At 36.9% G+C, this 288358-nt stretch overlaps 1 protein-coding gene across 1 annotated transcript; it reads left to right on the top strand.

Annotated features, from left to right (window-relative positions):
* Window positions 1-78184: 78184 nt before the first annotated feature.
* On the top strand, window positions 78185-83957 carry LOC140531248 (zona pellucida sperm-binding protein 3-like). Its single transcript, XM_072650303.1, has 9 exons — window positions 78185-78592; window positions 79523-79641; window positions 79737-79840; window positions 80188-80365; window positions 80695-80815; window positions 80898-80989; window positions 83294-83418; window positions 83615-83734; window positions 83818-83957. Exons 1-9 carry the CDS (start codon window positions 78212-78214, stop codon window positions 83901-83903), a joined length of 1326 nt encoding a protein of 441 aa, XP_072506404.1. The 5' UTR covers window positions 78185-78211; the 3' UTR covers window positions 83904-83957.
* The last annotated feature ends 204401 nt before the right edge of the window (window positions 83958-288358 follow it).

Raw genomic sequence — 288358 nt, 5'->3', positions numbered from 1 at the left:
CCTTGTAGCCCTGTGCAAGTCACTTAACCTTTGTTTACCCTTATCCACAGGAAAAGGAAATAACAAACCAGTATCTTTGCCAAGAATGCTCCATCTATGATCCTCAGGGTTGCGAACAGTTGAACATGACTGAATGACTGGACAACAACAATCCTCAAATTCTTGTAACAACGACCCATGTAAGAATGATATGGTTGAGTTAGACTATTTGGAGTATATTAGTTTGGATAGCTACACTCAAAGCCTTCATTTGTTCATACTGGGTAATGAAAACTTAACAAGGCTATTTCTAAGTAAGTGCATGTTAGAATCTTATTTACTCTTGTAGACATAGTCTTCGTGTGGAAAACTGCTTTGAAATACAACATTTTGCAAAAATTTCTCTTTTTTTTTCTTTTTCTAGGAATTGTCTATAAGCTTTAATGTGAACATTTCATTTTCCTGATGGCTATGGGGATACTGAAAAGGTCAAAAAATTGTAAAAGATTACTTGATTTAGTCAGCCATGACACATCTTACTCAGCTAAAATGGTGCCCAAACACCTGGTCAAACCAATTGATTCAATCAAATAGCTTATCCATGCAATTAAAAAAAAATCTTTCAAAGTGCATGTTTGATGAAATGACATTATTCAAGATTGTATCCGCATGATATCAATAGGGAAAGGAACAATGATTTCCTCAGCTGGGGAATTCCCAATGTGGGAATTCCTTCTGCCAAATGATGTGTTACCTTCTGTAACTTAATAGATATATCCTATGGAATTGATTGAGGCACACAGTGACTTGCTCAAATTCACATAGTTACTAAGAGTTAGAGATGTGTACCAATATATTTATCTGAAAAAGCTTAGGAAAAAAAGCTCTTCATTTTTGTGTGTATGAGTGTAATGGTAATTTAAATGGGGAAATCTTTCCCATTCATTAATAGGCCCATGTGACCTGCCTGGGTCACATGGAGGCCTGAGTTACATGAATCTGAGTCACATGGACTCTGTGGTAGGAGGAGTTTGCTGAATGGATAGAACTGGAAGGATGGAACAGGAAGAAAGTGGGGCTAGAGCAGAGCTGAGAGAAAATTGGCCAAAGTCTAGTCAGAGTCAGGAAGGATGCCAGTGATCAGGTAGCTGGCTAGGGTGAGGGAAAGATCTTTTTTGTGATTTTGTTTAAGGAGTTGGTTTGTGGGAAGCCTAGCAGGAGGAAGGCTTGGGGATGGTGTTGTTCTCTGCATTGCTATTGTGTATAGATTTTTGTTACTATGATGGATTTGGCTTTCTGGTGTCTGAAGAAATGTTTTGGTTCTGTCTTCCACGTGGAAAGTCTGTTGTATTTCATGATTCAGAATTGTGCTGGGATATTCATGGCTGCCATGGGCACTGTGAATATCACATTGGTGCTACAATGTGTGGGCAATGTATAGAAGTAGTGAGCTGACCTGATTCCAAAATGTTTTTTGGTCAAGTATTTAATTGAATTTGTGGGCTGGTTGACTCAACTGGCATGCTATTTTAGTTTTAAAAAATGCCTCTTTAGTAGTTTTATTCACTATTAGTTTTCATCTTTTGAGCAACTCAGATCTGCTTCAGGAATTGAACTGATCATATTACCAAAACCAACCTTGTTGAAATAGTCTTACATTTTTAGTCAGTCATATTGTGTGATTGGCTCAGTTTTGGCACATAGTAAGATCAGGTTTCATGGTACTCTTGGTTTCTTCTCATTTCCCCTTCTACTTCACTCTTCCTTTCTATTTCCTTTTCTGAGCTAAGAAAACTAGAGTTCCTGAGAATGGTCTTTCCTAACCTTGGTATTTCACAGTAAACTTTGATTCCCAAGCTTGCTACTCTGAATTTGAGGACTTAGGTACCAGGCGTTTTAATGGGAAAATATTTCCTCAGTGAATGTACCTTGAAGAAGGAAAGGGACCACTAACATGACTTCCCTGGCTAGTAGGTTGAAGGCATTTCATTGGGGGAAGTCAGGAGATCTGAACCTTTTTAGCCTCATTCCTGATATTCTTATGAGTTACTTAGACAGGGCAGATGTGAGGTGAATGGGGAATATTTGTTCACCAGACCACAATATTTTTTCACCTTCCAGGGCTATTTGAATGCTTTAAGATTTTTTTTTTAATATTTATTTGTCCATGGGCTTCTGGGTGTCATTTTTGACTTTACATTTTTCTGGAGTAGATGGGGTAGATAAAATAAAGACTATCACATACATGATACACATATTATAGACTGAATGAATGTGTGAGAGTTATCTACTTTTGGGAAAATCTAGCAATGAAGCATACTTAAACTTTATTTTAAAGTTTTCTCTCTAGTAAAACTTTGGAGTAGAAGCATAAGCCAAAAATAGAAAACGACCATTTGGGGTAAAGCCCTCCATGAACAGACCAATATATGAGTCCAAAGCCTTGGATTGCTCTGGTCACTGGTGACATCTATGTATCCTATGGATTTGTTGATCAATTTATGTATTTATTTGTCATGTTATATACTCTTCCCCCCTGCAATAAAATGTAAGCTTCTCAAGGGCAGAGAACATTTCATTTTTGTATTTGTATCTCCAGTATGTAGCCAAGCCCCTGGAACATGGGTGGTGCTTTATAAATGCTTGTTAATAATTTTATTTATCCATTGACTGAGAACATTGCCATTGCCATTACTTTATTTCCGAGCATCTCTGGAATCATTCAGATTAGTTATTATTACAAATAACAGATATACACATCTACGTATACATCCTACACATTATTGTTTAGTCATTCATTTGTAGTCGGATCTTCAATGTCTCTTTGCACCATACTATCCATGGGATTTTCTTGGCAAAGATTCTGGCGTAGTTTTCCATTTCCTTCTCCATTGGATAAAAGCAAATAGAGGTTAAGTGACTTGCTCAAAGCATACATAGAGCTAGTAAATGTCTGAGGCTGGATTTGAATTCAGATCTTCCTGTCTCCAGGCCCTGCACTCTATATACACTCCATATATACATCTAGCTGCCTCCTATTTTTACACATATATATATGTAATATACAATATGCACACACACACACACACACACACACACACACACACACACACACACACACACACACACATATATATATATATATATATATATATATATATATATACACAATATATATGTACATGTTGATATGTGTATGGCACAATAACCCTAAGTGTTTATATTTTTAAATCTCCAAGTAGTTGATGAATGTTTCAAGATGCCCTAATATTTAATTAGAATTTTGACTAAACTTACCTAGGAGTCCCCTTGTTTCTTAATGAGATGGATTCAGTCCCTCTCCCTCTGTTCCAGTCTTCTTCCTTTGGATGTGCAAGGGAGAAGAAAAGAAAAAGTCACTTCAGAAGGACTGTCAGTTCACTCTTAGAGGTCACCATCTATCATACTAACATGTGTCTGATAATTTGATATGATTCATGTGACTGTCATTCCTATATCTGAGGCACCCTGAGAAATGTAGTAAATGACCTGACATATATCAACCTTATCTTTGCCTAGTGGGATTGGATATTATTAACTCTAATTTTAAATTTGCCAAAATTCACACATGTAACATTGGCTTTGTCTTTCAAAATAACAAAAATTTGCATCTTTCTATACTTGCAGAAATGAATAAATGAATGAAAAGAGGGCATTTTTTTTAGTGTTATTGTTTTTTAATCTAGGGCTTGAACAAAACAAGCCTATTCTACATAATTACTTTTTCTTGAATTTATAGTGTACAAAGATCATGCCTTGATGAAATGCAGAGGAGAAATCTTTTATTCTAGGTCTTGGTTCTATGTCAAACCAGACCTATGCACAATTAAGCAAAGGAATCTCTGACTTATAGATGGTACTCTTATACATACAGATAACTTGCACATTCATTCATAATCTTTTTTTTTCATTCATTTGTCTATTCATTCATTTCCTCATTTATTCAGTGTTGTAATGGAAAGAGTGATGGATTTGAAATCAGGACATGGGTTTGATTCCTAGCTGTGTCATATCATCAAGTTCATTAATCTCTCTCAGTCTCTGTTCCCTTTTCCATGAAATGAAGAGGTTAGATCTAGTAACTTGCAAGATCTAAATTCAGTTTTACGTCTAGGATCCTATGATTCAATGATTTTATCAAGTGCCAAATTCAAGGTCTTGTTTTAAGCAATGAAAAAAATTCAAAATTTAATAAGACATAGTCCTGGCTCTTGTGAAATTTATAATCTATCAAGTAAGAAAATGAATCCAATACAAAATAAAATAAGAATACAAGTGCATAAGAGTATACTGAACAAAGAACAATGGAAGTTTATAGGAGTGAAAGTGACCACCAGAGTTATAAGCCATTACTCAGGAATACTCAAGAGTGAGAAAGAAGGGAAAGTCAATGTATTTGACTCTGATTGAACAGCTATTTATAAACAGTGTGATGGAGATGTTAAAAGGTGAATGTTAGGTAATTGTCAGAGGTAGGATTTGAATCATTTATATATTTCTGTCATCCATAGCAAAAATAATGACATGCCATCTTTAATACCCCAAGATTATTTGGTTACCCTGGGACTTGTCAGTCAGTTGTGATGCTGAATGAATCCTGTCTCTGTATTATGGATTTTGTGTATATGTGGTGCATATTTGTAGGAGATTCTCCCCTCCCCCAAACAAAATAATAGTATGAGTTGAACATATTTACAATTTGCTTTGTGTTACTATATACTTTCATGTTCATTATCTTGCTTAACTCAACAGCCACTCTGGAGAGGAAAAGCAATTCAAAAATCCCCATAAGTTGAAGCTCGGAGAGGGTAAATAACTTGCTCAGTCATATAGTTAGTAAGTACTACAGCAAAGATCCAAACCCAGGAATTCTGACTCCATGTCTAGTTAGTGTTTCAAAATCTCAAAGATGTGCAATTCAGATGGTGTGAAATTTAAAACTCTACTGAATAGCACACAAATGAATGCTAATTAAAACGGTGCACAGTAAGTATAGAGTAAATGTTGACTAATAGTCATCTGAGTAGGACCTAGAACTGGGTCAGGCCTTCTGGGGATGTTTTGAATTAGAAGCTGTTTCTAGTACGCTCTTTTGCTTCATCCTGATCCCTAAATTGGCATAGGGATCTAGGAAAAAGGTATGTATGGGTGGAGGGGAGTAGAGGGGAGGGGTAGAGGAAAGATGGTCATAGCATTGTTCACACAGATATGGCCATTAATATGATGAAGATTGTGTTTCAGGATTTAGAGATATTTGTGGAGTGAAGTTAAGAGATCTTTCTTATTCAAGGTTTATGCCAATTTTTGGTGGAGTTGTGAAAGGATAACATGCAAACAAATTTGTAAATTGTAAGTAAAGAAAGTGTAGTCAAGAAAAAAAACATACAATGACTATGAAGATGTATATGGGAAGAACGACCACCACAAAACAATCAAAAATTAATATTGTGAATTTATAAAGAATAGACGTACCCTAAAGAATAGACCAGAGAACACTTATCCAGTCCTTTGCAGAGACTGATGCTCCACATATGTGGAACATTGCATATAATGTCAGATTTGGGAGATTTTTATTGGTTTTGATGAAGTAATTTTCCTTTTTCTTGTTAAAAAAGTCTTTGTCACAAAGGATGGTTTTCTGGGAGGGGATTAGAGAAAAGATACAGGGAGAAAGTGTAGATAATTTAAAGACAAATATATCAATAAAAATCTAATTTAAAAAATCAGCTTTGTAAATGCTTCTCCTGAAGTTTTATATGCCTGGCAGCAAGAAGGGGATCATGCAGGGAATTCAAGGGCAAGGAAGCTAAATAGCAATTCACTTTAATTCTGTGCTTTGAATTCAGATGCATATGCAGATGGGCTCAGTCAAGTGAACTTGGGTATAATACCACTTTGGAACTCATGTTAAATTGCATTAAATGACCAGAACACAGACTTGCTCATGAGTTTAATTTGCTTCTCCTGTGATTCATGTGGGTTTGGCACCACTTCTAAGTGGATGTAGATTAACCCACTCTGCAATCATGATATGTCAACAAGATAGAAGCGTTTGCCATCATATCACTGAAAACACTTTATTGCTTGCAATCTGAGAGGCAAATAGGATACCAATCAGCAAGAAAACAATTTTTTGGAAAGATGTTTGTCCTACAGATGTACTGTTTCTATAGAATTACCTACCTCTATGCCTGTGCCAGAACCACAAGACCAAATTTGTCTTCATGGCCATGTTCACTGGAAGAGCTACTTGTATCAAATCCCCATCCTCTCAAAAGGGAATTGGTACCTGTAATTCAGGAACAATTCATAGGACTCCAGGGTAAGAGCATTCCTGGGCAAGAGGGCATGGTCCAAGTCATAGAGTAAAGAGTATACTGTGTAGAATCAGACTGAAGTTCATCAGATAATAAAATTCAAGTGGTAGCCAGAATCTTTAAAAGAATCTTTAAAACTAGGGAGATAGGAAGAATGTACTGCCAAGGGGAGGGGCAGGCAACAGTGAGTTATATCACTATTTTCTCACAAAGCTTTATAGCTTTGTCTTAGGTGATTTCTACACCCAACAGCCTTCATCTGTTTGTGGCATGCAAGCTGTCTTTTAGCTCTACTGAATTGTTACCACTGAGATCCAACATCAAGCTGGAATTATTAGATAGGAGACTGGTAGGTTAGTCATTATATTTCTCCTCATACTCTACATTTACTTATACATATCCACACACACATATGTGTATATATATATATATGTATATGTATATATATAGGTATGTGTGTATGTATATGTATGTGTATATGTATATGTGTATATATGAGAGAGACATATACACAGAGTGATAGAGATAGACAGAGAGAGAGAGAGAGAGAGAGAGAGAGAGAGAGAGAGAGAGAGAGAGAGAGAGAGAGAGAGAGAGAAAGGGAGAGAGAGAGAGAGAGAGAGAGAGAGAAAGGGAGAGAGAGAGAGAGAGAGAGAGAGAGAGAGAGAGAGAGAGAGAGAGAGAGAGAGAGAGAGAGAGAGCACAGTACCTGTAAAATAGTAGGTGGTATATAACTGCTTATTTCCTCCCCCCTTCCTCTAATGATCTTCTGGGGCCCAGATTCATAGTATAATACAGTATATGGTCCAAGAACTTTGACTCCAAAGTTAATCAGCACTTCAGTACTTCAAGGATATGTGATTGGATTGTAAAACTCCATCAAGTAGAATATGACTGAATGCAAATTATAACAGTACAGAGTAAGTAAGTGTAGAGGGCAGGTTGGATGCATCATCTATCTGAGTAGGATCTGCAACTAGGATGGGATTATCATCATGCAACACTAGAAGTAATAGTAGATTGCCTATCTCTTTGTTCAGATGATGCCAAAAAACTTACTGCAGGTTGGTAACGTAGTTTACCTGTATTACAGGCTTTATTTTTTTCTTTCAAGTAACCACATAATCTAATTAAATCAAGCCTTGAACAAGATTTACAATATAACATGTCTAATAACTCTCTTATTAAATACTGCCTCTACCAAAAATCTGATAGTTCTTATGAAATTAACCAACTTTTTAGATCTTACATAAAGAAATTTTATCTTTAGAGCAAGTAGATCATTTCCTCCCTCTCTTTGGTGTACTTTGAGATTGGGTTTCTCTCAGGACAGAGAGGGTACTATGGTGAGGGATGATTTTGGAATAGTAGAGAAAGAATTTGACAAATGAAATTGGAAGAGAGGATGTATCAGTAGTATTTTCCATGAGGAAGGTTGCAGTTTTTAGTGTTGCTGTAATCACCTTGGATACTTTGGCTTTCTGTTGTAAACACTTATTTGGGAGAATTACAGTGGTCTAGGAAGTCCCCAAAGCATAAGGTGGCAGGGCCAGATGGTCCAGGAATTCCTGATATCCTTTCCCTTACATGTCTATGCCTGCCTTGTAGGTTTCACTAGTGGAGAAGGATAATAGAAGGGATAATCTAAGTTCCCATGGGTTCACATGACATGAAATCTCCTTGTTAAGTAGCTTAGGGCTTTGGGAGTAGAGAATACCTCAAAGGCTGTGATGAATCCACTTCTCCAGGTCACCACCATTGTGAACTATTACTCTTTACTTAAAATTTTTCTGTGTTAAGACCCAAGGGACTCTAACAGCCAGAGATTTGTGATTTCTGGTAAGCAGGTAGGAGAAGGAAGGAGAGTACTAAGGAGAATCTATCAACTCTATACTCACATGAAATGTTTCCACTTTACCTAGAGGGACTCCATAACTTTCCTATGCCTCTAGATTTCTGCCACTGGAATAAGGAGGCAGCATAATGGAATGGAGAGGGTACATTGGCTCTGGTGTAAGATGACGTGGATTTAGAGCCCAGCACTGCTGTTTATGACTGGTGTAACCTTGGGCAAATCTTTTAACCTCTGTTGGTCTCACTTTCCTCACTTGTAAAATGAGGATAATAATATTCCAGGTTTGGTATGAGGTTGAAATAAGATAATATGTGTAAAGTACATTGCAAATCTTAAAACACTATATAAATGGGATTTATATCTTGGATTATTCTTGGAGAGTTACCAATAAAATCAGTTTCTTTGGCCAGGGTCCCTTAGCCAGTAAATGTCAAAGGTGCAACTTGAATCAAAGTCCCCCTCTCTTTGAGACCAGATTTCTCTCCATTATACCAGGATACTCTCAAGATGTAGAGTACAAATATTATTTTCTCCATTTTACACATGAAGAAATGGAGATTCAGAGGATAATCAACTAGTCCATGGTCACACAGAGAGGAGCTATCATTACCTAGATTTTAACATAGATCCTAGATATGGTTCTTCATATTAGATAGAAATGTTTTCCAAGTACATGCCAAGAAGACAGTAACTAAATAATACATCATACACTTTGTTCAGCTTACAGGGAATTGCATAGTGCAGTGGACATCTGTCTGATAGTAGCCAAATTATTTTACCTCTCTAATCCTATTTCTTGATTTGAAAAAAAAAAGTAAGATTTAGTTGAAAATCCCATCTGGTTAGTATAACTCTAATTAACATCTCCTAGATCTCCCTTCTTCTTGTTTCTCTGCTTTTTCTCTGATCCTTGTATCTCCCCTTCACCTTTGTCAGAATTTAGGGAAGAGTCTGGCTCAGCAGCAGCCACAAGTTCCCCACTCCTAGCTCTGGATACTGTTTCTATGACTTGGAACTAGAGTTGCTTTATCAAGATGGATGCTTGGAATTGGTGGCATTAAGGAATGTAAGCACTTCTTCCAGCAGTGCAGATCATATGTCAATCAGTCAGTCAATGTACATATATTACGTGCCTAAATTGTGCTGAGCACAGAGAATACAAATGCAAAAAAAAAAAAAAAAAACAACAAAAACAGTCCTTGTCCTCAAGGAGCTTCCAATCTAATGCTGGCAGACAAAACTCAAAAGCAAACTGAAAAGAGGAGTATGGGGGATCAAGGAAGTAAGGGACAAGAAAAGGTACCCAATATGAAGGAGGGACATGGTGGAGAAGACATTCAGAGAAGTGTCAAGGTAGTTCAGCCAGGTGAAAGATGTGATGTGAGCTAAACTTTGAAGGAAGCTATAGCTTTTCAGAAGCAGAGTGAAGGACAGAGTGCTTTACTGGCATGGGGCATAGCTTCTTCAAAGGAAACTGATGCAGAAGTTAGAGTTTCATTTAGGTCAGAGGTTTATTTTCTTATCACAATTTTAATCTAGCCATTCCAGAAAAATTCTGTCATTTTCCTGATAAACTCTAGCTTTCATACTTATGACAGAATTTTGAAATTCTAGGCTTCAGAAAGTTGCTGTCATATATTTAAAAAATATTTTCTAATTACATATAAAATTTAACTATCATTTGAAATAGTTTTGAATTTTAAGTTCTCTCCCTCTCATCAGCCCCATCCCCTCCTTGAGAAGGCAAGTAATTTCCTTTCAACTATACATGTGAGTTCATATGAAACATACTTTCTATATTAGTTGTGTTGTAAAAAAAAAACATAAACAAAATAAAACAATAAAAATTAAGAAAGTTAAAAAAAAGATTGCTTCAACTTGCATTTAGTTCTCTCTGTAGAGGTCGATAACCTTTTTCATCATAGGTCCTTTAGAATTGTCTTGGATCATTGTCTTGATCAGAGTAGCTATTTAATTTTCTGAAATCAATATTATTTTATTTCCAATAAGTGATGCCTTGTTTGGTTATAAACTCTTACCTTATCCATAGATCTGAAATGCACATTTTCCCATGCTCCCCTCATTTACTTATGATATCACCCTTGATATTTAAATCATTTATCCACACTGACCTTATTTTAGAGAGATGTTGATCTATGCCAAGTTTCTACCAAACTGCTTTCTCAGCAATTTTTGTCAAATGTTGAGATCTTGCCCCAAATCTTCAATATTTGGGTTTATCAAACATTAGATTACTATCATCATTTATTTCTGTGTATTGTATACCTAATCCATTCCACTGATACACGATTCTTTTTCTTTGTCAGTACCAGCTTGTTTTATGCTTACAGCTTTGTAATACTGTTTGAAAACTGGAACTGCTAGTTCATCTTCTTTCACATTTTGTTTATTGATTCTCTTGGGAGGAGAAGTGAGGCTGCTGACCTGCACAGCCCTCCCTCACTCAAAACAAAGTCAAGTGTAAGTCATGTCATCATTTCTCTGATGGCATGGTCTTCTTCAGCAATGAACACCAAACTGTGAGTAGATGTAGCTGGCTCAATGGAGACCCAGCTAGCTGGGTAACTCAACTCCTCCTCTCCTGCCTGCCTCCCCCTCCCCTTCCTTCTCTTCTCCAAAGGAAGGCAAATTTGGATGGCCAAAATCTGCCCAATTGACTTGGGTTTTACTGACTCCTTCCCTCCCCTCCCCTTCTTCTTTTCTCTCCTCCCCTCCCCTTCTTTTCCCTTCCCTCCCCTCCCCTCCCCTCCCTTCTCTTCCTGTCCCCTCCCCTTCTTCTCCCCTATCCTCCCTCCCCTCCCTTCTTCTCCTTCTTCCCTCCCCTCCCAGTGCATCCTGGGTCATTTCCAGTCATCCTGAGGAATATCAGGTCACTGGATTCAGATGGCTCTGGAGAAGAAGTGAGGCTGGTGATCTGCACAGCCCTCCCTCACTCAAAACAAAGTCATGTAAATCATGTCATTATTTCTCTGATGGCATGGTCTTCTTCAGCAAGGAAGGATGAACACAATTGATTCTCTTGATATTCTTGACCATTTGCTCTTCTAGAGGAATTTTGTTTCTATTTTTTCTACCTTTATCAAATAGTTCTTTGGTAGTTTCTGGCACGACACTGATTAAGTAAATTTTATTAAGTAGAATTGTCATTTTTATTATACTGACTTGGCCTACCAATGAGCAATTAATATTTCTCCAGTTGGTTAGATCTGATTTTATTTGTGTGAAAAGTGTATTGTAACTGTGTTCATATAGTCTCTGGATTTATTTTTGCAGGTAGACTCCCAAATATTTTGTACTGTTTTCAGTTATTTTCAATGATATTGTTTGTCTCTTGCTGCACAGTTTTATCATTAGTACACAGAAATCCTGATGATTTTTGTGGGTTTATTTTATATCTGGCAACTCCTGATGCTGGTAATTGTTTCAACTAGCTTTTTAGTTGATTCTCTAGGGGTCTTCAAGTATACCATCATATCGTCTATGAAAAAGGATAGTTTTCTTTCTTCATTGTCGGTTTTTATTCCTTCAATTTCTTTTTCTTGTCTGATTATTTTAGCTAGCTTTTCTAGTAAAATATTGAGTAATAATGGTGATAATAGTATCCTTACTTTGCTCCTGGTCTTGATTGGGAAGGTGTCAAGTTTTTCCTCACTACAGATAATGTTTGCTCTTGGTTTTAAATTAATGTCACATATCAATATAAGAAAGGCTCCACTGATTCCTAGGTTGCTGGGTGGCTCGCTGGATAGAGTGCTAGGCCTAGAATCATCTTTCTGAGTTGAACTCTGGCCTTGGGCACTAACTAGCTTGAACTTAGTCAGTTTGCTTCAATTTCCACATGTGTAAAAGAGCTGGAGAAGGAAATGCCAAAGCACTCTAGTGTCTTTGCCAAGAAAACCTCACAACAGGTCATGAAGTGTTGGACATGACTGAAATGAATGAGCAAAAACAACCATTGATTTCTGTGCTTTCTAGTGTTTTAAATAGGGATGGGTGGTGTATTTTGTCAAGGACTTTTTCTGCCTCTTTTGAGATAAATATGCAAATTTGGTTGGTATTGCTATTGATATGGTCAATTGATGTTGATAGTTTTCCTAATATTGAAGCAGCCCCGAATGCCCGGTATAAATATCACCTGGTCCTAGTATATGATCTTTGTGATATATTACTGCAATTGCCTTGGTAGTATTTTATTATTTATTTTGCATAGATATTCATTAATCTACTCTATAGATTTCTTTTTTCTGTTTTAGCTTTCTCTGGTTTCACTACCAAAATCATAATTATATCACAAAAGAAATTTGTTAGGACTCCTTACCCTATCTTGTTAAACATTTATATAATATTGGGATTAATTAAATATTTGGTAGAATTCACTTGTAAATCCATCTGGAACTAGAAATTTTTTTTTTTCTTAGGGAGCTCATAGATTTTTAAAATTAATTTACTTGTTTTCAGTTTTCAACCATCACTTCCATAAGTTTTAAATTTTCTCTCCCTCCCTCCCACTTCCTCTCTGAGATGACATGCAATCTTATATGGGCTCTACACATTCATTCTTATTAAACACACTTTCACATTAGTCATGTTGCATAGAAGAATTAAACGATTGGGAGAAACCATGAGAAAAACCAAACCAAAACAAAACATAAGAGAAAATAGTCTGTTTCATTCTGTGTTCTGATTCCATAGTCCTTTCTCTGGATGTGAATGGCATTTTCCATCAAGGGTCCTTTGGGAATGTTTTAGGTCCTTACATTGCTCTGAATGGTTAAGTCTATCAGAAACAGTCCTTGCACCCTGTGGCTGTTACTGTGCATAATATTCTCCTGATTCTACTCTTTTCACTCAGCATCAGTTCACATAAGCCTTTTCAGGTTTTTCTACCTGTTCATCATTTCTTATAGCACAATAGTATTCCATTAAATTCATATGCCACAACTTGTTCAGCCATTCCCCAATTGATGGGCATCCCCTCAATTTCCAGTTCTTGGCCACCACAAAAAGAGCTGCTATAAATACTTTTGTACATGTGGGACCTTTTCCCACTTTTATAATCTCTTTGTGGTACAGCCCTAGAAGCGATATTGCTGGGTCAAAGGGTATGCACATTTTTATAGACCTTTGGGCACAATTCCAAATTGTTTCATGGATGGCTTTTTAAATTTCTTTTTTCTAACATAGGGTTATATAAATATTCAATTTATTCTTCTTTTAATATGGGCAGTTAGTATTTTTAAATACAGTCATCCATTGTCAGTTTTACTGGCATGTAGTTGGGTGAACTAACTCCTAATTATTGTTTCAATTTCATCTTCTTTGTTGTTATATTCACCAGTTTCTTTTTTGATGCTATTAATTTGGTTTCTTCCTTTTTTCAAAAAATCAAATTAACCAATGGTTTATCTGTTTTATTGTTTTTCCTCATAAAACCACCTTATAGTTTTATTTATTAGTTTAGTGATTTTATTGCTTTCAATTTGATTAATCTGTCCTTTGATTTTCAGGATTTCCATTTTGGTATTTAATTGGGAGTTTTTAATTTGTTCTTTTTGTAGTTGCATGCCCAATTCATTTATCTGCTTTTTCTCAATTTTACTGATATATGGAGATATGTATTGGATATATATACACATATATATTTGGAGATATATGTTTTTCCGTAAGCGTTGCTTTGGTTGAGTTCTGCAAGTTTCTGCATGTTGTCTTATGCTTGCATTCTCTTTAATGGAATTATTGCTTCTATGATTTGTTCTTTGACCCCCTCATTTTATAAGATTATTTAGTTTATATTTAGCTTTTAATTTATGCTTACACAATTCTTTATTAAATGTACATAATTACATTATGGTCCAAAAAAAGTGCTTTTCTAAATTTGATTGTGAGGTTTTTATACTTTAACACATGGTATATTTCTGTGAATGTGTCATGTATAGCTGAAAAAAACATATACCCCTTTCTGTTGCCATTGATTTTTCTCTGGAGGTATATGATCTCTAACTTATCTAAGATTTTATTCATCTCCTTGACTTCTTTTTTTTATGTATATTATGGTTAGATTTGTCTACCTCTGGGAAGGGAAAGTTGAGATCACTTACTAGTATAGATTTACTGTCTATTTCCTTTTGTAATTCATTTAACTCTATTTAAAAATTTGGATGCTATACCATTTGGTGCACATATGTCTGGTATAGATATTACTTCATTGTTTATGGTTCCTTTTAACAAGATGTAATTTGCCTGTTTATCCCTTTTAATTTGGCCTATTTTTTTCTTTTGGTTTTTGCTTTGTCTGAGATCATGATTGCTACCACTGATTTTTTTTCCTTAGATGAACCGAAATAGATCCTGCTCAAACCCTTTATTTTAACTCTGGGTCTGTTCCTCTTTCAAGTGTGCTTCTTTAAAACATATTTTTGAATTCTGGTTTGTAATCTTTTGAGTTATTTGCATCTGTTTTATGGGTGAGTTCATCCCATTCAGATTCATAGTTATGATTACTAACTGTACTTTTCCCTCCATTCTGTTTTCTTTTATCCTTCTCTCTCTTTACCCTGTCCGTCTCCTTAAGTATATTTTGCTTCTGACTGCTGAATTCTTTTATTCATTATCCTTTTTTATTGTCCCCTCACCTCTTTCTCTGATCCCCTTTCCCTTCTATTTCCCTATTTTACAAGATAGATGTCTGTACCCAAATGAGTGAGAGTATGTGTATGTATATATGTATGTATGTGTGTATCTATTTATAATACCTCTTTGGTCCAATTTACATGAGAGTAAGGTTCTAGAATTTCTCACACCTCCTCTATTTTCCTTTTTACTGTAAAAGCTCTTCCTTATGTCTCTTTTTTGTGAGGCAATTTTTGCCATACTTCCTCCCTCTTTTCCCTTCTTCTAAGCCATTTCTATTTCTTGCCTGCCCATTTTTCACTATCCCAACATAACTGAATCACTCACACATCCTCTATGTATAATCCTTCTAACTGCACTAATAATGACAAAGTTCTTAGAAGATATGTATCATCGTCCGATATAAAAAGGTCAACAGTTCAACCTTGTCAAATTCCTTATGATTTCTCTTGTTTACCTTTTATACTTCTCTTGAGTCTTGTATTTGAAAGTCAAATATTCTATTCAGCTTTGATCTTATCATCAGGAATGTTTGAAAGTCCTGTATTTCATAAAATATTTTTTTTTTCTTTTGAAAGATTATATAAAATTTTTTGAGTAGGTTATTCTTGGTTGTAGTCCCAGCCCTTCTGACTTTTGGAATATCATTTTCCAAGTCCTCTACTCCTTTGACATGGTAAGTGTTAAATCTTGTATGATCATGATTGTGGCTCTCTTGTATTTGAATAGTTTCCTTCTTTCTGCTTGAAGTAATTTTCCTTTGACTTGGGAGCCCTGGAGTTTGGCTTTAATATTTCTGAGAATTTTGATTTTAGGGTATCTTTCAGCTGATGATTGATGGATTTTTTCACTTTTCATTTTATTCTCTGATTAGGGATATCAGGGAAGTTTTCTGTGATAATTTCTTACAATATGATGTCCAGGTTATTTCTTTGATTGTTGCTTTCTTGTAATTCAATGATTCTTAAATTATCTCTCCTCAATATATTTTCCAAGTCAGTCATTTTTACAGTGACACACTTCACATTTTTTTTTGACTTTCTTTGATTATTTGTTTATGTCTCATGGAGTCATTTGATTATACTTGCCTATTTCTTGTTTTTAAGGAATTATTTTCTTCAATGAACTTTTGTACCTCTTTTTCCATTTGACCAATTCTGTTTTTTAAGGCATTGATTTCTTCAGTACTTTTTGTGCTTCTTGCAGAGAGCTCTTAATTATCTTTTCACAGTTTTCTTTCTTTGTTTTCACTTTTTTATCTAGTTCTTCCTCTTGTTTTTACCATGATGTCTTCAGCCATGTTTACAAATGCTTTCAATGAGGATGAACATGGCATCAAGGTCACCTACCATACTGATGGCAGTTTCTTCAGTTTGAAATGACTTGTAAGCCAAGACCAAAGTGGAGGGAGTATTGATGCACAATTTTCTGTTTGCAGATGATTGTGCACTCAATGCAGCCTCTGAAGTTGAGATGCAACAAAGCACAGATCAATTCTCTGTTGCCTGTATTAATTTTGGCCTAATAATTAACAACAAGAAAATACAGGTGCTGTATCAGCCACCACCCCACTATCCATATGTGGAACCATTGGTTACAACAAATGGAGAAGTTTTGAATGCTGTGGATAAGTTCACTTACCTTGGTAGTGTATTTTCCAGGGATGTACACATTGACAATGAGGTTGATGCATGCATTGTCAGAGCTAGCTCAGTGTTTGGGAGGCTCTGAAGAAAAGTTTGGGAGAGAAGAGGTATTAGATTGACTACCAAACTTAAGGTCTAAAGAGCCATTATGCTGACCTCATTGTTATATGCTTGTGAAACATGGATACCAGTGCCATGCCAAGAAACTGAATCGCTTCCATTTGAACTGTCTTAGGAAGAGTCTGAGGATCACCTGGCTGGATAAGTTACCAGACGCTGAAGTCCTTGCTTGAGCTGAACTGCCAAGTATTCAAACTATGCTTCAGAGAGTGCAACTCTTAAGGGTTGGCCATGTTGTTCCAATGCAAGATGTACGCTTGCCAAAAAGGCTATTTTATGGAGAACTAGCATGGGGCAGGTGATCACATGGTGGCCAGAAGAAACTATACCAGGACACTCTCAAGGTCTCTCTCAAGAACTTTGGATTTGATTGTGGGACATGGGAGACATTGGCCCAGTACTGCTCAACACGGTGTGCCCACATCAGAAAAGGTGCTGTGCTCTTTGAGCAAAGCATAATTGAGACAGCACAAAGTAAATGCAGGAATGCGCAAATTTGAGATATCCACCACAAATATTCATACGGACTATCTGTGCCCAACCTTATATTGGTCTGATCAGCCACAGTCAAACACACTGAAATTTCACTATATCATGGTGATGTCATTTTGGTCCTCTTAGAAGATGAAACAACAACCAATTGTTCCTCTACCAGTCTAATTTTTGAAAACTTATTTTTAGCCCTTTCAGCAATTCTTGATGGTGTTGTTTTTATGTGCTGTTGTTGTTTTGAGGCTTTGCTTGTATCTGTTTTGACTTCATTGCTTTCTTTTGAGTTTCTATCTTGATCTTCCCTGTCCCCATAGTAGTTTTTTATATTCAGATTCTTTTGTTGTTTTTGTTTGCTCATTTTCCTACCCAATGTTTTGATTTGAAACTGTTGGGGTTGGAAGCTCAATTCCGTGTGGACAGTCTCGGGCGGGTAAAGGTGGGAACTTCTAAATCTTAGAGCTCTCACGAGACCCCCCCAGGAAACGGCTGGGAATCGAGGTGAACCGAGCTATCTCGTGTATTTCCGCCTCTTCCCATGAGAAACGTGATGGGAGAGAGATCTCCCCGCCCTCGAGATTGTCCCGGATTGGAGCACACCTAGTTACCTAACAGCACGGTATTTAGATGCAAACTATGCTGCTGGAGAGTTAAGTAGGATCAGGGAAGCCTGAAAGCTCTCTTAGCACGTGAGAAGCCAAAGAGGACACAAGGCTCCGCTTTTCCTCTTCTCCTTCTCTCCCCTCCCCCTCTCTCCCCGCTTGTACTTCTACTTCCAATCCCTTATTGTAAGATCTTTGCCTCCTTGGGAGATTTTCTCTTTCCCTCCTAAGGAAGAATTCCCCTGCACTTGTAACTAGACCCTGAAATAAAGCTCAACCCTTGTTCAACTCTGGAACGTCCTTTCTCTCATACGAGCATCCAGTTTGGCCAACCGAAGACCTCGGGAGGTGAGGTAAGAAGACTCGGGTAGCCCACAGGCCTCTAGGCTTGGCAGAAACTTTATATTAATTTTGGACTCTGGTAATTGTGTAGGGGAGAGAGACATTTCTATCTCCAGCTTCAGGCTTTTTTGCAATGCTTCTTTCAGAATTAGTTCTGGAGGTTTAGAAGCATATGGTGCTTCCGAGGTGGTGTAATTTTGGAAGGGTGTGGTCACTGCTGTGCTGTGGTCCTTGATCCCTTGGGATTACAATTGATCCTTCTCTTTTGGGTCTCTATTCCGTTGGGGGCAAAATTAATACTGTCCCTCAGTTCATTCACTACTTCTTGACTGAAAATGTTCCTTTCTACCCTTGAACTATGACTTGAAGTGACTGTAGATAATGAAGTTTCCTAACAGTGTCTGTCCTGTGTGCTATGCTAGCAAAGGAGTACCCTTTAAGGTTCTTTTTTTTTTTTTTTTTTTTTTTTTTACTAGTTTCCAGGTTTCCTTACTGTCCCTGGCTTGAGAGTTCTAAAATCTGCTTTTGCTTCTGTTACCACAATCTAGTTTCATCAGTGAATTTTCATCCATGTGGGCTCTGGGCCAGCCTCTTCCCTTGTGTCACAGATCTCTCTTCCTGACCTCCTATGTTGACTTAGGCTAGCAGAATGTTTTGCTCTGACTTTACTTTTTTTAAAATTCTGCCACTACAAAATTTGACTTGAGGTATTATTTTAAAGTTGTTTAGAGGGGAATGTTGGGAGAGCTCAGCTGAATACTTTCTCTTCTCTGCTTTCTTGGTTCCATCTCTGAACATCCTAAAGCTTAACTATATTAACTATGACAATAACATTATATTTTTCACTCTGATAAAGTTCTATTAACTTAAACAAATCAAATGCTGTCTCTGTTAAAAAAAACATTAATCTATTCATTGTAGAAATATTCTCATTATGGCCATAAAATCATTATTTTCTTCATAACCAACTCCAAACCACCATTATTACATATTCTCTCTCACACAAAACAGTGATTTGGTAACAATATGTTAACATTATGTAAAAATAAGATCTTTTACCCTACCACACACGTTTTCCAAAGGTGTTCCACCTCATATAATAGAATGCATTATTCATGGAATAGATTTTTAACAAAAACGTGATAAAGTGAATTAAAATTAAATTTTAGTAGAATAAATTTGTCATTACAAAATAGAAAATTAATTAAAATGGGCATGATTTTTGTATCATCCATCACTAAATCATTAAGGCAAATTGACTTTTTCATATAGGTGGGCATCTAGGTGATCCAGAGCTAAGAACAAAACAAAGCAAAACTATTGTCTTCTTGTAGGCATTAATATTGACTGTAACAGAGAATAGGTAGTGCTTGGGTTGGACTAGTGACAGTGTGAAGTTTCAATACTCTCCTCACATATTTCCCTTTGATATATCCCCTCAGAAGTCCAGTGCCCCCATTAAATTCTCTGAATATCCCTATATTTGAAGAACATATCTTTTTACAAGTCCTTTCATATACTGATATTCATTAGTTTGGGGAAATTCTCCTCACATGGTAGATTAAGAAAAGTGAGAAACAGTTCATTATCCCACTTTATTCTAATATATTCTTACTATATCTGAAGTATTGTGTTCAATTGTAGGGGGAAGGAAATAAAGATTTATATGTTAAGAATTGTGCTTACCACCTTTTACAAATATCTCATTTGATCCTCACAACAATCTTTCAAGATAGATATTATTTTCTCCATTTTATAGCTGAGAAAACTGAAGCCAACAGAAGTTAAACAAATTACACAATATCACACAGCCAGTAAGTGCCTGAGGCCAGATTTGAACTTAGGTCTTGCTGACTGCAGGGCTAGCATTTTTTAGGAATTTCTAGGCATCTAGAATATCAAGGAGCTGAAAGATGGCAATGAGAATGGTGAAGGGACTCAAAAACTGTTTCATTTGAAAGACTTTCTAAGGAACTAAAGCATATTTAGTCAGGAAAAGAGAAGACAAGCCATGGTAGCTGTCTTCGTGTTTGAAGGGCCATTGTCTGGAAATTGTGTTTGATTCATTCTATGTGACAAAACTAAGAAAAAAATGGAAGTTTTATTTCACATAAAGGATGACTTGCAGCAATTAGGATACTGCAGCTATAAAATAGGTAACTCTAAGAGGTAGGAAGTTTCCTGTAACTAGATACACCAAAAACAGAGGCTGACCGTTTATCTTAAAAGATTTATGATATTTTATGGAGATATAGTAGGTTAGAGTGTCACTCTTAGGTCACTTTCAGGTTTGAAATTATATAATCTGTTTGAGAATTTTTAAAAATTCCGTTGACTTACTGAACATTTTTTTTCAAGACTTTATCATCACAGTTGGGGATAGGTGGCATAGTAGAATAGTTGGGTCTAGGTCTTCAGACTCTCCTACAGGGGAATAGGTCTTCTGGGAGCAGATGGACTGTTGGTTAATCCTTAAATCACAATTTATAAGCAGCTAAAGTCCTCTGAGCCTATGGGTACAATGGACCTTTTCCATGAGAAAGAGTTGTATAGGAGCTACTCTGAATATACTACACAAACCTTATATAACCCCTACATATTTCAGGTCCTTTAAGGAATATGTTCTTCAGATAGATATTTATATTTATTTCTATCTCTATAGCTCCCCCATACATATAGGTAGGTTCTTATATGTATGTATATAAGAGAAGATATGTCCTTTAATAGATATATACACTTATATATCCAATAATGGACCAATACTTATTGTTATATCTATACATACAAACAAAAATTTAAATATATACGTGTATATGTAAAAAATAGAAACTAGAAGAGATTCTTTTTTTTAAATTATGATTTAAAAACTGTTATGTTTGGGTCATGTGGAGGCTTAACTCTATTTAACAGGATGTGATTTTTATCACTGAAGGAACCTCAAGGTAACAGGAACATATTGCATGAGACAGAATTCATCCCAGTGATCTGTGCCTTCCTCATCTTTCCCCATTGATTACTGTATCATACTGAATAAAGAATGCATTTTCCCACTCGTACTCTTGTTTGCATATATAACTCCTAAGTGTGGTCTAAAAATCACACATATTATGGGAAGGTGAAAACAATGAAAATGAATGACAAAGGTAAAATAAAACATATCATACATTTTTAGTTGAAAGAAATGTCTTAAAAAGCTTTTCATAATTAATAATAAACAATAAATTTAAATTCAGTGAATATATATATATGTTACAAATTTCCTTTCAAAGAACTCTCATTTTTTGTATTGTAACCATACATTCAGTTTCTGCCTACACTTGTTTCAAACTCCAGGTTTCCCAGTAGAAAACTTGATTTCTGGACTTTTCTTACTCCTAAAACTAACTGGCTTTCTGCTTGCTTACCCACTAGATGGCAATATTCTGAGCTCTCAACCATAGTGCCACAGTGCCAATGGAATCATAGTTACATTATCATCAAATGCCGTATATGCTTTTTCATCAGTTTTATGGCCCCTGGTTAAGACTGCAAAACACAGTTCCTAAAGTGAAATGAAAAATGCTTTCATTTTCAAATAGGATGTCTAAGAGCTTTTGCTTTTCCCTGTTTGGCAATACTTTCTCTGTGATATGACTGCCAGGTTTTTGTTGTGAATTGTGACACTAGTTAGAACATGCTGTATTGCTTTCAAGAAAAGCAGATTCTTGTCCTGTGGGGTTTGTTAGGAGGTGATAGAGTTAGAGGGCAAAGGGGTAGACAATACTTGTTTTTCCTTTGAGACTTTATTTTGGCAGTCAAAGTGAAAACTCAGAAAAACTTTAGCTTAAAAAGGCCCAGGTCTTCCACAGCATCTGGGGCCATGTCCAGTAATCCTGATGTATATCTTGCCATTGACCCCAGATGAGTGCAGAGGAGAAAATGAGGCTGGTGACTTTGCACAGTCCTCGCTCACTTAAATCCACTTCACTTGCAAGTCATGGCATCACCTTCCTGATGTTTTAGTCCTCTGCAAGAACATAGAACAAACAACAACATCATCCTGGCTGGTACATTAGGTCTGAGTAGAATCACAGACAGAATCTCAGGGTTAGTCAGAGGCCATCTAGTCTGGGAATTGTTGTATATCTATATACAACATCCTTGAAAAATGGCCATTCCTCCTTTGATTGAGTCATATAGTTTAAGGGAATCCATAGGCTCCCAAGGCAAGCCGCCTTTACTTCTGGATAGTTTTCATGTTTGCAGTATTTTCCCATCTATATCACCCACAAGTGATGGAGAGACTCTGCCTTGCTTACATGGTAGCAATAGGTATGTCTAGAGGGTATATAAGCACATTGAACACTCCCTCAAGCATGCCTATGATGGGAGAACACTTTTGCCCTGGGCACAACAAGCATACTTCAAACACTTAGCACTGATGGAACCTGAAGATTTCAGAGGGATTTTGGCTGGGTTTCCACTTATTATGACAGAATTAGATTTACTGAAAAATTCAGTGGATTAGATAGGAATCACTCAAATGATCACAATCAGCTATTGATATATTTAGAACTTACTATGTGCCAAGAGCCACGCTGGGCACTAAAGATACAAAGACAAAAATGAAGCACCGTCTACTCTCAGGAACCTTTTCATGTATCTTTAAGATGTCTTGTGGGTACATAGAACTCTATATACATTATCTCATTTGGTTCTCATAGCAGCCTTAGAATGCAAATTTTGTCATTGACATTTTATAGGTAAGGAAACTGACACTTAGACAGATGAACTCTCTAAGTCATAAAATTAGTAAGTGGTAGAGACAGGATTGGGTCCCAGGGTTTTCTTACTTCAATATTTACCCGAGTTGATTGGCATAGTTCTAAGAACAAATGGAGTAAAAAAAAGTGGTGACTTAAACTGTAGTTGTAGATGACTGTGGAACAGAATGGCACCATCAAACTTAAATATATCTTACAGATGAGAAAATTAAGAGCCAAAAAGAGAGGTGATTTTAAGAATATTTCACAGCAAGTAGAAGAAGTTGAAATTAGAGCCAAGGACTCCCCTTGTTTCTTCCTATAATCCACCAGCCTCTTCTAGGAGAAACCATTGAAAGTTTCCCTTGGTCCTATTCTGCCTTTAGTTTCCAACAATGAAACATGGTGACTAAAGAAGGTAATAATCTAAAGATAAAAAAATAGAGAGAGTTTCCAGCATAAGAGAAATATTTTCTCACTTCACTGGGTACTGATCAAACCACATCAGGAGAACTGCGCTCAGTTCAACTGCTATTCAGCTCAGGAACCGAATTTCAGAAAAGCATACTGAAAAACAAGGGTGTTCAGTGAAGGGTGAATAATGCTACTGGAGACTATACCTTATCCTTACCGATAAATCAAGGATAGTTTGAAGGAATGAGCAGTGTTAAACTTAGAGAAGACTTGTAGTATTAGGTACTAGAATTCTAGACAAAATACCTTTAAAGTGAAAGAAGCAAAATATACCTTTTTGAAGAGCTATTTATATACACACATACATACACATGCTTATATATACTATGCTTAATCTGTATCATTCTATATTACACTCAATATTAGTGTTATAGCACGAAATTGAGTTTAAATCCTGCCAATGACATTTACTGTTTTTCCATGAGCAAGTCTTAACTTTAACCTCAGTTTTCTTATCTGTAAAATGAGTATGACAATTCTTGTAGTACATATAAACAAGTAATGAGACTCAATATGTAAAGTACCTGAAAGCTTTAAAATACTATAGAAAGGTTGATTTTTATTATTATTTTTATCATGAATTATTTGTAAATTATTATAAGGGCAAATATTTATATAGCACTTTTAAGTCTGCAAAGGATATTTCATCCTCATAACAACACTGGGAGATGCATGCAATTATTATCCCCATTATATATATGAGGAAACTGAGGCAGGCAAAGATTAAGTGAATTGTTTGTCTAAAGTCACACAGCAAGTAAGTTTCTGAGGCCAGATCTGAATTTTAGTCTTCTTGATTCTGGGGCAGTTAGGTGGTGCAGTGGATAGGACACTGGCCCTGAAGTCAGGAGGACCTGAGTTCAAATCTTGTAGAAAGCAGATGCTTTGTATAACTGTGTGACTCTGAGTAAGTTACTTTTTTTAAAATTAATATATTTAACTTTTAACATTCATTTTCCCAAAATTTTGGGTTCCAAATTTTCTCCCCATTTGTCCCCTACCCCTACCCCAAACCACTGAGCATTCTTATTGCCCCATCACCAATCTGCCCTCTCTTCTATCATCCCTCCCCTCCCTTGTCCCCATCTTCTCTTTTGTCCTGTAGGGCCAGGAAACTTTCTATATCCCATTACCTGTATTTCTTATTTCCTAGTGGCAAGAACAGCACTAGAGAGTTGTTCCTAAAACTTTGAGGTCCAATTTCTCTTCATCCCTCCCTCCCCACCCATTCCCTTTGAGAAGGCAAGCATTTCAATATAGGCCATATCTGTGTAGTTTTCAAATGACTTCCATAATAGTTGTGTTGTGTAAGACTAACTATAATTCCCTCCATCCTATCCTGTCCCCCATTGCTTCTAGTCTCTCTTTTGATGCTGTCCCTCCCCAAGAGTGTTGACTTCAAATTGCTCCCTCCTCCCATTGCTCTCCCTTCCATCCTCCCCCCCACCCTGCTTATCCCCTTCTCCCCCACTTTCCTGTATTGTAAGATAGGTTTTCATACCAAAATGAGTGTGCATTTTATTCCTTCCTTTAGTGGAATGTGATGAGAGTAAACTTTATGTTTTTCTCTCACCTCCCCTCTTTTTCCCTCCACTAAAAAGTCTTTTGCTTGCCTCTTTTATGAGAGATAATTTGCCCCACTCCATTTCTCCCTTTCTCCTCCCAGTATATTTCTCACTTACCCCTTAATTTCATTTTTTAAAGATATGATCCCATCCTATTCAATTCACTCTGTGCTCTGTGTGTGTGTGTGTTTGCGTGTGTGTGTAATCCCACCAACTACCCAGATAAGAAAAGTTTCAAGAGTTACAAATATTGTCTTTCCATGTAGGAATGTAAACAGTTCAACTTTAGTAAGTCCCTTATGACTTCTCTTTGCTGTTCACTTTTTCATGCTTCTTTTCATTCTTGTGTTTGAAAGTCAAATTTTCTTTCCAGCTCTGGTCTTTTCATCAAGAATGCTTGAAAGTCCTCTATTTCATTGAAAGACCATTTTTTCCCCTGAAGTATTATACTCAGTTTTGCTGGGTAGGTGATTCTTGGTTTTAGTCCTAGTTCCTTTGACTTCTGGAATATCCTATTCCACGCCCTTCGATCCCTTAAGGTACAAGCTGCTAGATCTTGTGTTATCCTGATTGTATTTCCACAATACTTGAATTGTTTCTTTCTAGCTGCTTGCAATATTTTCTCCTTGACCTGGGAACTCTGGAATTTGGCCACAATGTTCCTAGGACTTTCTCTTTTTGGATCTCTTTCAGGCAGTGATCGGTGGATTCCTTGAATGCTTATTTTGCCTTCTGGTTCTAGAATCTCAGGGCAGTTTTCCTTGATAATTTCATGAAAGATGATGTCTAGGCTCTTTTTTTGATCATGGCTTTCAGGTAGTCCCATAATTTTTAAATTGTCTCTCCTGGATCTATTTTCCAGGTCAGTTGTTTTTCCAATGAGATATTTCACATTATCTTCCATTTTTTTCATTCTTTTAGTTTTGTTTTGTGATTTCTTGGTTTCTCATAAAGTCATTAGGCTCCATCTGTTCCATTCTAATTTTGAAAGAACTATTTTCTTCAGTGAGCTTTTGAACCTCCTTTTCCATTTGGCTAATTCTGCTTTTGAAAGCATTCTTCTCCTCATTGGCTTTTTGAACCTCTTTTGCCAATTGAGTTAGCCTATTTTTCAAGGTGTTATTTTCTTCAGCATTTTTTTGGGTCTCCTTTAGCAAGGTGTTGATCTGCTTTTCATGCTTTTCTTGCATCTCTCTCATTTCTCTTCCCAGTTTTTCCTCCACCTCTCTAACTTGATTTTCAAAATCCTTTTTGAGCTCTTCCATGGCCTGAGCCCATGGAATATTTCTTTTGGATGTTTGAGATACAAAAGCCTTAATTTCTACATCTTTCCCTGGTGGTAAGCATTGTTCTTCCTCATCAGAAAGGAAGGGAGGAGATATCTATTCACCATGAAAGTAACCTTCTATGGTCTTATTCCCCCCCCCCCCCCTTCTGGGCATTTTCCCAGCCAGTGACTTGACTTCTGAGTGTCCTTTCCACCCCCACCTTGCCTCCAGATCCTCCCAGCCAGCAACTGGAGTCTGAGATTCAAATGCTGCTTCCCAGCCTCAGGGCTTTGGGCGGGGGAAGGGCTGCTATTCAGGGTGAGATTAAGTTCAGGTGCTCAGGTGGGGACAGGGCTGCCACACTGGGCTCAGTTCCCTCAGGGGCTTTACATGGAGACCTTCAACAATGAATCTGGGCTAATGCCTGCTTGGGGAGCCCCTGTCTGCTGCTTCCTCCACTGCTGCCTCCTGAGGGGGCCTGAGGTATGGGGATACCCTGCTCGCCTCTGGTCCAGCCAAAAAGACCCTCTCATCGACCTTTGGCACCTGTGGGTGGAGGGACCTGCCTGGCTGCTGGAAATTCCATCCCTGAAGCCTGCTTGGATGGATCTGCTCCTCTCAGTGCTTCCTGGCCAAGGCAAGGCTGGGCTCTGCTCCGCGTCTGGTGCTCAACAGACCTTTCCTGTTGGTTTTGCAGGGCTTTCTGGAACAGAAATCTCCTCTGCTCTGTTGTTCTGTAGCTTCTGCTGGTCCAGAATTTGTTGGGAGTTCTTCTTTACAGGTATTTTATGGGCTGTGGGTTTGGAGCTAGCATATGTATGTCTTTCTACTCTGCCATCTTGGCTCCTCCCCCCTGAGTAAGTTACTTTTAACCCTGTTTACCTCAGTTACCTATGAAATGGCAAACCACTCCAGTATCTTTGGCAAGGAAAGCCCAAATGGCATGACTGAAATGACTCAACAACAAACTTCCTGACTCCAGGCCCAGTGCACTCTATCTAGTGTACCACTTAGCTACTTATACAAATACAATTTATTATTGATATTTTTTATTACAAATTTTCATTACCTTGTTGCTAACTTATCTAAACTTTAGCCAACTTAAGAGAACATTAAACTCTTTCTGTAAGACATGCATTCAGACTGCATTTTTATAGCACAACCACCCTGACCTGTCTGGCTGTCCTCCTGCCCCCTTTTTCTTTTATTGAAATAGCAGATGGTCAAACAATTCATCAGCTTACTGCACAGTTGGTCCAACTGTGTTATCAAAATGGTAGCTATAATTGTTTTGATGTTTCCAGAGTCTGGGTCTTTCAGCCATCTTTGAAAATGCATTGAATGGCCCATATACCACTAACCTGATGGATTATGCAGACATCATCTCTGAATACAGTAGAAAGAATAAATTGAACATTTGATTTTTTCTTCTTCTCATTTCTACTTAGCCTGTGAGATTCTCCACAAGCACAGATTCCCATGGAAATCAAAATGAAGAGCCAGTAGAATGAAAATGCAAAATAGGTTCAATCTCTTTGAAGATATTCTTCTGATTTCCATTCTTCCTGCTGCCTTATTCTCTTGAGATCCAGCCAGATTTCTTTATTTCCCTGACCATTTAGGCCAGTTAACATTTCTAAGGATTATGGTGATTTTAGGAAGTGGCAGTTGAGGACTGCTACCCCAGTGCACACAGATGGAAATCTTCCCCCATGGGTATAAATAAACCATAGCACGTGGACTTAATGGCTGTTCCAATGAGGAACATGAACTGTGAATTTTAACCATGCTCAGGCTTAGTTTGTTTGATTTCAGTTCTCTGTAACCTGTCACTACTGGTCACTGTTCTGAATCCCCTTCCTCTGTATGTGATTTGATGTCTCTGATCTTTTGCTACAGCTTAGTAACAATGCTTCTGCTTGTCCTTGTCCCAGATCTCCTAGTGGTAGCCTGGGGGTTCTCTCCTCCAATTTCCCTTCTGCCACCCTGTTCTTTACTCTTGGACTACACGTTTGTGAGAAGGGATTCCAGGTGACCCAACATTTTACTTGCCCAAACTGATCTCTCAGGTAGCCCTACAATGGTGGCTTTTAAGTTTGTGTCTAGCTTTCCTCAGTACTTACAACAAATCTTGACTGTCAGTAGCACCAACATTTACTCATCAATTATAGACTCATAGAATCTCAGCATCTGTGGGATTTGGGAGTCCTTACCTAGTTGGTCTATCTAGTTGGATCTCGTTGTTATTGTTCAGGTATTTTAGTCATGTCTGATATTTTGTGATGCTATTTGGGGTTTTCTTGGCAAAGATACTAGTGCAATTTTTTAATTTCCTTCAGCTCATTTCACAGATGAGGAAACTGAGGCAAACAGGGTTAAATTACTTGCCCAGGATCACACAGCTGAGACCAGATTTCAACTTAAATCTTCCTGACTCCATATCCAGCATTCTATATTACTCTGTGACCCCCTGGTGCCCATTTGGATCTCTACTTGAAGCAAAATTCTTTCTGAGGCATTACTGATAAATGGTAATCCAATCTCTGACTGACTGAAGACTTAGTAGGATTTAAGCTCCTTGAGAGAAGGAACTGATCCACCTTTATCTTTGTGTTCCTGGTATCTAGCAAATAAGCATTTAAGAAATGCTTATTAACTGATTGATTGACCTTCAGAGATGAACATGCTATCTCTTAAGGTAGTCCATCCCACTTTTACAAATATCTAGTTTTCAAGAAGTTTTACCTCATAAAAAGATTAAATTTTCATTCACTTGTCCTTGATCTGTCCTCTGGATAGAAGCCAAAAGTCTTATCCCTTTCTTGTTGGAAATGAAAATGCCACTTTCAGACACATTCAGGAACCATTACCCAGGCCTAGATATTATTAAGTCCCACTGAGATCTGATAAATTCAGGTTATGTTCTCAGGTGACTAATACTGCCTAAAGACAAAGATCTGTGGAGTCTCTTTGGAGAGAGAAATCTTCCATAAATACAATCAGACATGGGGGTCTAGAGTAGAGCGTAGTAGATAGAACATTGCGCTTAGAGTCTGGAAGACTTGTTTTCAAATCCTTCCTCAGGACCATAACAGCTGTGACCCTAAGCAGGGCACTTAATACTCTTTGGGCCTTAGTTTTCTCATCTGTAAAAAAAGGGAGTTGGCCTTAGTGGCCTCTTAGGACCATTTTTTAGCTCTACATCCATGATCCTCTGTACTCTTGAGCTACTATCTCAATTCAAGTTTGCACTGGCAAGGCAGGTCTCCAGAGGGCAGTGGCTACATCTCCCCTCAAGCTTGTAGGTGTGGCCTTGAGGGGTCCAGGTTTCCTTCTAGTGCTATCACTCCCAAGCCTCCAGTGGAAGGCTTCCTCTTATTGGTTATCAATAAGAAATGGTCTGCCACACTTAATTATCTTGTAGAAAGGGGAATTTACTAAGGAGGAATATTAAGAACAGTTGGTACAAAGCATCTCCACCTCCCACCCATACACACACCAAAAATCTGTGACACACTCTCCAACTAATACAAGGAAAAGTAGGTTCAAGATTGGAACACATGGAGCAAAGTGTGTGTGTGTGTGTGTGTGTGTGTGTGTGTGTGTGTGTGTGTGAGAGAGAGAGAGAAAGAGAGAGAGAGTGTGAGTGTGTGTGTGTGTGTGTGTGTGTGTGTGTGTGTGTGTGTGTGGGTATGAGAATGCGTGAGTGGTGAGGGGAACTCAGCTAACTCACTTCTTCTATATCCTTTTTGCCTCTCTTTTTGGGGCCCTCACAAAGTTCCCCTTAGCTGTGATGTAGCTTTCTGCAGGACTCCTCTTAAAATCTTGAAGCTGCCTTTCTTCTGTGAGTCTCGTTTGTTGTCCTGATGAAGATACTGCTCCCAGTCACCTCTGTTCCCAAGACGCTACTAGGATGCTGAAAAGAAGTCAGAATCCTCCATCCAGAGAAAGTTCATAACAGTTAGTAGTGTTTATATAGCATAAGGTCACACAGGGTCAAGCAGGGTAGGGAAGAGATTAAAGCTTTTCTCTCTTCCTTTCAAATGAATCCCTCTTGTGGGTTCTATTAGAATTGCTTTATTCAGGCTAACTACTAGAATACGGGAAATCAAATGGGCTTGCAATTCTATACAAAACCCACTTGTGTGTTTGTATGCTTGTGTGTGCAATATATAATGCAGTGTGTACATATATATATATATATATATATGCAACTGTATGTAGATATGTGTAATACATATACATATACACACATACATCCTAGTCTGTACTATGCATATATGAGTATATGCATTCCATGCCTGTGCATACTTGCATACATATATATTATATATATTGTATATACACATCTTTACGTGCATAAAGATACATGACTGTGGCATACATGCATATGCATGGATATGTACGCATATACATTTATGTAGATTATACACATACATTGCATACATACCTATACTTAAATATGTACATCTGTGTGCCATCACCACTTTGTGTATATATATATATATATATATATATATATATATATATATGTATATATATATATATATATATATATGTATATATATATATATATATATATATATATGTGTGTGTGTGTGTGTGTGTGTGTGTGTGTGTATCTATCTACCTATCTATATATATACAATTTGTAGTGTAAGCATGTATATGCATACCCACAAACCACATGCACATACATTTATAAACATATGTGTATGCACATGGATACATGTGGTGCATTTGTGTGTACTTTATAAGGTTATGTATACACACACACATACACATACAAGTTTTGGAGCAACTCTTGTAGATCTTACCTTATAGAAAAGCTATGATTTGAATTGGTGTAGAAGGTATTATGAGGAAAAGAGTGATGCATAAATTACTGAGGACATATTGAATATCTTTAGCTTCTTTCCTCCTTACTGATTAGTACCAGCCATTTTCAATTACAGCCTCATAGCATGGTCTGTCATTATGGAACCTTATGCCTCCCTGTTCAATCAATCTTGAGTCTTGTAATTCTATCTCATCATTACTTCATGTACCTCTCCTCTTCTTTGCACTCATATATCTGTAATGGTAGTTCAGGTCTTTACCATTTTTTTTTTGGCCTGTACAATTGCAATAACTTTCTAATTGACTGAGTTGCCAAAATCTTCCTAAACATAGGCCTGACCATATCTCTCCCTACTCAAAATTTGTCTGTGGCTCCCTATTACCTCTAATATAAATTCCTGAGGATTCCAAATAAAGCCTTCCTCACCTGGCTCTTTGAGATGTGTTTAATCTAATTTCTCATCGTACAATCAGCATTTTAGTTGAAGTTACTGACTTTCAAGATTCGAAAGTCTGTGTTCCACCTTCTGATTGTGTATTTTGGAATGTAGTCACCTGGGACTCTTAGAATCCTTGTCTTCTTTCAATGTTCAGCCCAGATGTCAACCTGTACACAAGAATTCTGATTGTTTAATCATTTGTAATCTCTACTTAAATAATATTCCCTTCACATAACTCTATAGTATGTATCTACCAGCCCCAGGAAAAATGTAAGAATATAAGTTCCTAAAGGGCAGGAACTATTTTTTTCTTTGTATTCCCAGGTTCCAGCATTAGTACCTTGCATATCCCAGGGTAATAGTGCTTAATAAGTGCGTACTGAATTTAATTGAAAAGAGTACAGAGCAATAGGGCCATCACTGGGCAGAAAGAACATTAAGACCTGGAACTAAGGGACATGGCTCAGTCACTTACTATATCCTGGGGCAGGCTAGGTTAATTTCTCTGAACTTTGGTTTCTTTATCTGTGAAATGAGGACTAATTCTTTTACTGTCTATATTTCAGAGTTGTGAAGAATGCATGTTTCTAAATGATGGTAAATTTCATGAAGGCAGTATCTGTGTCATCCTTAGTATTTAGCATGGTGCCTTGTACAAAGTATTAACTTAGGAGATGTTGAGTTTATTGAATGAAGTCTCCAAAGGGTTGCCTGCCTTAGTGCCATGGTCACTGACTATATATCTGACGAACTAATTTTCAAATGCATGTTATTTATTCAAAGAAGGACCACATGTGAGAGTCTAGTTTAGTTCACATAGCATACATCTATACTTCAATATTGACATGGATCCATGTGATTTGGAGATATTTCCTGAAATGGTACAAAATAGTACAAAATGAAGTCCATGATCTCCTTGATTTGGAGGTATTTCCTCTAATGGTACAAAATAAAATGCATTCATGTCTCCTTATCTTATGTGATTCATGCAAATCAATAAACAAGCATTTATTTCACATCTGCCATGCTCCAGTTACTGTGATAGGTGCTAGGGATACAAATAAAATGTGAACTCAAGTCCCTACACTTAAGGTGTTTTTGTTCTAATAGGGGAGAACTCTGTTGGCTCCTACTTAGATCTAAGCAATGAAGGCTTCTTAAAGAGGCCAGTTCACTGAATGAGTGTTACCTCACTCTAAGTAAGTACCTGAAAAAGCATTCACCTAAAAAGGCCAAAGTCTCCCATTGCATCTTGGGTCATTTCCAGTTTCCCTGATGAATACCTGGTCACTGGATCCAGATAGCTCAGGAGGAGAAGTGAGGCTGGTGACCTTGTACAGCCTTGCCTCTCTCAAAACGAAGTCAGGTGCAAATCATGTCATCATTTCTCTGAAACTGAAGGATTAACACAACCAATGGAGGCTCACTTCTAGTTCTTTTAATCCTTGATGGGTAACAATGTAGCATGAACACTGACTTTTCTTCTATTGTTCTATATCTTTTTCTGATCATGTATCTCATGAATATCTTTCATGGGCTTTTTGAGTCTGAATCATCATGGGTAATTGTTGCAGCCTACTTATATCTACCATATGTCTTTCTGTTGCCCTTTGGATCACTCATAGTTATGAGTCTTTAGAATGTTCCAAAATTTGTATCCACATGGAATCACTGGGGAAATATCATTTTTGAAAAGGTGAGAGCAGTACTAGGAGAAAACAACAAGCATTTTTTCTTGTTGGTATTTTTTTAAACTCAGAAAAGCATTTTAAAATGCTTATTGTGTTAGGTGCTAGGGTGCAAAGGCTCCAAGGAACATGTGTTCTCCTGGGATATTATAAGATATACACTGATAAGTAAATACAAAATATCTTAGTGTAATTGTGGGAGGCTAACACTAGAGCCACAACTACTTTCTACTTATTTTATCATGTCCATATATACTTAAATTTATATTTAATTATAATTCCATATAATTAAATATAGTAATCATAGTAATATACATGTTTATATATTTATGTTGTAACACATAAGATATACATATATATTGTAATATATGATATATTACAACATAAATAATATACATATGTTGTGTAATGTATATTATTTATGTTGTAATATATCATATATTTAATACACATTATGCACATGTTATAAGACATATTATATTTATACATTATTCTGTATAAACTTAAATATGTACATGGAAACTCCTCTGATGAAATGGAAAGATGAATAGATAAAACATTAAAAGCTTACTATGTGCCAGGCATATTTGCTTTGCTGGGGATACAAATAGAAGAAGAAAAAATGAGTTCCTGTTTTAGAATACCTAACGTTCTAATAGAGGAAGATACAACATAAAGGAAAGCTAGAAAGTAGCAAGAGGAAGGTACTCAAGGTTGCTGCTGCTGAAGTGACACAGTTGGGAGCATGGAGTGAAAGGAGCTGCGTGGCTGGGGCAATGGCAGTCTTGGCAAGAGATTCACCAATTCAATTCAGAGAGCTCCTTAAAAGTGAGGGGTATTGCATTTGATGTATGCTAGGCATTGCTAGTGTCTAGAAGAGTACCTGCTATGTAGTAATAGAATGCTTCTTGATTGATTGAGACTATATCAATACAGCTGCTTCACAATGGTGTATGAGGAACAGATTCAAGCCTGAGATAGGTATATAATTCTACAAATAATCAGGAAGCATTATTTCCACACTTCCCATGTCGTTTTCCGCAAGGGATGGAGAATGACAATTGAGGGAAGGGTAAATTACATGTTAGTACCAGCCAACTTCGTTCCATTTGTGTAGATTAATCTTGGAAGTTCAGGGTTTCCTCCACATGAGTGCTTTGTAACCAAAACAACTCCGCTGAGCTCTCTTGGCTGCTGAGTTGAGATGTATACGTCTGAATGGGCCTCCAGCTGTTTTTTAATAATTGAGTTACCTTTCTCCCCTTAGTTACCTAATGAAAAACTCTGGGTATGTTTCTCTTTCTGTCCTTCTGATTCCTGGTTGGGCTCTTTGGAGATACATGTTCATTTGGGAAAGATGCAATTATTTGACCATGTAGGGGTCTACACACACACACACACACACACACACACACACACACACACACACACACACACCACAATAGCTTATAGCTTACAAAACACTTTCATGTACATCTGTCTATGTGATCCTCACCATAACCTTGTGAGGTAAGAAAGGTAGGAATTATTATTATTTCTATTTTATACATTAGGAGATTGAGTCTCAGAAAAATGAAGCCATTTGATGGATGTTATATGATTAGTCAGGACAGCTAGGTGGTGTAGTGGTTAGAGTGCTTGGTCTGTAGAATTCAAATCTGCCTTTCGATACTTTCTAGCTGTGTGACCCTGGGCAAGTCACTTAACCCTGTTTGCCTCAGTTTCCTTATCTGTAAAATGGCTGGAGAAGGAAATGCAAACCACTCCAGCATCTCTGCCAAGAGAAGTCAAATGGGGTTACAAAGAGTCAAACATAACTGAAAAACTAGTGAAAAAAAAAATCCAACATTTGATTAGTAAGCATTGGGGCAACCACTTTACTCAAAGCCTTCTAGGTCTTAATCTAATGTTCTTTTCACTTGAGCCTAAGAGAGCATAGCTGGTTGAGACTGTAGTTATTCACGGAAGAGTACCTTGCTCATTTATCCTTTGAATGAGCTAGGAGGAAAAGCTCACAAAATGTCAAGGGTACTTAAGGTATAGAGATAGCTGTCTTTAACTAAGGTTTTAGTAATAACAACACAATTTAACTTTCCATTTTGCAAAAGGACAAACTGAGAAGGACATGGAGGTGTTTGTCCTTGTGATTTAGAAGTCAGATTTTACCATCTCTGAATCTGGTGTATTTATCACTCCCTCAATTTCAGATTAGTGTGTGTGTTTGTGTGTGGACTTTAAATGTTCTACATATACTAAGGTATGATCTGAGGAGTGTGTAAGAATACATTTATGGGAATTGTAGCTTGGTGACAAGTTAGCAGAGTGTTAGACTTAGGTTCAAGAAGAATGAGTTCAAATCTTGACTCTTACTAGCTGAGTGACTTTGGAGAAGTCACTTAACTTCTCCCAGCCTTAGTTTCTTCATCTTTAAAAAAGTGTTTTATGTTCTCCAAGTTCCCTTCCAGCTCTAAATCTATGATTCTTTGACCCTATCTTTTCCTAGGAGTCATGAAGATCCCAAGGGGAGATTTGTCCCATAACATTCTATCATTCTGATCCCACACTCAGTGGGCAGTTCCACAAGCATCAGGACAATGATGCTTTCACAACTTTCTCGCTATCTTATTCTCCCAAGTCTTTATGGCCATTACCATCATCCTCTTCAGAAGTCTGAACAGAAATGGAGGCTTACTGAGAATTCAGTGATTTTAAGGAAATGGTCAATTGATGCATGTATACAAGTGGTATGAAGAGCCAGATTTCTGGCCAGACATGGCTGTGTATTATTTTCCTATGGGAAATAATGAACTTGATGTCCATCATCTAGGATACTCTTCTCTAATCCCCCTACTCTAGTTGATTGTACTACATCTGACATCTTTACTTCCCTTTACTTCATCCTCTGCTCTTTTCTGTCTCTGACTTCATGCTTCATCTGATGCTTCTGACTCAGTCATTGGTAAGTTTATAAACAACATTATGTCATAATCTTTCTGATGCATCTTTGACCATATCTTGGTCATCCATAAAACATCTTTGACCATATCTTGGCATCATCCATGAAATCGATGTTCTTCATCTTCCCCTACCTTGGGAAACACACGCACCACAAGGGAATAAATATACTGAAGAAATTATCAACAAGCAATAGCCTTTCTCCTAAAAGCTTGCCCTAAACCTGCAAATTAAGCCTCCTTTTTCATAGAGTAAATTGTAAGCGAAAATGATGATGATGATGATGATGATGATGATGATGATGATGATGATGATGATAAATTGCCTTTCTTCTTCATAGACCACAAATTTTTCACCACATTTTTTCTGGATACTTAGCAGAAAAATGCAGTGTGTATAATAGCCTGATAAATCTCTCTTCTGCTGGCATCACTCTCTCATTGCTGCACTTTTGATTTATATTTTAATCAGCCACAAGCCAATGATTAATTTTTACTTTCCACAGCAATGAAATCAATGAAGTGGAAAACCCATCCAGCTTGGCAACTAATAGTTGACACCTGGGATTATGTAAAGAGACTCGGTCATTCTCACGTAGCACTGCACACAGAAAAAATCCCATCCATCTATAGTTTATGTCTTCAATTCATGGGTAGGCTTCATATGTCTCATTGAGCTAAGCCTCAAACCTACAGTAATGAAATCATCTTTTATTTCCAAATGTCTTTCTACTTATACAATGATTTCTTCCTGTTTCCATCAGTGACTGACCCCTTAATTAGTTTTTTCACAAATACTAGGGGTGTTTGCTCTAGGTTAGTATTGATGAAATGTATAAGGCCCAAGCTGTTAACAACCTGCAGAGACTGTGCTCTTTTGATTTGAAGTTAGAATCTGATTTACTCATCATTTTGTACCATCTTTGTCAAAAAGTAATTTTAGGCATGATTAGGAGAACATTCATAGAAAAAGGCCAGATACATTCCTAACTGATGTTTTTTTTTTTTTTTTACTAATATGGTCATTTTGAGGAAGTGGTCCTTCTTTCATTGTTGTTGGAAACCATATTTGTCCATTACTGTATATTGTGAGTTATGATATAGTGGAAAGAATTGATTTTGATTTCCATGAACCTAGGTTCTGATCTCAGCTCTGCCACTATGTGACCTTAAACATTTATTTCCCAATCTGTAAAATGACAGAGTTGTACTAGATGTCCTCTAAGATCTCTTCTAGCTCTAAATCTGTGAGCCTACTACTTTTGCTACTGGTCATAAACCTGTGGGAAGTTTTCTTAGGTGATCAAGGATATAAATTACTCCAGAGAATTGGTTGGAGCCAAGAGTGGGACTAACACAAATGTAAAAGGTTCATTGGGCCCTCTTGGTGCTCTTCTGACCTAACCTTGAAAATGGAAGGGGAGGAGTGGAGGAAGGATGACAGGTTTAGGAAGCATGAGGGAGTAAATTATATGAAAAATTGGCTGGAGGCTTCTTACTAGAGAGTTTATTCTGGCCATTGGGGATTTGAGTAGGATTTCCTTAAGATTCCTATGGCCTGTAATTTTTTTGGTTCTCTATTCTGTTCTATATTTATTCAGAGCTTTCTGGTACTTAGAGGAAATAGTACTAGACATGTATAACAGCAAGGATCCCAGAACACACAGCAGGGCCTGCTGTACAGTTTCTTAGATCTGCTTTTCTAAAAGGAAAGGCAACTTTGGAGGGGTGAACAACTTACTTTAATCAAGCACATATATCATTCACTTAGTTCAGGGGAAAAAGTCAGCACTCTAAACTTCAGAGGGAATACAAACAGAGAAATAAAGACCAAAAGACAGGGCTTCCAACTTTCTGAACATAAGCAATACATACATCATAGATCAACAGACAGATCCAACTATTACATACATACATAGTTACTGAAGAAAGAAGCACCATCATCCGAATTTTCTTTTTTTAATGTTGATTCATTTATTTTTAGTTTTCAACATTCATTTCCCCAAAATTTTGAGTTCCAAATTTTCTCCCCATCTCTCCCTTCCCCCAACCCCAAAACACCATGCATTCTGAAACACCTTTCCTCAATCTGCCCTCCCTTCTATCACACCCCTCCTTTTCCTTATCCCCATCTTTTCTCTTTTCTTGTAGGGCTAGATAGATTTCTATATCCCATTACCTATATTTCTTATTTCTCAGTTGCATGCAAAAACAAATCTCAACATTTGCTCCTAAAACTTTGAGTTCTAAGTTCTCTCCCTTCCTCCCTCCCCACCCATTCCCACTGAGAAAGCAGGCAATTCAATGTAGGCTATATATGTGTAGCTTTGCAAAAGACTTCTATAATAGTCATGTTATATAAGACCAACTATATTTCCCTCCATCCTATCCTGCCCCCCATTTATTCTATTCTCTCTTTTGATCTTGTCCCTCCCCCAAAGTGTTTACTTCTACTTTCTCCCTCTTCCCATTTGCCCTCCCTTCTATCATCCCCCACCCCACTTATCCTATTCTCCCCTATTCTCCTGTAGTGTAAGATCGATTTTCATACCAAATTGAGTGTGCATGTTACTTCCTCCTTAAGCCAAATGTGATGAGAGTAAGCTTCACTTTTTCCCTCTCACCTCGCCTTTTCCCCTCCATTGCTAAAGCTTTTTCTTACCTCTTTTATGAGAGATAATTTGCCCCATTCCATTCCTCCCTTTCTCCTCTCAATATATTCCTCTCTCACTTCTTAATTTTATTTTTTAGATATCATCCCTTCCTATTCATCTCACCCTGTGCCCGTTGTCTCTCTCTTTCTATATGTGTGTGTATAATTATATATATTATACACACACACACACACACACACACACACACACACACACACACGTAATATACCTCCAACTACCCAAATACTGAGAAAAGTTTCAAGAATTACAAATATGATTTTTCTACTCAGGAGTGTAAACAGTTCAACTTTAGCAAGTCCCTTAGGATTTCTCTTTCCTGTTCACCTTTTCATGCTTCTCTTGACTCTTGTGTTTGAAAGTCATTTTCTATTCAGCTCTGGTCTTTTCATCAAAATGCTTGAAAGTCCTCTATTTCATTGAATGATCATTTTTTCCCCCGAAGTATTATAATCAATTTTTCTGGGTAGGTGATTCTTGGTTTTATTCCTAATTCCTTTGAATGATGGAATATCATATTCCAAGCCCTTCTGTCCCTTAATGTAGAAGCTACTAGGTCTTGTGTTATCCTGATTGTATTTCCACAATCCTTGAATTGCTTCTCCCTGGCTGCTTGCAATATTTTCTCCTTTACCTGAGAACTCTGGAATTTGGCTACAATATTCCTAGGAATTTTTCTTTTTGGATCTCTTTCAGGAGGTGATCGATGGATTCTTTCAATATATATGCTGCCCTCTGGTTGTAGAATACCAGGGCAATTTTCCTTGATAATTTCATGAAAGATGATGTCTAGGCTCTTTTTTTGATCATGTCTTTCAGGTAGTCACATGATTTTAAAGTTGTCTTTCCTGGATCTATTTTCCAGGTCAGTTGTTTTTCCAATGAGATATTTCACAGTCTTCTATTTGTTCATTCTTTTGGTTATGTTTTATAATATCTTCATTTCTCATAAAGTCATTAGCTTCCATCTGCTCTTTTCTAATTTTTAAAAAAACTATTTTCTTCAGTGAGTTTTGAACCTCTTTTTCCATTTGTCTAATTCTGCTTTTTTAAAACTTTCTTCTCCTCATTGGCTTTTTTGACCTCTCTTGACATTTGAGTTAGTCTGTTTTTAAGGGTGTTATTTTCTTCAGCATTGTTTTGAGTCTCTTTTAGCAAGCTGTTGACTCACCTTTCATGATTTTCTTGCATCACTCTCATTTCTCTTCCCACCTCTCTTACCACTTTTTGATTTTCAAAATCCTTTTTGAGCTCTTCCATGGCCTGACACTATTGCATATTTATTTTGGATGTTTTGGATGCAGAAACTTTGACTTTTATGTCTTCCTCTAATGGTATACGTTGTTCTTTATCATCCAAAAAGATAGAAGAAAATACTCGTACACCAAGGAAGTAACCTTCCATAGTCTTAATTTTTTTCCTCTTTCTTTGGGCATTTTCCCAGCCAGTTACTTGACTTTTGAGCCCTTTGTCAAGAGGAAGGAATACTCTAGGGATATGTAAGTTATCAGTTCCTCCAAGGTGGCACAATCAAGGGAGAGGAGTTTACTCTTCTCCTTGTCTGTGAGCAACCACAAGAATTCTGTTCTGCACAGGATCTGCAAGTGGAATTCCCTCTCCACCACCACCTCTAGCTCTACCACACCAGTGCTCCTCCTCACCCCAGGACCACCACTTAGGGCTGAAATCCATATCAGCTACTCAGTTCCCCCAGGATCTTTAGGTGGAGGGCTCCAAAAATGGATGCTACTGCTACAGTGGCTGCCTTCCCCCGGGGCCAGACTGTGTTCCCTTCTCACCCAAGTGAAAGAGCTTTCTCACTGACCTTTGAAGCTGTGTTTGGCATTTTTGGGTTGAGCAATCTGGGAACCACAGGTGCTTCCAGGGATTCCACCCCCTGAGGCCTGCTATGGTCCTGTCCCTGCTGTGATGCATGGCCAAGGCTGAACTGAGCTCTGCTCTGAACTCAGTGCAATAAACATTTCCTGTCAGACTTCCAGCCTGTCTTGGGCTGGAAATCTCTTTTACTCTGTCATTTTGTGGCTTCTGTTGCTCTAGAATTTGTTTAGAGTCATTTTTTACAGGTATTTTATTGGCTATTGGAGAGAGCTTTTACAGGTCCATCCTTATACTTTGCCATCTTGGCTCCATTCACCTCCCCCCCCCAACATCTGGGTTTTCAAAACCAGTGGGGCTTCTTAGCAGCTACCTAGAGTCTCATCTAGTCAAACAAACACTTTTAATGAATAAGCCCCAAAACAATACCTCACCTCAGAGTAGATATATATTTTTCAGAGCTAGAGGGCTTCACAACTCTTGAGAACCAGTGCCTCATTATAAATTAACAAAAGGTCTGGGCCTTCCTACAAAACAAATCTCCTCTAATCAAGCTTCCCTTAATGGGCAGGCCCACTAATGGGTGGGGAAGATCTTTAACTCTCATTAACATTGCAAAATATTGTGAAATAAACAGGGGTAATATAAGGGACAGAGACCCTTAAACCAGATTTGAGAGGAGGCAGAATACCTGAAGTACTTTCAGGCCAGTGAAGTGAAAACTTCTCTAAGAAAGGAGTAGGGACAGAAGGGCCTAGGGAGAAGTTTTTTCAACATGAAGTAGTTGATAGTAGGAAGTTGCAATTTGGCAACTTCCTAGTTTAAGCAATTACTCTTCCTAACAACTTTCCACGTTTTGAAAGAGTGTCAGAATACAAAGGTAATATTTTTAAATTGCATAAGCTTTTTTTTTTTTGAAATTATGTACTGTCTAAATTTTGACGCCCTAGAGTAAAACTCAGGTAACCTGGGTACAGCCTTCATTTTACCCTATTTACCTTGATTTGCCTTTTAAAAAAATCTTTTCAAAGGATTTGTTCTTTGAAGCTTAGATTCAGTCAAAGGGCTGCACATGAGGAGTTAGAGGGCCACATTTGCCTTGGAGGCTGTAGGCTTCCCACCCTTGGCTAGGGTAAAGCAATGTTGATAGTAGTACCTATGAAAGATTCAATATGTCAGAGGAGAGAACCAAAGCCCAATGTAGGAGTGAGTCTTACAAGTATTCCTTTCTTTTTTTTTTTCAGTCTTCCTTTCTACCTGTGATAATTTTTCTCATATATTTCTGTATCATGATGATGTATCTGCTGACTGAAAGGGAGGAAGGAAGTGTCCAAGTTTAGGCCAGAAGAATATGGGAGAATTGGCATAGATCAGATAGTTGTTACAAGTAGTATTAGAGCTAGAAGGTCTATAATTCCAATAGGTGCTTTCCTGGAACCTTAGAAGAGAACAAGAAAAATTTCAGGTAAGCTTGCATCTGGGGATACTGGGAGTGATACCAATTTCCGCCTATACCCAATTCATCATACTTTCCATCTCCTTTGTTTTTTTTTTTTTTAAACCACTATATCTTACTTTTTCTTTTCTATTTTCTTTTCCTCCATCCCAGGTCTCCTTTAAAAAAAAAAACTTTTAGCTTTGAAGAAATATTTGGTCTCCCTTCTATTTCATTATTTTCTTACTGATTTCTTGCTCATTTAAGAAATGGAAATATTAAATTCTATTGTAAAATTTATTTTTAAGCAAGACATCTGCCTTTTTGTTAACAAATATCTCAGTAATGTCTGTGTAGTCAAAGCTAAGAAGTACGTCTGTTCTCGTATTCATTAGAATAAGATTTGTGAGATGATTTTGTGAAATATTTTTCTATTGCAAGTTATGGGTTAGCATGATTTTCAATAAAAACATGTTTACTAGAGCAGCTTGTGAGCATTAGTGTGGGACACATATTGAAAGCAGTCACTGGGTTGGGAAAAGTTACTTGAAAAGCATTGCTAAGCAGACTACAGATGGAATTTGATCACTCGAATGTGCAAATCATCGACAGAGTGGACATATACCACACCTGCCTTTTCATGACTATCATACAAAGGGTAATCATAATCCCTTCCGTCCTATTCTCCTTATTCTCCCCTCTCCTTTCCTTAACCCTCCTTTTCTTTCCCTTAACTCTAATGACTTCAGAAATCATCATGTAGACAATTCTCAGATCTATGTCCAGCACTACTCCTGTTCCTTACCTCCAGTCTCATATCTCTAATTGCTTATTGGGCATCTTGAGCCAGAGGTCTTGGATATTTTAAATTCAACATATCTAAAACTGAACTCATCTTTTACCCCTAAACCAGTTCTTTTCCCTGTTACCATCAAGGGTAAAACCATCCTTCTAGTCTCTCAGGCTCACAACCCAAGTGCCTTACTCAACTCCTTGCTCTCTCACTGCCCAAATGCAATTTCCTACCAAGTTCTATCATTTTCTACCTTTGGGAAATTTGTTTTATATTCCCCTTTCTCTCCTCTGACACTTCTATCACCTTGGTGCAGGTCTTTATCACCTTACTCCTGGACTATTCCTATAGTCCACTGGTTAGTCTGTCTGCTTCAAATATTCCCCACCTCCAATCAACTATGAAAATACTCATCATAAAGCATCAGTCTGACCATGTGACTCTCCTTTTCAACAGAACTCCAATGAATCTCTATTACTTCCATTATTAAATGTAAAAATGATCATCATAGTTTGCCCCCTTTCAACTTCCCCAGTCTTCTTATACCTTACTGTCCCCCACATACTCTGTAATCCAGGGATACTGGCTTCTTCAATTTCTCTCAAACATGACACTCTCTATCCCAACTTTGAGTATTCTCATTGGCTGTCCCACATCCATGAAGTGATATTCTTCCTCATCTTTATCTGCTGGCTTCCCTGGTTTTCTGCAAGGCACAACCAAAGTCTCACATTCTAAAAGAAACCTTTTGTGGCTTTCCTTTTTCAGTGCCTTACCTCTGAGCCAATTCCCCCCACCTCCCAAAATTTATTCTGTATATGCCTTGTTTATGCACAGTTGTTTATCTCTTCCATCAGACAGATAACTCTTTGAAAGAATGAGTACTTTTTCCTATTTGTTTCTCCAAGGCTTAGCATAGTGCCCCATACATAGTAGGTGCTCTCTTAATAAATACTTGCTGGCTTAACTTGACTAGGTCAATTTTGAGGCTCTTTCTGTCTATGATCCTATCATTATTGTCTTGCTGAGAAACTGAGTTTACTATCGAAGGACCATGCTAAGTATGGAGATGCTCTTTAGCAGTAGGTTGGGCAGTTGACCAAAAAAAATTTGTCTATGGAAATCCATGAAACAGTGAAAAAAACCCCATAAAATTCCTTAATTCTTTTGCTTCTACAATAATGGAATTGGAGGTAATGGAAAGGGGTGGGGGGCAGAAGGTATTAAGAAGCAAACAATTTTAGGCTCTCAATTAAATAAATTTATACAAACTGATTCAGAGTGAAATGAACAGAACCAGGGCAACAGGCTTTTTTTTATGACAATAAAAGTAAGATGAAGGAAACAACTTAGAACACTTCAGGTCCCTGTTCAAAGCAGCGATCAGCAATGACTTCAGAAGACTGAGGAAACATACCTCCCATCTTTTGAAAGACAGAGTGACAGACTAGAGATCAAGAATCAAATGTGCATTTTTAATAAATAATAAGCCAAGAAGCCTCTTCCTTTTTCTATACCAATGGTGCTCAGCCATTAAAATCACTTACCTGGTACGTTTTTAAAGAGGTCACTGTGTCTTCCTTCTTCAAAATCCAATTTTCTGTTGCAGGAAGAGTGGAGCCAGTGATCCCAATTGGGATTTAATTTTTAAGTTTCTTTTCCAGATATTTTATTGGCAGTGTCCCTCCAAATGCATATCATAAGTTATCTCAGGACTTGAGAGGCAATAAGTATAATTTAGAGTTAGAAACTAATTTAAGGTTAGATGCCTTATATAAAGGAAAGCATGGGGAGGAGTCTGGTGATCCACCCTCCACCCTTTTAAACAGAGAGGAGAGAAGGCTGAGGGAGGTGGAATCAATCAAGGTGAAAACATGGCAGTGAATTTAGAAGTGATGAGCTTATCCTGGAAGTGGCATCTTGTTTCATAGGGTTAAAACCAGGTAGGGCAGCAAATGCAAAACACCTGCCCATTAATCTATTGGGTTTGGTGGTATTCCCACTTTGCAGGTGGTGCCAGGGAAACTGTCACATTGACCTCTATTTTGTTATGTCACTGTTACAGAATCATGGGATGAAGGCGTGAGGAACAGTAAACTCACTTTCTAGTGATTCTATTGTAACTCCTTCATTACTATGGAAACTTACTGAAGGTTCCTTTCCCCCTACATCCTCCCCACCCAATCTTTTACTAGAAAAGTTTTGTGATACTACAACAAGAAAAGTGACATCAGTCAGAAATGCTGCCTTTGGGAAGTTAACTTGGAGTATACAAACTAAAAATAATTTAAAAATCATATTATCTCAACATTGTTCCAGTAAGTTAAAATAATAGAATTTTAAAGTTGGTAGGAACCTCAAAGATCATCTAGCCAACATGTTCTTGAAGTATTATCCCTCCATACTATCTCTGAAACATGGCTATTCAGTATCTGAAGACCACAGTAATGGGAGAACTTCCTGTTTGAAGAGGTTCTCCATTCTATTGTTGGAAAGATTTAATTATGGAAAATTTTTATATTGACTTGAAGTCTGATTCTCTATAATTTACACACATTCCTTCTATTTTCCCCCTCCAGGTGGAAAACCCTAAATGTGCTTTTTGTCTAATGGCCTTTCAAATATTTAAGATAAAAATTATGAAGAATGGAAAGAGCATTGATCCGAGAGGCAAATATTTTACTGTAATTCCTATTCTGTCACTAACATGCTAGGTGATCTTGGGTAAAGCTTTTAAGTTCTCTAGGAATCAGTTCATTCATCTGTAAAACTGTGGTGTTGGATGATATGATCTCTTACATTTCTCCCTGCTCTAGGATTCTATTAGACTATGTCCCTCTAAGTCTTCCTCCCAACAGAGTAAACATCACCGATTTCTTCATTTTTTACTCTAATATCTTTGCTTAGTGCTTACATTTCCAGCACCATCTTTTTTCCATAAAATGAAAATATAGAGTTTATAAAATTAATGAGGGTAATGGCATGGGATGGTTGGATACTTCTATCTGCTGGGGATCTAGGAGGAAGAAGTGTGGTACTGAGGAAAGAGCACTGCATCTAGGGTCATAGGACTTGGGTTCAAGTGCTGCCTGTGATGCATATTACCTGTGTTACCTTAGATGAGTCACTGTTCCTCTGCCTAGTTTCCTCATCTGTAAAGTGAGAGGCTTGGACTAGATGACCTCTAAGATCCCATCTAGTTCTCACCCTATAATCCTATGAATCCTGAAGACCATAGAACTGTAGAACAATAAAAATGACAATACATTTGCCTTACTCTTAGGCGCAAAGCTCAGCATTTGCTTGATTTGCTAAGAACAAGTAGGGGAAAACCTTCTCCTTATACTGATGCTGTCCAAACAAGTGGATCTTTCCATAATTCATTTGTTAAACAGTATGATGTCATGAAAAGGACATGAAGCTTGAGAGTCAGAAGAACTAAGTTCAAATACTTGCTTTTACACTTACCAACCATCTGTGGAAAAATCACTTTAGTTCTTTAAACTTCAGCCTTTTCAGTTGTAAAATGAGGATGATAATATTTACAAATGAGGATGATAATATTTATATATTAAAATATTTATAAATATTTATTATATTTATAATATTTATAATTTATATATAGTTGTGAGGAAAACTATAAATTGTAAGGTATGATATAAATACTATTATTAATGAAAAACAAATATTTTCAGAGGTAGATCACGATGGAATAATTTTCTAATTAACTCTTTGAGGACACTGTGGACTTTAAATGCTGTCTGGACACCCTGAAATAGTTAATATAAATATATCTTCAAGGAAATTCAGGAAAGAATTATATACTTAGGTTCATTGTATTTCACCACCATATTTCTGACTGGAGAGATTACCAGTCCTCAGGAGCTGTTTGAATGAAAGATTTCACCTGGAATACAGAAAACATGAAAAATTGTCAGTATATTTTGCAAGTCATTCTCAGTATCTATTTTGCTGAAGAAATTATCAGGTTTTATACCCAGAATTGATTCATAGAAGAAAACTGAATGCATCTTCAATCTATCTCTGTCTAAAGAATGAACATATCTCTGTCTTCTGGGTTAACATGAAACTAAGTTTCTACTAAGGAGAAAAAAAATAGTTATTAATCCAAGTTGTAATACATGTGCTGATTTTACTTATTAGTATAAAATTCATTCTAGTTACCAATTCTTTTGTTTATTTTGACTGTAATATTCATTGATTCTTAATCCATATTTTCTCTTTTCACTTCCTTTTTCACTTGTTCACACTATCACTTCATATGATATGATAAAACAAACTTAATCAAGCAATAATAAGAAAGGAAGAAAGCAAACAAACAAAGAAGGAAGAAAAGAAACATTTATTTATGGAGGCATACTATGTGACAGGTATGGTGCTAAGTGCTGGGGATACAAAATATAATCCTGGCTGTAAAGGGACTTATAGTCTAACGTAGATAGACAACAGAAAAGGGAGCTGAAAAGTAGTTCTTAGAAGTTTAGAGGTAGAAATAGCAGGGGCATGGTTTAAAAGTACAGAGAATGCAAAGAACAGGGTCAAGAGGGGAATGAAGGTAGGCTGGCCTGGGCCTCTCAACAAAATGAAGATTTCAGGAGGAACTCACTAATGAGAGGATTTGTTGGGACATTCCGTGGTGATTAGAACATAGTAGAACCTCTTTACCTTTCCAAGGTAAAGAGGCTTATAGTAAAGAGGTGAGGGTAGTAGTCTAGTGGAGGGAGCACTTGAATGGGAATGAGTATATCTGGGTCCAAGGGCCAACAATACCAGAAACTCATTGTGTTATCTCTTTCTGGACTTTAAAATGAGGGGACTGAACTAACTAATTTCTAAGGTGACATCCAGCTATACCATTGTATTGTATTGTGAAAAGAAATAGTTTGGACTAGTTTGACTTATCAACTAAATAGTTTATAATCATTCACTCAACCTGCATTAACTAGTGGTGCTCTTATTCCATTCTGGGATGCATGACATTGGCAAAAATCAATCGCCCTAAATGCTTTCTTCCTTTCAGGGGTATCCTAGAGAAAGATTTTAGCTGAGAGTTTTCAGAGAGGGTTTGGTTCAGAAGGTAAGCAGTGTGGTACAGGAGAAAGAACATTCACCTTGGACTTAATTTTGCCTCTTTTTGTATTACCAACATTTAGTACAGTCCCTGATGCATAGTAAATGCTGAATGAATGCTTCTTGACTGACTGGATGATCTTTTCAACCTGAGTCTGAATGTAGCTTGGCTGATTACTACCTGTCAATGGCCTTGAGCAAACTGTTGAACTCCTCTGGACATCAGTCCTCATCTGTTAATGAAAGGAATGGATTTACTGACTTGTAAGTTTCTTTCTACCTGTAGATCTGTGATTCTGTTGAGCAGGCCTTTAGGTTTGAAAACATTTTTTTGTTTGTTTGTTTTTATCAATCCTCAATCATTGTCTTCAGCTAAATATCGTTAACAATTCTTTCCCTGTTCACAAAATTCTTAGATAGCTGCCTTCAAACCTCTATAGTATCTAACAGAGGGTAGAAAAGATGCTTTTACACAGAAGATTTTGTCCAACAGGGACTGGGAAAAGCAGAGAGAGCCATTAATCAAATACAGCGAGTCAAATAATGCTCTGGGATTTCTGTTTTAGAAAGTCTTCAGTGGGGGTACTGAGAGGGCAAAAGCCATACTTTTACTGGCTTTTTTTCATATTTAAACTTCTCTCAAGAGTGAGTTGCTTGGACAGAGAATTTGTAAATGAGTCAGCCATTGGAGGCAAGGAGCTATCTTCTACCACTAGTGCTGAAAAAAAGCCAATTCCTATCTGGTTCCTACTTGAACCATCTTTCCCCATCTCCTACCCACAATTCCTTTACTTTCAACCCTACATTCTATTCTCCATATACCAGCATAAAAACATGAAACTTTCATTCTTCCATACATAATCCTCAGGCTAACATTTTGTGATTTTCCTCCTCTTTAACGTTCATTTTAGTTTGCTTTTATATTTCTAAAAATGATCTTGGTGGTATTTTCCCAATAAAAGCTGAATTTCCTTAGGTATGGTCCTTATATCAGTAAGGACCCCAACACACACAAGGGGGCCTGCTACCACAGGTTCTTTGATTTGCTTCTCTAAAAGGAAAGGCAATTTTTAAGGGGTTAACAATCACTTTAATCAAGCACAGGTATCATATAATCAAAATCAAAATTTCAGAGAAATCAAAAATTGATAGAGCTTCCAAACTGCCTTTCTATTAACATACATACATCTTTACCAGAGGGAGAAGCACCAACATCTGGGTTTTCCAAGCTGGGGTGGGGTGGTGCTGCTGCTTAGTGGCTTCCCAGAGTCCCATCTGGCACACTTTTTCCAAAAAATAAGCCCCAAGTAAAACCTCACCGTCAGAGTATTTATACACTTTTCAGAGCCAGAGGGCATGAGTCTCTGGCCCAGTGCCTCAATAGAAAAACAACAGATATTTAGGACCCTCCCACAAAACAAATCCCTTAATCAAGCTTCCCTCAATGGGCAGGCACATCAATTGGTGAGGAAGATCTTCTTTAATCACATTCAGATAGAGACATTACACTTCTAGATTATACTAAAACAAAAACTGCGAAAGACCCTACTTTGCTTGGCCTCACATTTCAGAAGAGAGCTTTGAATTGAAAAAAAAAAAGTGGAGTTGAGAGACAGTATTTTAAAGGGACACTGATGTTTGAGGGTTGTGATATTCACTGTCTGTCTCTATAGGAAAGGGTTCATGAGACCAGCTCTTCATTGACTGTATTCCTCTTTTTCAAAGCAGCTTCTGACTCAATATTAACTTGGTTTCCACACAATTTTGCCAGGAAAGAACTTTAAAACAATGTTTTAAAATAAGACATACTGATGTTTTCAAACAGTGGTAAAATGTGATTTCTGCACAAGGGGATTATTCCTCTTCACGTACCTGGGCTCTGCACAAAGGAGGAGGTGAGTAACTCAGGCTTCCTCTCAAATGAAAACTTTGGGCTGGAAATATCATCTTCCTTAGATTGTCTGAAACAGCTTCCAATAAAGGAACAATTTGGTTCAATGCCTCTACTACCTGCAAGCCTTGTGATGTTCACCAAAATCACCTAACATCACTAGCTTCCATTTTCTCATCCATAAAATGGATATAATTATCTCTAATGCAAAACATAACATGACAAGAAGGCAAGAAAGTAAGAATCAAAATTTGAGGTATAAAAATAAAATGTTTTAACTGAGGGATCTGGGAAGACTTCAGGAAGGAGATGAAATTTGAACTAGCTCTGGAAGAAGGGGTAGTGTTAACATGGGAAGAAGGAGCTGGAGGTAGCTGAGGACATAAGAGAGACAATGAAAATAAAATTAAACTTGAACAAGATTCTCCATTTCTTGGCTTTGACCATTTTCTCTGGCTGTCTCCCATACCTGCAATGCTCTCCCTTCTCCTTTTCTCTGATGACTGACCTTCCTGTCTTCTTTTTAGTCCCAAGGAACATCTCAGCTTCCACAGAAAGCCTTCCCCAATTCCTCTTGATCAGTGAGTCCCTTCTGTTAGTTATTCTTATTCATCCGGCATAGAGTTTCTTTTGTATGTATTTGTTTGCATGTTGTCTTCTCCATTAGACTGGAAGCACCTTGAGGTCAGAGACTGTCTTTTACCTCTTTTTGTATCCTCAGTACTTAGGACAGTGACTGACATATATAATAAGTACTTAATAAATGTTGGATCATGATAAATTTACACAAATCTGTTTGCTGTATTTTACATAGATGCCAAACAATGCTTCATTGTATTATTCCCTAATCCTTCATCAACTGTACTATTTAACTTTTTGACCATTTCCTTGTATTGCATTTACATGCAAGTTATGATCTACCAGTATATGGCAATAGTCCATGACTCCAAAATGATATCAGAGAGCAGCTGAGGATAGAAATGGATTATTTGTATGTATATTTTGACATTAGTTCAGGTGAATTTGAGGGACTGTGTCTGGATAATTAAATTTCCTTCATACTGCCATTCAGAGAATGATGTGAGATTTTAAAAATATATTTCTTATCACCTCAAAAATTTAAGCCCAAGAAATGAGCTTATTCAAAGCATAGACATGCTCAAGTAAATTTATGTTAAATCCTTTGATTGATTGTACCTGAACATCTGATACATTTCAGATAGTGAACTATTACTCACTAAAACCACTTCCTTGATTTGATTTTGGTTGCAGATGCTTCATAAGTGATAAAAAATATGAAGTGAAGGCTGGATTTTCAACCTATGCTATCTGAAAGGGAACATAAATAAGCTTTGCACTTTTTACAAAGTATTTAAATTGTAGAGGTCATATTGATAGATTTCAAGATCATAGGAAAGCACTTCCAATGTATTATATAATACTACTAATTTTTGCACTGCCACATCTCATGCATTCAAATGCACCACATCAGTTCCCTTGGTCTGGATGGGCAAGTGGTACTATTGAGCTATTTTTGTGTTACGTTGTAAATTCAGCTAGATCTCTTTTGATCTAAATAAGGTCCTTCATAATAATTTTGGCTGGCATACAATGACAGCTCAAAAACTTGATTATCTGCAGTTATTAACATTCATAGAATGATTGAATCTTGAGGGTAGGAAGGATTTTAGGACTTACCGAAGCCATTATTTAAAGAAGAATTCTTAAAAAAAATTCTGTCTCCCTGATTTTCTATCTCACTTTACTATGAAGTCATTGAAGTATTTTTGTAAGGCTGATTAAGAGATATCATTAGTTCACTTCCAAATCAGTAAAAAAGTCACTTGCTTTAAAGAATAGATATGTTCTAGCAAAGCGGGCTACACAATGAACTCTACTGTGTCATTGACATTTATTATGTAATTAGAGCTCTACTGCCTGACAAAATGTCTCATCTCCTCAAAGTGGCTGCAATTTAAAGAGGGACCCCAGACAAGGGGTTGGATGTTATATGCTAAAATGTACATTTGGGAATTGAATTTAAGTATTTTAAATGTTTGAGAGAAGATAAGGCAAGTTGAAGATTACCTGTAATTGTCAGTGTATTATTATATACAGAGTCAAAGAATGTTAGACCTGTAAATAGCACTAGAGGTCATTTAATCTTCCCCTTTCTCTGCAACTACCTTTTATGCACCATCTTTGACACACGAGTTCTGTTTCATTTCATGATGAGTAAAGATGCAGTGTCATAAAATTATTTTTCAGTTATAACTCTGTGAACTGACTAAATTGTGAGACAACTTTCATCTCAGGTCATTGGTCGTACCTTTCACTAACAGTTGAATAGTCTATCTAAGCCTCACTAGTACATTTAGGCCAGTAGAGATTTACAGGACATCTTTGGTCACGAGGACACACACAGAACACAGGACACTTCATATTCTGAACTAGTGATTGAAGCTAGAGTCATAATTAGGAATATTTTGAGATGACATGGAATTGCTTGATGATGATTTTGCCTTATCCAAAATGATATAGTTAGAATGTAGCAAAGTTAGGATTGAACCCAAGTCCTTTGACTCCATATCCTATGATTTCTATAACATTTAAGCTCAGAGATGTAAAAGAATGCACTCAGGTTTGTTGGTAAGTGGCAGAGACAGATTGATAGCTTTCTTCAAATAGTTGAAAGCTTGTCACATGGCAGAGCCATTAGATTCATTCTGCTTAATATAAGAACTGTGAGGGCAAGCAAAGTAGGATCTTTTGCTGTTTTTGTTTATACTAAGAAGTATAATGCCTCTGAATAACATGATTAAGGAGGATCTTTCCCACCAATTGTAGGGCCTGGGAAGATTTGTAGGAAGGTTCATACCTTTTGTTAATGAGGCACCAATTCTCAAGAGATGTGATGCCCTCTGACTCTAAAAAGTGTATAAAGACTCTGAGGTATGGTTTTTCTTTGATGTTTAATTTTTGGAAGGTTTATGTGCCAGATGAGGGACTCTGGGAAGCATCTAAGCAGGCCCCTGGCTTTGAAAATCCAGATGTTGCTGCTTCCCTCTCTGCTAACTATGGTCAGACAGTTGGACCTGTCTGTTGAATTGTGATGTATGTGTTATGTGTTGATTATCAGACAGAGAAAGTCATGTCTATTGAGTTTTCATTTCTCTGTATTTTCCCTGAAGTTCAGGGTGCTGACTTTTCCTCCTGAACTAAGTGAATGATACATGTGCTTGCTTAAAGTGATTGTGAACCCCTCAAAAGTTACCTTTCCTTTTAGGGAAGCAGATCAAAGAACCTGTGATAGCAGGCCCCCCTGTATATATTGGGGTGCTTGCTGATAAAAGGACATGGAGTTATTTTAGTAACGGTGGAATGAGGTTGGGAAGAGTGAAATATAGGCAAGAAGAAAAATTAAAAGTATCATAACAACTGAAGCTATTTTTAAGTAGAATGGTCTGTCTCAGGAGGAAAATGGTTGAGGGAATCCTTCTTCATGTTGGTCCATATGATCTAAGAGGTCCCTTCTGATTCAAAGTTTCTATGGTAGCCTCCGTATTATGAGATATCATAGGAACACTTTAATGGAGATATGGTATGAGAACTTTTAAGGGGATAAGGGAGACAGGCCTAACAGGAAGGAGTCAGTGCTCTTCACTGTACCTGCAATTAATTCCCTTCTTTCCCCTCTGCCTGTTGAATTTTGACCCATTCTTTAAAGCCTAACTCAGATGCCAACTCCCCCTGTATCCTTTCTGCATCATTCTCATTTCTCTGATCACATTTCCCTAAATTTTGCTCCTTTTCTTTGATCTGTGCAATTGTTTCTAAGATGAGCTGCATTATAACACTTGGTGAGTAGATATGCTAACTTCTGATGAACTCTTGCCTAAAATACTTTCAATTTGAGAAATACAACACTGTGAAACAAATTAGTATCATACTTAATCAGTTATGTCAGTTGAAAAATCTGTAAAATCTATTTACTTAATAAAAAAGTTTATATATATCCTTGGGTTCAAAATGATTGAGGCTTGCCACTATCTGGGAACCCAGAGAGTTGACTTTCAACACTATAGCCACCACAGGGCAGAAAAATCACCCCCTTTTAGTATAACTCAAAACTAAATGACTAGGTCTATGGAAATGGAATTTTTTTTTAATGCTTCACAAACCTGACTGTTACACAACAGCTTTTAATTTTTAGCTGAAAATGTGAGGCATTTTTATATTCCCAGATAGTTCTTATCTAATTAATATGAATAACATCACTGCCAGCATCCCCTGAATAATTGTTAATATTCTACAAAAATGGTTGTGGCAAAGGGGCTTTCAGAACATAAAATTTATCCTTTCTCATGTTGGCAGGAATGGTTGTAATTTAAGCCTCTACATAGCCCAGGCTAATGTCTTGCTGAAATATTATTTAACCCAATGCTTTGCATCTGCCTGTCTGTATTTATTGGCATGGGGCATGTTCCATTTACCAAGGAACATCATCTGAACGGTATTATAATTTATTTGTTCATTTCATCCACTTATGAAAGTTCATTCCATCCACCAGTGCCAACCATTTGGGGAAGGATTTGCATAATTTAATTAAATGTGGCAAAAAAAGAAACCCCACATCTAAACAACCCTCAAAAATGTGCTGATGTCACTGATCCACATTCCATGGACTTTTCTATTTATTGTCTAATTTATATCTCCAAATCTCCCTGAACAATAAAGAATAAATATAGCTTACATTTATATAGTTCTCATAAAGTGCTTTCTTCAGGAAAACCTTTGCAGATAGGTAATATAAGTTTTATTTCCCCCAATATTAAGTCCAAAATTCATATGGACTTAAAAGCAGCTTAATCACTTATACAAGGTCACCCAGGTAAAGAATGGCAGAAATTATTTCAGCTCCAGTCTCTAGAACACACATTCTGTTCTCTTTTTACTATCACACAGCTCTTATAGTTGGATGATGGAAGTAACCACACATGATTTCGTACAGGGCATTGCCTTTCATCACTCATAAACTATGAATAGGAATTAGAAGCACCTCAATCTATTTTCTTGCTCTTCATAGTTATGTTCTACTTATGAAGGATGTGTAAATTTTCCATGTTTGTTCTACAATAAGCCCTAAACTTGAATATGTTGTTGAGTAAAGTCGGCTGCTGTCTACTGAAGTCCTGCTCTGAAACCTGGTAAGTGAAAGAGAAAAGAAAACAGGCCCAGCCATTCACATTTTATAGGTGTCAGGGGTAGCCCTGGAACCCTCATCAGAATTAGTTCAAAGAGGGAGTAACATACACACTCCATTGGTACAGAAATCTATCTTACCCTGTAGGAAATTAGAAGGGGGAGGGGAATAAGAGAAGCGAAGGGATTGCTGAGAGTAGGACAAGCAAATTAGAAGAGGTGGTAGCCAGAAGCAAAACACTTTTGAGGATGAACTGGGTGAATGGGAGGGAGGGAGAGAGAGGGATTAAAAAGGAGGGAAATAAGATGGAGGGAAAGACAGTAATCATAACTGAAAAATTTTCATAGCAAGTTTCTCTGATAAAAACCTCATTTCTGAAATTTATAGAGAATAAATCAAAGTTTAAGAATACACTTCATTCCCCAACTGATAAATGGTCAAAGGTTCTGAATGGTTAGTTTTCAGATGAAGTAATCAATGCTATTTATAGTCATATAAAATGCTGTAAATCACTATTGATTAGAGAAATGCAAGTCAAAGCAACTCTGAACTACCACTCACACATATAAGATTGGATTATATGACAGAAAAGGAAAATGACAAATGTTGGGTTTGAGGGAATGTGGGAAAATTGATACAATAATGCACTGTTGGTGGAGTTGTGAATTGATCTAACTCTTCTGGAGATCTATTTGGAACTATGCCTGTAGGGCTCTAAAACCATGTATACTCTTGGACCAAGCAATATCAGTATGAGGTCTATTTCCCAAAGAAAAAGGAAAAGGATCTATATGTAAAAAAATCAGCTTTTTTTTGTGGTGGCAAAGAATTGGAAATTAAGGGGATGCTCATCAATCAGGAAATGATGAACAAGTTGTGGTATATGATTATAATGAAATACTATTGTGCTATAAGAAATGACAAACAGGATGCACTTAAAAAATCCTGGAAAGAACACACACTGTTGCAAAGTAAAATAGGTAGAACCAGGAGAAGACTATAGCTAATTATAGTAAGATTATAGTATTAGAAACATAGTATACTGATCAATTGTGAATGGCTTAGCTATTCTCAGCAATACAGTGATCCAAGAAAATTCTAAAGGACCTATGACGAAAAATGTTATCCACTTCCAGATGCAGAAATGACAGTCTTAATGGAAATTAAAGCAGAATTTTAAAAACTTTATTTATTTTTTACTTCGGTCTGTATTTTCTTTCAAAATATGACATATTGTCATATTCATATGACATATTCCCCATATTATTTCCCACTCCCCAAAATAACAAATATGATACCCAGAGTTTTTCTTTGGCCACTCTATAATCTTCACTTGAGATGAAGAAGGAGGTCACATAGGTCTGGAGGCTATTTTATATTTGCATTTTTCTGTGGGTTGTCATGGGCAAAGAACTAAGTCAACGAGTGATAAAACACTGGAGAGAAGTCTTTCTGTACTCAGTAATTCTTAGCTGGGCTGTTTCTAGCATACCACATTCAGTCTGTCACTGGGACCATCCTTAAAGCCTGATCAGTTTGATCTCATTTGTCTCGGCTGATTCTTTGATGACCCAGGACCATCTCTGTATTATGAGGACACATTAAAATGTGATTGCTAACATGGGATTATGATACAGTATAAATACTTGGAAATGGGTACAAAGAAGATAGCTTTAGGGAACAATAGTTGTCAAGTCTGAGTATCTTAGATATGAGGCAATTGCTTATAATATGGGGGAAAAGATGACACCCTGCTGGTCTATCACATATTTTTTCTTTAATCAGCAAAGGGCTGCATGTCCTAGTTTGTCATCTTAATCTGTTCTTTGTCTTTCCTTTACACCCCAGGAGTTCAGGGCATTTTTTGCTTTTAATAATTTGAACATTGTCAATCTTCTGAATGCAAATAATTTTACTTTCTTAGGTTTCAGTTTCCTTACATGCAAAATAAAGATGTTGCACCAAATTATAACTAAGGTCCATTCCCACCCCCACTCCCCAATCCTGTTTTAACATTTTATCCTTCTGAGATCTAATAAAAAGTCATTTTCTGGTACAGCTAACTTTAGTTATTACTTAAATTATTTACTTATTACTTAAAATAAGGGATTGCTTTAATTGCAATTTTAAAAATTGATTCCACTGCTCCAAATTGCTGCTGATTTTTATTTTGACAATAAATGTCAGTTAATCACAATGATCTTATATCTCACATATGTACCAGTTACCTTACATTTCCTAAGAGCAGAATGGCTTTACTCACTTTTTCATTCAGTCTGCAAGCCTAGAGTCCCCAAACGCTGGCTGGGAGGACCAGGAGGCGAGGTGGGTGTGAGGAGAATATTCAGAGGTCAAGCCACTGGCTGGGGAGAATGCCCAGAAAAGGGAAAAGAAATAAAACTATTGAAGGGTACTTTCTCGGAGAAAAGACACTTCCTCCCTTCCTTTCTGACGAGGAAGAACAATGCTTACCATCAGGCAAAGACACAGAAATCAAGGATTCTGTGTCCCAGCCCACCCAATGGGCTCAGGCCATGGAAGAGCTCAAAAAGAATTTTGAAAATCAAGTTAGAGAGGTGGAGGAAAAACTGGGAAGAGAAATGAGAGGGATGAAAGAGAAGCATGAAAAGCAGATCAGCTCCCTGCTAAAGGAGAACCAAAAAAATGTTGAAGAAAATAACACCTTGAAAACTAGCCTAACTCAATTGGCAAAAGAGGTTCAAAAGGCCAATGAGGAGAAGAATGCTTTCAAAAGCAGAATTAGCCAAATGGAAAAGGAGATTCAAAAACTCACTGAAGAAAACAGATCTTTCAAAACTGGAATGGTACAGATAGATGCTAAGGACTTTATGAGAAAGACAGGTATCACAGAACATAGCGTGAAGATTTGAAAAATGGAAGATAATGTGAAATATCTTATTGGAAAAACAACTGACCTGGAAAATAGAATCAGGAGAGACAATGTAAAAATTCTGGGACTACCTGAAAACCATGATCAAAAGAAGAGCCTAGACATCATCTTCCATGAAATTATCAAGGAAAACTGCCCTGAGATTCTAGAACCAGAGGGCAAAATAAATATTTAAGGAATCCGCAGAACACCGCATGAAAGAGATCCAAAAAGAGAAACTCCTAGGAACATTGTGGCGAAATTCCAGAGTTCCCAGGTCAAGGAGAAAATATTGCAAGCAGCTAGAAAGAAACAATTCAAGTATTGTGGAAATACAATCAGGATAACACAAGATCTAGCACCCTGTATATTAAGGGATCGAAGGGAATGGAATAGGATATTCCAGAAGTCAAAGGAACTAGGACTGAAGCCAAGAATCACCTACCCAGCAAAACTGAGTATAATACTTCAGGAGAAAAAATGGTCTTTCAATGAAATAGAGGATTTTCAAATTTTCTTGATGAAAAGACCAGAGCTGGAAAGAAAATTTGACTTTCTAACACAAGAATGAAGAGAACCATGAAAAGGTGAACAGCAAAGAGAAGTCATAAGGGACTTACTAAAGTTGAACTGTTTACATTCCTACATGGAAAGACAATATTTGTAACTCTTGAAACATTTCAGTATCTGGGTACTGGGTGGGAGTACACACACACACATGCACACATGCACACATACATAGAGACAGAGTGCACAGAGTGAATTGAAGAGGATGGGATCATATCCTAAAAAAAAAAATGAAATCAAGCAGTGAGAGAGAAATATTGGGAGGAGAAAGGGAGAAGTTGAATGGGGCAAATTATCTCTCATAAAAGAGACAAGCAAAAGACTTATTAGTGGAGGGATAAAGAGGGGAGGCAAGAGAAAAACATGAGGTCTACTCTCATCACATTCCACTAAAGGAAAGAATAAAATGCACACTCATTTTGATAGGAAAACCTATCTCATAATACAGGAGAGTGGGGGACAGGGGCACAAGCAGGGTGGGGGGGAGGATGGAGGGGAGGGCATGGGGAGGACAATGCAATCCGAGGTCGACACTCATGGGGAGGGAAAGGATCATAAGAGAATAGAAGTAATGGGGGACAGGATAGGATGGAGGGAAATATAGTTAGTCCTATACAATACAACTAGTATGGAAATCATTTGCAAAACTACACAGATTTGGCCTATATTGAATTGCTTGTCTTCCAAGGGGAAGGGGTGGAGAGGGAGGGAGCTAAAGATGTTGGAACTCAAAGTGTTAGGATCAAATGTAATGTTCTTACCACTGGGAAATAAGAAATACAGGTTAAGGGGTCAAGAAAGCTATCTGGCCCTACAGGACAAAAGAGAAGACGGAGACAAGGGCAGGGATGGAGGATAGAGGGGAGAGCAGATTGGTCACAGGGGCAATTAGAATGCTTGGGTTTGGGGGGGGAGGGGATAAAAGGGGAGAAAATTTGTAACCCAAAATTGTGTGAAAATAAATGTTAAAAGTTAAAAAAAAAAACAGTCTGCAAGCCTAGTTTATATCCAACAGCACAGCTAAATTGATAATTTTCCTTTTATTCTCCTATAAAACTTGAAGGTACATAAGGAACCATAGAATTTGGAAGAAACACTACATTTAGAGTCTTAACATGTGAATGTGCATCCTGAGATTGGCTCTAGTTGTGGAAACTTTGGAGATTCTCAATTTCCTCATCTGTAAAAGGAGCACAATAATCTGTGGAACCCCTATCTTGCAAGGTTATTGGGAGGAAAGTGCTTTGCCAACCTTAATGAGTGATGAAAATATAAGTTATTATTATTGTGACTATTATTAAAGGCTATCTACCCCAGCAATCCATGCAACCATTCAGAGTAGTAGTGCTATACAGATTTTATTTGGCATTGATGGAAAATAAAGTGATTTGAATAAGACTTTTCCAGAGAACGGGTTTATCCATGTAAGTACCAAAACATTCATTATTTTATACAGTTTGATTGAATTATTTTTAATAATATATTTTACATGTTACATTTCTCCTCTTAGAGTAAAATGAAAATATTTTCCCCATAAATATTACCAACCACACGTATAGGATAGGAACTAGATCTGTCATTTTATTGATCTAGGGAATTACTAAGTAAGCAAATTCGTGATATGAACGCAAGCTGGCACCTTTTTTGCAACTCAGTCTTGGAGGGCTGCCTAGAGCACTGAGAGGCAGGATTTAAATCCAGTCCTTCCTGGATTGGAAGATGGATTACTAGTTATTATATTGTATTGATTCTCTACAATAAGTACAGATAAGGTCTATTTCTTGCCCAAACTTTGTATCTCCCCCAATGACTAGAACAGGGCTTTGCACCCAAAATTGTATAGTCAATGTTTGTTGAAATGAAAAGTAGTAATAGAGATGTTAGTATATGTTAATTACTCAACTAGTTGAAAAACAAACAAAATGAGCCTGTAGCAAATACTTGTAAAGTCCCTCCATCTCTAAATGATTTTGTATGGGAGAAAAAAATAATAATCTTCACTTTTTTCACTATGCTAATGAGCTATGTTATCTAATCAGATAAATCAGTTATTATAATGGTATGGAAATATAAACATAGATGCTCCTTTTAGTTTTTTCTTTCTCTTTATCACATGCATACATACAAATACATCAACATACAATTGTTTCCAATGGTCCATCAAGTCAAAGGTCTAGCATTCAAAAGGTTTTGATGACAAAACATCTAGTTTTTGCTATCCTCCTGACCCCCAAAGGAATAGATATTTCACTAAAAGAATTGAATTATTTGGTAGTATATGGACATAGGACCTGGAACTGGTGGATATGTTAGTGAATGAGAAGAAAAGTGGGAGATTTTGAGTCCAATCATTTAACTCCCTGGAACCGAGAGCTATTTGATTTTCAGCAAATAGATAATTTTATAAATGGCAGTAATGGATGAGTAGTAAAGGTCAGCCTGGGTTGTTCAGGTCTTATAATAATAGAGGATAGTGTCATAATAATACTGACAGGGGGACAAGAAGAACTACTGAAAGATGGAGCCGTTGATACAAAGAGACAGATTTGTAATAGGATTGTAGTAGTGCTGACGCTATTTTCTTGTTCTCTTGTTAGATTGTTTTTCAAAATTTAAGACCAACAATATAAAGCAATTTGAATATTACATTGAATTCAGATTAAATCTGATTCACTAGTTGGTTCAATGTTATTATTAAACTCTGAGTCATTCACAGGGAAGCTATTATCTGATGCATTTCTACAATGAGGATTTAATGGATTGATTGCTTTTTCAGTTTCCATTTATTTCCTGAGAGAAGCAACATGATGTGGTGGATGGAGAGCTAGCCTCAAAGACAGAAAGATCTGAATTTAAGTCATGGCTCTGACAAATATTGCCTATGTCTTTCTGAACAAGATTCCTAACATCCCAGTGCTCTAGATAGCCCTTGAAGATTACACACTGGCAGAGAAGGTGTTGATGTGCATTGGTGAAGAGTACTTCCTCCTCTGACAGTACCCTATGCAATGAAATCATAGAGCCAGTCAGTTCCTATCTCTATCTATTTATTTACTAGCTGAACATTTCCATGAATATGTGATGTTTCCAATGCTAGAATGCTCTAAAAAAAATCAGGGGAAGACGGGAAAGGGGAAACAAAGAAAGATGTAGGAATAAATATAGATAACTGGATATCTGTGACAAACATCTTTTCCCATATTGAAGGAATATTAATTGATAAGGATATCACAGAAAGAGGCAGGTCATTGGCATATTGGAGATTACTGGACCTGGAGTCAGGAAATTCTAATCTCAAATCCAGCTTCAATCCTTTACTAGTTGTATGATTGTGGGTAAATCACTTAATCTCTGCTTGCCTCAGTTTCCTCATCTACAATGGGGAAAATAATAGCACTAATTCCTAGAGTTGTTGAGGAAAAAAAGGGGTAATATTTGTAAAATGCTTATCACAGTGCTTGGAACCTAGTAGGCACTTGATAAATGGTTGCCTTCTTTCCTTAATCTCTTACAATTTAGATAAGTGCTAACCAGGTCTTTGTCCTTATCTTTCTTTTCTTTTCTCCAACCAGACAGTTTTACTCATTATCAACACAACTGTCATTTTTATATGTATGATTTCAAAATTTATTTCATGAGCTCCATATCTATATTTCAAAATACCTTCAGAATATTTACCCCTCAGTGCCCCATTGGCATTTCAAGCTCTCACTATCCCCATTGTATTTACACCAAAACTTGTTGCTCCTTCTGAACTTTATATTTTTGACAAAGGTACCACCATCTATCCACCTAGTCACCCATGCTTGAAATTTTGAAGTTTTCTTTTATTTGTCCCCTTTCCTCTTCACTACTTGAAAACAGTTACATTGTAACAGTTACATTGTAATTCTCTTTGCAAGGTATCTCAAATTGGTCTGACTGCTAACACCCTAATCAAAACTCTCTTCATCTGCCCATACTATAGTAACAGCTTTCTAAGTAATCTTCCTATCTATAGATCTGCTCATGTCAGTCCACTATTCAAAAAATGTAATGGATCCCTCTGGTCAAATGAATAAAGTTCAAATTCTTTAACCTAGCATCTGATTGCCTTGGTATTTAGTACAATTCCACATTCCCATACAGTGAATGTGGTCATATTTAATTTGAGTGTGCATAAGTCAGTTCAACTGTGATTCTCTTTAATTTCTCATAAGGTCAAATTATAACTCATTCCTTTTGTTTTTTAAATATCATTTGATTATTTTTAACATTTCTTTTCTTATTTTGAGTTCTAAATTATCTCCCTCCCTTCCACCTTTTCCTCCACCACTGACAAGGCAAGCAATGTGATAACAATTATCGCTGTGAAATCATGGAAAACATTTCCATATTAGCCACATTACAAAAAAACAAAAAAAAAACTAGGTGATAAAATTTCATTTCAGTTTGCATTCAGAGTTCATCCACTCTCTCTCTCTAAAGACAAATGGTATTTTTTTTCATCATGAGTCCTTTGGGATTGTCTTGGATCATAATATTGATCAGAGTAGTCAAGTCTTTCATAGTTGATTATCTTTTACAACTTTGCTTTTGCTGTACCCAGTGATCTCCCAGTTCTCACTTCACTTTGCTTCAATTCATGTAGATCTTATCATGTTTTCCTTAAACCATTGCCTAGTCATTTCTTATAACACAACAGCACTTCATCACATTCATATTATCATGGTTTCATGATATGTCATGGTGGAACTGTCTCAAAGAATTCTGACTCAGACCACCTCTAATCCAAGTATAAGCATTTATTAAGACTGATGCATTTCATGAAGCAGGCTAAGTTCCTCGAGGAGCCAACAACTTCAGAGAAAGCAAGATGGATTTTTATATGGTAAAAATGCAATTACATAAGAGAAATTATGAATATTAAAAAGGCAGGAGGGGTTTGTTAAGGGATTAGGTAATGGGGAGGAGTCACAGTCAAAGTGGAATTGTGCATGCAATTACCCACAATGCATTCAGAAAAAACCCATTTGTGGGGGTATGTATATATGATAATGATAGTATGTTGATATTATAATTCTCTATGTCATAAGTTCACTCTAGGTGAGTTCCTTGCTATTACTGCACAGGTGCCTACTTAGGGAAGATCCCTTCTATTGTTTTGGTGTCCACATTTTGCTTGGGCATCTTGGTGGCGCTGCTTTCTAATTCGCTGAGCATTGTGATTAATGGATGTGGTTGTGGATGAATGCATGGACACATTTGCTGTTTCTGGGGGAAATATGAGTTCAGGGACACACATGTTGTTCTAGCGAGCAGTGAGGCGTATATGAAGAGGATAGGAATATTGAGTGTGCATGGGGGGGATGGGGCAGTGGACTTGCTGTTCAGTGGGGCCTATAAGGGAGGCAAAATATTGGGGCTGGGGGTAGTTTTATTAGGACTCCATCAATATGACACAACGTGTTCAGTCATCCCTCAACTGATGAGAATCCTCTTGATTTCTAATTCTTCACTACCAGAAAAAGGGCTGCTATACATATTTTTGTAATATGGGTCCTTTTCATTTTGCTTTGATCTCTTTAGGATACAGACCTAGTATTATTGTATAAAAGAGTATGCATAGTTTTATAGCCCTTTGGAATTTGTTTCAAATTGTTCTCCAGAAAGGCTGGTCCAAGTCACTACTCCAACAACAGTTCTTTGGTGTAACTATTTTTCTTCATCCCCTCCACCATTTGTCATTTCTTATATGTGTGAGATAGTACCTAAGAGGTGTTTTACTTTGCATTTTTCTAGTTGATAGTGATGTAAGGCATTTTTTCATATGACCATAGATAGCTTTGACTTCTTCTTATGAAAACTGTCTGGTCAAATCATTTGACCATTTATCAGATGGGGAATGGTTCTTATTTTTTATAAATTTGACTCCATTTTTTTATATAACTGGTAAAGAAGGCCATTATCAAAGAAATTTGCTGTAAAATTATTTGATGTTACTTCATTGTCTATGGTATCTTTTAGCAAAATGTAGTTTCCTTCATTATCTTTTATCAATTAGGTCCATTTTTGCTTTTGCTTTGTTTGGGATCATGATTGCTACCCCTGCCTTTTTTTCCCTTCATTTGGAGCTTATTAGACTCTGCTCCAGCCCTTTACTTCTACTCTGTCCATATCTTTCTGTATTAGGTGTATCTCTTGTAAAAAACATATTGTTGGGGGCTGGAGCCAAGATGGCGGAGTAGAAAACACACATAGGCAGGATCTTCCCACACATCCCATAAAATACCTGTAGAGAGGGACTCTCAACAAACTCTGGAGTAGCAGAAGTGGACAAAAACAGAGTGGAGATTTCCAGCCCAGGGTGACCTGAAAGTCCCACGGGAAACGTCTTTGCATGGGATGTAGAGCAGAGCCCAGCCCAGCCTTGGCCACATGGAGTGGCTCTGGGAGGAGCACACCTCAGGGGCAGAATCTCAAGTCATGAAATCCCTAGTCACAGCAGCAGTGGGTTTGCAGATCCCTCAACCCACAGGCACCAAAGGTCAGTGACAGGGTTTTTTCAGTTGGCTGGGAAGGGAGAAGGGCCTTTCTATAGCTCTGGCCTTAGGCAGCAGCCACAAGGTCCACATCTGGAAGGCAGCAGTTCCCACAGCAGCCCTCATCCATTGTTGGACTGTAAAACCCCTGGGTTCACTGAAGAGCTGAGTCTCATCTCAGCATTAAATCTCCCTGAGGGAGCTGGTCTTTGTCTCACACTGAATGGCTGCCCTGCCCCCACAGCTTATCTGAAAATCAGCCCCCAGTGCTGGCTTGGCAGAACTGGAGGCCAGGTGGCTGTGGAGAGGAACTTCTGCTAAGATTCTGGGCACAAAAATCTCTCTCTGTTCCCAGACCAGTGTACAAGCTTGATTGTGCACCTAGGAGGAACTGAGATCTTACAGATTCCCAGAGTATACCCTACTCTTGACAAAGGACCAAAAAGTCAAGTAACTGGTTTGGAAAATGCCCAAAAAAGGGGAAAAAAATAAGACTATAGAAGGTTACTTTCTAAGTGAACAGATATCTTCTCCCATCCTTTCAGATGAGGAAGAACAATGCTTACCATCAGGGAAAGACATAAAAGTCAAGGCTTCTGTATCCCAAACATCCAAAATAAATATTCAGTGGTCTCAGGCCATGGAAGAGCTCAAAAAGGATTTTGAAAATCAAGTAAGAGAGGTAGAGGAAAAATTGGGAAGAGAAATGAGAGACATGCAAGAAAAACATGAAAAGCAGGTCAACACCTTACTAAAGGAGACCCAAAAAAGTGCTGAAGAAAATAACACCTTGAAAAATAGGCTAACTCAACTGGCAAAAGAGGTCCATAAAGCCAATGAGGGGAAGAATGCTTTAAAAAGCAGAATTAGCCAAATGGAAAAGGAGGTTCAAAAGCTCGCTGAAGAAAATAGTTCTTTCAAAATTAGAATGGAACAGATGGAGGCTAATGACTTTATGACAAACCAAGAAATCACAGAACAAAACCAAAAGAATGAGAAAATGGAAGATAATGTGAAATATCTCACTGGAAAAACAACTGACCTGGAAAATAGATCCAGGAGAGACGATTTAAAAATTATGGGACTACACCTTGATCAAAAAAAGAGCCTAGACATCATCTTTCATGAAATTATCAAGGAAAACTGCCCTGATATTCTGGAACCAGGGGGCAAAATAAATATTGAAAGAATCCACCGATCACCACCGGAAAGAGATCCAAAAAGAGAAACTCCTAGGAACATTGTGGCAAAATTCCAGAGTTCCCAGGTCAAGGAGAAAATATTGCAAGCAGCTGGAAAGGAACAATTCAAGTATTGTGGAAATACAATCAGGATAACACAAGATCTAGCAGCTTGTACCTTAAGGGATCGAAGGGCGTGGAATAGGATATTCCAGAAGTCAAAGGAACTAGGACTAAAACCAAGAATCACCTACCCAGCAAAATTAAGTATAATACTTCAGGGGAAAAATGGTCTTTCAATGAAATAGAGGACTTTCAAGCATTCTTGATGAAAAGACCAGAGCTGAAAAGAAAATTTGGCTTTCAAACACAAGGATGAAGAGAAGCATGAAAAAGTAAACAGTAAAGAGAAGTCATAAGGGACTTACTAAAGTTGAACTGTTTACATTCCTACATGGAAAGACGATATTTGTAACTCTTGAAACTTTTCTTATCTGCATAGTTGGTGGGATTACACACACACACACACACACACAAACACACACACACACACACACACACACACACACACATAGAGAGAGAGACAGAGAGCACAGGGTGAATTGAATAGGATGGGATCATATCTTTAAATAATGAAATTAAACAGTGAGAGAGAAATATATTGGGAGGAGAAAGGAAGAAATGGAGTGGGGCAAATTATCTCTCATAAAAGAGGCAAGTAAAAGACTTTTCAGTGGAGGGAAAAAGAGAGGAGGTGAGAGAAAAAACATGAAGCTTACTCTCACCACATTTGACTAAGGGAAGGAATAAAATGCACACTCATTTTGGTATGAAAATGTATCTTACAATACAGGAAAGTGGGGAAGAAGGGAATAAGCAGGGTGGGGGATGATGGAAGGGAGGGCAATGGGAAGAGGGAGCAATTAGAAGTCAACACTCTTTGGGAGGGATAGGATCAAAAGAGAGAATAGAAGCAATGGAGGGCAGGTTAGGATGGAGGGAAATATAGTTAGTCTTAGACAACATGACTATTATGTAAGTCATTTGCAAAACTACACAGATATGGCCTATATTGAATTGTTTGCCTTCCCAAAGGGAATGGGTGGGGAGGGAGGGATGAAGAGAAGTTGGAACTCAAAGTTTTAGGAACAACTGCTGAGTATTGTTCTTGCATACAAGTAGGAAATGAGAAATATGGGTAATGGGGTATAGAAAGTTATCTTGCCCTACAGGGCAAAAGAGAAGATGGGCATAAGGGAAGGGAGGGATGTTAGAAGAGAGGGCAGATTGGTGATAGGGGTAATTAGAATGCTTGATGTTTTGGAGTGGGGGGAGGGGAGAAATGGGGAGAAAATTTGGAACCCAAAATTTTGTGGAAATGAATGTTGAAAACTTAAATAAATAAATTTAAATTAACCCCCCTCCCCAAAAGCATATTGTTGGATTGTGCTTTCTATATTACTCTGCTATCTACTTTTGTTTTATGGATAAACTCATCCCATTCACCTTCACAGTTATGATTAATATTTATCTCTCTCCATACCATTTTATTCTATTTCTTCTCTCTCTCTTTTCATACTGTCTCTCCACAAAAGTCTATTTTGCTTTTATGTTGTTATGTTTCTCTTCTATTTGAATACCTAATTTTCTATTCAGCTCTGGTCTTCGCATTAGAAATGCTTGAAAGTCCCCTGTTTCACTAAATTTCCATTTTTTCACCTGAATGATTATACTCAGTTTTACTGGGTAGATTATTCTTGGTTGCAATCCTAGCTCTTTTGTCTTCCAGAATATAATATTCCAAGTCCTCTCCCTTTAACATGGAAGTCTCTAAATATTGTGCGATCCTGTGGTTCCACAATATTTGAATTCTTTCTTCTTGGCTATTTGCAGTATTTTGTCTTTGACTTGGGAGCTCTGTAATTTGGCTTTAATATTCCTGAGAGTTTTCATTTTTGGATTTCTTTCGGGAGGTGATTGGTGGATTATTTCAATTTCAATTTTACACTCTGGATCTATGATATTGGGACAGTTTTTCTTGGTAACTTCTTGCAATACAGTTTCTACGCTCTTTCTTTGATCATGACTTTCAGGTAATCCAATAATTCTTAAATGATCTCGCCACAGTCTGTTTTCCAGGTCACTTATTTTTCCACTGAGATATATTTTTTGAGATCTTTTAATTTTGTTTTTATTCTTTTTACTTTGTTTGATTGTTTCTTGATGTCACATGGAGTCATTAGCTTCCACTTGTCCATTCTAATTTTTAAGGAATTGTTTTCATCAGTGAGTTTTTATATTTTTTTTTCCAATTTGGCCCATTCATTTTTAAGGAGTTCTTTTCTTCAGTGAATTCTTATACCATTTGACTTATTCTACATTTTTTCCTAATTTATTTATTTTTAGATTTCAAGATTCACTTCCACAAGATTTTGAGTTCCAAATTTTCTCCCCATCTCTCCCCTGTCCTACCTCAAGATAGTGTGCATTCTGATTACCCCTTACTCCCATCTGCCCTTCCATCTATCACAACTTCTTTCTCTTATCCCTTTCCCCTCTATTTTTTTGTAGGGCAAGATAGATTTCTATACCCTGTGACTTGTATGTATTATTTTCCAGTTCCATGTGAAAACAATTTTTAACATTTGTTTTGAAACCTTGAGGTCTAACTTCTCTCCTTTCCTCCCTCCCTGCTCATCCACATTGAGAAGGCAAACAATTTAATATAGGTCAAACATGTGCAATCATGCAAAAGACTTCCATAACAGTCATATTGTAAAAGACTAACTGTATTCCCTCCATCCTCTCCCACCCTCATTTATTCCATACTCTCTTTTGACACTGTCCCTCCTTGAAAGTGTTTACTCCTAATTACCCCCTTCTGCTATTTGCCTTCCCTTCTATCATCCCCTCCCACTCACTTATCTCCTTTCTTCCTACTTTGCTGTAGGGTAAGATAGATTTTCATACCCAATTGAGTGTGCATGCTACTTCTTCCTTAAGCCAAATCCAGTGAAAGTAAGGTTCATTCTTACCCTCTCACTTCCCCCTCTCTTCCCCTTCATTGTAAAAGCCTTGTATTGCCTCTTTTAAGTGAGAGACAATTTACCCCATTTTATTTCTCTTTCTCCTTCTCCCAGTATATTCATCTCTCACCACTCAATTTTATATTTTTTGCTGTCTTCCCTTCATATTCAACTCGCCCTGTGTCCTCTGTGTGTGTGTGTCACACACACACATACACACACATATGTGTATATATATATACATATATATATATATATATATATGTATATATATATATATATATATATATATATATATACATATATATATATATATATATATGTATATATATATATAAAATCCCTCTTACTATCCTAATACTGAGAAAACTCTCAAGGGCTACAAATGTTATCTGTTTATGTAAGAATGTAAACATTTCAACTTTAATAAGTCCCTTATGATTTCTTTTTCCTGTTTACATTTTCATGCTTCTCTTGATTCTTGTGTTTGAAAGTCAAATTTCCTATTAAACTCTGGTCTTTTCATCAAGAATGCTTGAAAGTCCTCTATTTCATTAAATTACCATTTCCCCCCCTTAAGTATTATACTCAGTTTTGCTGGGTAGATGATTCTTGTTTTTAATTCTAGTTCCTTTGACCTCTGCAATTTCATATTGCAAGTCCTTCAGTCCCTTAATGTAGAAGCTGCTAGATTTTGTTTTATCCTGATTATGTTTCTACAACTCTTGAATTATTTCTTTCTGATTGATTTCAATATTTCCTCCTTGACCTGGGAAATCTGGAATTTGGTTTCAACATTCCTAGGAGTTTTCCTTTTGGGATGTCTTTCAGTAGATCAGTGGATTCTTTCAATATCTCCTTTCTCTTCTTGTTCTGGAATATCAGGGCAGTTTTCCTTGATAATTTCTTGAAAAATGATGTCAAAGCTCTTTTTTTGATCATGACTTTCAAGTAGTCCAATAATTTTTAAATTGTCTCTCCTGGATCTATTTTCCAGGTGAGTTGTTTTTCCAATGAGATATTTCATATTGTCTTCTTTTGGTTTTGTTTTATCATTTCTTGATTTTTCAGGGAGTCATTAGCTTACAACTGTTACATTTTAATTTTTGAGGAATTATTTTCTTTAGTGAGCTTCTGATCTCCTTTTACATTTGACCAATTCTGCTTTTTAAGACATTCTTCTCCTCATTGGCTTCTTGGATCTCTTTTGCCATTTGGGTTAGTCTGTTTTTTAAAGTGCTATTGTCTTCAGCATTTTTTGGGTCTACTTTAGCAAGCAGTTGACTTGTTTTTCAGAACTCTCTTGCTTCACTCTCATTTTTCTTCCCAATTGTTCCTCTATTTCTCTTACTTGATTTTCAAAATCCTTTTTGAGCTTTTCTATGGCCTGAGACCAGTTCATATTTTTTCCTGAAGGCCTTTGGGTGTAGAAGGTTTGACTTTGTTGTCTTCTTAGGATTATGTGCTCTGATCTTCCTTTTTACCAAAGTAATATTCTATAGTCTAATTTTTTCTAGTTTTTGCTCATTTCCCCAGCCAATTGCTTGCCTTTTGAGTGCTTTTTCAGCATAGTTTTTTGCTTCCAGTAGGGGTGGGAGGTGTACTGCTAGTTGCTCAATTCCTCCATAATCTAGAGCTCCAGAAACAGTCTCTGCTTTTGCCATGGGAACCTCCACCTTCTCTGCCATGCTGGGGCTGGGGCTACACTATGCTACTTTCTCATACAGGTCCAGCAGTTTTTTACCACTGACCTTCCAATTTATTCTTGGAATTTTGGGTTGACAAGTCTGGAAACCTCCACAACTGCCAATGATTCAGTCCCCTGGACCTGCTCATGCCCCATCTGTGGTGGTACAGCACATGCTGGACTGTGCTTTGCACTCAGCCCAATGTGATATATGTTTCCTATTGGGCTTCCAGGCTGTGCTGGGCTAGAGGCTTCCTTCACTCCACCATTCTGTGGGTTCTGCAGTACCAGATTTTTTAAAGCCATTTTTACAGGTATTTGGCATGTATTGGGGGAGAACTCTAGCAAGTCCCTGCTTTTACTCTTCCATTTTGGCTCTACCTCAGCTTATTCTACTTCTTAAGGAGTTCTTTTATTCAGTGAACTTTTGTGCCTCTTTTACCATTAGGCCAATTCTGTTTTTTTTTTTTTTAAGGTATTATTTTCTTCAATTTATTTTGCCTTTTTTTAAAAACCAAACTGGTAATTCTCTTTTTGAAGTGTTTGTGTGTGTGTGTTCGTCCTCTGTTGCTGAAGAAGACCTTGCCATCAGAGAAACAATGACATGACTTGTACTTGGCTTTTTTTTTTTTTTCTGAGTGAGGGAGTGTTGTGTAGGTCACCAGTCTCACTTCTCCTCCAGAGTCATCTGAATCAGTGATCAGGATTTATCAGGATGACTGGAGATGACCCAGGATGAGGCAATTGGGGTTAAGTAACTTGACCAAGGTTGCACAGCTAGGGAATGTCAAGGGTCTGAGGTGAGATTTGAACTCAGGTCCTCCTGACTCCTGCATTGGTGCTCTATCCACTGAACTACCTAGTTGTCCTTTTGAAGTGTTTGGGTGTTTAAGGAAGACTAGCAGGGCTGCACACCCACTTTTGGTATCTTCCTGATTCACCCAACTTAGTCACACCCTGAAAAACCATCTATGCAGATTGATTCAATGAGGTTGAGTCCTACAGACCTCAAGCCTACTAGTCAGTTAATTGGGATGTCTACCCAAAGCATGTGAATTCTTTACATGATGGGATGAGTGGATGAGAACAGTTTGTTCCAATGACCATGAACCCAGCTGGAGTAGGCACTGTGGAGTGCTTAGAACTTAGTCAGATATCAAAGACTCCAAGGTCATCCACTGCATCCCAGGACATCACCAGTCATCTTGATTTTTTGTTTTGCTACTGGACATTGGTGACTGTAGAAGGGAGAGTAAGGCTGATGACTTTGTGCAATTCTCACTTAAATTCAACTCATACACAAGTCAGGATATCACTTGTGATGTCATTGGTCTTCTTTGAAAATAAAGGACAAAAAACAATATTTTTTTCCATAATTTTTGCATAATTTTCATTCTTTTCCAATTTTTTCTTCTTTTTTCTTCTACTTGTACTCTTATCTCATTCTTTAACTCTTTCAGGAATTCTTGTTGGGCTTGAGTCCACTTAATATTTTTCTTTGAGGCTTTGCTTATAGACATTTTCACACTATTGTCTTCTTCTGAGTTTGTATCTTGCTCTTTCTTGACAGCTAGTAACTTTTTATGATCAAAATGTTTTATAGTTGCTTGTGCATTTCCCCAGTTTCTTGCTTGACTTTGAATACTATGCTAAAGCTGGGGTCTGCTCAACTTTGGATGAGGAGGCACTGACCCAAGCCTCAGATTTTTTTCATGTTGCTTTTTTCAGAGCCAGTTTTGGAGAGGGGGGAATCTGCAAATTTTTGGTGCTTCTAAGGTGATGTGACATGAGGAGAAATATGGTCCCTTCTTTATTGGTCTTCACTCTGGTCTTTACCTGGGAAGGACTCTTGTTACCTGGCAGCCACAAGCACTAGTGCTCCTCTCTGCCTTGGATCTGTGACCAGGTTCCTTGTTCCCTTGTGACTCACCCTAAACACTCCTCTTCACCCTGAAACTGTGAACTGAATACTAAGTATGGGCAATAGAGTTGCCAATCAACACCAGCTACACCCAATGCCAACAAAAGGTCTTCTGTAATCTCTTTCTGACCAGTTTTCTGTCCTCCTCACCATCTCTGGGCTGAGAGCTCTTGAAGTTGTTGTTGCTGCTGCTGCCACCACCACTGTTAGGGCTGTGGTATATATGTACTTTGGACAGGCCTCCATCCACTGTTACAGGCCTTTGCAGCTAACCTCCTAAATTTTGTTTGGCCAGAAAAAAATGTCACTCTGACCTTTTATTGGTTCTGCAGATCCAAAATTTGATTTGAGATTATAGAGGATTTTGAAAGTATTTAGCTGGGTGGCTGCCTTTATTCTCCCATGTTGGTTCTGCCCATACCCATTTTCTTTTCTTTAGAATGAAATATGCATAATTCAATAAACTGCAATTTTTATATTGACTTGTTGGGCAAGAATGACAAAGAGATTCTGAAAGTACTTTTCACTGGAATATTTCTTAAATTTTATATAAACCATTAGAGGGAGAACTTAGCAGAGTATCCTCATATCAGCTACTGAAATTATCTACCTACACTTGGGCAACTCTTGTTTTGAACAGCTTCTCATTCATCTTTGAAACCCAACTGTCCCCAAGAAACAGAGGACTTGATGACAATTTCGCTTTTTCTGATTGTTTGCAACATCTGTCAAGGATCCTCAGGGGCTATCTTCATCCTTAATTTGTCTGGAATTTCAAAGATTTCCTTCTGCATATGATATCAGATGAATTTATGACTCCTATCAGGGAAGATACTAGAGTTAATTTATTCTACATAAATGAAAGGCTACCTGTGCTCCTCTGAGGCCTCTAGCAATGAAAAGGAAACTCAATCAGTTCTGTCTCTTTGTTCTCTGCTTTTGTAAGGCAGACAATGAAACAAGTTTTTAAATGCACAGATTCTTTATTCAACTTCATCAAACTACACTGATGCATTTCTATTAAACATCATTGACATTCATGCAGCCATGACCACTTAAGAATAGTATAAATCACAAATAAGCCTTTATAAAATTCTGCTTCTTTTTAAAACATTCATATTGCTTTAACACATGAGCTCTATGTAAGAAGACAACAGTGGACTTGAAGTTAGAAGACATGGGTCTAGGTTTCTACTATAACACTTATGGGTTATGTACTGTTAATCTCTTGGCTTTAATTACCTCATCTATAAATTTAGGATAACACACTATCTACTTCTCAGGGCTGTTGTGTCAAAAGTATTTGGGAAAGTTCATTGACCTACTCCTTTTTCTTATGCTTTTCTCTTTAAGTAAGAAGTGTCCCTTTTTGCTGAAACAAATCCCATCACTTATGACCTTGGTCTGATCCAGTTTCTTTTTCCAGAACCTTGCTTCATCAACTGTGCCCTTTCATAAACCTCCCTTTCCTTCTCCCTCTCTCATGCTTTAGCCCTTCTGCTTATAATCATGCTCATATCCTAAAATAGCAAAAAAGACAAACACTTTCCTCTGACTCTTTTGTTTCTTCAAGTTACTACCCTAGCTCTTTCCTTCTTTCATCACAAAATTTTGTGATTGAGCAGCGTATAGCTTTTCCTCTACTTCTTTATTATGCATCTATCCAATAATCATTTGAAAGATGGATTATATTTTCATTTTTTAAAATAAAACTGTTTTTATGAATGGCCTCCTAATCAGTAATTTAGTGACTTCCTTACTCTCTATTATCCTTTGCTTTTCTATAGTATTTGACACTCTTGATCATTCCATTCAATTAAATACATTCAGTGAAGGTTAATCTGACTTAAGGGGGCTATCTTTAGTCATCCTGATCTACATCTTGCTGCTGAATCCAGATGGCTCTGGAGGAGAAAGTGAGGCTGGTGACTTTGCACAGCCCTCCCTCACTTAAATCCAATTCACTTGCAAGTCACAGCACCAGCTTCCTGATGTCATGGTCATCTTCAAGAATGAAGGACAAATAACAACAACAAAAACCAATCTATTGTAAACTGTATTCAAGGCAACATTCTAGATGTTGGTGATAGGAAGCTTAAAGAAAGGACAGAGAGTTGACCTGTTATCTTCCTTTCCTCTCTTAGCTTTTGTGACACATTATCTTGATTCTCTCCTCTTCACATTATTCCCATTCTCTCAATATTTTCCCTTTCTCCTGCCACCTAACATAAATATTCCCCAGAATATTGTTTTTGCTCTTCTTATTTTGTATTTTTGCAACTCCACACTGATAACATCACCTACTCCAATGACTCTAGCTTCAGACACTTTATGATATAATAATGCAAAAACTTGATTCAGTCATAAGACTGAAACATGTGACTAGAAAAGTGAATTAATGTGAGATTTGTCTCTCCAACTCAGTTTCTTCATCCACAGCCTTTAGATGATATCTTTACTACTTTCAAAATAGTATGGTTGTAAGAAAAGCATTCTGTACAACTTAAAGCATTGTGCAAAAATGATCTTTCATTACTCAGATGTGGCCTCTATGTAGATGATGACCCCTCCCCCCCCAAGCTACAATTTAATTTTCACTGGCAAAGGTAATGGGAAGGTGATGCAAAATTATACACTATCATGCAACTTTGGAAAATAGAGAAAATTATTAAAATGGAAGGGCATCTTTGCCTTTAGTGTTTGCTTAGATTTTCCTTAGGCGTAGCTTGAAGATTATGATTACTAGTTTTAATAATCATGGATAGCCCTTTAATGTTTCAAAACACTTTCATGTAATAGTATGTCACTTAACATAAAATTATTAGGAGTATTCCCTCAGCTGTCACCAGATTTCTCCCCCACCCCCATTTCCCCAAATGATGTACCAGGAGAATGTCTCCTTGAAAGATGAGCCAATTTTACTCAGAGAGAAAGAGAGATCTACAATGGCAAGCCTATGACACAAATGGCTTATTGCTTTTGGCATTGTATTCCCAGCTGTAGGAATAATTTTCATAAGCCAAACAGCATTCTTTGATTAGACTTGATGGACTGTTAAAGTGGTGTTATTTAATGCACCAGAAAAGCAAAAGCTAACATTTAATTTCTCAGTAAGAAAAAAATGCCTTTACGTAATGCTGGATATCATTCTCTTTTTTCCCCCTTCATTCTGGCATAGGTGTTGTAGACAAATGATTCCTGAGGATATCAAAAGCATTAGATTCATGTCTTTTATACATACAAGTATATGACTATGCTTGACAAGAGAGATAGCAACATTCCATCCACTGAACATTACACTTAGGGTCTAGGAACTTCCAGTTATCTTTCTCATTCAACTGCTGACACAAGGGTTGATCCTGATCATCTCCTCTGATTTTTCTCTACCTCAGTCATTCATCTTCAAGGTGAGAGTAGGGCTTCTTACATAGAATTCCAGGGAAAGTATCAAACGCTTTGCTAGTTGGATTTGGGCTGTTTCAATGATCAAACCTAAGGAGTAGTTGATAGCTCCATCAATTTCAATTTGGAATGTAGGGGCTCTGTTGTGGAATGCCATAGAAATCTACTATAGGCCCAAGTCTATGCAATGAAATGTTTTGGACAGATACTGCAGAACAGTCCAAGACTCAACATGATCAGATTAGTTCTAGGAGTTATCAAATTGCTCAGGTTCAGAATGGGATGTATAAAGATCATGGTGATGTTGTGGTTGGTATTCATATTATTTACAGTTCCTTAGATCTTTATTAGACCCACTGAAGTGTTAAAGTGGTGTTATTTGATAGACAGGAAAGTGGAAATCAATATAACTACCCCACTTTACCTCTCTAGGTCCCATTTTCCACATCTGAAGAGTGAGGGGATTAGACTAGGTGATTTCTATGGTCTTTTTTAGCTTCAACATTCAGTAATGTCTATGCCTATTTTTGAGTTTCTGGGGTGAGCACTGAATTTCTGCATCATTGAGGCCTCCTTTTAGAGATCTTTACATTCAATGTTTCCAAAAATTCTCTTTTTCTGGAACTAATAGGACTTGGGATTTTAAAATATGCCCAGGTTACAAGAAAATTCTGGCACTTGTTTAACAGTTTTATATTGATTATACTTCTGTCTGTTCTATCAAGAAGAAAAGATGCTCCAGTTAACTTTCTTAGAAGTTGGATAGAGAACTTGAGCCAAAACCAACAGAGCCCCAAGTCAAGAAGATTCAGAGAACAGAGGTACTGGATAAACAGAAGATAGTAGAGAATGAGGAAGTGGTAAAGTATAGGGAGTTGTTGAAGCAAGTGATAGAAGCTCGAAGCTCAGGGGAAAAGAGAAAGAATTTTATTGTGGAAAGGTTGGATCTGGAATCAGATAACCTATGTTTGAGTCCCAATTCTGCCATTTACTTTATATGACCTTGAGCAAATAATTTAACCTATGACTTAGCTTCCTCAGTTGTAAAATGAGGCAGCTGGTACATAGAAGGCACTTAATAAAACTTTATTTATTGATTGATCTAAGGTCCCTTTCTCCTCTATAACTTGAATCCTATAAAAAATGGGATCATAAATTTTCCTAATATAGGGGGGTCAAAATCTCATCTCCACAACATCTGGAATTTCCATAACTTTGGACTCGCAAATTTAGTGAACTTTAGGCAATGTCCTTCTCCAGTATCACACATCTTCAATATAGGATCTTAGACCTAGAATTGGAAAGGACCTCACAAGGCATCTAGCTAAACCACCCCTCTTCCACAATATATAATTTTTACATAAAGAAAAAGAGGCTAGAGAAGTGGTGGTTTGCTCAAGTCTATACAAGTAATAAATTGATGAATTGAGATTTGAACTCATGCCATTTGACTTTAAACCAACATTCTTTCAATTATGCCACTCTGCTTCCTTTTTTGCCAGCTATTTATTTATTCACTTTTATTCATGTATTTGCTACTTAGCAACCACATTTAATTATGACAAGAAGACCTCTTGTGGTCTGTTATAATGCTAACTTGCATGTCCAGCCCTTTCTTGATTTGTAATTGTTTACGAAGAACCTCTTTCACCCTTATGAATTTACAATCAGGTTGAAAAAAGTCAGTACATCTGCCTGGGAAGTTCATTAAAGCAAGAGTAACTCCAACTAAATTGTGACTGATTGAAAACATCACTTAATCAAACAATTCATCAACACAAGGTTGTTAGTTAATCACTTAAAAATGTACCTTGAACCCAAGTCAACCGCAAAATATTTCAGGATGTCAACAGTCTCTCAAATGGTACACAATGTTCCTCTTATTATCCAAAATGAAACATTTTGAGGCATCATCATCCTCCCAACTGAAAGTGTTTCTGAAAATCCTGACAGGTGTAGCATATCCTGGCCATCTCCCTCAGTCCCAACCTGATCTCAGATATCAAAAGAGCTGCTAATTGTTCTTGAAGATATAAAGATCTCAGACTCCAGGCAATTAAGCAGTAATAGTAAGGAATAGACAGGATGGGACAAGGAGGTCAAGTAGGGTGCCTGTTCCTTCTTTTGGTGTTGAATGAGTTGGTATCTGTTGATCTTTGTGGCTCTTCTGGTTCCAGATCCCCTCTGAGAGACAGTGATTCTTCAAGACTAGATCATAAACCTTCTCTTATCCGTTCTTCTTCCTGGGGCCACGGGGTTCACGCTCAATTGTTGCCTGTGAGGGTACAATGTCTGGAAATGAAGTTGGTGGCAAATATTCAGAGAGACCTCTTTGGGAAGGGAAAATTGATCCATCCTTCAGACTTAACTCTTGGATCAGGTGCCTGCCAATATACTGCCTTCTATGAATCAAATGATACTATTGTCTTCGAGGCAGGGCTCCATGAGTGTGGCAGTAGGCTTCAGGTACAGTTTTTTAGTATTTCTGTTGGAGCATTGTAGTGAGACTGTCACTCTTTTTTTTTTTTTTTTGATCTGGACCAGGTTTTGGGATTAGTGGCTATAGGACGATATCTAAATGATTGTGAGGTCCCTAGATAACCACTGACATGTCTCATGGCTCCTTCTCCTTGAGATGGAGTGAGGTAGGGTGGGGAAGAACTCTCTAAGCCTATGTGTGATTTTTTTTTTTTTGCTCTCAATTTTTACCTCAAGAGTTAGGATTTTTGTGAGATACATTAAATCTATTGATCTTACCTTGGAATTCAGTTTCTGCCTCAAAAACATAGGGAAATATGAAGGAATATTAGATGAGATCCTCTTCTCTTATGCACAGTTTAGAATGGGGGAAGGGAGGGAAGGGCATAAGTATTTATAGAATGACTACTGCATTCCAGGTACTGTGCTAAATGGTTTACAAGTAGCTCAGTTGAAAGCATCTAAGTTGTAGCAGAACTTAGTTCTAATATCACTTCTTATGTTGGTTAGCTGTGTGACCTTGGATACAATGGATTTTTTTATCTGTAAAATGAAGGGTTTGTATTAGATGTTTTGGTAAGGTCCCTTCAGCTCTAAAATTGATTTTACCCTAACAAAGTAGATACTGTTTGCTGTATTCCTTGGATCATTCACACAACTCACTCACTATAAGGCTTAGGATCCTGTGTGCCAAGTGACTGGGAATAAGTGGCCTTAAAGAATATTAGATAACTGGGGTGGAAGAGGACTCATGCTGGATTTATATGTACACGATTAGAAATATCTTGCCAGAAAAATCAGTTGTTTTATTTACTGAAAGAGTAGTAGGGAATGTTATAGTACTGAATATTATAAACAATAAGATATTTCCAGGGATTTTTTTAAAGAAAATCATACTATAATTTTGTCCATTTTCAGGTGACCACAGACTTGCTGGTTTATAGTATAAATCTATATTATAACCCAACTCCCATTGGCAACTCTGTTATCTTACGAAACAGTCCAGCTGTGATTCTAATTGAGTGCTCTTATCCAAGGTGAGAGATTCTTTTGTATGGCTCAAATAATTTGTTCTTTAGCTTGTGTAACTTCCTATGTAGTGGTTTTCTTCCTCATCCATCATTGTCCCCAGGAGGAGTAATGTAAGCAGCAGCGCTATGCAACCGACCTGGACTCCATTCAGTTCTACACTGTCCTCACAGACAGGGCTGAAGTTCACCTTGCAACTGATGACTGGTAAGCGATAATGACAGTGGAGAATCTGCTAATGTTTTCCTTCTGGTCTCTATGACACAGGGGTTCTTAACTCTCTCTGTCTCTGTGAGTGTGTGAGTGTGTGAGCGTGTGAGTGTGTGTGTGAGTGTATGTGTGTGTGTTTGAGAGAGAAAGAGAGACAGAGGGCCCCTTATGGCAACCTCATAAAGTCTATGGAGTCCTCAGAATGATGTTTTAAATGCATAAAATAAAATGTGAAAAACTACATAAGAACCAATTATATGGAAATCTAGTTGTCAAAATAATGAAGTTGTGTAATGCAAGTCATGAACCCTTGGGTTAACAGTACTGTGATCATGACTTTGCAGATGACTGGAGTACTAAGAGGGCTTCTTCTAGCTATCAGCTTGGGGATGTTATTTCCCTCCAAGCTGATGTGAACACTGGAAGTCATGTGACTCTGAGACTCTTCATTGATAGCTGTGTGGCTACGTCAAAACCCAACCAAGATTCAACTCCTCGTTATGCTCTTATTGACTTCCATGGGTAAGATCCTACAGCAAACTTTCTCAATACCAAAGTCCATGTATTTCCACAAGAATCATAGGTGTGGGCATTCCTTTAAGAAATCTATCCTCCCCTACTTTTACCTGGTCAAAGTAAATCACCTGAAAGCCAGCCTCTCAATGACCAGACTCTTCATATTTAGGCAGACTGATTCCCAGGTGATTTCATTGTTTGGCTTGTACTCAGAAGCTGTTTCAGTTTAGACATATCAAGGTTTGTTCTGATAAATCTTCCAAAGTGAGGTCACCTCCAGATATTGAAGAAGGACCCTGGTAGAAAGAGCTTACTATCAAATCTTTAATCTCTAGGTGTCTAGTTGATGGTCAGTCAGAAAATGTTGGGTCAACCTTCATCTCCCCAAGATCCAAGCCAGAGACCCTTCAGTTTATAGTTGATGCTTTTAAATTTTCAAGGGAAGCCAAAGATCAGGTGAGCTTTATCTTGCCTCCCCCACTCCCACACACAATGCATAATGGCAAGGGTAAATCTTTAATTCAGAATTATTTTCTAGATCTACATTACATGCCACCTGAAGGTCACTGAAGCTTCCGACTTTCCAGATCCTTCAAACAAAGCTTGTTCCTTCAACAAATCAAGCCAAGAGTAAGTAGAGCTTGGACAGCAGCCATGGCTATTACTAACCAACATGGCTGCCACCACTCCTATTACTTCTTGGTAGTCCTAAATAAGTTCAGTACTGCATAGCAGCTCTGTCAAAGCTACTTAAGAACTTACCTGCATTAGGTGAATGGTGCTGTTTTGGGGGAGCTGGTAAACAAATCATCTGTTTAGGAGAATAGAACGGATGATCTATTTATGTTTTCTTCTATAAGACTATTTGAAGGTAAATAAATAACTATTATTTTTAAAATCTATAGTCATGCTTATTGAATTCCAGCTTAAGTTATTGCTTAATCTAGCTCTGGCTTATCCTTGAAAAATGAACCTCTTTTAGAAGGCTGTGTACAGTTCTCAATGGCTTTGGAACTTTACTTCTTCTAATGTTATTTCCTACTTACAGTTTATCAGGAAAAATATTGGTTTCCTTGGTTTCAAGAGAATCAGTTACTTTTCCTTGAACTGAGAGCTCTAAAGTGTGTGTGTGTTTTGTATGTGTACATATACATATGTGTATATATGCACATATGTATGTATATTATACAATGTTATGTATGATATCAAAATGATATGCATAGTACATATAAATGTACATGTATACACATGGATGTGTGCTTATTTATATGAATAAGTAAATCCTTCTGTATGACCCTGGGCAGGTCATTTAACCTATATCTCCTTGAGTTTCCTCCTCTATAAAAGGAGATGGAAGGAGTAAGTATTTATTTAGTGCCTATTATATGGTACGCCAATGATAAGTCCTTTTCATATATCATCTCATTTGATCCTTATCACAGTACTGCAAGATAGGTGCTATTGTTATCTTCATTTGACAGGTGAGAATATTGAGGCAGAGGTCAAATGGCTTGCCCAGAGTCACACAGCTAGTAAGTGTAGAAAGCTGCATTTGAACTTGGGCCTTCCTGACTTCAGTCCCGATGCTTTATCCACTCAGTTACCTAGGCAACTCCGATGCGACATAATGGAAGATAACACTTGTCTCCCAAGGCTGTTGTGAGGATCAAATGAGATAACATTTGTGTGAAGCACATACCACAATTCCTAGTACATAGTAACAATACATGCTTATTTATTAATACTCATAGAATGGCATACTGGCAGTTCAAATCAAACTCTAACTCTTATTAACTGTGTGATTCTGGGAAAATCATTTAACCTACATGCCATAGGTAGCTTCAAGACTGATCTAAATCATATAAAGATAATTAAAATCATTTATGTGGTTTTTCTGGTCCGTCATTTTCAGTCACATCTGACTCTTCATGACACCATTATGGGTTTTCTTGGCAAAGAGACAGGAGCAGTTTGCCATTTCCTTCTTGAGCTCATTTTACAGATAAGGAAACTGAGGCAAAAAGGGTTAAGTGACTTGCTCAAGTTCACAGAGCTAGTAAGGGTCTAAGGCTGGATTTGAATTCAGGACGATGTGTTTCCTGACTCCAGGCTCAGCATTCTATCTACTATGCCACCTAGCTGTCCTACTTATATGCTACAAGACTCTCTTATACCATGATCAAGAGAATTTTTTTCAATGCAGCCGATAAAGAGGGGAAAATGCCTAAACATATATGCCTCATCTTAAATAAAAACTAAAATAAATCTGACTTTGTTGCCCTTCCCCCTTTCTTGCTGTTGCTACTTTTGGGGGAACCAGGAGGAGAAAACAGTAAGTTTGACTTTCCTGTTTAAGAAACATAAGATTGTCATATTTCCTACTTTTCACTTGTATCTTATACATTTTTTTTCTTTTTTTAAATTTATATTGAATTTATTCTTTATCTTATACCCAATTTATTCTTTTCCTTAAAGAGAGATTTCTTGAGCAGAACGCCAAACACGTTTCTTAAATAATTCCTATGGCTTTACAAGAATTACTTTACAAAAGTTACCAGAAGTTTTCTCTTTCTTTTTTTTTATTTGAGGCAGTGGGCACTAAATGATTTCATCTAACTATAACAAATTATAAATCTCAATCTTATAAAATATTTTCTACAAATAAATTCTATCCCAACACTGGTTAATAGGGTAGTTATAAAGCTCTATTGGAGGACTACGATACAGATAGAGCTTGTTACATCTGCCTTTTGGATTTATGCCACTGCACCTTGTTTAGCCCTTCTGCTTTTGGCTCATGGATGGAGGCAGGGGCAAATTTTAAAGATAGTCAAAGTTTTCAGAGCAATTAGTAGTAAGTTATAAAAATTTAATAGCTTGTTTACCCAAAGTCCCAACCATTCAAGTGCCTTTCTCTCATTCATAACTTCTCAGATGGTCTCCTGTAGAAGGGACAGATGATATCTGTAGTTGCTGTGAAACTGGTAGCTGCAGGAAAGGCCATCTTCCAAACAAACTTACCAGAAGTCACTGGAAAAGGAATAAGTTGTATTGGAAAGGTAAGTTTCCTAACATACCCAACATAGGAAAAAGCCCATAAGGCAAGATAATATTTCAACAAATATGAGGTAATATGCTAATAATATGGACCCCAAAGGCAGACTGCTGATTACCTCAGCTTAAAATTGTTTAAAAGAACTTCCTGCTAAGCTTCATTGGAAACCTGCCCCCGCTTCCTCATCCAAATCTTTACAGATGTGCCTAGAAAAGAAAATGAAGCTGATGTGGTAGTTGGACCTCTAGTCATTTCTGATGTGACAATGCATCCCAGCAGCATTACTAGCCAGGAAAAAAGAGCCAGAACCAACTCCCAAGGTATGGATTAGCTACCTTCCATCTATTTGACCTAAATGGTAAATGATTGAGACTTGCGTCTAACATACACCATTCCTTCCCAGGTCTGGAGAAAGCCCCTAAAACAATGATACTGGCTGCTGGATTTGTAGTTTTCTATCTCTCATGCTACTCACATGGGAAGATATGAAGTCTTTTTGGTAACATTAACTATTGTTAAAAATAAAGGATACCTTAAGATCTATTTAATGTGTTGTCTGCTTTTAATGATAATAGCTAGTGGAAATTTGCAAAATACTTTATATTATTTCATTTAGCCTCCACAAAATCCCTTCTTACCTTTCACATTTTACAAATGAGAATATTAAGGCTGAGTCAGTGAAATCAAAAAGTTCCTGAGGAAAGGCTAGAAATCAAGTCTTCTTGCTTCTATGTTCAGTACTCTTTTCCATCTCCCTCCAGAACTCCTCTTTATTATGTACTGAATCCTTCTAAGGAAAATTATTAATCTGGATCCTTGGAGGGTATGCCTGAGCAACATAAAATACTCGACTTAAAGTACTTAAAACATATCGATGCTTGGAATCCTATAGTATCTTCTTGATGTATGTATCTGAGGTATGTGTCCATAAGCATTCTCAGAACAATATATGTCATGAACAAAATAGACATTATTTTCTTTGTTCCAGTCATCCCTGGCCTTAACTAACATCTAACCTCTGGGCAATCTAAAATTTTTTTGGTCTTTATGTAGCTCTGTCCTTCATTTGTAGATGAAGGACATCCAAGCTTCAGATTTAGTTTGAAGTATTAATCTAATCATTTGCTCAGCCTTTATAAATGCTCATGTAACAACTAACATAATTTTCTGGTACCATGAGATTTTTTGGGAAGGGGTCTAGTCATAATACTAGCTCCCATTGCAGGGAGGGGAAGACCAGATCAATACTCTTTAGCTAGAAAAGAAAACAGCTAAAACCAAGGGAAAATCCTTTGTTTGGGTCATAAGTTATAGCTACTATTGTATCCTATGTTCTTTGGTTGAAAAACTTTGGTATCTGCCACTAACAATGTTAATACTCTTTTTTTTTTTTTGATGAAGATTAAAATTTCAATGGCAATTCCAAGTGGAACAACATTTATAAAATGGCTCTTGTTATTGTTGACTGAGGAATGGCTAAGGCTTTGGAACTGTGTAAATGGTAGAATGTGGGGAAAACAAGGGAAGGAAGAATAAAGAATGACATTCCAACAAGCAACTGAAATTTGAACCTATTAAAGTGGGAATTAAAAAATAGGCTATCTGAATATATAGTATGGTACCTGGAGACAGGAAGACCTAGTTTCATATTCTGTCTCAAACTAGTGTCTAAATCTTGAGAAAATCATGTAACTTCTTGGACCTTCAGTTTTCTCATCTGTAAAAGAGGGAAAATAACACCATCTCTCAACTTATGTGAGATTTAAAAAAGAGAAGATACTATATATAAACCCTTAAGCACTATTAAATGGGAAATATTATTTTTGGTCAAGCCCAAGACTGATTCCTATTGAGAAACACTATGTAATATATTCCATGACAAGGTGATTTGCATTCGCATTTCTAATCTTGTAGGAATTGCTATGACAGAATTCTTTCCCTCTACCTCTCTCCTTGTCATTTCACATTCAGCTTAAGAAGAGTACTTGACCCTTAGGTATTTCCTTCTGTTTTGGGGAAATGAGTGTATGATAAAATGAGGAACTATCTTATGTTGCTTCAAGTGAAATAATTTTATGGGATGTGTTTGGATCTAAAAGGATGCATATATTGCTTGATTGGAATTACAACTTAAAACTCCCTCTCCTTTTCTCCCTCCCACCCCCTACCCCCAGCTAGATTTGATCACAACACTTCTGGTTTGTCCACAAAGCCTTGTAGATTGTGGTGCCTATAGTAGTACTTCTGGCTGTTCTTTCTGCAACAGATCCTTCTTTTCCTTCCTCCCCTCCTTCTAGGAATCCATAAGTACTGAGGGGAAAAAAAAACAGTTCCTGTTGGCTGTCAAAAAGCTAATATTTTAATAGGGATGAAAAACATAGGAGGGGTGACCAGGGAGAGATATTTTGGTTTGGCTAGTTAGAGGTAAGATGAGTGGAGCCATGAGTAGTAAATTGATACCCCATCTTGGATTCAATCATGGTTCTAAAACTGGATTGGTGGGGATATGTTGATCAGTGGCAAGGTGGCTAGCACAGGCATATAAAAGGTCATGAAGCATAGTTATACCTGAAAGAGTGGGACAGTATTCTAGGCAGCAGCCCCAGGGTGAAAGTTCTGGAAATTAAAGGTCTTAATTTCCAGGTTACAGTCTCCAGAATGAAGGTTTCTTTGGCTCCTTACAACTTTGATTTCCTCCTATCCACCTGTCTATTGTCCAACAGCCTCTAATTCATTTTCCCCTTAATGATTTCTTCCCTACTCAAGTCAAAATGTTTAGTTGCAGTACATATGCCAGTCGCTAAGGCAGATTTGTGAAGTAGTCAGGACATGTTCTCCCATTTGTATAGAATTCTTAGCTCTCTTATATCCCTGTCATTTATTTGCAGATAGACTGAACCATGTCTTGTAGCTCTGAATGCTATGATGGCTAAAAGTCTTACTCTGAGTTCATCAAAAGTGAAAACTCACCAGAGCTTTGCATTAGAAAGATTGGTGGTAATATAAAGCATTGGAATAGGGAGAAAATAGTTAAGGAGATAAATTGAGAGGGTATTGAAATAGTTTAGGTAAAGAAAATGAAGGCTTGATGCAAAGTGAAGCACTTTCAACTCAAAATCAAAACACTTGGATTTGACATAGTTTTATTACTCCCTAGCTAGATAGCATGGAGCAGGAAATTTGTTCTTTCCAGGCCTCAGATTCCTTTTCTGTAAAATGAGTTTTGACTAGATTATGTTGAAAGCAATGTCTAGTTGCAAAGATCTGAGTTTGTGGATAAAATCAGCAGGAATGGAAAAGGAGGGTCATTGATTTAGCATTCAAAGCCCTCCTCACCTGGTTCTAAATTTGAGCTGACCTCTTTCCCTCCTACATACTTTAATCTTCAGCTACTCATGATGATCCTTTACATACTCCCTTAATGCATTGCCATAGTTGGCAAATGTGAGTTTGCTGAAATCAAAATGACAACACTTGGTGACTTATTGGAGAAGGGGGAGGAGTCAAAGATGACTCTGAGGTGATAATGGGTGACTGGGGGATGGTTGTGAGGGTCAGTCATTGCCACGTAAGCTGGCTGGTTGCTCTCTTTCTGGATGCATTTTGGAATTCGGCCCTTTTACCCACTGGGTTGCAAGCTATGCTTATTGAACAGAAGCAGATGGAATAACCACCAGGTCCTACCCACAGAGAGTTCAGGGCCCCTACTGTGGCTTTTCCTAAGTGTTAATTAGTTTCACCTGGCTCAGCCTTTAGCAATCACTTAATTGATTTTTTTTTTAAATCACCGAGTGCTGTGGCAATTACCATAATATTATGACAATATTTTCCAGTACAATAGAGAGCAGCTGAATTGTAGAACCACTAGGAGGACTCAAGATGTCCTGATCAAAGGTCTCTGAGGCTGCATTTACTGAGAGCAGGTCAGGGCCCTCTTCTTTCTTCCACTTGACTCAACTGGGAGATAGGGAAGAAGACTAATTTTGACAGGCTTTCTTTTGAGAGGTGGCAGGGAGGGGATGAATCTGAATATTGGTACTATTTCTGTGCCAGTAAGATATTTCTGCTCACCCAGTTAGTCAATCTGAACAACAGATTGGTATTTCAAACTTGGCATCTTAAATGACTGGAGATGGTATATGGAGTTAACTGTGGGCTATGTGTATATACTTGGTGGGGTGAGCCATACCCGGGAGCAAGGCTAATCCTATAGCAGCCCAGACAGGGAAGCAGATACGCTTATGTGGAGTGAGTCTAGGCAGGTTCCCCATCCCTGGAGTAACCAAAAATACTACTCAAAAATACTCCTCCTCCTAGAAACCTGACATCGTGACTGTAGTACCTACAATTAGAAAAGAAGCCATGATAAAAATATTTGCCATACATGACAAGGCTAATAGCTTCTTCTACCTACCCTGTTGCCTTATTGTGATGTGGAAATGATCTCTACTCTGAAAACTATAAATAGATCATGAGATGGTAAGACCTTACCAAGCTGGAGAGGCTTTGAATGTAGGTATAGCAGTGCTCTTTCATCTAATACCCAATCTAGGTAACTTTAGGAAGCTCACCAACAGATGGTTGGATTTACTGATTTACTTCAGTCAAGAAATCCATCCCCTATTGACTAATAGTCCAATATCAAACACATACTCTCTCTTTCTCCATGCATATTATATATATATATATACATACACACATACACACATACATATATACGTATATCTATGTGCATAAATATATGTATATATATACACACATATATGTATATGTGTGTATGTATGTGTAGATATGTACATATGTGTGTAACCAGTATGTCTGAGATGGAGAAGAAAGCCTTTAAAGATCTTATAACCTTTTGGTTTCATGCCAGCATTTGAATGCTGTCAAGATTATATTTGTAAAGTCCCTGGCACATAGTAGGTACTTAGTAAATGCTTTTTCCTTCCTTCCTTTCAGCGATGGCCTTTTCTCCATTTCCTGTCATGGTCTCTGCTTACTGCATTCTGTGTGTCTTTTTGATCCACCTATCTTAGAGAAGATTGGATTCAAACGTACCTAGAGACAATGAAAGTGGTTCTAAAATTTGAGGAGGTATCAGTGGGGTCAGTTAATTTATGTCAACTCCACATTGTCTAGTTTGTAGCTTCTATATGTTTGCTAGTATTTATAACTAGCCCATTCTGTGCTAGGGTCATTCTCCTTACATGAATATTTCCTTTCCCTAACATTAGAGCTATAGTCTGGTCTTTACACTCTTGTCATTGCTATGTAGGACAATGCCACAGTGAACTGGTTCATGGTGTTGTGGTCAAGGGCAGGCAAATTTTCTTCCAGTCTTCAGAATAGCACGATCACAACTCTAACTTGGCTATGAGAATAGTCTTACTGTTGAGTCAGGGCAGCATTAATGATGGCAGTGTCGCTTCTGTCATCATCAAAGGAACAGGACAATAGAAATAGGACATTTCAGTAACTGGAAATCATCACAGCTATTCTAATATCAACTCACCCCAAAGCATACTGTCATGGTCTGAATTATATGAGATGTATCTATACTCAATGCTAGGGCACTTTTTCGCCACATTGCCTAGAATTAGATTTTTAAAAAGATAGTAATGCCTAGGAGAGAGCATGATTATGGAAAGGGATTAGATTTGGAATCCACTGGTTTCAGATACCAGTTCAGTTACTTATAAGCCTCTGTGACTAAAGGAAAGTTACTGTACCTGAAGCAGCTCAGTGGTATCAGTAGAGCACTAAGCCTGAAGTAAAATCTAGGCTAAGACATTTACTAACTGTGAGACTATAGGCAAGTCATTTTATTTCTCTGGGCCTCAGTTTCCTCATTTGTAAAACAATGGGTGTGCACTCATTGAATTCTAAAGTCCATTTTAGTTCTAAGTCTATTAACCTATGGGCCTGTGAATTCTTTGTATCTTCTTTTATTCATCTGTAAAATGAAGGGTTGAATAGATGACCTTTAAGATCCCTTGTAGCTGTGAATGTTTGAACCTATGAATAAATGACTTATAAGAGGATTCACATAGTCTTCTTATTGTCTTGGCCCTTTCCTTATGCCTTTGAACCATCCCTAGTGGATTGACAGGAAGGAGAAAATGAGGGCAATACCCAAACACATATATGAAAGAAGAAACAAAAGATTCTAGAGCTAGAAGAGATTTTAGATATCTAGTTCAATTCTGTCCTAGGTTCATAGCAGAGAGAAAGAAGAAACCTTAGAAGGCAGAGCAGAACTTAGACAATATTTAGCCCATAGTAAGCACTTAATAAATCCTTGCTGAGTGATTATTAGTGCTATTAATAATACAGACAGAGGACAGATCAGTGCATCTTATCTTTCAATCTAGTTCATACCAATTATTTTTACATGTAACTGAGTCCCAGAAAGGGCAAGGTTGTCTGATTCCAAGTTCATTGATTTTCTGTGCCACTCTAATAATGCCAATAATGATTACAACAACCCAGTAACCACAACATTTATGTAGCATTTTAATGATCGCAAGTTGTTCCCCAGCCACTTACCATATGCTCATTTTTCATAATTTGTTGCTCACGTAACATGCTTGTCTGCACCTAATATAAATGAGCATTATTGCTAATATTATCCAGCACTTACTGCAGTGTTGGGCGCATAGTAAGCACTTAATAAATGCCTGTTGATTGATTATTATTGCTAATAATGATAAAGAGAATAAATATCTTAAAACATTGAAGAAAGAGGGGAAACCATGACAAAAACTAAGCAAACCAAAACATAACACAGGAGAAAACAGTCTGCTTCATTACGCATTCTGATTCCATAGTTCTTTCTCTGGATGTGGATGGCATTTTGCATTCAGATTCCTTTGGGAATGTTTTAGGTCCTTGTATTGCTGTGAAGGGTTAAGTCTGTCAGAAACAGAAAAACAGAAATAGCTATAAACTTCTTCAACCAGTAAGATTCTACAGAAGATTGTCATACATGATTTCTAGCTTCTAAGTCCACACTAAAATTCCATCTTATGTAGGAAAACCTTCTCCCAGCTCTCTTAGTTCCTGTGCCTTCCCTCTGTGAATTTTTTCCTCTATGTCCTTTCTGTAACTTGCTTTGTATGTATTTATTTCTATGTTGCCTCCCTCCTTATATTTTAAGTTATTTGAGGGCAGGGACTGTCTTAATCTCCAGTGCTTAGCACAGTGCCTAGCACATAGTCAGTGCTTAATAAATCTTTATTAGCTGGTTGATTATCCCACAGACAGAGTGGAGACAAGTCAGGGGAGGTTGATGGGAAAGTGTGCCAAAAGCCCAGCCACACATCAGAAGTCAGGGCAAAGCTAGTACCCAGAGCTAAGCCCAGACATCTCAAACCTCACCCACAGAAGAGGGTGGGGCCAGACCAGTGAAAAGCAGCTCATCTCAATCTATAGCAAAAGACAGTTAGATTTTTTTGCCAAAATAGGGAAAAGTTAGCCTAAATCTCAACCATAGAAAAAACCAGACTAGATCAGTGCCCAGATTACTGAGTCACAACAGGAGATGGAACTAAACTTGTGTTGAGGCAGCCAATGCAAGAACCATGGTCTAAGTAGCTTTTGCCAACCCTAAGACTATCTTCTCTGCTCTTGAACAAGGGAGGACCATAATCCTAGCTGAACTCCTGGGGAAGCCCAGCACCCAGGCATCTCATATGTACACTAGTATTCACAGCAGTAGAAAAGACCAATGCACCACTCGGGAAGCAAAGCACATGGAATCTTGCAGAAATTCTACTACTAGAATAAGCAACCTCTGCTCGGGGCTTGTTAGGCTCACAGAAAGAATTAGACACAACTTGAGATTTGGGACTATGCAATGATAAAGACACAGAAGTAATCAAGGCCAAAACCTAAGTTGACCCCCAAGAAACTGAGTCTAAATCGTGGAATTCCTGCAGAAAGTGGAGGCTAATCATATTTATCCATAGCACACAAAATCAAGCAGAACTTGTACATGTTATCTAAGAGTACAGAGGTTAGCATAGTATTCCCTAAGTACTATACTCCAATGCAGAAACAAAGGCTTAAAGATATGATTAAATGGAAGAAAACACCAAGTACAGTGCAAAATATTATGAACCAAAAAACCCAAGATGTAAAACCCAAAGAAAAGATTAATTTCATGTGTCTGAAGAGAGCCTTAGAGAAAAGAGTGTTCCATCCACAAGAATTACAAGAGTACCAGGAAGAAATGAAGCAAGAGATATAAAATGTAGCATTAAATCAAACAACAGGGGGGAAAAATAAGGAAAATTAAGAGCTTAAAACAGATTGTGATAAACTTTGACCCAAGAATTGGCCTTCCTAAAAATTAGAATAAGATAAAGAGAAAGGAATGATTGCATAAGACAAGAAAAATATTTGAAACCAAAATATTTTAAGAAGCAGAAAATATAAGGTGAATATTATTTGTAAAAAGCTTAAAATGGGTGAAGGAGAGAAAAATCTAAGAATCTTTATATAACCTGAAAATTATTACCAAATATCTTATATATCATATTTTTATAAATTATAAAAAACTGCCTAGATTTATTAAAAGCAAGGGAAAAACAAAAATAGGAAAAAACCCACACTTACTACCTCCTAAATGAGCCTCCAAAATTAAAATTCCCAAGAAATTGTCACCAAAACCCAGTTGCTAGGTCAAAGAAAAAAATACTACAAATGCCCCAAAAGATCAAGGACAAAGGAGCCACAGTCAGAATTACAGAAGACTTGACAGCTGCCACTATGAAAGAGAGGACAACTTGGAATATGATATTCCAAAAGGCAAAAAAGAAATGATTACAATGAAGAATAATAGTCTGTCCCATAAAAATAAGCATAATCCTCAAGTGGAAAGTAAAAGATTTAGTGAAAGAAAAGACTTTCTCATATTTCCAACAAAAAGTAAAAAATTGAGTGAAACTGTAACATACAAATGTGAGAGTGAAGGAAAACAGAAAAAATAAATATATTTGATTAATTGGAAAAGATTATAGGGTAGTAAGTATTTGCATTCTAACAGAGAAAAAAGTGTTTTTCCCAAATCCTAACATGTTAAACAGTTATAGAGAAAATTATATATGATACAAAGAGAGCTTGAGAGTGTGTTTTTTTTTCTGTTTTGGTGGTCTTAAGAGAAGTGAATGATAGGGAAAAAGGAATATGCTGAAAAAGAAGGGAGAGGGCTTAATATTTCACATAATAGGGCTGTGTGAGGTGAAGAGTATACAAGGACAGAAGGAAAAGTAGAGGGAATAAACATACGACCAAACTCATATTTTAATCAGGATTAGAGATAGAATAACACATTACCATACACACACACACACAGACACACACATACACACACACATCCAAGTACACAATTAGTTTATGTTGGTGGTTGGTTGGTTGTTGTCCTTTGCTCTTGAAGAGGACCAAAATGACATCACCACGATAAAGTGAAGTTTCAATGTGTATGACTATGGCTGATCAGACCAATACAAGATTGGAATGCTCTGCCACAGGTTGGGCACAGATAGTCCGCATGAATATTTGGGGTGGATACTCCAAATTTGCACATCCTATGTTTACTTTGTGCTGTCTCAATTCTGCTTTGCTCATAGAGCACAGAAACCTTTCTGGTGTGGTCACACTATTCTGAGTGGTCCTGTGCCAGTGTCTCGCAAGTCCCACAATCTAATGCAAAGTTCTTGAGAGTGTTCTTGTATTGCTTCTTCTGACCACCATGTGATCGCCTGCCTCATGTGAGCTCTCCATAAAATAGTCTTTTTGACAAGTGTACATTTTGCATTCAAACAATGTGGCCAGATCATTGGAGCTGTGCTTTCTGAAGTGTAGTTTGAATGCTTGGCAGTTCAGCTTGAGCAAGGGCCTTCAGTCTGGCAGTCTGTCTAATACCTCTTCTCTCCCAAACTTTTCTTCAGAGCCTCCCAAACACTGGCAATGCATGCATCAACCTCATTGTCAATGTGTACATCCCTGGAAAATATACTACCAAGGTAAGTGAACTTATCCACAGCATTCAAAACTTCTCCTTTTGTTGTAATCTATGATTCCACGTATGGGTGATGTGGTGGTGGCTGATGGAGCACCTGTGTTTTCTTGGTGTTAATTATTAGGACAAAATTAGCACAGCCAGCAGAGAATTGATCCATACTTTGTTGCATCTCAGCTTCTGAGGCTGCACTGAGTGCACAATCATCTGCAAACAGAAAATCATGCACCAACACTCCCTCCATTTTGGTCTTGGCTTGCAGCTTTTTCAAATTGAAGAAACTACCATCAGGGATGCCGTGTTCATCCTCCTTGAAAGCATTTGACAATATGACTGAAAACCTCATGCTAAAGAGCAACAGGATTGGTGATATGAAGGTCATGCGATGCACAAGTCATCAGCAGTAATGACCATTGCTGTTGCTGTTTCCAAATCCATTCCTCCCTAGAACTCCCTGCCATGTCTGATAATCTGAGCCCATTCTAGCATTAAAATTACCCAGAATTATAAGTTTGTCGTCTTTTGGCACAATTAGAGATAGATTAACACATTACCACACACACACACACACACACACACACACACACACACACACATCCAAGCACACAAAGAGTTTATGTAGAAATATATTAAACAACAGAGATAGCAGTAGGGACAGCAAGAGATATAAAGGAGGTTTAAGAGAAAGAACAGGAGCAATGAAAGATAGTTCATAACACAAAAACTCCAACTGTGAGATAGAGTACTTAAAAGAAAGGTACAAAGGAATAAAAACTTATCGCCAGGGTTGGGACAAAGAGAAAAAAAGGATCAACAGAGCTGAAGCAGATAATTTCAATTCTAGATATATAAAGTGCTACCACCATACATTCAACCATCTTTAATCATAGATTACTGTGCAGAAAACTTATTTTCCATCACCTTTTAAAGATGGGAGGAGGGAGCAAACAATAAAAAGGAAAAAACACAAGAGGACAAGAATGAAGGAAATATATGATTAATAATCATTACACTTAATATGAATGGGATGAATTCACTCATAAAACAATGGAGGATAGTTGAATGGATTAATATTAGGTGAGAACAAAAAAAAATCCTAAGCTGAATCCTAAGCTGGCAGTCTGTCTAATACCTCTTCTCTCCCAAACTTTTCTTCAGAGCCTCTGAATTTCAGAGGCTCTGAATTTCAGAAGTTTGTTATCTCATTTAGCATAGAGGACAGCCTAAATAAGTGGTTTGCTTCCCCTGAACCTCTAAAAGTTGCTTATCATACAAGATTCCAAGAAAGGAGTGAAGAAACAATAGCTGATTGATTAGTACATAATATAAATAAGGCACATAGATTAATTGAGCTTCCCATAGATTAATTGAAATGTACTCAGGAAACCAGAAATTAACTGGAACTTTCAAACATCAATCTTTCAGTCCTCTGAAGTTTTAGGGAGTCAGTATGACCTGGGTGCCCAAGTCTGGTCCCTAAGGAATACATGTCTAGTTTCTTGGTATGCAAGGTTAGATTTGAACCATGAAATAATGCTTCTTACAATTCAGTGCTTAGTAATTTTACTTAAAATTCAATAATTAATACTTTTATTTACATTAGAAAATAGAATCATAGAAACATACATACAAACATGTATAGATTTGTATATGTATATGTATATTTCGTATAAGAAACACACTTGAAACCTAGACATTCACAGAGATAAAATAGGGCCTGGAACAAAATTTTTATGCGTCAGGTGACTTTTAAAAAGCAGAGCATCCCTTCAGACAAAGCAATCATAAAAATAGGGAATAAGTAGAGATAATTGGGGAAACTATATTATGCTTAAAGGCACTGTAGAAAGCAACTCAATATCAATGCTTAACATGTATACTCTGAGTGGTATATTATTTAAATACTTTAATGTAAAGTAAATCAAATTAGTAATAAAAATAATTCAATCATATTAATAAGAATCTTAGCATATTCTTTTCATACCTATACAAATCTAACCAAAGAATAAACAAGAAAAAAATTTAGCATATGAATAGACATATACAAAAAAATGCTAGATCTCTGGCAGCTACTCAGTGGGAACACAAATATTTTATATATTTCTTGGATGGGCATGGTACCTTTATAAAAACTGATCATGTTTTGGGATGGGATGCCACTAAGTAGTTCTGGAGGAAAATCAGTATCTCCTAACACTTTCTTCAACAAAAGAGGCACAGAACAGAACCAAAAATTGGGTGGACAAGTAAAAAATCATGAAAAAGTACAATCAAAATCCCTTTAAATTGAAGTTGAAATACTGAAAAAAATTGGCTTGTTAAGATCAGGTAGAATTTCTATCAGTAAGTATAAACAAAAGCAAAGTAATATCTACGAATGACAGTGATTGAATACAGATTTTTGGAGGACTTGTTATCATTTAGCAATAATTGGAAGGAAGGAATTAAAAAATCATTTACTGTGCCTCTCAGATCTGGAGGTAAAATGCAAAAAAGTAAACATTCTTTGTCCTCAAAGAACTTACACTGCCGCAGACAGACTGTGCACAAAAAGACTGGTGGCCATGGAGGAGAACTGCCAGGTTTCAACTTGACTGGAACAAATGGCCCTTCCCAGGTTAAGTTCATCACCTAATCTTATTATCAAGCTATCACAAGCCTTGACTGACACCACTTCCTTCAGTGTTCCTTCTGATGCCTTCCTTTATGGAGGGCAGAAACTGGGCTTTGATCCTCTGCATATGCCACTCTACCTGGTTTCAACACCACAGAACAAGATGTCCCCGCACCAGGTACTTTACATGATCCTTCTTCTGGCTTTTCTTTTTCCTTTTGTATATTGTCTCCCCTCAGGGGTAGCTAGGTGGTGCAGTGGATAGAGCACCAGTGTAGGAGTCAGGAGGATCTGAGTTCAAATCTCACCTCAGACACTTGACACTCACTAGTTGTGTGACCTTGGGCAAGTCGCTTATCCCCAATTGCCTCATCCTGGGTCATCTCCAGTTATCCTAATGAATATCTGGTCACTGGATTCAAATGACTCTGGAGGAGAAGTGAGGCTGGTGACCTGCACAGCCCTCCCTCACTCAAAACAAGGTCAAGTGCAAGTCATGTCGTTATTTCTCTGATGGCATGGTCTTCTTGGTCAACGAAGGATGAACACACATTGTTTCCCCTCATGATATTGTAAGCTCCTTGAGGGCAAGGACCTTAATTCTTTTGTATTATTTGTATCCCCAGACTTAGCACAGAGCTTGGTATATAGTAAGTACTTAATAAATGTTTATTGGATTGGATTGGGAAAATAATAAGGATAGTGACTGGGCTTTGGGGGAGTGATGGACAAAACCTGAGTACAATGGTAGATTTGATTTGCTATTTGTTGATGGTTCTAGCATTGGGGAGGGGAGTGAACAAGAAGAGTACCCCCATGGGAGATGACTAGTTGAGAAGGAAGAAGAAAAGGAAGAGGAGACAAGACTGTAAATTCATGAGTGAAGCATCTCTAGGGTTTTTCCTGAAATAGTGATCCAAAGAAAAAGTCACTATTCATTTGATAAAGACACTTAAGTGTTCCTCTTTTTCTTCACTGATCTGGTAGGACATCATATAACTGTTAGTGTTGAAATTAGACCCAGTTCAATTGGAGGGCCTATGTGAGCAAAAAACATAGTAATAGGAACAATGGGGTTGATAAGAGGAAACAGAAGAGGCTTGTCCAAAAGAGGCTTACGGTTTTGGGGAGGAGGAGTTAATTGATTAAGGCATGCTTTTCTCAGTACTTATCAAATACAAATTACTATACAAAGACCCTTAGTTTGCTCAACAAATATTTCTCATTTGCAAAATAGGCTTATGTTTCATTTGATGTATTATAAAATTGGAGAAGCATGACATAATGGATTGAATGAATGGATAAATGAATGAATTTAAAAAAAAGACTAATGGCTAACAATAGCAAAGCACTGTACTGATCAATGAGGATACTAATCAAAAAGTAAAAGAGTTCCTGCTTTTTTTCTTTTTTCTTTTTTTTTTTAGGTTATCCATGTGTAGTCATGGAAAATGTATCCAATAGTTGTCAGGCTGTGAAGGAAAAAATAGACCAAAAAAAAGATCGCAAGAAAAATAAAGTAAAAAAAAGTAGGTTTTCAATCTATATTCAGACACCATCAATTCTTTCTCTAGGGATGGTTAGCAGTTTTCATCATAAAGCCTTCCGAGTTGTCTTGGATCTGATTGATTAGAACAGCTATGTCATTCATAGCTGATCATCTTACAATATTGCTGTTACTTTGTACACAGTACATTTCACTTTGCATCATCAGCCCAAGTCTTTCCAGGTTTTTCTGAGAGCATCCTGCTCACCATTTCTTAGAGTACGGTAGTATTCCCTCACAATCACATATCACAACTTGTTCATCCGTTCACCAAATGATGAGCAGCCCCTCAATTTCCAATTCTTTGCCCCCAGAAAAGAGTTGCTATAAATATTTTTATACATGTAAGTCCTTTTTCCTTTTTAAAAAATCTCTTGGGATATAGACAGAGTAGTAGTATTGCTAGGTCAAAGGTTATGTATGGTTTTACAGCCCTTTGGCATAGTTCCAAATAGTTCTGCAGAATGGCTGAATCAGTTTACAATTCCACCTTCAGTGCATTAGTGTCTCATGTTTCCCACATCACCTCCAACATTTGTCATTTACCTTTTCTGTCCTATTAGTCAATCTAGTAGGTATGAGGCAGTACCTCAGAACTGTTTTTAATTGCATTTCTCCAATTAGTAGTGAATTAGAGTGTTTTTTGTATGGCTATAGATAGCTTTGATTATTTCATATGGAAACTGTTCTTATATTTTGATCATTTATCAATTGGGGAATGGTTCTCTTATAAATTTGGCTCAGTTCTCTGTATGTTTGAGAAATGAGACCTTTATCAGAGAAACTTGCTTCAGAATTTTTTCACAGTTGCTATTGCTAACTGTATTTCCCTACATCCTATTCCCCCATCCTGTTTATTCTATTGTCTCTCATTTTACCATGTCTCTCCTCAAAATTGTTTTGCTTCTGACTATACCCTCTCTGCAAACTTCTCTCTCATCTATCAAACCCCCTTCTCTTATCTGCTTCCCCTCCTACTTTCCCGTAGGGTAAGATAGATTTCTATACCCCGTGGAATGTGTATTTTATTCCGTCTTTGAGCCAGTTCTGAGGAGAGTAAGATTTACTCACTCCCCCTTACCTACTCTTTCTTCCCTTCCACTGTAAAATCTTTTTATTGACTCTTTTAGGTAAGATAATTTATCCCATTCCACTTTTCCCTTTCCTTTTTCGCCCAGTACATTCCTCTCTCACCCCTTGATTTCACTTTTTTACATATCATTCCTTCATATTCAATTTACACTTATGCCCTTTGTCTATATATACTCCTTCTAACTACCCTAATAAAAATAAAGGCCTTATGATTTACAAATATCATCTTCCCATGTAAGAATGTAAATAGTTTAACCTTATTAAGTCCCTTTTGATTTCCATTTCCTGTTTACTTTTGCTGCTCTTGAGTCTTGTATTTGAAAGTCAAATTTTCTATTCAGCTCTGGTCTTTTCATCAAGAATGCTTGAAAGTCCTCTGTCTCACTGAATGTCCATTATTCCCCATGAAGGATTATATGCAATTTTGCTGGGTAGGTAATTCTAGTTTATAAATCTGGCTCCTTTGCCCTCAAGAATATCACATTCCAAGTCCTCCAACCCTTTAATGTAGAAGCTGTTAATCTTGTGTTATCCTGACCATGACTCCACAGTACTTAAACTGTTTCTTTCTGGTTGTTTGCAATACTTTCTCCTTGACCTAGCAACTAGGAATTTGGCTATAATATTCCTGAAAATTTTCATTTTGGCATCTCTTTCAGGAGGTGATCAGTGGATTCTTTTAATTTCTATTTTACTCTCTGGATCTAGAATATCAGGGCAGTTATCCTTGATAATTTCTTTAAAGGTGATATCTAGCCTGCTTTCTTGAGGATGGCTGTCAGGTAGTCTAATAATTCTAAATTATCTCTCCTGGATCTATTTTCTAGCTCAGTTGTTTTCCAATGAGTACCTTCAATTTTTTTCATTCTTTTGATTTTATTTTATTGTTTCTTGACTTCTCATAAAGTCATTGGCTTCCATTAAGGAATCATTTTCTTCAGTGAGTTTTTGGACCTCCTTTCCCATTTGGCTAATTCTTCTTTTTAATGTATACTTCTCCTCATTGTCTTTTTGGACTTCTTTTACCATTTGGTTTAGTCTGTTTTTTAATGTGTGTTGACTCATTTTTTCATGATTTTTGGGTATCACTCTCATTTCTTTTCACAATATTTCTCTACTTCTCTTGATTTTCAAAATTTCTTTTTGAACTCCCGCATGGACTGAGATCAATTCGTATTTTTCTTGGAGTCTTTGGATGTAGGAGTTTTGACTTTGTTGTCTTCTTCTGCATGTGTTTTGATCTTCCGTGTCACCAAAATAAGATTCTATAGTCACAGTTATTTTTTGCATTGTTTACTCATTTTCCCAGGCTATTATTTGATTTTTCACTTTTTGTTAAAATAGGTCTCTGCTTTCAAGGTAAAGGATGTATTGTCCCAAGCTTCTGGTGTTTTGTGCAACTGTTTTCAGAGATACTTCTAAGGACCTGTAAGCTTTTACTTCTTCCAAGGTGGTCTGATCAAAGGAGAGGTGTTTACTCTTCTCCTGGTCTGTGAGTGACCATAAGCACTCTTTTCTGCCCTGGAACTATGAGGAAAATCCTCCTCCACTGTGGCTGCAAGCTCTGTTATGCTAGAACTATTCCTTGCCATGGGACTGCCACCCAGTACTATGACGGGAGTCTGAGTATGGACAAAGCAACAGAGTCCGGGCTCCGTGTTAGCAAAAAGACCCCTAGAATCTCCTACTGACCAGTTGTTTGATCCCCTTTCCCTTTACCCATCTGTGGACTGAGAGCTCTGTGCTGACTCAATCATCCCCAAGACCTGCTCCTGGTTTGCTGTAGCCAGTATTGTGCTGACTTAGCCTTCGCTGGACTGTGCTCCATTCTCACCCAGATGCAACAGACTTTTCCTGCTCACCTTCCAAGATGTCTTGGGTTGAGAATATGTTTCATTCCCTCCTTGTTTGTGGGTTTTGTTGCTCTATAATTTGTTTAGAGTCATTTTTAAAGATATTTAGGTAGTTTGGGGGAGAGGTCAGGCAAGTCTTTGCCTTTTCTCCACCATCTTTGACAGTTCCTTGTCTTGTCTTAAGGAGCTCATATAGTAATGGGAACAACAACACATAGGAAAGGTTTCAGTTAGAAGTCAGATGTTAAGGTTCCATGGTCCTTACGGTGAAGTAGCAAAGCAGATGAGCTTCTTCAATATAAACTCCATTGATAAAATCATATCTGTTACTGAAGTGAAATCATTTTTTGATAATTTCTGGGTCTTCATTAGTTATGGTTAACACACCTGCTTGAGTGGTTGGTAGGCTGCATGGTCACCAAGATGGCTCCCCAGATTGATGGCTTGGAAATATTGCTGTTTTAAAGATAAAACATTTCTGGAGACAGGAAGATAGGAATTCAAGTCTCTCTTCTATTCTATACAGGCTGCAGGATCCTGGAAAATTGACTTAACCTCTCAGTTCTCTAAGCAATTCATAAGAATATAAATTGCAGAGGTGTTGACCAGCATTAGTAGAAGAGTTTCTTAACTAGAAATTCACTAAATCAAAGAAATCACTGGTCTAGTGTTTATCCTTTCCCCTATAGAATTTGTGATTAAAATAAGGAGCCTCAGAAGGTAGTGGGTTCCTCAATATTAGAAATGCTCAAGTTGACTGGAGGAAAATACATGTATAGGTGAAACAGATTGTTTATCTCCTGCTACAGAATAGTTTCAATAACCAAGTGGAGATGCTTAACTATCATAAAAGGTATGGAGTATCTAGATGAAGGATTAACAGTGCTAAAGTAGAATCTTTTAATCTCATTGAAATAATAATGACATTGTTATTAATAATTTATACCTATATGACATGTTATAGGGTCCAAAGTACTTACCTCATAATGATCATGTGAGTCATGTACGTAGTATTGTTGTCTTGTGAGTAAATGAAACTGAAGCTTAGGAAGTTGCTTAAGTGCCTGGCTAATGGCACACCTTAAAAAATATCAGAACTGGAATGAGAAGCTCTATTCCTCAGGCTTAACATAGTGCTACTTCCCAACTAAACATTATTCAGTCATTCCCAATGTTTTTTGTTCCATGAACACCTTTCAACCAAAACAAAAAAAAAAATGTGCTGTGAACCTCTAGGGTAATTTAACATACAGTTCTTAATATTGTATTAGATTTATTAAATACTTACAATAACTAGAATGATAACTTTTATCCCCAAAACTCCAAATTAAAATTTACATTACATAATTATAATTGTGCAATATAAATTTTTCTGCCTATAACTATAAAAACTCAGTATAAACTTTAAAACTAATTGTGGAATAATTATGAATATTTTAATTGAAACGTTTTATAAAAATGAAAAGAAGTAATGTAGCAAGACCTCATATGCTTATCTGCAAGACTTCATGTTATATTTTTTATTTTAAAATTTTGTTGAATACCAGTAATATTTTAATAAAAATTACAACTTGTAGGTGCTTAACATAATAACCATCTATAAATTCAGTTTAGGTGTTGGGTTCTTTTACTTGAGCAAAGATTTGCAGAATTTGTCTCAAAATCAAACACCATCTTAAATCTGGATCTACATTGTTTTATTTCAGTTATTTGATTTAAAAAGTATAAAGTGAAAATGTTCTCACACACAAATATGTGGTAGTAAATGGTAGGATAATTTTAGAAACTCTTGCTAAAAGATGGACATTTTTTTTTTTCATTTTTGGCCATCTAACTAATCAATGATGGTGAAGAGTTTTGTTGTTATTACTTTTCATATTCCATTTGGGGTTTTCTGGCAAAGATACTGGAGTGGTTTTCCATTTCCTTCTCCAGTTCATTTTATAGATGAGGAAACTGGGACAAACAAGGTTAAGTGACTTGCCCAGGGTCACACAGCTAGTAAGTATCTAAGGCCAGATTGGAATTCAAGGAGGTGAACCTTCCTAACTTTAAGCCTGGAATGCTATCTACTCTGTCATCTAGCTGTCCCATAAAATATTTATTTACTTTTCTAGTAGATAATGACAGTGACTACATTAGATGAAAAAATAATATAATTGAAAATGTGCTTATAAATGAAATGAACGTATTATAAGATGAGATGGAGATATTCTAAAATTCAATTGCATGTATTACTTCACTTTAACAATGTTTATTTGTAAGCCAAACTTTGTCAGGAAAAATTCTCTTCAGATGTCTTTTCTTCTACCACTGGTCTACCTGTTACGTTTTCACAGTACTTAAGTACAGATAAGGGTTGACAAACAATTCATTTGAAAATCCTCCAAATAGAAGAATAGTAACATACATGAAGGATAAATTGAAATACGAAAACAATCCTAATATTGTAAATATAGGCAAAATAAAGTTTATTTCTGAAGGATGTTTGTGATGGTTCACGGTAGTTTCAAGATGGCTTATAATGAGCATGCCTAGTGATCACGATTTTCCAATAGCCCTGGTGTTTGTACTACAAGAATGTGACTGTTCCTACCATCTTGATCATTTAACTTCATAGTTGATGAGGTCAAAGAAGAGGATACCAGAGAAGACTGAGGGGACTATTCTGGTCAAATGCACAGAATGCAAATGAGGGGATGTGCATGTGTCTGATCATCCATTGGCAACTGGTTTGCATACAAATGTCAAATCCTTGTTGCATTTAAGAAACCATTTGACGACAGATTGAGAAATAGCAACAACACATTGCTCTTAGCCAGCAGTCACATGTAATTGTTATACAAACAACAAATTCATTCTTTTTTTTTTTTTATTTAGCTTTTAACATTCATTTTCACAAAATTTTGGATTACAAATTTTTCCCCTTTTCTCCCCTCCCCCCCCAAACGCCAAGCATTCTAATTGCCCCTATGACCAATCTGCTCTCTCTTCTATCATCCCTCTCTGCCCTTGTCTCTGTCTTCTCTTTTGTCCTGTAGGGCCAGATAGCTTTCTATACCCCTTTACCTGTTTTTCTTATTTCCTAGTGGTAAGAACATTACAGTTGATCCTAACACTTTGAGTTCCAACTTCTTTAGCTCCCTCCCTCTCCACCCCTTCCCTTTGGAAGGCAAGCAATTCAATATAGGCCAAATCTGTGTAGTTTTGCAAATGACTTCCATAATAGTTGTGTTGTATAGGACTAACTATATTTCCCTCCATCCTATCCTGTCCCCCATTACTTCTATTCTCTTTTGATCCTATCCCTCCCCATGAGTGTCGACCTCAAATTGCACTCTCCTCCCCATGCCCTCCCTTCTATCATCCCCCCCCACTCTGCTTATCCCCTTATCCTCCACTTTCCTGTATTGTAAGATAGGTTTTCATACCAAGATGAGTAGGCATTTTATTCTTTCCTTTAGTGGAATGTGATGAGAGTAGACTTCATGTTTTTCTCTCACCTCCCCTCTTTATCCCTCCACTAATGAGTCTTTTGCTTGCCTCTTTTATGAGAGATAATTTGCCCCATTCAATTCTCCCTTTCTCCTCCCAATATCTTTCTCTCTCACTGCTTGATTTCATTTTTTTTTAAGATATGATCCCATCCTCTTCAATTCACTCTGTGCACTCTGTCTCTATGTGTGTGTGCGTGTGTGCATGTGTGTGTGTGTAATCCCACCCAGTACCCAGATACTGAAATGTTTCAAGAGTTACAAATATTGTCTTTCCATGTAGGAATGTAAACAGTTCAACTTTAGTAAGTCCCTTATGACTTCTCTTTGCTGTTCACCTTTTCATGCTTCTCTTCATTCTTGTGTTTGGAAGTCAAATTTTCTTTTCAGCTCTGGTCTTTTCATCAAGAATGCTTGAAAATCCTCTATTTCATTGAAAGACCAATTTTTCCCCTGAAGTATTATACTCAGTTTTGCTGGGTAGGTGATTCTTGGTTTTAGTCCTAGTTCCTTTGACTTCTGGAATATCCTATTCCATGCCCTTCGATCCCTTAATGTAGAAGCTGCTAGATCTTGTGTTATCCTGATTGTATTTCCACAATACTTGAATTGTTTCTTTCTAGCTGCTTGCAATATTTTCTCTTTCACCTGGGAGTTCTGGAATTTGGCCACAATGTTCCTAGGAGTTTCTCTTTTTGGATCTCTTTCAGGTGGTGTTCTGTGGATTCCTTGAATATTTATTTTGCCCTCTGGTTCTAGAATCTCAGGGCAGTTTTCCTTGATAATTTCATGAAAGATGATGTCTAGGCTCTTTTTCTGATCATGGCTTTCAGGTAGGCCCATAATTTTTAAATTGTCTCTCCTGGCTCTATTTTCCAGGTTAGTTGTTTTTCCAATGAGATATTTCACATTATCTTCCATTTTTTCATTCTTTTGGTTTTGTTTTGTGATTTCTTGGTTTCTCATAAAGTCATTAGCCTCCATCTGTGCCATTCTAATTTTGAAAGAACTATTTTCTTCAGTGAGCTTTTGAATCTCCTTTTCCATTTGGCTAATTCTGCTTTTGAAAGCATTCTTCTCCTCATTGGCTTTTTGAACCTCTTTTGCCAATTGAGTTAGGCTAGTTTTCAAGGTGTTATTTTCTTCAACATTTTTTTGGGTCTCCTTTAGCAGGGAGCTGATTTGCTGTTCATGCTTTGACTTCATGTCTCTCATTTCTCTTCCCAGCTTTTCCTCCACCTCTCTAACTTGATTTTCAAAATTCTTTTTGAGCTCTTCCATGGCCTGTGCCCATTGAGTGGGCTGGGACACAGAAGCCTTGATTTCTGTGTCTTTGCCTGATGGTAAGCATTGTTCTTCCTCATCAGAAAGGAAGGGAGGAAATGTCTGTTCTCCAAGAAAGTAGCCTTCAATAGTCTTATTTCTTTTCCCTTTTCTGGGCATTTTCCCAGCCAGTGACTTGACCTCTGAATATTCTCCTCACACCCACCTCGCCTCCTGATCCTCCCAGCCAGCGTTTGGGGGCTGAGATTCAAATGCTGCTTCCAGCCTTAGGGCTTTTGGCGGGGGCAGGGCTGCTATTCAGTATGAGATTATGTTCAGGTGGTCAGGTCGGGGCAGGGCCCCCTCTCAGGCTCAGTTCCCTCAGGGAGTTTATGCACAGACCTTCAACAATGGATCCAGGCTCCTGCGTGCTTGGAGAGCCCTGGTCTGCCGCTGCCCCTCAGCTTCTGTCTCCCGAGGGGGCCCGAGCCATGGGGGCACCCCACTCCCCCCTCGACCCGCCAAAGGGACTCTCTCACAGACCCCCGTCACCTGTGGGTGGAGGTACCCGTGCGGCCGCTGGAGATCCCGTCCCTGAAGCCCGCTCGGATCTGTTCCTCTCGGTGCCGCGGCCACGGCAGGGCTGTACTCAGCTCCCAGTCCCGGCGCCCAGTCCGCAGCACGAAGGACCCTTTACGAGAGGTTTGCAGGTCTCTCCGGAACAGAAATCTCCCTTGCTCCAATGTTCTGTGGCCTCTGGGTGCAGAACTCGCCGTGAGCCACTTCTTTGTAGTTGTTCTATGGGTTGTGGGCTCGGAGCTATGTGTATGTGCGTCTTTCCACTACGCCATCTTGGCTCCGCCCCCAACAAATTCATTCTGCACATGATCATGATGGTATAAAAAAAAAAAACTGCCAAAACACACCTTTAGTGCTTTAAACAAGCGCATGCTTTTGTGGTCATAGAGGAAAACTATATTCATAACATAATTAAGCTATTATTTACTATTTAAAGCTATATTAAATAATTTTTAACACTAACCCTTTGGACTATGGCTATGAAACCCCAAGAGGTTCTTGAACTACTAAATGAGAATCACTGCCTTATACTTTCCCATGATGACAGACCTCATTTGGATATACAAATTCCAGTTGGTTAATTCAATCCAATTATTTGGTAGATGCATAGTTCAAAAGATATTATTTCTCATCTATAAAATGAGTGGTGAATCACATATTCTCCAAGCTGCCTTCTAGCTCTCACATTATACAGTTTTATGATTCTACATCCTGACTTTAGAAAACCTAAATTATTTGTGATTTTCCTATGTATTTCTTTGGGTTATTGCTATTGTCTTTAGAATCATTTATATTCCGGGTACTGAGTCTTGCATTACTGTCCTGAAGCCATGAGATTTTACCCAGCCTACCTGTAGGAGATAATCTGATTTTCATTAAATTAGAAAATTGATTAATTCTAATTATTCAAAATCCATCATAGAGGTTGTAGCCCTCAAATGTTTCCTAAGTGCTCAATTTTATAGGAACAAATGTGCTTGTGTAGGGAGGGGTAGTTCCCCATGAGCTCCTTTAGAAACTATTACACCATTTAATTAAAAACATTTGCTTACACGTTTACTTCCTGCTGCTTGCCTTACTCCCAGTAGAGAGCTTTACAATGTTTTCCTTTTTCAGTTGTATCCCTTTGCACACTGTTTGTCCAATATTGATTCCCTCTATGATGTGGTTTGAATGCAGCTGACGGCTATATTGTTTCATAACTTTGATTCATTCAATTCCTGCTGCTGCCAAAGTATTTCTTTGTGTACTCACTTCATCAATTGACCTCCACGCAGCTCTGGGAATCGTATTTGTTTAATGGCTGCAGCTGGGGAAGCGCAGAACATCTTTGTCGTATTATACATTGTGTTTCTATAGACTTTTCATCTGAAATCTCAAAGTACTTTGCAAATGTCTTAATTAGAGTTATACAACATCCCTGTTGGGGAAGGTATAATTATCCACACCTTAGAGACATAACAACCAAGGTAAAGGGATTTGGTCCAAGGTCAGATAGGAAACTATCAATTACTCCAATGTTACAACATATGGTGATCACTTATCTCCTTTGCCTGGATATAAAAATTACTAGTAATTATATTCCTCTCTTTCTCTTGACTTTGCTTGTACCTGTCTTTATCATTTAAGTAATGGCTTTTCTTCAGGATTAGCAGTCCTTTTTCTGGACTTATTGACACCATTTCCTCTTCTTCTCAAAACTCTAGTGGCCAGGGGGGGTGGAGCCAAGATGGCGGAGTAGAAAGACACACATACACATAGCTCCGAACCCACAACCCATAGAACATCTGTATAAAGTAACTCACGGTGAATTCTGGAGCAGTGAGGCCACAGAACAGTGGAGCGAAGGAGATTTCTGTTCCAGAGGGACCTGCAAACCTCTTGCAAAAGGTCCATCGCGCTGTGGACGCGGAGCCCAGCCCAGCCCTGCTGCGGCCACGGCACGGAGAGGAGCCGATCTGAGCGGGATTCAGGGACGGGATCTCCAGCGGCCGCGCAGGTCCCTCCACCCACAGGTGACGGGGGTTGGTGAGAGGGTCTCTTTGGCGGGTCGAGAGGGGAGTGGGGTGCCCCCATAACTCAGGCCCCCTCAGGAGGCAGAAGCTGAGGCAGCGGCAGACCAGGGCTCCCCAAGCAGGCAGGAGCCTGGATCCATTGTTGAAGGTCTGTGCATAAATCCCCTGAGGGAACTGAGCCTGAGAGGCAGCCCTGCCCCGACCTCAGCACCTGAACTTAATCTCACATTGAATAGCAGCCCTGCCCCTGCCAAAACCCCGAGGCTGGGGAGCAGCATTTGAATCTCAGACCCCAAACGCTGGCTGGGAGGATCAGGAGGCAAGGTGGGTGTGAGGAGAATATTCAGAAGTCAAGTCACTGGCTGGGAAAATGCCCAGAAAAGGGAAAAGAAATAAGACTATAGAAGGTTACTTTCTTGGTGAACAGGCATTTCCTCCTTTCTGATGAGGAAGAACAATGCTTACCATCAGGCAAAGACTCAGAAGTCAAGGCTTCTGTGTCCCAGCCCACCCAATGGGCCCAGGCCATGGAAGAGATCAAAAAGAATTTTGAAAATCAAGTTAGAGGGGTGGAGGAAAAGCTGGGAAGAGAAATGAGAGACATGAAGTCAAAGCATGAACAGCAAATCAGCACCCTGCTAAAGGAGACCCAAAAAAATGCTGAAGAAAATAACACCTTGAAAAATAGGCTAACTCAATTGGCAAAAGAGGTTCAAAAAGCCAATGAGGAGAAGAATGCTTTCAAAAGCAGAATTAGCCAGATGGAAAAGGAGATTCAAAAGCTCACTGAAGAAAATAGTTCTTTCAAAATTAGAATGGCACAGATGGAGGCTAATGACTTTATGAGAAACCAAGAAATCACAAAACAAAACCAAAAGAATGAAAAAATGGAAGATAATGTGAAATATCTCATTGACAAAACAACTGACCTGGAAAACAGATCCAGGAGAGACAATTTAAAAATTATGGGACTACCTGAAAGCCATGATCAAAAAAAGAGCCTAAACATCATCTTTCATGAAATTATCAAGGAAAACTTCCCTGAGATTCTAGAACCAGAGGGCAAAATAAATATTCAAGGAATCCACAGAACACTGCCTGAAAGAGATCCAAAAAGAGAAACTCCTAGGAACATTGTGGCCAAATTGCAGAGTTCCCAGGTCAAGGAGAAAATATTGCAAGCAGCTAGAAAGAAACAATTCAAGTATTGTGGAAATACAATCAGGATAACAGAAGATCTAGCAGCTTCTACTTTAAGGGATCGAAGGGCATGGAATAGGATATTCCAGAAGTCAAAGGAACTAGGACTAAAACCAAGAATCACCTACCCAGCAAAACTGAGTATAGTACTTCAGGGGAAAAAAATGGTCTTTCAATGAAATAGAGGATTTTCAAGCATTCTTGATGAAAAGACCAGAGCTGAAAAGAAAATTTGACTTCCAAACACAAGAATGAAGAGAAGCATGAAAAGGTGAACAGCAAAGAGAAGTCATAAAGGACTTACTAAAGTTGAACTGTTTACATTCCTACATGGAAAGACAATATTTGTAACTCTTGAAACTTTTTAGTATCTGGGTACTGGGTGGGATTACACACACACACATGCACACACACACACACACACATACAGACAGAGTGCACAGAGTGAATTGAAGAGGATGGGATCATATCTTAAAAAAATGAAATCAAGCAGTGAGAGAGAAATATATTGGGAGGAGAAAGGGAGAAATGGAATGGGGCAAATTATCTCTCATGAAAGAGGCAAACAAAAGACTTATTAGTGGAGGGATAAAGAGGGAAGGTGAGAGAAAAACATGAAGTTTACTCTCATCACATTCCACTAAAGGAAAGAATAGAATGCACACTCATTTTGGTATGAAAACCTATCTTACAATACAGGAAAGTGGGGGATAAGGGGATAAGCAGGGTGGGGGGGATGATGGAAGGGAGGGCATGGGGAGGAGGGAGCAATTTGAGGTCGACGTTCATGGGGAGGGATAGGATCAAAAGAGAATAGAAGTAATGGGGGACAGGATAGGATGGAGGGAAATATAGTTAGTCTTATACAACACAACTATTATGGAAGTCATTTGCAAAACTACACAGATTTGGCCTATATTGAATTGCTTGCCTTCCAAAGGGAAGGGGTGGGGAGGGAGGGAGGTAAAGAAGTTGGAACTCAAAGTGTTAGGATCAACTGTCGAGTAATGTTCTTGCCACTAGGAAATAAGAAATACAGGTAAAGGGGTATAGAAAGTTATCTGGCCCTACAGGACAAAAGAGAAGATGGAGACAAGGGCAGAGAGGAATGATAGAAAAGAGAGCAGATTGGTGATAGCTGCAATTAGAATGCTTGGTGTTTGGGGGGGGAGGGGATAAAAGGGGAGAAAATTTGTAACCCAAAATTTTGTTAAAATGAATGTTGAAAGTTAAATAAATAAATTAAAAAAAAAAACAAAAAAAACACTGTAGTGGCCAAAATCACTCTTAAATCTTGTATCATTTAGGCTTTTTACTCAGATTTCTTTGAGGAGTGCTCAAACATGAATACGTATCTTTCCCCTACTCTGCTAAAAGAACCAAAAAAACAAAAACAACCCACGACCAACAAAAAACTCTCCGTTAAAGACCTTGCCTTTGCTTCCTCTTTTGCTTTTCATTTATATCATTGAACATAGTGTTCATTTCCTCTCCCTCCACTTTTTCTCTTCCAGCGCTGTTTTTGTCTACATCCAAGGTGGATCCTTTCCTCTTTGCTCTACCAAAGCTTTGCTCATGAGTATAATCGAAGAGTTACACATAATTTAACAAAACAAACAAAACCCTTCTCTATCTTGCCTTGACATTTCCTCAGTGATAGTCATTTCTTCTTGGAATTCTTCTCTGGTCTTGAATTTTATGGCACCATTAAATATGATTTTTCCTCATATTTCTCCTTTTTCCATATCTCTACTCCTGGATTTCCTTCCCTGTTCCATGTAAGTGTGCAAAGATGTTAGAGTAAAAGGAATTAGGATAGCCAAGCTCTGTCTTACATCTATTCCAACACAGATCAATCAAGGCAGAACAGCAGACTCAGTAAGGATAAAGAAATCTAAGGAACAGTTATGGCAAACCATTTTCCCCACTACTATTCTTCAGTTACATTTTATTTTTCCAAGTTCACATTTTCTCATGGTTTCTCCTTTTTATTGTATATTATTTCCACCATTCCCTGCCCCTCCCTCACAGCATGCAACCTCCTTTTTCTAAATATCTACTCCCATCTGGTCCCAAATATCCATGGTCATCAGAACTGTTCTGTGTAGATTGCCTTCTGCCAATTCCAATTCAGTGGTCAAACAGCTAATAGACATCTATTCTAATGAGTGCTAGAGGGTACAAATAAAGGTGAGGGAAAAAGAAAACCAGTCCATGCTCTCAAGGAGCTCACAGTTTAGTGGGAGAGAAAGCATGAAAAGAAATATATACTAAAATATAAATACAAAATAAATTTGAAGTAATCAATAAAGGGAAGGCAATAATAGCATTATAGGGGATCAGGAAAAATTGAATTTTAGTTGGGCCTTGAAGGAACCCTAGGAAGGCAGAAGAGAGATGAAGGGGGAGAGAATTTCAGGCATGGTGAAACGTCACTGAAAATAGCCAGAGTCTGGAAATAGAGTGTCTTCTGTTGAGGAAAAGCAAGCAGGTCAATGTTGCTAGATCCCTGGGTATGTATGGGTGAAGAAAGTAAAAAGACTAGAAGAACAGGAGGGAGTTGGGTTGTATGGGGCTCTGAAAGTCAAATACAAATTTTTTTTATTTGACGTTGATGATGATAGGGAGTCCCTGGAGCTTACTGAATAAGAAAAGACATGGTCAGATCTGAGCTTTGGGAAGATTAATTCATCAGCTGAGTGAGAATTGACTAGAATAGGAAAGACTTGAGGCAGGGAGTCCAACCAGTTGGCCATTGCAATACTACAGGTGTGAGTTCATGAAGACCTGTACCAGAGTAGTTGCAATATCAGAAAGAAGACTGTACATGTGAGAGATGTTATAAATCAACAGGACTTTGTACTATATTGGATATGGGAGTAAGAGAGAGTGAAGAGTCAAGGATGACACCTGACTGGGAGCATGAGTGACCAAATGAATGATTATACCCTTGACAATAATGGGGAAGTTTAGAATAGCAGAAGATTTGGGAGAAAAGATAATAAATTCAATTATGGACATGTTGAGCTTATAATGTCTATAGAACATACAGTTTGGAAATGTAATAAACAAGTGGAGATATTAGATTAGAGGTTTGGATAAGTAGGACAGAGTTCTGGGGGATTATCCACAATTAGTGCACGTATCCTAGGCAATGACGCAGCAAAGGAGACTGAGAAAGAAGAAACAGGTAGAAGGAGTTCAGGGAGAGTAATGCTATGGAAAATTTAGAGAAGAAAGGACATCAAGGAGAAGAGGATGGCTATCATTGTCAAAGGCTGCAAAGGGATCAAGGATGAGAAGTGAGAAAAGGCTATTAGATTTGACAATCAGTATCACTGGTTACTTGGAAGAGAGTAGTTTTCTTCGAATGATGAGATTAGAAGCCAGACTATTGAAAGTTAAAAAGAAAGGTAGAGAAAAGGAAATAGGATAATTAATTATAGACAACCTTCTCAAGGAGTTTAACCACAATATACAGAGGAAATATGGGGTAATATCTAGATTTTTCATTTCTATTTTTGTTTTGGAAGTGAGGGAAACATGAAGATATGACTATGTTTGTAGTTAGTAGAGAAGCAGTGAGTAGACAAAGAGAGACTGAAGATAAATGAAAGGGTGGGGAGGACAGAGGCAGAAATTGATTGAAGAAGAGATGATAGATGGGGTGTCACTTGTGTCCTTAGAGTAGTTTGCCTTGATAAAGAGAAGATTCACCTCTTCATGGGATAGGGAGGAAAACAGAAGTAGAGATTTAGTCAAATTCTTCTCTCATCTTATGGATCAGCAGCAATTAAAATGGTACCTGGGGACCCCTAGGAGTTCCCAAGACCATTTAAGGGTATTTATGAGATCAAAATAATATTTGTAGCAATATTAATATATTTTATAATATAGTAAATATCAATAGGTATGATCTTCTTAATTGAAAGCTCTTTTAGAGCAATAATTTTTAAGAATATAAAGTATTCTAAGACCAAAGCATTTGTGAAAGATTGCCATAGATAACTGTGTTGTTCCTGTCATTTGAGTGAAACATTAGTATTTCTTTTGTCCTTTTCGAAATTATCTTTTAATATGTATGACAAAAATTCCTACTTAGTCTATAACATCCTTTCCCCACTTTATAACTGCCAACTTAATTTAACTTCCTAAATGATCCTTTCTCTGAAAAGTACAGCTCATTTTCAATCTCCCAGTAAAATTTCTGATTAAATTTTCTTCCTGCTAGAGGTCTTTCTTTTTTTACATTAATTAATTAATTTTTAGTTTTCATCAGATATTTCCACAAGATTTTGAGTTCCAAATTTTCTCTCTGTCTTTCCCCTCTGTTCACCCCAAGAGAGAGTGCATTCAGATTACCACTTCGCCCCGCCATCTGCCCTTCCTTCAATCACACCCCTCCCTTCTCTTATCCCCATCCCTTATATTTTCTTGTATGGCAAGATAGATTTCTATACCCCATTACCTGTATATCTTATGTCCCAGTTGCGTGTAAAAACAATTTTTAACTTTTGTTTTTATTAAATTCAAACTACTCTCCCTTTTTCCCTCCCCACCCATACCCACTGAGAAGGCAAACAATTCAATATAGGTTATGCATGTGTAGTTAAGCAAAACATTTCCAAAACAGACATATTGTGACAGACTAATTACATTTCCCTCTATCCTATCCCATACCCCCCATTTATTCTATTCTGTCTTTTGACCCTATTCCTCCTCAAAAGTGTTTACTTTCAATTACCCCCTTCTTCCATTTTATCTCCCTTCTATCATCCCCCTTTATTTCTTTCTCCCCTAATTTCCTATTATGTAAGATAGATTTTTATACCAAATTGAGTATGCATGTTATTCCCTCCTTAAGCCAAATGCAAGACAGTAAGCCTCTCTCTTTCTCTCTCACCTACCCCCCTTCCCCTCCATTGAAAAAGCTTTTTCTTTCCACTTTTATGTGAGATAATTTGTCCCATTCTAGTTCTCCCTCTTTCCTCCCAACATATTTCTCTCATCCCTTAATTTGATTTGTTCAGACATCATTCCTACATATTCAACTCACCTTGTGCCCTCTATCTATATGTATATAATCCCTCCTACTACCATAATACTGAGAAAAGTCTCAAGAGTTACAGATATAATGCTTCCGCATAGGAATGTAAACAGTTCAACTTTAGTAAGTCCCTTATGATTTCTCTTTCCTGTTTACCTTTTCATGTCTCTCTTGATTCTTATGTTTGAAAATCAAATTTTATATTCAACTCTAGTCTTTTCAACAAGAATGCTTGAAAGTCTTCTATTTCATTGAATGACCATTATTCCCCTGATATATTATACTCTTTTGTTAGGTAGGTGATTCTTGATTTTAATCCTAGCTCCTCTGACCTCTGGAATATCATATTCCAAACCCTGTAATCCCTTAATGTAGGAGATACTAGATCTTGTGTTATACTGATTTTATTTCCACAATACTCGAATTCTTTTGTTTTGGCTGCTTGCAATATTTTCTCCTTGACTTGGGACCTCTGGAATTTGGCTACAATATTCCTAGGAGTTTTCTTTTTGGGATTTCTTTCAGGAGGTGATTGGTGGATTCTTTCAATATCTATTTTCTCCTCTTGTTCTAGAATATCAGGAAAGTTTTCCTTGGTAATTTCTTGAAAGATGATGTCTAATCTTTGTTTAATCATGGCTTTCATGTAGTCCAATAATTTTATAATTGTCTCTGTTGGATCTATTTTTCAGGTCAGTTGCTTTTCCAATGAGATATTTCACATCGTCTGCTATTTTTTCATTCCTTTGGCTTTGTTTTATAATTTCTTGATTTTTCATAAAGTCATTAACTTCCATTTGCTCCATTCTAATCTTTAAGGAATTTTTTTTCAGTGAGCTTTTGGACCTCCTTTTCTATCTGGCTAATCCTGTTTTTAGGGCATTCTTTTCCTCATTGGCTTTTTGAATCTCTTTTGCCATTTAGGTCAGTCAGTTTTTTAAAGTGTTATTTTCTTCATCATTTTTTTGGTCTCCTTTAGCAAACAGTTGACTTGTTTTTCATGATTTTCTTGCATCACTCACATTTCTCTTCCCAATTTTTGTTCTACTCTTACTTGATTGTCAAAATCCTTTTTGAGCTCTTCTAATTCTTCTGTGTCTTGTGTCCAATTAATATTCTTCTTGGAGCCTTTGGATGTAGGAGCTTTGACTTTGTTGTCTTCTTTTGGTATTCTTTGATCTTCCTTGTCACAGAAGTAGGATTCTATACTGTGATTCTTTCTCTGGTTTTTGCTCATTTCCCCAGCTATTTACTTGACTTTTGAGCTCTTTGTTAGGGTAGTTGTCTGCTTCCAGTGGGGGTGGGTGGCATACTGTCAGCTGCTCAATCTCCCCACAATCTGTGGCCTAAAGCTCCTAGAGCAGTCACTGCTACACCTGTCTCTGCTGCTGCAGGCTCCTCCTCCCTGGGATCTTCCACCCCCTCTGCTGCCCTAGGGCTAGGACCTGGCCATTCTGCTCTCTTTCACAGATTCCCATGGGTTTTTTCCACTGACCTTCCAATTTGTCCTCAGCATTTTCTTATCACCAAATCTGGAAACTATACAGGTGCCTGAGATTCAGTCCCCCCAAAGTCTTCTTAGGTCCTGTCTGTGCCAGGGTGCCCCATGCTTGACTGTACTCTGCTCCCAGTATGGCATGATAGACACTTCCAGCAAACTTCCAGGCTATCTTGGATTGGAGATTTGCTTCACTCTACCATTCTGTGGTTTCTGAAGCTTCAGAATTTGTTTACAGTCATTTTTTACAGTTATTAGGCCGGATTTGGGGGGAGAGCACAAACAAGTCCATGCTGTTTTTTAGAGGTTGTTCTGACTTTGAGACGAACTCTTTTTCCAATAATCTGTTCTTTATGTATAATATATAAGACTATGTTCTCTACCGTCTACCAATCTTGAAATATTACCAGTTATTTGCTGCTATGTCTCTTCTAAATACTGTCTCATTGTGTTTTTGTATTCATATGCACACTATATACAAATATTTACTAATATGTATAGTTTGGGTTGAGTCAAGTGGCAAGAGCGAGGATAAGAGATAGACAGCCTAAGTGCTCCCTTGGTTCTCACTAAGGGTACAAAAAACCTACAGAAATTTCTAAAGAAGTTGAATGAATCCTTTCTCTAGAATCCATGGGGGAAAGTGGATAAGAATTAAACAAATTAAAAAGACATGATTAAGATATCACTTCATAGAGAAGTACATATCCTCACTGATGAGATTATAGGTTCTTTGGAGTATTATAGCTTGCACAGTGTTTGGTTATATATAGTACAGTTAAATAGTGTCCTAGTTAACATTCTTAGAAGAGAAATGAAATAAGCAAACCAGATCACTAGGCTTGTGGTTATATTTTTTTCTGTTGAAGTATAGCTTAAGACCACTTACCTTTAATGTAGGAGTTGTTATGTAAAACTCTTGTCTGAATCTAGTACATGCTATGAAATATATTATGTGTGACATTCAAATGAACTTATGAAATTAAACACATTTTAGCATTTACACATGGTCATTTGTAGTTTTAGTGAAGGCATGTCATCTTCATTAAAATAAATAATTAATCTCAGCAACAGAATTATATACAGAACTCAGACTATACTCCTCTGTAGATATTAGTCCTTGATAGTCTTTCACTATAGTTTCTTGCTTGTAAGAAAAGGAAAAGGAGGGGAAGGAGAATTTATGAAGGTTCTACTACATGATAGATTCTGTGCTAAGTGCTTTATGAATATTTCTCAATTCATCCTTGCAAGAGCTCTGTGAGAAAAGTGCTAACGGAAACATCTGATTAGATACACAAGTCTAATATATGAGGTATCAAATTGTATTCTGAGCATGTGGAGGAGAGTTCTTTTATGTTTTCATTGAATGATTCAGTCTATTGTGGCAGTGAGGCGGGGCACTGATTGAATCCCCAAATTTGAAATTTATGAATTATGGAAATTCAATCATTTTGTAATCATGTCTATATATTAATTGTATTTCTTTTTCATGGTCCTCTGACATTGTATTTACACCTTATATTCAAGCCAAAGAATGGCATGGACATAATTTAGGACCCTTTTCAGGCAAGCTTGAATGTTTCTTCTGAATTTTCCTTGTTGCTTTTCTACAAACTGGAATTCTGAACCTGCAGATTATAATTTTTATTCAGATCCATTGTTGAATGTCTTCTTCCATTTCACCTTAACCTCCAGCCCCAGGAAAATATTAAATATTAAAGTAACAACTAAAATTTATCAGCCATATCAAAAATAATCTGGAGGGGCAGAACCAAGATGGTGGAGTAAAAGCAGGGACTTCTCTGTGCTCTCCCCCCAAATCCTCCAAATACCTGTAAAAATGACTATAAACAAAATCTAGAGTTACAGAAGCCACAATATGACAGAGGGAAGCAAATCCCCAGCCCAAGATAACTTGGAAAGTTGACAGGAAGAGTCTTTCACACCAGGCAGGGAGTGGAGGGTGGTCTTGCATGGGCTGCATAAGCACAGATGGACCAGAGGTGGGCTCAGGGAACTGAATCATTGGCAGTTGTAACATTTTTCAGACTTCTCAACCTTCAAACCCCAAGAAGGTCAGTGGGAAAACTCTGTGGGACCTGAGTGAAAGAGGAGTTAGAAGTCTGGCTGTGTTGGCCATAGTAGCAGAGGATAGGGTAAAGGAGGTGGGAATGGCAGCTGGTGGGTGTGGAAGCTTCTGGTGGTGGTAGCAGTAGCTGTAGCAGCTGTAGTGACAAAGGCTGCTTCTGGAGTTCTGGGCCTATAGATGGTGGGGAATCAACCAGCTGATACAAAATTTCTGAAGCCTGGAACAGTACACCCCCACCCCCACTGGAAGCAGAGTCCTACCTTGCCAAAGCATTAGAAAGTCAAGTGTTTGCTTGAGAAGATGAGTAAACATTGTAAAAGAACTCCGACTATGGAATCTTACTTTGGTGACAAGGAAAGTCAGGGCATACAATGAGAGAAGGACAGCAGAGTCGAAGTTCCTACATCAAAAGCCTCCAAGAGGAATATGAATTGATCACAGGCCTTGGAGGAGCTCAAAAAGGATTTTGAAAATCAAATAAGAGAAGTAGAGAAAAAATTGGAAAGAGAAATCAGACTGATAGAAGAAAAGCATGAAAATCAAGATAACTGCTGGCTAAAGGAGACCCTCCAAAATACTGAAGAAAATAACACTTTAAAAAATAGACTACCCCAAATGGCAAAAGAAGTCCAAAAAGCCAATGAGAAGAAGAATGCCTTAAAAAGCAGAATAGGTCAAATGGAAAAGGAGGTCCAAAAGCTCACTGAAGATAAATTCCCTCAAAATTAGAATGAAGCAAATGAAAGCTAATGACTTTATAAGAAATCAAGAAATGATAAAACAAAGTCAAAGGAATGTAAAAAATAGAAGACAGTATGAAATATCTCATTGGAAAAACCACTCACCTAGAAAATAGATTAAGGAGAGACATTTTAAAAATTGTGGGGCTCCCTGAAAGCAATGATCAGCAAAAGAGCCTAGATATCATCTTTCAAAAAGTTATCAAGGAAACTGCCCTGGTATTCTAGAACCAGGGGGTAAGATATAAGTTCAAGAATCCACCAATCTGCTCTGGAAAGAGATCCTGAAAGGAAAACCCCTAAGAACATTGTAGCCAAATCCCAGAGCTCCCAGGCTAAGGAGAAAATATTATAAGCAACCAGAAAGAAGCAATTCAAGTTTTGTGGACATAAAATCAGAATAATACAAGATTTAGCAGCTTCTACATTAAGGGATCAAAGGTCTTAGAATATGATATTCTGTAGATCAGAAGAGCTAGGATTAAACCAAAAATCACCTACCCAGAAAAACTATCTATAATCCTTCAGGAGAACAAATGGGCGTTCCATGAAATAGAGGACCTTCAAGCATTCTTGATGAAAAGACCAGAACTGAATAGAAAACTAGACTTTCAAAAACAAGAATCAAGAGAAGAATCAAAAAGTAAAAAGGAAAGAGAAATCATAAGAGACTTATTAAAGTTGAACTGTTTACATTCCTACATGGAGAGATGATATTTGTAATTCATGAAACATTTCTCTATATTAGGATCATTGGAAGAAAGAGATAGATAAGACAGATAGAGGGCACAGGGTGAGTTGAAAATGAAGGAATGATATCTGAAAAGTAAAATTAAGGAGTGAAAGAGGAATATATTGGGAGAAGGGGAAAGGAAAAGATAGAATGGGAGTAAATTATAAGAGGCATATATAAGAGTCAAGAAAAAGGTTTCAAAATGGAGAGAAGAGGGGGAGAAGTGAGAAGGAATGAATGAACCTTACTCTCATTGTATTTAGCTTAAGGAGGGAATAGCATTCACACTTAATTGGGTATCTTATCCTACAGGAAAGTAGGGGGGAAGCATGTAAGGGGGGATGATAAAAGGGAGAGAAGACTAGAGGAGGGTGTAGTCAGAAGCAAACACTTTAGAAAAGGCTCAGGGTCAAAGGAGAAAATAGGATAATGAGGGTGCAGAATAGGATGGAGGGAAATATAGTTAGTCTTTCACAACATGACTATCATGGAGGTGTTTTGCATAACTTCACATGTATAACCTATATTGAATTGCTTGCCTTCACAATGGGGTTGGGTGGGGAGGGAAGAAGGGAGAGAATTTGGAACTCAAAGTTTTAAAACAAATGTTAAAAGCTTATTTTTGCATGCATCTGAGAAATAAGATATGCAGACAATGGTGTAAAGAAATCCATTCTGCCCTTCAAGAAAGTAAAGGGGAAAGGGATAGGGGAAGGATGATAAAAGGGAGAGTAGACTGGGACAGGGTTAATCAGAATGCATACCATTTCAGGGTGGAGGACGGGAAAGATGAGGAGAAATTTTACAACTCAAAATCTTGTGGAAATAAATGTTGAAAACTGAAAATAAATAAATTTAGATAAAAAAATCCCAGTAATCTGAAATTTACATAACACTTTAAGGTATGCAATGTACGTTACATATGTTATCTAATTTAAGCCACAGTCCAAATCCAAATGCTATGTAGGTGGCATATGAATACTATGAATACTCTTATCACAACTTTATAAACAAGTAAACAAGCTCCCAGAGGTTAAATAATTTGCTTATGGTCAAACAGAGATAAGATTTGAAGCCAGGTCTTCCTGATTTCATCTCCAGCATAGTTCTACAAAATCTCAGGTAGAAGTAATGTCAGAGGTTAGCTAAGCCAAATCAGTAGTATCCTCTTTATAGCATATCTTCCAAGCATTCATACAGCCTTGCTTGAAATTCACTGATAATGAGGAACATGCTACCTCTGAATTAAGTTTCAGAAAATTCTTAGGAAGCTTTTCCTTAATTTTTAAAACCAAGCTTTCTTTCTGCTTTTTAAAAGTCCTTCTTATTATGTGTAGCTATGCCCTCTGGGAAGCATGCAGATGTAATCGAATTCATTTTCTATAGAAACTGGAAAGCTCTGTCATGTTTAACCACTAAGGCTTCTTTTCTCCAGGATAAAGATTCCTTCCATACTAGGCTGCTGCCATATAAAAGTTCCTTCTTAATATTTATAAAAAAATGCTTAGCACATTGCAGGTACTATATAAATACTTATTCCCTGCCCTTTCCCCTTCCCTACTTTTATCTCTAAGGGAATGGTGATGAGGATCATGCTGATGATTTATGTGTATGAAGCTTCAGCCTTTCTCCAAATGCTTCTAATTCCTGTTACCTTCTACAGAATCAACAGCCACCTAACTGTGACAGAAAACCTACAACAGGATAGCAATAAAGTAATCAGGCAACAAAAGCAGTTGATTTGAAAGAAAGGAAGCTATCATTTAGACATCAATCCCTCCAGTGAATTGTCTGGTAATGATATTACTATTTTTGCTAATAGTAATAAGGAATTGATTGCTGACATTTGAGAGGAATTTTATAATTACACAATTCTTTCATGTAGGAACATAGATACAAAGTTGGAAGGCAAGTCAGAGGCTATCTAGTCCAATCCTCTTCCCTTACAGATAAGGAAACTGAGACCCAGCAAAGTTACATCATTCCCCCAAATTCATGCAGAGTAATACACACCAGTGTCAGAATATGAACCTCTCTCCTCTGACTGCAGAACTAATTCTCTTCCCACTGTCCCACTGTTGTTGTTTTTTCTTTGTTTCAGTTGTGTCAGATTCTTTGTGATCTAATTTGGGGTTTTCTAGTCAAAGGTAATGGAGAGGTTTGCCATTTTCTTTTCCAGCTCATCTTACCTATGAGGAACTGAAGCAAATAGAGTTAACTGATTTAGTGTCTAAAGCAGGATTTGAACTCAGAAAGATGAGTCTTCCTGACTCCAGGCCCGTTATTCATGTAAAGTAATACATATTAGAGTCAGAGTCAGTTATTTACCCATTGTCTTATACCTAACCTTGATATAAATTACCATTTTGTTCTCACAATGACCATAATAGGTAGGTGAGTAAGATATTATTCTAAACTCTACAAGTTTATAGAGATGAGATGATTTTCCTAAATTTATACAAATAGATAGTAAGCTGGGATTCAAATACACATTTTGTGACTCCAAGTGAAGTCCACTTTCCACTGTACTATGTACATTAGACAGAGCACATACAAAAAGGGCCAATTTATGTGGTACCTTCCTTACCTCAGATCACTGGGTGTAATAAGCCAAACCTGGTTCAGGCTAGGTTGGTCTGTTGAGGTTCAATACTGTAATAACAAGAGATACTTATAGTCTATCTAACAGTTAATGAAAGGAGGATTACTTAGTCATAGCAAGAAAAGGACAATCAGAGAAGGGAGAAGGACATGAATTAAGGATGAAACATAAATTAAGTTGAATAAAGTTTCTTGGAATTGTTCATGCTGCTCGTATGTGCTCAGAAACCTGATGGAAGACTTTCCTTGTGTTCTGTCTGCTTCTTTTACTCATGGACCAGAAAGCTACCTCAACAGCCCAAGCCTTACTCCCTGAGGTAATTAAATCTCAAGGACCATTTCTGTGCCTTTTAAGGAAAAGCTAGTCCAACCAAATGGGACATTTGCCCCCACCACAGGAGGAATATCATTAATAATCAAATACCACCACAGTCTGCACTCCCTGGTCATTTGAGAAGCAGAAGTCAAATTAGTGTAGCTCTGTATCTGTGTCTCTATGTTTTCACAGGCACATTTTGCTTTTAGCACCCATAGGACTCTCTAGGGCTACCAAGTTTTCTATTTTCCCCATGTTTGACTCATCAGTGATGTTCAGAAATTTGAGCCTTGGTGAGGGCATCTTCAATGAAGAGAGTGTATTGAGAAAGTCTGGTCAGGGCATCAGATTATAAAATGGAAGGGCATAAATACATACATACACACATAGATACATACATGGATATATGCAATGTAATATATTCATCTGTGTATGCATGAAATACACATGTATATACACATGCATATGTATACATTCATGAATATGTGTATATATATATATATATATGCATACATATACAAATACACATAACACTGATTGTGGTTGGCTCAGAAATTTCAACCACTAACAGTTGAAGAGTCTTCAATACACCTCACTCTGTATTTTCTTCTGTATATCATGGTGATACCTTGTATTCTCAGTTATTTGTAACTCTAGCACAGTATTGCTAGCCATTCCACTGTGTCCACAACTCTGTGTCAGTGTACTCTTGTCATATATTTTCAGTGTCCATCTTTGGGGAAAGCTGAACAACAGCATCCACAGTGAGTGAGAAATTATTTTAGAATTTTATATATTCGTTAAAAAAAACACCTCAAAGTCTACAGACATCTCACAAAAAATAGTTGGATTTCAGGTTCAAATAACTGAAAATTTTATTTACAGGAAGAAAAAAGAGCTTATTATACTAGAGTCATCAAATATCCTATTCAATTCAATTAAAATTTATTTGTTGATGAAACAAGAAAACAAAAAACTCAACCAAACCTATCAACAACTACCCAACAAACTCTGCCCTCTAGAAGCCCACATTTGATTTGCTCAAATCTCCTTTCTCAACTCCAAAATGGATAGCCTTGCCTCAGTACCCCAATAGCTGAGACAAATCCCTTACTTTAATTTTATAATTTTCATTGCACTTGCAGCTTACAAAATCCAACAAGAAGTTTTGTCTTTGAGCTACCTGAAAAAAAGGAATCAGTTCCTATGATGTTTCTGGCTTAAATGAGGCCTAATATTTCCAGTTACCTCCTAATAAGCCTCTGAGATAGGTAGACTGATGGGTTTGCAGAGAAATAAGTTATCAACTGAGGCCTATCAACATCTTCCAAACAGGGAATCTAGAGTGTCTTCCAAAGGAAAAACCAAGAATTTATTGTCTTCACAGAATGATTTTAATCCAAGCAATTAATTTGCTGTATTTAATTATCCTAAATTCAATTAAGCAAACATTCATCAGATGATGATTTAGGTTATAAGGTCAGACCCCTTCATAAAGATTAAGAAGGAGGACTATGCAAATAGTAACAGCTAGAATGATTGATGAATACCCATGAGTGCAAGCTGCCTATGACTCCAAATGAATTCTACCACTTCTTGCGTTTATCCTTACCTGACATGCTAATGATGCAAAAGTGGCTGGAAATTTTTCTTGGTAGATTATAGCCTCTAGCTCCATTTGTATACCTCAATAGAACCTCGTAGATCTGTAACACGTGCGGGCTTTCCAGAAAGTCACTGAGTGGCCTGGACTGAACCAGCTGTCTGGAATTCAGCTGATGGTCCCTGTAAATTCGTTTCCTTGAATTGTGCCAACGCAGAGTCTTGGGATGGCAGTGAGCCAGAGACTTCACATGTTTTATAACCTTATATGAATGTGGGCTTATACCTTGTATATTATTTATTTACTATATCTTATCATTAGCCTGACATAGATAGGGCTTTGTTTCTGTTTCATGAAGTCTTACATTTAATAAGATAAGTGTCTATTACATAATGGGTTTGAGGACTTTTTTTTATAAAAATGAAAAATGGAACAATCCCAGCTCTCCAAATGTTTATGAACTATTAGAGGACATAAAACATGCATACAAATCACCAAAGTTAACATCTAATATCTAATAGGTCTAGTTTGAGAAAAAAATAGTTGAGCAAGCAGCATATAAATTCTTTGAGCACAGGGACTATTTTATCCTTGTCTTTTTATCCCTATCATACAACACAATGCCAATATGGCATCTTATTTAATGCCCTATTTACAGGAAAATATTTGTTATCATACTTCATTTGCAAATGTTTGAGGTATTGGAGCTTATGCCTAAGGTTGCTGAAACCCACTTCTCTTGGTTGAATTGATTAAAATTACCATGTTGTGATATAATGGATAAAGTATAAAGCTTAAGCTCCAACTCTGTTACTTATTACCAGTAGGATCTTGGACAAGAGACCTCCCTCAATCTTAATAGCCTCATTTACAAGGTGAGGCATTTGAAATAGATCATGTTACAGGTCCTTTTCTAGCTCTAAATTTGTGATTGTTGTGTGTACACACTAGCTTGAGTGTGTCTCCTTTTACAAACAGCTCTTCCTAAATGATTTGGAATGATGGTAATTTTAATCATTCTCTTTGAGGGATTTACTTCCATTGACTTTTGTGGTTTTTACTAATTCATCTGTTCTTTCTTTCAGAATGGTTGAACTGATATTGTGGGCAGATACAAATTGAGGTCATTTGGGATAACATACATGGGTGTTCAGTAGTATTAAATGCTACACAGACATCAAGAAGAATGAGGTATAGACATCTCTCCTATTCCCCTAATAGCTGCCTTCTTTCTGTCATTTGTCAATGTACACCTTTCCTAACCAGTAAATAATTCTTTCTTTCTTTGAATATAGTTTACAGGACCATTTAAAATTTCAGTTTTATTTTTCATGTCTCAGTTCATTCTGGGATTTATCTTTGCTAGTATTCTTCCCACAGGATCATGCTGTTCTTTTATTTTTTAATTGATCCTTAACTATGTAAGTCTCCTTCCATTATTTATATGTGTCAATTCAAAATATAAAATTTTTATATACCTGTGTAGTCATAATTGTTTTGCAATTATATGATTAAATTTCATTTTTTACTACTCTCATTTCCTTCCAAGCTATTTTCCTGCTTAGCTTCTCTAACCATGGGAAAATAACTGTGTTCATAGGATTTTAGAAAATCTACTCTAAATTATATAGAACATATTTGATTGTGCCTGGTATTATTTTTTCCCTGCTATTAAAACTTCATTATGGAATGGTCATTTTTTATAGTGTCAACGATGAGAGCCAATGTTGCACAGGGGGTGTCATATTGAACTTGGCATCAGAGGAACCTGAGTATAAATCCCATTTTGTGCATTTCCTAGTGACTTTTTCTTTTCCACTGTGCCATCTTATTCTGCTTATCGATCTTTGTCATTTAATGTCTACTAACTCACAACCTGAGAATCTTTTTAAAAATTCTGTATCTTTAACTAGTTACTTCTTTTGCCTTAAACAAAAGTCCTTCCTTTATCTAGGCTGGAGAGAGAGAGAGAGAGAGAGAGAGAGAGAGAGAGAGAGAGAGAGAGAGAGAGAGAGAGAGAGAGAGAGAGAGAGGGAGGGAGGGAGAGAGAGAGATCATACATAAAAGGTAACAGGGCTTAAAGATCATCTAATCCAGTGGTGTCAAAGTCAAATCTAAGTGGGGCCACTAATCCATATATAAGGTTCCCTGCAGGCTGCATAATTAATTTGTTTTAAAATATAATGTTAGCTATGTTTTATTGTATTTTTATTTAGTTTGTTAAATATTTCCCAATTGCATTTTAATTTTGTTCAGATAACGTTCATCTGTGTTGCCAGCAGCTGCTGGCCATGTTTTTGACACCTCCAATCTAATCTACTCCTCTCACTTCACAGAGGTGGCAATTAAGGTGCCACAAAAGAAAAACAAAATGAATTTCCAAGGGTCATGTAAGTACAAAGTATCAGAGCTGAGACTTGAGCCCAAGTCCTTGGATTCTAAGTCCAATAATTTGTTACTAAGGTATGTAGTTTCCTCTAGAATTAAGAGAAGCTTATCTTTTATGCATGTATAATTGGTGGCTATAACCAAGCATAAAATTGTTGTTTCCTGGAAGTTCCTACAATAGTTTTGTTGGTTTCTATATTTATTTGACATCTGGATAAACTAGCATTCCTTTGATATCTGTCTTAGAAATTCTCCTGATAAATGTAAATTATCTTTCTGCTCCTTGGTAATAAGTTGTCTTATCTACTTTTGGGATATCTGCTTAGAAACTAGCTTGACTGTACTCCTTCCCCACCTGCCAACCTGTTTCTCACTCTAGATAGTTAGAAAAGAGTCAAAATCTTTCTTCTAAAACAAATAATTTATTAGACTCCCTCATTAAATCTCTTGCTGAACTTTAAGGAGCCCCTTCCTACAAGTCAAAAACAAATCCAAAAAATATAGGCTGTGAATGGATGTTAGTGGAAAACTTGCTAGACTTGTGGACAAGAGGCCTGGGTTTGCATCCCAATTCAAACTACTATTTATTACCTTGAATTTCTCTTCTGTGAAATGAATGTAATAATTGCATTATTTAACTTACAAGGTTACAGTAAGGAAATGTGATCTATATACCAATGAGCAGTGTTCTCCAATATTGTCTATATGGTTCTTTGTATATTTCCCAGTACTCCAAAGAAGGCTGCTTTTGACGTGACTTCTACCATTCTTTCTCTTTAGCAGATAACATACTTATCTTGCTAATAAGTCTGAGCAATTGCCTAGTTGTCAAATTCTTCCTACTAGAAAAAAGTTAAAGTGTCTGACACATAGTAGACACTTAATAAATGCTTGTTGATTAATTTATTGATTGAACACATGGAAACAAAAAACAACATAAGCAATATTCTAACAAACAATTCTATAATTTTGCTTATTCATTTCACTACAAATAGGAAGGGTATCTGAAAAGTATATGCTAAAGATCTAACATTTACATTAGATCACATTTCTATAGTTTTATTTCATAGTCCTGGTTTCTAATAGGGAAAAACAATGCAAAACCTCTTCAAGGACAAATGTCTCCTTCTAAAGATATTTTGTCCTTGTGTTTCTCAGTCGTCAGTAGCTGAACAAGTGACTTACTTGTCTGAGGCCATCCATTTCCTATATTTAGAAAAATGTAGAATATTTTTTTCTGTCAGAAAGTTCTTTACTACAACAATCATCACAGTTAAGACTTTGCTCTTGACCCAGGAGAAGTCTAGAGAATGAATTCTTAGAATCAACATAGTAGAAGGGTCTCCTCGATGACTCTCTGTCCTTTCCTCCCCACTTCAAAAACTTATCAGACATTCTGAGGATAACAACATGTCTGTAGTGACCTCAGTACAGTCAGGAGATGAGGTCCTCATTTTGGGTGAAGAAACCAAGAATTCATGCTGATAAATGAGTGTCACAGGGACTAAGTCTGACAAAGAAGGGGAATCTAAATATTCCCTAACAATTCCAAGAAAGATTCCAAAGAATCTAAAATGATTGGAGATTTGGCCACCTAAGTAATTCTAGAGTTTTGAGGGTAGAAGTCCTCAGAATGCCCTAAGAAACCTCCATAAGTTATCTCTTTAGAGCAATAGATATTCTGTCTAATCTAGTGGATCAGAACTGTCTAATTCTTCCCTGAACTTCCTGCCTAGGTATGTTCTGAACCCTATCTTGCCTCTGATACAAATTAGTTTACCTAATTTTTGTCTAACTCAGGAGTTCTTAATCTGCAGTCTGTAAATTTGTTTTTTTAAAAATAGATTTTGATAATTGTATTTCAATATAATTGGTTTCCTTTGTGATTCCATGTATTTTATTTCAAGCATTTAAAAACATTCTGAGAAGGTGACCATAGATTTCACTAGATTGTCAAAGGGATCCAGGACACAAAAATGTGAAGAATTCCTAGTCTAACAATCCTAACTAAACTCTATGTCAAAATCTTGTTATCATCTGTGCTAAATCTGACTGCCATTTACACCTGTTGCTCAATTTCTATTATTGGCAGCCTAGTTTCCCAGCCAGTTTCCCAACACTTCTGGTACAGGGCCAAATATTGAAAAGAAATAAATCTCTCAAATAGGATTTATTGTCACTCTAGCAAAGGGGCAGGGCTTCTTCAAAGTGAACATTAGCCAAAATACTGATACTGACATTGAAGGCTGAAAAATTGCCAGAGATCAATCCAGCTTCCGACATGTAGCTCTTTGTAGGACTGCCAGGTAAGTCACATCACTCCAGCAATGGGAGGTCAGCTGTCCTCTATGTTTGTTCTGTTTCCAAACACCAAATAAGTCATAAAGAAAGCTCTGATCTTTGGTAACCTTCCCTTCAAAAAGAATTGCTAATCAAAAGTTTCTTTAGCAAATAGATGATAGCAGTGGCCTTAATCATAGAAAACATCCTTACCTCTGAGAATCTAAAGACTTATGGGCTTCGCCTGTCTCTCTTTAAGTGTTTTCAATGCCCTTTGATATGGCTTTCATGTCCAGAAATCTATGACCTCTATGGTTTGGTTTCCACTAAAGTTTTACTTAACATTAATATTCTGTATGTTTCGATGACTGCAAAAAGTGTGATATTTTAAGGTTTTGTAGGATTCAATTTCTCTGCATTGTTTAAGGCTTGGGTAACATTGTTCACACTACTTAAAGTCCTCATCCCATAACAGTTAATGACTTATAAATGTGGGCCATTTGTCATACTTATTTCAGGTGTGCATTGTTTTCTGAATTAGACTTAAATTCTTCAAGGGCAAGGTATAAACCATTACTTGGGATATGTGACTAAGCCAGAATATTAGGTAACCTGCTGTGGCTATGTAAGCTTCTCAGTTTTGACAAGGAAGTATCATGTGGGGATCTCAAACAGCTATCATAAAAATGAGGCTCTGACAAGAGAAATGAAAACCTCAATTATCTGCCCTTTAATACTCTATGAATTTTCCTCCTATGCTAGCACCAATCCCCATTTGCAACTTCTTTTATTACAGGACCTGGTTCCATACTCATTTTAGCCTCCTAGATTTTTGTATTCCACAGATATGTTGGCACACACCTGACATGGAAGTCTGGTTTAAGATCTCTTGACCTTTGAATTCAGAGCCCAACTCTTCTACCCCTAAGGAGGGATTGTTCTTTTTCACGTGATCCCTTGTACATAAAAACCCTTCCTCAGACAGAATACAAGATAGGGTCTTTGTCTTCTCTTTGTTTTACCTTATTAGGGCTATCAAAAGAAAAGAAAGTTGGGAGAAAGAGCTTAATTACTATTTAATGAAAAATTTATTTTTCTGATATTTTATTTATTTTCTGATAAACACTAATATTCTTTTATTTGAATGAATGTAGTAAATAGAAGTCAAGCAAAAGTATTTCTGGCTGCAGAATGAACTTACAGATCTTAAGGAACAGTCACTATTGATTGGAGAAATGCAAATTGAAACAACTCTGAGATACCACCTCATACCTATAATATTGGCTAACATGATAGAAAAAGAAAATGATGAGTACTTGAGGAGATGTGGATAAAAAGGTACACTAATGCCCTGTTGGTGAAGTTATGAACTAGTCCAGCCATTCTGGAAAATAATTTGGAACTATACCCAAAGGGATATAAAACTGCGCATACCTTATGTCTGCATAGCATAGAAATCAAAGAACAGGGAGAAGAACCTATTTTTTACAAGAATATGTGGAAGGGGGAAGAGCCAAGATGGCAGAGTAACAGTACAGACTTACTAGTACTTTTCCTGCAAGCCCAGGCAAATACCTTTAAAAAAATGACTCTAAACAAATTCTGGAACTGCAGAACACACAAAATGACAAAGTCAAGCAAATCTCCAGCCAAAGACAGCCTGGAAGGTCACTGAGAAGTGTCTATCATGTAGTGCTGGGAGTAGAGCATAGTCCTGTGTGGGCCATGCCAGCACAGATTGGACTTGAGCAGGCCTTGGGGGGACTGAATCTCAGGCACTTGTGTTGGTTTCCAGACCTCATGACCCCAAAATGCTGAGGACAAATTGGAAGCTCAGTGGAAAAAACCTGTGGGACAGGTGTGAGAGAGTAGAGTGGCCAGGCCACAGTCTCAGGGCAGCAGAGGGAGTGGAAGAGCCCAGGGAGGAGGAGCCTGCAGCAGCAGAGGCAGGACAGCAGCAGCGACTGCTCTAGGAGCTCTAGGCCCACAGATTATAGGGAGATTGAACAGCTGACAGTATATGCCCCACTCCCACTGGAAAGAGAGAACTACCCTAACAAAAAACTCAAAAGTCAATTAAATAGCTGGAGAAATGAGCAAAAACCAGAGAAAGAATCAGACTATGGAATCTTACTTTGGTGACAAGGAAGATCAAAGTATACCAACAGAAGACAACAAAATCAAAACTCCTATATCCAAAGACTCCAAGAAAAATATTAATTGGTCACAGGCCATGGAAGAGCTAGAAGAGCTCAAAAAAGATTTTGAAAATCAAGTAAGAGAAGTAGAGCAAAAATTGGAAAGAGAAATGTGAGTGATGCAAGAAAATTACGAAAAATGAGTCAACTACTTACTAAAGGAGACCCCCCAAAATTCCCTTCCAGTCCCAGGGTGGAGGAGGGGGTAGAGGAACCCATGGAGAAGGAGCCCTCAGCAGCAGCATCAGGGGCAAGGACAGCTTGCAGACTGTTTCTGTAGCTCTAGGCCAACAAATTGTGGGGGGATCAAGCACCTGACAATACACCCTCTAACCCCACTGGAAACAGAGAACTATCTTGACAAAGAACACATAAGTCAAGTAAATAGCTGGGAAAATGAACAAAAACCAGAAAAAGAATCAGACTGTAGAATCTTACTTTGGTGACAAGGAACACCAAAGTATTCAAACAGAAGAAAACAAAGTCAAAGCCTCCTCTACATCCAAAGCCTGGAGGAAAAAAAATATTAATTAGTTTCAGGCCATGAAAGAGCTCAAAAAGGATTTTGAAAATCAAGTAAGAGAAGTAGAGCAAAAATTGGGAAGGGAAATGAGAGGGATGCAAGAAAATCATGAAAAATGAGCCAACTGCTTGCTAAAGGAGATCCAAAAGAATGCTGAAGGAAATAACATTTTAAAAAATACACCAACCCAAATGACAAAAGAGATCCAAAAAGCCAATGAGGAGAAGAATGTTCTAAAAAGCAGAATTAGCCAGATGGAAAAGAAGGTCCAAAAGCTCACTGAAGAAAATAATTCCTTAAAGATAAGAATGAAGCAGATGGAAGCTAATGGCTTTATGAAAAAATCAAGAAATTATAAAACAAAGCCAAAGGAATGGAAAAATAGCAATGGAAATGTCTCATTGGACAAACAACTGACCTGGAAAATAGATCCAGGAGAGACAACTTAAAAATTATTGGACTGCCTGAAAGCCATGATCAAAAAAAGAGCCTAGACATCATCTTTCAAGAAATTATTAAGGAAAACAAGACCATGTGGAGCATTGTATTATTGGTGGTAACAAAGAATTGGAAATCACAGGGTACCTATTAGTTGGGAAATGGCTAAACAAGTTGTAGAATATGATTGTGATGGAATGTTAACTAGTGTTCCATAAGAAGTGACAATCAGAATCATTTCCAAAAACCTGGGAAAACTTACATGAACCTATGCAAAATAAAGTGAGTAGTACCAAGAGCACATTGTACATAGCAATAATAACGTTGTAAGGATGATCAACTATGAAAGAATTAGTTAATTTTGATCAAAATGATGATCAAAGGCAATGCTAAAGGACCCACGATGAAAAATGTTATTCACCTACAGAGAAAGAGTTGATGAACTCTGAATGCAGATTGAAGCACACTTTTAAAAAACACCTTATTTTTCCATGTTTGTATAAGTGTTGATGCTTATGTGTGTTTTCCTTTGCAACGTGGTTAATATTTCTTACATCACTTCATATGTATAATTAACAACATATTGCTTCTCATGGGAGTAGAGAAAAATGCGGGAAAGAATGTGAAATTCACAATTTTAAAATATGGGTGTTAAAATATTTTACATGTAATTGTGAAATATTTAATGGAATAAAAATTATTTTTTAAAAAGCTAGAAAAATTGGTTCTCAAGGAGCACACATTGAAATTAAAGTGAAAATACATATAGTAGGTTTCAGCTAAAAAGTCAGATGGACAGGTTCTTTTGATTCTTAGGATGCAATGACAAAGCAGATGGTGATGCCTCATCTTTGATGTAATTTCCCTTAATAAAATTATATTGGTTTCTGATATCTAACCATTTGACTTTAGTGCAAGTCTTTCCTTTTCTAGTTTTTTAGTAGTTGTGGCTGCAGAGGAAACAGAGGCTGTAGCACCTACAAAGGGAGTTAGCAGGTTGCATCTCCACAGGAGTTGCTCCCTTGGATGATGGTTGTCGAACTGACTCTGGGAGTAAGGCCAATTATCTGAGGAGTACAAACAAGGTAGGTACACCTTTGTACTGCAAATGTACTTTGTACATTTGTACCATACCAAAATCTGAATTTTTTTAGGAATACATCCATGCATGTTTCTTAGGCTTTTAACTTTAGTTGGCAGCAGTCTTCATCCCAAGATAAATATACCCTCTTAATCCCTCCAGAAACTTTATTTAATCTATTTATTTAAAAAAGAGAATATGTGTAATTCTAAATAGCTTGTTCATTTAATGTTCCTAGCTAATATGGTTAATGGCTCTACTGATAACATCATCTTAAATACCACCTATCTAAATTCTGCGCATTTTTCAAATCTCATTGCAGACTCCAACTCTTCCATGAACATAATCCCTACTTTTTCCAAGCAACATGGAAGATATACAGATTTTCTCACTGTAAGACTGGGAATGAATTAGTTGTTTGGGCACTTACATTTCTTGTATTTTATAATGACTGAGGGTACCATTGATGCTGAACTCAAACTTTAGGAAATTACGGTAGAAGTTGATAGGGAATTTAGAATAGGGCAATCGGATAGACCATATCTCTATTTGGGGATAGTACCGAGTTCAGCTGAAGCTTAACAAGGAGGTACCTCACACACAGAATATGCATGATCTGGTACCTGAATCACAGTCTGGGCTGGTAGTAGACCTTTTTCTGAGTTTCTGACCTTTTGGCACTTGGCATACTATCTGAGGTTTACTGGTATACTCACAATTATTGCTTTGCATTGATAAGTACAGAGAACAGGAGAGAATTTCTAGTGAAAGAAATAGTGTGAGTAAAACAACAGAGACAAGGTCTACTGGCAAAAGCTCTTCCGTTTGCACCTCTTTTGTTAGAGTATTTTTCCTGTTCTTCCTCTCCCTTTCTGCTTCCCCCAGTACATCTGTCTTTCTCACCCCTTATTTTTTTTCCAGGTCAAATCTATGCCCTTTTTAAGTGTATACTCCTTTTAACTGCCCTACTAATGATAAAGTTCTTAGGAGTTATAAGTGTCATCTTCCCATACAGGAATGTAAACAGTTTAGCCTTATTGAGGTCCTTATGATTTTTCTTTCATGTTTACATTTTTGTGCTTCTCTTGAGTCTGGTCTTTGAAAATCAAATTTTCTTTTTTTTAAAGTATTTTTCCCCAATTTTATGTCGAGACAATTTTTAGCATTCGTTTTTACAAGATTTTGAGATCCAAATTGTTCTCCTTCACTTCTTTCCTCTCTTCCACTATTTCTAAAATGGTAGACAATTTGACATAGGTTATACATGTGCCATCAATGTAAAACATATTTCCATGTTAGTCACAGTTGTGAAAGAAGAAACAGATCAAAAGAAAAAAAAGAATAAAGTGAAAAAAGTATGCTTTAATCTGTAGAACCCCAGTTCTTTATTGGATATGGATGGCGTTTTCTTTAGTGAGTACTTTGTACTTGGATCATTGTGTTGCTGAGAAGAGTTGAGTCATTCATAGTTGATCATCACAAAATGTTGATACTGTATACTATGTTTTCCTCATTCTGCTCATTGCACTTTGTATCAGTTCATACAAATCTTTCCAGGTTTTTCTCAAATGTGCTTGTTTATTATTTCTTATTGCACAGTAGTATTCCATTACATTTATACATCACAACTTGCTTGTTCAACCATTTCCCATTTTATGGGCATCCCTGCAATTTCTGTTATTTTTCCACTATGAAAAGGGCTGCTATAAATATTCTTTTTTTAAATTTAACTTTTAACATTTATTTTCACACAATTTTGGGTTACAAATTTTCTCCCCTTTTATCCCCTCCCCCCCCAAACCCAAGCTTTCTAATTGCCCCTGTGACTTATTTGCTCTCTCCTCTATCCTCCCTCCCTGCCCTTGTCTCCGTCTTCTCTTTTGTCCTGTAGGGCCAGATAGCTTTCTTGACCCCTTAACCTGTATTTCTTGTTACCCAGTGGTAAGAACATTACATTTAGTCCTAACACTTTGAGTTCCAGCTTCTTTAGCTCCCTCCCTCTCCACCCCTTCCCCTTGGAAGACAGGCAATTCAATATAGGCCATTTCTGTTTAGTTTTGCAAATGATTTCCATACTAGTTGTGTTGTATAGGACTGACTATATTTCCCTCCACCCTATCCTGTCCCCCATTACTTCTATTTTCTTATGGTCCTTTCCCTCCCCATGAGTGTCGACCTCGGATTGCATTCTCCTCCCCATGCCCTCCCCTCCATCCTCCCCCCCACCCTGCTTGTGCCCCTGTCCCCCACTCTCCTGTATTATGAAATAGGTTTTCCTATCAAAATGAGTGTGCATTATATTCTTTCCTTTAGTGGAATGTGATGAGAGTAGACCTCATGTTTTTCTCTTGCCTCCCCTCTTTATCCCACCACTAATAAGTCTTTTGCTTGCCTCTTTTATGAGAGATAATTTGCCCCATATAACTTCTCCCTTTCTCCTCCCAATATTTCTCTCTCACTGCTTGATTTCATTTTTTTTTTAAGATATGATCCCATCCTCTTCAATTCACTCTTTGCACTCTGTCTCTATGTATGTGTGCGTGTGTGCATGTGTGTGTGTGTGTACTCCCACCCAGTACCCAGATACTGAAATGTTTCAAGAGTTACAAATATTGTCTTTCCATGTAGGAATGTAAACAGTTCAACTTTAGTAAGTCCCTTATGACTTCTCTTTGCTGTTCACCTTTTCATGGTTCTCTTCATTCTTGTGTTAGAAAGTCAAATTTTCTTTCCAGCTCTGGTCTTTTCATCAGGAAAATTTGAAAGTCCTCTATTTCATTGAAAGACCATTTTTTCTCCTGAAGTATTATACTCAGTTTTGCTGGGTAGGTGATTCTTGGCTTCAGTCCTAGTTCCTTTGACTTCTGGAATATCCTATTCCATTCCCTTCTATCCCTCAATGTAGAGGGTGCCAGATCTTGTGCTATCCTGATTGTATTTCCACAATACTTGAATTGTTTCTTTCTAGCTGCTTGCAATATTTTCTCTTTCACCTGGGAATTCTGGAGTTTGGCCACAATGCTCCTAGGAGTTTCTCTTTTTGGATCTCTTTCATGCGGTGTTCTGCGGATTCCTTGAATATTTATTTTGCCTTCTGGTTCTAGAATCTCAGGGCAGTTTTCTTTGATAATTTCATAGAAGATGATGTCTAGGCTCTTCTTTTGATCATGGTTTTCAGGTAGTCCCAGAATTTTTACATTGTCTCTCCTGATTCTATTTTCCAGGTCAGTTGTTTTTCCAATAAGATATTTCACATTATCTTCCATTTTTCGAATCTGCACGCTATGTTCTGAGATATCTGTCTTTCTCATAAAGTCCTTAGCGTCCATCTGTACCATTCCAGTTTTGAAAGATCTATTTTCTTCAGTGAGCTTTTGAATCTCCTTTTCCATTTGGTTAATTCTGCTTTTGAAAGCATTCTTCTCCTCATTGGCCCCTTGCCCCTCCCTTGCCAGCTGAGTTAGGCTAGTTCTCAAGGTGCCAATTTCTTCAAGATTTTTTTGGTTCTCCTTTAGCAGGGAGCTGATCTGCTTTTCATGCTTCTCCCTCATCCCTCTCATTTCCCTTCCCAGTCTTTCCTCCACCTCTCTAACTTGATTTTCAAAATTCCTCTTGAGCTCTTCCATGGCCCAAGCCCATTGGGTGGGCTGGGACACAGAATCCTCGATTTCTGTGTCTTTGCCTGATAGCAAGCATTGTTCCTCCCCATCAGAAAGGAAGGGAGGAAGTGTCTTTTCTCTGAGAAAGTACCCTTCAATAGTTTTATCTCTTTTCCCTTTTCTGGGCATTCTCCCCAGCCAGTGACCTGACCTCTGAATGTTCTCCTCACACCCACCTCGCCTCCTGGTCCTCCCAGCCAGCGTTTGGGGACTGAGATTCAAATGCTGCTTCCCGCCTTAGGATTTTTGGCGGGGGCAGGGCTGTTATTCAGTGTGAGAATTAAGTTCAGATGGTCAGGGGTAGGGCCGCCTCTCTGGCTCAGTTCCCTCTGGGGGTTTATGCACAGACCTTCCACAATGGATCCAGGCTCCCGCCCATTTGGGGAGCCCCTGTCTGTATCAGCTTCTCAGCTTCTATCTCCTGGGGGGGCTCGAGCCATGGGGGCACCCCACTCCCCTCTCAACCCACCAAAGAGACTCTCTCACCTACCCCCGTCAGTCACCTGTTGGTGGGGGGGCTTGTGCCACCGCTGGAGATCCCCTCTCTGGAGCTTTCTCAGATCTGTGCCTCTCAGAGCCGCGGCCGCCGCAGGTCCGGGCTGGTCTCCATGTCTGCAGCGTGACGGACCTTTTGCGAGAAGTTTGCAGGTCCCTCTGTGGGTGGGAGGTCCCGCGTGGCCGCTGGAGATCCCGTCCCCGTAGCCCTCTCGGATCTTTTCCTCACAGTGTCGTGGCCGCGGCAGGGCTGCCCTCTGCTCCCCGTCCCGGCACCCAGTCCATGGTGTGAAGGACCCCCCGCGAGAGGTTTGCAGGTCTCTCTGGAACAGAAATCTCCCTCGCTCCAATATTCTGTGGTCTCTGGGTGCAGAATTCGCCCTGGGTTGGTCCCCTCTAGCGGTTCTGTGGTTTGCGTGTTCGGAGCTATGTGTATGTGCATCTTTCTACTTCGCCATCTTGGCTCCGCCCCGACTGCTATAAATATTCTTGCACATGTAGGTTCTCTTCCCTTTTAATCTCTTTGGAATACAGACTTAGTAGTGGAATGGCTGGATCAAAGGATGTGCACAGGTGGTTGCCCTTTGGGCATAGTTCCAAATTGCTCTCCAGAATGGTTGGATCAGCTCACAACTCCATCAAGAGTGAGGTAGTGTCCCAATTTTTTCAGATCCTCTCCAACATTTATCATCTTCCTTTTTTCTTTTTGGTCCTATTAGCCAATCTGATAGGTCTGAGGTCATACCTCAGAGTTGTTTTTATTCGCATTCCTCTAATCAAAAGTAATTTAGAGCACTTCTTCATCTACCTGTAGATAATTTTTATTTATTTATCTGAAAACTGTCTGTTCATATTCTATGACTGGTTATCAGTTGCGGAATGGCTTGTATTCTTATGCATTTGACTGTTTTCTATATATCTGAGAAAAGAAGAAGATTCTGGTTTTTGATCCACTCTGCTATCCACTCCCATTTTATTGGAGAGTTCATCCCATTCATATTCACAGTTATGATTGCTAACTATGTATTTCCCTCCATCTTATTTTTCCTCCTTTTTGTCCTCTCTCTCCTTTCATCCTTTCCCTCCTCAAAAGTGTTTTACTTCTATCTCCCACCTCCCATGGTCTACCTTCTCTTCTGTCATTTTTCTCCATATCCCTTTACTTTATTTCCTCTCCTGCTACTTTCTTGTCAGATAAGAGACTAAAATCAAAATTTCTCTTCAACTCTGTTATTTCATCAAGAGTACTTGAAAGTCTTCTATTTCAATATATGTTCATTTTTTCCCCTGAAGGACTATATTCAGATTTCCTGGGTAGATTATTCTTGGTTGAAATTCTAGCTCCTTTGCCTTCCAAAATGCCAAGTACCAAGCCCTCCAATCCTTTAATATGAAAACTACTGAATCTTGCGTGATCCTGGCTGTGACTACATGAGATTTGATTTTTTTTTCTTTCTAGCCATTTGTGCTATTTTCTCCATGACCTAGGAGCTTTGCAATCTATAATATTCTGGGATTTTTCATTTTGGGATTTTTTTTTCAGGAGGTGGTTGGTAGATTTTTTGAATTTTATTTTATTCTCTGGTTCAAGGATACCAGGACAGTTTCCATGTTATCTAGAATAATTTTTTGGGGGTAATGGCTTTCAGGAAGTCTAATAATTCTTAAATCATCTCACCTAGATCTATTTTTCTGGTCAGTTATTTTTTCAATGAGATTTTTCACATTTTTCTTTGATATTTCATTCTATTAACTTTATTGTTTCTGGATGTCTTCTAGATACATTAGCTTTCAGTTGTGCAATTTTAATTTTTAAGGCATTATTATCTTCAACAAGTTTTTGTACCTTTTTTTCCATTTAGTCAGTTTTACTTTTTCAATGAATTCTCTTCAGTAGATTTTTTTTTAAAAATTGCTTCTTTTATAATTTGGCCGGTTCTGTTTTTTAAGATACTATTTTCTTCAGTATTTTTTGTGACTCTTTTACCAAACCATTGACTCTCTTTTCACTGCATAAATGTCATATCTTTTCCTAAATTTTCCTCTGCTTCTTGTATTCAATTTTTAAAATCCTTTTTTGAACTCTTTCAGAAATTATTATTGGACTTGTGTTCAATTCACATCTTTCTTTGAGGTTCTACTTGTACATGTTTTGATATCATTTTCTCTTATGCATTTTTGTCTTGATCTTCCATATTTCCTTTTTATGATCAGGTTATTTTTTATTGTTTGCTCATTTTTCGGTGTATTTCTTGAGTTTTTACTTATTTTAAAGTTGGGCTCTGCTCCTGGCGTGGAGGGAGCACTGTCCAAAGCTTCAGGTTTTTTTATATTGCTGTTTTCAGAACTAGTTTTTTTTTTTGGGGGGGAGGGTCTGTAAGTTTTTAGTACTTCTAAGGTGCTTTGATCCAAGGAAGGGTGTGGTCACTCCTCTCCTGGACTGTGTTCTGCTATCTACCAAGGAAGGGATCTTGTTTCCCATTGGTTGAAAGTGTTAGTGCTTTTCTTAGCCCTGGAACTGTGATCAGATCCCCTGCTCCCTTGCAGTCACACATACTAGTGCTCCTTTCTGCCTTGGAACTGAGAATAAGGCTCCTGCTCCCTTGTGACTGATCAAAAGCACTCTTCTCTGTCCTGGAACTGTGACCAGGGCCACTGCATTCCTGTGGCCACAAGTACCAGCGCTGCTCTTCTACCTTGAACTATAATCTAAAAATGTATATGAGAAATGCAACAGGGTCTTATACCCAGGGTCAGCAAAAGGTCTCCTATAATTCCTCTGAAGAGTTGTCCAACCCCATTGCCATATGTGGGCTGAGAGCTCTCAAAGATACTGCTGCTGCTGTCACAGTCACCTCCATGATGGTGTACCAATGGTGATGCTGCTGTGGCAGTGTTGTCATGGCCTGCCAGACCCTCACTGTGCTCCAGGCTGACCACTGCTCTGGCATGACACAGTTTTCCTTACAGCATTCTAAATTGTCTTATGCTTGAAAAATGTCTCATTTGGACCTTTTGTTGTCTCTCCCACGCCAGAACTCAATTTGAGGTGTTATTTTAAAGTTGTTTGGAAAGCAATGTCATAAGAGTCCAGCTGAGTTGCTGCAATGCTCCAAGGTTTTGATTTTTTTTTTTGATATATGGATATGGATATGTGATGTGAGCATTTTAAAATGGCTAAATAGTGGGAGTTGTGGGAGAGGCCATGGTAAGGACAACAATGATGTTTTCAATTTTTTTTTTAAAGAAGAAAAAAGAAATTACATCTTATAAATGCCCTTCAAAGAAAGCTCTAGGTTCACAGTTCTGAACATATGGTGATAAAATTCACCTAGGATATAATTCAGCTCTTCTCATGGTTTAATTATATCTCAGAGCAACTCTCACTTTACTTGAGGGTTCGTTGGCTTATGATCTCACTTTGAATTATTGAGATCTGTTAATACTCAGTTAAAAGAAGATCTGAAAAGACAGTAGATGTTTCTCATTGCAAGGAGTAGTAAAGTGACATAGGAAGCCTTGTGCCAGAAGTTTTAGTAGATTGTTGAAAGAAATAAAAGTTAAATAGGAAAATTGTTGGTTTTAAATGGCTGGGAAATTCTGTGTTTGGAAAGTACTGAAAAATTTCACATTTAGGTTTTAGAGTTTTGACTCTTTACTAATGAATTGGCAAATCACCCGAAAGACTTTGGCTAAATAAGTCATGTTTAGCTAGGAGGAAAAGCCAATAACAGGTAAAATAGAGAACTGTCTAATTTCTTCTTTACTCCTTTTCATTCTTTTTAAAAATATTAATTAATTTATTTGTTTTCAGTTTTATACAATCACTTCCATATATCTTAGATTTTATCCCCCTCCCTCCCTCACCTTATCACCTCTTCCCCCTCCCTCCCACAGATGGCATACAATATTATATAGGTTGTACACATGCATTCTTATAAATACATTTTCACCTTAGTCATGTTGCATAGAAGAGTTAAAATGAGTTGGAGAAACCATGAAAACAAAACAAAACATACATAACACAAGAGAAAATGGTCTGCTTCATTCTGCGATCCAGTTCCATAGTTCTTTCTTTGGATGTGGAAGGCATTTTCCCTCAAGATCCATTGGGAATTTTTTAGGTCCTTGCTTTGCTGTGAAGGGCTAGTTCTAGCGGAAAAATTCCTCACACACTTCAGTTGTTGTTGTGTACAAAGTTCTCCTGGTTCTTCTCCTTTCACTCAGCATCCTTTCATATAGGTCCTTCCAGACCTTTCTGAAACCTTCCTGTTCATCATTTCTTATAGCACAATAGTATTCCATTACATTCATATACCACAACTTGTTCAGCCATTCCCCAATTGATGGGCATCCCCTTGATTTCCAGATCTTGGCCACCACAAAGAAAACTACTGTAAATATTTTTGTACATGTGGGACCCTTTCCCATTTTTATGATCTTTTGGGGATACAGTCTGAGAAGCTACATTTCTGGGTCAAAGTGTATGCACATTTTTGTAGCCCTTTGGGTATGGTTCCAAATTCCTCTCCAGAATGGTTGGATCAGCTCACAGATCCACCAGCAATGAATTAGTGTTCCAACTCTCCCACATCTTCTCCAACATTTATCATCTTCTTGTTTTGTCATGTAGGCCAATCTGATAGATGTGATGTGGAACCTCAGAGTTGTTTTGATTTGTATCTCTCTAAACAATAGTGATTGAGAGCATTTTTTCATATGACTATAGATAGCTTTAATTTCTTCCTCTGAAAACTTCCTTCATATCCTTTGGCCATTTATCAATTGAGTAATGATTCGCATTCTTATACTCATTTTTGCTCTTGAAGTCAACAACTAATATCTTTATATACATTTCCAAATATATCTAAACATGTATGCTTGTGCATGTATTTACATGGATAGCAATGGTGATAAATTGCTTTCACCCAGGTCTTCATAATCCTTTGATTTGGAGTCAGAAGACTTGAATATGAATAATGTCCATTTGTACTTACTTAATTTGTGACCTTTGGTGAGTCACTGAATGTCTCTAGTTCTTGATTTCTTTATACCATGAGGGTAGAGAAGATGACATCTAAGGTTCTTCTCATCTCTAAGTCTAAGATATTAAGATGAATAAAATAAGCAGAGACTGAAAACATTATCAGGCCCATTTTATACATGATGAAACAGGATCAGAGTGGTCAAGTGCTTTGCCTGACAACAAATACCAATCATGGGGGAGAGCACGGTCTTTGACTTATATCTATGACTCCATGTCTAGTGCGGTGTCCAATGCAATGCATTGTATTTCAACAGTAATCAATATTTATGCATCATCACTCTGAACATTTGGATTTACAGACCTAGACTTCAAAGTAATATGCCTCTCTGAGCACCATACCTATAATTTGACCAAATTCTAACAAGTGAATGCTGGTGTTTCATTTGTTGTTATGTGGACAACTGGTCTTGACTTTTCCTAATAAAGATAAGTGAATATCAGATGATCATACAGTTCAGGAAATTATACTTTTGCTCCTATTAAAATAAAAATCACTATAATAAAGCATGGAGTTAATATGTAGCTTTTAAGTATAATATTTTTCTTTAAAAAATATATTAGACTTGCAATATCATTGAAATGAGAATTCCCAGTGAAGAAACCACTGCTAGGGTAGATGGGGATGAAATAGTCATAGTTGCTTAGGGCAGTAATAAGTTAAATATTTGGGGGCACATACCATGCTAGGGGCAGGACTTGAATACAGGTCTTCCTGATCCTTTCACCAGGTTTCTGTCTACTACATCATGCTACCTTTCATTTATGCCTTATTGTCCAGTAGAAATCCTGCTATAATAGCTCTTTAAGGCATGGAGGTGACCCTAGGTACTCAAAAGCTTTGCCAACAGAACAAACTCTGGCAGATCCTACCAAATTGAAAAGGCTTTGAGAGCAGTCCCAAGAATAAACTGTATGTCATCTGAGAGCTACCCTTTCTATATTAGGGGAGGTTATCACTATGTTGGCAGTGGCTTGACACATTTTTGGTGACAGCAACTCTCAGAAGTCATTTAGAGGAAAGGAACAAGAGAAGAGAAGGGAACAAGTATTCATTAATCTTTTTTTTGTGTTCTAGACGCTGTGCTAAAGCACTTTATAGCTATTAACTCATTTTATCCACACAACAACCCTATAAGGTCAATGCAGTTCTCATCCTATTTTACAGTTGAAGAAACTTAGGCAGGCAGAGATTTAAGAGGTTTGGTCATGGTCACACAGCTAGTAAGTATCTGGGGCCCTATTTGAACTTGGGTCTTCCTGACTTCGGGATTATTGTAGTCTGTTTTAGTAGAGGTCAGACAAGAAGCTACAAAAAGGAACAATAAAACTATGGATAGAAAGGAAGAGATCTCAACTCTGTATTGGGAGGGAACCCTACTGAATAACTCCTGGATATATTTTGAAATGGGAGATGAGCACCTTATTATGGGTATGTTATGAAAGTATTTGGGCTTAGAGAGATCGCCTTCTCTGAGACAGTGTCTTTAGTATACTGAAAACATCCCTCATCAGGAGAAACCAGGGCTTCTTAGAGCAATCATAATCCATAACAATAGGGAAGCATGAACTCAGAAAGAATATCCTATTTTAAATATGACAGAAAATTATCACAGGAAGAATAGGAGGTAGAACTGAATCATATGGCCAGGGATCCAAGGAAAACTATTGTCATGAGGCAATACTTCTATCTTCATTTTGTCTATAGCAATTGATACTTCCCCCATTTTGTTCTTAGCTTAGGATTTGTTTGTATCTAAATTTTCAATGTTTTAGGTAATTATATTTAGGTGATTAAATGTTCTTTTATCCTCACTATGTATTGCTAGGAGATATAATTTTCTCCTAACCATAGATCAAATAGCAATTTTTTTCTATGTGTTTCTTCTCTTAGCAATTGATGCTTTTAAGAGTGAGGTGTAATAAAAAATGAATGTTAAGGATAGAGAAAGAAAATTTGGTATTTCACAGTTGGAATTGACTGCCCCAAGAGGTTTTAGGTCTTCCTTCAGAGGTTCTCAGACTTTCAAGCATGGACTGAACAACCATTTGTTTGGGTAAGTTACCAAGGGGATTCCTTTAATGCTTGGGTTCAACTAGACAGCTTCTATGGTTTTGTGTTTCTGCAATTCTTTCATACTGGCCTTTTGATGCACATAACTTTTTAAGTAACTCTGACAAAATATCATTTGGTGTATTATGTGAAGGCCTGAAAAAACAAATAAACAAAAAAGAAATTGGACAATGCTTTCTTCAGAAGGTGATAATCTTAAATTTAATCAAAAGTTGGTCTACTGTGATTTCAATGAAAATTGCCAACCAATCTGTAAAATAAAATGTTTTGGATTGAAGGACCCATGGGAATGAGGAAATGCCAGCTTAATTGCTGCTCTTTCATCTTCATTCAATGTACTTTTCCTTGAAACATTAGACACACTGAGTTTCAAGCTTAACCATAGCTATATGTTTCACTTTCACTCCTATTTGTGCTCAAGACTGACATTTCTGTTTTCATAAGACCATTCAAGTGCCTGACTATTTGAAATAAAAGTTCCTCTCAGACTTGATGTGACAGTTGAACATCTCCAGTCATATTATGATGAGGAAAGCACATCCTGGCAGCCTCTCTCAATAATTTTCTATAATGCAAGAAGGCTTATGCTCCTATTAGAGAACTGATTTTATTATATTCTCCTCTCCAGAACTAATGGAAGCACTCTGCTGATGCATGTTAAAGACAATGATTGAATACAAAAGGCCTCCAGACCCTGTCTATTGCCAAGATTAAAACTCCTTTGTCCTTTATACTGAACAGAAAAGAGTCACCCTTTAATTAAATTTTTTTTAACTGAACAATATGTATTGTAGGAAGAACATAAATGATATTGTGGTAAAAACAATTTATACATCCGTTTAAAAAATTAAAGATCTGATTTAAAATAGTTTTAAAGCATGTGTTCTATAGAACAAGTTTGTAAGTTTGAGATGGTTATTGGAAAAAAAATATGTAGCTATGAAACAAATAATTTCTCTTCCTTCAAGACCCAAATCCATTGTGGTCTCCTTTATGAAGCCTTCTCTGATTGCTTCTTCCTCCACCATAATTGTTCCCTCCCAGAATCTTCAGTAACTCATATTTTGAACTCTCTAGCTCTTAACATATTTTAATTCATAGTTATTCCTGTACACGCTATCTCGCTATTAGAATACAAACTCCTTGAGAGCTGGGACTATGTTATTAATTTTGAATCATTAGCTTTTGGCCCATAGAAGACATTTAATAAATGTTGTTGTTCTCGTAGAATTGAATAGAAAGGAAGAGGGTTGAGGACTTCTACAAAAGAGAAAAAATACAGTATTTTCAGGATCTGACTTTTTCTGTGTCTTCACATTTCCTCTACCAACAAAGTTAATTTATTTATGAACATTGCTTGACAGCTTTCCACCTGCAGACCTTTTGCTCAATATAGTCAAGGATTGCTTCTGCCTTGGCAATAATTATACACAAATTTTTGGGTATGAGATGAACATATCTTCAGTTTCCTGGTCTTTTTGTTTCCAGTGCCTATGGTTTTGTTGTTCTGACTGATTTCCAGATTTCTTACTCTCCTGAGTCTAAAGAACAAATTATATAGTCAGAATTAAATCTGTAGTTCTCTAGAGAATCTGATGTTTTTAGTAAGAAGTTGAAAGACTTAAATGGGGACTCAGATGATTTTTTCATCTTATTGATAGTTTTAGAATTGCTGATACAATATACATGCTATGAAAGTAATAAGTAATTGTTGAAATAAATTAAGTGAGAATTTAGAAAGTAATACTTTTTTAAGGAAAGCACTATGGTAGGCAATTGTACTAGGTATAAAGATCGATAATAAATGTCCTTAATCTCAAGGACTTTATGATGCAGTTGGTGAGATGGGTGTTCACAGAAGAGGAAACTTGGCACATGAAAAAGAGCATTGGATAAGAGGTTATAATTCTGAGTTTAAAGGTAGCCTTTTTTAGTGGAAAGAAGGCCAGATGTGGAATAAGGTAAGACATACGTTTCATTAGCTAAAACCCTTGGAAAGTTACTTCACAAAACCTCAGTTTCCAAACATCTTAAGTAAGAATAATAATGCCTCTAGTCATTTTAGGAGTATTGTAAGAATCAAAAGAGATGAGATAAAGGAAAGCCCTTCACAAGTTTAAGTTATGTATAAATACCACTTGATTTTTATACTTATGTGACTTTAGACAAGTCATTTTCTCTATTGGAATTCAGTTTCAACATCTGTAAAGTAAAGGGGTTGGATTAACTAATAATAACAGTAACATTAGCAATAACTATAATATCTCTTGAAGTCTGAAATCCCACGATGCTTCTTGTTCTTCTAATAACTAAAATAAAGGCAAAATGTACCAAAAGGATAATATAAACAAAATATTAAGGTAGTACATAGTAAAGCTTATTGAGTATAATTGGTATGGAAATGCATTCTAGGCAGAGGAAATGACATGAGCTGCAGGATAAAAGAGACAAAATGTAGAACATAAACTTTGGTGTGAACAAGAGGGGATGAAGAGAGAGTAAAAATTGTAAAGGTAAATTAGAAATAGTGATGAGGGGCTTAAATGCTGTTTGTAGAGTTTGAACTCAATTTTTCAGGTAATGAGGAGTCATCAAACATTTCTGAGCAAAAGAATGACATAATTAGAGCCATGCTTTAGAAATATTTTCTATGTAGAGTTGATTGAAATAGATTAATTCTAGGAACCAGAAGAAAAGTTAAGGGCCGATTGTAATTGTCCAGAGATGAATATGGACAAAGATATGTGTGACTAAAAAGAGGAAACACATATTAGAGATGTTATAATGGATAGAACTGATAAGATTGGGCCACTGAGTGGAAATATATGAATCAAGGAAGATAGAGATGTCAAGTATATCTTCAGTAAGAAAGAAATGAGTAGGGAAAGTGGAGATTTGGGTATATGCATTGTGTCAGTAAGGAAATTGACTTTTCTGGCCAATGGTTTCTGAACAATGAGCTCTTGGCAAGAGATAAGATTAACCTTTATGAACACTTGAAAGTATTTGTTTGGCAGGAGACTTGCTGACCTGATCAAAATGTTTTTCAAATAAATTCTGAGGGGAAAGGAGAAAATAGACTAGATAAAAGTACAAGAACAGATACTATTTGTGGCACAGAAAGGAATAAAGGTGCTCAGTCATTCTTATCTGCACTTTGGAGGAAATCTGAGAATAAAAAATACTTATACCCTGAAATATATAAATACCAACATGCATAGTATCAATAATAGAGTACAAATAAAATTTTACCAGAAGCAATTAATTATTCTTTCACAAGTCATATCAAGAACAATAAATGGTACCCCAAACAAGCTATTGGAACAGAAAGGAACAATGGTCATAAGGCTACAATTCACAGAAGTCAGGATACAAGACAGAAACACAGATCAATAGACAGTTCAGAGAACTCAGCTGGAAGTCAGAACCTTGGACAGTTCACTGAGATTCTAGCTGTTATTTTGATAAAATGTTTCTCCTTAACCTGAGTTAATTCTGTAGTTATGAACCAACCTGGCTACTCTATAACCTATTTCCCATTTCCTCACTATAAACTTTTTGGGGTTCAAAACACCATGGACTTGTGATGAAAACATCTGTTCCTCTTGGGAAAGGGAGGATGCTACTGATTTCATCCCTTCAGTGAATATTTTAGTTCTTACTGTGTAAAAAAATCACTAGGAAAGGTACTAAAGGAAATAAAGTATTAAAATAAGATATATTCCCTGCCCTCACAGGGCTCAGGACATTTCTGTGTAGATGCATAGTAAAATTATACATTCTGGCTTGACAGGGATATTATCAGATAAGTCCATGATGTGGGATTTCTTTGGATTCTTTGGGAATTCTTTGAATTCAGTTGATTGGGGATTGCATGTTTTATATCTGTAGTGCCATTGTGATATTCACAATGCCTACTGTGGCCATAAATATCCCTGTGCAATTTTGAATCACGAAATACCACAGACCCTCCCCAAGGAAGGCAGAACCAGAACATTTATTCAGACACCAGAAAGCTAGATCCATTGCAGAAACAAAAATCTATGCACAATAACAATGCAGAGAACAATACCATTCCCAAACCTTCCCTCCTGCTAGGCTTCCCACAAACCAGTTCCATTAAACAAATCACAAACAAGCTCTTTCACTCATGCTGGTCAGAAACCTGCATCCTTCCTAGCTTTGGCTGCTCTCAAGACTACCTTCCTTACAGCTCTGCTCTAGCTCTGCCTCTTCCTGCTCCACCCTTCTTGTTCTACTCATTCAGCAAACTCCTCCCACCACAGGCTCCATAGGACTCAGACTCATGTAACTCAGTCTTCCTTGTGACCCAGTCAGGTTACATGGGCCTATTACCATTACAATAGCCTCTTATTATTTATTTATTATTATTCTCATCTTCTGATGTAGGGACCATAGCCTATATACACTCAATAGATGTTTATTGTATTCATGTAAAAAATTCCACTGTATTTTATATTGATCATCTCAGATTTGGAATACTATATGACTCATGAGGGTAGACACTCTCTAGAACTATGAAACAAGGAAGTGTATTTTGATTTAAATGTGACCATTTTATGAAAACTAGAGCTTTCAGCAATTGATCATTTGAAGCCAGAGAAGTACTTGTGATATATACAGTTCTCATAATCTCCATAATGGCAGGTATCATGTTTTGTACAAGCTTTTTAAATGATACAAATGATAAATTATATTTATACATTAAATATTGTCAATAGTTAGTACAAATAAAATAAAACAGCCTGCTTCAGTATTGTGAAAGCAGTTTGGTAAACATTTGGTAAAAAGTAAGCAAGTTTTGTGTGAGATCACACTTGTGAAAAACAAACCATATAATTGTTCTACATTCTGTGCAATATTAATACATATAGTATGCATTAGAAATAGTAATAGCAAAAAGGGAAGATGGAAACTATCATGTGCTGTACATCATGTGAACTCATAAAGATTGTAAACAGCACAAGATGGAACCCACCCACCCAAAATCTCCCTGACTGGCGAGGAGCCCTTCACTTTCCCCTTCCTGTCCTAGGTCTCCTCCAGCATATACTGTGGTTTCTATAGAGTATAAAATTGACCAAATTAATAACTGACCACACTTTAGGGTTCAAAATCATACCAATATTTTTGTTTTTTTTTATATGAAGAAGAATCGCTCACACTATTAAAACTTGAGTCAATTTGACCAGTAAGGCTATTTTTGAGTCACTAACATGTTGGACCAAATCACCTTATTGGGAAAGTCAAAATCCAAGAGGGAAAGAGAAGAAACAAAAATTTCTTTTAATAAAAAAGGGTGTGGGAAGTTGGTTAAAGGAGAGGAAAAGGGAGAACTTACATGATGGCCCATCAGAGGAGAGTAACATAAGATCTTGAAATAACTTTAAAACTCAAATACAATGGACTTCTTTATATTAGCTAATGCTGCCCAGGTCTCCCACCTCTGGAAAATACTAAGCATATGAACTGAATCTTTTCTATACTATTTCATAAAAGCTGAAGTCTGTTCCAGGTTAGTATACAAGCTTTTTTTGTTTTTTTTTTTGTAAATTCTACCCCAGGACCTAGCAGAGTGATTGGCACATAAAGCATGCTCATTAGAGATTTGTTGAATTGAATTAAAGTAAATGCTTCTAAATTGTCCCCAACCAGACCTCAAATCTTCTGTCCTTTCAGGAATTCTGTTATTTAAAATGTTACCTGACATTTTTTAGAACCAGTAAAATGTCTGGTTCTAGTCATGTTGCAACCTAATGGCTCGCTTCTTTTTTTGTGTGACTGTGGTTAACCTCAGATACCACTCTGTCAGACAAAATGTAACAAGCAGGTACTCTTGTTGCATTTGAGCACCCCTAGGGGTAATACAGCCATTCTAGTCATGTAAAGTACTTTGCCTGCCAAGTAACACCAGTTCAAAAGGGATTAGACTCTGATCTTGCTCGAACTTTACAACTGTCCTGTTGACTTTTAGTCCAGTACTCTGGTAACATTCATCGAGCAATTCCTCATTTCTCCTTAACATGAGATCCTGAAATCATTCTTAAATAGAGTTTTTAGTATTCATTTATATTATCATTAGTGAGAGCAAGCGAAGTAGTACCTTTTACTGTTTTTGTTTATACCAAGAAATATGATGTCTCTGAATAATGTGATTAAGGAGGATCCTTCCCATCCATTTTTTGGGGCCTGGGAAGTTTTGTAGTAAGGTCCACACTTTTTCTTAATGAGGTATTGATTCTCTAGGAATGTAATTGATGTCCTCTGGCTATATTTTGGGGCTTAATTTTTGGAAGGTTTGTGTGCCAGATGGGACTCTGGGAAGCTGCTAAGCAACTCTCCGGCTTTGAAAACCCAGATGCTAGTGCTTCCCTCTCTAGTAACTGTGGTCAGATAGTTGGACCTGTCTGTTAAACTGTGATGTATGTATTGCTTACATTAGATAGTTTGGAAGCATTGTCTTCTGATTTAGATTTGTCTGTATTTTCTCTGAAGTCCAGGGTGCTGACTTTTCCCCCTGACCTAACTTAATGAAACACGTGCTTGCTTAAAGTGATTGTTAACCCCTCAAAAGTTGCCTTTCCTTTTATAAACGTCAATCTAAAAACCTGTGATAGCAGCTTCCCCTGTGAATGTTGAGGTGCTTACTGATACACCATTGAGAATCCCTAATATTTTGAGGGCAAGAAGAATGGGAATTGCAACTATAATACATTTGATCAAACAAGTTACTCTAAAAACCAGACAATTTTATCATTTCTCAACTATTTGTATTATTATTGAAACCTTGTGTGTTTATGAAATAATATTTATGAGGAGCACATTATCTGGTGATAATTCAGTAAGGGAACAAGTAGAAAATTAAATTTTAACTTTTTTATTGCTATTTCAGCTCTGTAACATTACTGCCATATTTCAATACTTTCCCCAATGATCTTATTTAAATCTTCCTTTATTGTTTTAAAGTAATGTAACTTCAAATTTATTTATCTATGTATAAATTCATCCAATGGAAGCCAGTATCCTATGGGAGTGAACATTTTCCCTTAAGAAGTCTGTGAGAATGGTGCTAATGAGAAGGAATTTGGATGAGCTGATAAAAGAAGCTAAGAAACCCAGGAAATACAGACTCTCAGTATCTGTGGGAAGTGCTAGTCTAAAATGCCAATCATTTCATGAAGATGCATTGGAAACCCCTTACATAACATGGAATTCTTGAGAACGTTCATTTCTCCAAATTTTCACTGAGACACTATAAAACTAGACTAGGTTTTATAGCTATATGATTCTATCTTTTTCTGGGAACATAGACAGAGACAGACATACAAACAGAGAGAGATATACACACAGAGAGATAGTGGTAGACATAAAAATATAGGTGCATATAACCCCATAGCTAGATTGTTGGTCTAATCTTATAGTGCCTCTATGAAAAACTGGAGAAATGAATTGTTCGTGAAGTCTTTATGACTACAGAAAATCCCACAGAGATCCAGAGGTTCTGTATTTATTAGTTTGCCAAATTCTGTGGTAATGGCATCCAAGATTGTTTTCAATGACCTTCTTATCACAGAACTCTTAAGGGAAAAGAACCACTTCCATAGGATACAGGTGGCCTTTGTCACATGCACAGATCCCTTTGATCAATTTCACTTAAATGACTTTTAATTCCAGTAGAAAACAAATGAAAATTATTTTAAATAAGTACTTAATATCATGCAAATGAAAAGAAACTACTAATTTGATTTTTCCTACTTAGCAGGTTTTATTAGTTTCAAGTAAATGGAATAAATGAATGAGCAAATAAACGAATTGAAATTAAATAAAAGGGCAAATATATAAGAAGGTTCTTTCAGTTGGGAAACAATCAAACACTCAAGACACAGTTCTAAAGATTACAGTGTAGGAGTCTGCCAAGGTCTTTCTAAGTATCTAATAATGTTCTATCTGAAACCCTGTCTCCTCCTGAATCCTCTATCCCTTTTAGTGACACCACAATCCTTTATTCACCTAAGTTTGAGAATTTAGTTATCTTTAACTCCTCCCTTGTCCTCTGTACCCCACATATAATCAGTTTTTAAGTTTTCACAATATATTTTGACATTTTCTCTTCCCTTTGTCCTTCTCTTTCTATCTTGATTATCATCAGATCTAGTCCAGATCTTGTTATTTCCATGATAATAATAATGATAATAATGTGATATATGATAATAATCTATTTAATCTCTTTTGTCTCTTTTCTTGTGTTCTCCATACCATTTCCAAATGACCTACCTAACATACTCTTTTAATTATGCCACTTCTTTGTTTAAAATCCTCAAAACTATTCTACATTTCTGAAAGAATAAAATACAAACTTTTTAGACTGGTGCTCAAGGCCCTGTCTCATCTGTAATGAGACTTTCAAGCCTCCTATCTCCCCTCAATCCTACATAAACCCTCTATTTCAACCAAACGGATCCATTTGCCCTTACTTGAATATGTCTTGTGCCTTTTCTACCACAATATCATTGTTTATACATCTCATGTTCCCCCTATCAAAATCCTACTTATCCTTCAAGCTCTATCTCAGTACCAACTTTTTCCATGAAGTTTTTTGTCCTCACGCTGCCCCAAAGTGACTTCTCCCTTCCTGTGAACTCTTAGAGCATTTAATATCTTTGGCAATCAAAATACAATTTTCCCAAGTGACCTTATATATATTTATTTTTGTGAGCATATGACTTATCATCTTTTCTGGAATACAGGTTCTTGATGGGCAGGGACCACAGAACCATAAAACTGGAAATGAAAATGGAGATTTTCTCTAACTTCTTCATTTTACTGTAAATGAAACCCAACATCCATGTCATAAGAATGTGGTGGTGGAGATAATTAAGCTGTATATTAAAAATAGAATCTTGGAATGAGAGGTCCGTAACATTTTAAATGTAGGAAAGTCCTCAGAGATCATTACCTCTGAATTTCTCGTTTTGTAAATAACAAAAATGAGATCCATGGATATCTAGTTATGTTAAAAACTCAAACAAATGTGATAAAGCACAAATGCAGATTGGTCCTATAGATAATATGGAATAATTTTTGTTCTTTGGTGGTGTTTGGCATTAGAGATAATACAGAGCCACTGAAGTTTATTGAGTGGAGAGTGACATGGTCTGACTTACACTTTAGGAAAAATTACTTTGGCATCTATGTGGAGGATTCATTGAAGCAGGGAAAGATTTGAACCAGAATGATCAGGAGGCTACAATAAATAGAATGCATCAGAAGTAAAGAAAGGTCTCCGAGCCCTTGGAATTATAATTGATAACTGTTCTTCAGGGGCCTTCTACCCTCAGGACCAGAAATTATATTATTCCTTAGGGTCCTTGATCCTTTTGACCAAAAGCCATATCATTCCACAGTGCTCCCACTCCATCTTGACTGAAAGTGCTCCTCTCTGCCTTTTAACTGTGTATAGGCAATGTAGTTGTTCAACAGAATCTGGTCCTACATCCAGTACTACCAAGGGGTCCCTGATATCTCTGACCAGTTGCCATGCCCCCTTAGTGTCTCTGGCTTGAGAGCTCCTGAAGCTGTTGCTATTTCTGTCAGCCCTACCTAGTTCCAGTACTGCTGTTTCATCCATGTGGGCTCTGGATCAGCCTCCATACCTATGTCACCTATCTCTATTCTCCTATGTTGTGTTAGGCTAGAAAAACATCTCACTCTGACCTTTTATTTGCACTGGCACTACAGCATTTCATTTGAGGCATTGTTTTAAAAATGTTTTCAGGGAAATGTAAAGAAAGTTCAGGAGAATTCTTGCTCTACACTGCCATTTTGGATCTTCACTCAAGGAATCTTTAGGATGCATCAGGATATCTGTCACACAGGAGTGTCCCACAACCAAAAGGTATTGGGGTAATAGACCTAAAATTGGAATAAAGAGGGATTTCTGGGATGTGTGTGATAGTGGTAGGATTAGTGGTCAGTGTCTAGCTATGAAGTGAATAAAAGGAAGGTGGCACTGAAAATAAGTTTGGAACTAGTCTCATAGAAGGAAAAAATGAGAGGGCAGTATAAGTTAGCTCTAGCTCTGGCTGGAGCCTTCCAAGCATCCACAGATGGAGAACGACTACACTAACTCTTTCACTGGTAAGAATTAGTTAATTAAGCCAGAACTGAGCTCTGTAAGAATGAGACAGGGGACAGGCAAGTCCCTGGCTTCCCTCACTTCTTTCAAGCCCCAATTGAAGTCCTACCTTCTACAAGTCCTCCTTAATCTTAATACTCTCCTTCTGGATCCACCCCTACTTTATCCTATACACATCTGGTTTATATAAAATTATTTTCATGTTTTCTCCTCCATTAGACTATATTTCTTGAGAGCTGGGCCTTTTATTTTTGGCCTTTCTTTTTATCCTTCACACTTAGAGTAGAATCATACCTGCCACATATTAGGCATTTAATCAATGCTAGTTGACACAATGATTAGAAAGTCTTATTATAACCTTAGGTATCTGGAGAAAAGAGAAGCAGAATAGGATTGTCTGTTGGGGTTTATCCAGGTGGAGTGTCCCAATTGGCATTTTGAGACCAGGGGCAATGACAATGGGGTGATGATAAAGGTAGAAACAGTAAATGCAAAAAAGAGGGACCATTAGGGCTTTAGCTCATATATAGTGAATAAACAGGAAGTGGATATGTTCATACACAAAGAATTCAGATGGCATGGTCACTGAATTGGGAAAATGAAAGATAGTGAAGAGAAGATTTCTATTTTTCACCATATAGTCTCCAGGAACTGTTTTCATAAACCAAAGCCTTGAAGGATATATAAAATTATTTAACAGATAAATTGTACAGGAAGAGGATTTATAAAGAGATAAGGACCATTTGTGATTTCCTTGTAATTGGGAATTCCTGGTGAAGAAACCCATTTGCAATTGTAGGCGGGCTCCTTGTTTGCAAATAAAAATCTACAGAACTTTCAAGAGCTCTGAGACTTAATGAAATTGCCTAAGGTCACATGGTCCTTAAGTGTCATAAGTGAAATTTCAATCTAATTCTTCCTGCCTTTGAGGGCAACTCTATTCACTATGCCTTGATATCTCTCTTGTAAGTACATATATACATACATCTATATATACACATATACTGTCTCTCTCTGTCTCTCAGTCTCTCTGTTTCTCTGTCTCTCTGTCTCTGTCTCTGTCTCTCTCTCTCTCTATATATATATAAATGTGTGTATGTGTATATATATATATTTATGTATACACACATATGATCATTTAATAGGCATAATGAAAAGAGAAAGAGACTAGATTCAAATTCAGAAGGCCTCATTTTAAGTCCCAAGTTCCCTCATACTCCAGTTTCCTCATTTATAAAATATTTATAAAAATACTTTCACTACCTATTTTATGGTGAGCATAGTGTTAATAAGCTCTAACCACTATGAAAATATTAATTGTAGTTATTGTTATTATTCTCTATATAATTAGATGCAAAGCACCATGTGACTCATCTCAATAGTCTACTTGAAAATTATGTTATCATGTAGAAGTAGCTTTGCCTTGATAGTATAATTAATATTCAACCAGATAAAAAACATCTTATCTAAAATTATCAGCTATTACACAGACTATAGTATGTGTAGTAACATCTGACACAGGATAAAAATAATCTCTTTATATTAATATGCTAAACATCCATTGGTGAACAAATTGAACCCAGGAATTTGGGAACCCAATGAATTTGTGTTTAAGAATTCAAAAATGATGTACTCTCAATAAAGCATTTTGTACCCTGTTCAGCATGCCTTTTGGACAAAATTGTAAACCTAGTCATGATTAACTTTTAGCCTAAAAAAAAATTACCAGATTTTCCCCAGAAGTGTACCTATGATGATAATATGACCCTATGTGCTGAACTTTCTTTGCAATACAAATTGAAATTCATGTTCCATTTCTTTAACAGTCTAATTTTTTTTCTCTCCATGACATCTAGAACTCTCATTTGGTCTGAACCACTCTAGGAATAGACAATTTATTGACTCAAAGATTGTTATTTAGCCCATCATACCTGTTCTCACTTCTGAAATTGTTGGGGAAAGATAGTACCACCTAGAAATGGCAAGAGAGTAAACTCCATCAAGATAATGATGGAGAAGTCAAAAGTAAAAATAAAAAATAGGCTATCAAAGTCTTCAGAGGTAGCTTACCTCATAATCATGGACAGTATTAAATGTATAGCATTTTGATATTTTTTTTATTATTTTATTTATTTTTAGTGCTCTACAATCACTTCCATATAACTTAGAACTTTTCCCCCTCCCTCCCCAAGACAGCATGCAACTTTACATAGGTTCTACACATACATTCCTATTAAATACATTTTCACCTTAGATATGTTGCATAGAAGATTTAAGATGAATGGGAGAAATCATAAAACAAACCAAACGTAATACAAAAGAAAATTATCTGCTACATTCTGTGATCAAATTCCATAGTTCTTTCTCTGGATGCGAAGGCATTTTGCCTGAAGAGACTGTTGGGAATTTTTTAAGTCCTTGCATTGCAATGAAGTTCTAAGTCTACCAGAAAAAAATCCTGACACACTGTGATTGTTGCTGTGTATAAAATTCTCCTGGTTCTTCTTTCGCTTAGCATCAGTTCACGTAAGTCTTTCCAAGCCTCTCTGAAGTCTTCCTGTTCATCATTTCTTACAGCAAAATAGTGCTGCCATTACATTCATATACCACAATTTATTCAGCCATTTTCCAGTTGATGGGCATCCTCTTGATTTCCAGTTTTTGGCCACCACAAAGAGAGCTGCTATAAATATTTTTGTACATTTGGGACCCTTTCCCATTTTATGATCTCTTGAGGATACAGTCCTAGAAGCTCTATTGCTGGGTCAAAAGGTATGCACACTTTTGTAGCCCTTTGAGCATAGTTCCAAATTACTCTCCAGAATGGTTGGATCAGCTCACAGCTCCACCAACAATGAATTAGTGTTCCAACTCTCCCACATCTTCTCCAACATTTATCATCATTCTGTTTTGTCATGTTAGCCAATCTGATAGGTGTGATGAGGTATCTCAGAGTTGTTTTGATTTGCATCTCTCTAATCAATAGTGATTGAGAGCAATTTTTCATATCACTATAGATAGTTTTGATTTCTTCCTTTGAAAACTGCCTGTTCATATCCTTTGACCATTTATCAACTGGGGAATGATTTGTATTCTTACACATTTGACATAGTTCTCCGTATATTTTAGAAATGAGGCCTTTATCACAAACACTAGTTACAAAAATTCTTTCCCAGTTTTCTGCTTCCCTCCTAATCTTGGTTGCGTTGGGTTTGTTTGTGCAAAAACTTTTCAATTTAATGTAATAAAAATTATCCATTTTGCATTTCATAATGTTTTCTATCTCTTGTTTAGTCAAAAATTCTTCCCTTCCCCATAAATCTGATAAATACACTATTCCTTGCTCCACTAATTTGTTTATAGTATCAGTATTTATACCTAGGTCATGTTCCCATTTAGACTTTATTATTGTGTACAGTGTCAGGTCTATATCTAGTTTCTGCCATACTATTATACAGTTTTCCCAGCAATATTTGTTGACCAGTGAGTTCTTATCCCAGAAGCTGGGGTCCTTGGGTTTATCAAACTAAATGTATAGCATTTTGAAAGGAGAACAGAAATGGGATTTTTCTGACCCAGGAAATAAGGAAAGATGAGAAATGATTTAAAAAACCCCAGAAATTTGGTAGATGGAGAGGAAGAAAATTGAATAAACTCTTCCTGAGTGGTCATGATCTCAGGAAAATATGAGATGATATTCTTGAGCTGTCAAATACAAGAAAATATGGAGCCATTAGAGGCTTCAGAAGAATATAAAAGGTTGGAAACAGCCCCTGTGGGAAACTAAATTCAACATGAGATGAATGACAGGATTGACAGGTAGAATTGAGAGTAAAGTTAAAGTTACAGAATGGATCCGTTGTATGCCCAAATCAGCACGGTTTTCTCACTTTCTTTAATAATCCTCCACATCCTGGGACTAGGACCAGGGCCAATGGCTGGTGGTATATACCCAGAGTTGAGAAATGGAATATAGTTAAGACATATGATTCAAGGAATGGTAGATTTTAGAATACTAGCAAGAATGTCATTCACATGGATGACAGCTGGTTCTATTTAGTCTTTGAAGAGATATAACTAAAGCCATAAGGTCATTGGTTTGGAGTTGGAAACTTACTTAGAGATCATTAAATCCAAACCCCTCATTTTGTAGATGAAGAAACTAAGGTCCTGTTATTAAATAACTTGCTCACAGAGTTAGTAAATATGTAGGGCAGGATTTGAACCCAAATCTTTCTGACTTCAAATCAGATGCCTTACCAACCGCATTATTCAGCCTCTCAAGCCAGAAGGTACCTGATGTATTCTGGCCAGAAGGTCCCTGATATACTCTGAGAATAAGGAGTTTGAAGGACTAGTGGTGTCCACAAAGGACAATAGTAAATTCCAATAGGTATAGGGGAGCATGGCAGGAGAACTCAGAAGTTATCTGCTCACTGACTTTTACTATATTATTTCCCTGTATCTTGCCACTGATATTGATTAAGCCTCTCTGCAGAGAGAGGATTGATTGGGTGAAGAGATAAGTGGGAGAATTCCTAGGACAGGCAAGAAAAGCAAGATAAGGAGATAAGGTGCAAAGAGAAAGTAATTAGAAAATAACATCATATTCAACTTTGTCGTGCATAAGTATCACCCTGCTACTACTCCGGTTAAAACAAAATTAACTTATTACTGTTTGGGGCAACACCATTGTCAAGTGACATCATCCAAACTTCTTACCCCAATATATAACAAGTTGTCAAATCCTACAATTTTTTTCTCCACTTCCTCTTGCATATATTCCCTTCTGTCCATACCTACAGCCACCATGTTAGTTTTGGCCCTCATCATTTATCGCCTGTATGATTACAGTAGTATCCTAATGTAATCAGTCTTCCTGCCTCACACTTCTCCCTAAAGGGAGTCCATCCTTCCCAAATAGTTGTCAAAGTGATTTTCCTAAATCACAGATATGACTATATTTATAAACTGTAGAGTCTTCTTATACCCTTAGGGACAATTAGAAATTGCTATTTGGCATGTAAATATTTAAAGCCCCTACTTTCTTCTGATTATCTCCATTATTCACCTTCACAAACTCCATAGTACAGTGATACATATCTATTTGTTGCTAATCACAGGACTCTTTATGACCTCTCTTTGTGCCTTTGTACTGGCTGTCCCCCATATCTGGAATTCATGGGAGACTATTTACCCTAATTTCAAGACTCATTCAGGGCTTCATTCCAGACTAATTTCAAATGCTTTCATCTACAGTAGGGTTTTCCTTGTCTCTTCACCTTCCCTGCTGCCAGCTACTAGTGCCTTCCCTCTAAGGTTATTTCAATTTACTTTATATTTCCTTTTTATCTTGTATATCTTTTTTTTTTATTTTGATAACATTTATCTTCCCATTAGAATGCAAGTTTCTTTAGGTAAAGGACTTAGGTTTTTGCTTTGCATTCTCAGCACTTAGGACAGTTCCCAGCAGATTGGAAGTGATTAACAAGAGCTTGTTTATTGACTAAGTTTCCTGCTACATATAAAATAAAATAAAATTTTTTTTTTTAGCATGACATTCAAGACTCTAACTAACTTAATGCTACAGCCTTCTCATACTATCCCCCTTCGAATATGCACCTGCAATTATACTGAGCCATTCACAATTTCAAATTCATGGTCCTCACTTCCTTATATACAACTTTTGTTTATGCTGTTCTCTGTGTTGGGTTTGTCCTCTTTTACCATCCCCACCAATGGTAATCCTGCTGAAATATATGGCTATTTGTGAAGAATGTTGTATAGAGGATTTCTCCTGAAATAAAGACTGGATTAGGTGAATTACTTCTGAGGTTCTTTCCAGCTCTGATATTCTGTTACTCTAATAGAAAGAAGGGAACACATGACTGAAAAAAAGAAAACTTCTCTTGTTCAGTCTTTCTCATTTGCCTCTTACCTTACCTAGCTGCTATTTTCTTGGTACATCAGATGGTAATAAATGCTTTGAAATCATATTTGCTTTGTCTTTTGCTATGAATATCTCAGAGGCAGGGCTCTTTAGGGAGGACTAAATATTAACTGCAATTCTATTTTTTTTTATTAGTAATGTTAAACTTCATGATTTCCCTCAAGGTTTGGCAGAAGCTGGTAGGAAAAATCCAATTATAGATTAATTGATTTCTGCCATAACTCAAGCAAATAGAGATTTCCATAGACTTTACTTACAGGGAAGCCAGTGATTATTGCCTTTATTTATTTACTCTTTACACCACTTGATTTTTGATGTCAAGGCACTTTTTATCTCCTAACAATGTTATTAGCATTTTATTACTTTCATTGCTATTGTACAGTCATTCAGTCATGTGTGATTCTTCATGATAGCATGGACTATGGAGTTTTCTTGGCAAAGATTCTGAAATGTTTTTCCACTTCTTTTTTCAGAAGATTAGAGCAAACAGGTTAAGTGAATTGCCCAGGGTCATGCAGCTAGTCAGTGTTTGAGGCTCTATTTGAACTCAGATTTTCCTAACTCCAGCCCAGTGCCCTTATCTTTTGAACCACTTCTCTGTCTCTTTGTATTACTCATAGATTAGCTTAAATTTAGTTATCTAAGGTGCCAGTACCCAAGATTGTAAAGTAATAGACATGACACAAAAGTTTGTATGGCTTGGCTAAATAAATAATTAACCTCTCTAATCTTTGGGACAAAAGCATTGATCATCTACTTCAGAAACTGGATTGAAGAACGAGTTTGAATGAAAATTACTTTGGGGTACAAAACAAAGACAATATACTATATACCCTTTTTCCTTCATCTCACTACTTGGCCTTTCTTGTCTAGTTTCTGCCTTGCATTTTTCTTTTTTAAATTTAATTGTTATTAATAAATTTTTAAATTTAATTAATTTATTTGTTTTCAGTTTTCAACAATCACTCCCCAAAATTTTAAATTTTCTCTCTGTTCCTCCTCCCTTCCTGCCCAAGACAGCATGCAATCTTATATGGGTTCCACACTTACATTCTTATTAAACACATTTTCACTTTGGTCATGTTGGATAGAAGAATTAATATGAATGGGAGAAACCATGAAAAAAACAAAACCCAATGAAAACATAACACAAGAAAAAATAGTCCGTTTCATTCTGCATTCTGATTCCATAGTTCTTTCTCTGGATGTGGATGACATTTTGCCTCAAGAGTCCTTTGGTGATGTTTTAGGTTCTTGCATTGTTGTGAAGGGCTAAGTCTATCAGAAAAAGTTGTCACACTGTGGCTGTTACTGTGTATAATGTTCTCCTGGTTTTGCTCATATCACTCAGCATCAGTTCATGTAAGTCTTTCCAGGTTGTTCTGAAGTCTGACTGTTCATCATTTGTTATAGCACAATAGCATTCTATTATATTCAAATACCACAACTTGTTCAGTCATTCCCTAATTGATGAGCATTCCTTCAATTTCAAGTTCTTGGCCACCACAAAAAAAAACTACTATAAATATTTTTGTACATGTGGGACCTTTTCCCATTTTTATGATCTCTTTGGAATACAGTCCTGGAAGCGATATTGCTGGGTCAAAGGGTATGCACATTTTTGTAGCCCTTTGGGCATAGTTCCAAATTACTCTCCAGAATGGTTGGATCATCTCACAGCTCCACCAACAATGAATTAGTGTTCCAACTCTCCCACATCTTGTCCAACATTTATAGTCTTCCTGTTTTGTCATGTTAGTCAATCTGATAGGTGTGATATGGTACTTCAGAGTTGTTTTGATTTGCATTTCTCTAATCAATAGTGATTCAAAGCAATTAATAGCTTTAATTTCTTTGTCTGAAAACTGCCTGTTCATGTCCTTTGACTGTTTATCAATTGGGAAATGACTTGTATTTTGCAAATTTGACTAAGTTCTTTATATATTTTAGACATGAAGCCTTTATCACAGACACTAATTGTAAAAATTTTTTCCCAGTTTTCTGCTTCCCTCCTAATCTTGGTTGTATTGCATTTGTACAAAAGTTTTTCTTTTTAATGTAATCAAAATTATTCATTTTGCATTTCATAATGTTTTGTATTTCTTATTTGGTCATAAATTTCCATTATTCACAAATCTGAGAAATGCACTATCCCTTGTTCTCATAATTTATTTATAGCATCAGCTTTTTGTACCTAGATTTTGTACCTAGATTGTACCATTTGGACTTTGTTCTGGTGTATGGTGTCAGGCATTGTTCTATACCCAGTTACTGCTACAGTATTATCTAATTTTCCAAGTAGTTTTTGTCAGACAGTGAGTCCTTATCCCAGAAACTGGGACCCTTGGGTTTATCAAACAGTAGACTGCTATTTTCATTGACTACTGTGTCTTAAGTACCTCACCTACTGTACTGATCTACCTCTCTATTTGTTAGCTGGTACCAAGTGGTTTTGATGATTTATCTGGTATGGCTAGGCCACCTTCCCTAGCATTTCTTTTTGTTAGTTCCCTTGATATTTTGGACTTTTTATTCTTCCAGATGAAGTTTGATATTGTTTTTTCTAGCTCTAGAAAAACAATTTTCTGCTATATTGATTGGTATGAAACTGAATAAGTAAATTAACTTAGGCAGAATTGTCATTTTTATTATATAAGCTTGGATTACTCACTAGTAACAGATGTTTCTCCAATGACTTAGATCTGATTTTATTTATGTGAAAAGTGTTTTGTAATTGTGTTCATGTAGTTTCTGAGTTAGATTTGGCAGGTAGTCCCTCAAATATTTTATGGTGTCTACATTAACTTTCAATGGGATTTCTCTTTCTATCTCTTGCTGTTGGACTTTGTTACTAATATATAGAAATGCAGAAGATTTCTGTGGGTTTGTTTTGCAACTTGAAACTTTGCCAGAGTTGTTTATTTTTTCAAGTAATTTTTTACTTGATTCTCTAGGATTCTCTAAGTACATCATCATATCATCTGCAAAGAGTGATAACTTAGTTTCTTCTTAGCCTATTCTAATTCCTTCAATTTTTTTTTCTTTTCCTACTGCTAAAGCTAGCATTTCTAATACCATATTGAATAACAGTGGTGATAACAGACATCTTTGTTTCACCCTTGATCTTACTGGAATTGCGTCTATCTTGTCCCCAGTATATATAATGCTTGCTGAAGGGTTTAGGTAGTCACTGTTTATTATTTTAAGGAAGACTCCATTTATTCTCATGCTCTCCCATATTTTCATAGGAATGGGTGTTTTGTTTTGTCAAAAGCTTTTTCTGCATGTCTTGAGATAATCATATAATTTCTGTTAGTTTTGTTGTTGATATGATCAATAATGCTGATAATTTTCATAATATTAAACCAGGACTGCATTCCTGGTATAAATCCTACCTGATCATAATGTATTATTCCCATGATAAGTTGCTGCAATCTTTTTGCTAATATCTTATTTAAAATTTTTGCATCTATGGTCATTAGGGAGGTTGGTCTATAATTTTTCCTTCTCTGTACAGCTCTTCCCAGGTTAGATATCAGAACCATATTTATATCACAAAAAGAATTTGGTAGGACTTCTTCTTCACCAATTTCCCCAAATAATCTACATAGTATTAGAATTAACTGTTCTTTAAATGTTTGATAGAATTCACTTGTAAATCCATCTCTGCCTTACATTTCTATGTCTTCAATTCTATCTGTGTATCACTGCAGTCTAAAACAACAGGTTTGGTAAATTTGGACATGAAAGGGAATGAATGAGCAAAAGGGTTAGGAGTAATAAAGATTGGGATATGGAGTTGAAGGGGATGGGAACTCCACGTATTCCTATTGTGCTCTTTGATTTCTACTAAATTTACTTCTTTTTCTCTTATAGAAAATTCACATAGAACCCCCAAGTTATACAAATGCAAGTCAACAAGCATTTATTAAGCATATTGAATAAGTATAGAAGATTGAAGACAAAAAGACAAAAAGCAGTCCCTGCCCTCAAGGACCTTACAGTCTAGTGGAAGAGACACCATGGAAACAACTGTACATAGCAAATATGCAGGATAAATTTGTGATAATGCAAGGGAGCACTAAGATTAAAGGTAACTATGTGTGTGTGTGTGTATGTGTGTGTGTGTGTGTGTGTGTGTGTGTGTGTGTGTGTGTGTGTGTGTGTGTGTGTGTGTGTGAATGTAGGGGACCAGTGAGGTGTTCCATTGGTGAAAAAATAACTGCAAAGCCCTGGACTTTATTTTTTGTTATTGACAGATAAACATAATAAAGGCAAGAATTTAGTTTTTGTATGTAGAAAATCTTTACAGTATTCATACTTCAACTATTAAACTATCAGTGAAATAATTTGCAGAGGGAGATAAAATAATAACAACTCAAAGAGAAAGAAGATCTAGGTTATCAAGGGAAATAATGAGGGAGGGGAGTAGAAATGAAGGGAGAATAGCAATCCACATCTAAAACTATATCATTAAAGAGCAATTATCAAAACCATTTGGTATTGGTTAACATGTAGGAGTACATATATAGAAATGACTAGAAAAGGGCTAATCAGACATAATGGAACCCAATAACCCAGGTTCAATAAATGTAGAAACATAAGTTCCTTTGGAAAGAACTTTCTTTTTGATAAGAACTTCTGGGAAAAGTGAAAATGAGTTTAGCAAAAATTAGGGCTAGATCAACTTCACATGCCACATTTCACAACACATTTGAAATGTATATGTGACCTGAACATTAAAGATCATATACATGTATGTGTGTGTGCATATATATATATATACATATATGTAGAACATATACATATATTAAACATGGTCATAACATGCCACAAAAAATAGTAGAGAAAATCATATACCATTCACTGCTAGAGGAAGATGTATTCTTAACCAAAAAAACCCTAACCAATTATAAAAATTAAAATGGATTCCAGTTTCAGGAGCCAAGATGGTGGAGTAATTGCTATCTCCTTCCCCTTATTAACCTTTATGAGCCTGGAGAATATCTCCCCAGGAAAAACCCTGAAACAGTGGGAGCAGCAGAAGGGGTAAACAGATTCTTAGCCTGTGAGGATAGAAAGAGTGCTAAGGAAAGTTCCTCTTGCTGTGGCCAAAAGCAACCAGTGCCGGATCAGAGCTGTCCCAGACAGCCCCACGTCAACAAACCAGGAGAAGATACTGAGCCCCAGGGAGAGTGAAATCAGCAACTGTCAACACCAGGACCTAAGGCGTGCTTCAGCGCCCAAGGGGAATCTGGAAGACATTAGCACAGACAGCTGAGTTTGCCTATTCGCTCACCCAGCAGAGGAGACCTCTGGTGTCCAGACCACCCTTACCCCACACTTAACAAGCTAGCTCCAGGGTAACTGTGGGGAAACCCAAAAAAGACTTCACCTGGCCTCTGCTTTCCACCATTAGTCAGCTCATTATCAGGTAAGGTGCAGCATTTAATTTCTAGCTGAAAGAACCAGAGGCCACAACACACAAAGCCTCAAGTTTTAGGCACAAGAACAGTTGGACAGAGCTCCCTGTGCCACAGAAGCAAAGATCTACTGTAAAAGCCCAGAAAAGGATTATTATCATGAGTAAGAAGCAAAGCAGAAAGACCATAGAATCTTTCTATGGAGACAAGACCAAAACAAAAATACAAAAGAGGTCAGCCTTGAGAATGTACTCCCATCTGGAACTTCAGAAGGGTATATGAACTGGTCTGAAGTACAAAGAGCCTTTTTGGAAGAGCTCAGGAAGGATTTTCAAACCCAAATTAGAGAAATAGAAGAAAAACTGACCAATGACTTTCAAAATATGAAAAAAATCACAAAAGAATTTAAAAGGACAATTGAACAAATGGAAAAGGAAGTACGAAGCCTAACTGGTGAAAATGACTCCTTAAAAGGAACAATTGGACAGATGGAAAAGGAGATGCAAAAGTTAAGTGAAGAAAACAAGTTGATAAAAAATAGCAACAGACAAGTAGAAGCTAATGAACCTAGGAGAGATCAAGAATCAGTCAAACAAAATTTAAAGAATGAAAAGATAGAAGAAAATGTAAAATATCTAATTGGAAAAACAACTGACCTAGAAAATAAATTCAGGAGAGAAAATCTAAGGATTATTGATCTACCAGGAAGCCATAATGAAAAAAGAGCCTGGACAATATCATCCAAGAAATCATCAAGGAAAATTGCTCAGAAGTCTTAGACCCAGAAGACAAAATATTCATTGAAAGAATCCATCATTCACCTCCTGAAAGACACACCAAACTAAAAACTCTAAGGAATATCTTCGCCAAATTCCAGAATTATCAAGTGAAGGTGAAAATACTGCAGGCAGCCAGAAAGAAACAATTCAAATATCAAGGAGCTACAGTCAGGATCACACAGGACCTTGCAGCTTCTACATTAAAAGACCGAAGGAATTGGAATACAATATTCTGTAATGCAAAGGAGCTGGGACTACAACTAAGGATCTATTACCCAGCAAACTGAGCACAATATATCAGGCAAGGAGATGGATATTCAATTAAATAAGAGATTTCTAGACCTTCCTGATGAAAAGGCCAGAACTCCACAGAAAATTTGATCTTTAAAGGCTGATGTCAAGAGAGGAATAAAAAGGTAAACAGGGGAAAAAAGTTGCTACACAATATAAGCAAACTGTTTACATCCCTTATAAGGGAAGATGATACTTATTGATCTTGAGAATTGTATACTTATTATGGAATGTAAAAGGGATATACATAGACAGAGGGAGTGAGTATAAATTAAATGATGTGATGATAGAAGGTGTGATTTCAGTGTGCTGAGGGATTGTAATGGGAAACATTAGAAGGAGGAGGCAGAAAAAAGCAAGTTCCATCAGAGGAAAAGGCACAAAAATATATTACAGTAGATGAAAAGAGGGGAGGGAGATGAGCATTGTTTGAGAGGTAATCTTATCTGATTGGATTCAAGGAGGGTACAACAAAATCAGTTAAGTATAGAAATACAATTAACTCTTTAGGCAGTAGGAGGGGAAGGGGGAACAAAAAGAGAGGGGAGGCTAAAAGGGAGGGAAAAAGCAGTAAGAGAAAGGGGGATTAAAAGGGAGGGGTGTTGAAAGAAGGGAGGGAAGACTGAGGGAGGCAGTGGTCAAAAATTAAAACTCTGTTGTGGAGGGGTAGGGAGAAGGGAGAACTAAAAGCATAAACAAGGAGAAAAGAGATGGAGGGAAAGACACAGATAGTAATCATAACTGTGAATGGGAATGGGATGAATGGGGAGGGATAGCAGAATGGATTAAAAACCATAGTCCAACTGTATGTTGTTTACAAGAAACACATTTGAAATGGGGGCATACACAGAGGGAAAAATTGGATCAGAATATTTTGTGCTTCAGCTGATATAAAAAAACAAAACAAAACAAAACAGGGGTAGCAATCCTAATCTCAGACAAAGCAAAAGCAGAAATAGATCTAATCAAAAGACGTAAGGTAGGAAACTATATCCTGCTTAAAGGCCCCATAGACAACAAAACAATTTCATTACTAAACATTTATGCTCCAAGTAGTATAGCATCCAAATTCTTAGAGAAGTTAAAGGAGTTACAGGAAGAAATAGGCAGCAAAACTATACTAGTGTGGAACCTCAGCTTCGCCATCTCTGAACTTGATAAATCTAACCTCAAAATAAACAAGAAAGAAGTTAAGAAGGTGAATAGAACTCTAGATAAGATAGATATGATAGATCTCTGGAGAAAATTGAATGAGGATAAGAAAGATATATACCTTTTGCTCAGCGGTATATGGGACATATACAAAAGTTGACCATATACTAGGACATAAAAACCTCACAATCCAGTGCAGAAAGGCAGAGATAGTTAATACATCCTTTTCAGATCATAATGCAATAAAACTTATATGTAATTAAAAGCCATGGAAATATAAACCAAAAAGTAATTGGAAAGTAAAAAATATAATCCTATAGAATGAGTGGGCTAAACAAAAAAATTATAGAAACAATCAACAGCTTCATTGAAGAGAATGGCAATAATGAGACAACCTACCAAATCTTCTGGGATACTGTAAAAGCCGTTCTTAGGGAAAGTTTTATATCTTTGAATATCTATGTGAATAAAATAAATAAAGAAAGAAGAGATCAAGGCATGCTGCTGAAAAAGCTAGAAAAAGAACAAATTGAAAATCCTCAAGTAAATACCAAATTAGAAATACTAAAAACCAAAGGAGAGATTAATAAAATTGAAAATAAGAAAGCTATTGAATTAATAAATAATCATAAGATTTGGTTTTATGAAAAAACCAATAAAATTGATAAACTTTTGGTCAATTTGATTAAAAAAAGAATGAAGAAAACCAAATTACCAATACCAAAAATAAAAAGGGTGAACTCAACTCCAGTGAGGAGGGAATTAAAACAATAATAAGAAATTACTTTGCCCAACTTTATGCCCATAAATTCGACAATCTAAATGTGATGGATGATTATTTTAAAAGACATAAATTGCCCAGATTAACAGAAGAGGAATTTGAATACTTAAATAACCCCATCTCGCAAAAGAAATTAAGCAAGCTATCAATGAACTCCCTAGGAAACAATCTACAGGGTTGGTTGGATTCAGAAGTGACTTCTATCAAACATTTAAAGAATAGTTAATTCCAATACTATATAGACTATTTGGGAAAATTGGGGAAGAAAGAGTCCTCCCAAATTCTTTTTATGATACAAATATGGTTTTGATACCTAAACCAGGAAGAGACAAAACAGAGAAAGAAAATTATAGACCAATTTCTCTAATGAATATAGGTGCAAAAATTTTAAATGAGATTTTTAGCAAAAAGAATACAGCAACTTATCATGAGATTAATACATGATGATTAGGTAGGATTTATACCAGGAATGCAGGGCTGGTTCAATATTAGGAAAACTATTATCATTATTGATCATATCAACAACAAAACTAACAGAAACCACATGACTGTCTCAAAAGATGAAGAAAAGCTTTTGACAAAGACAATACACATTCCTACTGAAAACATTGGACAATAAAGGAATAAACGAAACTTCCCTAAAAATAATAAGCAGTATCTATCTAAACCCTTCAGTAAGCATTATATGCAATGGTGATAAGCTAGATGCATTTCCAATAAGATCAGGGGTGAAACAAGGATGTCCATTATCACCAGTATTATTCCACATGTTACTGGAAATGTTAGCTGTAGCAATAAGAGAAGAAAAAGAAATTCAAGGATTTATTTTTTTTTATTTTATTTAACTTTTAACATTCATTTTCACAAAATTTTGGGTTACAAATTTTCTCCCCTTTTATCCCCTCCCCCCCCCAAACACCAAGCATTCTAATTGCCCCTATGACCAATCTGCTCTCTCTTCTATCATCCATCTCTGCCCTTGTCTCCATCTTCTCTTTTGTCCTGTAGGGCCAGATAGCTTTCTATACCCCTTTACCTGTATTTCTTATTTCCTAGTGGCAAGAACATTACTCGACAGTTGATCCTAACACTTTGAGTTCCAACTTCTTAACCTCCCTCCCTCTCCACCCCTTCCCTTTGGAAGGCAAGCAATTCAATATAGGCCAAATCTGTGTAGTTTTGCAAATGACTTCCATAATAGTTGTGTTGTATAGGACTAACTATATTTCCCTCCCTCCTATCCTGTCTCCCATTACTTCTATTCTTTTTTGATCCTATCCCTCCCCATGAGTGTCGACCTCAAATTGAACTCTCCTCCCCATGCCCTCCCTTCTATCATCCCCCCCCACCCTGCTTATCCCCTTATCCCCCACTTTCCTGTATTGTAAGATAGGTTTTCATACCAAAATGAGTGTGCATTTTATTCTTTTCTTTAGTGGAATGTGATGAGAGTAGACTTCATGTTTTTCTCTCACCTCCCCTCTTTATCCCTCCACTAATGAGTCTTTTGCTTGCCTCTTTTATGAGAGATAATTTGCCCCATTCCATTTCTCCCTTTCTCCTCCCAATATCTTTCTCTCTCACTGCTTGATTTAATTTTTTTTTAAGATATGATCCCATCCTCTTCAATTCACTCTGTGCACTCTGTCTCTATGTATGTGTGCGTGTGTGCATGTGTGTGTGTGTAATCCCACCCAGTACCCAGATACTGAAATGTTTCAAGAGTTACAAATATTGTCTTTCCATGTAGGAATGTAAACAGTTCAACTTTAGTAAGTCCCTTATGACTTCTCCTTGCTGTTCACCTTTTCATGGTTCTCTTCATTCTTGTGTTTGGAAGTCAAATTTTCTTTTCAGCTCTGGTCTTTTCATCAAGAATGCTTGAAAATCCTCTATTTCATTGAAAGACCAATTTTTCCCCTGAAGTATTATGCTCAGTTTTGCTGGGTAGGTGATTCTTGGTTTTAGTCCTAGTTCCTTTGACTTCTGGAATATCCTATTCCATGCCCTTCGATCCCTTAATGTAGAGGCTGCTAGATCTTGTGTTATCCTGATTGTATTTCCACAATACTTGAATTGTTTCTTTCTAGCTGCTTGCAATATTTTCTCCTTGACCTGGGAACTCTGGAATTTGGCCCCAATGTTCCTAGGAGTTTCTCTTTTTGGATCTCTTTCATGCGGTGTTCTGAGGATTCCTTGAATATTTATTTTGCCCTCTGGTTCTAGAATCTCAGGGCAGTTTTCCTTGATAATTTCATGGAAGATGATGTCTAGGCTCTTCTTTTGATCATGGCTTTCAGGTAGTCCCATAATTTTTAAATTGTCTCTCCTGGATCTATTTTCCAGGTCAGTTGTTTTTCCAATGAGATATTTCACATTATCTTCCATTTTTCCATTCTTCTGGCTTTGTTCTGTGATTTCTTGGTTTCTCATAAAGTCCTTAGCCTCCATCTGTGCCATACTAATTTTGAAAGAACTATTTTCTTCAGTGAGCTTTTGAATCTCCTTTTCCATTTGGCTAATTCTGCTTTTGAAAGCATTTTTCTCCTCATTGGCTTCTTGAACCTCTTTTGCCAATTGAGTTAGGCTAGTTTTCAAGGTATTATTTTCTTCAACATTTTTTTGAGTCTCCTTTAGCAGGGAGCTGATTTGCTGTTCATGCTTTGACTTCATGTCTCTCATTTCTCTTCCCAGCTTTTCCTCCACCTCTCTAACTTGATTTTCAAAATTCTTTTTGATCTCTTCCATGGCCTGGGCCCATTGGGTGGGCTGGGACACAGAAGCCTTGATTTCTGTGTCTTTGCCTGATGGTAAGCATTGTTCTTCCTCATCAGAAAGGAAGGGAGGAAATGCCTGTTCACCAAGAAAGTAACCTTCTATAGTCTTATTTCTTTTCCCTTTTCTGGGCATTTTCCCAGCCAGTGACTTGACCGCTGAATATTTTCCTCACACCCACCTCACCTCCTGATCCTCCCAGCCAGTGTTTGGGGTCTGAGATTCAAATGCTGCTTCCAGTCTCAGGGCTTTGGGCGGGGGCAGGGCTGCTATTCAGTGTGAGATTAAGTTCAGATGCTCAGGTAGGGGCAGGGCCACCTCTCAGGCTCAGTTCCCTCAGGGAGTTTATGCACAGACCTTCAACAATGGATCCAGTCTCCTGCCTGCTTGGGGAGCCCCGGTCTGCTGCCGCCCCTCAGCTTCTGTCTCCCGAGGGGGCCCAAGCCATGGGGGCACCCCACTCCCCCCTCGACCCGCCAAAGAGACTCTCTCACCCACCCCTGTCACCTGTGGGTGGAGGGACTTGTGCGGCTGCTCGAGATCCCGTCCCTGAAGCCCGCTCGGATCTGTTCCTCACAGTGCTGCGGCCACGGCAGGGCTGTACTCAGCTCCCAGTCCCGGCACCCATTCCGCAGTGCGAAGGACCTTTTGCAAGAGGTTTGCAGGTCTCTCCAGAACAGAAATCTCCCTTGCTCCAATGTTCTGTGGCCTCTGGGTGCAGAATTTGCCGTGAGTTGCTTCTTTGTAGTTGTTCTGTTGGTTGTGGGTTTGGAGCTATGTGTATGTGCGTCTTTCTACTCCGCCATCTTGGCTCCGCCCCCAATTCAAGGATTTAGAATAGGCAAATTGAAACTAAGTCCTTACTCTTTGTAGATGATATGATGATATACTTAGAGAATCCCAGAGAATCAAGTAAAATCCTTGAAATAATAAACAACTTTGGCAAAGTTGTAGGTTACAAAATAAACCAACACAAATCTTCTGCATTTCTGTATATCACTAGAAAAGCCCAGCAATAAGAGATAGAAAGAGAAATCCCAATTAAAGCTACAGGAAACATTATAAAATATTTGAGAGTCTACCTGCCAAAACAAACCCAGTTTATGAACACATTTACAAAACACTTTTCACACAAATAAAGTCAGATCTGAGTAAGTGGAAAAATATCAGTTGCTTGTGGGTAGACTGAGCTAATATAATAGAAATGACAACTCAGCCACTGAGGGCTGAGGTTCAGATCTTCTGCCCAATTCCCCTAGAGGCTTTAAGCTGAGCCTCTTGGACAATGGACCCAACCTGCTTCTGTGGCCACCGTAGCTGCCCACGGCCTACTGCTGCTGCTGCCACTGCCTCTGCCACTATCTGGGGCCAGTGCTGGGGGACCCCACTCCCCTCTTGCCCAGCTGGGAAAGCCCTCCCATGCTGACCTTTGAACCTTTTTTTTATTGCTTGTGGGCTGAGAGATCTAAGACCCTCCCTGCTGAGGATTCTGCCCCAGAGGCCCATTCTGTTCCTGTTTTCCCCCTATCACATGGTCAGGGTTGGATTCCACTCCACTCAGTGTCCTGTAGGATAGATCTTTCCTGTCGGGCCTTCCAGGTTACCTTTGGTTGGAAATCTCTTTCACTCTGTCCTTCTGTGGCTTCTGCTGCTCTAGAATTTGTTGAGAGTCATTTTTTACAGGTATTTTATGGGCTGTAGAAGAAGCACTAGAGTATATGCATCTTTCTATTATGCCATCTTGGCTCAGCCCCCATAAATTGAAAAGATTTTGCACAAACAAACTCAATGCAAACAAGAGTGGGAGAGAAGAAGGTAACTGCAAAAGAATTTTTGCAACTAGTGTCTGTGATAAAGGCCTCATTTCTAAAATATATAGAGAACTGAATCAAGTGTACAAGAATACAAGTCATTCTCCAATTGATAAATGGTCAAAGAATATGAACAGGTAGTTTTTAGAGGAAGAAATCAAAGCTATCTATAGTCATGAAAAAATGCTCTAAATCACTATTGGTTAGAGAGATGCAAATCAAAACAGCTCTGAGATAACCACATCATACCTCTCCAATTGGCTATCATGACAAAACAAGAAGATGATAAATGTTGGAGAAGATATGGGAGAGCTGGAACACTAATTCATTGCTGGTGGAGCTGTGAGCTGATCCAACCATTCTGGAAAGCAATTCGGAACTATGCTCAAAGGGCTACAAAAGTGTGCATAACTTTTGACCCAGCAATAGGGCTTCTAGGACTGTATCCTCACCAGATCATAAAATGGGAAAGGGTCCCACATGTACAAAAGTATTTATAGCAGCTCTCTTTGTGGTGGCCAAAAACTGGAAATCAAGGGGATGCCCATCATTTGGGGAATGGCTGAATAAATTGTGGTATATGAATGTAATGGCAGCACTATTTTGCTATAAGAAATGATGAACAGGAAGACTTCAGAGAGGCCTGGAAAGACTTATATGAACTGATGCTGAGTAAGAGGTGCAGAGCTAGGAGAACTTTATACACAGCAACAACCACAGTGTACGAGGATTTTTTCTGGTAGACTTAGAAATTTATTGCAATGCAAGGACTTAAAATTTTCCCAGTGGCCTCTTCAGGCAAAATGCCTTCCATATCTAGAGAAAGAACTATGGAATTTGATCCCAGAATGTAGCAGATCATTTTCTTTTGTATTACCTTTTAGTTTGTTTTATGATTTCTCCCATTCATTTTAATTCTTCTATGCAACATGAGTAAGTTGAAAATGTATTTAATAGGAAAGTATGTGTAGAATCTATGTAAATTGAATCCTGTCTCATGGAGGGAGGGGGAAGTTAGGAGGAAGGAGGAGGAGGGAAGGAAAAGTCTAAGTTACATAGAAGTGAATGTAGAACACTGAAAACAAGTAAAATAATAATGCAAGAGTGAGAAAAAATTAAAATGGATCATTGTGAACAAATGAAATAGAAAATCTTGTATACAAACAAAATCAATGTATCAAGGACAAGATGAGAAACAGTCAAATGAAGAGCATAATCTTTATATCAAATTTCTTGGACAGTTTTTGATATGAAAATTATAAAGCCAACTAACAAAAATAGACCAAATTCCATTCCATAGTAGATAATCAAAGCATATGAACAATTGTCAATAAATTGCAAACTCTTAACAGGCAAGTGAAGAAGTTCAAAATCACTGATGATAAGAAAAATGCAAGCCAACAGAACCCTAAGATTTTACCTCACATCCAGTAAATTGGCAAACATGGCAAAAAGATGGCAATAGTCAATCCTGTAGGGAATATGGGAAGACAGGTACTATTGGTGGAGCTCTGAATTAGTAAAACAATTGTAGAAAGAATTAGTTGTTTTTTGTTCAATTGTTTTCAGTCATGTTTAACTATTTGGGAACCCATCTGAGGATTTTCTTGGCAAAGATACTAGAGTGGTTTGCCATTTCCTACTCCAGTTCATTTTACTGTTGAGAAACTGAGGCAAACAAGTTTAAATTATTTGCTCAGGGTCACACATTTAGTAAGTGTCTCATGCCAGATTTGAACTCAGGAAGATGAATCTTCCTGACTCCATGCTGAGCACTCCATCCACTGTACCACCTAACTACTCAAGAATAAGATGAATGGAATGTCTATGACCATATCCAAATATCCTACTGATAGGCATGTAACCAAATATCATCACTGATAATACAAAAAAGATTCCACATACATCAAACTTTTAATACCAGTACCTTTTTTGTGGTAACAAAGAATCAGAAACTAAATGTTGATTGAGGGATAGCTAAAGAAATTGTTGCATTTGGATGTATTCAAATATTATGGTGCTATAGAAAATTATGAACAGGATGAATATAGAAAAGCATAGACTTTCATGAACCAATGCAAAATGAGGTAAGCAGGGCCAAGGAAAATATACATGATGGGTATAATTTAGATGGAAAGAACAATAATCATAAAACAATTGAAAAATGAGTGTTGCAAAATTACAAAGAACAAGTCTTGTCCCAAAGAAAACATATGAGAAGACAACTCACTCTAATACTTTAATGAGGTGGCACATCCTTGGATAAAAAAAAAAAATCCTCATAATATCACTTATTGGGCATATATTAATAGGTATTGCTGAATTGGTTTTTTCTCTTTTTTCTTTAAAAATGCCTTTAAGAAAAGGGATTGCTTTTTCTATAGGTAAGGGGAGGAATACAGGAATAAATCTAGATGATATAAATGAAATATATCAGTAAAATTTATTTTTAAAAAGTTGTCAAACTATAGAACTATTGCTTTATTGACTCATAGAATCCTATACTGAGAATGAACAGTAAAAACATCTAGTCCAACCATTTTATTTTTCAGATGAAAAAACAAAGGCCCAGGGAGATTAAGCCTTTCCCAATATTGCATACCTTATAAGTGACAGAGGAAAGCTTGGACTTAGGTTTCTTGATTCTCGACCAGTGTGCTTTTTAGCATGGTGCATTGCATTCTTCTCAATTCCTCCTATGTACTATATAATCCTTGGCATATTAATTTAGTTCTACATCTTTAAAATGTTAATTTGTTCTGTGACACATAGAGAATATCATTGATCCTGAAATAATTTTAAAGTAAAAAATTTAACATTTTTTCCCCTGAGTTAGTCTATGCCATTATGGAACAGAAGAAAGAATGCACTTAACAAAGGTGCATGAGAGAGTCATCTATTTAGTGAAGATGCTGTTGTTTCTTCAAAGTAACAAAGACATAGGATGTCTAGGTGGTGCAGCAGATACAGCCTGGACCAAGAGTTAAGAGGACCTGAGTTCAAATCCAGCCTCAGACACTTATTAGCTGTGTGACACCAGGCAAATCACCAGACTGCCTCAAAACAAATAACAAAGATTTTGTAGAAATACAGAAATGCCATTTAAGGAAACCTAACATGAAGACTAAGTTTACCAAACAGATTAATAGATCAGGTAGAGATTAAAGGGAGACAAGAAAAGTTATTAATCACATTGCAGAAAAGATTGTTCGATTTATGAAATAATTCCTCACAAAATTCCTTTTAACAGGAACTAGTCTAGTACATTGAAGTGTTCCTTTACTTTACCAGTTTAAGTGGTTCAGACATTGAAGAGAGGAGACAAAAAGTTAAAATGACAGGTATCCTGGTCAATATCAAAGACATATGAAGAAAATCATGAAACATCTCCTTAATGATCATATAAACAAAAGGAAGTAGAAACATGACAATCTGATTTTTAATAATGCATAATTACAGAATTACAGAATCTCAAAGTTGGTAGGGACCCCAGAGGCCACTTAGCCTAACCTGCACCTGAACCTAACCTGTACCTAACCAATATACTGAATAAATGGTCACCCAGCTTTTACTTAAGGATCTCTAGGGAGGGAAAAAAAGCTCTGTCCCCTGAAGTAGCCCATTCCACTTTTGGATAGTTTTGTTAGGAAGCTCTTCCTAAGACTTGCACCCATTTTTTTCTTGTGCGTGTGCCTGAACAGAACAAGTCTATTCCCCTCGGTCCATCAGTCCTTCAAAAATGATAGAAAGCTATCATGTCTCCTTTAAGTATCCGTTTCTTTGGTTGTTTGTTCACTTAATCCTCAAATGACATGAAATTAATATCTCACTCCATTGTGGATACCCTGTGGACACTTTCTAACTTACCAATGTCATTCCTAAAATGTGGTTTCCAGAGTGGAATAGACTATGAAGATGTGATATGACAAAGGTAGTGTCTAGCATGGCTATCATTTTCATAATTTTTGGAGCCATACTTCTTTAAATTCAATCTAAGTAACAGTAGTTTACTGGGGTGCTACATCATATCACTAATTCAAGATACAATCCACTTAAGCTCCTAGGTCTTTTTCAGGAAAACAGTTTTTTAGCTATGTCTCCCCCATCTTATACCCATAGATTTGATTTTTTTAACCTATGTATAAAAAGTTACTTTTACAGCTATTAATTTTTATCTTATTAGGTTTGACATGTTGTTCTAACCTTTCAAGATTTTTTAAAGATTATGGCTCAGTAATCCAATGCATTAGCTATTTTTCTTTTATTCCCTCCCCTTAGTCCCTTTTTTTCCTACTTCTCTATTGGTAAGGTGAATTTTGTTACCCAAACGTGTTTATACATGTGTCCATGCATACACATATACATACATATATGTGTGTGTATAATTTTCTCTTTGCCCTAGTTCAGATAAGAGTGAGGTTCAAGTTTTGTCTACTCCCCCACCTCAACTTCCCCTTCATTGTATATATTATTCCTTGTGAGCCACTTTTATTTGAGGTATTTTCCCTCATTTTCTTCTCCCTTCTGCTTTCTCCCAGTCTATCTTTCTTTCTTATGCTTCCATGCTTCTTTTGAGATCTTCCTAAGATACTAGTCTCATGCCTATGCCCTTTGTCTAAGCAGGCTCTTTATAACTGCACTAATGATGATAATGTTCTCTTTGGTTATTATCTTCCCATACAGGGATAGAAATAGTTTAATCATATTAAATCCCTTGTGATTTCTCATTAATATTTATGCTTTTTATGCTTCTCTTGAGTCTTGTGTTGAATATAAAATTTTCATTGAGCTTTGAACTTTTCATCAGGAAGCCTTGAAATTTCCCTATTGCATTGAAAGTACATTTATCTTCCTGCAGTATTATATTCAGTTTTATTTGGTAGGTTATTATTGGTATTAATCCTAATCTCTTTTACCTTCTGGAATATCATATTCCAAACCCTCTACTCATATGTAATGACAGCTGCTTAATCTTGTGTGATCCTGACTATGTTTCCATGTATATGAATTACTTATCTCTGGGTTTTTGACCAATTTTCTCCTTGATCTGGAAATTGTGGCATCTTTTTTCAGGAGGGTATTGGTTTATTTTTTCAAGTTTTGCTTTGCCTTCTGACTTTAAAATATTTGGGAAGTTTTCCTTCCATGAAGTATGGTGTCTAAGCCCTTTGTTTTGCTAATGGCTATTAGATAATTTAATTATTTTTAATTTATCTCTCCTCAATTGATTTTCCAGGTCAGCAATCATTTTTCCTATCAGATAGTTCACATTTTTCTCTATTTTTCCGTCTTTTGTCTTTATTGGTTCTTATTGAATCATTAGCTTCTATTTGTCCAACTCTAATTTTTAATGAGGTATCTTCAGTGAGGTTTTAAACCTCTTTTACCTCTTGGCTACTTTTTCTTAAATGCTTATTTTTATTTCTAGTTTTCAACATTCATTTCCACAAAATTTTGAGTTCCAAATTTTCTCCCCATTTCTCCCCTCCCCCCACCCTATAACGCCTTGCATTCTAATTACCCCTTCTCTCAATATGCCCTCCCTTCTATCACACCCCTCCCTTCCCTTATCCCCATCTTCTCTCTTTTCTTGAAGGGCAAAGTAGATTTCTATACACCATTACCTGTATTTCTTATTTCTCAGTTGTATGCAAAAACAATTCTCAACATTCATTCCTAAAATTTGAGTTCCAACTTCTCTCCCTCACCCCCTCTCCATCCATTCCTACTGAGAAGGCAAGCAATTCAATATAGGCTACATATATATGTGTAGTTTTGCAAAAGACTTCCATAATAGTCATGGTGTGTTAGACTAACTATATCTCCCCCATTGTATCCTACCCCCTATTCATTCTATACTCTCTTTTGACCTTGCCCCTCCCCAAAAGTGTTTACTTCTAATTACTCCCTCCTCCCATTTGCCCTCCTTCTGTCATCCCCCCCACCCCATTTGTCCCCTTCTCCCCCGATTTCCTATAGTGTAAGATAGATTTTCATACCAAATTGAGTGTGCATGTTATACCATCCTTAAGCCAAATGGGAAGAGATTAAGCTTCACTTTTTCCCTCTCACCTCCTTTCTCTTCTTCTCCATTGAAAAAGCTTTTCCTTGCTTCTTTATGAGAGATAATTTACCTCATTCCATTTCTCCCCTTCTCCTCCCAGTGTATTCCTCTTACCCCTTGATTTCATTTTTTTAGATATCGTCCCTTATTCAACTCACCTTATGCTCTCTGTCTATATATATATATATATATATATATATATATATATATATATATATATATATATATATATATATATATACGTATATGTATGTCTATGTATATACATGTATATACGTATATATATATATATATACGTATATGTATGTCTATGTATATACATGTATATACGTATATATATATATATATACGTATATATATATATATAGACAGAGAGCACAGGGCATATGTGTGTGTGTGTGTGTGTGTGTGTGTGTGTGTGTGTGTAATTCCTCCATCTACCCAAACACTGAGAAATGTTTTAGGAGTTACAAATATTAGGGCCATACCAATCAAACTATCAGATAATTATTTTCTAGAGCTGGAAAAAATAATATCAAAATTCATCGGGAAGAACAAAATGTCCAGAATAGCAAGGGAACTAATGAAAAGAAATGCTAGGGAAGGTGGCCTAGCTCTACCAGGTCTCAAATTGTATTATAAAGCAGCAATTATCAAAACCACTTGGTACTGGCTAAGAAATAGGAAGGTAGACATGTGAAATAGGCTGGGTGCTCAAGACACAGTAGGAAATGAATACAGCAATCTAATGTTTGATAAACTCAAGGACCCCAGCTTCAAGGAGAGGAACTCACAAAAATTGCTAGGAAAACTGGATAAAAGTGTGCCACACACTAGGCATAGACCAATGCCTGACACCATACACAAGAATAAAGTAAAATGGGTGCATGATCTAGGCACAAAGAGTGATACAGTAAACAAATTAGTGGAGCAAGGAATAGTGTATTTATCAGATTTATGAAGAAGGGAAGAATTTTTGACTAAAGAAGAGATAGAGGGGTAGAGTCAAGATGGCAGAGCAGAAAGAGGCATATACTCTAGCACTTCCTCCACAACCCACAAAATACCTGTAAAAATGGCTCTCAACAAAGCCTAGAGCAGCAGAAGCCACAGAATAACAGAGCAAAAGAGGTTTCCAGCCAAAGGTAACCCAGAAGACTGACAAGAAAAGTCTATCTCATGGGACACTGATCAGAGCTGAACACAGCCTTGGCCATGTGGCACTGAGAGAAACAGGACCTGAACAGATGACTGGGCAGAGTTCCTAGCAGGGAACGTCCCATATTTCAACCCACAAGCAACAAAGAAAGCTCCAAATGTCAGTGGGGGAGGGCTTTCCCAGCTAGGCAAGGGAACAGGGTTTCTCCAGCAATAGTCCAAGGTGATGGCAGAGGCCAGAAGTAGACTGTAGGCAGCTATAAAGGCTGGGAAACAAACTGGATCCATTGTTCAGGCAGCTCAGCTTAAAGCTGCTGGTGGTAGGGAGCAGCTGATCTAAACTTCAGCCCTGAAGGAGGGTCATGACCCCACACAAAGCCCAGGGGAACTGAGCAGATGATTCTCATCTCTTGACAAAGGATTCAGAAGTCAAGTAACTGGCTGGGAAAATGCACAAAAAAGGGAAAAAAATAAGACCATAGAAAGTTACTTTCTTGGTGATCAAGTGTCTCCTCCTGTCCTTTCAGATGAGGAAGAACAAGGCTTGAAAGTGACTTCCTTACTGTCACAGGAAGTTAAGACCCCTGGCTGCAGGGCTTCCAAAGTGAACTTAAACTAGACTCAGTCAATAGAAAAGCCTGAAAAGCAAGTTAGCAACTTGCTAAAGGAGAACCAAAAAAATGCTAAGGAAAATAACACCTTTAAAAAGAGGCTAACTCAATTGGAAAAAGAGGTTCTAAAAGCCAATGAGGAGGAGACATTAAAAAGCAGAATTAGCCAAATGGAGGAGAAGGTTCAAAAGTTCACTGAACAAAATAGTTCTCTGGAAGAGAGAATTGAGTTCAGGGATATGAATGAGTATGAGATAAGCCAAACAGTTAGTAAACAAAATCAAAAGTTTGAAAAAGTAGAAGCTAATGTGAAACAACTCATTGGAAAAACAACTGACCTGGAAAATAGATCCCTGAGAGACAATTTAAAAATTATGGGACTACCTGAAAGCCATGATAAAGAAAAAGAGCCTAGACATTATTTTCCATGAAATTATTGAGGAAAACTGTCCTAATATTCCAGAATCAGAGGGCAAAATAAATATTGAAAGAATCCACTGATCCCCTCCTGAAAGAGAACTGAAAAGAGAAACTCATAGGAGTATTATGGCCAAATTTCAGAATTCCTAGGTCAAGGAGAAAATACTGCAAGCAGCTAGAAAGAAACAATTTGAGTATTGTGGAAATACAATCAGGATCACACAGAATCTGGCAGCTTCAACATTAAAGGATTGAAGGGCTTAGAACAGGATATTCCAGAAGTCAAAGAACTAGGATTAAAACCAAGTATCACCTACCCAGCAAAACTGAGTGTAATACTTCAAGGGAACAAATAGTCATTCAATGATATAAAGGACTTTCAAGCATTCATGTTGAAAAGACCAGAACTGTATAGAAAATTTAGAAAATTTGACTTTCAAACACAAGAATCAAGAGACCCTCAAAAAGGTAAACAGGAAAAAGAAATCATAAAAGACTTTCTAAAGCTGACCTGTTTACATTCCTACATGGAAAGAAAATATTTATAACTCTTAAGACTTTTCTCAGTATTTGGGTAGGTGGAGGTATTGTACATACACACACACACACACACACACACATAAAGAGAGTACACGTTGAGTTGAATCAGAAGAAATGATATCCACAAAAAAGATATAAAATAAAAATTAAGGGGTGAGAGAGGAAAATACTGAAAAGAGAAAGGGAGAAATGGAATGGGGCAGGCTACGACTCATAAAAGAGATAAAGAAAAATTTTGTTCAGTAGAGGAGAAAAGGGAGAAGAGGAGAGAGGAAAAGTGAAGCTACTCTCTCCTCATATGGCTTAAGGAGGGAATAACAAGCTCACTAAATTTGGTATGAAAATCTATTTTATACTACAGGAAAGTAGGGGAGAAGGGGACAAGTGGGATGAAGGGAATAATAGAAGGCAGGGCAAATGGGAGAAGGGAGTAATCAGAAATAAAATCTTTTGGGAAGGGACAAGGTCAAATGAGGGAATAAAAAATAAGGGGGGATAAAGTAGGATAGAGGGCAATATAGTTAGTGTTACACAACATGATTATTATGGAAGTCTTTTGCAAAACCACACATATATAGCTGGCATTGAATTGCTTGCCTTCTCAGTGGGGATAGGTAGGGAGGAAGGGAGGGAAAGAAGGTAGAATTCAAAGTATTAGAAACAAATGTTTAAAATTATTGCATATAACCAGGAAATAAGAAACACAGGTAAAGGGGTATAGAAATTTATCTTGCCCTACAAGAAAAGAGAAAAGATGGGGATAAGGGAGGGGGGTGTGATAGAAGGGAAGGCTCATTGAGGGAAGGGGTAATCAGAATGCAAAGTATTAGGGGGTGGGGGAAGGGGAGAGATGGGGAGAAAAATTGGACGTGTTACAAAGTGATGTAAAAGCAATTAGTATTAAAACAATTGACTGAATTAATTACTGAGACTAAATCAGAGATATCTTTAGTTTGGGGAAAAGAATTTTTGTCTAAGCCTGAGAGATGCTGGTATGAACTAAAAAAGATGATCTCATGGGAAGGATGGGAGAGGGGTTCTTCAGCATTGACTCAGGCAGGATTCTCCTGACTCAGTTTCTCCACTGACACCTGGCAGACTCTAAGCCTCACTGAATGCAAGTTGACAATCTACTCCTGCCTGGAACTGATATGAAGTTTGGGAGATATTGTTTCCCTACAATGTCCCTACTCTTAGTGGTGATTTCCTATAGTCTAAAGGTTTGGAAGCTTAATACCAGATCTATTAAATTATAGATTGTCACTAGGGGAACATCTGAGGTCAAGTCTAAAATTAAGCTATTAGGCTTAGGACTTTAGACCAACAACCATAAGTTAGGGTCCATTAATTCTTAATAATAGTGTCAAAGGCTTAATAAGTCATAAGTCAAAGGCTTATGAAGTTAGCATACATAGTTATTATTTGTGTCTCAATTGGTTAATGTTAAAAAAGAATTCGTTTGTGGGCTATATTGTAAATGCTTTAAAAGAAATATCACTTGACCAAAAGTTGTAATTGTATTATGTGATATGAACTGTGTTAAAAATGAAAAATTTAAAACAAAGAAGAGATAGAAAGCATTATGAAGTGCAAAATGGATAATTTTGATTACAATAAATTGAAAAGTTTTTGCACAACAAAATCCAGTACAACCAAGGTTAGGAGAGAAGCAGACAACTGGGAAGGAATTTTTGCAACTAGTATCTATAACAAAGGTCTCATTTCTAAAATATGTAGAGAATTGAGTCAAATGTACAGGAATACAAGTCATTCCCCAATTGATAAATGGTCAAAGGATATAAACAGGCAGTTTTCAGAGGAAGAAATCAAAGATATCTATAGTCAAATGAAAAAAATGCTCTAAATCACTATTGATTAGAGAGATGCAAATCAAAACAACTCTGAGATACTACATCACACCTATCAGATTGGTCAGGAAGATGATAAATGTTGGAGAAGATGTGGGAGAGTTGGAACACTAATTCATTGTTGGTGGCGCTGTGAGCTGATGCAACCATTCTGGAAAGCAATTTGGAACTATGTCCAAAGGGTTACAAAAATGTGCATACCCTGTGACCCAGCAATACCGCTTCTAGGACAATATCTTCAAGAGATCACAAAAATGGGAAAGGGTCCCACATGTACAAAAATATTTATAGCAGCTTGCTTTGTGGTGACCAAAAACTGGAAATTAAGGGGATGCCCATCAATTGGGGAATGGTTGAATAAATTATAGTATATGAATATAATGGAATACTATTGCACTATAAGAAATGATGAACAGGAAGACTTCAGAGAAGCCTGGAAAGACTTGTATGATCTGATGCTGAGCAAAAGGAGCAGAACCAGGAGACCTTTGTGCACAGCAACAACTACAGTGTGTGAGGATTTTTTTCTGGTGGACTTAGAACTTCATTGCAATGCAAGGACTTAAAAAATTCTCAATGGTCTTTCAAGGCAAAATACCTTCCACATCCAGAGAAAGAACTATGAAATCCAGTCACAGATGTTAGCAGATCATTTTCTTTTGTATTATGTTTTGGCTTGTTATATGATTTGTCCTATTCATTTTAATTTTTCTATACAGCCTGACTATGGTGAAAATGTATTTAATATAAATATATGTATAGAACCTATACAAAATTGTATGCTGTCTCGAGGAAGGAGTGGGAACATGGGCGGGGGGGGGGGGGGAAGGAGGAGGATGGAGGGAAAGAAAAAATCTAGGTTGTATGATAGTGATTGTGGAACACTGAAAATGAATTTAAAAAAGAGTTGCATATATTATCTTTCCATGTAGGAATGTAAACAGTTCAACTTTAGCAAGTCCCTTATGATTTCTCTTTCCTGTTTACCTTTTCATGGTTTTCTTGATTCTTCTCTTTGAAAGTCAAATTCTCTTTTCAGTTCTGGCCTTTTCATCAAGAATGCTTGAAGATCCTCCATTTCATTGAATGATCATTCTTTTCCAATGAAGTATTATACTCAGTTTTGCTGGGTAGGTGATTTTTGTTTTAATCCTAGTTGCTTTGACTTCTGGAATATCGTATCCCAAGCCCTTGATCCCTTAATGTAGAAGCGGCTAGATCTTGTTTTAATCTCATTGTATTTCCATAATACTTGAATTGTTTCTTTCTACCAGCTAGGAATATTTTCTCCTTGACCTGGGAAGTATGGAATTTGGCTTCAATATTCCTAAGAGTTTCTCTTTTTAGATCTTTTTCAGGAGGTGATTGGTGGATTCTTTTGATATTTATTTTACCCTCTGGTTCTAAAATATCAGGGAAGTTTTCCTTGATAATTTCTTGAAAGAAGATGTCTAGGCTCTTTTTTTGATCATGGCTTTCAGGTAAGCCCATAATTTTACAATTGGCTCTTCTGTATATATTTTCCAGGTCGGTTGTTTTTTTTCCAATGAGGTATTTCACATTATCTTCTATTTTTTTATTCTTTTGGTTTTGTTTTGTAATTCTTGGTTTCTCACAAAATCATTAGCTTCCATCTGCTCCATTCTGATTTTTAAAGAACTATTTTCTTCAGTGAGCTTTTGAACCTCCTTTTCCATTTGGCTAATTCTGGTTTTTAAAACATTCTTCTCCTCATTGACTTTTTGGACCTCTTTTGACAATTGAGTTAGCCTATTTTTCAAGGTGTTATTTTCTTCAGCATTTTTGTGTCTCCTTTAGCAAGCTGTTGACTCACTTTTCATGAATTTCTTCCATTGCTCTCATTTCTCTTCCCAAGTTTTCTTCCACATCTCTTACTTGATTTTCAAAATCATTTTTGAGCTCTTCTATGGCCTGATACCATTGAATATTTATTTTGGAAGTTTTGGATGCAGAAGCCTTGACTTCCTCTGATCTTATGCTTTTTCTTCCTCATCTGAAAGGATGGAAGAAAATACTCATTCACCAAGAAAGTAACCTTCTATTGTCTTATATTTTTTCCCTTTTTTGGGCATTTTCCCAGGCAGTTACTTGACTTTTGAGTCCTTTTTCAAGAGGAGGGTATACTCCAGGGACATGTAAGTTGTGAGTTCCTCCAAGGTGGCACAATCAGGGGAGAGGTGTTTACTCCTCTTCTGGCCTGTGCACTGGTCTGGAAGCAATCAAAAACTTTTCTGCCTAGGATCTGTGAGTTGAATTCCCTCTCCACAACTATCTCCAAATCCACTGCCAGGCTTCTCATCACCCCAGGCCCAAACTCAGGGCTGAGATTCAGATCAGCTGCTCAATTCCCCTAGCAACTCTAAGTGGAAGGCTCCAATAATGGATGCTGCTGCTGCAGTGGTTGCGGCTGGCAGGGCCAGACTGTGTTCCCTTCTCATCCAGATGAAAAGGCTTTCTCACTGACCTTTGAAGCCATCTTTGGTATTTGTGGGTTGAACAATATGGGAACTGCTGCTGCCAATGGCTCCCTGATGCCTGTTTCAGGTCCTGTTCCTGCTACGCCATGGCCAAGACCAGGCTGTACTCTGCTCCACACCAGGTGTGATAGACCTTTCCTGTCAGCCTTCCAGGGTGTCTTGGGCTGGAAATCTCTTTCATTCTGTTGTTTTGTGGCTTCTGCTTCTCTAGAATTTGTTTAGAGTCATTTTTCATAGGTATTTTATAGGCTAGGATTTTACAGGTCCATCTTTCTACTCCGTCATCTTGGCTCTGCCCCCTTGGCAATTTTTTTTTAAATAGTTATTTTCTTCAGTATTTTGTTGTGCATTTTTTTTATCCAACTATAAATTCTCTTTTCAAAATTTTCTTGAGTAACTCTCACTTCTTTTCCAATTTTTTTCTCTGCTACTCTCCTTTGGTTTTTTAAAAAATCTTTCCTTTGCCCTTTTAAAAAAATATCTTTCTTTAGCTGTTCTGATTTCATGTTGGTTTTTTGTCCAAAATGCATTTTTCTTAAAGGCTTTCGCTGTAGAGCTTTTTAAGTCATAGTCTTCTCTGTATTGAGCTTTCCTCCCACCATAGTACCTTTTTATGATCAGGTTCTTTTTTATTGTTTATTTCTTTTCCTAGCCTAATTCTTGACACTGGAATTCATGTTAAAGTTGGGCTCTCTTTACCTCTGGTAAGGAGGTGACTGAACTGAGGTTCAATCATCTACTTCCTTTTGTTGCTTTCATAGCTGGATCTGGAAGCTTATAAAATTTTGGTGTTTCCAAAATGGTCTCAATTAGGGAAAGGTCTTGTCACTGCTCTGTTATTCTGAACTCTTGTCTTCACTCAACTAGGTCCCCTGCTCCCTCTTAAGCACAATTGCTCCTCTGTTCCAGGGAGCTGGGTAATGGGTGACAGAACTATCAAATAGTGCCTGATCCTCCATTCACTAGCTCAGGGGGCTCTAGAAGTCTTTTTTCTGACCAGATGTTCAGTCCTCTTACATCACTATTCACTAGGTAACAGAGGCACTTAAACTATCTTTGGTGCTGCCTCTACCCCCAAGGTCCACAACTTATGTGGCTTCTACTTTTTCTCACTCACAGTCCTTACCCCAGTGTCTGTGAACCATCTGCGCCTTCCCACCATCTCCGCTCTGGGCTGGGAAAATGACTGACTTGAACTTCTTGGCTTTCCCGCTTATAATCCAGTTCAGCATTTTCTCTAGTTGTTTTGCAGAAGACGTTTGTGGGAAAGTTTGGCAGTTGTGACCCTTTATTCTGCCATTTTGACTTTTCCCCAGTTCTAATGTAAATTGATTTAGAAGGCTTACTTCTTCAGAAGGTATCAATCAATAAAGATTTAGTAAGCTCTTATTATGCACCAGACCCTGTTACAACCACTGAGGACTCAAAAAAAGGCAAAAGACAGTCCCTGTCCTCAGGGAGCTCACAGTCTAATGGAGGAGACAACATGCAAACAAATATATATCAAGTAAGCTACATGCAGGTTAAATAGGAAATAATTAACAGAAGGAAAGTACTAGAATTAAGAAGAGTACGTGGAAGGCTTTCAGTAAAACATGGGATATTTTGGGGGGGACTTAAAGTTAAGGAATTGATTATAGATGACAGTGAGGGATGCAGGCTTGGGAAAGTGCAGAACATTGTTTGCTACTTTAAGACCCAGTATAAAAGGACATATCCATATATTCATGCAACTACTGATTTTGAGAAAGAGATTGCCTGACTTTGCATTACTTATAAGCAACTTCTTCTTGGTATGAACATGAGAATGCTGATGTGTAATGTGCTGTGTCCCTGAGAAAGCAGGTTTATTGTAGCTGTTGAAATTGTGATTTGTAACTGCAGCCCAAACAAGGTCCTTTGAGCAACTGTCACCATTTTCAGAAAGAGCAGGTTCTACACTGCTGATATACTGAAAAGTATAGTTCTTACCTTTCCCAATTATAGACTTTGACAACAAAACTGAGAGGTAATGGGGTCTAAACTTTATAAAGTTTCTACTCCTGAATTCTGAAACTTGTGTGAGAGAGAGCAATTGCACATGCCTAAATAGTTGTGTATCTTTAACTCTTGTTTCTGAGACTTTTTGTGTTTATATTCTATAAGGCAAGTCAATCTCTTTGCCCTCAATTTCCTCCTCTGTAGAACCATAAGCATTGGTAACATGATCATTAAGCTTCCTTCTGGTTCTAATATTTTAGAATCAGTAAGATAAATTCTGAGTTAATTGCTTTTATATATCACATATAGAAAGTATGTATATTCATGCTACATATACAAATATGTGCATTATATTTGAATTATTTTGAGAGAAAGAACTGGATTTCATGGTGTAGTTTTATGATCCCTTGATGAAATCCATGCTGGAGAAACAGCCTTCTTTCCTGGATATGTACCTAAAAATATGCCATCATCTTGTGCCAACTACTTAAATTGTTGATATGATCTTAGTGAAAGTCACCTCTACAAACATTTATTATGTGCCTGTTGCTTACATGGCATAGTACAAGGTGTTAAGGACACAAAGATAAAGGGGAAAGTTTTTCCCTTTGACTATGTTACATTCTTCTAGAGGTATACAAGAGATAAGGCAATAAATTTTCCTTAAGATGGCAGGTTAGCCAAATTTAGATCTTTTTTAGTGTGGAAAAATTTAACTTCATGTGCTGAAATGTCTGTGCCTCAGTCTTTGACCCTCCTACTTTGCAAGTACATGGCTTTAGTCCTAGTGTGGGGGTTGGATGAAAGAGAGAGAATAGCTCAGTACAACTCATTCCCAATTCTAATAACAATTCAAAATGCAAGTTGCTTCTCTTAGTGGGTCAGGAGAGTCTTTCTCATATATGAAGGAAATATTTATGGGGAAAGCAAAGAGGGGTTCAGGTCTACAACAGTGATTACTTTGGTATAGGAATATCCTAGTGAGAGAATTCACAATACCAATACAAATTGACATTTTGATCTGAAAAGTTTCCTGCAACACTCAGAAGTTACTGACTTAATTAATGGGTGACATATTCAGTATGTGTAAGTGGTAGAACTTGAAAACAAGTCTTGGGTCTAAGACAGGCCCTCTACTATGCTCTACTCACTGCCTATATTAAAGCTGTCTCATTGTTATATTATTGTAGTTCTGTTAATTTTTGCCATCTATCACATAAAACTACTTCTCAATATCTCCTGTCCTTCTTCCCCATAATTATCATTTGATATTTTTCAAAAGTTTTCTATATTGGTAATAATGGACATTCTGAATATGGATATCACCCAAATATAAATGTACATCTACTTACCTAGTACAACAATTGACTGAATTAATTTCAAATGGCAAAAAAAAAAACCCAAAACTAATCTATTTCAGTAACAGTACCTCTTAAATTAAAATTGACTCAACTTAAAGTGTGAAAGACTTTTCCCTGGACTTTATAAATACTAGGCCTCTTTGAACTGATATCATGAGTGATAGCTGTAGAATGATAAGCACACTAAGATCCAAAAATAATGATCATGAACAGCATTAAAAATAGTATGACCTCTGCTTCTACCACCACCACCACTACCATTGAAAATAACTTTGTACTGTCCCATACTTAAACCATGCTAGTTAATGAGGAAAGGGAGTTTTGTGACATGGGCAAATTCCTTTTTGAAATTTTCCATCTTCTTTAATTCCTTTTTGTATTGCTGAAAAAATTGATTTCAGTTATTAGCCATGCTTGCTCTTAGAGGATAATCATACCTATCCACCATGAAGAGCCAGTCAGGGAAGTCATGTTTTCTTTTGCTGGCATGAATGCTAAATAAAACATCCTTTTAACCTTACTCCCCCTTTTTTTCAATTTATTATTAGTTTTCCCAAATGGGCATTTCATCTCAGGAAATCTGCAGCTCAGCCATGATCCTCAAATTATGCTGGCCAGCAGTCACTTTCTCTAATCAGCTTGACCACTCACACATCCTGATCGCTACAGAGAAGTCCTAGAAAACCCTTTTATTGCTGGGGAGAGCATTGCTGGCCTCTGAAATAACAGGTGAAGTTGGAAGGCTGGGTCATAGAATTCTTCATCAAAGTTTGACATAAAAGCATATGGCAGGAGGATTAGTTCACCAAATAACTTCCTCTTGTTATCCAAGTCCTGAAAACCAGTACAGCTTTGGGAAAGTGGTACTGTGATAGGAAGCAAAGTAGGATCTTTTCTGTTTTTGTTTTAGTATAATGAAGTACCTCTAATTGAATAATGTGATTTAAGAAGATCTTCTCCACCCATTAATGGGCCTGGTAAGATTTGTAGAAAGGCCCACACCTTTTGTTAATGAGGCAATGATTCTCAAGGGTTATGATACCCTCTGACCCTAAAAAATATATAAAGACCCTAAGATGAGGTTTTATTTTGGGGGCTGTTTTTATAAGAAGACTTGTGTGCCAGATGAGACTCTGGGGAGCCGCTAAGCCCTCTGGCTTGGAAAACTCAGATGTTGGTTCTTCCCTCTCTGGTGACTGTGTGTGTGGTCAGGAAGTTGCATCTGTCTGTTGATTCGTGATTTATGTATTGCTTGCTCTCACACAACTTGGAAGCTCTGTCTGTTGATTTAGACTTCTCTGTATGTTCTCTGAAGTTCAAGGTGCTAACTTTCCCCCCTGAACTAAATGAATGATACATGTGCTTGAGTAAAGTGATTGCTGACCCCTCGAAAGTTGCTTTCCTTTTAGAAATGCAGATCTAAGAACCTGTGATAGCAGACTGCACTGTGTATGTTGGGGTCCTTACTGTTACAGGTACAATTTAGGAAAAGATCAGAAGCAGTTTAGAGACCAGAAGTAAAACTAAAAAGTCTTATTTCCAGGGCAAATTTGCCACCTACTACAGTCTATCACCAATACTTCCCCTTGTATTTTCCTTCTTCCTGAATCATATATCCTCAATTTATTGCACATTTCTGCTATTACCTGGATCAAAGGGACGTCTTTGTGGGGTTCAGGGTTGCAACCTACAGTTTAAGAAGTGCTGAAGGGATCATGAGTAGAAAAAGTTTAAGAAACCCTGATCAAGATGATATTGCACCTCAGCTGGCTATTTCCATTTTGTTTTTCCTTTAGTGATTAGGTGACCAAGTACTGACCTTGAGATGGACTTGGATTATAGGCAACCATGTGATTTCAAGAGATCTGGAGGTCCTGAGTTCTATAAAAAAAAAGAGTGCATAATTCCCAAAGATACAAAATTCATTGGCTGTAGAAATATGAAGATCAGAGGAGGAGAATGATAATACAGATGAGAGATAGAAATTAAAATGCCTAATTAGCAATTTTACAAACTGACATGATAAAAGTTTAAATATTGTCCTCATAGTAGACAATAACAATAGCCACAAGTGTTACTAAGTTTTATTATAGTCATTATATTATATTATATAGTCATTATATTAATACAAATTCTGATTCTTTTATATTTAGCATTCCTTTTCTTGTGTTGGAATATGTTACCTATCCTAAACCATGATTCAGATTCTACAACGAATATTTTTTTTTCCTTTTTCCTCTTATGAGAAAATGTTTAGAACTGTGGGCCATAATTTAATTATCTGTAAATACAATCATCCCCAGGATACATTGACATTTTTAATGAGCCAATCAGCACTAGAAAAGAAAATTTCCTTTTACAAGAAGATAAGCTCCTAAGGACTGAGACCTATTGAAAACATATACCTCAGTACAATACAGAAAGTGGCCGTAGATTCAGGCAAGTGGTGTCCCAATGTCAAACCAGGATTTCTGTTTTGCTCTCCAAATAATATATAATCAAAGCCAAGATGTCAAACTCATGGTTCCAGGCCAAAAACTATGATAAAACTCAAATTTAGGTCAGGAACCAGATTAAAATATATAAATGTTAAGCATAAATAAAAATTCAATACCACATAAATAATTTTAATTTATAGTTTCCTAAGTCAATATGTAGTCTGCTGTGATTGAGTATCGTACCACTAACGGGGAATTCAAAAAGCCCAGACCAGTGATCCTGGGTTTGCATTTCTCTTTAAGTACAGTCTAGGGGCCAGCTACCTTAAAGACCACTCCCATATCATACTTAATTGGATTAGAATTGTAGATTATGCACCATAAACATTTTTGTGCACCATGAGTGAGAGATGTTTTAGATCCCCAAATTCCTTATCAATGCCAATTTGAATGTTTCCCTGACTATTCACTTGTAAATACTAGTATAGATCTAGTCCTATTTTTAGAATAGTCCTATACCAAATAGACCTCCAAGGTTGGAACCAGGAATGGCACAAAACATTAAGTGTATGATATGTCCTCCTACTCATCTCAAATAGAATTGTCAAATTTCAAACTTGATACTTTGACTTATGGCTCCCTTTCCACTGTTCTGTTTACAATGTATATCAGTATTACCAATATACATAGTGTATTCTTTGACACTTAGTAACTGTGTACTCTTGGTTAAGCAATTTAGCTTCCCTGGTTCTCAAATTCATCTCTGAAATGAAGACGTTTGACTACAAGGATTTCTAAGTTTTCTTCCATCTCCAGACCAGATCATATGATTTCTTGTCTTTTCTCTTTCTTGTAAATCTAAATAATTTTAAAGTACAGTGTTAAGGTGCTTGTGTAGGTCTCAATGGCAGTAGTAGGAAGCCATAATCGTGCACCAGGGACAAAAACATCATCCTCCAAAAATGACTGTCTTGTTGTGCCTCTGTGTACTTGAAATTATTTCAAGGCCCTGAGTGGTCTCACCAAAGAAGCCATTGCTTCCCCCAAATGGGTTCTACTGAAATCATCATTTTACTACTCCATAGAGATATTATCTAGGGAAAAAAAAACAGGTGTATTCATGGTTGAATTTGCCTTGCTTTGTAGGAGCTTAATAGTGGGACTGAAATTAAAGTGCTTTGAAAATTTCAAAAGTGGTAGAAAATGTGAGTTGTTAAGATTATTATAATTATTAAATATAAAATTAAATCAATTTGGACAGTAAGAGGAGATTTTCTGAAACATTTCTCATGCTGTCATTGGACTTACCTCTGAAGCAAATAGAGCTGGCTCCAGCAGTTGTAGAAATGGGACATCTACTCCTAGTCCAGTCTGGCAATAATAAAGAATACTTTTGATAAAGCAGAACAGGGATATAACCTTCCTATGGTATTTAGTTTTCTCCCCTTATCAACTAGAATACTTAGAACACTCTGATGTAATTTACCTATACATTGGGTCACCATATTATTGGGGCTAACCTGAGCTGAACAAGATGTCCATGGGGAATTTAAAACTTCAGTGTCCTCAGAACCAGAGCTGGCACTCAAGTAATGGAATGGATAGAAGGATGAGTCAGAAACATTCAAATGTCATCATGACTTTCTTGAATAGGCTCTCTGACATTATGCCACAAGTTGAATATTATTCTTTTTCTTCTCACTCATGTACTACTATAGATAACTGTTTGCCTGTGAACTAAGCCTTCCATCCATTAAGCTCTACTTAATGGATGTATTTTGGTCCTCCTGGCTTTGAGTGAATTTAGAGTGAATGTCAATGGTGACTGGTTCTCTTTGGGTCTTCCCCTCCCAGCTTTGATTTTTTTGTTTTTGTTTTCTTTTTAATTAAAGGGACCAACCCTTAACTCACTTCTTAAAGAGGCAAGGCCTATTTCCTGAATGGGTATTACCTCACTTTAAATGAGTACCTTAAAAGGTCTTAGCCTAAAATGTCCAAGGTCTCCCACTGACCATCTCCAGTCATCCTGGTGAATATCTGGTCACTGGATCCAGATGGCTCAGGGGGAGAAAATGAGGCTGGTACCCTTGCATAGCCCTCCCTCACTCAAATCAGTCAACCTCAAGTCATGTCATCATTTCCTGATGTCATGGTCCTTTTCAAAAATGAAGGACAAACACAACCCTCCCATCCTATTTAACCATGGTTCAGGATTTGTTCAATGCTTGCTAAACAAAAATATGTCAACCTCGTGGTTGAGGTGTTATAGAACTATTAGAACTAGCACCCTCTGATTTATTTTAATCCCCTCCCCCTCTTCACCCACAAAAAACATCTTCTTACATTCACTTTTCATAATTTCAGGTTCCAAATTCTCTCCCACTCTCCTTTTTCTCTCCTCTCTTTGAGAAGGCAAGCAATATGACATAGGTCATACATTGTTGTCAGGCAAAATATATTTTCAGATTAGTGATGTTGTGAAAGAAAAGACTAAAAACCAAACCAAAACAAAAAGAAAAATAAAGTATGCTTCAGTCTTAATCCAGACTCCATAAGATATTTCTCTGGAGGTGGACAGCACTTTCCATCATATGTTCTTTGAGATTATCTTGGATCATTTTATTGCTAGAAACAGTGAAGTCATTCTCTGTGATCAGCATGCAATATTGCTGTCACCATCTACAATGTTCTCCTGATTTTACTCACTTCACTTTGCATCAGTTCATGTAACTCTTTCCAGCATTTCTGAAAGCATCCTGCTCATTTCTTATAGCACAATAGTACTCAACGTAGCACCAACATGATATTCACAGCACCTATGGCAACTATGAATATGCTGGCATGAAATGCAACAGACTCTCCACATGGAAGACAGAGCCAAAAGATTTATTCAGACACCAGAAAGCCAAATCCCAATACCAGAAACCCAATCCACCACAGGTACAGTTTGATAGCTCTTTGGGTATAGTCTTATATTGCTCTCCAGAATGGTTGGATCAGTTTACAACTCCATCAAAAATGAATTAATGTCCCATTTTCCCCACATCCCCTTCAAAATTTGTTACTTATTTTTTGTCTTATTAGCCAATCTAACAGGTGGGAAGTGGTCCCTCAGGGTTGTTTTAATTTGCCTTTCTCTAATCAATAGTGATTTAGAGTATTTTTTCCCATGACTGCAGATGGCTTTTAATTCTTTCTGTGAAAACTGCCTGTTCATATCCTTTGATCATTTATGAATTGGAGACTTGTATTCTTATAAATTTGACTCAATTCTCGTTATATTTGAAAAACGAGGCCTTTATCAGAGAAATTTACTGTAAACATTTTTCCAGTTTTTGGCACTCCTTCTAATCTTAGCTGCCTTGGTTGTGTTTATGAAAAAAATATCCATTTTGCATCATATGATGCTCTCTATCTCATGTTTGGTCATAAATTCTTCCATTATCTATAGACCCAACAGATAAACTATTATGTGTTCCCTTAATTTGCTTATGGTATCCCCTTGTATGTTTAAATCATGTACCCATTTTGACCCCATACTGGCACATGATATGGATGTTGGTCTAAAGCAAGTTTCTGCCAAATTGCTTTCTGGTTTCTCTAGTAGTTTTTGTCTAATAATGAGCTCTTGTCCCAAAACTTTCTGTCTTTGGGCTTATCAGACATTAGATAACTATGGTCATTTACCACTGTGTATTGTGTACTTAATCTACTCTACTGATCTACCATTCTATTTCTTACCATTACCAGATTGTTTTCTTTCAATTCCTATTTTACCCTCTAGATCTAGGATATCAGGGCAGTGTTCCTTGACAAATAATTGAAGCAATGACCAAGATCTTTTTGTTGTCAGGGCTTTCATGCAGTCCAATTATTATTAAATTATTTTTCCTTATTATATTTTTCCAGGTCAATCATTTTTCTTATGAGATATTTCACATTTTCTTTGATTTTTAAATCTTTTGACTTTTATTGTTTCTTGATGTCTCACAGAGTCCTTAGTTGCCCAGTTGTGTAATTCAAATTTTTAAAGAACTATTTCCATCAGTGAGATTTTGTATCTCTTTTTCTATTTCAACAATCCTGCTTTTTTAAAGGGTGATTTTAATCACTCAGGCTTTGTACTACTTTTACTATTTAGCCAATTTTATATTTAATGGTATCATTTTCTTCAGTATTCTTTTGTTCCTCTTTAACCAAGCTTTTAATTTTCTTTTTAAAACTTTATTGCATAACTCTCATTACTTTTCTCAATTTTTCCTTTGCCACTCTTATTTGATTATTAAAAGTTCTTTTTTAAAGTTCTTTTAGGAATTCTTGTTGGGCTTCTGTTCAATTCACATTTTAAGACATGTTTGACTTTTTTGTTGTTTTTGTTAACTACCTTTCCAACATATTTTTTGAACTTGAACTTTATGCCAAAGTTGTGCTCTGTTCCTGGGGTTCCAAATTTCAGGCTTTTCCCCCACTACCCTTTTAAGAGCTAGGTTTTGGGTTTTGAAAGTTTTTGATGGACCTAACATGGTATTGGAGAGGTATGGTTACTACTCCCCTGATTTGTGCTCTGGGAAAAATGAAGTTGATACTACTCCCCAGAGGCCCCACTTTCTTGTGACTGCAAGGATTCCTCTGCACTCTGGAATTGACTTGGAAGTAAGTAGAGTCGATGGAGTTGCCAAACAGCTCTATGTTTTTTGCACAGTGTTAATGCACGGTCCCTGTAATCTCTTTGACCAGCTGCCAGATCCTCTTATTGTCTCTGATTTAAGACTTTTAGAATCTGCTGCTTCTATTGTCACCTTCATAGTCCATAGCTGGTGTTGCTGCCATGTGGGCTCTGTGTCAAACCCCATTCCAGATAGGGTCACATATCTCCTTCCAACCTCTGAGAAAAATGTCTCCCCCTGACCTTTCATTGGTTCTGCCACTGCAGAATTTGACTTGAGGGGTTATTTTAAAGTTGTTTGGAGAGGAATGTTGGGATCACTGAGCTCCTTCCTTTACCCTGCTATCTTGGCTTCTTTCCTGGAAGTCCCCTACCTGTACAATTTTGAACATGCCACTTACTTTCCAGGGTTCCTAGTTTCCTAATGAATAAAATGATGGGTTTGGACTCAAAAGCTGCTGTTATCCCTCCTAAGTCTAAATCTGTGACCCTATAAAGATTTATAAAGATGAATATTCATGTGTACTAAGCTTCTGGAAGTGAAAGGTATTAGAGTAAGATTCCATCAGTCCCCTTGAGCCTGTCCCTCTCGACGTCATCTCCAAATTCTTGTGGGCTAAGTAATGGATTTTTATCTCCTTAGTTAATACTTTTTTATTGTTTATAGATTTGATGATTAGTAAATGTACCTAGGAAAGAAATCTATCCTCTTAGCAGCAGTTCATTAAGAAGACCCCACTAGCAAGTGTATTAAGTAGGGATATGCAACATCATTCCTATTATTGCTTAGAAATTGGTTTAGTACTCTGCAAGGCAATGAAAATAAGACATCTCATTTCAATGGATGCTTTAAATCTGTGAAGTTTAGGTTTATACAGAGAGGATCTACCAAAATTGGAATAATAATAGCTGTTTTTATGGATATTTTAGCGGTGAAATATTATGTTCCCTTGCATGTTTGTTTATTCAGTCTGAAAGAAAAGCCAGAAGAGGGTGCTTTTGATTAAGCTCTCCAATATCTCATATTTATATTGCACCTTTCATGCCAAAGGGCTTAATAAAATATGTTTATACTGCTTTATAAACCTTGCAATAGAATCAGCTTTTTTCTCCCTTTTTTCCATTAGGAGTGGTAGCCAAGTATTTACAGTGAAAGGTGGTAAGCATATGTGTAACTGTGGAAGATGGGGAAATTTCATCCAGGGCACAAAGGTAAACTTAGCTACTTAAGGAATGATCTGAGACTGCAATTATGTACCTTAGGCTCTGTTTCCAAAGAACTTTTTTGGAAGCCTAACATGAATTCATCAACTACAGGCAGGAAAGTTTTGTCATCCTAGCAGGGATTTGAATTTCTTGGAAATGATGAGGGCATAGAAATGTTTTCCAGGAAGTGTAGATACCATGGATTTCAAACCACTGCCTCCTCCCAATCAACTTGTTTTAAAAGGTGCTTCACATCTCAAAATCCTCCTTAATTTTACTCATACTCTTAACTATAGTGGAGAGTCATTAAGAGTATTTTTATCTATATCTCTATCTTTTCCTATACTATATCTCTACTTGAATATATATATGCACACACACATACATACTATAAATATAATATATGACACACATGTATGTATATATTCTGTATCTCTGTGTAAGCCTATTTATCTCTGTCTCTATCAGAGGAAGGTAGGTGGTGCAGTACATACTGTTAGCCCAGATCTGGAATTAGGAAGACAAGTTTCAATCCATCCTCAAATACTTATATGTGCTAACCAGTCAAGGGATAATATAGGTATAGAATTATTAGCACATTATGTAATATTTAAACTTCTGTTTCCATAGCATAATTAATTGGTTTCTTTAAATAATGGGCTTTCTTTTGGTCACCACTAAGTGTGAAAACAGGTCTGAAACTATTGATTAGACTTCTGGTGATATTTAACTTTAGGGAATAAATAAATATTTAACTTTAGATATTGGAAAAATATAGTTTGTTAATTTTATATTGATGCAATTTTGACTAGATTTAAAGAAAATACATAAATTCAATACACTATCAGCAAGAGTACTAATAGTATAGAGGGGTCATTTTATAATTACAGTCAAACTGGAATAATCTCCAGCTAAAGGAATTTACAGTATACACTAGCTATATTTCATTAAGGGCAACTAGATGCTGTTGTAGGTAGAACACCACGACTAAAGTCAGGAAGACTTGAATTCAAATTCAGCCTCAGACACTGACTAGCTGTGTGACCCTGGACGTGTCAATTAATCCTATTTGCCTCAGTTTCCTCATCTGTAAAATTATCTGGAGAAGGAAATGGTAAACCACTCCAGTGTCTTTACCCCAAATGGCATCACAGAAAGTACTAAAAAAAACCCAACTGAACAACGGCAAATATTTCACTAAATATAACTTAAATTTTAATATATCCTCCTTCATTAGATTATAAGCTCATCCATTAACTTGTCAACTCCTTGTGGGAAAGAGTCATCTTTTGCCTCTTTTTTGTGTTCCCAGTGATTAGCACAGTGCCTGGCACATAATAGGTGCTTAATAAATGTTTATTGATTGATTGAAGGGCCAGAGGGAAAGGAAAAAAATGGGAGGAGAGGGAAAGGAGGAAGAGGTATGAGAGAGGAGACAGAGAATCTTCATGCTACAGCTAAAAGAGTACTATCTCTATGTCAGAGGCCTGAACACTGTTCAAATCCTTCCAGAGTGACCTTGGGCAAGCCTTAGCCACACTAGGCCACAGTTTCCTCATCTATGAAATGAGCTCCTTGGACTAAATGACCTCTGATGTCCCTTTCAGATCTAGAACTCTGAATCTATATGTCAATGTCATCATTATTATAATGATGATCAGTTTCTTTTTACTTTAGTTTTCCAGTTTCCATCAATGATGCAAAGCTCTTAAGGCTTTTATGTACAGATTGAAAGTTAAGGAGTTGAATAATCATGTTCTTATTAGTGTTCATGCAGGGGTAAAGGCTGAATAGACACAGAAAAAAGAAAGCTTATGTGTGTGCTTCATTATATTGTGACAGGGATAATTTCAGATGAGATGTAATTTTATCTTGTTGCTCTTAATGGCCCAACAATATCATGTCTTCTTCACAGACCCCGTTTAGAAATTATAAACTCCACTCTCTTTGGAACCCATTAAATTTCCTAGGGAATTACTTGAGTAAGGAACTCCCCCACACTAAATTGTTGTGCATTAGGAAAAGGATGATGGCTCTGAACTTGGAAAAAGTAACTGTTAGTCCTCTAAGCTAGATTTGAAAGGGAACATAGCAATTCAGGAAACAAAAATCCATTTTAGTCACACTCACTGGTTCTATCCAACCATCCAGATCAATCATTGAAAGTTGTACATGTTCTAAATAGACTATATAGTTTTTAAATGCATAAAATTTATTTTACCAAAATAAGCATGGGTTTCATATTGGGTATTCATCAAAACAACATCTCTCTTTTAATCACCCAGTTCATTTTACTGGAGTGGTTTGCCATTTCCTTCTTTAGATCACTTTATGAATGTGGAAATTGAGGCAAACAGGGTTAAGTGATTTGTCCAAGATCACACAACTAGTGTCTGAGGCTAGATTTGAACTCACAAACATGAGTCATCCTGACTCCAAGCTCTAAACTATATGCACTGCACCACCTTACTGCCCCCAACAAACACTTATTATAGACAAAAGACTGTGCTAGGCACCAGACATACACAGGTATGTGTGACATAATTCTATTCTCAGTAATCTTATGATCTAATAAGGTAGATAAACAAATAACTTTGATAAAAAGGGAAGCAATAAAATATGGACCTTCATCTTACAGTGGAAAGAACACTGAGTCAGAGAAAGTAGGTTCAAATCATGGTTCTTATATACCATCTCTATGTTCTTTGTGCCTCAGTTATCTTTTCTGCTAAATGAGATCAAGCTAGATTATTTCTGAATCTTTTTTCATATTTAAATCTTTGATAACAACAATAATAACAGCTAGAATTTATATAGCACTTTAAGGTTTGTAAAGACTTTAGAAATATCTCATTTTATTGTTACAACCCTGTGAAATAAGTGCTGTTATTACACCTATTTTACAAATGAGAAAACTAAGGCAAAAAAATTGGTAAGTGATTGGTTCAGGGTCACCGAGTTAGAGTAAGTGCATGAAGTCAAATTTGAACGCAGATTTTCTAGGCTACAGGGCCAGAACTCTATGCCTTGTGCTATTCACTTAAGTCTTCCTTATTTTCACAATGGTAAAGGAGACATTTAGGCAAAATTATTACCTGAATTTGAATAGGATTAGGTCACTTTGACCTGGAAAAGTCAAATGAGACTTTAGATCTTTGGAAAGAGGATCTGATTCAGACTTTAAAAGAAGAGAAAGACTTTTATGGAGAGAAGCAGAAGTATTAGTATAAAAAGGAGATGACCTAAATAAATTCAAAGAAATGAGAGGGAGACATGTCAAAAAAAAAGAAATAGAGAATGTTTAATGTGACTGTAATATAGAATTCATGGAGAGGAATTGTATGAAACAGGATGGACAGGTGGGATGGAGCTAAATTATGGAGGGCCTTGTATATGACAAAGGAGACAAAGTCTTTGCCTTTCATGGGTTTGTATTCTAGGAAGACAATGCATGCAATGTATTGGAAAAACACATAATAATAGGTTAAGGTGCCTTTAGGATTTGATGGCAAGAGCTAACTTAGTATCTGACGACGGAAACAACTTGATCAATGATTCTTGTAGACAAGACTCACAGGAAACTCTTTTTGGGAGAGAATCAGCATCTTTCTTAAAACAAACTTGGTACTTCCGAAAGGGGTCTTGCATTAAAGCCCTCATCAAGCTTATTTCTGCCTGAAAGCAGATTGGAGAGGTAATATAATGTAGAAGAAAGAAATCTGGAATTGAAGTCAGAACATCTCAATTCAAGCCTAGCTCTGACACTTATTTGCTGGGTAGATAAGTCAGTTAACTGCTCATATCTTTAGTTTCGTCTTTGGGAAAGCATTATGTAAACCATAAAATGATATAAATATGACATAAAATCTCACATTACATCCTCTCCTATGTTTTAGGCTCCAGTCAAATAGGATTATTTGCCATTCTGCTTTCTCAGTCCCATGACTTCATTTTCATTCTTCCCCCCCACCCTTTCCCATTCCATCACTATTTGGTGAAATCCTCCTTGCTATTTCTAACTATGCTCTTCAGCCTACAGTGTTAAGTTCTATCACTTCATATTTCTCAGAGAAATGTGCTTTTTATCCCTCATTTGTACTTAATCTACTTGTTTAAGTACATGTCTTAACTCACCTGTTAGAATGAAAGTTCCTTAAATGTAGACACCATATTTTGATCATTTTCATCATTACTTTGTACAGGTTTTTGACTAACTTATTAATATGTTTCTTGAAATAATACATTCAGTGAAAGCACTGGTAATGTACATGTCTTCATATTTCAAGCCAACATAGTATACTTCTCACTATGATCATCAGAAAACCTAAGCAGAAAGGACTGATTTAAAATCATGATAAAAAAGATTAAATCATGGCATAGATGAGATTAGTGCGTAAATAACAGGCAACATAATGTGCCGTATTTCCTTTGAATCAGAAGTTCATAATCTTTTTATTTTTGCGATATACCCCTTTGACAAACTGGTAAAGCCTATGGACCCCTCATAGGGAAAGATGTTTTCAAATGCGTAAATAAATAATAACTGATAGCAACAGTAGCATTTATATGGCCCCATAATATTTGCAAAATGCTTCATAAATATAATCTTATTTTATCCTTATAACAACCTTGGGAGGTAAGTGTTATTATTAGACCCATTTTACAGAAGAGGAAACAGGTAGAAAGATTTTCCCAGGGTCATTTGACCTCTTCTTATTGACCCTGAGCCCAGAACTCTATCCACAGCACTATATAGCTTCTCTTTAAGATTAAATTTTTGGAATTACAAAATAAATCTATTCTGGCATGGCACTGGTAGACTGTACATGTTTCACAGGCATACAACAATGAGGTCAGCACAACGGCTCTAGATCTTCATGTTGTTAGTCAGTCTAATACCTCTTCTCTCCCAAACTTTTCTTCAGAGCCTCCCAAACACTCAGCAATGTGTGCATCAACCTCACTGTCAATGTATACATTCCTGGAAAGTACACTACCAAAGTAAGTGAACTTATCTGCAGCATTCAAAACTTCTCCATTTATTGTAACTGATGGTTCCACATATGGATGGTGTGATAGTAGTTGATGGAGTACCTCTGTTTTCTTGGTGTTAATCATTAGGCCAAAATTAGCAAGGCAGTACAGAACTGATCCATTCTTTGTTGCATCTCAGCTTTAGAGGCTGCATAGAGAGCACAACAATCTACAAACAGAAAATCATGTACCAATAGTCCTTCCACTTTGGTCTTTGTTTGTAGCCTTTTCAAATTGAAGAACTTACTATCAGCAATGTAGTTGACCTTGATGTTGTGTTGATCCTCGTTGAAAGCATTTGACAATATAGCTGAAAACATCGTGTTAAAAAGCATGGGAGCAAGCACACAACCCTGTTTTACTCTACTGGTTACTGGGAAGGCACAAGAGAATTGTCCACTATCAAGAACCCAAGCAAACATGCCATCATGAAATTGACATACAATACTCATGAACTTCTCTGGACAACCAAATTTTGACAAAATTTTCCACAAGCCCTAATCACTAACAGTGTCAAAGACCTTGGTCAGATCTTGAGGTACAGGGTGTGTTCAGGGAGGACCAGTATCTTTGGTGTGATGACTGCTGAGCCCTTTTCAGGCCTGCTTTCCACCTTTTCAGAGTCCTTTTCAGGTCTTCTTTCTGATAGGAAAGACCTGGACAAAGTCAGAAGAAGACAACAATGTGAAAACAGCTCCAAACATAGCTCCCAAAGAAAAATGCTAATTGGACCCAAGGAAAACAGGAATTTCTGGAAGAGATAAAGAAAGAAAGAAAAATGGTAGAGAAAAAATTGAGAAAAGAAACGAGTTATTCAAGAAAATTATTAAAAGAGAAGTAACAGCTGGTAAAAGAGGTGTAAAAAATCCTTAAGAAAATAATATAGCCTCCTCCCCCCTGAATTAGCCTAACAGTAAAAAAAAAAAAAAAAGCACAAAAATTCACTGAAGAAAAGAGCTGCTCAAAAGTTAGAATAGTCCAAATGTAAAAGGAGGTACAAATATTTGCTGAAGGGAAAAATAATTAAAACATTCTGAACTGGTCTAATGGCAAAAGAAATATAAAATCTCACTGAAGAAAAAATTTCCTTAAAAATTAGAATTGGACAACTGGAATCTATTGACTCAATGAAACATCAAAATATCAAGAAACAATTAACAAGTGAAAAGAATAAAAATAAAAGAAAATATGGAAAACCTCATCAGAAAAAAAAAAACAATAGACCTAGAAAATAAATAAGGAGAGATAATTTAAAAATCACTGAACTGTTTGAAAGCTATGACCAAAGAGAAAAAATATAGACTTTCTCTTTCAAGAAATTATTGAGCAAAACTGCCCTGAGAAGCAGAGGGTAAAATATAAATGGAAAGAGTTAATTAGTCACCTCCTTTAAGAGATCCCAAAATGAAAACTTCCAGGACTATAATAGCAAAATCAAATGTCAAAGGAAAAATACCTTACATAGCCAGGAAGAAACAATTTTAATATTGTGAAGCCACAGCCAGGATCACTTAAAGGAGCAAAGACCCTGGAATATGATGTTCTGGAAGATAAAGGAACTAGGCTTACAACGAAGAATAACCTGCCCAGCAGAACTGAGTATAATCCTTCAACAAAAATTAACATTCAATGAAATAAAAAGAAATATTTTCAACCATTCCTAATGCAAAGACCTGAGCTGAATAGAAAATGTGCATTCAAATAGAAGAGTAAAGGGAAGCATAAAAAGGAATACATGAAAGAGTAATCATAACGGTCTAAATAAAATTAAATTTTTACATTCTCGTGTGGCAAGAAGATTCATCAAACTTCTAACATATTTATCATTATTGGGGTAGATAAAAGAGAGTTATCTAGACAGAGTAAATGTATTTGAGTTGATTTTGTTGGAAAGATCTCCAAAAAATAATTTAAGGTCGAGAAAGAGTAATGTACTAGGAGAAGAAGAAAGGGAGAAATAGAATAGAAAAAAGATCCTCTCATAAAATAGATACACAAGGAATAACTTTTACAGTGGAGGGAGAAGTGGAAGGTAGACAGTGCTTGAACTTCTATTTCATCCCTCTTAACTGGTGCAATGATGAAAATGTACATATATATGTATATACATATATGGTGGTTTTATACACACACACACACATACACAAACACTTATATACACATATGTATATATACAAACATGTGTGTATTTAATATATACTCATAATCAGTTGTGTGCAGAAATGTAATTTATTCAAGAGGCAAATAGGAGGGGAAGGAATAAGAGAAAGGGAGAATGATAAAAGTGAGGAGAAATTAAAGGAGGCAGTGGTTAAGTAAAGCAGAATTTTTTAATTTTTATTTACTTCACTTTTAATTTACTCAAAGAGCTGTGAAACTGAAAAACAAGACTTTTGAGGAGAAACTAGATAGAAAGAGAAACAGAATAAAATTTAATGGATGGAAAGTATGTAGTTAGTAACCATAACTGTGAATGTGAATGGGATGTGCTCATCTATAACATGGAAATAGATATCAGAATGTGTTAGAAACTAGAATCCAACAATATGTTGCTTTTAAGAGACACATTTGAAACTGAAAGACAAAGAGTTAAAATAAAGGCCTGAAAGAGAATCTAACATGCTTCAGCTGAACTAAGAAAAATGTAGGAGGACCAATCGTTATCTCAGACAAAGCAAAAGTGAAGAACATATGTAATTAAAAGGGATAATCAAGGTACATGCAGTTTGCTAAGAGGTGTGTATGTTTGTCCTTCGTTGCCAAAGAAGACCATGCCATCAGAGAAATAATGACATGACTTGCACTTGACTTTGTTTTGAGTGAGGGAGGGCTGTGCAGGTCACCAGCCTCACTTCTCCCCCAGAGTCATCTGAATCCAGTGACCAGATATTCATCAGGATGACTAGAGATGACCCAGGATGAGGCAATTAGGGTTAAGTGACTTGCCCAAGGTCACACAGCTGGTGGGTATCAAGTGTCTGAGGGTGAGATTTGAACTCAGGTCTTCCTGACTCCTGCACTGGTGCTCTATCCACTGCACCATCTAGCTGCTCCTTAAGAGCAGCTATAAATACTATAATGCAGGCTGTTTTTCAAAGTAGCAGAAAAACTAGAGACCAAATTGCTAAAATATACTGGATTATGGTGAAAACAAGGGAGTTCCAGGAAAAACAAAACAAAAAAATAATGTACTCCTACTTCATTGACTATAGTAAAGTCTTTGAGCTTGTGTGTCACAAGAAATTGTAGCAAGTCCTCAAAGATATGGAAGCACCATCTTACTAATTTCCTGAGTTACCTGCATGTGGTTCAAGAAGCAACAGTGATAACTAAGCACAGAATAGCTGTTTGGTTTAAAATTGGAAAAAAGTATGACAAAATTGTATATGGTTAACTTATTTATCTAACATATTTAGAGTACATCATGTGAAATGCCAGGATAGATGAATTAATAGCTTGAATTCAAGTTGTCAGAAAAAACAATCAATAATCTCAGATATTCAGAGGATGCTACTCTGATGGCAGAAAGTGAAGAAGAATTAAGACGCCTCAGAGGGGCAGAACTAAGATGGTGGAGTGAGAGCAACAACTCAGCTAAGCTCTTAGACACACTCCTTTAGATACCTCTAAAAAGAGAATCTGACCAAATTTTGGAGGTGCAGAGTCCAATAGGAGACAGACTGTGGTGGATTCACAGCCCAGGACAGACTGAAAGGTTGATGGGAAGGATCTGTTTTATGGGTATGAGCCCACAGCACACAGCATAACATATCCAGTGCAGCAGAGAAGGAAAGCCTTGGGAGGCCTGAGACAGCATTATGCATAATGGTGGAGCAACCCAGGGAGGGAGACCAGCAGAATCAAGTGAGTGACAGCCATTGAACCCCAGATCTCAGCCACAGCAGCTCCTGAGACTTTCAGCCTGCAGATTAAATGTCTGTAAGTCACCTACTTGAACTTCTGGGAGCCAAAATGGTGGAGTGATGAGTAAATGCTCTCTCTTCCCCCCTTGTTGACCTCAAAAGAACCATAAAATATTTCCCCAGAAAAATCCTGGATCAGTGGGAACAGTGAAGGGGAAAACAGTTTCATAACACCTGAGGCTAGGACAATAGTTAAGGGGGATTCCTCTTACTGTGGCAGAGGTGAACAGGAACGAGAGTGGCCTCAGGGTGGTGGAAACTTGCACTAGGACACAGGTGTGCCTCAGAGCTCCAGGGGAAATGGAAAGACAATAGGGCAGTCAGGATCACCAACCCCTGAGCTTGCCTTTGCCTTAGCTCAGCTGAGGAGATCTCTTGTGACCAGACCACCCCTCCCCCACACTTAACAAGCTAGCTCCAGGGCTGATCAGGGAAACACAAAACAAAAAGATAAACAGGCACCTGCCTTACCTTTTTCACACCAGTGAGCTCAACACCAAGTTCTGCAGCTTCTAAATGAAAGAACCAGAAGCCCCAGCACAAATCACCATCATGAGCAAGAAAAAGCAAAGCAAGGGTGAAAAAAACAGAATCTTTCAATGGGGAGAAGGACCAAAAGAAGAATACCATAGAGGTCAGTAGTGAGACTGTACTCCAACCTGAAACTTCAGAAGGGACCATGAACTGCTCTCATGAACAAACAGCTCTCCCAGAACAGGTGAAGAAGGAAATAGAAGAAAAACTGGCCAATGATTTTAAAAGTATGAAAAAGGAATTCCATGAAGAGAACATCTCTTCATTTTTATTTTATTTTATTTACTTTTTTTTTATGTTCTACAATCACTCCCATAAAATTTAGATTTTAACCCTCCTCCCTCCCCAAGATGACATACAATTCTATGTAAGATCTACATATACTTTCCTATTGAATACGTTTTCACTATAGTTATGCTATGTAGACAAACTAAAATAAATGGAAGAAATCATATAACAAATCAAAACATAATACACACACACACGCACACACACACACACACACACACACACACACACACACACACGATCTGCTACATTCTGCAAATGAATTCCATAGTTCTTCCTTTGAGTGTGGAAGGCATTTTGCCTTAGAAAACCTTTGGGAATTTTTTTTTTAAGTTCTTGCATTATTACGAAGTTCCAAGTCTACCAGAAAAAATTCTTGAACACTGTGGTTGTTGCTGTGCACAAAGTTCTCCTGGTTCTCCTCCTTTCACTCAGCATCAGATCATATCAGTCCTTCCAGGCCTCCCTGAAGTCTTCTTGTTCATCATTTCTTATGGCACTATAATACTCCATTACATCCATATACCATTTATTCAGCCATTCCCCAATTGATGGGCATGCCCTTGATTTCCAGTTTTTGGCAACTACAAATAGTGCTGCTATAAATATTTTTGTGCATGTGGGACCCTTTCCCATTTCTATGATCTCTTGGGGACACAATTCTAGTAGCAATATTGCTGGGTCAAAGGGTATGCACATTTTTGTAACCCTTTGGGCATAGTTCCAAACCGCTCTCCAGAATGGTTGGATGAGTTCACAGCTCCACCAACAATGAATTAGTGTTCCAACTCTCCCACATCCTCTCCAACATTTATCATTTTTGCCAATCTTATAGTGTGATGTGGTACCTCAGAGTTGTTTTGATTTGCATCTCTCTAATCAAAAGTGATTTAGAGCATTTTTTCATATGAGTATAGATATCTTTAATTTCTTCCTCTGAAAATTACCTGTTCATATCCTTTGACCATTTATCATTTGGGGAATGACTTGCATAGTTGTATATTTGAGTCAGTTTTCTATATATTCTAGAAATGAGGTCTTTATCCCCGAGATTAGCTGTAGAAATTCTTTCCCAATTTACTACATCCCTGTGAATTTTGGTTGCATTGGATTTGGTTGTGCAAAAACTTTTCAGTTTAATGTAATCAAAATTATCCATCTTGCATTTCATAATGCTTTCTTTCTCTTCTTTGGTAAAAAATTCTTCCCTTCTCCATAAATCTGATAAATATACTATCCCTTGTTCCTCCAGTTTGCCCTGCTATCAATCTTTGTACCTAGATTGTGTATCCATTTGGACTTCATTCTTGTGTACAGTGTCAGGCATGGGTCTATGCCTAATTTCCACCACACCGTTATCCAGTTTTCCCAGCAATTTTTGTAGAACAGTGAGTCCTTATCCCAGAATCTGGACCCCTTGGGTTTATCAAATAGGAGGTTGCTATATTCCTTGCCTACTGTGTCTTGAATGCCAAGTATTCCACTTGTCTACCCTTCTGTTTCTTAGCCAATACCAAGTGGTTTTGATAATTGCTGCTTTATAGTACAATTTGAGATCTGGCAGCCCTGGGTCACCTTCCCTAGCATTTCTTTTCATTAGTCCCTCTCATATTCTGGACCTTTTGTTCTTCCAGATGAATTTTGATATTATTTTATCCAGCTCTAGAAAATAAATATTTGATAGTTTAATTAGTATGACAGTAAATAAATAAATTAATTTAGGTAGAATTGTCATTTTTATGATATTGGCTAGGCCTGCCCATGAGCAACTGATATTTTTCCACTTACTTAGATCTGACTTTATTTGTGCAAATAGTGTCTTGTAATTGTGTTCATATAGTCCCTGGGTTTGTTTTGGCAGGTAAACTCCCAAGTATTTTTTAGTGTCTACCCTTGTTTTAAATGAGATTTGTCTTTCTATCTCTTGCTGTTGGACTTTGTTGCTTATAGGAATACAGAAGATTTGTGCAGGTTTATTTTGTAACCTGCAACTTTGCCAAAGTTGTTTATTATTTCAAGTAGTTTTTTATTTGATTCTCTGGGATTCTCTAAGTATATCATCATATCATCTGCAAAGAGTGATAACTTATTTTCTTCTTTGCCTATTCTTATTCCTTCAATTTCTTTATCTTGTCTAATTGCTACAGCTAACATTTCCAATACCATACTGAATGATAGTGGTGATAATGGACATCCTTGTTTCACCCCTGATCTTGTTGGAAATTCATCTAGCTTATCCCCATTGCATAAAATGCTTGCTGAAGGTTTTAGGTAGATACTGCTTATTATTTTATGGAAAGTTCTCTTTATTCCCTATGTTCTCCAGTGTTTTTAATAGGAATGGGTGTTGTATTTTGTCGAAAGATTTTTTCTGCATCTATTGAGATAATCATGTGGTTTTTTTTAGTTTTGTTGTTGATATGATCAATAATGCTAATAGTTTTCCTAATACTGAACCAGCCCTGCAAGGAAGGAAGCTATATCATGCTAAAAGGCACAATAAACAATGAAAGCAATATCATTACTAAACATGTATGCTCCAAGTGGTATAGCATCCAGATTCTTAGAGGAGAGGTTAGGGAAGTTGAAGGAAGAAATAGGCAGCAAAACTCTACTAGTGGGGGACCTCAACCTCCCCCTCTCTGAACTTGATCAGTCTAACCTCAAAATAATCAAGAAAGAGGTTAAGGAGGTAAATAAAACTCTGGATAAGGTAGATATGATAGATCTTTGGAGAAAACTGAATGGGAATAGAAAGGAATATACCTTTTTTTCAGTGGTACATGGCACATATACAAAAATTGACCATGCTCTAGGTCATAAAAACCTCACATTCCAGTGCAGAAAGGTAGAGATAGTCAATGCATCCTTCTTAGATCATAATGCAGTAAAAATTATATGTAATGAAAGGCCATGGAAAGATAAACCAAAAATTAATTGGAAACTAAATAACCTAATCCTAAAGAAGGAGTGGGTTGAAGAAGAAATCGTAGAAACAATTAACAAATTCATTCAAGAGAATGACAATAATGAGACAATCTACAAAATCTTATGGGACACTGCAAAAGCAGTTCTTATAGTAAGTTTTATATCTTTCAATACCTATATAAATGAAATAGGGAAAGAGGAGATCAATGACTTGGGCATGTAGCTGAAAAAGCTAGAAAAAGAACAAATTGAAAATCCCCAAGTAATTATCAAATTAGAAATACTGAAAACCAAAGGAGAGATTAATAAAATTGAAATTAAGAAAACTATTGTACTAATAAATAAAACCAATAGTTTGTTTTATGAAAAAACTAATAAAATTGATAAACCTTTGGTCAATCTTATTTAAAAAAAGAAAGATGAAAACCAAATTACTAATATTAAAAATGAAAGGGGTGAACTCACCTCTAATGAGGAGGAAATTAAAACAATAATTAGAAATTACTTTGATCAACTTTATGCCCACAAATTCAATGATCTAAATGAGATGGATGAGTATTTTTAAAAATACAAAGTGCCCAGATTAACAGAAGGGGGAGTTGAATACTTGAACAACATCATCTCAGAAAAAGAAATTGAGCAAGCCATCAATGAAATCCATAGGAAAAAATCTCCAGGATCAGATGGATTTGCAAGTGAATTCTATCAAACATTTAAAGAGCAGTTAATTCCAATACTATATAGGCTATTTTTTAAAATTGGGGAAGAAGGAGTCCTTCCAAATTATTTCTATGATACAAATATGGCTTTGATGCCTAAACCAGGAAGAGACAAAACAGAGAAAGAAAATTATAGACCAATTTCTCTAATGAATATAGATGCAAAAATTTTAAATAAGATTTTAGCAAAATGAATACAGTAACTTATCACAAGAATCATACAATATGATCTAGTAAGATTCATACCAGAAATGCAGGACTGGTTAGATATTAGGAAAGCTATTAGCATTATTGACCGTATCAATAACAATACTAACAGAAACCACATGATTATCTCAATAGATGCAGAAACATCTTTTGAAAAAATACAGCACCCATTCCTATTAAAAACATTGGAGAGCATAGGAATAAAGGGAACTTTCCATAAAATAATAAGCAGTATTTACCTAAAGCCTTCTGCAAGCATTATATACAATGGTGATAAACTAGATACATTTCCAGTAACATCAGGGGTGAAACAAGGATGTCCATTATCACCACTGTTTTTCAATATGGTACTAGAAATGTTAGCTATAGCAATTAGACAAGACAAAGAAATTGAAGGCAGTATAATATGCAAAGAAGAAGCTACATTATCACTTTTTTGTAGATGATATGATGATATACTTAGAAAATCCCAGAGATTCAAGTAAAAAACTACTTGAAAGGGGGGAGGGAGAGAAAAATAATAATCTAAATTATATGTAGATTGTAGAACACTGAAAATAAATAAAATTAACTAATTAAAAAAAAGAATTAAGAAGCCTCTTGATGAGGATAAAAGAGGAAGAGTGTACAAGCTGGCTTGGAGGTTAACATTAAAACAAAACAAAACTGAGACCATAGCAACTGGTTTCATTAATTACTAGCAAAGAGAAGGAGAATAAATGGGAGTACTATCAGAATTTTCATTTTGAGTTCAAATATCAGTGTAGATGCTGACTGCAGCTATGAAGTTAAAAGATGTTCCATGGAAGGAAAATTATGAAATATCTTGACAGCATACTAAAATGCAGAGACATCAGCTTGCCAACAAAGGTATTTTTTTCAGTAGTAATGTATAGTTATTAAGAGTTGGATTATAATGAAAGCTGAGTGTTACAGAATCATCATTTTCAAATTGTAGTGCTAGAAAAGAATTTTGAGAGTACTTTGGATAGCAAGGAGATCAAATCAATCAATATGTAAGGAAATTAATTCATAGTATTCATAGGAAAGACATATACTAAAGCTGAAGCTTAAATACTTTAGCTACATAATCAAAAGACAGGACTTACTAGAAAAGACCCTGATGTTGGAAAAGATTGAGAGCAAAGGAAGAAGCAGATGGCAGTGAATGAGATGAATAGACTGTGTTATGCAAAAACAAATGAACAGAAGCTTGGGCAGAGTTTGGAAGATAGTGGAGGATAGAAGAGCCCCATATGCTATGGTCAATAGGGTCATGAAAAGTCAATAATGGCTGAATAAGTGAAGAACAACAACAAATTAAAACAGCTCTGAGATACCACACCACACCTTTCAGAAATGACAAATTCTGGAGGGGATGAGGTGAAAATATGTACACCAATGAACTTCTATTGATCAATAAAGTGGTATACCCTTTCTGGATAACAATTTAGAATTATATCCAAAGGGCTATAAAACTGTTCATACACACTCTTTAGCCCAGAAATGCCACTATTAGGTATTCATCAAAAAAGAGAGTAAAAAAAAAAAAAAAAAGAAAAATCACATTTATGTACAAAAAATATTTGTTGCATCTCTCTTTCTGATGGCTAAGAATTAGAAGTTGAGAGAATGCCAAACAACTGGGGAATGGCTGAAAAATGTATAGCATGTGATGGAATATTATTTTACTATAAAAAATGAGGAGGAGGGCAGAGCCAAGAGGGCAGAGTAAAGGCAGGGACTTGCCTGAGCTCTCCCTTAAACCTCTCAAATACCTTTAAATATTCAAATACCTTTAAAAATGACTCTAAACAAATTATAGTGCAGCAGAACCCACAAAAAGATGGAGTGAAACAATTTTTCAGCCCAAGACAATATAGAAGATTGGCAAGAAAGGTCTGTTCATCAGGGTAAGAGAGAAGCTCAATCTAGCCCAGATGGCACCAAAGCATACCTGGCCCCAGCAAACCAAAAACAGACCTTGAGGCTACTGAGTTAGTGGCAGCAGTGTTGGTTTACAGAACTCTCAGCCCATAGATGACAAAAGCAATTTAGAAGGTTAACAGGAAAGGTCCATCACACCTAGATGAGGGTGGAACATGGTCTAGGAAAGGTGTGGCACCACAACCCTGGCATCATCAACTGGAAGCAGACCTTGGGAATCACTGTATTAGAAGTGGTAGCAGTCACTACTAGCGTTCTCAGCTCACAGATGATAAGGAAGCCAAACAATTGGTCAGAAAGAGATTACAGGGGTCTCTTTTCTAGCACTGCATCAGGACTCTGTTACTTTGCCAATACTCAGATTTGGGTTGTAGTCTTAGGTGGCCATCAAAGGCCAAGGAGAAGCACTAGCACAGAAGAGCTTATGGTTACTATGGAATAGAGATCCTTGTCACAGTCCCAGGGCAGAAAAGAGTGCTCCTAGACCAGAATATAGGACAGGAGAGTAGTAAACACCTCTCTTTAGATCGTATCATCTTGGAATAACTGAAAACTTACATGTCCCTAGATGTGTCTCTTAAAACAGCAGCACAAAATCCCTGAAGCTCAGAACAGAGCACCCTCCACTCTGGAAGCAGAACCCTACCTTAACAACCAGTTAAAAATCAAATATCAGGCTGAGATATGAGGAAATAACAGAAAAAACTTCTGAGCATGGAAAGTTACTATGGTGACAAGGAAGATCAAAACACACAGAAGAAGATAAGAAAGTTAAAATCCCTACATCCAAAACCTTCAAGAAGAATACGAATTGACCTCAGGCCATGGAAGAGCTCAAAAATGATTTTGAAAATAAAGAAAGGTAGAGGGAAAATTAGGGAGAGAAATGAGAGTGATGCATGAAAATTATGAAAAATGAGTAAACAGCTTGGTAAAAGAGACAAGAAATTACTGACAAAAAAGTCTTAAAATGCAGACTAGGGCAAATGGTAAAAGAGGTCCAAAAAAGCCAACGAGGAGAAGAATGTCTTAAAAAGCAGAATTGGCCAAATAAAAAAAAAAAAGAGGCACAAAGAATCCCTGAAGAAAAACTTAAAAGTGTAGAATTAGCCACATGTAAAATGAGGTACAAAAGTTCAGTGAAGAAAATAATTCTTTAAACATTAGAATTGAATTAACAGAAGCTAATGACTTTTTTGAGAAATCAAGAAACCATAAAACAAAAAAGAAGAAATGAAAAATTAGATGTCAGTATGAAAAGATCTCATTGAACAAATAGCTGCGCTGGAAAATAGGTCCATGAGAAACAATTTAAAAATTATTGGAATACCTGAAACCTATGATCAAGAAAAGAGCCTAGCCATCATCTTCAAGGAATTATCAAGCAAAACTGACCTGATATTCTAGAACCAGAGTGCAAAATGGAAATTGAAGGAATCTGCTAATCACCTCCTGAAAGATATCCCAAAATAAAAATTCTGAGGAGCATTGTAGTCATATTCGAGACCCCCGAGATCAATGACAAAATATTGCAGGCAGCCAGAAAGAAATAATTCAAATATCACAAAGCCACAGTCAGAATAGCATAAGATTTAGCAGCTTCTACATAGAAGGACAAGGGGGGGGGGTTTAGAATATTATATTTTGGAGGCCAAAGGAACTAGGATTACAACCAATAATCACCTACCTAGCAAATATTCCTTCAGGGGAAAATATGAGCATTCAATGAGATAGAGGACTTTCAAGCATTCTTGATGAAAAGATCAGAGCTGAATAGAGCCACTTGATCCCCCCACAATCTGTGGGCACAGAGCTTCAGAAATAGCTTCTGCCCCTTCTGCTTCTGCTGTCATAGGCTCCTCCACCCCTTTTGCCACCTTGGGGCTGGAACTGGACCAATCTATTCTCTCACACTGGTCAGACAGTATTTTTTTCCACTGACCTTCCAACTGGTCCTCCATGCTTTGGGGTTGTGAGGTATGTAAGCTGCCACAGGTGCCAAAGATTTAGTCCCTCCATGACTTGCTTAAGTTCTGTCTATGCTGGTATGGCCCATCACTGCACTGCACTTGGCTCCCACTGCAGTGTAATAGACACTCCCAGTTGACCTTCCAGGCTGTCTTGGTCTGGAGATTTGCTTCACTCCATCATTCTTTGGGCTCTGTAGATCCATAATTTGTTTAGAGTCATTTTTACAGGTATTTAGGTGAGCTTGGGGTGAGAGAGTGCTAGCAAGTCTCTGCTTCTACCCTGCCATCTTAGCTCCACCCCTCCAAAAATTTGATTTCAAAAACAAGACTCAAGAGAAGCATAAAAAAGTAAACAGGAAAGGGAAATCATAAGCAAATTGATGAGGTTAAACTGTTTACATTCTTATATAGGAAGATGATACTTATAACTCATAAGAACTTTCTCATTAGGGCAGATAGGAGTTCATATAGACAGAGGTCACAAATATAAATTGATGATGAAGGGATGATATCTAAAAAATAACATTAAAGTGTGAGAGAGGAATGTAGTGGAAGAAATTGGAAGAGAGGTAGAATGGAGTACATTATCTCACAAAAGGGAGGCAACAAAAAGCTTTTATAGTGGAAGGAAGAAAGGAGAGATGAGAAATAGTGAGTGAACCTTACTCTCATCAGAATTGGCTCAAAGAGGGAATAATAAACACATTCCACTGGGTATAGAAATCTGTCTTTCCCTACAAGAAAATAGGAGGGGAAGAGGATAAGAGAAGGGAGAGGAGATTGGGGGAGGAAGTAGTCAGAAGCAAAACACTTTTGAGGAGAGACAGGTTAAAAGAGAAGAGAGAATAAAATAAATAGCAGTGGAAATGGGACTGAGGGAAATATAGTTAGCATGAGTAACTGTGAAAAAATTTTGAAGCAAATTTCTCTGATAAAGACCTCACTTCTCAAGCATATAAGAAGTGAGTCAGATTTATAAAAGCAGGAACCTTTCCTCAATTGATAAATGATCAAAATATATGAACAGTCTCCAGATGAAGAAAACAAAAATATCTACAGCCATAGGACAAAATGCTATAACTCACTATAGCTTAGATAAATGCACATTAAAGTAATTCTGAGGTACTACCTCATACCTATTAGATTGGCTAATAGGACAGAAAAGGTAAATTATAAATGTTAGCAAGTATATGGGAAAATTGAGACACAATTGTAATGTTGGTGGAGTTGTGAATTGATTCAACCATTCTGAAGAGCAATTTGGCACTTTGTCCAAAGGGCAATAAAAACATGCATACCCTTTGATATAAGAATACCACTTCTAGTTCTGTATCCCAAAAGACATAAAACACCCCCAGGAAAACAAACCAAAAGGGATCAATATGTATGAAAATTTTTATAGCCATTCTTTTATTGTAGCAAAGAAGTGAAAATTTAAAGGAAGCCCATTAATTGGGGAATGACTGAACAAGTTATGGTATCTGATTGTGGTGGAATATTATGGTGTTGTGAGGAATGATGAGTGGGATGCTCTTAGAAAAGCCTGTAAAGACTTCCATGTGCTAGTGCAAAGTGAAATATAAAGTGTACAAAGTAACAGTAATATTGTAACCTGATCAACTGGGAATGACTTCGGTATCTCAGCAATACAATGATCCAAGACAATTCTGAAGGACTTAGGATAAAAAATGCTATCCATCGCCAGAGAAAAAACTGATGGTGTCTGAATGCTGATTGAAGCATATATTTTAACTTTGTTTTTCTTGAGTTTTTTTGTCTATATTTTCTTTCACAACATGCCTATTATGGAAATGTTTTGCATGACTACTCATGTATATCCTATATCAATTTGTTTGCCTTCTTAATGTTGGAGTTGAAGAGGGAGGAGGGGAGAGAATTTGGAACTCAGAGTTTTAAAAATAAATGTTAGAAATTGTTTTTACATCTAAATGGGAAAAAAAGAAAATGCTAAATAAAAATTAAAAAGAAAGAAATGATGATCAGGATGACTTCAGAAAAACCTGGGAAGAATTATGTGAACTGATGCAAAATGAAGTGAGAAAAATGAGATCATTTTGCTTAGTAACAGCAATTTTGCAATGATAATCACTGTGAAAGACTTGGCTGCTTTAATCAATACAATGACCTAAGATAATGTGAAAGGACTCATGTTGAAAAAAAATCCTATCCACTTCCAGAGAGGTAACTGATGACTTCAGTGTGAAAATTAAAGTATAATTTTTCTCACTTTATCGTTTTTGCTTTTTTTAAAAAAAGAATCATTTTCCTTAAATGTTTTGCATGATTTTACATGTAGAATAAATATCATATGCTTTCCCTCTCAGTGGGAAGGAAAGAGAGGTTGTGGGAAAGAGCAAATTTGGAACGCAAATTTAAAAAAGAAAACAATGTTAAAAATAAATAACAAATAAAAATTAAAATATATTTAAAAATACATTCAAAGACCCTTAGTTAAGAAACCTTGATACGAAGAATCCTTTATTCTCAGAGTTTACATTTGTATACATTTCATCTCTCCAAATTAATTTCTCTCAATACTTAGATGCATCTATGATTTCATTAATGTGGACGTTCCTTTTAGTGTTGCAGAGCCACATCCTATTTAGACCTTCCCAGGATTTGTGATCCTCACGGATACATGATGGTCCATTTTGGTCATAGAGTTATGAATTTGAAGAATTATTAGTAATATTCCAGTCAGTGCTTTCCATTTTACAGAGGAGGAAAACTGACCTTTTTAAAGCAGAGTTTAAACAGACATGTCTTGAGCAAGGTTATATATTTATGAAATAACACAGTCAAGATTTGAACTCAGGTCTTTTGAATACAAACCCACGGTTCTTTCCATTACACTAGGCTGTCCCTCCTGATGGTCTCCAGTACTTCAAGTCTTGAGCATCTCTTGGTGGTCTCAGCAGTTCAAAATTAATGCTTATGATAATGCTGATTAAAGAGCTCTATATTGGCTCCTATCCATGCCTTGAGATGAAATACTGACACATAGGCGTGTTTTTTGGACCTCCATACCAAACATCTGTCTGGCTGAGTTGCTTTTGTTTGTATGGGTGTGAATGAGCACAGATTTACTGTAATGATCTCAGAGTCCCTGCCTTCATGCTTGTTTGTTCCCTACATGTTTCCCACCCCCTCCGTTTGGTTTCCAGCCCTACAGTATGATAGCAAACATTTATTTTCTCCTTTGGCTCAGGACGTGTAGCTTCTGTCACAGTTAATAAAAGGCAGTGGTATCTGCCAAGAAGGCAAAGCTACCCTGGAAGGTTTGGAGCTCAGCAACAGTTCCCATGTCTCTTTATTTCTACCTTTATTTTTAGTAATGAAAGCATAAGACAATTTAGGGCTTGCTGTCCATTTAGTGGCAGAGAGAGGGAGATCAATCTGGCTTCATTTTTCTATAAGCTAACTGAGCTATTTAAACCCTTTGGATAACCATATCAGAATACAAAGCCCAGGGTATCTGTGTCAATTACATAGTACTACTATATCCACAATAGTTGTGGTAAGGTATGTGTATGTTTATGTGTTCTTTTCTTATCTCACCTCTTAGAAATTACACCTGTTTATTTCAAATGATGAAAACAACTTATTTTAGACATACTGTAAGAAAGCATGACCAGAATCAAATCATAGCCAAATGACAGTAGGACCTAATGGAAAAGTTCTTAATGTGTTTTATGTATGTGTATATGTTGTCATCCTCTTTGGCAATCTGGCAAAACCTCCGGAACCCTTTTCAGAATAATATTTCTAAATGCATAAAAGGAAACATAACATTACAAATGAAACCAATTATGTTAACATATAATTATCAAAATATTAAAAATAAGTCTTGAGATCACAGGTTATAAACTCCTGCTATAATGTTAACTTCACAGAATCAAAGAGCTGGAAGGGTCATTAGAGATCATTTACTCTAATCCTTTTATATTGCAGAAGTCAGATAGGTGAATGAACTCAATAAACGTCACTCAACTAATTAGTGGCATTACTAGAACTCAAATCTTCTGATCCTTAGCTCAGGGGTCTTCTCATTATATCATGTAACCTCCCATGTAAGATCATGAATTTCAGGGGATCCCATCAAAATTTATAGGATCATGGACTCTGAGCTCTTAAAAAAGGGACTAGAATGATGTCACAGGCTACTTTCTGATAAAATTAATCCAATTTTCTGCATAATACCCTTCCTCCTCACAATCATTCAGCAAGATATTATAAAAGAAACAATACATTATCGTATACTGATTCAAAATGATGGCACAATTGCTCCTTGAATTCTATTTGTAGCTCTAGTTATCACATCTCAAGTGTGACGTTTAAGTGACTTGGCCAAGAAATGATCCACATTTTGCCATATAGCAGCTTCAAATGTACTAATGGCTATATTTTGGATGAGGAAGAACATGTTTATAATGGGAAGCAGATACTGAAAATTGCATGTGTTGCATTTCTTCCACAACTACACATCACTCAACATAAAATTACTGATCTAATATCAGTGATAGAGGACAGTGCCATCTAGTCAAAGAAATACCATTTGTGGAAATTCAGGAATCTAGAATGTTGGAGTAAAATTTTGTAGCACTGTGGTGGATTTGATTCTGAGACTCCAGAAAGGAAAGTCTGGAGACAATATAGATGCCACAGTGGATGAGAATTTATTCTGCTGAAACTTATGAGTTCATCTTCTAGAACTAGATTAGCCTTGGTATGCATTCTCTGGCTTGTAAGAAAGTTACAGAAAGAAAGTAATGAGTTCAAGAATTTTTTTTTATTTTTTTATTTTTTTATTATTATTTTTTTATTAAATTTATTTAATTTTTAACATTCATTTTCACAAAATTTTGGGTTACAAATTTTCTCCCCTTTTATCCCCTCCTCCTCCAAACACCAAGCATTCTAATTGCCCCTATGACCAATCTGCTCTCTCTTCTATCATCCCTCTCTGCCCTTGTCTCCGTCTTCTCTTTTGTTCTGTAGGGCCAGATAGCTTTCTATACCCCTTTACCTATATTTCTTATTTCCTAGTGGCAAGAACATTACTCGATGGTTGATCCTAACACTTTGAGTTCCAACTTCTTTACCTCCCTCCTTCTCCACCCCTTCCCTTTGGAAGGCTAGCAATTCAATATAGGCCAAATCTGTGTAGTTTTGCAAATGACTTCCATAATAGTTGTGTTGTATAAGACTAACTATATTTCCCTCCATCCTATCCTGTCCCCCATTACTTCTATTCTCTCTTTTGATCCTATCCCTCCCCATGAGTGTTGACCTCAAATTGCACCTTCCTCCCCATGCCCTCCCTTCTATCATCCCCCCTACCCTGCTTATCCCCTTATCCCCCACTTTCCTGTATTGTAAGGTAGGTTTTCATACCAAAATGAGTGTGCATTTTATTCTTTCCTTTAGTGGAATGTGATGAGAATAGACTTCATGTTTTTCTCTCACCTCCCCTCTTTATCCCTCCACTAATGAGTCTTTTGCTTGCCTCTTTTATGAGAGATAATTTGCCCCATTCAATTTCTCCCTTTCTCCTCCCAATATATTTCTCTCTCACTGCTTGATTTCATTTTTTTAAGATATGATCCCATCCTCTTCAATTCACTCTGTGCACTCTGTCTCTATGTGTGTGTGCATGTGTGCATGTGTGTGTGTGTAATCCCACCCAGTACCCAGATACTGAAAAGTTTCAAGAGTTACAAATATTGTCTTTCCATGTAGGAATGTAAACAGTTCAACTTTAGTAAGTCCCTTATGACTTCTCTTTGCTGTTCACCTTTTCCTGGTTCTCTTCATTCTTGTGTTTGAAAGTCAAATTTTCTTTTCAGCTCTGGTCTTTTCATCAAGAATGCTTGAAAATCCTCTATTTCATTGAAAGACCAATTTTTCCCCTGAAGTATTATACTCAGTTTTGCTGGGTAGGTGATTCTTGGTTTTAGTCCTAGTTCCTTTGACTTCTGGAATATCCTATTCCATGCCCTTCGATCCTTTAATGTAGAGGCTGCTAGATCTTGTGTTATCCTGATTGTAATTCCACAATACTTGAATTGTTTCTTTCTAGCTGCTTGCAATATTTTCTCCTTCACCTGGGAATTCTGGAATTTGGCCCCAATGTTCCTAGGAGTTTCCCTTTTTGGATCTCTTTCAGGCGGTGTTCTGTGGATTCCTTGAATATTTATTTTGCCCTCTGGTTCTAGAATCTCAGGGCAGTTTTCCTTGATAATTTCATGGAAGATGATGTCTAGGCTCTTTTTTTGATCATGGCTTTCAGGTAGTCCCATAATTTTTAAATTGTCTCTCCTGGATCTATTTTCTAGGTCAGTTGTTTTTCCCATGAGATATTTCACATTATCTTCCATTTTTCCATTCTTTTGGGCTTGTATTGTGATATCTTGCTTTCTCACAAAGTCCTTAGCCTCCATCTGTGCCATTCTAATTTTGAAAGAACTATTTTCTTCAGTGAGCTTTTGAATCTCCTTTTCCATCTGGCTAATTCTGCTTTTGAAAGCATTCTTCTCCTCATTGGCTTCTTGAACCTCTTTTGCCAATTGAGTTAGCCTATTTTTCAAGGTGTTATTTTCTTCAACATTTTTTTGGGTCTCCTTTAGCAGGGTGCTGATTTGTTGTTCATGCTTTGACTTCATGTCTCTCATTTCTCTTCCCAGCTTTTCCTCCACCTCTCTAACTTGATTTTCAAAATTCTTTTTGATCTCTTCCATGGCCTGAGCCCATTGGGTGGGCTGGGACACAGAAGCCTTGCCTTCTGTGTCTTTGCCTGATGGTAAGCATTGTTCTTCCTCATCAGAATGGCAGGGAGGAAATGCCTGTTCACCTAGAAAGTAACCTTCTATAGTCTTATTTCTTTTCCCTTTTCTGGGCATTTTCCCAGCCAGTGACTTGACCTCTGAATATTCTCCTCACACCTACCTCGCCTCCTGATCCTCCCAGCCAGCTTTTGGGGTCTGAGATTCAAATGCTGCTTCCACCCTTAGGGCTTTTGGCGGGGGCAGGGCTGCTATTCAATGTGAGATTAAATTCAGGTGCTGAGGTTGGGGCAGGGCCACCTCTCAGGCTCAGTTCCCTCAGGGGGTTTATGCACAGACCTTCAACAATGGATCCAGGCTCCCGCTGGCTTCGGGAGCCCTGGTCTGCAGCCGCCTCCCAGCCTCTACCTCCCCGGGGGGGGGGGCCTGAGTTATGGGGGCACCCCACTCCCCTCTTGACCTGCCAAAGAGACTCTCTCACCGACCCCTGTCACCTGTTGGTGGAGGGACTTGTGTGGCCGCTGGAGATCCTGTCCCTGAAGCCTGCTCGGGTCTGTTTCTCTTGGTGCCGCGGCTGCAGCAGGTCTGGGCTTGGCTGGGCTCTGAGTCTGCAGTGCAACGAACCTTTTGCGAGAGGTTTACAGGTCCCTCTGGAACAGAAATCTCCTTCTCTTCACTGTTCTGTGGCCTCACTGCTCCAGAATTTGCCGTGAGTTACTTTATACAGATGTTCTATGGGTTGTGGGTTCGGAGCTATGTGTATGTGTGTCTTTCTACTCCGCCATCTTCGAGTTCAAGAATTTTTAACTTTTAATTTTTTGCACTGCTTCTATTTGACTTCAGATTCTTAGATGATTAAAACTACCGCACATCTTTTCATTTTGGTTATACTTTCTACTAGTGTAGACAAAAATCACTAAAATTCTTCATAAAGGATCTACCCAAAGTACTGAAAATAATTTTTTTTTCAGTGGACAAGGTGCCAATACTTATGACTTATTTTTCTATTTCAATGAAAGATTCATGTGTTTCATTTTTTCACAATACAAACATTTGCAGAGAGGGCTTGTATAAAACCATTAGGAAAAAATAAAAATACAGTATCAACCTCTTATAAGGAATGCAACATTTCATATCTGCAACATCTGTACCTCCATATAGTAAGTTTTAAAGTGAACAGAAATCTGTTTTCTCCTCCTTCAACCTCCTACTCCATTCAAAACAAACAAGATAAAAAGAAACAATTCCTTACAACAAATATGCATATTCAAGCAAAATAATTTGTCTGAATGACTATTTACAAAAATACATATATGCATACCTACCTACTATATATATATATATATATATATATATATATATATATATATATATATATATATATATATATATATATATATATATATATATATATAGTGTGTGTGGGTGAGTGTTTGTACTATATATACATATATGTATGTGTATACACACACATTTAGTTGTATTATATTTATATTAATAAATAGTTCTTTTTTATAGCATTAAAGTTGTTTGTATTTAAAGTGTTGCCGTTATATAAAATGTTCTGCTGGTTCTCTTCATTTGATTCTTCCTCAGTTTGTAGAAATCCCCTAAATATGTCTTTGTTTGCATCACACAAATTTTAGTATGTTGTCTCATTGTTATCATTACCTTTAATGAATTTAATTGTTTCTATGATTTAGTCTTTGATCCACTTATTCTTTAGTATTAGATTTAGTTTAATTTTAATTTTTTGATCTATGCCTCAAAAGCCAATTAATGAATATAATTATTTTTGCATTGTGGTCTGAAAAGGGTGGATTGAATATTTCTTCTCTCTGCATTTATTTATGAGGATTTTATGCCCTAATACATAGTCAATTTTTGTGAAAATGCCATATACAACTGAGAGAAGGTACACTCCTTTCTATTCTCATTCAGTATTCTTCCAAAGTCTATTTCTAACTTTTTCTGAAGTTTTATTCATCTCATTAACTTCTCTCATTTATTTTATGGTTAGATTTTTCTAGTTATAAACTGAGATCTACCATAGTATAGGTTTACTTCCTAATTCCTCTTTTAATTAATTTAACTTTCCTTTCAAGAATTTGGATGCTATGCCATTTTTTGCATATGTATTTAGTACTGATATTACTAAATTGTTCGTAGTAACTTTTAGCAAAATGTAGTTTCAATGATAATCTCTTTTAATTATATCTATTTTTTGCTTTTGCTTTATCTGGGATCCTGATTGTTACCTCAGACTTTTAACTTTAGCTGAAGCATAATAGATTCTGTTCTAGCCCCTTATTTTAACTCTATTTCTTTCTATTTCAAGTGTCTCTTGTTAACAATATATTATTAGAGTCTTATTTCTGATCCATTTTGCTATTTACTTCTGTTTTATGGTTTAGCTCATCTCTTTCCAATTCAGTTATGATTCCTTGGTGTTTATTTATTTCAGGCCTATACTCTTCTATTTATCCTTCTCTTTTTTTACCTTATCTACTCCTCAAAAATTTGTTTTGCTTCTTATGATTGACTCCTTTGATCTACACTCCCTTTCATCCCCTCCTTTTAGCTCCTTCTCCTCCTACTTCCTTGTTGTGCATAATGAATTTCTTAACCCAAATATGTGTATATACATGTATGTTTATATATATATATATGCATATATATATATGTGTGTATAGATATAGATAGATAGATGATAGGTAGACATACACATACACATATACATATGCATTACATGAGATAATTTTCTCCATTTTTTCTCTTCCACCTTCACCCAGTGCATCTGTTTCTCACTTTCTTTTTTTTTGAGATCATCCCAACATAATAGACTCACTCCTAGGCCCTCTAAGTAGATTCCTTCTAACTGTCATAATGGTGACAAAGTTCTTAAAGATTACATGTGTCATACTCCCTTTGGAGACAACCTTCCACAAAATCACATTATACAGTTAACAAGATAGTAGGAATTTACAAATGAGGAAGACTGTATATCATAAAAGAGGAAACTTAGGAAGTTTATAGTAAAGATAGATTGCATTACTATGTTATTTTCCTCATGATTTCCCTTTGATATAGTTTATTCAAATACCTTTATCATCCTTATTTTATTAGTATGTGGAAGAACAAACGTGACTTGGAGGTGTTAGGTAACTTGCCCAAGCACATACAACTATTAAATGTTAGACCCCATATTTGACCACAATTCTCCTGACCCTATGTCAGAATGAGATAATATTGGTGAAGTACTTAAAATAGTGCCAGACTATGTAGGACCTTAATAAAAGCATTTTCTTTTTCTTTCCCTTTTTAGGTCCCACATTATAAATAAGTGCCTTTGTCCTATAAGCATTAAAATGTAACATGTTCTTCATTTTTAAAGCCAATATCCCCTCCTTCATCCCCACCCCCTCCCAGACCCAATCACCATGCTGAATCCCTTGTTTTTCACTTTATCCTTCCTCAGAAAAGTTTGGAATTACTTCCATTGCCAATACTCTTTGCAGCTTTTCAAAGTCAATTCCACATGATCTCTTTTGTAAAAATTAAACAGTGTCACTGAGAAATGTGAGACAAATGATATTGAGCTTAGCTCTGGTGGTGAATGTTAAGAAACAAATCAGGAGGGAATAAAGAATGAAGCCTACCTTTTTATGACTTGTGAGTCAGCCTAAAAGGTTTCAAAACTGGATGTAGACATTACTTGTTATATGTTTGATTGGCGCAATAAGCTCTGACTGTTTCGGAAAAACGTTTTTTCTTTAAGAAAAAAAGTTTTTGTAAGAGTCCTTTGGAACTGAAGAGTTTGACTTGGAAATTGACTTTTAAGAAAAAAAAATATTTCCCCTTAATCATCTGAATGTGGTCTCCTTGACTTAGCTGATCCAAGAAGTAGATGTATTCCTCCCCTATATTTGATAGCTTGGATCAAGATTTTCCTACTGTAAAAATCAGGTAATAGATCTCACTTTCCTCTTTTGAAGATCTCTGATAGCCCTTTCAATCATTTCTCTCCATTTCTATCAAATAAACTGCTGAGGGCTGTGATGGTTGAGCTACACACACACATGTACATGTATGTATATACACATATATGTATATATGTTATATATACACACATGCATATATGTATATGTATATATATGTACACACACGTATATATCTGCAGGCCTGTGGGTAAGAATATTTAATTTTATCCCATAAGTCTAGGGAAAAGATAGACATCATTTCTTAACCTATCAAAGAAAGTACAAGAATTCAAGGTTACTCAGTCTGAAGAAGACAAGGCTGAATAGTAACTTACAACTTATAAAAAGCTTAAGTTGGAAGCAAAGTACTCTTTGTTTTTAAGGAATTTGTGAATCCTTCTTGTCTAAATATAAGTTGTGGGCAAGGGAATAGATCATCTGATTACTCGAAGAGTTTTGAGACCCTAATATTTTACAATTTTATAAATCAAAGGCCAAATTTAGTATTTTGCACTAGTAATCATAATTCAAATAACACATTTCACAAGCAGATGGGCGAATTGGGTCACCATAATCCACATTCTAGCACAAGAGGAAAATCTGACCTAAGAGTAAAATAGAATTGAGATTGTGCAGCATAAGTGGTTACTTGTACGATTAGTTCAAGTTGGCTTGAATAAAAACAGACACATGGATTGAAACCTGGCAAAAGGCCCATAAACAAAGAATAATGATAAATGAAGATGTGTTTAGTTCAGGAAAAGTATCTAATGGAGGTCAGGGTGAGAGATGAGCATATTACATCTTTATTGATTGTGTAGAAAAATATAAACTATGTTAGTGAAATGTATTAACATTCCCAATTTTGGAGACAGTGCCAAGGTCAGTAAACCAATAGTCTCCCTCCCTCCCTCTCTCTCTCTCTCTCTCTCTCTCTCTCTCTCTCTCTCTCTCTCTCTCCCCCACCTTTCTAAATCTAATACTTCCTGCTATTAAGAGGGAACTGCAACAATTGTAGTATCTTTCCAAGAAGAAGAGTGTTCCAAGATTTCATGAATTATACTCATTGCACCACTAAGGAGCCCTCTAAATATGTTTCTTTCTTCTACTTTCAATGAATGCACTAGCAAGCATTTGTGAAGGGAATACTATATGTGAAGCACTGTGCTAAAAAAACATAACAATCTCTACCATCAAGGATATTACATAATAAAATAAATAGGTAACTATAAGGCACATGTATAGTCGAAGGAAAGCAACCAGAGTGGGAAATATCAAGTGTCTGGGGTACCTGGAGGGTCCCCTTAAGAAGGTGACACTAGCTAAACCTTGAAAGAAACCATGGATATCAAGAAGCAGAGGTGAGGAATGAGAGCATTCTAGACTGGGGGAAGGGTTGCCAGTTTAAAAGCATGTGAATGGGAGGTAGAGTGTAATCAGTAAAGAAGAGTAAGTAGGCTGGTATTTGGAGAAGAGTAAAGTATGAGAACACTTAGAAAGTGATTTAGAGGTAGTTAAGGTTTAAAGATCTCTAAATGGTGAAGAGAAGAATTAATTTTTAGTCCTAGAGGACACAGGGCAAGATAAGATTTACAATTTAGGAACCTTATTTTGTTAGCTGAATGGAGCATGGATGGAACTGGGGAAGGACTCAAGGCAGAAGAACCAATTAGAAGGCTATTCCATTAGCCTAATGTGGAGGAGATGAGGGCCAGAAAAAGAATTGTGGCTGTGTACGTGGAAATAAGATGACATATATAAAAGATGCTTTGATGGTTGAAATGAAAAGAATTATCAATTCATTGGATATTTGGGGTGACTGAAAATGAGGACTTGAGGAGGTTGCAAATCTGGGACAATAGTGGTACACTCAGTAGTAACAGGAAATTTTTGAATAATAGAAGTTTTAAGGCAGAAGTAAAGTAGAGTCAAGGACTCACCCAAACTCTCCAAAATTCCCTCACAAAACAACTTTAAAATAATGCCTCAAATAAAATTCTGGAGTGGCAGAACCAACAAAAGGTGAAGGTGAAATAATTTTTTTAGCCCAAGACAAGTTTGGAGGTCAGCAGGAAAGGTCTTTCTCACTGGCTTGGTTGGTGGTCCACCCCAGAAAAAATAAAAACAAAATCCATCTGGAAATACTAAAGGTCAAGAATGTCAAGGTAATCAATTAAAAAATGTGAAGTAAGATGGCCTAGAAGTACCAGACCTTAAACTGTATTACAAAGCAATAATCATCAAAACAATCAGGTACTGGCTAAGACATGGAATGGTGGATCAGTGGAATAGATTATGTATACAATACATAGAAGTAAATGACCATAAATATTTAGTGTTTAGTAAACTCACAGATCTAAGCTTTTGGGGCAAGAAATATTCAACATTTGATAAAAACTACTAGGAAAACTGGAAAAGACTTTGGCAGAAACTACATCTCCTTCCATATCCCAAGATAAAGTCAAAATGGGTACATGATTTAAGCATAAAGAATGATCTCAAAAGGAAATTAGGGGAACATGGAAAATCTTACCTATCATATATATATATATGAATTTATGATGAAACTAGATATAAATATCATTACATGATGCAAAATGAACAACTTTGATTACATTAAATTAAAAGGCTTTTGTACAAATAAAATCAATGTAACCAAGATTACAAGGAAAGCAAAGAAAACTGGGAAAACTTTAAAGAAAGTTTCTCTGAAAAAGGCCTCATTTTTCAAATATAGAGGAGTCAAATAGCCATCCTCCAGTTGATAAATGGGGAAAGGTTACGAAAAGGCAGTTTTTCAGAAGAAATCATTGCTACCAACGATTATATGAAAAATATTCTACATTACTAATAATTAGAGACGTGATTATTCAAATAACTCTTGTATCATCTCACACCAATCAGTCAAGCTAATATGACAGAAAGGAAAAATGACTAATGTTGGAGGGGATGTGGGAAAATTGGGACACAAATGCACTGTTTGTAGAGTTGTGAACTGATCCAACCATTCTGGAGAGTAATTTGAAACTGTGTTCAAAAAACTATCAAAATATTCTTACCCTTTGACCCAGAAATACTACTACTAAGTCTAGAGATCAAGGAAAAAGAAAAAGAACTATATGTACAAAATATTTACAGCAGCTCTTTTTTTTGTGGTGGAAAAGATCTGGAAGTTGAGGGTATATCAATCCATTGGGGAATGACTGAACAAGTTGTGAGATATGATTGTGCTGTAATACTATTGTGCTATAAGAAGTTACGCAGGATATTTTTAGAAAAACCTTGCAAGACCAGATGTGCAGGGTGAGTCTGGAAAAGTAATCAACAGTGACATGGAGGTTATAGACCTGAATAACTAGGATGATGGTGGGGGCCTTTATTAATAGGGACATTTGAAAGAAATTGGAATTTGGGTGTATGTGCGGAGAATGAGTTCTATTTTGGACATATTGGACATATACATATACACACATATATACATACACATATATACATAAAACATATATACATATATATGAAATATTTGGATATACAAGTGGTCAAGATGCCTATAGGGCATCCAAGCTAAAATGCCCTGTTGATAGCTGGAAATGCAAGGCTCAAAATCAGCAGACACACTAGGGCTGGTTATATAAATGTGACAATCATCTGCAAAAAGATGATAATTTAATTCATGGGAATTAGAGTTCACCAAATTAGATAGCAGAGAGAGAGAAGAGAAGAGGGTCAAGGATAGAGCCTTGGATGGATAAATACCCATGATTAGTAGATGAGAGCTAGATGAAGATTCAGCAAAGGGAAATGAAAAGGAATGTTTACAGAGCAATGTTACCAAAGCCATAGAGGAAAGAGTACAAGGGTGAAGAGGACAATCACAGCAGCCGTGACTGCAGAGAAGGTAAGAAGGATCAGAACTTGGAAGAGCCCATTAGATTTGTCCCATTAGAATAACAGTCTTGAAATATTGTAATTGTTATTAAATTTCCATTATTATTAGACCTTTAATTCTAGCTTAAAACTGAGCTAAAAAGAATGCAAAGGATGTGTATTTTCTCTGTTCCACCTTATGGTCTTTTCTCTCTAAAACAGTATTGTCTCAGGGGAATAAGACTATTCAATGATACTCTTCAGATATGAAATGTGCAGTCAGAAAGCATTCTCTTAGGTATTACCCTAAAGATTAATCTTCATCATGGGGGCAGCTAGGTGGTGTAGTGGATAGAGCATCAGTGCAGGAGTCAGGAGAACCTGAGTTCAAATCTCACCTCAGACACTTGACACTCACTAGCTGTGTGACCCTGGGCAAGTCACTTAACCCCAATTGTCTCACCCTGGATCATCTTCAGTCATCCTGATGAATATCTGGTCACTGGATTCAGATGGTTCTGGAGGAGAAGTGAGGCTGTGACCTGCACAGCCCTCCCTTACTCAAAGCAAAGTCAAGTGCAAGTCATGTCATTATTTCTCTAATGGCATGGTCTTCTTTGGGAACGAAGGACAAACACATGCACTAGTTTTCATCATGGAATACTGCCAATGATTGCTGTGGATTGACTCACTTTTTGCCATATACATAGCAAAAAAGAGTCTTTAAGGGGTGAGTGGCTATTCCCATGGGAGAGTGATGTAACAAGCATACCAAAAGTCAGTAGCTAACAGTTAAGCACCAATCACAGAAAACTAATATAGCTAGGGAAAAGGGGCAAAATACGAAATCATTAGATGGAAAAAGATCGTTTCTTCATCTGTCCCTCATACTTGGAATACTCTCCCTCCTCATCTTTATTTCCTGGCTTCCTTTAAGTCCCAGTTTAAATCTCACTTTTTACAGGAAATTGTGACTTAACCTCCTTAATTTTAGTGCTTTTTCCCTATATTTCCAATTTATACTGCATATGTTTTTTTTTTATTTCTATTCATTTGTTTTTAGTTTTCGGCATTCACTTTCACAAGATTTTGAGTTCCAAATTTCAGCATTCACTTTCACAAGATTTTGAGTTCCAAATTTTCTCCCCATCTCTTCCCTCCCCACACCCCAATGTGCTTGCTGATTACCCCTTCCCCAGTCTGCTCACCTGTCTATCACCCCTCCATCCTTATCCCGTTCCTTTCTATTTTCCTGTAAGGCAAGATAGATTTCTATACCCTATCTCCTGTATATCGTATTTCCAAGTTACATGCAAAAACGATTTTTTACATTTGTTTTTAAAACTTTGATTTCCTCATTCTCTTCCTTCCTCACTCCCTCCCACCCTCATTGAGAATGCAAGCAATTCAATATAGGTCATACATGTGTAGTCAAGCAAAACACTTCCATAACAATAATGTGAAAGACTAATTATATTTCCCTCCATCATATCCTGCTTTGACTCTGCCCTTCCTCAAAAGTGTTTGCTTCTGATTACTCACTGCCCTCCCTTCTATCACCCTCTTCTTCCCTTCCCCCTAATTTCCTGTAGAATAAAAGAGATTTTCATAACCAACTACGTGTGTATGTTATTTGCTCCTTAAGCCAAATCCAGTGAGAATAAGGTTCACTCATTCCCTCTCACCTCTCCCTACTCATCTCCAGTATAGAAATGTTTTCTTGTCTCATTTATGTGAGACAATTTACCCCACTCTACTTCTCCCTTCTCCTTCTCACAGTATATTCTTCTCTCACCTGTTAATTCTGTTTTTTAGATATCATCCCTTCATATTTAACTCATCCTTCCAATTACCCTAAAACTGAGAAAGGTCTCATGAGACACAAATATCATCTTTTCACATAAACAGTTTGACCTTAATAAGTGCCTTATGATTTCTCTTTCCTGTTTACCTTTTCATGCTTCTCTTGATTCTTGTATTTGAAAGTCAAATTTTCTGTTCAGCTCTTGTCTTTTCTTTAAGAATGTTTGAAAGTCCTTTATTTCATTGAATAACCATTTTTCCCCTAAAGGATTATACTCAGTTTTGCTGGGTAGGTGATTCTTAGTTTTATCCTAGATTTTTGGCCTCTAGAATATTATATTCCAAGAACTCTGATTCCTTAATGTAGAAGCTGCTAAATCTTGTGTTATCCTGTGTGTGTTTCTACAATACTTGAATTGTTTTTCTGACTACTTGCAATATTTTCTTCTTGACCATGGAACTCTGGAATTAGGCTACAATATTTCTAGGAGTTTTCCTTTTGGGATTTCTTTCAGGAGGCAATTGGTGGATTCTTTCATTTTCTATTTTACCCTCTAGTTCTAGATATCAGGGAAGTTTTACTGGATAATTTCTTGAAAGATGATGCTTAGTCTCTTTTCTTGATCATCACTTTCAGGTAGTCCAATAATTTTAAAAATTACCTCTCTTGGATCTGTCTTCAGGTCAGTTGTTTTTCCAGTTAGATATTTCACATTGTCTTCTTTTTTCATTCTTTTGGTTTTCTTTTATAATTTCTTGATTTCTTATAAGGTCATTAGCTTCCATTTCCTTCCTTATAATTTTGAAGAAATTATTTTCTTCGCAGAACTTTGAGACCTCCTTTTCCATCTTGCCAGTTCTGATTTTTAAAACATTCTTCTCCTCATTGGCTTTTTGGATTTCTTTTTCCAGTTGAGTTAGTCTATTTTTAAGGTGTTATTTTTCTTCAGCATTTTTTTGTATCTTCTTTACCAAGCTGTTGACATGTTATTCATGACTTTCTTAAAACATTCTGGTATCTCTTTCCATTTTTTCCTCTACTTCTCTCACTTGATTTCAAAATCCTTTTTGAGTTCTTCCATGGCCTGAGACTAATTCATATTTTTTCTTAGTGGCTTTGGATGTAAGAGCTTTGATTTTGTTGTCTTCTGGTTGTATGTTTCAATCTTCTTTGTCACCCAAGTAAGATTCTGTAGTATGATCTTTCCCCACTGTTTGCTCATCTTCCCAGCCAATTACTTGACTTTTTAGCTCTTTGTTAAGGTAGAACTCTGCTTCCAGGATGTAGGGCAAACTGTTCCATGCATGTATATGTTTTGTTCATGTGTAGTTGTTTGCATGTTGTTTCTCCTATTATACTGTGAACTTCTGAGAACATGGATTTTCTTTTGCCTTTCTGATGCCTTTAGCACTTTAGCCTGGAACATAGTAGGTTGTTAATAAATGTTTATTGATGGAAACACAGTTCTGCCTATTTTCTTACCATAAAATGGAGATTATAATATCACCTACATCCTAGGATTCTGAGGAAGATCAAATGAGATAACATTTGTAAATGCTTTGCAAACATTAAAGCATTATAGAAGATCTAGGTAGCAGTCACATCATAGTAGTAGAAGTAGAAATAGTAGTAGTAGTACTTTGGTCTAGGGGATAGGGGTCAGAGTCAGAAACTGCCCACCCAGGGACACCAAAACCTGTTGCAGTTTCCTGATGTGTTGTGGTGGAACCATCTCAAAGAATTCAGGGTCAGACCAACTCTAATTCAAGTATAGGCATTTATTGACATTGACACCTTTCATGAAGTGGGCTGAGTTCCAAGAGGAACCAGCAACTTCAGAGAAAGCAAGATGGATTTTTTCCTCAAATTTATTAATTTATTTGTTTTGAGTTTTTAACATTCACTTCCATAAATTCATACCCTCCTCCCTTCCCAGATCAGCATGCAATCTTATATGGACTCTACACATGCATTCCTATTAAACATCTTTTCACATTAGGCATGTTGCATAGAAAGATTAGAGTGAATGTGAAAAACCGTTATACTCATATACCTCAACTTCCTTAGCCATTCCCCAGTTGATGGGCATCCCCTCAATTTCCAGTTCTTGGCCATCACAAAAAGAGCTGCTGTAAATATTTTTGTACAGTTGGATCTTTTCCCCATTGTTATGATCTCTTTGGGATACAGCCCTAGAAGCAATATTGCTGGATCAAAGGGTATGCACATTGTTATAGCCCTTTGGGCTTAGTTGCAAACTGCTCTCCAGAATCTTTGGATCAGGTCACAGTTCTACCAACAAAGAATTAGTATTCCAAAACTCCCACATCTTCTCCAACATTTATTATTTGTCTGTTTTATGTTAACCAATCTGATAGGTGTGATGTGGTATCTCAGGGTTATTTTGATTTGCATCTCTCTAATCAACAGTGACTTAGACTATTTTTTCATACAACTGTAGATAGCTTTAATTTCTTCCTCTGAAGACTGACTGTTCATATCCTTTGACTATTTATCAACTAGGGAATGACTTGTATCCTTGTAAATTTGATTTAGTTCTCTATATATTTTAGAAATGAGGCCTTATCAGAGAAACTAGTTGTAAAAATTCTTTCCCAGTTTTTGTTTTCCTCTTAATCTTGGTTGCATTGGGTTTGTTTGTGTAAAAACTTTTCAATTTAATGTAATCAAAATTATTGATTTTGCATTTCATAATGTTCTCTATCTCTTTTTTTAATTTTTTTTTTAATTAATTTTTAACATTTATTTCCACACAATTTTGGGTTACAAATTTTCTCCCCTTTTATCCCCTCCCCCACCCCAAACCCGAGCTTTCTAATTGCCCCTGTGACCTATCTGTTCTCTCCTCTATCCTCCCTCCCTGCCCTTGTCTCCGTCTTCTCTTTTGTCCTGTAGGACCAGATAGCTTTCTTGACCCCTTAACCTGTATTTCTTGTTACCCTGTGGTAAGAACATTACATTTGGTCCTAACACTTTGAGTTCCAACCTTCTTAGCTCCCTCGCTCTCCACCCATTCCCCTTGAAAGACAGGCAATTCAATATAGGCCATATCTGTTTAGTTTTGCAAATGATTTCCATACTAGTTGTGTTGTATAGGACTAACTATATTTCCCTCCATCCTATCCTGTCCCCCTTTACTTCTATTTTCTTATGGTCCTTTCCCTCCCCATGAGTGTCGACCTCATATTGCATTCTCCTCCCCATGCCCTCCCCTCCATCCTCCCCCCCACCCTGCTTGTGCCCCTGTCCCCCACTCTCCTGTATTATGAGATAGGTTTTCCTATCAAAATGAGTATGCATTATATTCTTTCCTTTAGTGGAATGTGATGAGAGTAGACCTCATGTTTTTCTCTTGCCTCCCCTCTTTATCCCATCACTAATAAGTCTTTTGCTTGCCTCTTTTATGAGAGGTAATTTGCCCCATATAACTTCTCCCTTTCTCCTCCCAATATTTCTCTCTCACTGCTTGATTTCATTTTTTTTTTTAAGATATGATCCCATCCTCTTCAATTCACTCTGTGCACTCTGTCTCTATGTATGTCTGCGTGTGTGCATGTGTGTGTGTGTGTACTCCCACCCAGTGCCCAGATACTGAAATGTTTCAAGAGTTATAAATATTGTCTTTCCATGTAGGAATGTAAACAGTTCAACTTTAGTAAGTCCCTTATGATTTCTCTTTGCTGTTCGCCTTTTCATGGTTCTCTTCATTCTTGTGTTAGAAAGTCAAATTTTCTTTCCAGCTCTGGTCTTTTCATCAGGAAAATTTGAAAGTCTTCTATTTCATTGAAAGACCATTTTTTCTCCTGAAGTATTATACTCAGTTTTGCTGGGTAGGTGATTCTTGGCTTCAGTCCTAGTTCCTTTGACTTCTGGAATATCCTATTCCATTCCCTTCTATCCCTCAATGTAGAGGGTGCCAGATCTTGTGCTATCCTGATTGTATTTCCACAATACTTGAATTGTTTCTTTCTAGCTGCTTGCAATATTTTCTCTTTCACCTGGGAATTCTGGAATTTGGCCACAATGTTCCTAGGAGTTTCTCTTTTTGGATCTCTTTCATGCGGTGTTCTGCAGATTCCTTGAATATTTATTTTGCCCTCTGGTTCTAGAATCTCAGGGCAGTTTTCCTTGATAATTTCATGGAAGATGATGTCTAGGCTTTTCTTTTGATCATGGTTTTCAGGTAGTCCCAGAATTTTTACATTGTCTCTCCTGATTCTATTTTCCAGGTCAGTTGTTTTTCCAATAAGATATTTCACATTATCTTCCATTTTTCGAATCTGCGCAGTATGTTCTGAGATATCTGTCTTTCTCATAAAGTCCTTAGCGTCCATCTGTACCATTCCAGTTTTGAAAGATCTATTTTCTTCAGTGAGCTTTTGAATCTCCTTTTCCATTTGGTTAATTCTGCTTTTGAAAACATTCTTCTCCTCATTGGCCCCTTGCACTTACCTTGCCAGCTGAGTTAGGCTAGTTCTCAAGGTGCCAATTTCTTCAAGGTTTTTTTGGTTCTCCTTTAGCAGGGAGCTGATCTGCTTTTCATGCTTCTCCCTCATCCCTCTCATTTCCCTGCCCATTCTTTAACCTCTCTAACTTGATTTTCAAAATTCCTCTTGAGCTCTTCCATGGCCCGAGCCCATTGGGTAGGCTGGGACACAGAATCCTCGATTTCTGTGTCTTTGCCTGATGGCAAGCATTGTTCCTCCCCATCAGAAAGGAAGGGAGGAAGTGTCTTTTCTCCGATAAAGTACCCTTCAATAGTTTTATTTCTTTTCCCTTTTCTTGACATTTTCTCCAACCAGTGGCCTGACCTCTGAATGTTCTCCTCACACCCACCTTGCCTCCTGGTCCTCCCAGCCAGCGTTTGGGGACTGAGATTCAAATGCTGTTTCCCGCCTTAGGATTTTTGGTGGGGGCAGGGCTGCTATTCAGTGTTAAATTAAGTTCAGGTGGTCAGGGGCAGGGCCGCCTCTCAGGCACAGTTCCCTCTGGGGGTTTATGCACAGACCTTCCACAATGGATCCAGGCTCCCGCCCGTTTGGGGAGCCCCCGTCCACAGCTGCCTCTCAGCCCCCACCTCCCGGGGGGGGGCTCGAGCCATGGGGGCACCCCACTCCCCTTTCGACCCGCCAAAGAGATTCTCTCACCCACCCCTGTCAGTCACCAGTTGGTGGGGGGGCCCGTGCCCCCGCTGAAGATCCCGCCTCCAGAGCCCTCTCAGATCTGTGCCTCTCGGAGCTGCAGCTGCCACCGCCGCTGCCGCAGGTCTGGGATGGGCTCCGTGTCTGCAGCGCGACGGACCTTTTGTGAGAGGTTTGCAGGTCCCTCTGTGGGTGGGGGGACCCGCGTGGCTGCTGGAGATCCCATCCCTGTAGCCCTCTCGGATCTCCTCCCCTCAGTGTTGCAGCCGCGGCAGGGCCGCACTCCGCTCCCCGTCCTGGACGGGGAGGACCCCCCGCGAGAGGTCCGCAGGTCTCTCCGGAGCAGAAATCTCCCTCGCTCCAATACTCCGTGGTCTCTGGGTGCAGAATTCGCCCTGGCTTAGTCCCCTCTAGCCGTTCTGTGGTTTGTGGGTACGGAGCTATGTGTATGTGTGTCTTTCTACTTCGCCATCTTGGCTCCGCCCCTGTTCTCTATCTCTTGTTTGGTCATAAATTCCTCCATTCTTCATAAATCTGACAAATAGACTATTCCTTGGTCTCTCAATTTGCTTGTGGTATCAGCCTCAGAGGAGGGGTCCCAGCCTCAGTAACACTGTACATTACCCACATTTCATACAGAAAAAAACCGTTGGTGGGCATGTATGTGTGATAATGATATTATAAGAAGACTCTACATCATAAATTCACTCTAGGTCAGTTCCTTACTATTACTGCACAGGTACCTATTTAGGGACAGTCTTTTTTATTGTTTAGGGGTCCACATCCTGATTGGCCTTGCTGTTGGTGCTGCTTTCTGATGTGTTGAGTATTTTGGTCCTTTCTGAGACTAGTTGGATATGGTTGTGGTTAAGTGCATGGACACACCTGCTGTTTCTGTGAAAAATAAGTAATGGGTCTGAGGCAGTGGCTAATTAGAGGCAGTGGCTAGGATCCCATCACATGGACATGCTTGCTGTATCTGTGAGAAATATGAGTTCATGGATATGCTTGTTGTTCTAGTGAGCAGTGAAGCACATATGAAAAAGTCAGGATATTGAGTGTGGGGGGGCAGTGATTAGGTGGGCCTGCTGTTCAGTAGGGCCTATAAGGAAGTTTGAATATTTGGAGTGGGGGCAGCTTTATTAGGATTACATCAATAGTGGTTGTAGTCGTAGTCGTAGTCATAGTCGTAGTCGTAGTCATAGTCGTAGTCGTAGTCGTAGTCGTAGTCGTAGTTGTAGTCATAGTTGTAGTCGTAGTAGTAGTAGTAGTAGTAGTAGTAGTAGTAGTAGTAAATGGGGGAAAGTAATATTTTTAGACCTGTGCTTTAGGAAAATCACTTTTGCAAATCAATGAAGAATGGATTGAAGTGGGGAAAGATTTTAGAAAGGAAGACCAATTAGTTTATTGAAATAGTACAGGCGAGAGGTGATAAAGATTTGAAATAGGGTAATGGCTGTCTGAAGAGACAAACATGAGAAATTGTAGATAAAGAAGTAATGACACTTGGCACTAATTGAATATGTGGAGCAAATAATAATAATTGTGAATAATACCAAGGGGATGAATCTGACTAACAAGAACTAAAATGGTACTTTTATCAGTAAAGGGAGAAGTTTAGAAAAGATTGGTTTTGGCAAAAAAAAAATCAACATGATTGGTTTTGTTTTAGATATGATGAATTTGATAAATCTTTGAGCTATATAGTTTGAAATGTCCAAAAGGAAATTGGAGATGTAAGACTGGAACTCAGAAGAGAGATTAGGGCTGAATATTTACTTATTTTTATTTAAAATTTTGGCTACAGTTTATTTCATTTTCAATTCCAGATTTTCTATTTCCTCCCATCTCACCCAAATCCATTGAGAAAGCAAGAAATACAAAACCCAATGCAAATATGAAGTCAAGCAAAATCAATTTCATTAGCCATATTCTGAAAAAAAAAATGGAAAAAGGGAGAAAAAACATGCTTCAATTTACACTCTGAGTTCATCAGTTCCCTATCTGGTGGTGGATAGCATTTTTCATCATGAGTCCTTCAGAACTTTGATGAGTCATTGTGTTGATCATAATTACCAAGGTTTTCATAGTTATTTATCTTTGCAATATGTTTACCAATTTTTGCCCACTCTTCAAGCACTTAAGCTATCCTCAGGCTTTTGTCCCCAACACAATCTACTCTACAAATATATCTGTCCCTCTCCTTTCTCATCTTAATCAAAACTCCTATCTTAGCTAAATGGTGAGGCAAAGGCTATTTTAGTATATTAACTAACAACAACATGTGAATGACTAACCCTCTCAATAGCCTTTGCAAAGGCTGCCAAATAGTGCTGTAAACTAGTCTATTCTTACTGTTCCTTTCTTTTTGAAATTTAATTTTGGATTAATTTTCAGGCCTAGATCTTCTTCTGAGTCTCCTTCCAGAAATTCTAAATTCAATTACTTAATTTCAATAGGTCATTGAAGATTTAATATATTTAAATTTCATGTCCAACACAGGAAAGTTTAGAAAAATGGTCAAAGACTGCACACTGGGACTAGGAAACAATAAGCAGGACTACTCAATCAACTATTTGGGACAAATTAATCACTTTAGACTTTGTAATAGCCTAAATTACCTTTTCAACTCTTTGTCAGTTTAATTATCTCTAAGGCATTGTAGGAGATGTGGTACATGCTAGTACTTAGTCACTGAATTGTGTTGATACTTTCTTGAAGTCATTTAACTCTAAGTGTATCTGTAGGACAGGAGAAAAAGAGTGTAAGTAAGTTAAGACTATTAGTTGAAAATACTTTGGGAATGATTTGATTTTTGTGGTACCTCTGAGGAACATGAGTTGTGGATCAGTAAGCAACTTGTCCTTCGAAAATGGTTGAGTGCTTCAGGCCATCTGTGCTTTCATTGATGTGGGACCTGTGTCCATTGATGTATATCATTACCCTCAATGCCTTAATAAATAGTACTTCATGAGTTCCTGAGTTAAAAAAAAGTGGCTTGGTGGCTAACGGGTGGATAATTTTATCCTCTGAATTTAGGATTTATGTCTCCTAGATCCTGTACTTGCAGCCTAAGTTTACACATAGAAGATGTTTAGTAAATATTGACAGAAATGGAATTTTGACAAAAAATGATATATCCTAAAGGAATGCATAATTAATTTTCCCCTCCAAATCTAACCTCAATGACAGACTTCCAGTTTCCTGACAGTAAGTCCAGTTTCTTAACTTCCAGTTTGCTGCCATTTTATCCATATTTCAGTCTCCTGGCTTTTCCATGGTCAGATAAGGCCTTCCTTATCACTGGGAAGGCAATAATCCTTAATTACTTAGTTGAGATAAGGTTTTTAGTAGATAGGAGTTTGTAGAGATTCTCTTTCAGTGCCAGTTTCGACTACATGTACAACTTCTGTTGTGTGTGTGTATGTCTGTTTGTGTGTGTGTGTGTGTGTGTATGTGTGTGTGTGTGTGTGTGTGTGTAGTCTTCAGCCTCAGCCTCAGTTTCAGGAACTTTTACCCCATGGACAGTGTGGGAGTCTGACAGCTGATCAGGGGGAGATTACAAGGTTTTCCATGAAAACTGGAAGGTAAGCTCAGATGCTCTGACTAGATGCCCTCATAGACTGTAACTGTGAGTGATAAGGAACAAGCACACACTGGTGAGTATGGTCCCAGAAGTTAGGGACCCTGTTTGCTATGGGCACTTGAAGGAAAGCAGAGGCTATGGCTTTGGTTCCAAGGCAGAGGGGTGAACTGAAGCTTGCAGCTATGGGAGGGACCATAGGGAATAAGAACATTTGTGGTGACAGTATTGCTGAGGAGCCTGGTTGTGGCTCAGGGGAAAAGTGGAGTGCCTGAGGTCAGACCTCCAGATAGAGGTCAGAAAACAACAGCATGAAAAACCTAAAGCCTGAGACATTACGCTACACACCTTGGATTAGAGTCAAACTTTAGCACAAAGTTAACAGTCATGAAATAAGCAGCTAAAAATGAATAAGCAAAAGAAAAAAAATCAGTAGCTAGATATAGTTCATAATAGCAATAAATAGTAACTATAGTGATAAAGAAGATCTGGATTCAGACCCAGAAAAAATAGTAAAGTTAAAACAGCTACTTCTGCTTCAAAGAAAAGTGTAAAATGGGTCGAAAAGGAGTTTTTGGAAGGGTTTAAAAAGGACTTTAAATCAAATAATGAGGAAAAATTAGGGGAAAATATAAGAATAATGAAAACAAAGTAAACCAGTTGAAAAAGAAAATCCAAAAACTTAAAAGAAAATAACTCCTTAAAAATTAAATTGGGCAAGGGGAAGCTAATGATTTCATAAGACATGAAGAAAGAATAATACAAAATTAAAAGAATGAAAAAAATAGAAGAGTATATGAAACATCTCACTAGAAAAACAACTGACCTGGAGAACAGATTGAGGATAGACAGTATAAGAATTGTTGGACTACCTTAAAGTTATGAAAAAAAGTCTAGACATTATACTTCAAGAAATTTTTAAGGAAAATTGCCCTGAAGTTTTAGTGCTAGAAGGTAAAATAGAGATTAAAAAATCCACTGATCACCAGCTGAAGGAGATTTCAAGATGAAAACTCATAGGAACAGTATAGCTAAGTTTCAAAGTTCCCAGGTCATGGATAAAATATTATAAGCAACAATAATTTTTTAAAAAAATACTGTGGAACTACAGTCCAGATAATACAAGGTGTAGCAACTTCTACATTAAAAGACTGATGAGCCTGGAACATTATTTTACAAAGAGCAAAGAAACTGGTTTTGCAATCAAGAATAAAGTACTCATCAAAGCTAAATATAATCCTGTATGGAAGAAAAAAAAAGATATTTGATGAATTAAAGGACTTTCAGATATTTGTGAGGAAAAGATGAGAACTGAATGGAAAAATTTAACTACAAAAATCAGGAGAAACATAAAGAGGTAAACATTAAAATCAGTTATAAAGGTTTTAATGGAACTGTTTACGTCTTACTTAGGGAAATGTAATCTAACTCTGAAGAGTGTTAGCAATACTTAAATAATTTGAAAGAGAGTATACACATGGCTAGAAGGTTTGGGGTTAAGTTGATTTGGAGTTGAAATGATGGGATGATCCTAAAACAATAAAATTGGGTAGAGAGAGGTAAAATGGAGGAATTATCTCATACAAACAAAATGTGACTAGAAGAATTACTACAGTGGAGGAAGGAAGAAGTGGAAGGCTTAAAAATAAGAATTTATTCTTATCAGAATTGGATTAAAGAGAAAACAACATATACATTTAGGAGGATATAAAAGCATTCTCAAATTATAGAGAAATATGAGGGTGAGGGCATAGGGTAAGGGAAGGATGCCTACAAGTATGTGCAGATCAAGAAACAGGAGGGTAAGGGAAAAGTATAAGGGAGGGATTCTTAGAAGGGGAGCAGAGTAGGGAGGTAGCGATTTTGGAACAAATTAGATGTTTGAGGTGGGATAGGGTAAAAAGAGAGCAAAAAGGATAAACATTGAGGAAAAATAGGATGGAAGGAAAAGCACAACTAGTAATTATAACTTTGAATGTTAAGGGGATGAATTCACCCACAAAACTGAAACTGATAGCAGAATGGATTAAAAACCAGAATCTAACAATATGTTCTTTACAAGAAAAATTTTGAAATGAGAGGTACACATGAAGTAAAAATAATGCAGGGGTAGTGATAATGATATCAGACAAGGTTAAAACTGAAATAAATTTAGTTAAAAGATAAACATTATGATTAAAGGGAAAAATGCTACAGCATCCAAAATTTTAAAGGAAAAGCTAAATGAATTACTGATGGAAATACATAGCAAAACTATAGTAGTGTGGAACTTCAATTTTCCCCTCTCAGAACTAGACAAGTCTAACCAAAAAATAAATAAGAAAGAAGTTAAGGAGATAAATAGAATCTTAGATAAACTAGATATGATAGATACCCAGAAAGAATTGAATGGAATGGAAAGGAATATATCTTTTTTCCAGTGGCACATAGAACCTTTACAAAAATTGACTACATATTAAAGCATAAAAACTTTACAGTTAAATGCAGAAAAACCAATATTTAATGCAAACTTTTCATATCATAGTGCAATAAAATTATATTTAATAAGGCATCCCAGAAACAGACATAAAAATAATTGGAGACTAAACAGTCTAATATTAGGAATAAGTGGGTTAAAAAGCAATTCATCAAAACAATATTTTTTTAAAGAGAATGAGAATAAGGAGACAACATAATAAAGCCTGTGAGATATAGCAAAAGCAGTAGAGGAAAATTTATATCTCTAAATATCAATAAAATAGAGAAAGAAGAGTTTAATGAGTTGGGTATTCAATTTACAAAATGAACAAATTTTACAAATTTTACATTTTTTACATTTGTTCTTTACAAAAAGAACAAATTAAAAATCTCCAATTAAACACTAAATTGGAAATCCTAAAAAGTTAAAGAGGAAAATAAATTGAATGCAACAAAACCATTGAATTAATAAATAAAACTAGGAGTTGGCTTTCTGAAAAAAAATTAAATAGATAATTAAATAGATAAACCATTGCTTAATTTTATTTAAAAAAAAGAGAAAGAAGAAAACCAAATCACTTTTATCAAAAATGAAAGGATGAATGTACCATGAATGAAGATGAAATGAGAGTAACTATTACAAGCTATTTTCCCAATTACATGCCAATAAATTTAAAAGAAATGGAAGAATAGTTATAAAAATAAAAACTGCTTAGATTAACTAAAGAGGAAATAGGATACCCAAATAAATGTGTTTTAGAGAAAGATATTGAACAGGCTATAAATGAGCTTCCTAAGAAAGAAATATCAATACCAGATGGTTTTAGAAACATGTAAAGATAATTATGGTATTAAATATTTATTTGGAATAATATGCAAAGAAGGAATCCTACCAAACTCCTTTTATGAGAAAAATGTGGTGCTGATAGCTAAGTCAGGAAGAGCAAAAACCAAGAAAGAAAACTATAGACCAATTTTATTAATGAATATGGATAAAAAAAATCCTGAAGAAAATACTTGCTAGGAGACTACCACAATATATCACAAAATTATACAGTGTGAACAAGTGAGATTTATACCAAAAATTCAGGGATAGTTTAACATAATTTAACATACTTATTTATCTCATAAATAATAATAATAATAATAATAATAAATAATAAATGAATATATTTATTCATCTTATTTATTTATACTTTGTTAAAAGTAATGAAAGTCATATGATTACATCAATATATGCAGAAAATGCTTTTGACAAACTGTAGCACTCATTTCTATTAAAAAGCACTTGAAAGCATAGGTATAAATGGATTTTTCCTTAAAATATTAAGAAGTATCCACCTAAAATCATCAGGAAGCATTACTTTTAATGGTGATATGTTAGAAGCCTTCCCAATAAGATAAGAGGTGAAATAAGGATGCCCATTATCACCAATATTTTTCAGCATTGTATTAGAATCCTAGCAGTAGCAATAAGAGAAGAAAAAGAAATTGAATGAATCCGAATGGGCAATTGGGATGTCTCTTTTTGCAGATGTATGTCAACGTACTTGGAAAATCCTAGAGATTCAATTAAAAAGTTAGTTGAAACAATTAATAATTTTAGCAAAGTAGCAGGATATAAAATAAATCCACATAAATCATGATTTCTACATATAAGCAACAAAACCCTGCAAAAAGAGATAGTAAGAGATATCCTATTTAAAGTAATTGTAGACAACATAAAATACCTCAGAATATATTTGCCAACACGAACACAGAAACTTTATGAATAAAATTATAAATAAAACACATTTTATACAAATAAAGTCAGTTTTAAAAAATTGGAAAATATTAATTTTTCATGAGTGGGAAGAGCCAATATAATAAAACTGACAATTACACTTGATCTACTTCTTCAATGCCATTCTAATAAAATTACCAAAAATATATGTTGTTACACTAGAAAAGGTAATAAAATCCATTGGAAGAACAAAAGATCAAAAATTTAAAATTAATGAAAAAATGTGAAGGATGTTTAGCAGTACCAGATCTTAAACTATATTATAAGGCAGCACTTATCAAAAGTATAAAATATTAGCTGAGAAATGAAAAGTTAGATCAGTAGAATGGAGTAGACATCTAATACACAGCAGTAAATAATAGTAACCTTGAGTTTAATGTATGTAAAGATTTAAGGTTTGGAGATATGAATTCATTATTTGGTTAAAAAAATTTTGGAAAATTGGAAAGGAGTCTGGTAAAAATTTGGTATAGACAAATATCTTACATCATCTACCAATATAAGGTCAAAAAGTGCACATGATGTAGATACAGAGATATCATAAGAAAACTAGAACGTGAAGCATATTACCTATCAGACTTATGGATCCAAGAAGAATTTATGAATAAACGAGAGACAGGGAGCATTATAAGGGGTAAAATGGATAATTTTGATTACATTAAATTAAATAAGTTTTATACAAATAAAGCAAATGTAGCCAAGATTAGAAGAAAAGTAGAAAATCGGGGGTGGGGGGGAAGCTTTGTAGACCGTTTCTCAGATAAAGGTCTCATATCTCAAATGTATAGACAGTTTTTTCAAATTTATAAGAATATGAGTCATTCACCAATGGTCAAAGGATATTAATAGGATGTTTTTTGATGAAGATATCAAAACTATATATGGTAATAAAAATACTCTAAATCATTATTGATTAGAGAAATGCAAATTAAAACAACTTTGAGATATCATCTCGCACCTATCAAATTGACTGAAATTATAGAAAAGGGGGCAAATGACAAATGTTGAAGGAAATATGGAAAAATTGACTTGATACTGATTAGAATGTATTAAAGGCCTAATACTAGGAACTCGGACAGGGGCAGAAGCTAGTATTCTAGCTAAGCAGGAAGTTGGCATAACATAAGTATAAGTGAATGGAAAAGGAACAGGACTTCTGTCCATGAACAGATTGCCCATTAATTAAATGACCTCTCTCCATTTAGCTCAGCTAGTGAGAGTGCCCGGCTAATGGAGCTGAGATAATGTTTGTTTGATACTAACTTGTCTATAGATTGTTCATGTAATTGTATTATACATTTTGTGAGTATATATCAATATATGTCAACAAAGGAGGTTATAAGTTTCATGTAGCATATTAAAAGAATAGATTTAAAAGGAACTTGAGAATCATCTAGCCAAGCTCTGTCTGTAATGGAAATGCTTTTGACAATACCCCAAAACAAGTAGTTACCCAACTTCTCTCTGAATACCTCTGGTGATAGTAAATTTCTATGAGGAAGAGTTGAAGTTTCCAAATATCTGCATTTATTCAGGAGACTAGATGGAACAGTATACATTTTTCTGCTTTTTGAAGACATAAATAAGAGAACATACCATACTGATAGTTGATTAATCGAGTCACATCTGTGTAGGAAAGAACAGTATAAGCAACAATAAGATCCAGACCTGATTGGGAGTGGGAGAAAGTGGATGAGCAATCAGAACTTGATGATTTCTATATGGGTGGACAAAAAACAAGTATTCCATAAATAATCAAAGAAAAAAATTAACTTTTATTAAATATTTAATTGCTCAAAGTTTTTTTTCCGAACCTATTGATAATATTCATTATGTTTTAAAACATTTTTTAAAAAATCAGGTCATACAGTTTTAGGTGGATCCTAACTTTACTGGTTAGAAACATATAAATATGCAAATCTCATAATATTGTTTCCTTGCCATATAGGCTGTCTTCATTGGATATTAAGTCCTTGAAAGCAGAGACTATCTTACTTTTCTATTTATGTCCCCAGAACCTAGTACAGTGATTTGCAATAAGTGCTTAATAAATGAACTTTCATACACTCATCCATGCATCTATAGCAGTGTATGACAGTGTAAAAGCACTAGAATTGAATTAAGAGGGTCTAGGATTGAATCCTGCCTTTTAACACTTATGTGAACATCATTAAGTCAATCACTCTCCCTTACTTAGCTTCAGTTTCCTCATTCATAAAATAGGTTTTATAATACCCATAATACTTGATTAATGAGATTATTGTGAAGATCAATTAAGATAATAAATTTAGAGCTGGAAGGGACCATAGAAATCACATATTCAAGGTAATAAGGTGATAGAACACTTGGCATCAGAAAGACTTGGATTCAAATTCTGCTTCAATACTTACAAGTCAAAAGATTCTAGCCCAGTAACTTATTCATTCTCAGACAAAGCTTCCTCATCTACAAAGTAAGAAAATTAAAAATGATGGGTTTTATGATCCCTCTTAACTCCTTCATTTTTCAAATTAAGAAACTGATTCCCAGAGAAGTTCAGTGATTTGCCTTGTCATATAGTTGATAAAGTGTCTGAGATGGCACTTGAGCTCTGGTCTTTCAGATCCATATGTTATTCAACATTCACTCTTTTAACAAGTCACTGATGGTATTCAAATTCAAGGATAGGAATAGGGACTGGACACATGATTTTGTTGGTGTAGGAAACTCCCTGGTAAGAAAGCTACTTCTACAAATTTAAGTTGGCCCTTTCTTTGTCATTTGTAGTCCTAGAACGTTTTCTAGAGAACTTTTATATTTAGTGGCTTGCCCAAGATCACACAAACATGTATAAGAAGCAGGACTTCAACTGAGTTGATCCTGGCTCTTAGAAAAGCTCCTATTATATCTCTTTATTCTTACCTTGTTCAGTGGAATTTAGATAGAAACAGACCTTGGCCAAATCTCTACCCTTCTATTATTCATTTATATTTTATGTTCTATGGACTAGTAAATGGATGAGTAAAATCAATACTTTTGAAGATAAAAATAAGTACAGTTATCCCTTCCACTTTGTAACTTTCCCTGTAATGTTTTTGATGTATTACAGGTCAGCATAAGAAATTAAATGGGAATTTTGGGGGGACTTTTGCAGAAACTGCAGGCTACACATGAAAGCCAGCAGACAGCATAGATGATATGACTAAATACTTAAGTCAGATTTTACAGTAAGGTATTTTAAATACCCCATCAAAAAGAAAAAATTCAGACTTCTCTGGTATGAAGGGAGGGCCAAAATTTTTACATGAATTTTCCAGATTGCAGGGAGTTACACCCCTACCGACTATGATGTTGAAGGGATAACTATATTAGAATGTAAGAATAGACTATCAGAAAAATGTCTGATACAATAACAGTAGCAGACAAGATGATAGGGGATATGAGCAGAACGTTTGATTATGATTTTAGTCACTTGGTGTTTACTGAGTTCCTTTGTCCTTATATGAGAATCTTATTGCTTTCATTTTCTAAAGAATAACTCTGTCCTTCAAGCTGAATGACATTTTATGAAACATTATCTCCTTGTGGTTATTTAGATAAGGGATTGAAATTACTCTTGAATATTTGTTCAGTTTACTGACTTTGGGCTTTTTGATATCTCTTCTAAGTGTTCACCCCCTCTTAGCTGCCTGCCTATCTCAAAGCAAGGCCATGGAAGTGTCAGGAAGAGAACAAGAATGACAAGATAAATCAGTGTCTCTTTAAGCACCCTGGGTATAAATCCCATTGAAGGATTTCTAAGGTCTGGATCCATATTTTGTTGAGGCCAAGAATGAAACAGTATTTCATGCTCTTGACCTTTTTTTTGCTAATTCTGCAGTAATACAATGTCCACCAGAATATCTCTCCTGAGCACAGCTGGACTCTATAATGGCTCTGAGGCAGGAAGAAATGAATTCATTAGGAAAAAGGCAGTTTTACAGAATCTGCTAGAGAATGTTTTGTTGTTTTTAAAAAGGAAGTTTAACAAAAAAAAATTGTAGAGAAGGCAAAAGCAATTCTCAATGAGGGCTGCCAGCCTGTGAAAACATTTAGTTTCTTTTTAGTAAGCAAGATAATCCCAGAAAGCACAATATCTCCAATACAGTCACATACAATCAGCAAATCTCTCAAACTCCTGATTTAACAAACAATTATTCAAAAAGGGATTCTCTACGAACTAAAAATCTATTATGTCTGAAGTCAATGCAGGAGATGGTACTACTTGTTACTTGCATATTGGCAGGAGCTTTTTAATCCAGAGCATATTATCATAAAGACCACAGATAGTAGCACTTCTCTCAAGTTCCACCACTAGATCATTTATTGTAGGTGCCACGTAGTTCAGCTTTTAAAAAAGAACTAGGACATCAGATTTTCAAGATGTTGCTGTCCATTCAGAATTCCATTGAGAATGAGAATCAAGAATTCAAGTCATGGAAGTAATAAAGAGTGGCACATCTGGAATAAAGAATTGATTGGGATAGGTTAAATGGAACAAAGAACCTTGTACAAGTAAAGGTGAATGCCAGGAATGGTGGAATATACTGACCATCTTTCAAAGGCAACTGCTATTCACCTCTTCCTGGAGTTTGGTCATTGAATTTAGATAAGGAAGAGCATAGATTTCCCTTAAGTCAAATCTTTAAGATCCATAAGAATTCTGCAGATTCTGATAAGATGCCTGTGGCCTACAGAGTGGTATCAGATTTGACTGGACTCTTATGCAGATACCTGGAAGGAATCAGATATCATAAGAATTACTGAGTGCTTTCTAAGTCAGGGCCACATAGTAACACTGAGAAAAGTGGGAAGGGATGAGCTACTACAAACTTTCTAAACTTACCATTCCAATATCCTTTATATGCTACAGAAAAAAATTAGTAAAAATGAGCAGATCTTATAATAAAGTAATAAAATAGTTACCTGTTGATTGGTGTGGTAGGAACATAGTTTTCCCCATGTAAGTTAGGCTAATTTTGTCTTTAAAAAGTATTAAGGCATTTCTCAAGTCTAAGTGGACTCAAGGGAATAAATGTTCATATTGTCAACATTTTTCCTCATTGTCTGAGTAAAAAATAGTCCTTCAGAGCTCCAGGAATTTTTTGATGCTTAATTGTTAGATCACAAATGGCACCTCAGGTAATTGACCCTTATTCAGCTGAACTAACTTAAGGTGTCCTCAGATTCCATCCTTGCTGAACATCCTGGCTGAGTAAATACTTTTTTGGTCAATTGTTACTATATTAATTTTTTTCAGTGTTTCATTTTGTTCCAATAACAAGCCTAAACTCCTAGGGGAATGGCCTAAGTAAGACCCAGTCCAGATCAATTGAGTAACGGCTATAGACTTTGCTATTAAGAAATGAATGCACTATTATTATGTACCGATAAATGACAATTAAGAGAATTTTGTAAATATTTGCATGAATTGACAAAACCTGAAAAGAATTTACCATTCTGAGAGTAGAGACTATTTCATTTTTAGTCATTCATCCCCAAAACCTAGTATATAATGAAAGAATAATTAATGAATCTCTTGATTTGGGTTGAACTGGTATAGAGTAAAATAAGCAGAATCGGAAGAACGATACATATAAAGACTAGAATAATCTACAATGAAGAGAATGCTAATGGGAATTTTAACTTGGATTAAATTTTAACTTGGAAAAAACCAGATTGTCCAAGAAAACAGATAATAAAATAGGCCTCCTTTTCTGAGGCAGCAAGATTAGGAGGGGACAGGGACTTTTATTATATTACATTAGGTACGGTGCCAACCATGGTCACTTAATTGATTGTTTTTGCTTAATTCTTATTTGTTATAAGGTTAAGTCCAAGTCTGGTGTAGGGATGGAGCTGAGAGGTTATACCCAGAAATGACAGCAATCTTAAAACATGGTGGAGGATCAGTAAAATCAAAACAAAACAACAATGAGCTAGTTTGATGTCTACCTGAACACACTTGGTAGGTTAGATCATTTTAAAATACTTTTATCTTCTCTATCTTAAATGTAAATGGAAACCTCAGAGCTCTTCTCTGATGAATGGCCCCAGCTATGTTGCATTCCCCTGCTCCCTTCAACCCAGTGCTTAACAATGCAATCATTTCTAGAGGAAAAGATTGCCAAGCAAAAATATTTACCTCTGAGCAGTTTAGGTTTAACGACGACAACAACAAAAGTATGCTTCCCATTTCTTAGCCCTGGCACATAGTAGGTACTTAATAAATTGCTGCTGTCCTTCATTCTGAAAGAGGACCACAGCATCAGGAAGCTGATGCTGTGATTCGCAAATGAATTAGATTTAACTGAGGGAGAGCTGCGCAAAGGCGCTAATCTCACTTTCTTCTTCAGAACCAATTGGGTCCAGGGACGAGACATAGATCAGAACAACTGGAGATAATTCCACGTAGTGCTTGGCATGCACTTACTAAATGCTTATTGACTGGCTGTTAGTAATATTCCAGATAAGAAGGATACAATATATTCCTCCTAAGATAGCTAGGTGGCACAGTGGCTAGAACACAAGTCTGGAACTCAGAAGACCTGACTTGCCAATCTAACCTCATACACTTGGTGCTCCTATAAAAGTCTGCTGTTCAGTCCTGCTATGCTGCAGGTCACTGAAGGCCTTAAGTACAGAGAGCACTAAAGTGTTCACTTATGACTGTGTCACAAGATTAGTTACAAAAGAATGTCTGACTACATCTTTTGAGATTTTATCTTAGGCATAATTATGACAGCAGGAGTTGTGTAACCTTGGACAAATAACTTTATTGCTATTTGCCTCAGTTTCCTTATCTATAAAATAGGGATAATAACAGGATTTACTTCACAGCGTCATTATGAGAATCCTATAAAGAAATATTTATAGATAGTACTTAGCACAGTACCTAGTACATGGTAAGTACTATATAAATGCATATTCCCTTCTCTGGTCCCTTTCCCTCTTTCTTGAATTGTCCCCAGCTCTGAAGAATATGAAGGGAGGAGAAGGAGTTGAACATGAATGGAGGAGGAGAAGGTGAAAAGGGAGAAAAGGGGAACAGAGCTGTAACTAGAATAGAACAATAAAGGATGATAAAAATAAAGGGTGATTAAATTTAAATACTTTTATATATACTTTTAAATACGTTTTGCTGTTGCAATACCTGTGGTTTACCATGTAGTTATCAAAAACTAGTATCAAATTTCTTCTCCTGGCATCCATGTCTCATGTAAGTTGCTGGCTGTCAGCGGCCTGTCATCACACAGTTACAGACACCTCAACAGCACCCTCTGATGACTTTCACCTTGGGAACGTGTCAAGTATATTCTTATTAACTTTTTTAGTGGTCCAGCTTTCTGGAAAGTCAGAACTGAAAAGCCTGTAGTTTATAGACTTTAAAGACTCATTCTTTAGTCATTATTTTATTTTGATATATGTTAGAAACGTCCACCTTATATGAAAGATTGTTTGTGTGTGTGTGTTGGGGGAAGGAACAGGGTTCTTCTCTGACTTTTTCTCCTGCTCAGGTAATCAAGGAACTGACAATTTCCAAACCCAGGTAAAGTCACTAACTCTCCTTACAAGCACATGGTTTATAAGACTCAAAGTATGAACAAGTGTATTTACAGATTACAGGGAATAAATTGAACTAATATCAAAGTCCATAGAAAATAACAATACCTATTACTTAACTACATATCTTCAGAAGGCTGTATATTCTCAGTCACTTACAATATCCTTAGTAGTGTTCCAGCACAGGCAGCCAGTCATGGTTCATCTATGTCCTCCTCTCTATTGTGCTTCTGGTCTTATCGACTGCATTGCTTTTCCTGTAGCTCATGACTCTAGCATCTATCATTCATTGATGCTCCACATCATACTCTTTTTAATTAATCTACATTACTGTACCTGGACTTGATACTTCCTATAGTTTTCCACAGCTCCCAGAGATGTCACCATTACCTTTACAATTCTTTGTTTTCACACAAATACTCAAATAGGAATCAGAAACATAACTCGCTCTTGCATCTCAAAAGTGGCTGTCCTGAAAGCAAACAAAAAGGTTCAGAATGAGTAATCTCAGTTTGATGTCCTATCTCTTCCCAATTCATGTTAACACCTCCCTTGGATATAGAACAGAATTCTCCCAATTATACATGGTCAACAAATAAGAGAGTGGAAAAAAGGGTTTCATTTCATTCTTTCTGGAATAACCAACCCTGGGTCTTATCTCTAATTAATATCACTCCTTCCCCAGTCTGTGTAAGGTTACAACATCACCCTTTCCATCCCAGCATGCACATTTCAGGGTGTTTATCTAACTTTGACCTAGTCATACAAATCAGAAGGTATATGGAGCAGGGAGGGAGGAAAGGGAATAAGCATTCATATATGTCATCTATGAAATGCCAGGTACTGTGCTGAGTAAGCACTTCACAGATAACTCATTTGATCATCAAAACAAACTTGTGAGATAAGAATTTTTCTTATCCCCATTTTACAATTAAGTAAACTTAGGTAAACTGTGACATGCCCAGGGTAACAGCATTAGTAAATGTTTGAGGCCATATTTGTCATATTTTCCTAACTCCAGGCACAGTAATCTATTTACTGTACCACTTACCTGTATCAGCTTTATAGTTGCCATTGGGAAAATTCACTTCTTCCTCTCTCTGGGATAAGCAGAGGCATCTGGTTTCCAGATCATATCTAGACTGCAGCAGGTATCCCTCAGTTATTTCTGTGACCTTTAGCTAGTTTTGCTTTTTTTGATCATTTGGCAGTAAATTAGGGTACCTCCACAGTCTTTTAAATTTTTTCTAGGGACAGGCTGAGTAGAAGAGAATGAGTAGGCAGGGATCAGATATAATTTCTATAGGAGCTTAGATTTCTCTTTTTCTCACCCCCATACATAATCACTCTTCTGAACTTCACTGTTCCTGTGGAGGCCATTGCTATTCTCCCAATCTCACAGCTTCATAACCTTGGTGTTATTCTTGACTCCCTCATCTTATACAAATCCTCCCAATCCAATCTTATGGTTTCTACCTATACAACAATTCTTGTCTTTGCTCCTTTCCCTCCACTTAACCAACATCACATTTCAGGTTCTTTTCATCTGTCACCTGTACTGTTACACTAGTCTCCAAATTGATTTCTTGACCTAAATCTCTCTTCATTCCAATCCATCCTTCACAAAGCTAGCTGTCAAAGTGATATTCCTTTTTATTTATTTGCTTGGTTATTTATTTTTAGTTTTCAACATTCATTTCCACAAGATTTTGAATTCCAAATTTTCTCACCAGTTCTCCCCTATCCCCACCCTAAGACACCTTGCATTTTGATTGCCCCTTACCCTAATCTGCCCTCCCCTATATCACACCCCTCTATTCCCCCTATCCCCATCTTCTCTCTTTTCTTGTAGGGCAAGGTAGATTTCTATACCCTATTACCTGTATTTCTTATTTCTCAGTTGCATACAAAAACAATTCTCAACATTCGTTCTTAAAACTTTGAGTTCCAACTTCTCTCCCTTCCTCCCTCCCCATCCATCCCCACAGAGAAGGCAGGCAATTCAATAAAAGCTATACATGTGAAGTTATGCAAAAGACTTCCATAATAGTCATATTGTGAAAGACTAACTACATTTTACTCCATCCTATCCTGCCTACCATTTATGCTAATCTCTCTTTTGACCTAGTACCTCCATAAAAGTGTTTACTTCTAATTACTCCCTCCTTTCATTTGCCCTCCCCTCTATCATCCCCTCTATACCCCACTTATCACATCCTCCTCTACTTTCCTGTAGTGTAAGATCGATTGACATACCAAATTGAGTGTGAATGTTATTCTCTCCTTAAGACAAATGTGATGAGAGTAAGCTTCACATTTTCCCTCTCCCCCCTCTCCCCTCCATTGATAAAGCTTTTTCTTGCCTCTTTTAGAAGAGACAATATGTCTCATTCAATTCTCACTTTCTCCTCCAAATATATTCCTCATTCACCCCTTAATTTTATTTTTTAGATATCATCCCTTCCTATTCAACTCACCCTGGGACCTCTGTCTATATATGTGTATATAATCCCTCCAAATATCCAGATACTGAGGAAAGTTTCAAGAGTTACAAATATTATCTTTCCATGTAGGAATGTAAACAGTTCAACTTTAGTAAGTCTTTTATGATTTCTTTTTCCTGTTTGCCTTTTCATGCTTCTCTTGATACTTGTGTTTGAAAGTCAAATTTTCTATTCGGTTCTGGTCTTTTCATCAAGTATGCTTGAAAGTCCTATATTTCACTGAACAGCCATTTTTTTTCCCCTGAAGTATTATATTCAGTTTTGCTGGTAGGTGATTCTTGGATTTCATCCTAGTTATTTTGACTTCTGGAATATCATATTCTAAGCCCCTTGATCCATTAGGGTAGAAGCTGTTAGGTCTTGTGCTATCGTGAATGTATTTCCATGATAGTCAAATTGTTTCTTTCTGGTTGCTTGTAATATTTTCTCCTTGACCTGAGAATTCTGGAATTTCACTACAATATTCCTAGGAGTTTTTCTTTTTGGATCTCTTTCAGCAGGCGATCAGTGAATTCTTTCAATATTTATTTTACCTTCTGGTTCTAGAATATCAGGGCAGTTTTCCTTGATAATTTCATGAAAGATGATGTCTAGGCTCTTTTTTTCTTCATGGTTTTCAAGTAGCCCCATAATCTTTAAATTGTGTCTCCTGAATCTATTTTCCAGGTCAGTTATTTTTCCAATGAGATATTTCACATTGTCTTTAATTTTTTCATTCTCTTGGTTTTGTTTCGTAATTTCTTGGTTTCTCATAAAGTCATTAGCTTCCATCTGTTCCATTCCAATTTTTGAAGAATTATTTCCTTCAGTGATCTTTTGAACCTTCTTTTCCATTAGCTAATTCTGGTTTTTAAATAATTTTTCTCCTCATTGGCTTTTTGAACCTCTTTTGCCATTTGGATTAGTCTATTTTTAAAGGTGCTTTTTCTTCAGCATTTTTTGGTGTCTCCTTTATCAAATGGTTGACTTACTTTTCATGATTTTTCTTGCATCACTCTCATTTCCCTTCCCAAATTTTCCTCCACATTTCTTACTTGATTTTCAAAATCTTTTTTGAACTCTTCCATGGCCGGAGACCATTGCAAATTTATTTTGGAGGTTTTGGATGAAAAAGCCTTGACTTTGATCTCTTCCTCTAATGGTATGCTTTGTTCTTTCTCATCCAAAAGGGAGGAGGAAAATACTTGCTCACCAAGAAAGTAGCATTCTATAGTATTATTTTTTTCCCTTTTGGGGTGCATTTTCTCAGCCAATTAATGGACTTTTGAGTCCTTTGTCAAGTGGAGGGTATATTTTAAGAAGCTGTAAGTTCTCAGTTCCTCCAAGGTGGCACAATCAAGGGAGAGGAATTTACTCTTCTCCTGTCCTGTACTCTGGTTTGGGAGCAACAATAAACTTCTCTGCCCAGGATCTGTGAGTAGTATTCCCTCCCCACAAGTGCCTCCAGTTCCACCAAGTCAGTGCTCCTACTCACCCCAGGGCTGCCACTCAGGCCTGAAACCCATCTCAGCTGCTTTATTCCCCCAGGGTCTTTAGGCTGAGGACTCCAAAAATGGACAGTGTGCTTCAGTGACTTCTGCTTCCCTGGGCCCAGGGATAGGGCTGGGCCCTTCTCCCTTCTAACCCAGGTGAAAGAGCTTTCTTATTGACCTTTGAAGCTCTCTTTAGCATTTTGGGTTTGAGAGATCTGGGAACCACAGCTGCTACCTGTGATTCCCCACCCTGAAACCTGGTCTAGTCCTGTGCCTGCTATGCCACGTAGTCAAGGCTGGGCTGAGCTCAGTGGGCTCCACTCTCCTCTGACCCTGGTTGGATAAACCTTTTCTGTTGGCCTTCCAGACTATCTTGGACTTGAAATCTCTTTCACTCTGTTGTTTTGTGGCTTTTGATGCTCTAGACTTTATTTAGAGTCATTTTTATAGGTATTTTATGGGCTTTGCAGGTAGAGGTAAGAGTAGGTCCATCCTTCTACTCCATCATCTTGACTCTGCCCCCTCTCGATACATATTTCAAGAATTATGAAGAAAAACTACCGTGATATCTTAGACCCACAAGATAAAATAGAAATAGAAAGAATCTACTGAGCACCTTCTGAAAGGGCTCTCAAAATGAAAACTCTGAAGAATATAGCTAAGTTTCAAAGCTCCCAGCTCAAATAGAAATACTTCAAGAAGCCAGGAAGAAGAAACATTTTAACTACTGTGGAACCACAGTTAGATCAGAAAAGATTTTCTAGCTTCTACATAAAAGGGGCAGAAGTCTTGCTTGAAATAGCATATTCTGGAAGACAAAGGAGTTAGGATCACTGTGAAAAAATAACCTGCTCATCAAAACTAACTGTAATCTGTCAGGGCAAAAATGGATATTTAATGAAATAGACAATTTTTAAGTATTCCTGATGAAAAGACCAGAGTTAAATGGAAAATTTGTTATTCAAACAGAAGACTCAAGAGAACCATAAAGTGGTAAACATGAAAGAGTAATCATAAGGGACTCAATAAACTTAATTGTTTACATTTCTATTGGGAAGATGGTACATTTAACTTCTAAGAACTTTATCAATACGAGGTCAGTTAAAAGAAAATTTCATAGACTGAGTGCATAGGTGTGAGTCAGTTATGTTGACATTATTTTTAACAAAACAACATGTAGTGGTGAGAAAGAGGATGCACAGAGAGAAGATGGAAAGGAGTAATAGAATGGAGAACATTTTTTCTTACAAATGAGGCACACAAGAAAGCTTTTGCAATGGATAAGATAATGGGGAGATTGATGGGCAATGCTTGACACTCACCATTATCAGAACTGGGTTCAAAGAGGGAAGGAATAGAGAGACTTACAGGAGTCAAGATGGTGGTGTAAGAAGTAAATTGCTCTCCTCTTTCCCTCACTGATATCTAATCCCCCTCCCCCCCAAAAAATATCACTCCTGGAAAAGCCCTGGAAAAGCTGAACCAGAAGAAAGATGAGGTATAGGAGTCTTGCAGCCCTGGAAGTTCAGGGCATTAATGGGAAATATCTCTCTTGCTCTTGTGGAAGGGGAATAGCACATAATGGGAGACATCCTAGGAAGTCAAGAGCAAGTCCCACCTCAGCAAGACAGAGATAGATCTTGAGCAGGCAAGGTAGTGGTGCAGGCAAACACCAGCCCTTGCTGCCTTGGCATAGGCAGGTGAATCCATAGACTCCAGCTTGGAAAAGTACCACATGCACTGATGGGCATGAGTCCTCCAGCAGTCAAACCTCCCCACGCTTTAGCACAACTCCAGGAAGCACAAGTCCAAGAGGTAGGAAAGCATTTGCCAGCAGTCAAATCTTCCACTCTTTCAAATGAACAGGCATCCTTCCAGGACCATATCTCGTACCCCAAGTACTTCAGCACTGCTGGCCCCAGCTCAGCATCAGTTAAGTTGCTGGAACACTACAACCTCCAGCTACCAGAACCTGAGGCCCCAGCTTACAAAGGAAGTGACCAGATCCATGGGCCCCAGTGAAAGATGCTCATGTCAGTGCTGCTTGTGTTCCAGCAGGAAAAGCCAAGAAATAGGCAAACACCATGAGCAAAAAGCAGAAATGGACAATGACCATACATTCTTCCTACGGCGACAGGGAAGATCAAAACACACATTCATAAGAGGACAATATTATCAATGCACCAATATCTGAAATCTCAAAGGAGAATGTAAATTGATCTCAAATCTCAAAAAGCCATCTTGAAAGAGCTCAAGGAGGATTTTAAGAGTCAAAAAAAGAGACCTAGAAGAAAAATTGAGAGATATGTTAGAGACAATCAATAGCTTGAAAATGGAAGGGAAAAAATTGAGTGTAGAAAACAAGTGTTTAAAAAATACAGTTGGAGTGGAAATACACTGAGGAAAACAATTTAAAAAGTAGAAGTGGACAAATGGAAAAGGAGGCACAAAAGTTCACTGAAGGGAAGAACTCTTTAAGAAGCAAAATGGGCCAAATAGAAAAGGAGGTACAAAATCTAATTGAAGAAAACAATTTGCTAAAAGCTAGAATTGGGCAAGTGGGACCTAATGACTCTATGAGGCATCAAGAATGAGTCAAACAAAATCAAAGAATGAAAAAAATAGAAGACAAGGTAAAATATCTCATTTTAACAATAACTGATATAGAAAATAGATCCAGGAGACATAATTTAAAAATTACTGGTCTACCTGAAAACCATGATGAAAAAAGTAGCCTGGACAGCATCTTTCAAGAAATCATCAAGGAAAACTGCCCTAAGGTCCTAGAACTGGAGAGTAAAATTGTCTTTGAAAGAATCCACTGATCTCTTCCTGAAAGAGATCCCAAATTGAAAACACCAAGGAATATTGTAGCCAAATTCTAAAATTATCAGGTCAAAGAGAAAATACTGCAAGCAGTCAGAGAGAAACAATTTAAATATGAAAACACAGTCAGGATTATGGAGGACCTTGCAGCTTTTACATTAAAAGATTGAAGGGCATGGAATGTGATAGTCCATAAAGCAAAAGAGATTGGATTACAACCAAGGATCAACTACCAAGCAAAATTGAGCATAATATTTTAAGAGGAGGAGATGAATATTCAACAAAATAGGGAACTTCCAAACTTTCCTGATGAAAAGACCAGAGCTCAAAAGAAAATTTGATCTTCAAATCTAAGACTCAAGAGAGGCATAAAAAGGTAAACAGGAAAGAAAAACACAACATGCTGTTAATAAGGGCAAACGTTTATATCTTTACAAGGTAAGATGATAATTGTAACTCCTGAGAACTGCATCTCCTTCATTGAAGATACACACACATATATATTTGCATAAACTATCTCATTAATTAATCAATTATCCATAAACCTTTACACTAAGATTAAATAAAAATTTTAAACAATATTTTAACAAAATCTTTCACTAATCTCTATATATCTCAAATACTCTGGTCTCATGGGTTTGAACATATATCAATGTTACTGGCTATACAACCATCTGACAGTGTAACAAAGAATACAAAGCAGTAAAATTGCCAGAGTTACCTCTAACTATCAACCAAAATTGTAGACTTCATCATAAATACTGGAGCCATATTCCCATAATTTAAATATTCAGAATAATAGTCAGTTTCTCAAGAATTTTCTTCAGACTCTCCTGTACATAGAATATACTATAAATTCATTCTTTCAGAAAATGTGTCTTCAAACTATTTTTCCTTACAGTGAATTCAGTTGGTCTCTCAGGAAAGATTAGGCCTTTCTACCCCTAACACAGTCTCTCTCACCATGACAGTTAGTTATTTTCAGAATGATAATTAAACTGTTATTCATCAAAATTTATTTAAAAAAATATATAACAAATTCTACAAGAGGGTATATTGATGATGGTGTTGCATTACAAAGTCTATATCCATATGCTATATGCTGACTGCTCACAGCCCCCTCTTATAACATACTGTCTTCCTCAGAAGAACTCTGATTTCTAAAATTATAGTTCATCCCTGAGCTCCCTTAAGAAAAGAGCAAAAACACCCACCACTCTCATTATGTATAAAAACCCAGGTCTTGTTATTAAGAAATCATTTTATTAAATTTACATTAATATGATTGACTCCAGAATGTTTTCAGGGATATTTGCCTTTTCAAAGATTTTATTTGTTCATCCCTTAAAAAACAAAAACAAAAGCAAAAACAGCTCATAGTTAGTACAATTGCCTGAAGTATAACAAAGTGAAGAATTTTGAACATTTTGCAAGATTTAGTTTTTGGTTGTTCCTTCCCTTAGTAGGAATATTCTGATAACTTTCAAATAATATCATATATTTTCTCATTCTTTTGTTGAGAAGACAAGCCTACTATTGGCAAAACTTTTTTTTATTTTTATTTTCCGATTAATTTGCACTGCATTATTCATAATGTCCTCCTTAAGTATTTGCTTGTAAAACAAACTGCTAAACTATGTTGTTTAATTTTCCTTTGTTATGCTTCTAAAATACCAAAACTAGTCATTGTACTGTATGCATCAGGCATCCTTGGAAAATAAATCAAAAGTCTGAGAACCCTGCACGGGAACAGAGAATGCAACTCTTTGTAGACTAAGCTCTTCTCAACAATGGAGGATTTCCCCTCTCTGAATAGGTTATCCCCAACCCTTTTAAAATAGTAAAGATAGCCAATATGCCATTCCATGAAGCCTTCTGCTCTACACAGTAGGCTCTTACATGCGTGTTGACTCAAAAATGCCCAGTTCCTCCACCAAAAGTAAATGTTTATCTTCTCTTCAGAATATCTCCCTTTTTTCTTGCTGGTGATGCTATTAATAATAAGCTTGAATCCCTTGTAGGAGCCGCAGACTTTTATAGCAGTATTAACCTCATTTTGTGAGTCAGGTTAAAACATGTATGTAAAAGAGAAAGCTGAAGGAACAGAATACCAACTCAACTGGTCTCTTATTGTTCCCTGTAAGAATTTTTGTTTTCCCTGCCAATTACTTAAAGGCTACTCCTTACAAATCTTATAGGTCATACCCAGTTGTCTTGACTTAAGTCTTGTCACTGGACTTTGATAAGAAGAGCTAAGGCTGATGGCTTTGAGCAACTTTGTCTCACTTGAATCCAATGGATAAATCCTGTGTAATTCCAGCTTCCCATTGATATCCTCCATTTTGCCTTCCCTTGTTTGGAATTGAGCTACAGTTGTGAATCAAAAAGAAGTTATGATTCATCAAAGATTTGGTTTCAAAGGAAAATGCTTTCAGAGACAAAAATCAGATCAGAAGTTAGAGCCAGACTTAAATAACAGGAAAAAAATACATAGGAGTAAACGCCTATAATCTGAAGGCAAAGCTGTGTATCTCCCAGGCAATATCCACATCACTGAGAATGATTATGAATATGCGAGCGTAGTTCTCAATCACAAAGTATAAAAGGTTCTCCATATAGAAGGCAGAATACACAGAAAGCCAAATCCCAGAACTAGAAAGCCAAATCTGTCATAGTAGCCAAGAAGTCAATACACATTAGCACTGCTGGGGACAAAGGCATTCCCAAGCCTTCTCCACACCCCCTGCCAGGACCTTCCCACAAGCAAACACTCATGAGTCTTGCTGTGCCTGCTGGCCTGCTTCCTCTCTTCTCTGCCCTGACTACTTTCACTCTCTTCTTCCCAGTTCCACTCCACTCTTCCTGTTCCACCTGTTCAGCAAGCTCCTCCCACCACATGTGTCTTAGACTTCCAAATGATTTAAGTAGGTCATATGAGCCTATGAAAAATGGGAAAGATCTTTCCATTAAATTGCTATTACAAGGTAGAAGCAACAAGGAAGAGGGTAATCAAAAACATGTCACCAATTCCTCCAGTTTTCAGAGAGCAGCCCAGCAGCCTTCTAGTCAGGGACTTAGTAGGCAGAAATGTTTTGGCTGTCTATACATTCCCTTCAAGACAGTCTTAATTTTAATCTCCATTTAAAACATTCATTTACACAGATTTAGATTGCTTGCTTCCTTCATTAAAGTTCTCTCTCCAAATCTGGAACCTAAATCCCCTTCTTTTCTGCCACAGTTCAATTCAAAGAAGTCCCCTGGTTCAAAGCATGTAAGAGCCCCTGTCTCTCTCAGGGTAGAAAGGTAATGTTCTCTCTGGCACTATAATTCCTAGAACTCCAGTTAGGTTTCAGATTTTCACCCTGCCAGCAGACTAATCTGAATACCATTATACTAGGTTCAAGGGCAAGATATACTACTAGGAAGAAAAGATCAAAGGATATTAAGTGGATTTAAAAGAAAGCTGTAAATCTAATAACATGTTCTAAATTCAAGGGCATTTAGAGAAATTTTGTTAAGAAAAGTGATAAGAGAAAACTCCTTACTTTATTACCCCTGCCATTGAATCAGTTTTGATCATAAATCTTGACTATAATATTAACAGTAATTTTATATAATTAGCTTTCTTTTGATTAATAAAAAAAGTATTTTTCATACTGTTGTCACTTCCTAAGTGTCCCTTCCACCACATAGAACATAAAATTGTCCTTTAGAATAAAGACAAATAAAGTTCAAAGTAAACTATTATAACAATTACATGCAACAATGTGTACATTACTCTGCATCTGTAGACCATGAACTCTTAAAGGGAAGTTTGTTTCATCATTAATACTCTAAGATCCAAAAGTATCATGGTAAATAATATCAATTCTGGTGTCTTTTAGTTACGGTTCCACTTACATTATTGTATATATTGCTCTTTGTGTTTTTTCGGTGTAACAGTTCCTAGAAGTCTTTTCTATAAAATCCTTTTCTATAAAATACTAAAAAATCCCTGTATTTGTTTTGTTTTACAGTGCAATAGTATTCCATTACATTTATATGCCATACTTTTCACAGTAGATAGCCACTTATTTTATTTCCATTTTTTTTTGTTATATATGGAACTTTTCTTTTGTTATTTGATTTCCTTGGGGTTTATGTCCTGTGAAATGATTCTACAGTTAATTTTCCATGTCAATTTATTTTCGTCCTCTGCTTTATTCCTACCTCCTTGGCTTAAAAACAAATTAGATTAGTCTCTTAAGTTCATTAATTGTTGTTAAAAATATTCCTAAATTCCAAGCAAAATTTTTTTATTTTTCTGGAGGACTAGAGGAGTGCCACAACAACATCCTATTCAATGAGAAAGGTCTTTAACTGAATTAAACTTGGATGACAAGCCTAGTTACAAGGTATTCATTTTGATCAGAGTAGGGGCTAACTTTCCTGAATTCCATACTGGAAATTGCTGGTACTCTTGTTAAAAATTTAGGCTTCTAGGGGAAACTGATAAATATTGGTTGGAGCAACAACATGGTGCCATTTCCTGGCTTATTCTAGGATGTACCCTGGCATCTATTTGTGATGGCATCATTGTATCCTTATCCTTTTTGGTTGCCCTGACTGTTGATTTTTTAATTAAATCTTAATGAGTGTACATATGTATTTGGAAAGCTTTAATCTCTATGTCTGATGTTATTAGTCACCTGGAGGAATAAAAGAATAAAAATAACTGTTTTGACACCATTCATTTATTTTGGTTCAGGATAGTCAAACACCCATCAGAGAGTGAAGATAAAAGCACTGAAGGTAGTTTAATTGAGTGTAAGATAAACACTCAAAGTTAAAAAAAAAATTCAGGTGTGAAGTACTTTCCATTCTTTTCCTCCTCCCTATTCCACAATACCTATTCCCAAGGTTTAATTGCCTTCTTAATTAAGTAAAAGTTCTGGTTGGAAGCAGAAGGGAGTATCTTTATATGCCAAGAAAGGAAATTATTATTTTTATTAAATTATATTAATTTATTATAATAACAAACCTATATTCAATTATGATTTGAGTTTCTAACTAAACCTGGTGCTGGTAGGAGAGTTTTACAGAATAAAGCTATTCTTTATCCTTTTTGGAAAGAACATAGGTGGTTCCAGATTCTCTTTGAGACTGACTCAAGGGAGGAGAAAAAGAAACATTCTTTCGCAGATATAGGAGGCAAGCCAGCTCCTCAACATGTTTCTGATTTCCAGATTTCCTCTCTAGAGACTTCAGGAAGGGTGAGAACAGAGCCTCTCTAGATCGACTGATACCTCATTTGGCTACCATACAAAAAGTCCATTTACTCTCATGTGTTTTCTAGTATTTGCTTATCCATACACATTTTCTGGTTTCTGTCTGCTATTTGTTTGGATACATAGGCTTATTTGACCATCATTATTTATGATAGTCTCCTAAACAATTAACATTTGGTAAGAAGCTAGCTTATCTAGTGAAATCTAAGGGCTACCCTTCCTATTTAGAGGACAATGTCCAACAAAGCTTACTTTAGATCTTAAAAATCACATAAATATATATGCATATGTAATATGCGTATATACAGATATGTAAATGTATATGTGTATATAAACATATATATATAAATGATATATCTACATCAAAAGAAAAATATATAATTCCTATAATGTTCTTTGACTTTGTATTGACACAGATTCCTTTTATCTCTATCCCTTGTTTTCTGAAAACCTATACATACATACATACATACATACATACATACATATATATGTAAGTATATACATGTACATTCACATACTTAGATGTGCATACACACACCTTTTCTAGGTTCCTCCTCTCCTGAATTCCACAGATTTTTAGCAATTCCTCCCCTTAATCTATCTTTTTATACATTTAGACAGCCTATGTGGCCATGCACATTTCACATGGAAAAAGGATGAACATTGTGCTGTTATTTTAACCTCCTGAACATATATTGAGAACTATGGTAGCCAAATCAAGGTAGGCAATAGTCTCTCTGCATAGTTGGATAGTTCTTATACAGACTACATCTAGAGTATCTGTGTTTATTTCTGGCTACCATGTTTTAGAGGGAATATTAACAAAATGAAATGTATCTTACAATCAGAAACATGTATTACTAAGGAATCTGAGAATATGTCTTCAGATTGCTAGTCAAAGGAACTAAGGTTGTTTAACCTGTAGGAAGGACTTGGACGGGGATAATAAATTTTTGCATGGATATTTTTTGGAAGGATGGATTTTAAATGTCTTATTTGATCATATAAGGCAGAGCTGAGACTTAATGCATGGAAGTTACAGATTTCATTTCAATGTATGGTATAATTTTCTGGAAATAGAAGCTATTAAAATGGAATGGGTACTCTCCAGAGGTGGTGAGTTCCCCATCAATGGAGGTCTTTAAGAAGAGACTGAGGGGGCTGGAGCCAAGATGGTGGAGTAGGAAGATACACATATGCTGGTTCTCCCCATACAGCCCATAAAATACCTGTAGAGAGGGACTCTCAACAAATTCTGGAGCAGCAGAAGTGGAGAACAACTGAGTGGAGGAGAATTCCAGCCTAGCATGACCTGAAAGGCCCACAGGAAATGTCTGTTGCACCAGACATGGAGTGGAGCCCAGTCCAACCTTAGCCACCTGGAACATGCCTTATGAACAGCCCTTGGAGGTGGAATCTCCAGTCGCAGTAGCAGAGTTCATAGATCCCTCAACCCACAGGTTCCAAAAGTCAGTGACAGGGTTTTTTCAGCTGGCCAGGAATAAAGAGGGCCTTCCCATAGCTCTGGTCTTAAGCAGTGGCCACAGAGGCCACATTGGGCAAGTGGCAGCAGTTCCCACAGCAGCCCCTACAGCAGCCCATATCCATTGTTAGATCGTAAAACCCTTGGGGGCACTGAGGAGCTGATTATTATCTCAGCCCTGTGTAGAGGCCCTGAGGAAGCTGATCTTTATCTCACACTGAATGGCAGCCCTGCCCATGCAGCTTATTTGAATCTCAGCCCCTAGCACTGGCTTGGCTGAACGAGATGCCAGGTGGCTGTGGAGAGGAAACTTTGCTAAGATTTTGGGCACAAAAATCTCTCCCTGCTCCCAGAATAGTGTACAAGCTTGATTGTGCCACCTTGGAGGAACTGAGATCTTACAGATTCCCAGAGTATGGTATACTTGACAAAAGACCCAAAAATCAAGTAACTGGATGGGAAAATGCCCAAAAAAGGGGGAAAATATAAGACTATAGAAGGTTATTTTCCTGGTGAACAGAAATTTTCTTCCATGCTTTTGGATGAGAAAGAACAATGCTTGCCATCAGAGAAAGACATAAAAGTCAAGGCTTCTGTATCCCAAACATCGAAAATAAATATTCAATGATCTCAGGCCATGGAAGAGCTCAAAAAGGATTTTGAAAATCAAGTGAGAGAGGTGGAGGAAAAATTGGGAAGAGAAATGAGAGAGATGCAAGAAAAGCAGATCAATACATTGCTAAAGGAGACCCCCAAATTCTGAAGAAAATAAAACCTTTAACAATATGCTAACTCAATTGGCAAAAGAAGCTCAAAATGCCAATGAAGAGAATAATCTTTTAAGAAGCAGAATTAGCCAAATGGAAAAGAAGGTTCAAAAGCTCACTGAAGAAAATAGTTCTTTCAAAATTAGAATGGAACAGATGGAGGCTAATGACTTCATGAGAAACCAAAAAATCACAAAACGAAACCAAAAGAATAAAAAAATGGAAGATAATGTGAAATATCTCATTGGAAAAACAACTGACCTGGAAAATAGATCCAGGAGAGACAATTTCAAAATTATTGGACTTCCTGAAAGCCACGATCAAAAAAAAGAGTCTAGACAGCATCTTTCATGAAATTATCAAGAAAAACTGCCCTGAGATTCTAGAACCAGGGTGCAAAATAAATATTGAAAGAATCCACCAATCACCTCCTGAAAGAGATCCAAAAAAAGAAACTCCTTGGAACACTGTGGCCAAATTCCAGAGTTCCCAGGTCAAGGAGAAAATATTGCAAGAGGTTAGAAAGAAACAATTCAAGTATTGTGGAAATACAATCAGGATAACACAAGATCTAGCAACTTCTACATAAAGGGATCGTAGGGTGTGGAATATGATATTCCAGAAGTCAAAGGAACTAGGACTAAAACCAAGAATCACCTACCCAGCAAAACTAAGTATAATACTTCAGGGGAAAAAAATGGTCTTTCAATGAAATAAAGGACTTTCAAGCATTCTTTTCTTCAGTGAGCTTTTGAACCTCCTTTTCTATTTGGCTAATTGTTCTTTTTAAAGCATTCTTCTCCTCATTGGCTTTTTGACCCTCTTTTGCCAATTGAGTTAGCCTATTTTTCAAGGTGTTATTTTCTTCAGTATTTTTTTGGATCTCCTTTAGCAAGGTGTTGACTTGCTTTTCATGCTTTTCTTGCATCTCTCTCATTTCTCTTCCCGGTTTTTCCTCCACTTCTCTGACTTGATTTTCAAAATCCTTTTTGAGCTCTTCCATGGCCTGAGCCCATTGAATATTTATTTTGCCTGTTTGGGATACAGAAGCCTTGATTTCTATGTCTTTCCCTGATGGTAAGCATTGTTTTTCCTCATCAAAAAGGAAGGGAGGAGATATCTGTTCACCAGGAAAGTAACCTTCTAAGGTCTTGTTTTTTTTCCCTTTTCTGGGCATTTTCCCAGTCAGTGACTTGACTTCTGAGCTTCCTCTTCACACCCACCTTGCCTCCAGATCCACCCAGGCAGCTCTTGGGGTCTGAGATTCAAATGCTGCTCCCCAGCCTCAGGGCTTTTGGCGGGGGCAGGGCTGCCATTCAATTTGAGATTAAGTTAAGGTGCTCAGGTGGGGCAGGGCCACCACTGGGGCTCAGTTCCCTCAGGGGGTTTATGCTGAGACCTTCAACAATGGATCCGAGCTCCTGCCTGCTTTGGGAGCCCCTGTCCACTGCCTCCTCTGCTGCTGCCTCCCGAGGGGGCCTGAATTATTAGGACACCCCACTCCCCTCTTGGTCACCCAAAAAGACTCTCTCACTGACCTTTGTCACCTGAGGGTGGAGGGACCTGCGTGGCCACTAGAGATTCTGAGCCTGAAGCCTGCTCAGATCTGCTCCTCTTGGTGCATGCAGCCAAGGCAGGGCTGGGCTCTGCTCTGGGTCTGGTGCATGATGGACCTTTTGGGTCAGTTTTTCAGGTCTCTCTGGAACAGTAGACTCCTCCACTCTGTTGTTCTGTGGCTTCTGCTGCTCCAGAATTTGTTGGGAGTTCTTCTTTGCAGGTAATTTATGGGCAGTGGGTTTGGAGCTAGCATATATGTGTCTTTCTACTCCGCCATCTTGGCCACTTTCAAGCATTCTTGATGAAAAGATCAGAGCTGAAAAGAAAATTTGACTTTCAAGCACAAGTATCAAGAGAAGCATGAAAAGATAAACAGCAAAGAGAAATCATAAGGGACTTACTAAAGTTGAACTGTTTACATTCCTACATAGAAAGACAATATTTGTAACTCCTGAAACTTTTTTCAGTATCTGGGTAGTTGGTGGGATTACACACACACTCACACACACACAGACCGAGAGTACAGGGTGAATTGAATAGGATGGGATCATATCTTAAAAAAACGAAGTTAAGGGGTGAGAAAGAAATACATTGGGAGGAGAAAGGGAGAAATGGAATGGGGCAAGTTATCTCTCATAAAAGAGGCAAGTAAAAGACTTTTAAGTGGAGGGAAAAAGGGGGGAAGTGAGAGAAAAAACCTGAAGCTTTCTCTCATCACATTCAACTAAAGGAAGAAATAAAATGCACACTCCTTTTGGTATGAAAACCTATCTTACAATACAGGAAAATGGGGGAGAAGGGGATAAGCAGTGTGGGGGGCATGATGGAAGGGAGGGCAGTGGGAGGAGGGAGCAATTAGAAGTCAACACTCTTGGGCAGGGACAGGATCAGAAGAGAGAATAGAAGAAATGGGGGGCAGGATAGGATGGAGAGAAATATAGTTAGTCTTACACAACATGACTCTCATGGAAGTCATTTGCAAAACCACACAGATATGGCCTATATTGAATTGCTTGCCTTCCCAATGGGGATGGGTGAGGAGGGAGGGAGGAAGAGAAGCTGGAACTCAAAGTTTTAGGGACAACTGTTGAGTATTGTTCTTGCATACAACTAGGAAATAAGAAATACAGGTAATGGGGTATAGAAAGTTTTCTTGCCTTACAGGACAAAAGAGAAGAATGGGGATAAGGGAATAGAGGGATGTTAGAAGGGAGGGCAGGTTGGTGATAGGAGTAATTAGAATGCTTGGCATTTTGTGGTGGGGGGAAGGGAGAAATGGGAGAAAATTTGGAACCCAAAATTTTGTGGAAATGAATGTGGAAAACTTAAATAAATAAATTTAAATACAAAAAAAAGAAGAGACTGAGGAACTACTTTTTAGTGATCTTATAGAACAAATTCATGATTTGTGTTGGGGTTGGATTAGATGACCTCCAAAGTTCATTTAAATGAAAATATCTATAATTTTTAGTTGGTTCTCTGACTTTGTGTAGACACTGACTTCTTTTATCTCCGTTGTTTCTTTTCCAGACATCATAAGCACCCAGAATTTAAAGACAAAATAGTGTTTTTTTCAAAGTATTCTTACTAAATATATATATTTTTAAAAGTCACTCCAATGGCAACTTGAGACATAAAATGCAAAACTCAGAAGTTAGTGCTCATAAATCATCTGTAGAAGGAAAAACTCTGATGCAAAAATCCTTAGCTTTGATGTCAACATCAACATTTTTAAAGATCAAAAATCAAAAGAGTTAACACTAGTAGGATTGTGGTTTCTGTACCATTTTATGTTTCTTATTAACACATGTATCCATATTTTCTGGTCTTATATTTAAATGTGCTGTCTTGTGATTGGGTTGCTAAGTGGGGCAATTCTTGTAAAGCTCTTTAGTTAGAAAGGTTCTATATTTCCCTTTTGAAAGTCTTTCCCAGTAAATTGTACTAAAGAGCCTTGGGAAAGGTCTAGGTGATATAGTTGATAATAAAATCTGTTAGCTCCTTTGAGTCTTCTCTAGCCCTCTGTGTTTGTCATGGTCTGTGATTTACCCCTTGGAAAGAAAAAAAATTGAAACAAGTTATCTAAGTTTAGATCAAATAAAACTTTGGTCTAAAAAAGTCTGATCACCATTGTGAGGAGAGGATTGAAATTGCCTAACGAAAGTATAATCCACTGTGGTCCATGAACTTTTAAAAAAATATTGTGATAATTGTATTTAAATACAAGGTGTTCAAAAAAGCTTAAGCATGAAATTACTCCAAGACTGTTGGAATACTGTATGACCAAGGCAATATTCACAGCACAGTAGTGACTATGAATATGCCAGTGTAATTTTCAATCACAAAATATAAAATTTTCTCCATATTGAAGACAGAAGAAAAACATTTATTTAGACACCAGAAAGCCAAATTCCAGAACCAGAAAGATAAATTCACCACAGTGACCAAGAAGTCAATAAACATGATCACTGCAGCGTGCAAAGCCATTCCCAAGCCTCCCCCCAAACCCCGCCCATCTGCCAGGGCCTTCTCGCAAGCAAGCACTCATGAACCGGAACTGTGCAGTGCCTGCTTGTATGTGTTCTCTCTCCTCTGCCCTGATAACGCTCACTCACTTCCTCCTGATTCTGCTTCACCCTTTCTGTTCTACCTGTTCAACAAGCTCCTCCCACAACAGGTGACTTAGGCTTCCAGGTGATTTAAGCAGGTCCCATGGGCCTATTAATGAATGAGAAAGATCTTTCCATTGAATGCTATTATAGATGCCCAGTATAATTGGCTTCCTTTATAATCTTAGGTACTATATTTCAGGCATTTAAAAACATTCTGAAAAGGGATATATAGGTCTCAGCAAGTACACAAAGAAATCTACCATACAAAATTTACATAGATATATGTATATACACACACACACACACACACACACACAAACACACACATATGTCTATCTATATCTATATCCCATAGGTCTAAAGGTATAAGTATCCCTAGCTACTTTGCTGATGTCTGCATAAAAAAAATCTAAGGATAATACTATTAAACCCTCTCCCTGACAAAGAAGAAACTACATTGCAATTCTTTCCCAGAAGTTGATAGCAGAGGATAACAGCTCTCTGGTAAGAAATTGTATCATTTGTCCTCTCTTTTGTGGCTAAATGTATTCTTTAAAATTTATTCTTTGTGTTTTACATTTATTGTTTAAAATTTTAAGTACCAAATTCTCCCCTTCCTTCACATACATCCCATACCCACTAAGGAGGCAATCAATATGATATCAATTGCACATGTGAAATAGTGAAAATATATTTTTATTTTAACCATATCACAAAAATAAGAAGAAAGATGAAGTAAGAAAATTAAGCTTCGATTTACACTCAGATCTCATCAGTTCTTTCCCAGGAGGTAGATAGCATTTTTTCATGAGTCCTCCGGAATTATCTTGGATTATTGTATTAATCAGTGTAGCTAAGTTTTTCACAGTTGATCATCATTTGAATATTTCTTTTATTATAGACAATGATCTCTTGGTTCTGCTCACTTCACTTTGCATCAGTTCATATAGGTGTTGCCATGTCTCTTTTTTTAAACCACCACTCATCATTTCTTATAGCAGAATAACAGTACTTCATCACAATCATATGCCACAACTTGTTCAGTCATTCTGCAACTGATGACCACCTCCTCAGTTTCCATTTCTTTGCCACAACAAAAAGAGTTGCATTAAATATTTTTGTAATACATAGGTTCTTTTACATTTCCTTTAATCCCTTTGTAATACAGATCCAAGAAGCCAATATGGTACAGTAAAAGTAGAGATTTGCTAGAGTTCTCCCCCTACACCCAGCCAAATATCTGTAAAAATGACTCTAAACAAATTATGGGACTGTAGAATCCCAGAATGATTGTGTGAAGCAAATCTGCAGCCTAAAACATCCTGAAAGGTCACTGAGAAGCATTCATCACACTACACTGGGGTCAGAGTACAGTCCAGCATGGGCTACACTAGCACAGATAGGACCTGAACAGACTCTGGGGGAATGAATCTCTGGCACCTGTGGTGGTTTTCAGACTTCACATCACCCAAATACCAAATGCAAATTGGAAGCTCAGTGGAAAAAAACCTGTCAGACCTGTGTGAGAGAGGAAAAGGATCTGGCCCAAGTCCCAGGATGGCAGAGCGAGTGAAGGAGCAGTCACAGCAGCAGGAGCAGGGACAGAAGCAGCCTCAGCAGCAGCCGGGGCAATGTCAGCAGCTATTTCTGGACCTCTAGGCTCACAGATTGTGGAGGATTGAGTGTCTGGCAATACACTCCCCACCCCCACTGGAAGCAGGGAACTACCTTGAGAAAGAGTTCAAAAGTCAAGTAAATGGCCAGGGAAATGAGCAAAAACCAGAAAAACAATGAGACTATAGAATCTTACTTTAGTGACAAGGAAGACCAAAATACCCAAGCAGACAAAGACAACAAAGGCAAAGCTCCTACATACAAAGCCTCCAAGAAAAATATAAATTGGTCTCAGGGTATGGAAGAGCTCAGAAAGGATTTTGAAAATCAAGTAAGAGAAATAGAGGGAAAATTGGGAATATAAATGAGAGTGCTGCAAAAAAAATGAAAGATGAGTCGACTGCTTACTAAAGGAGATCCCAAAAATACTGAAGAAAATAACACCTTAAAAAAAGACTAACCCAACAGCAAAAGAGATCCAAAAAGCCAATGAGGAAAAGAATGCCTTAAAAAACTCACTGAAAAAATAATTTCTTAACGATGAGAATGGAACAGATGGAAGCTAATGACTTTATGAAAAAATAAATTATAAAACAAAACCAGAGGAATGAAAAAAATAGCAGACAATGTGAAATATCTCATTGGAAAAACAACTGATCTGGAAACTAGATCCAGGAAAATCAATTTAAAAATCATTGGACTACCTAAAAGCCATGATCCAAAAAAAAGCCTAGATATCATCTTTCAAGAAATTATCAAGGAAAGCTGATATTCTAGAACCAGAGGGTAAAATACATACTGAGAGAATCTACCTCCTGAAAGAGATCCCCAAAGGAAGACTCCTAGTAATATTGTAGTCAAATTTCAGAGCTCCCAGGTCAAGGAGAAAATATTGCAAGCAGCTAGAAATAATCAATTTGAGTATTGTGAACACACAGTCAGGATAACACAGGATCTAGCAACTTCTACACTGAGAGATTAGAAGCCTTGGAATATATTCCAGACATCAAATGAGCTAGGATTAAAACGAAAAATCATCTACCCAACAAAACAGACTATAATACTTCAGGAGAAAAAAAAATGTCATTGAATGAAATAGAGGACTTTCAAGCATTCTTGATGAAAAGACCAGAGCTGAATGGAAAATTTGACTTTAATAGACAAGAATCAAGAGAAGCATGAAAAGGCAAACAGGAAAGAAAAATCATACTAATCAGCCAATATCAAGAGAAATCAACTAACATTGAACTGTTTATCTTCCTGCATAGAAAGATGCTATTTATAACTCTTGAGACTCTTCTGAGTATTAGGGTATTTGGAGGGATTATATACATACAGATAGAGGGCACAGGATGAGTTGAATATGAAGGGATGATATCTATATGGAGTGAGAGGGGAATATATTGAGAGAAGGAGAAAGGGAGAAATAGAATGGGTAAATTATATCTCACATAAAAGAGACAAGAAAAAGATTTTTCAATGGAGGGGAAGAGGGAGGAAATGAGAGTGAAAGAATGAACCTTACTCTCATCAGATTTGACTTAAGGAGGGAATAACATGCACACTTAATTTGGTAAGAAAATGTAACTTACACTATAGGAAAGTAGGGCCTAAGAGGATAAGCAGGGGGTGGTAAGATGATAGAAGGGATGGAAAATGGGAGGATGGGGTAATTAGAAGTAAACACTTTGGAGGACGGACAAGATCAAAGAGGAGAATAGAATAAATGAGGGGCAGGATGGAATACAGGGAGATACAGTCTTTCACAACATGACTGTTATAGAAGTGCTTTGCATGACTGCATATGTATAACCTATATCAAATTGCTTGTCTTCTCAGTGGGGCTAGGTGGGGAAGGAGGAAGGGAGAGAAGTAGGAACTTGAAGCTTTTAAAAAAAATGTAAAAAATTATTTTTACATGCAACTGGGAAATAATACATATAGGCAATGGGGTATAGAAATCTATCTTGCCCTACAAGAAAATAGAAGGGAAGAGGATGAGAGAAGGGAGGGCAGATTGTGGGAAGGAGTAATAAGGATGCACAATGTCTTTGGGTGGGTGGAGAGGAGAGATGGGGAGAAAATTTGGAACTCAAAATCTTGTGTAAATGAATGTTGAAAACTAAAAATAAATAATTTTATTAAAAAAAGGTATATCGACCCAGTAGTAATATTTTTGGGGCATAATTGTAAATTGTTCTCCAGAATGGTAAGACTAGTTTATAATTGCATCAAGCATTCATTTATGTCCCAATTTTTCTATGTCCCTTCCAACATTTGCCATTTTCTTTTTCTGTTATGTTAGTCAGTCTGATAGGAATGAAGTGATACTTCAGAGTTTTTTTAATATGCATTTCTCTAAACAATAATGACTTAGTGTATCTATTTTTCGTGTTAACTATAGATGACTTCTTCTTGATAGTGCTTGTTCATATTCTTTGATCATTTATCAACTAGGGAATGGCTCCTATTTTTATAAATTTGGCTAAATTCTCTTTTGAAAAATGACACCTTCATTAGGGAAATGTTGCAAATTTCCCTCCTCCCTGTTTCCTATTTTAATTCTGATTTTGGTTGTATTTATGTAATTTATGTAAAAGCTTTTTAATTTCATGGTTTCAAAATTATCTGTTTTATTTCTCATAAAATCTTCTTTCTCTTGTTTGATCCTAGACACTTTCCTTATCCTTAGAGCTGGCAGGTACATTTTTCCATTCTCCCCTAATTTACTTATATTGTCAACCTTTATGTCTAAATCACACATCCATTTTACCCCTATCTTGTTGTGTGTGAGGTGTTGATCTACGCCTAGTTTCTACTAAACTGCTTTCCAGTTTTCCTCATAATCGTTGTCAAATGTTGAGTTCTTAGCTTTGATCTTTGGGTTTATCAAACACTAGATAATTATAGTCATTTCCTCCTGTGTGTTGTGTACCTAGTCTATTCCCCTGATCCACTACTCTTTTTTAGTCAGTACCAAGTTGTTTTGATGATTGCTGCTTTGTAATATAGTTTGAAAAATGGAACTGCTGGACTTTCTTCTTTAAGATTTTTTTCATGCATTTCCTTGATATTATTGACCTTTTGTTCTCCCAGATGAATTTTGGTATTTGTTCTAGTTCTATAAAATAATTCATTGGTAGTTTGATTGGTATTTCCCTGAAAATACATTAACTTCAGTTGAATTGTCATTTTTATTATATTGCTTGACCCAGAAATTACTATTTCTCCAATCGTCTAGGTCTTTATTTGTGTGAAAAATGTTTTGTAATTGTGTTCATATATAGTTCCTTGCTTTGTCTGCAGAGGCAGACTCATAAGTGTTTTTATTATCTGCAGTTATTTTAAATGAAATTTCTCTTTCTATCTTTTGCTGCTGAATTTTGTTGGTAATATACAGAAATAATAATCATTTATGTGGATTTATTTTATATCCTGCAACTTTGCTGAAGTTTTTAATTGTTTCAACTAGTTTTTAGTTGGTTCTCTAGAGTTCTTTAGTTACACCACTTTATCATGTAAAAACAGAGGTAGTTTTTTTCTTTACTACCTGTTTTTATTTGTTCAATTTATTTTTCTTGTCTTACTGCTATAGCCAGCATTTCTAGTACAATGATGAAAAATTGTGATAATAACAGCCATTTTTGCTTCACCTCTGATCTATTGGAAAGGCTTCAAATTGATACCCATTACTTATATTGCTCATTCTTGGTTTTAAAAAGAGACAACTAATCTTTTAAAGAAAGATTCCACTGATTACTATGCTTTCTAGTGTTTTTAATAGGAATTGGTGTTGTATTTTGTGAAAACCTTTTTCTGCATTTTTATATAATCATATGATTTTTTTGTTATTGTTAGTCAATTATGCTAGTATTTTTCCTAATATTGAACCACTCCTGAATTTCTAGTATAAATCCCACCTAGTCATAGTATATAATCTTTGTATCAAATTGTAATCCTCCTGCTAGTATTTTATATTAAAAGAAACTTTTGCATTAATATTTATTAAGGAAATTGATGTATAGTTTTCTTGCTCTGTTTTGACTCTCCCTAGTTGAGGTATCAAAACCCTTTTAATGTCATAAAAGGAATTTTGTAGGACTCTCTCTCTCTGTCTCTCTCTGTCTCTGTCTCTGTCTCTCTCTCTCTTTCTCTTTCTCTTTCCCTCCCTCTGTCTCTCTTCCTTCTACTCATTTTGCTTCTGACCACTGCCTCCTTTAATTTGCCTTCTCTTATCCCTTCCCCTAGTATTTCCCTATTGGATTAGATAAATTCCTATACCCAACTGAGTGTGTATGCATATTCTACCCAATTCCAATGAGAATGAAGTTTAAACATTATGTGTCATCTGAGCTGTTTTCCTCTCCCCTGTAAAACCTTTTCCTTGCACACATTCTTTTATGTGAGAATATGCTCCTCATTCCACCCTTCCCTTCCCCCTTCTCCCAGTGCATCACTCTTTCTCAAATCTTCATTTTTTTATATCATCCTAGCATAATCAACTCACAACCATGCTCTCTGGCTATGTAGTCTACTTCTAACTGCATTAATAGTGATAACTTTTTAAAGAAAGTACATGTATCATCTTGCCATATAGTAATGTAAACAATTTTACTTTTTTAAGAGTTCCTCATGATTGCCTTTTCGTATATACCTTTTTACACTTCTCTTGAGTCTTGTATTTGAATGTCAGATTTTCTATTTAGCTCTGGTCTTTTCATTAGGAATACTTAAAAGTCTTCCATTTCATGAAATGTCCATATTCCCCACTCCTGAAATATTGAACTAGTTTTACAGTATAGTTTATTCTTAGTTATAGTTCTAGGTCCTTTTCTTCCTAGAAAATCATATTCTAAGACCTTTGCTACTTTAACATGGAGCTGCTGAATCCCTTGTGATCCTGATCATGTCTCCATGATATTCGAATTGTTTCTTTTTGTCTACTTAGAATATTTTCTCCTTGACCTGGGAAGTATGTAATTTGGCTATGTTATTCCTGGGAGTTTTCATTTGGGGATCTCTTTCAGAAGGTGATTGGTGGCTTCTTTTCAAGTCCTGTTACACATTCTGGTTCTAGAATATCTGGGCAGTTTTTCTTTAAAACTTCTTGAAATATGATATCAGACTCTTTTTAAAACATCATAACCTCCTAGGGGGTCAAATAATTCTTAAATTACCTTTCCTTGATCCTTTTCTAGTTCAGCTGATTTTCCAATGAAATATTTTACATTTTCTTCTATTTTCATTCTTTTGACTTTATTTTATTGTTTCTTGATATCTCATGGAGTCATTAGGTTCATGTTATCCAATTCTTATTTTTAAGGAATTAGCTGCTTCTCAATGAACTCTTGTACATCCTTTTCCATTTGGCCAATTCTGTTTTTCCCTATTTTTATTAATTAAGCTAATTCTGCTCCTTAATGTATTCTTCTCTTCAGTGGGCTTTTGTACCTCCTTTGCTGTTAGGGTGCTGCTGTTTTGTAAGATATTATTTTCTTTGGTATTATTTGTGCCTCTTTAACCAAGCTATTAATTAACCTTTTGTAATATTCTTGCATTACTCTCATTTCTTTTCCTAATTTTTCCTCTGCAACTTTTATTTTTTCTTTAATTCTTTCAGAAATTTCTGTTGGGTTTGTTTCAAATTTGAATTTTGCTTTGAGGTTTTGCTTATAGCTATTTTCATATTGTTTTCTTCTGAATTTTTGTCTTGTTCTTCTCTGTCACTGTAGATAATTTTTATGTTCAATTTCTTTTGTTGTTGTTGCTGTTGTTTCCTCATTTTCCAACCTATTTCTTTAGTTTGAACTTCAGGTTAAAGTTGTCCTTTGCTCAACTGGTTGTAGCAATTTCACAACTTCAGGCTTTCTCATGATGCTGATTTCAGAGCTCTTTCTGGAGGTCTACAAGTTTCTGGTGGTTCTAAGATGGTGTGATCCAGAGAGAGGTGTTGTCACCGCTCTTCTGCTCTGCCCTTTGGTCTTTGATCAGTAAGGGTTTCTACTTTCCTGTAGCTACAAGTGCTGGTGCTCCTCTTGCCTTTGGAACTGTGACCAGGCTCTCTGCTGTCTTGTAGCCCCAAGTGCTAATGTTTCTTTCTGCTTTGAAACTGTGACCAGGTCCCATACTCTCTTGTATCTGACTATAAACACTCCCCTCTGCCCTGAAATGGTGACTCAGAACTTCACATTTGAAAAAAAGTTGTCAATGAGTGCCAGCTGAATTCAGTGCTAGGGAAGGAATCTACATTCTTACATTCTCTAGGATGAGAGATCCTAAAACTGCTGCTGCTGCCACTTTTGAGGTCACCTCTAAGGCTCATCACTGCAGTGTGAGCTCCACCTTGGTGCCACAGACCTCTACTGCTGACTTCTTCAGTTGTCTTAATGATGGAAAAAAGTGTCTCACCCTGATCTTGGTTTTTTGTTTCTGCTTCTCCAAAATTTGCTTTGGGGCATTAAAGTTTTTTTGGAGGAGAATGTTAGGAGAATGAAGCTGGATTGTTGCCTCTATTTTACCATCTTAGCTCGGCCTTTGTGGCTAAACTTCTTGAGAAGGCCAACTAATTAGATGCCTTTCTTCCCTCTTACTTTCTTAACTGTCTAGAATCAATTTCACCCTCAGTCTCCTTTGATGGATTTACATCAAAGCTATGCCTGCTTGGCATACATGTGCCACAGGACTCTCTCCTGGATCGTTTTTTCTTCTTTCCTTTTCTATTCTTTCCCCTCTCCTGTCTCCTCTAACTCCTTCTTCTCCCTTCCTTCTTCTTCCCTCTCCTCTTGTCTCCTCCCATCTTTTCTTTACCTGTTCCCCCTCCCCTCTCTTTTATTCCCCTCTTGCCCCCCCCCCTTCCCTCTCACCTCTCTTCTATTCTGCTCTTCTTTCCTCTCTCTCCTCTCCTCTTCACTACTTCCCTCTCCTTTCTTATTTGGCTAGACTATTTCACTTGATGATCTCATTAGTTCAGATGGATTCAATTATTATCTCTAGTGCTGATGGTTCTCAAATCTATTTATCTAATTCTCTCTAATGGCATTGACACTTATCTACTAGAGGTAACAAGTGACTAGTAACCTGCTGCAATGAAGGTTTCCATTCTTGGAGCATTTTATACTTATCTATGGGAGAAGGCAACATGCTCAGGAAAACTGTAAGGCAGAGGCATCAAACATGCTGCCTGCCCCAGCCTCATGGAGCCCAGAAAACTGAATATGGTCCAGTAGAGATTAAAATGTTGTCTCTATCTGATTTTAATGTGCTGATATGTATGAGCACACACATACACATATCTCTATATCATAGGTATATATTATATAATATATAATACTTATACACACATATATGTACATATACATAACATACATACGTGTGTAGCCTTCTAAATCAATATGTACACTGCAGGAATATTTATATATGGTCTTCTATTTGAGTTTGACACCATGGCTGTAAGGACATGCCTCTGAGAAGAGGGGTTTGATTTCTATTTCTTTTTCTTCTTTTTATTATTATTTCGAGTTGACAGAAATCATTTTGAGAGCAATAGGGTAGGCATTAACCCACTCAATTAGTAAAATTGTATTGCTTCATTAAGTGGTATTGTTGAGTATTTGGAAGTATGGAAGAATGTGAGTTAGCAAATTTGATTATGAAGTGTGCCATGTAGACTTATCACAATACTTCTAGTATAAAGCACTGAGAAAGGCATTTAACAAGGAAGTGCAGAACCTCTGTAAGTAAGTCATAAAAGGGCAGGTTGACCATTTATTCCATTATTTAATAAATTTCAATAATTCTCTATTACCTCTTGCGTCAAATATAAGCTTCTCTTTTGGTATTTAAGACTCTTTGCAATCTGACACCTCCCTCTATCCTAGGCTTCTTATAGATTAGTCCTTTCTATCCTCTTTATAATACTAGTGTATTTAAGGGCCAGCTAGGCGGTACAGTGGATAGAGCAACAGTGCAAGAGTCAGGAGGACCTGAGTTCAAATCTCACCTCAGACACTTGACACTCACTAGCTGTGTGACCTTGGGCAAGTCATTCAACCCCAAATGCCTCATCCTGGGTCACCTCTACTGATGACATGGTCTTCTTCAGCAATGACCGACGAGAACATACTAGTGTATTTAGTGTTCCTCAGGTGCAGGGATCAGCCTCCCATGACCACATCTTTTCACTGGCAGAATTCTAGATCATGACTAGATTTTTTTTTCCTTCTGATACCCACCTCTTAGAATTCCTGACTTCTTTCAGTATTCACCTTAAATATCACCTTCTTCAGGAGGCCCTTTCAAGTTACTTGATTTCTGGTGCCTTTTCCTCTCAGATGAACTTGTAACTCATATACAAGTATTTTTTTATACTTATATATGTACGTACTCTCTCTTTCCAATTAGAATGTAAGTTCTTTGAGAGCAAGGAGTGTTTTCATTTTTCTTGTAATTCCCAGTTCTATACAAAATTTCACAGTGCCTGATATTGAGTAAGCACTAAATAAATGCTTGTTGATTGAACTGTAGAACACATGAAGGGGAATAATATGCAGAAAGCTAAAAGAATCCATAGGACTAGAAAGATATAAAAAGAAGGAAATAGAAGATCAGGGAAACCTGATGTCCTTAACTAATATTTTTACCATATAAAATCCTCTTATATCCTGAAGTAGAGGTGAAATCAGATTCAGGAAAGCTTTTCTAGGAATGGTGTGCCTAACTAACCAAATCTGCAGGACCAGGAAGGCATCTAATAAAGTCACTATTAAGTAGATGATACTTCATGAAACTTTCCCATCATAAACACTGTGACAACTAGGACCTTAATGTTCCCTATTTTCTAGTCCCAGGATCTTGCTTCTGAACTGTATTTCTCCTTACGAGCTTTCTTTCCAGTGTTTGTGTAATCTCTTACTGTCATTACCCAAACCTTTGCTTTTGCCAGCTGTTGATGACCATATAAACTAATTTTGAGTCTCACAAGAACCCTTGAGTATAAAATGCACGAATGAAGATTTTTTTTTAAAGATAACTAAGTAACCCAGATCCTCTTTCCTTCCATGCCAGTCACAGAAGAAAAGCAGAAGAGAGACTGTGAGTTCATCCTTCCTCCTACTAATGCATAGAACTGCCCAGCATGACATGCCCGTATCAAAGAAAATGCTGTGCTCTATGAGCAAAGTACAATTGCAGTAGCTCAAAGGAAACATGAGATGAAACAAATTTAGAGATATTTCCACTCCAAATGTTCATATGAACTATTTGTGTCTGGCCTGTGACAAGAGTCTTCCAAGTTTGTATTGGTCTGAACAGCCACAGTAGGACACACTGGACCTTTACCCCAACATAGTGATGTCATTTTGGTCCTTCTTGAGAACTAAGGACAACAACCATACTTAGTACTAACTTATTCCATCACATCATGTCTCTTTCCAGGTGTTAGTTTCCCATTTGTATGAATGATCAGTGCCAGATGATATGATTTCTAGTGGTCCACTCCATCCCACATATATCTATGATTTTCTCATATTCCTCACCAAAGTAGAAGAAAAACAAGATTTGAGATTTAAATCTTGTTCTGCGAAATACAGAATCTTAACTTTTATAACTAGAAGAGATGTTGGAGATCAAATACTTCTACCCTGTCTTTTCACAGATGAAGAAACTGAGGCCCTGAGGAAATTGTGACCAAGGTCTCATGTACTTAATAGCAGAGGCAAGATCTGAACCTTAACAAAAAATACTAATGGAAAAATCTTGAGCCACCTTCTTTAAATCTTTTTATAGCATGCCAATTTTACTTCTCAAGAGAAGTTGCGATTAAGTGCTTACCTATTTTTCTCACCCTTATTTGTATTAACTATATTTATAAAATGATCCATGACTCTACATTTTTCCATAATGTAAGTCTCTTGCCTAAGGGATTGCATGAATAAACACAGAGGAGTTGGAAATGGAATATGATCTGGAGAGAGAAGCAAAGCCATTTCTAGGTCAATATATCTTTGGAAATTGATGTTAGGGCAACTTCAAGAGGCTTGCCTAAGTATGTGTACTTGCTTCAAAAGCACAGTTTTGAAAAGTCACCATCAAAGGCTGAAGAGATAACATTTGATGTGCCTGTCAGAGAGATATCATGTTCTTGAAATGACTATGAGTGCTTTGCTCCATGGAATAATCCATAAGCTATTAACACATGTTCTATTATAAGGATTCCCTTGATTTAATAAAGCTGACATTCCAGTCCAGAAGCTTCTGCCTAATGTCCCCTTGATAACATTTGTTCAGCAAGGTTGTTTGTAAGCTGTTTTATTAATATCTTCTGAGAACACAAATTTAAATCAGGAAGTAATCTTACTAGATCCCCAGATCTGGTGCCCTTGTAGGCTCTGTGCAGACAAAGACACAGTCTTTGGTAACAAGTCAAATAAAGTTTCTTTAATCCACAGAGCATTATAGTAGATATAAAGGAAATAAAAGTCCTGGATTTTGATTTTGAGAGCTTAACAACGTGATGAGCTAACTTGTGCGTACACACAAACATACACAGTCACGTACACATACACATGTACATGCACACATCTGCTTGTTATTGATGTTAGAGAGGGAACTCGGGTTCAGTTTTAGAATAAAATAGAAAACCTATATAGGTGCTTGCAATTTACATGCAAATTTTTGTCTGTTTCAGGCCCTGTGAAATTCAAAGGCCATGATATTTAAATATACATTTTAGAATTCAAATATTTTTTCAGCTAGGTAGATTAATGAATAGTGCTGGACTTGGAGATAGGAAATTAGCTAATACACTTAATAGTTTTGTGGCACTGAGTAAGTCACTTCTTTCAACCCTAGTTTCCTCTTTTGTAAAATATGGATAATAGCATCTACCTTAAAAGGTCATTTTGAGTATAAAATGAGATGCCATATATAAAGTACTTTGGGAACCTATATAAATACTAGATATTATTATTGCTATTAATTTACTGATGCATACTGGGCAGCTGTTTAAACAAAAGCCAGTTTCTGTTTCTAATGCTAGAAGTCAATATACACAAGTACAGAAAGGTACTATTCCAATAAGCCAAAGTGAGAAGTTTCGTTTTGCTTTAAAAATAATGAAAAAAATCAAGAAGTAGCATGTTCAAGGAAATACTTGCCTTGTCTCAATTACTAAGACAAGAGTGAGGACTATATTATGCATGTGAGTTTTGATTGTAATATGGGAGAGATGTATAGATAACAGAATAAGGAGCTTTATAAGGTCTTGCCCATTGGGATCCATACTACTTAGCCATCATTGATAGCAATAGAATTATTGACTGATACTCAGCTATTTTCTCATTTTAATAGGCTTGGAGATGATACAATATATCACAACTCCTCCACTCAGCTCCAGACAGAAAAATAGGTGGGTCCTATCTAATCGTATTACTAAACTGAGAAGGTGGCTTTTTGTAATTCAAAAGGAAATATCTTTGTGATTCAAAGTTGTGTGTGTGTGTGTGTGTGTGTGTGTGTGTGTTCGTCCTTTGTTGTTGAAGAAGACCATGCCATCAGAGAAATGATGACATGACTTGCACTTGACTTTGTTTTGAGTGAGGGAGGGCTGTGCAGGTCACTAGCCTCACTTCTCCTCCAGAGCCATCTGAATCCAGTGACCAGATATTCATCAGGATGATTGGAGATGACCCAGGATGAGGCAATTGGGGTTAAATGACTTGCCCAAGGTCACGCAGCTAGTGAGTGTCAAGTGTCTGAGGTGAGATTTGAACTCAGGTCCTCCTGACTCTTGCACTGGTGCTCTATCCACTGCACCACCTAGCAGACCCAATTAAAAGTTGACACATCTCTTGAAAAGAGAGATATCCACAGAGACTCAAAACAGAAACCAGAATTTAAATGTTACTTGAAACCCTCAATGAAAGGAGCCAAGGTTGAAGTATATAACTTTACCACACACACACACACACACACACACACACACACACACATATCATCATCATTATCATCATCATCATCATCATCATCATCATCATCATCAGGGGACTTAAAGGTAAAGGTATCCTAAGAAGCTCTTCCCGCACCTCTAATGCTATTTCTTCTCACAGAGAACAGAAAAGCCACCTTTCTGCCACTTTTGTTCTCCTGGAGTATTAAACAAATTTTCTCTCTTCCTCCTCTTTAACAAGCTTCTTAATTATCTGAAAGATCGGTAATGGAGTGTTGTTCCTTTTTTGGAGTAGCCTTTCTGAGATGGTTCAACGTCAGGTAGAAAGGCTACGTTCTAAAACTTGATAGCAGGGAGCAATAGTAGAAGTCCCCTTTTCTTCTTTTTCTTTATCCTCTTTCTTCTCCTCTTCCACTTCCTTTTCCTTATCTTTATTCCCTTTATTCTTCTCTTCTTTCCTCCTCCCCTTTGCCTTTTTCTCTCCTCTACCTCCTTTTGTCAATATCACTTCCTTTCTACCCCATCTCCACTTCTCTCTCCTTTCTAATATCATCTCTCACTGTGTGTATGTGTGGGAAGTTTAAATTTCTTCAATTCAGCACAGGCTCAGTTGAACCTAGCGGACATAACATATCATCATCCTCTTCTCTGGAAACTAATGTGTTTAGTATTTTTACAATTACCTTTATGATCACTTACTTAGTCTATAGACATCATTTCAATAGGACTTAATGGTTGTACGGAACTAGAAATTTCCTAAAAATCCATATCCTTGCAGTTTCTCATTAAATATTTCTTTCTCACCCCAAAAATGATCTGTTTATTGAGTGAGCTTCAGCCCACTAAACTTCCTATTGTCCATTAAGGAAACCTGAAAACACCAGCTTTTAACAGATTTGTTATGCAAACAAATGTGGTCATGAAAAATAGTGAGTCTTTTTTAACCTAGGGTTAGAGAGAGAACACTTTCCAAAGAAAGAATGTAAGTAGTTGATACAAGAACTAGTTAGAAAGGAAGTTAGAACAAAGGTGAATGAACTGAATATCGAAACTTATGGAGAAATTTTTAAGATGGTAAGAAAGCTTTCTATTAATTTCTCTCCTTGCCTATGGACCCCTTCCTTTCAGGGACAAGTGGCCCTTCCTGCTGAGAATCACAAATTGTGAGCATTAGAAAGAACTTTAGAGCATCTAGTACAAATGGAAACTGAACAAAAATCCTAGCATTATGACCATGCAGAGAAGGATTAATGTAAATGTAGAAGGACATTACCATTACTTTAAGACCCTGATAAGATGAACTACCATTAATATGACCTCAACAGGATTTCAGTGGGCCAATATTAATGCTTTAGAAGAATATCAAAAGGAGAAAGTAAAATATAGGTTTCCTTGGGTAGACTTCAATACTTTGATGAATTTTGGATTGCATTTGGATACTCATTCCAGTCATTCAGATCATAACATATCATTCTTTCTTTTCTTACATAATTCTTCTCATATATTTTCGATAGATGAAGTAAGTAATATGTTGCAGCCCTCAGTCAGGGATGTTGCCATTTTATGGATATTAGTATAGTACTTGGGTTGTTCATTGGTTATTTCTTGCTTTTGTGATAAAAATAGACCACTTGCTTTACCAAATTTCCTTTACATATTTTCATATGTATTCATACACACACATATATACATATATAATATACATATATATGTATGTACATCTATGCACACATAGATATTTCTTATATGTCATTATAAACTTTAAAATAAATTTTATATAATTTGTGGCCCGCAAATAGATTTCTTTGGGTATACTTTCGTGGAAAGTTTGTCTATATGTAGCTGTAAGGAAAACAATAAATGAAAAGCTATCCTCTGTTAGCTAGCCAAAGAAGCAGTCTTTTATTGTTTGTCTGTGTGTTTATAGGTGGTCAAAATCCGTTTTGGATTACTTTGGCCTCCCAGGAATACAGTTACCCAGCACCAATAATTAATGAAGGTTAGGGATCTTGGTTTAAAAATAAGGAATCAGAATTGTCCAAGGAAGTATACAAAAAATCTTGATTCTGGCTTAGTTGTTGCTCAATATTAATCTGTGATACACTTATTAAATTTGACTATATCCCACACTGAGCATCAGGACAAAATATCTTACAGTATGCAGAAACAGAAGACTCTGACATTTCCCTATTGGTGGATATTTTTTTGTTTGCAGCCAACTCTCTGTTATAAAAAAGGTACTTCTCTCAAATAACACATACATATACAATTTATTTTGATATATGGGGCAGAAAATTATTTTTCTATGTTAAGGTCTCAGGGTCCAAAGTATATAAAGCCAATCAAGTCACAATACTCTAATTAGTTAAAATAGTTGATAAATGCAATGAACTGTTCCATCTTGGAATCAGGAAGATGACGGTTTCATCTTTGGGACTTACTAGCTATGTGACTCTGGATAAGGCACAGAGTAGTTGGTTAATGAATTTTATTGATTGATTTACCTTAGTTTTCTCATCTATGAAATGAAAGGGTTAGACTTTGACAGATTCTAAGCTCTATCCCAGTTCTAAATCAATGATTCTATGCTCTTATGTATTGCCCCTGGATCAGTCACCTTATTTCTTTAGCCCCCCTAAAATGGAGTTTCTCAGTCTTTCCTTCCTATGCCCAAGGTCCACTCTTTTGGTCTAGTTCAAAACTGCCTTTTCTTTATCCATCATAACTCTGATTTAATTGTTCTTACCCCTTCTACAACCCCACTCCCCACTCTACATTGGATCCAGCCACTTTATAACAAAACTGCATCTATTCCTCCTGAAAATTTCAAGTAGCTTTTCCTGTGCTTTAATATACATGTATATGTATATGTATGTATATATGCACACACAAATAGATACACATATAGATACACACACATATATAAATATAATAACAATATTTAAAAAGCATTAATTTTCTCTTCCTTCCATCTCCTCTTCCCCTCCTATCATTGAGAAAGAAGAGAAAATCAAAACCATTATAAAAAAGATGTATATTCAAACAAAGAATATTCTCCCATTACTCATGTCCAAAACTATGTCTCATTCTACATATGAAGGGTATCTCCTTTCTGTCACAAGTTTGGAAACATTATTCATCATCCATAAGCCCTCTAGGATTGTGGTCAGTTAATATGCTCTTAGCTGCCACTGTAATATTCCTACCTGTTTTGAACCATCTGAATACCTAATATAATACAAAATTTTTAATTTACTTTCTTTTTAGGACCATATATTACAGCTGAACATAGAGTTAGGATATTTCATTTAATGCAAACTTTCTGGTGAGCTAGAATACCTAGCTTATGACTTTAGATTTGCCACTGTCACCTTGTGGCTTTGGATAAATTTGAGATATATCCTGTTCTTTCCCTCTTATAGATGGACACATGCATATTTGTTTTAGACACACATGAAAAAAGACACACATGAAAAAGAGATATATTTAATATGATGTGCAGTAGACAGGAAGACCTTTGTCTGTCTATCTATCTACCTATCTATGAAGCACCTCCTATGTTCAAGAACCTTGCTAGAGATGTCAAGGCAAAAAGCAGTATGGTCCTTCCCTTCAAAGACAGCTCCCAGAATGCAAAGAGAACAAAATTTAAAAAATCAATTTTTTCCTACTTAAAAATACTGAATTCTGCTGAAGTAGAATGAAAGAATCAAGGAAAGAGATAGGTCTGAAATTTTCCTGGGAGTTGTTTTATCTTTGTTCACAGAAATCAGAGTGTTTTTTCTGATGCCTAGGCCCAGTTTGCAATATGAATTTAAACTTTGACTGCCTGATAATAACTTGGATTTGCAAAATAATGTTGGTGGAAAAGAAGTATTTGTTACAAGTTCCAGTTCAAGACAAACCCTTT

The sequence above is a fragment of the Notamacropus eugenii genome, chromosome 3, assembly GCF_028372415.1.
Source record: "Notamacropus eugenii isolate mMacEug1 chromosome 3, mMacEug1.pri_v2, whole genome shotgun sequence".
NCBI lineage: Eukaryota > Metazoa > Chordata > Mammalia > Diprotodontia > Macropodidae > Notamacropus > Notamacropus eugenii.
The sequence above is the reverse complement of the archived record's forward strand: the minus strand, read 5'-3'. Positions and strand labels throughout refer to the sequence as shown.

Coding starts and splice junctions, on each gene's coding strand:
- LOC140531248 (XM_072650303.1), top strand. CDS start 78,212: ATGGGACAAGGAGGTCAAGTAGGGTGCCTGTTCCTTCTTTTGGTGTTG. Junction 80,990..83,293: donor TTCAACAAATCAAGCCAAGA/GTAAGTAGAGCT, acceptor ATAACTTCTCAG/ATGGTCTCCTGTAGAAGGGA. Junction 83,419..83,614: donor GAATAAGTTGTATTGGAAAG/GTAAGTTTCCTA, acceptor AAATCTTTACAG/ATGTGCCTAGAAAAGAAAAT.